General features: G+C 45.2%; 3 protein-coding genes across 3 annotated transcripts; 1 reads left to right on the top strand and 2 right to left on the bottom strand.

Annotated features, from left to right (window-relative positions):
• Window positions 1–27,255: 27,255 nt before the first annotated feature.
• On the bottom strand, window positions 27,256–56,815 carry LOC137384426 (platelet endothelial cell adhesion molecule-like). Its single transcript, XM_068058453.1, has 6 exons — window positions 56,686–56,815; window positions 56,172–56,204; window positions 44,844–45,149; window positions 39,838–40,134; window positions 36,526–36,801; window positions 27,256–27,777 (listed from the first exon to the last, which is right to left on the bottom strand). Exons 1-6 carry the CDS (start codon window positions 56,723–56,725, stop codon window positions 27,695–27,697), a joined length of 1,035 nt encoding a protein of 344 aa, XP_067914554.1. The 5' UTR covers window positions 56,726–56,815; the 3' UTR covers window positions 27,256–27,694.
• Window positions 56,816–78,559: 21,744 nt separating this feature from the next.
• On the bottom strand, window positions 78,560–244,696 carry rgs9b (regulator of G protein signaling 9b). The gene is made up of 19 exons (XM_068058719.1): window positions 244,634–244,696; window positions 207,689–207,785; window positions 196,197–196,247; window positions 194,832–194,938; window positions 192,300–192,351; window positions 191,957–192,015; window positions 190,202–190,278; window positions 182,580–182,661; window positions 181,682–181,753; window positions 103,906–103,935; window positions 103,499–103,560; window positions 99,826–99,939; window positions 99,523–99,638; window positions 96,839–96,926; window positions 93,742–93,880; window positions 93,418–93,503; window positions 89,664–89,787; window positions 79,512–79,999; window positions 78,560–78,716 (listed from the first exon to the last, which is right to left on the bottom strand). The coding sequence occupies exons 1-19, from the start codon at window positions 244,694–244,696 to the stop codon at window positions 78,560–78,562; spliced, it is 2,064 nt and encodes a 687-aa protein (XP_067914820.1).
• A 14,534-nt stretch (window positions 244,697–259,230) lies between these two features.
• On the top strand, window positions 259,231–274,482 carry alyref (Aly/REF export factor). Its single transcript, XM_068058452.1, has 6 exons — window positions 259,231–259,737; window positions 261,195–261,326; window positions 265,888–266,035; window positions 267,229–267,292; window positions 267,460–267,625; window positions 269,278–274,482. The coding sequence occupies exons 1-6, from the start codon at window positions 259,468–259,470 to the stop codon at window positions 269,290–269,292; spliced, it is 795 nt and encodes a 264-aa protein (XP_067914553.1). The 5' UTR covers window positions 259,231–259,467; the 3' UTR covers window positions 269,293–274,482.
• The last annotated feature ends 13,876 nt before the right edge of the window (window positions 274,483–288,358 follow it).

The raw sequence follows: 288,358 nt of genomic DNA, 5'->3' as shown, positions 1-288,358 counted from the left end.
CTGAGCCTTGATCAGAGAAGACTTACTGAACATTTCCTTCGGATTATCAAAATCCCCAAAGAATGTTTCAGATATTTGGCTATCTGTCTGTGGTGCCAATTTGACCTCCGATGATGGAACTTGTTTAGCTATTGCTCGGGTCACTACACATGAAGGAAAAATTCCTGGAACCTTTTCCTGCAACTGCTCTGTCTCTTTGACTTCACTTGGTCTTTCCGTGACTACTGGAGAAGCAACTACCTTTGCTCCGGCCAAACCATTCCCCAGGAGTAGGTCAACTCTGTCTACTGGCAAACTATGGGCAACACCCACAGTTAACATTCCAGACATTATGTCACACTCCAGGTGCACCCTATACAAAGGTATGGGTATATACTCCCCGCCGATACCATTCACTAAAACATTGGCATTCAATGTGCTCTGTGGTCAAAAAGTTATGCCTTTCCCCAGCAAAAGAGCTTGGGTGACTCCTGTATCTCTAAGTATAGCTATAGGTTTACCTGCCTCACTTGAGGGATAACGTCATGAACAGATGAGAACCAGCTGTAAATTGTATTTTTGTGCACTTGGGTGTTGTTGTCAACTGCCATTATACACAGCTTGTTAAGTTATTTTACTTCTGTGTTCCACTTGTTAAAATTGAGGTGGGAGATCACTTCACCAACAGGAAGTGGGACAGCTACTTGAAGGGGTCCAGTCACATGACCCATAAGCCACCCTTTTCAGCCTGCCTGGATTTGAAACAGTATCAGTTGAAGGAACAGCTCATTCAAAAACACAGCTGCCTTGAAGCTGCATCTCACTTCCCAGAGGCATTCCTGCAAGAAGAAAAGAAGCCACGGTTTGCAAAACAGCAAGAAAATCTGCTCTCAGCCAGTTTTCTCTTCGTCAAAAAGGGTGACCTCATAAATTCAGCTGCCTCAGCTTATCTCTGCAAGAAGACGAATGTGTATAAGAAGAGGTTTCCAACGACCCCTACCCCCACTCAGCATTTCCAGTCGGTTAACTCCAGTTTTGGACTTTCTGTTAATTAAAAAAAGCAGACTCAAGTTTCAACTGAAACCCCTGCAGTTAAGCTATTTTTTACTTGGTAAATGTCCTTGCCCTCTCGATGCCTTTAACTTTCCTTGTATGTTTGTGAGCATGTGTTGTGAAGTTAACCCCCCTCCTGAGATTAGGATTGTGTGTTAATAAACCCTACTTTCTTGTCTGAACTTTAACAACAGTGTTGTTCTGGTCCTTTACAAGTCAGGTTCAAGGGAAGAAAATTCAAAAACAATCTGCTTACGGACAGGTTGTTGAAAAGACAAAGAAATTAGTTCTAATAAGCTATCTGTTCATAACAATAAGGAGTTACTTTTCCTTTTGACAAGAATTCCCAGGAGGAGTGCACTGTCTTTTCTAGTTCCATTTCTCCACAGGTCACAACATATATTTAAATGTTTACCCAGTTACCGATACAGTCAATCATATTTTTATCCTAGAATAAAATATACTAACCAGGTTTCTTTAACAAACAACAAAATTATCAGTTTATTATAAAACAAGATTTATCCAATAAAGAAGCAAAGCATTAACACACAGATTGAATATGAAAGTTGAACATGCACTCACACACACACTGGTTAAAGAGAACAATAAAGTAATTCTCTCTGCAGAGGTCTTTTACAAGAAAAAAAGACAAAAAAGAATAATTTGGCCCAATACTTGTTAATTCTTGAAGAAAAGGGATGAGATATGTTGTGTCCCAAAAATGGCATACAGTCTGGTATCTGAGTACATGTAGATGGGTCACTGGGATCTTTTCTGGTGCAGTTCTTTTCAGGCGATGTCAAAAAGTAATGTGGCAGGCTTTCCAGGAGTGTCTCAGGAGAAATGCGGCAACAGGGGTTTTAGCTCTCACGTACTGGATTTTCAGGGATTTTTCAAAGAGGTAGAGAAAGAGGAACTGGGTGTTTCACGGGCAGGCTACAAACCCAACTGCTTTCAACACAGTCCACACCCCAACTGAACCAAAACAAATCCCAGAAGCGAAACCTCCTGACCACCATAAATTTTGACATGACACTTCTCTGTAAACATCTCGTCCCAAGTCACCAAGGATTCTGTTCTTTATTGAGCTTAAGGCATGCAACATCCGATAAAGTTTTGTTTTCAAACAAGACCTCTCAGTGACCCTTGTGGAAAAACACATCCATGGAATCTTCTCAGTTTTCCCAAATTAACCAATGTCCATAATTCTAAAACATGAGTCCTCAAAAAAAAATTTTTTTTAAAGCATTTTCATAACAACACACATGCACACAGGACTGATAGATAGAAAGGAAAAGTAGGCTGCGCTTAAAGTCTCAAGGGATGTAAGAGTTCACGGTTTGCGGAAACCTATTGAATTGTCTTGGGAGGAAAGTCTTTTCAAAGGTGCAGGCCTGGATGTTTATTGTCTTGACCTTGCTAATGTGCTGTAGTCTTCTGGTCTACCTGCGCAGGTGGGGAGTTTAAAGTCACCTTGTAATTTCTCCCTGCCTCAGTTGTCAAAGATGGTTTAAAGCTGTTTTGCAGGCAGGGCTCCTTTGCTTAGCTGGACAACCTCACAGCTTCTCTAGCTGATGTATGGCCTTCTGAGGTCTCTGGTTGATTTGTGCCTCCTTCTCCGGAGGGCTACCTTTTAAGATAAAAATGTATCACACTCATGACTCTTGAGTGAGAAAGGGGCCCCTCTTCCCTGCTGTGGCCATACAGTGGTCCAGCATGGAAATTGTTGCGACTGAGGTGGAAGGAGTGCACGGTTTATTCCAGTCCCACTTCTCCACAGATCACAACATATGTTTAAATTTTCCCACTTACCAATACAGGCAACCATATACTCTATTTTCCCCAGAATAAAACACATCAACCAGGTTTCTTAAACTAACAACTGAGTTATCAGTTGATTATAAACCAAGTCTTAACCAATAATGAAGTAAAGAACATACAGACATAAATTGAAATATTAAAGCCCCTTATTTATCTTACACACACACACACACACACACACACACACACACACACACACACACACACACACACACACACACACACACACACACACACACACACACACACACACACACACACACACACACACACACACACACACACACACACACACACACACACACACACACTAACCAGGAAAATAAATGGGATTTTTATTAAAGCGCTGTAAAATAAAAACCCAGAAAAAAACACTTAGGCTGAATATTTGTCCTTGGTTTTGGTTTGGTGTTCCAAATGTGTATAGATGGCTGTCACTAGGATCTTCTGAGAACAATTCTTACTGGGCGATGTTGAAGATCAGTTTGGGTAGGCGATCCAAAAAACGCAGCTATAAAGGCTGCAGACAGGCTTTACAGCAGAAATGCAGCAACAAGGTTTCAGTTCCCATACAGTCGATAAGCAGGATTTCTTCAAATACAGTTGGAAAGAGGAAACTCACATACTGGATTTATTTTGCAAGAGAGAGAGAAGTGAGTTGTGTCTTCTTCTGGCAGGTAAAAACCAATTGTCTGTTATAGCTGTTCAAACTGAAACTAAAAACATTCCAGAAGTCAAGCCTCCTGATATCTATAAATCTTGACCTGTCAATTCTTTGTAAACATCGCCCCAAGTCAAGAACAACCCCTGCTGGGTGATTGTCTACAGACAGGTGCCTTCCAGTAAGACTTGTTTACAAGCTAAATCCAGGAATTTTCTGGTGACTTTAAAAAAAAACACAAAGTTCAGTAATCTCTTCAAGAGTCCAGATGAATCAATGTCCATAATTCAATTATAAGTACTTAAAACATATTTTACAAAAGAAATAGAAGCAATCTCACAATAAAATCAGGCTATCTGATGTCTTCTGTATGGGATCCATTCTGCTGCAATGGTGCTGCTTCACATCTATTATTTTGACTTTTCAATCTGCAGTCTCTCTGTCTGCCAGGGTCTTTGATAACTCAGTTCTTGAAGATAGGAGTCACTTTGCATTGAATTGCCTGTTTTCCATTTTAATGTCTTCCCAGGGATAGACCAGACGTGATGATGGGTTTGGTCACTGACAGGCCAAATGTATTTTCAGTACAGGAGAAGAGTCGCCTGACCCTTACTCCTTCTGATGAAAGGTCACTGAATTGAAACGTTAACTCTGCTTCTCTCTCCACAGATGCTGCCAGACCTGCTGAGTATTTCCAGCAATTTTTGTTTTTATTTCAGATTTACAGCATCTGCAGTATTTTGCTTTTATTACCCTACTCCATCTTGTCTGCAACAATCTGTCCATATTTTGGCATTTATCTCGCCAGTTCATTTTTTAGCTTATAACTGCTCCAATTCACTTCATTTTCATCCTTGCTCCTTCCGTGAGCATACCGGTGCCATTTGTTCTCTTCACAGAGAGATCGGAACACACAGAGAAGGAAGTTAGACTAAGTCACCAAGAGGCCAGGTCCACTCCACCCAGAGGCTGTTCTCTTCGAGGGCATTGGAATAGTTGAGTCTGCAGGCAATAAAGGCCTGGATGAGAGTTTTGGCAGCGTTTGAACTGAAGGCAGATGATGTGATGAAGGGGGAAGTAGGTGGTCTTTCTGATGGAGAAGATGTGGGCTCAGAAGCACATCTGCTGATACAATCAGGCGCTGTGTCTGAAAACAGTCTGTTTCAACCTGAGTCGGTAGTCAGGGCGAATAATTAAATTAGTGGCAAGGGTACAGAGGGGTGGTAGGATCTGAAGAGATGGCTTCTGTCTTTCCAATGTTTAACTGCAGGAAATTACAGCTCATTCAAGGTAAGTGGCCACAGATCAGGACACGTATGTCGGTAGATTTTCAAAGGTGCTTTTTTTTCCTTTGGGAGTATTTTAGCTATTTGGACGAACAATGGCTGGCGAATGGGAGAATAAAAAGTGGAGATAAAAAAGCAAGATCTTGGCCAAGGGATGGAGTGGCACATCATTTGAACCACTGTTAAATAGATATACTAAGAGGTAATGAGGAGGAGGGTGGCTCTGTTTGCACACCAGGAGACCCTCCTCATGGGGTAACAGAAGCTATCACTGCCATTGGTAGTGTTAACCCACTTCTTTGACCTCCTTGTCTCGAGAGACAATGGATACGCACCTGGAGGTGGTCAGTGGTGTGTGAAGCAGCGCCTGGAGTGGCTATAAAGGTCAATTCTGGAGTGACAGGCTCTTCCACAGGTGCTGCAGAGAAATTTGTTTGTCGGGGCTGTTGCACAGTTGGCTCTCCCCTTTGCGCCTCTGTCTTTTTTCCTGCCAACTGCTAAGTCTCTTCGACTCGCCACACTTTAGCCCCGCCTTTATGGCTGCCCGCCAGCTCTGGCGATCGCTGGCAACTGACTCCCACGACTTGTGATCAACGTCACAGGACTTCATGTCGCGTTTGCAGACGTCTTTAAAGCGGAGACATGGTGTATATTAGCTGCAACACCGTCTCATTGCTCTCGTTGCTGATCATTTGCAGGGCTTGATATTTAGGAGCACTGCTCTTTTTAATATATATTAAAGGTCTTGACTTCGGTATATGGGGCATAATGTCAAAGTTTGCAGATGTCACGAAACTCAAAAGGTAGTAAACAATGAAAAGGATAGTAAGAGACTTCAGGAGGACATGGGTCAAATGCCCTCCTCTTGTGCTCTATCATTTTGATTCTATGATTGTGCTGCCAACAGGCGAGAACTGGTTCCCCCAAAATGCCACAGGATTCTCATAGGAAAATGAGCTCACGGGGACCATTGTGCAATCATTCACACTTACGCGCGGGAAAGCTCTTAATTGCCAATATAGCATGTCTGCCCCTGGTTACTAATCAAAACTAGCACTGTTACCCTTCGCTGCCACCTTGGTGTGGGTCACTTTGCCAGGACTCCCGCTGTACTCAGTAAAGGAAAGTCATTCTAACGTTTATTCAGTTTCTATCTGGGATGTGTTGCCCTCAACAACTTTGCTCAAGTCCATTATAGTTCCCAGCTACCCTTTGATTCAGCAGTTTCAGCCTTTTTCTTTGGTGTCTAGACAGGAAACTGTGCTTGGGTTCTGGGAATTAACACCTTTGAATCTTGAATCAGACTTTTTATCAAAAACATTATTTGCCTGGAAATGCTGCAGGGGCTGTTGCAATTTCCTGTTATAAAAACAACAACAGATTGGCTAGTAACTAGCAGAAATTCTTTAAAGCTGAAACCAAAGCCCCTTCTAGGCCCAAAGACCCCTAGGCTTGACAGGTGGCAGCGTGCCTTCGCTTGTCAATGTAGGCATCAGAGACTGCAGATTGGGTGATATTTCTCCTCTGCTTCAGTCTATCTAGCTTGGTGCCCCTCCCTCGCTCCAATGGAACATTCACATGGACAAACCCATTGAACCAATATGGTAGATAGTCCAAGCAAAAATTAGCTTAAAAGCATTTTGTACAAACTAAGTGACCAACTGATGGAGCAGAAGGAAAAGTATACAACAAAAAGCAAGCGAATGCAGCAATGAAGCCTTCAGATATGCTTTTTCAATCTCTTCTGAATGCAACATATCCCCTAACAATCCTACCTGTCCATTTTAAATGGATTGATAGATTAAATTGTATGCACAACGTAATGGTCTCAATTTGCCCTAATTTACATGGAATCACTGATTAACTGATGGTGCTCTTGAAAATTGGTATTTCAAAGTAAGACAGGTCTAGCAGTTCAAAACTAGGCATCTATGAGGCGCTGTGGGCCATCAGTAGCAGCAAAATTGTATTCAACCACAATCTGTAACCTCATGGTCTGGCATATTCCTCACTATACTATTACCATCAAGCCAGGGGATCAATCCCAGTTCAATGAGGCGTGTAGGAGAGCATGCCAGGAGCATCACCAGGCATACCTAAAAATGAGGTGCCAACCTTGCAAAGCCAGAACACAGGACTACATGCATGCTAAACAGCAGAAGCAGCATGGTATAGGCAGAGCTAAGTGATCCCACAACCAACAGATCTGATCTAAGCTCTGCAGTCCTGCCACATCCAATCGTGAACATGTAAACAACTAACTGGTGGAGGAGGCTCCACAAACATCCCTTCCTCAATGATGGAGGGGCCCAGCACATCAGTGCAAAAGCCAAGACTGAAGCATTTTCAACCATCTTCAGTCATAAGTGCTGAGTGAATGATCTACGTTGGCCTCCTCCTGAGGTCTCCACCCTTATAGATGCTGGTCTTCAGACAATTAGATTCAATCCACGTGATATCAAGAACTGGCTGGAGGCACTGGATACAGCAAAGGCTATGGGCCCTGACAACATCCCAGCTGTAATACTAAAGACTTGTGCTCCAGAACTAGCCACTTTCATAGCTAAGCTGTTACAGAACAGCTACAACACTGGCATCTACCCGACAATGGAAAATTGCTCAGGTATGTCCTATTCACAAAAAGCAGGTCAGATCCAATCTGGCCAATTACCACCCTTTCAGTCTGTTCTCGATCATCAGCAAAGTGATGGAGGGTATCATCGACAATGCTATCAAGCACCACTTAAACAGCAACAACCTGCTCCCTGATGCTCTGTTTGGATCCCACCAAGCCCACTTAACTCCAGACCTCATTATAGCCTTGGTCCAAACATGGACAAAAGAGATGAATTCCAGAGACAAGGTGAGAGTGACTGCCCTTGACATTAAGACAGCATTTGACTGAGTATGGCTTCAAGGAGCCCTAGCAAAACTGAAGACAATGGGAATTGGGGAAAATTCTCCACTGGCTGGAGTCATACCTAATGCAAAGGAAGATAGTTGTGGTCATTGGAGGCTAAACATCTCGGTCCCAGGACATCATTGCAGGAGTTCCTCAGGGTAGTGTCCTAGGCCCAACCATCTTCAGCTGCTTCATCAGTGACCTTCCTTCAATCATAAGGTCAGAAGTGAGGATTGCACAGTGTTCAGCACCATTCGTGACTCCTGAGATACTGAAGCAGTCCATGTCTGCATGCAGCAAGACCTGGACAATATCCAGGCTTGGGCTGATTGGCAAGTAACAGTCGCGCCACACAATTGCCAAGCAATTAACATTTCCAACAAGAGAGCATCTAATTGTCTCCCCTTGATGTTCAACGGCATTACCATCACTGAATCCCCCACTATCAACATCCAGGGGCTTACCATTGACCAGAAACTGAACTGGACCAGCCATATAAATACTGCAGCTACAAGAGCAGGTCAAAGGCTCAGAGGCTGTGAAATCCGCTATGGATAACTCACCTCCTGACTCCCCAAAACCTGTCTGCCATCTGCAAGGCACAAGTCAGGAGTGTGATGAAATACTCTGCACTTGTCTGGATGTGTGCAGCTCCAACAACACTCAAGAAGCTCGACACCATCCAGGAGAAAGCAGCCCACTTGACTGGCACTCCATCCACAAACATTCACTCCCTCCACCACTGACACACAGTGGTAGCAGTGAGTACCATCTACAAGATACACTGCAGAAACCTGCCAAAACTCCTTTGATAGCACCTTCCAAACCTGCGACCTCTTCACCTAGAAGGGCAGCAGACACATGGGAACACCATCACCTGCAAGTCACACGCCATCCTGACTTGGAACTATATTGCTGTTCCTTCACTGTCGCTGGATCAAAATCTGGAACTCCCTCCCTAACTGCCCTGTGGGTGTACCTACCCCACATGAAATGCAACAGTTAAAGAAGGCGGTTCACCACCACCTTCTCAAGGGCAATTAGGGTTGGGCAACAAACACTGGCCTTGTCAGTGACTCTCACATTACTGAAAGAATAAAAAAAACGAAAATAGGTAGAGATCCAGCATCAATGATCTCCAACCCTTTTCATGATCAACTATGCCCATTTTAGGCCTGTTTATCAGACACAACTAATTGAAAATCTACCTCAAGCAAGCCAAAAACTGATGCCTGGAATCAGGACCAGATTAAGAATTCATAGGGTCCTGGACACCCGTGACCATTCAAGGCCCCTTTGCCTCACCCCGATCTATTAAAACTCAAATGTGTAGTAAAATGCATGAAGAAATAGGCCCATTGAATGTTCACACATTGTGATATAGAATCATTGAATAGTTCATACGAACATGCAAACTTATCAATTAGGAGCAGGAGTAGGTCACTCAGCCCCTCCACCCTCCAGTTCATGACTAAACTGATTCACATTCCCACCTACCCCCGATAATATTCCACCCCCTTGCTTATCAAGAATCTATCTACCTCTGCCTTAAAAATATTTAAGGACTCTGCTTCCACCGCCTTTTGAGGAAGAGAATTCCAATGACTCATGACTCCATGTGAGAAAAAAATTCTCCTCATCTCGGTCTTAAATGGGCGACCCCTATTTTTAAACAGTGACCCCCTGGTTCTAGATTCTCCCACAAGAGGAAACATCCTTTCCACATCCACTCTGTTAAGACCTCTCAGGATCTTATATGTTTCAATCAAGTCACCTCTTACTCTTCTAAATTCCAGTGGATACAAGCCTATCCTGTCCAACCTTTCCTCATAAGACAACCCACCCATTCCAGGTATTAGTCTAGTAAACCTTCTCTGAACTGCTTCCAATGCATTTACATCCTTCCTTAAATAAGGAGACCAATGTTGTACACAGTACTCCAGATGTGGTCTCACTAATTCCCTGTACAACTGAAGCATAACCTCCCTACTTTTGTATTCAATTCCCCTCACAATAAACAATAACATTCTATTAGCTTTCCTAATTACTTGCTGTACCTGCGTACTAACCTTTTGCGATTCATGCACTAAGACACCCAGATCCCTCTGCATTTCAGAGCTCTGCAAACTCTCACCATTTTGATAATATGCTTCTTTTTTATTCGTCCTGCCAAAACGGACAATTTCATATTTTCCCACATTATACTCCATTTGCCACTCACTTAATGGGCTGGATTTTAAGGAGCCCTTGGCGTCGGGTTTGTGGTGGGGGGCCAGGGGGTGGGGGGTGGGGTGCGGGGGTGGCCTCAATGCCGCCAGGTCTCAGCCCGATCCTCCCGGCGGCAGCGAGGCACCGTGGCAGCCCAACCCCCCACCATTCTGTGACAGGACCACAATCAGCATATGAATGAAATGAATAAAAAATGAATATTCAAATGGTTAAAATTGATGGATTTACTTGTATGCACCCTTAATCTTGATGTCTCGCCACGATCTTCAGCCCGGCAGCCAGCACTCCCGTGCCTTTGGATCTCTGTCTGGGGAAACAAGGCGCCACACTGGTGGGGAGGAGGGAGGAGGTAAGTTTCTCGGGGGGGGGGGGGGGGGTAGGCAGAATGGGATCAAATAAACGTCATGGGTGGAGGGGATGGTGGGAAGGGTTGTAATTTAAACTTTGTGCAGTTTGTGGGAGGAAGGTCAGATGTTACAGTTAAGTGTTTTGGGGGGGGGGGTGGTAAGGGCAAATAGTCAATGTAATTGTTATGGGGAGGTGGGAGAGGGGCAAAGGAAATGTATTTATGCAATTTTGTTGAATATTTCTTTAAATATTTAAATAAGCAGGTGGGCTAACTGCCTTTTAAAAATTGTGTCAGAGCCTACGCACAGGCAGCTGACGCCATTACCGGGGACGGACTGCCCGCCCCCTCCACATGTTTGTGTGGGGGGGGTGGTGGCCCACCCCAGCTATTTAAATGAGCCGCCATGCTTGAGATTGCAGCAGTTCTTTGGCGTGCAGCCCGCCCATGTTTGGAGCTCGCTGCCGAAATCGAGCTCATTAAAATCCAGCCCAACCTATCTATATCCCTTTGTAGCCTCCTTATGTCCTCTTCACCACCTACTTTCCTACCTATCTTTGTGTCATCAGCAAATTTAGCAACTATACCTTTGATCCCTTCATCCAAGTCATTTATATAAATTGTAAAATTTTGAGACCCCAGCACAGATCCCTGTGGCACACCACTCATTACATCGTGCCAACCAGAAAATGACCCATTTATACCTACTCTCTGGTTCCTGTTAGCTGGCCAATCTTCTATCCATGCCAATATGTTACCCCCTACTCCATGAGCTTTTATTTTTCGCAAAAACCTTTGATGTGGCACCTTATCAAATGCCTTCTGGAAATCTAAGTACAGTACATCCACTGGTTCCCCTTCATCCACAGCACATGCTACATCCTCAAAGAACTCCAATAAATTGGTTAAACACGATTTCCCTTTCACAAAACCATGTTGACTCTGCCTGATTACCTTGAATTTTTCTATGTGCCCTGCTATATTGTCTTTAATGAAAGCTTCTAACATTTTCTCTAAGACATATGTTAAGCTAACTGGCCTGTAGTTTCCAGCTTGCTGTCTCCCTCCCTTTTTGAATAAAGGAGTTACATTCGCTATTTTCCAATCTAATGGAACCTTCCCTGAATCTGAGAATTTTGGAAAATTAAAACCAAAGCATCAACTATCTCAGTAGCCACTTCTTTTAAGACCCTAGGATGAAGTCCATCAGGACCCGGGGACCTGTCAGCCCACGGCTCCAACAATTTGCTCAGTACCACTTCCCTGGTGATTGTAATTTTCTTGCGTTCCTCCCTCCCTTCCATTTCCTGAATTACAGCTATTTCTGGGATGTTACTTGTAGCCTCCATAGTGAAGACCGATGCAAAATACCTGTTCAATTCATCTGACGTCTCCTTTTTATCCATTATTAATTCCACATACTCTCTTTCTATAGGACCAACACTCACTTTAACTCTTCTTTTTAAAATATCTATAGAAACTCTTACTATCTGTCTTTATATTTCGAGCTAGCTTTCTCTCTAATTTTTGCTTCCTTATCAATCTTTTAGTCATTCTTTCCTTTTTTTATATTCTGCCCAATCTTCTGACTTGCCACCCATCTTTGCGTAATTATATACTTTTTCTTTAAGTTTGATACTATCTTTAACTCTTTTAGTTAACCACAGATAGTGGGTCCTCCCCTTGGAATTTTTCTTTCTCGTTGGAATGTATCTATTCTGTGTATTCTGAAATATCCCCTTAAATGTCTGCCACTGCATCTCTATTGACCTAAACTTTAACCTAATTTTCCAGTTCACTTTAGCTAGCTCTGCTTTCATGCCCTCATAATTGCCCTTATTTAAGTTTAAAATACTAGTCTTGGAATTGCTCTTCTCTCCCTCAAGCTGAATGTAAAATTCAATCATATTATGATCGCTGCTGCCTAGGGCACCTTAACTATGAAGTCATTAATTAATCCCATCTCGTTGCACTATACCAGGTCTAGTATAGCCTGCTCTCTGGCTATAGAATGTGCTGCTCTAAGAAACTATCCTGAAAACATTCTATATACTCCTCATCTAGGCTACCTTTGCCCATCTGATTTTTCCATTCTATATGTAGATTAAAATCCCCCATGATTATCACCGTACCTTTCTGACAAGCAGCCATTATACCCCGTCCTACAGTGTGGTTACTGTTAGGGGGCCTGTACACCACTCCCAAAAGTGACTTCTTGCCAGTTCAGCATAGAAGGAGGTCATTCTGCCCATTGGGTCTGCACTGGTTCTTTCAAAGAGTAATCCAGTCAGTCTCATTGTCCCACTGTTGCCCCATGTTCCTGCAATTCTTTCCTCCTTCAAGCATTTATCGAATTCTCTTTTGAAGGCTGTTCTTGAGTCTGTATCCTTCACACTATCAGGAAGCGCATTCCAAATTCTAAACGCACACTGTGTAAAAAAAAAATTTCCTCACGTCGCCTCTGGTCCTTTTGCCAATCACCTTAAAGCTATGTCCTTTTGGCTATTGACCCTTCAGCCATCGGAAACAGTTTCTCTTTATTTACTCTTTATTTAGTGGTTAGCGTCGCAGCCTCAGAGCTCCAGTGACCCGGGTTCGGTTCTGGGTACTGCGTGTGTGGAGTTTGCAAGTTCGCCCTGTGACCGCGTGGGTTTCCGCCGGGTGCTCTGGTTTCCTCCCACAGCCAAAGACTTGCAGGTTGATAGGTAAATTGGCCATTATAAATTGCCCCTAGTGTAAGTAGGTGGTAGGTGAATGGTGGGGATGTGATAGGGAATATGGGATTAATGTAGGATTAGTATAAATGGATGGTTGTTGGTCGGCACAGACTCAGTGGGCCGAAGGGCCTGTTTCAGTACTGTATCTCTCTATGACTCTATGACTCTACTCCATCTAAACCCTTCATGATTTTAAACATCTCTACCAAAGTTCCTCTTAGCCTTCTCTGCTCTAAGGAGAACAGCCCAGTTTCTCCAATCTATCCACATAACTGTCATGATGACAACTGAGTGTTATGTGGACTTGCATATTAGGTACTATAAGGGTACTCACACATTAGATGCAATAAGGTACATTCTGAACTAGTTAGGAGGTCACCTGACCTGGGGGTTAAAGGTCAGATAGCACATGTTGAAGGACTGCATCTTCAGAATGAAGATGGCTGAATAACGTTTGTGAATCAAGTTACGTCTCAGTCTTGTTAACTGTCATTATTAAACGATCCTACAGTAACTTTAACCCTCATTTCTGGAACCATTCTAGCAAATCTCTTCTACATTCTTTTACAAAACCCTCATATTCCTCCGAAAGTGTGATGCCCAGAATTTGACACAGTACTCTGGGTCGGGCCGAACTAGTGTTTTATCTATGTGCAGCATAACTTTCTGTCTTTTCTATTCTATGCCTCTCCTAATAAAGCCCAGCATCCCATTTGCTTCATTAACAGCTTTGTCAACCTGTCCTGCCACTTTCTAAAACTTGTGCACAAGCATTCTTGTGTTACTTTTTTGCACTCCTTTAAAATTGTACCATTTAGCTTGTATTGTCTCTCCTTATTCTCCCTACCAAAATGTATCACCTCACACTTCTCTGCATAGAATTTCATCTGTTATCTGTCCAGCTAGTCCACCAGTCTGTCTGTGTCCTCTTGAAGTCTCTTACTATCCTCCTCACTGTTTACTACACTTCCAAGTTTCATATCCTTTGCAAGTTTCAAAATTGTGCCCTGTGTCCCCAAGTCCAAGTCATTAATGTATATCAAAAGCAGCGGTGGTCCTAGTACTGAACCCTGGGGAAGGTCACTGCATACCCCCCGTCAGTCTGAAAAACAGCCATTGAACACAACTCTCTGTTTTCTATGCCTCGGTCAATGGGTTGCATTTTACATTGACATAAACAACGCGGGCCGCACTTTGTGGAGCTGCCGTGATATTCAGCGCGGCGGCTCATTTAAAAGGCCAGGGTGGACCGCCCACCCCGATGACGTGGAGGGGGCGGGCGTTCTGTCCCCGACAGTGGTGTCAGCTGCCTTTGCGCAGGTGCTGACGCCATTGAGAAAGGGCTTCAAGCCCTTCCATTTAATTTAGCTTTTAAAGCTGCGGTGAAATTAAAAAATTAACTAAATTTATCATGACCCTCTCCCACCCCCCAAAATAAACCTGGAAATAATTACCTTCCCTCTCCCCCTCCCCAAATCACTGACCTGGTGCACCTGACCCTCCCCCTACTCCCCAAAGTTCAGAAACTTTAAACTTTACCCCTTCCCACCATCCCCTAGACCAATGAAATTACTCTGGCGCCACTTCCCCGTCCCCCGCCCTGCACTGAAAATCCTACCTGCTACCCCTCCCCACCAGTGTTCCACCTCGGATCCCCGTATGGGGACCCAAAGGCCACCGGCACCAATATCAGAGCCGACGGGAGGCGGAGGCAAGACGATAATTAATGCCTTTATTTAAGTTTATTTAAATATGTTAATTTGGCTTCTGTCGCCGAGTGACGTGGGAGCCGCCACGAGGCCTTGCTGCTGCTGGCAATATCAGGCTGGGCTTTCCCGGCATCGAGGCCCGTGGTGGGCCTCTGCCGGAGGCATTTTTCGGGCCCCACTCCCCACCACAACCCCCAATGTCATGGCGGGCTATAAAATTCAGCCCTTTATGTCTCTGCTGCTTTTGCCTCTTTTATCCTCTGGGCTTTAATTTTGCTAACAAGCCTAATTTGGGGCACTTCATCAAAGACCTTTTGAAAGCCCATGTACCCATCAGCTACACTACCCTCATTCACCCTCTCTGTTATCTCATCAAAAACTCAATCAAGTTAGTCAAACATGATTTACCTTTAAAAAGTCCATTCTGACTTTTCTTTATTAGTTGATGCTTGTCCAAGGGGCTGTTAATTTTCTCCAGGATTATTTTATCTAAATGTTGCCACATCACCAAGGTTAAACTGATTGTCTAGATTTATCCTTCTCTTTTTTGAACAAGTGTGAAGCATTTTCAATTCTCCAGTTCTTTGGCACCACCCCTGTATCTAAGGAGAATTGGAAGATTATGGCCAGTGCCTCTGCAATTTCTACCCTCACTTCCTCAGTAACCTAGAATGAATCCCATCCAAACCAGGTGTCCTATCCACTTTATGTACTGCTACCAATTCTCGTACCTCCTCTTTAAGTACATTACTCTCATTCAGTGTCTTGTTTACTATAGTTTTGGTGCAACATGCCTCAACCATGCCTCTGCCTTCACCAATATCAATAATAAAGCAAACATATCACAATATGAGTATTGCTGAAAATAGAGACATATTGTCGAAGCTTTTCTTTTGTCTTGCATTCATCAGGACAATCCGCAAGAATATCAATCTAAGGGAAAACAACAACTTTATACTATATGAGAAGAGAGTGCTGATTGGTTGGCAAGTGAACTCTGATTGATAGGGGCGTTGCCATGGAGAATGCACCAGTTTACGATGACTGACAGCTGCCAAGCTTTATACCACAATACACAGAAACTTAGAAACATAGAAAATAGGAGCAGGAGTAGGCCATTCTATGAGATCCCCCCTCACTCTTCTGAACATCAGCGAATATAATCCTAATCGACTCAATCTCTCCTCATACGTCAGTCCCGCCATCCCAGGAATCAGTCTGGTAGACCTTCGCTGCACTCCCTCTATAGCAAGAACATCCTTCCTCAGATATGGAGACCAAAACTGCACACAATATTCCTGGTATGGCCTCACCAAGGCCCTGTATAATTGCAGCAAGACATCCCTGCTCCTGTACTCGAATCCTCTCACTATGAAGGCCAACATACCATTTGCCTTTTTTAACGCCTGTTGCACCTGCATGCTCACCTTCAGCGACTGGTGTACGAGAACACCCAGGTCTCGCTGCATATTCCCCTCTCTCAGTTTATAGCCGTTCAGATAATAATCTTCCTTCCTGTTTTTGCTACCAAAGTGGATAACCTCACATTTATTCACATTATACTGCATCTGCCATGCATTAGCCCACTCACTCAACTTGTCCGAATCACCCTGAAGCCTCTCTGCATCCTCCTCACAACTCACCCTCCCACCCAGTTTTGTGTCATCTGCAAATTTGGAGATATTACATTTAGTTCCCTCATCTAAATCATTAATGTATATTGTGAATAGCTGGGGTCTTAGCACCAATCCCTGCGGTACCCCACTAGTCACTGCCTGCCATTCGGAAAAAGACCCATTTATCCTTACTCTTTGTTTCCTGTCCACCCATCAATTTTCCATCCATTGCAATACACTACCCCCAATCCCATGCGCTTTTATTTTACATGCTAATCTCTTATGTGGGACTTTGTCGAAAGCCTTCTGAAAGTCCAAATAAACCACATCCACTGGCTCCCCCTCATCAACTCTACTAGTTACATCCTCAAAGAATTCTAGTAGATTTTTCAAGCATGATTTCCCTTTCGTAAATCCATGCTGACTCTGCCCGATTCTACCACTGTTCTCTAAATGCTCTGCTATAAAATCTTTGATAATGGACTCTAGAATTTTCCCCACTACCGACGTCAGGCTGACTGGTCTATAATTCCCTGCTTTCTCTCTACCTCCCTTTTTAAATAGTGGGGTTACATTAGCTACCCTCCAATCTGTAGGAACTGTTCCAGAGTCTATAGAATCTCGGAAGATGAGCACCAATACATCCACTATTTCTAGGGCCACTTCCTTAAGTACTCTGGGATGCAGATCATCAGGCCCTGGGGATTTATTGGCCTTCAATCCCATCAATTTCCCCAACACCATTTCTCTACTAATACTTATTTCCTTCAGTTCCTCTCTCTCACTAAGCCCTGTGTTCCCCAAAATTTCTGGTATGATATTTGTGTCCTCCTTTGTGAAGATAGAACCAAAGTATGCATTTAGTTTGTCAGCCATTTCTTTATTCCCCATAATAAATTCCCCTGTTTCTGACTGTTAAAGGACCTACATTTGTCATCACCAATCTTTTTCTCTTCACATACCTATAGAAACCTTTACAGTCAGTTTTTATATTTCCCCGCAAGCTTGCTCTCGTACTCTATTTTCCCCTTCTTAATCAATCCCTTGGTCCTCCTTTGCTGAATTCTAAACTGCTCCCAATCCTCAGGCCTGTTGTTCTTCCTGGCAAATTTATATGCCTCTTCCTTGGATCTAATGCTATCGCTAATTGCCCTTGTAAGCCATGGTTTGTCTACCTTTCCCGTTTTACTTTTGTGCCAGACAATTGTTGCAGTTCATCCATGCGCTCTTTAAATGTTTGCCATTGCCTATCCACTGTCATCCCTTTAAGTAATGTTTCCCAATCCGTCATAGCCAACTCACGCCTCATACCTTCGTACTTTCCTTTATTAAGATTCAGGAACCTTGTCTCAGAATCATGAAAATCATGCTTAAATTAAACTGATCCAGTAATTATAAGCAATTTTTCTGTGTCATGGGGCGAGGTGGGGGCCAGATTCAGCTGGGGTGATGTGCACGGGCTCTGTGGGCTCATACGTTAATCTACCCCTGCCTGGGGGTTTTCCTGGTCTTCCCCTGGAACTCAGTGGAAACCCTGAAGAAATAGCACAAATAACATTTACATAAATGAACCACAAGGTGGTGCTCGTAGGTCATGTGCAGTTGGAAGAATACTTGTCCAAGCATTTCTAAGTATCATGTGATACTGTAAAGAAATATATGATAATAGATAGATTCATTAAGTAATAAAGGCTGAGATAAGTTACAAACATTAATAATTATGTAATTTAAACAAAAATAAATCAGTATACCTTAGCAAATAGCTTTTTTCACTTAATTTGTTCCTTAAACAGTGGAAAAAGAACATTCAGAAAAGAAATAAAGTAGAAACCTAAATATTTTGAGCAGTAACTCATGTTGATGTATACAGCTCTCTGCTACCTCACCTAAGTGGCCTAAACAGATAGTATATGTAGGCTGTTTGCGATGGGAGAATCTCAGCCACAACCTAACTTGTGCTCATCTGACATTCACATAGGTGCATCGTCCAGAAGGTCGAGAAACTGATCAGGAGTTGAAACCCTAAGCTGTGAAACTGGAGAGGCTGGAGATCTTAACATTCAGACTTCTGCAGGGAGGAAATGACTTTTAAAGCAGTCTTTATAATGGGAAAAAAATACAGGCTGCACCTTGTTCTGCCTGTTCTCATTATTAGACCCCCGCCTCTTGCCTATCTTCAGGGTTTCTCAGGCATGTACGGCATAGAGTCATTTACAGCACAGAGGGAGGCCATTCAACCCATCAAGCCCATGCTGGCTCTCCACGGAGCTTTTCAGTCAGTCCCACTCTCCTGCTCGATCCTTGTAGCCCTGGGTGCCACCCAAGGGCCAGGATCACAGGAGGGAGCTGATTGGCTACTCATGACTCTACAAATGACTCATGGGACTGTGGTGGCTCTTGTCTCAAATCCACTTGCTCCTTGACAGTTTGGTGTTGACTCCCCACTGCCACTGGTGTAGGGGGCAGCTAGAGACTTGTGCTGCTGTCCTGAGAAGTATCATGCAGCTGCCGCTCCTGGATGACTTGGTTCTCACCATCCTCTTCCTCACCATCTTCCTCTTCCTCCTCGGGCACCACCTGCCGCTGTGTTGGACCTGCAAGGAATGGAGGGTAGAAGCTAAAAATAGGCGAGCGTCACCCCCTTTGGGATCAACGAGACAGAGAAGCTGGTCGAAGGTCGTGGCTGTGTGTGCCTCATTGGGATACCAGGAACACAGTGCAGTCAGTAACCTGGTGTGAGTGGTTTAAAGGTGGGAACATACCTCTGGTGGCCTTCCTATGATGGGAAATGTCTGCCAGTTGTCCTGCAAGGTGATAGAATGAATGAACTAAGGACAGCAGACGAGGAGTGTCTGCCAAGTGGCACGGATGAGGTGAAGAGATGTGGGAATGGGGGTATGAGGCTGTTACAATGGAGGAAGGGGTCAGGATTGTGCTTGTAAGTAACTGATGTGAGGGGCGCTGTGCAGCCAGAGTGCAAGATGCTGAGTTAGAGACTGCCTCCCACCACCCTGCACATACCACCACCCCCCTGCCTCCTCATTTACCAGGGAGCTCTGTGAGTGATTATTTATTTTATTTATCGGTACAGCACTGAAACAGGCCCTTCTTCCCACCGGGTCTGTGCCAACCATCAACCACCCATTTATACTAATCCTACATTAATCCCATATTCCTACCACATCCCCACCTTCCCTCAATTCTCCTACCACCTACCTCAACTAGGGGCAATTTATAATGGCCAATTTACCTATCAACCTGCAAGTCTTTGGATGTGGGAGGAAACCGGAGCACCCGGCGAAAACCCACGCAGACACAGGGAGAACTTGCAAACTCCACACAAGCAGTACCCAGAATCGAACCCGGGTCGCTGGAGCTGTGAGGCTGCAGTGCTAACCACTGCGCCACTGTGCCTCCCATTTATGTTTAATTATGGAAATGCTTCTGGATGAAGAGTGTGTTGCTGCCCAGGATGGACAAGGATGAAAAAGGATGCCATGTGTTACCTTGCCTGCCTGCTGAGGATAGGGGATTTCTTGTGGACTCCTGGTGTTGAGGGAGTTAGCAGTGCCAATGCCATCTCTCTCGGGTATCCATAGGCTGGGTGGCACCCACACTATGTTCACAGTGCCTTCCAGGAGGGCTTGGAGGAAGAATGAGTGACAGATATTTTTTCAATACATTAAGAGTAAGAGGATAATTGAGGCGAGAGTAGGGCCCATAAAAGACCAAAAAGGTAACCTATGTGTAGAAGCAGAAGACCTTGGTATGGTTCTTAATGAATACTTTGTGTCGGTCTTCACAAAAGTGGGGGACGATGCAGACATTGTAGTTAAGGAGGAGGAGTGTGAAGTACTGGATGTGACAAACATAGGGAGAGAGGAAGTATTAATGAGATTAGCATCCTTGCAAGTTGATAAATCACCAGGGCCAGATGAAATGTATCGTGGGCTGTTAAAAGAAGTGAGAGAGGAAATAGCAGAAGGTCTGACCATCATTTTCCAGTCCTCACTGGATACAGGTATGGTGCCGGAGGATTGGAGAATTGCTAACCTTGTACCTCTGTTTAAAAAGGGAGCGAAGGGTAGATCGAATAATTACAGGCCAGTCAGTCTAACCTCAGTAGTGGGCAAATTGTTGGAATCTATTCTGGGAGACAGGATAAACTGGAACTCAGAAAGGCACAGGTTAATCAAGGATAGTCAGCATAGATTTGTTAAAGGAAGATCTTGTTTGACCAACTTGATCGAATATTTTGAAGAAGTAACAAGGAAGATAGATGAGGGTAGTGCAGTTGATGTGGTCTACATGGATTTTAGCAAGGCTTTTGACAAGGTCCCACATGGCAGACTGGTTAAAAAACTGCAATCCCACGGGATCCAGGGAAATGCAGCAAGGTGGATGCAAAATTGGCTCAGTGGCAGGAAACAACGGGTAATTGTTGATGGGTGTTTTAGCGACTGGAGGGCTGTTTCCAGTGGTGTTCCGCAGGGCTCAGTACTGGGTCCCCTGCTTTTTGATTTGGATGTAAATGTAGGGGGCATGATCAAGATGTTTGCGAACGACACGAAGATTGGCTGTGTGGTAGATAGCGAGGAGGATAGCTGTAGGCTGCAGGAAGATATTGATGGTCTGGTCAGATGGGCAGAAAACTAGGAAATGGAATTCAACTTGGAGAAGTGTGAGGTGATTCATTTGGGGAGGTCAAACAAGGCAAAGGAATACACGATTAATGAGAAACTACTGAGAAGTGTAGAGGAAGTAGGGACCTTGGACTGAATGTCCACAGATCCTTGAAGGTAGCAGGACATGTCGATAAGGTGGTTCAGAAGGCATATGGAATCCTTTCCTTTATTAGCCGAGGTACAGAATATAAGAGCTGGGAATTTATACTGGAACTGTATAACTCATTGGTTAGGCCACAACTTGAGTACTATGTGCAGTTCTGGTCACCTCATTACAGAAAGGATGTAATTGCACTAGAGAGGGTACAGAGGAGATTTACGAAGATGTTGCCAGGACTGGAAAAATGCAGCTATGAGGTGAGATTGGCTAGGCTGGGGTTGTTCTCCTTGGAACAGAAAAGGCTGAGGGGAGATCTGATTGAAATGTACAAAATTTTGAGGGGCCTGGATAGAGTGGAGGTGAAGGGTTTATTCACCTTAGCAGAGAGGTCAGTGACAAGGGGGCATAGATTTAAAGTGATTGGTAGAAGAACTAGAGGGGAGATGAGGAAAAGGTTTTTCACCCAGAGAGTGGAGGGAGTGTGGAACTCATTGCCTGAAAGGGTAGTTGAGGCAGAAACCCTCAACTCATTCAAAAGGAGTCTGGATATGCACCTCAAGTGCCGTAAGCTGCAGGGCTACGGACCAAATGCTGGAAGGTGGGATTAGAATAGGTGGATTGTTTTTCAGCTGGCACAGACACGATGGGCCAAGTGGCCTCTTTCTGTGCCTTAAACCTTCGATGATTCTATGATTCTGTTTTGAATGTCAGGTCCAGGCAGCGGAATTGTTGTTTAAGCATTGCAATGGTCTGCTGTATCACATTTCGTGTGGCAGCATGGCTCTCACTGTACTAAGGTGCGCATGTGTGTGGGTTGTGAACCAAACTATGTTGTCAGCAGGCAGCCTTTGTCGCCCAGTAGCCACCCATTGGTTTGTCCTGGTGACTGAAATGCAGCTGGCGCAGTGGAATGCCGCAGAATGAAAGTATCATGATTACTGCCAGGATACCAGGCATTGACCTGAATGATTTGCTGTGTATGGTCACACACCAGCTGGAGGTTGAGGGAGTTCCAGTATATGGCAGAGCTGTTGGTGGCACACGCAAAGCAATGTGCATGTAGTCAATGGCACTTTGCACCATGGGGAAGCCTGCAATCCTAGCAAGCCCTTGTGCTCAGTCTCTGTGCTCCATTTGGCAAGAGAGAATGAAATGTAGTTAGCTTTCCTTGTATAGAGGAGCATCAATGGCTTTTCTTATGCAACAGTGGAAGGTAAACTGTGTGATATTGCTAATATCTCCAGTTCCGGCCTGGAAAGAGCCAAGCATATCAAAGTTCATCACCACAGTCACCTTCACAGCCATTGGCAATGCCGTCCTCGCCCTGCTCTGAGGTTAGAGTAGTGGCTGCAGCAGGTGGCAGATTTCAGGGAGGGCATCGTTATGGAAGCACAGACTTTTCAAACGTTGTTTCTCACAGAGGTTCAGGTCGGAGAATTACTCCTTGAACATCCTAGGTGGATATGACTTCCAGCTGAGAACTCTTCTCCCTGTCCACCTCCCTCTTTTAATAGCTTGTCCTGTTCTGTAGGGGCTCTCCCCTTTCTCCCAGTCATGCTCTATTCCAAGGGGAAGTCTAACTTGTGCAACTATGTCAGAGAGCAACTCTTTTTTGCAGAAGCCTCGAAGTCAGCAGATCGTCCTTCAGCACCTGCCACAAACGTTTGCAACTTGAAACAACTGTGGAAAGAACCAAACACTTGTAGAATTATAGCAAAAGCCAGAAGAAATCAACCAACAGCTAAGTTGAAAGTAGTTGATGATCCCTTTAAATAGCACTGGTGAGGGGGTGGGGGTGTTGTCCTTCATGCTGCTTAATGTATGCTCATCTGTGCGAGCTAAAGAGAGGGCACTGGCTGGAGCCTGGTGTTCCAGAATGGCAGTGCTGATTGACATTGTGATCTGCCTGCTCTGTGTACTTCCGGTTGATATTAGCCGTCTGTACACTAAGGCCCTCACCAAGATGGTGTGCAGTGTGATTCCTAGCAGAAGTCTACACACGCGCGATGGACAACATTTTGGTCTCCGAACAGCACCCGTAGCGGCCAAACAATGTGCGCTACCGACCCCAATCCTGGACCCATATTTTCCAAGCAACCAGTTAAAAAAAATGTAGAAATCAAAGAATTTTATTGTTTTCAATTTTATACAAAGCTACACATCATGATATGCAGAAAGTATAACAATTTGTGTAACAGGTTTAAAATAGCAAAACTAAGCAGTGCACTTCAAAGGAATAAGGAAAGGCATCCTCTAACCTGGGGGGAGGAGAAGAGTTAGAGAAAGTGACTGGTGTGGTTCACACATAGCTTTTAAAGGTGAGGAGCAGTGTGATAAGAACATAAGAACATAAGAAATAGGCGCAGGAGTAGGCCATTTGGCCCCTTGAACCTGCTCCACTATTCAATAAGATCATGGCTGATCTGATTGTGGCCTTAACTCCACTTTCCTGCCTGCCCCCCATGACCCTTGACTCCCTTGTAGATCAAAAGTCTGTCTAACTCAGCCTTAAATATATTCAATGACCCTGCCTCCACTGCTAACTGGGGAAGAGAATTCCGAACACTAACGACCCTCAGAAAAGAAATTCCTCTTCATCTCCATCTTAACAGGGAGCTCCCTTATTCTGAAACTGTGCCCCCAGTTCTAGACTCCCCCACGAGGGGAAACATCCTCTCAACATCTACCCTGTCAAGCCCCCTCAAAATCTTATACGTTTCAATAAAATCACCTCTCAATCTTCTCAAGTCCAATGAATATAGGCCCAACCTGCTCAGCCTTTCCTCATCCCAGAAAACAGCCTAGTGAACCTTCTTTGAACTGCTTCCAGTACAAGTATATCCCTCTTTAAAAAAGGTGACCAAAACTGTGCACCGTACTCCAGGTGTGGTCTCACCAATGCCCTGTACAGTTGTAGCAAGACTTCCCTACTTTTATATACTCCATCCCTCTTGCAATAAAGGCCAATATTCCATTTCCTTCCTACTTAATTGCTGTACCTGCATGCTGATGTTTTGTGATTCATGTACAAGGACACCCAGGTCCCTCTGTACCGCAGCATTCTGCAGTTTCTCTCCATTTAAATAATATTCTGCTTTTCTATTCTTCCTGCCAAAGTGGACAACCTCACATTTTCCCACGTTATACTCCATCTGCCAAATGTTTGCTCACTCACTTAACCTATCTATATCCCTTTGCGGACTCTTTGTATCCTCCTCACAACTTGCTTTCCTCCCTATCTTCGTTTCTTTCTTCTTTTGGGCCTCCTTATCTCGAGAGACAATGGATACGCGCCTGGAGGTGGTCAGTGGTTTGTGAAGCAGCGCCTGGAGTGGCTAGAAAGGCCAATTCTAGAGTGACAGGCTCTTCCACAGGTGCTGCAGAGAAATTTGTTTGTCGGGGCTGTTGCACAGTTGGCTCTCCCCTTGCGCCTCTGTCTTTTTTCCTGCCAACTACTAAGTCTCTTCGACTCGCCACATTTTAGCCCCGTCTTTATGGCTGCCCGCCAGCTCTGGCGAACGCTGGCAACTGACTCCCACGACTTGTGATCAATGTCACAGGATTTCATGTCGCGTTTGCAGACGTCTTTATAGCGGAGACATGGACGGCCGGTGGGTCTGATACCAGTGGCGAGCTCGCTGTACAATGTGTCTTTGGGGATCCTGCCATCTTCCATGCAGCTCACATGGCCAAGCCATCTCAAGCGCCGCTGACTCAGTAGTGTGTACAAGCTGGGGATGTTGGCCGCCTCGAGGACTTCTGTGTTGGAGATACGGTCCTGCCACCTGATGCCAAGTATTCTCCGGAGGCAGCGAAGATGGAATGAATTGAGACGTCGCTCTTGGCTGACATACGTTGTCCAGGCCTCGCTGCCATAGAGCAAGGTACTGAGGACACAGGCCTGATACACTCGGACTTTTGTGTTCTGTGTCAGTGCGCCATTTTCCCACACTCTCTTGGCCAGTCTGGACATAGCAGTGGAAGCCTTTCCCATGCGCTTGTTGATTTCTGCATCTAGAGACAGGTTACTGGTGATAGTTGAGCCTAGGTAGGTGAACTCTTGAACCACTTCCAGAGCGTGGTCGCCAATATTGATGGATGGAGCATTTCTGACATCCTGCCCCATGATTTGTTTTGTTGAGGCTGATGGTTAGGCCAAATTCATTGCAGGCAGCCGCAAACCTGTCGATGAGACTCTGCAGGCACTCTTCAGTGTGAGATGTTAAAGCACCATCATCAGCAAAGAGGAGTTCCCTGATGAGGACTTTCCGTACTTTGGACTTCGCTCTTAGACGGGCAAGGTTGAACAACCTGCCCCCTGATCTTGTGTGGAGGAAAATTCCTTCTTCAGAGGACTTGAACGCATGTGAAAGCAGCAGGGAGAAGAAAATCCCAAAAAGTGTGGGTGCGTGAACACAGCCTTGTTTCGCGTTACTCAGGATAGGAAAGGGGTCTGATGAGCCACCATGTTGAATTGTGCCTTTCATATTGTCATGGAATGAGATGATGATACTTAGTAGCTTTGGTGGGCATCCAATCTTTTCTAGTAGTCTGAAGAGACCACGTCTGCTCACGAGGTCAAAGGTTTTGGTGAGATCAATGAAAGCAATGTAGAGGGGCATCTGTTGTTCACGGCATTTCTCCTGTATCTGACGAAGGGAGAACAGCATGTCAACGGTCGATCTCTCTGCACGAAAGCCACACTGTGCCTCAGGGTAGACGCGCTCGGCCAGCTTCTGGAGCCTGTTCAGAGCGACTCGAGCGTCAGCAAATTTGGTTGGTCTGTTCAGCCAAGTCATTAATACAGATTGTAAATAGTTGAGGCCCCAGCAATGATCCCTGTGGCAATCCACTAGTTACAATTTGCCATCTTGAAAATGACCCATTTATCACAACTCTGTTTCCTGTTAGTTTGGCAGTCCTCTATCCATGCTAATATATCACCCCTAACGCCATGAACTCTTCTCTTGTGTAGTAAGCTTTGATGTTGACGTATTTCCCAATAGTACAGCCTTCTGAGGCACTGATAGTCAGAAAAGTCTAAGCAATACCTTTTTTAGTCTGAAGACCCTAGTGAGTGGGTATGTGCATGTAGAGGAGAGACAGTGGCAAGGAGGGATTTGCAAATGGGGAAAATGATTTTGAAATTAGAGTCGAGCTCAACTACGGTCAAGAGAAAATAGGACAGAACCAGGTTGCACTTGCAGTCCATCCCGTCTTTTTGACTGCAGACTTTTTCCAATGTGGGGACCAAATGCAGATTGAGCTCTTCCTAATATGATGGCTTTTGTCCTCTGGCTTCTATTTGGCCTCAAAGGAACTCACAGCGGCAGAACGCTGCCATGAGACCTGTTACTAAAGTTTCAAACCTTTACTAGGCAAAGAAAATCCTGATCAAGACTGAAGCCTTCAGCAAATGAGTTCTGGGCCCAACTTTGAGGGAGAGGAGGCCTCGATAAGGCCCTTCCCTTCAATGGAGGAACTGTTGCTTCCCAGGGCCCTCTACCACACCACCTTGCACATAGTGGCTCCGAGAAGCAGTGGTAAGTGGGAACGTGGGAGGGTAAAACTCCAGGGTCTTGGGCCATTTGCTTTTTTAAAATTCATTTGCGGTGGGCAGGGGTGGAGTGGTTCCGGCAGGACAAAGGAGGGAAATCCCAGTCAGGGTGAGGACCTCACTATCAACATTGTCCCTCGTTCTCCACTGTGATCCAGCCTGATTTTGTGTGGGACTGTGGATGAGGATCTCAGCTAGGATCTCAGGCTTGGGGCTAGGGTGGGCAGAGCTTCTGTTATTGCACTCTTGATCTGATAGAACAAACCCAAATGATTTGAAATGTGATGAATTACCTGCATGTTGTCCGCTCTGTTCCTGAGCGTTATCTACGTGCCAGTCCTATCATGTCAAGATCATCTAATATGCCAGACCTACTGTAATACAAAGGTGGTCACAACCTCCTGAAAGGTGTCATTCCTTACACAAGGTACATTGAAATGTACAATATTCTCTTTCATTTCTGTAATGTTTCGAAGGCATGTGCTGTATTATTGTCTAAAAGTAACATAAAGAATTACATTTTGACCAAATTTCTCCAAGCATCTCAAAAACTTCAATTTAATTTGTAAAATATATATCTAAACATTAGCATGAAAATGCCATGAGTTAAACATTATGATAAAATGGTTTTTGCTTAGTATTTGGAAAAAAGTCTCATAGCTGCAGCTGAACGTGCTGAGAAAATATCTACAAACTATTGCAGTAGTTTCACAGATACTGAAAGAATTTCTGTGGCCATGTCACAAAAGCAGGGTGCTCTCTTTGCCCTGTTGCATTCCTCTGGACATGAGTTTTTTTTATATTAGAAACTTGCCGTGCACCAGGTTTAACCAATCATGATCCCTGCAACAGCACATGATTTCCCACACCAGAAATTGGCAATCCTCCGAAGTACACACCCAGAGGATAGCTGCATGACGCTGATCTTCAAAATTCACTTAGCGTCAGTGGTGGGTGGTTCTTCCACAATCACATTTCCCACCAAACCTGTGCTCAGTTGACTAAATCAGACCGTTATCTCGTCTGAGCTTAGTTAGTTGGAGCAGATGGTGCTGACACTGAGGAGCAGTGTGGTAACTAAAATCCAGGCCACTGGTACTGCAACTTGGGAACAAGCTGTTTAAAGAAAACACACAGTAATTGGTATCTTGAACATACACTATTTGACAAGTGAAGCGCTCTGTTGTGATTTAATTGCAGAGAGAGTAAAACTATTTAATAAACTAAAATGAAATGTTGATTAAAGGACAAATCTGTTATATGTGTTGGCTAAGACAAAAGATAGAATATGCTACATAGAAATAAAGAACTTGTATTTAAATAGCACCTTTCCTGACCTCAGGATGTCCCACAGTGCATCACAGCCAATTAAGTACTTTTGAAGTTTAGTCTTTGTTGTAATCTTGGGACACATGGTGGAATATAGTATTGCTGAAGAGTTAGAGACACTTTATATTGAAAAATGTTTTTTGTGTCACCAGGACCATGTTGTTTTTAACTTATTTTGACTTTAAAATGAAATTGAATATACTTTTAATGTTAACAGTGCACCATTATATTTTGATTAGTATTCAAATGCCAGTAAATGAACCTCAGCACATAATCCATGTTCCCTGTGCAGAGAGTGATACAGGTCTGATACCATTACGAACGTTTTCTTTTTCAGTGGCTCAGTGTATGTTTGAATGTGTGAACGAGATGTTGCAAGTTACGCCTAACAAAGATTTCCACTGTGACCAGCCAGTGCTTTTTACTTTCCACTTTTATTATCTATATATTGTAAGTGTTGCTGTTTGTACTGTGGTAAATACTGACATGCTCTCTCGTCTTCTGCATTTCTTGAGCTTCCTGTGTGAGATGGTGTTAGTTTCTGCTTTTATTCTGCTAAACATCTGCAGTTTCTGATATGGGCTGCTTTTTTGCAACACTGCAGTTGGACATTGGCACCAAGAATTTTTTTTTAACTTTATTTCAAGAATCCTTTGAATTAATATTGTTTAGAATCATATAATGGCTACATTACAGGTGGAGGCCATTCTGCCCATTGTGTCCATGCCATCTCTGTTTCAGGAACAACCCAACTAGTCCTGCTTCCCCGCATTTCTCCCATAGCTGTGCAGATTTTTTCCCTTCAGATAAATTATCCAAATCCATTTAGAAAGCCATGATGGCATCTACCTCCACCACACTCTCAGGCAGTTCATTCCAGATCCTAACCACTCGCTGTGTAAAAAAGTATTTCCTCATTCACCTCTGATTCTTTTGCCAATCACATTAAATTAGTGTTCTGTGGTTCCTGGCCCTTCAGTCAATGGGAACAGTTTCTCTCTATCTATTCTGCCTGGACCCCTCATGATCTTGAACACCTCTATCAAATCTCCTCTCAACCTTCTCTTCTCTAAGGAGAACAGTCCCAGCTTCTCCAATCTATCTACGTAACTGAAGTTCCTCATCCCCAGAACCATTTTGTGAATCTTTTCTGCACCCTCTCCAATGCCTTCACACCCTTCCTAAAATGTGTTGCCCCAAATTGGACACAATACTCCTGTTGTCGCTGAACCAGTGTTTTATAAAGGTTCACCATAACTTGCTTGCTTTTGTACTCTATGCCTCTATTTGTAAAGCCCAGGATCCCATATGCCTTATTAACTGCTTTCTCAACCTGCCCTGCCATCTTCGATTTGTGTACATATACCCCCAGGTCCCTTTGCTTCTGCACCCCCTTTAGAATTGTACCCTTTATTTTATATTGTCTTTCCTCATTCTTCCTACCAAAATGTATCATTTCATACTCCACTGTATTAAATTTAATCTACCATATGTCTGCCCATTCCACCAGCCTATCTGTGTCCTCTTGAACTCTATCACTATCCTCCTCACAGTTAATAATACTTCCAAGTTTTGTGTCATCCGCAAATTTTGAAATTGTGCCCCATACACCCAAGTCTAGGTCATTAATATAGATCAAGAAAAGCAGTGGGCCTAATACCACCCTGGAAACCCCCATTATACACCTTCCTCCAGTCCAAACAACGATTGTTCACCACTATTGCGACACCGACCACTCCCTGGTGTGCAGCAAGGTTAGACTCAGACCAAAGAAGTTGCATCATTCCAAGCAGAAGGGCCACCCGCACATCAACACGAGCAGAATTTCTCACCCACAGCTGTTACAAAAATTTCTAAATTCACTTGTAACAGCCCTTCAAAACACTCCCACAGGGGATGCTGAGACCAAGTGGGCCCACATCAGAGATGCCATCTATGAGTCAGCTTTGACCACCTACGGCAAAAGTGCGAAGAGAAATGCAGACTGGTTTCAATCTCATAATGAAGAGCTGGAACCTGTCATAGCCGCTAAGCGCATTGCACTTTTGAACTACAAGAAAGCCCCCAGCGATTTAACATCCGCAGCACTTAAAGCAGCCAGAAGTACTGCACAAAGAACAGCTAGGCGTTGCGCAAACGACTACTGGCAACACCTATGCAGTCATATTCAGCTGGCCTCAGACACCGGAAACATCAGAGGAATGTATGATGGCATGAAGAGAGCTCTTGGGCCAACCATCAAGAAGATCACCCCCCTCAAATCTAAATCGGGGGACATAATCACTGACCAACGCAAACAGATGGACCGCTGGGTTGAGCACTACCTAGAACTGTACTCCAGGGAGAATGCTGTCACTGAGACTGCCCTCAATGCAGCCCAGCCTCTACCAGTCATGGATGAGCTGGACATACAGCCAACCAAATCGGAACTCAGTGATGCCATTGATTCCCTAGCCAGCGGAAAAGCCCCTGGGAAGGACAGCATTACCCCTGAAATAATCAAGAGTGCCAAGCCTGCTATACTCTCAGCACTACATGAACTGCTATGCCTGTGCTGGGACGAGGGAGCAGTACCCCAGGACATGCGCGATGCCAACATCATCACCCTCTATAAAAACAAAGGTGACCGCGGTGACTGTAACAACTACCGTGGAATCTCCCTGCTCAGCATAGTGGGGAAAGTCTTTGCTCGAGTCGCTCTGAACAGGCTCCAGAAGCTGGCCGAGCGCGTCTACCCTGAGGCACAGTGTGGCTTTCGTGCAGAGAGATCGACTATTGACATGCTGTTCTCCCTTCGTCAGATACAGGAGAAATGCCGTGAACAACAGATGCCCCTCTACATTGCTTTCATTGATCTCACCAAAGCCTTTGACCTCGTCAGCAGACGTGGTCTCTTCAGATTACTAGAAAAGATCGGATGTCCACCAAAGCTACTAAGTATCATCACCTCATTCCATGACAATATGAAAGGCACAATTCAACATGGTGGCTCCTCATCAGAGCCCTTTCCTATCCTGAGTGGTGTGAAACAGGGCTGTGTTCTCGCACCCACACTTTTTGGGATTTTCTTCTCCCTGCTGCTTTCACATGCGTTCAAATCCTCTGAAGAAGGAATTTTCCTCCACACAAGATCAGGGGGCAGGTTGTTCAACCTTGCCCGTCTAAGAGCGAAGTCCAAAGTACGGAAAGTCCTCATCAGAGAACTCCTCTTTGCTGACGATGCTGCTTTAACATCTCACACTGAAGAATGCCTGCAGAGTCTCATCGACAGGTTTGCGTCTGCCTGCAATGAATTTGGCCTAACCATCAGCCTCAAGAAAACGAACATCATGGGGCAGGATGTCAGAAATGCTCCATCCATCAATATTGGCGACCACGCTCTGGAAGTGGTTCAAGAGTTCACCTACCTAGGCTCAACTATCACCAGTAACCTGTCTCTAGATGCAGAAATCAACAAGCGCATGGGTAAGGCTTCCACTGCTATGTTCAGACTGGCCAAGAGAGTGTGGGAAAATGGTGCACTGACACGGAACACAAAAGTCCGAGTGTATCAGGCCTGTGTCCTCAGCACCTTGCTCTACGGCAGCGAGGCCTGGACAACGTATGCCAGCCAAGAGCGACGTCTCAATTCATTCCATCTTCGCTGCCTTCGGTGAATACTTGGCATCAGGTGGCAGGACTATATCTCCAACACAGAAGTCCTTGAAGCGGCCAACATCCCCAGCTTATACACACTACTGAGTCAGCGGCGCTTGAGATGGCTTGGCCATGTGAGCCGCATGGAAGATGGCAGGATCCCCAAAGACACATTGTACAGCGAGCTCGCCACTGGTATCAGACCCACCGGCCGTCCATGTCTCCGTTATAAAGACGTCTGCAAACGCGACATGAAATCGTGTGACATTGATCACAAGTCGTGGGAGTCAGTTGCCAGCATTCGCCAGAGCTGGCGGGCAGCCATAAAGACAGGGCTAAATTGTGGCGAGTCGAAGAGACTTAGTAGTTGGCAGGAAAAAAGACAGAGGCGCAAGGGGAGAGCCAACTGTGCAACAGCCCCAACAAACAAATTTCTCTGCAGCACCTGTGGAAGAGCCTGTTACTCCAGAATTGGCCTTTATAGCCACTCCAGGCGCTGCTTCACAAACCACTGACCACCTCCAGGCGCGTATCCATTGTCTCTCGAGATAAGGAGGCCCAAAAGAACTCTCTGTTTCCTGTCATTCAGCCAACTTCGTATCCATGCTGTCATTGTCCCTTTTATTCCATGGGCTTCAAGCTGACAAGCCTGTTATGTGGCACTTCATCAGATACCTTTTGGAAGTCCATGTACACCACATCAACCGCATTACCCTCATCAACCCTCTCTGTTACTTCATCAAAAAACTCAATAAAATTAGTTAAACACGATTTTCCTTTAACAAATCCGTGCTGGCTTTCTTTAATTAATCCACATTTGACCAAATGACTGTTAATTTTCTCCTAGATTATTCTTTCTAAAAGCTTTCCCACCACCGAGGTTACATACTTTTTTGAACCAGGGTGTAACATTTGCAATTCTCCAGTCCTCTGGCAACACCCCTATCTGAGGAGGATTGGAAGATTATGGCCAGTGCCTCTGAAATTTCCATCCTTACTTCCTGCAGTATCCTCAGATGCAACTGATCCGGTCCTGATGACTTATCAACTTTAAGTACAGCCAGCCTTTCTAATATCGCCTCTTTCTCAATTTTTAGCCCATCCCGTGAGTCAACTACCTCCTCTTTCACTACAACTTTGGCAGCATCTGCTTCCGTGGTTAAGACAGATGCAAAGTAATCACCGAGTAGCTTGGCCATGACCTCTGCCTGCATGCGTGGATCCTTTTTTCGGTCCGTAATCGGGCCTACTCCTCCTTTAACCACCCTTTTACTATATATATGCCTATAGAAGATTTTGGATTCTCTTTTATGTTTGCTGCTCTTATTTCTTTCTTCACTTCTCCTCTGAACTTTCTATATTCAGCTTGGTTCTCACTGTATTATCAACCTGACATCCATCATAGTCACCCTTTTTCAGCTTCATCTTACTCTCTATCTCTTTCATCTTCCAGGGAGCTCTGGCTTTGTTTGACCTATTTTTCCCCCTCATGGGAATATATCACGACTGTACCCAAATTATCTCCTCTTTAAGGGCAGCCGATTGTTCAGTTAGTTTTGCCTGCCAATCTTTGATTCCAATTTACCTGGGTCAGATCTGTTCTCACCCAATTGAAATTATCCCTCCTCCAAATAATTATTTTTTTACTCTGGATCCATCCTTGTCCTTTTCCATAGCTAACCGAAACCTTGTGATACTATGGTCACTGTCCCCTAAGTGTTCTTCTTCTGACATTTGATCCACGTGTCCCATCACATTCCCCAGAAACAGATCCAGCATTGCCTCCTCGCTCATTGAACTGGAAACATACTGATGTAGAAAATTCTCCTGAACACATTCTAGAAAGCCTTCTCCCTCTGTTCTTTACACTATTACTATCCCATTCTATATTAGGATAATTAAAGTCCCCCATTATAATGACTCTATAGTTTTTGCACCTCTCAGTAATTTCCTTGCAAATTTGTTCCTCTGTATTTTTCCCACTAGTTGGTGGCCCATGGAATACATCCAGTCATGGTACTTCTATTGTTTCTTAGCTCCAACCAAATATTGCTTTTCATAGAATCATGCATGACAAAAGGAGGCTATTCAGTTTATCGTGTCTTTGCCAGCTCTTTGAAAAAGTTATTGAGTTAGTCCCACTCCCCTGCTCTTTCTCCACACCCCTGCAAATTTCTCCTTTTCAAGTATATACCCAATTCCTTTTTAAAAGTTACTATCAAATCTGCTTCCACCACCATTTCGGGCAATGCATTCCAGAATGTCAGAACTTGTTGTGTAAAAACAAAAATTCTCCTCATTTCCCCCTTGGATTTTTTGCCAATTGTCTTAAATCTGTGTCCTCTGACCTTCCTGCCTGTAGAAACAGTTTCTCCCTATCTACATCATCAAAACTCCTCAAATTTGAAGACATCTGTTATATCTCACCTTATCCTGGTCTGCTCCAATGAGAACAATGCCAGCTTCTATAGTCCCTCCACATAAATGAAGTCCCTCATCTCTGGTAAATCTCCTCTTCACTCTCTCCAAGGTCTTGACATTCTTCCTAAAGTGTGGTGCCCAGATCTGGACACAGCCCTCTAGCTAACGCTTAACCAATGATTTATAAAGGCTTACCATAATTTTCTTGCTTCCGTACTCTATACCTCTATTTATAAAACCAAGCATCCTGTATGTTTTTTTGACAGACTTCTCAACTTGACCTACCACCTTCAAAGACTTGTGTACATACACCCCCAGATATCTCAGTACCTGCTCCTTTAAATAAAGAATGGTGCACGTACGCCCCTCGATATCTCCGTACCTGCACCCTTTAAAATTGTACAATTTCATTTATATTGCCTCTCATTTTTCCTTTCAAAATGCATCACTTCATATTGCACTGCATTAAATTTCATCTGTCGTGTGTCTGCTCATTGTTTCAGTCTTTCTACGTCCTCCTGAACCTTTGCTACTTTCATTCTCACTTTTTACTACATTTTCAAGCTCTGTATCATTTTCCAACTTTGAAATTATGCTTCTATACCCAGCATGTGTTTTACATGTATTTTAGAATGCTAAAGATAAAAAAAAAAAATCCCCTGAATGGGTTTGGCAAGCACAAATGGTGGAATAATAATTTTGGAAGCTGAAAAGTACTACAATGTTCAAAAGTTAACTTATGGAGGTATTCAGGCAAGTGTCTGAGTCAAGTCACATTTCTGAACATAACATTGAATAAACTGAATAATACTGGAAAAGGAACTGTTAACATTGAACAAGATATAGGTGTGAGATTTTTCAGTCTTGTGCTGTATACTTCTGTATCACCTGTTCCTATTTCTGTGTTCTTGTGTTCTTGTATAAACATCGTTAACAGCAGCAAGCGGATGTTTGTGAACCTTGAGGTTTTAACAATAATCTGTCACCTTCCAATTGGTCATTGTTCTCTGGTGCTGGTCATCAGATTTGTTAAATTCAATATCACAACTTGCCATGCTGGACTGTGAACTCTGACCCCATTACATTGGAGCAGGAGTAGGCCATTTAACTTTTTTGAGCCTGTTCCACCTCAATCAACATCGCAAAAACAGTTTATCTGGTTATTATCCCAATTCCTACATCGCAACAGTGACTACACTTCAAAAGTACTTCACTGGCTGTAAAGCGCTTTGGGATGTCAGGTGGTTCTGAAAGGCGCTATATAAATGCAAGTCTTTTCCACCATTCAGTGATAGCATGGATGATCTGTGACCTAACTCCAAAGATCCACTTCTCCCCCATATCCTTTAATACCTTGGGTTAGTAAAAACCCATCAATCTCAGATTTAAAATTACCAGTTGACCCAGCTTCATTTGCTGTTTGCAGAAGAGAATTCCAAACTTCCACCATCTTTTATGTGTAAAAGTGTTTCTTAACTTCACTCCTGAAAAATCTGACTGTAATATTTAGGATATATCCCTTATTCCTTAACTCCCTAACCAGTGGAAATAGTTTCTCTCCATCTACCCTCTCAGTTCCCCTTAATATCTTGAAAACTTTGTTCAAATAACTCCAGTATCTGTATTTGGACAGGCTGAGGGAGTGGGCAAGAACATGGCAGATGGAATATAATGTGGATAAGTGTGAAGTTATCCACTTTGATAGGAGGAACGGAGGTGCAAGTATTTCTTAAATGGTGAGGGATTGGAAAGTGTTGATGTCCAAAAGGACCTAAGTGTCCTTGTTCGTAAGTCACTGGAGTGCAGGTGCATAAGCAATTAGGAAGGCAAATGGTATGTTAGCCTTTATCGCAAGAGGATTTGCGTACAGGAGGAAAGAAGTCCTGCTTCAATTGTATAGAGCATTGGTGAGGCCACACCTGGAATATTCTGGTCCCCTTGCCTGAGGAAGGATATACTTGCCATAGAGGGAGTGCAGCGGAGGTTCACCAGACTGATTCCTGGGATGGTGGGATTATTCTATGAGCAGAGATTGAGGAGACCGGGCCTGTATTCTCTGGAGTTTAGAAGAATGAGAGGCGATCTCATAGAAACGTACAAAATTCTTAAAGGGATAGATGCAGAAAGGATGTTTCCCCTGGTTGTGGGGTCTAGAACCAGGGGACACAAACTCAGAATAAAGGGCAAACCATTTACGACTGAGATGAGGAGGAACCTCTTCACTCAGAGGGTGGTGAATCTTTGGAATTCTCTGCCCCAGAGGGTGGTGAAAGCTCAGTCACTGAGTGAGTTCAAGACAGAGATCGATAGATTTCTAGTTACTAACAACATCAAGGGATATGGGGATAGTACAGGAATATGGCATTGAGGTAGATGATCAGCCATGATCTAGAATGGCAGAGCAGGCTCGAAGGGCTGAATGGCCTACTCCTGCTCCTATGTTCACACAGGAACAATTAGTAAGTACTTTGATCTTACCAGACTTTCTCATAGGAATATGGTTACTTTCTTCTGCGTGAGATGTTGCTGCATTTGATGCCTTACAGTAGTAGTCACTTCCACTGTTCACAGAGTTAATGAGATACTTTGCTTCAGTAGAATTTAAACTTGTGTTATGTATAATTGATCCGTTGAAAAATTTGTAGTTGATGGGGAAGGATCCTTTTGACACTGTACATTTTAGAGTCAAAGCCTGCCCCTTCTTCAGTATATTGTTATTGGGTTCTGAAGACAAGACTGGCGTGGAAACTGGCACTGTTCTCAAAGAAAGCGAAACAAAGTCAGTCACACGGTCTAGCAATGACTCTGTACATGTCACATGTCACTGTTGAGGCTACTACTTTCTTAATGAGATTTCTTTTGTGGAAATTAATACATTTGTTAAACATATCGTTAAAATTTGGAAACAAGCTGCAGAGCGATGCCACTCTGATGTAGAATTAAACAATAACAAGTTAAGGTGTTAACTTGTTAGTTTTAATACATTTTATTCTAAACTAGTTAAGAATCATATTAAAATAGCAGAGAGCAGTTCATTGTGAATGTTAATGGGAGACTTACAGAAAGAGGGAGAAAGTGAGAAAAAGTTGAATAGAAACAGAGAGATTATGAATAAAAGGCCTGGATATTAACAGGGCAGGTTACATATGGCGGAGCGGGGGGATGTTTCAGATGGGCTTCCCCGCATGCTGTGGAGTTTCAATTTCACAGTGTGTGTCCTTTGTCTGTGGCATCTTTCCCGCCCAGAAGTCAGCATGATTAACAGGCTCGGTTTGCAGTCAGGTGGGAAACACTCTGAGGTAGGCTCCACCACCATCTTCTGAGGGATAACTGGTCGGGTAATTTATTGGTTTTGTCACCGGATTAATAATCTAGTGAACATGAGTTCAAACCCCACCATGGCAGCTTGAGAATACAATCTCACTTTACTGGTAGATCCAATCACCAACTGCAGGGTTATGGAGGTCTGATCCATGACCTGGTGAGGGCAGGGGGAGGGTCTGATCCCTGACCCCCAGATTGGTGGTATCCAATTCCAAGGGTCCAATCCCAGGAGGGGCTCTAGTTTAGTCCTATAACTCAGGGGGGTAAGGGCCTGATCCCCCGATACCAGGGTTGGGGGCCCAATCCCTAACCCCAGCTGGGGTGGGGGTGGTGGGTGGAGCAGTGGAGATCCAAGGTGGTGTCCACTTTACAATCCCAGGAGCCTTTGTATGCGGGTGAGGTGGGTCTGATGGTGGGGAGCTTGGGAGGCCGGGGCAGGGGAAGCACTCCTGCTCCTTGTGGCCCACAAGCAGTGCTATAAAGGCCTTTTTGCTGAAGCTGATCCCGACTCCTTTGAGTTGCCGAGGAAACCTGGCAGGCCACAGTTAAACCTGCAAAAAGGTTAAATCGGAGGCTGACAGCCTCAAGAAAATATTTACATTTCCAATCCGCCTCATGGGAGCTTCCCAGCTCTCCGGCTCTGTTAAATCCAGAAGGGGGCATGTTGGAGGTGAGTTGGAATTGGATTTGATATTTTTAAAAATGTAAACCTCTGACCCAGTCCCAGCCCATCCATTTTAAGGTGTTAAGATCCAGCCCAAAAAAAGTCTGAGAAACATACAGAGAAATGGAGGAAGGCAGGAGGAACTCAACACAGACAAAGACAGCAAGAATTGGAGTTGGAGTCAAGCAGACACACAATGACATGAAGTGACAGACACAATGGGAGATAAACAAGCTCCATATATGTAAAAACAAAAGCTCAATAAATCTAATAGCCTACAGGAAAAACCTGATCACGATCTAGAAATGCAGCTAGATTTTTCAGCTTTAGCATAAAAGATCTTCTGGGTGGAGTGCATGGAGGAAACTCGAGTGAGACAAATAGTTTACAATATCAGAGACTGCATAATTTTCCACCCATTTCAATTAATGGAGAGAATATCAGGCAGACTCCGTAATGGGTGATCTGCCCCTCCCAATTGTTCCCACTCTGCCACCCAGATGACACTTTTGTCTGAAGCACTGAAGGGAAAAATCTATCCCATGGTTTTTTTAAAAACATTTTTGGTGCCATCCTGCGTACACTTAGAAACTACAGCAAGTTGTGCCAACTATGCTAATTATCACATTCCTGCTGTTGGGCCACAGTGTTGATATGGCTGGTGCCCTTAGTGTCCTTTGCCGCACGAACTCCAGCAAAGCAGAATTCTCTGAATTTCACGTCCTTTAGTGATATGGGCCTGATATTGATGGGGTGGGGCAGGAGCTCTGGCCCTGCGTGCTCAAGAGTTTTAACTCCACAGCATGAGTCATTTTGTCCAACAAGGTTACAGCCTGGAGGCTGGCCTCATTGACAGGCTTGACCCCCTGTCAGGCAGGGAACACCCTGGAGAAGGCCACAGTTGCAGGAGCAGGTGTATGGGAATGTCCAAGGGGAACCCCATGGCGGGAAAGATGGAAAAAGCTGGTTTCCCTGCCTGAAACTGCGAGAGGCAGTACGAGGGATTCTTTTTGTAGCAGCACAGCGGAAAAAAATAAACGTTTAAATCGCACCTGTCAGAGCTGCTATCTCAGAGGAAGTTGTAGGCAGTCAGAGCCTGTAAAATCAACCACTTCATTCTTTTGCAAGACTTGCAGCAATTCATTCCTCTATCATACACTCGTGTGTTAAATCTAATGCAATTTATTTATTTATTTAGAGATACAGCACTGAAACAGGCCTTTCGGCCCACCGAGTCTGTGCCGACCATCAACCACCCATTTATACTAATCCTACACTAATTCCATATTCCTACCACATCCCCACCTGTCCCTATATTTCTCTACCACCTACCTATACTAGGGGCAATTTATAATGGCCAATTTACCTATCAACCTGCAAGTCTTTGGCATGTGGGAGGAAACCGGAACACCCGGAGGAAACCCACGCAGACACAGGGAGAACTTGCAAACTCCGCACAGGCAGTACCCAGAATTGAACCCGGGTCGCTGGAGCTCTGAGGCTGCGGTGGAAACCACTGCGCCACTGTGCCGCCCTAATGTGGCTGAAACAAAGACATTTCTGGCAGATAGATCAGCTTACACTTCATTATCCTCCCATTTGTTCCTGCATTTATAGTGGCTGAACTCTGGCCCAATCTGAATCCCACTGCAAATCCCTGCCCTTCTCGACCACCTTTTGTCCTAAAAGGATTGAGAAACGTCTCAAGTAACTTTTTAAAGTGGAGGCCCAGAACATCATGGGTTCTTAAACATATATGCACATACATAAGTATTTTGAAAGCTGCACCACAGCTGACTTACCTCGCACAGTGTATTGTACTATTTCACTATGGTTTGAGAGACTGCCCTTGTCTATCCCATGGACACTACAGCTACAGCTATAGCTTTCCTCTGTGCTTTCTGTCACTTTCAGTGGGTATATTGCAAAATTTTTATTTTCTTTTATCTCAGTGAGGCGGGAACGTGTTTGATATCTGTGTTTATAGAATATGAATGTGAGAGGAGGAAGTTCTTCAAGTATTTCACAGCGCAGATTAGTTGAATTTCCCACAGTCACCTCCCTTGGATGAACGGTGAGAACAGGCCTCTGTAATTTTCCTAAAGTGAAATATAAAAAGGAAATTAAGCAACGTTTGTGGCATATTTTTACAGCTCTACAAAATAGGAAAGAAAAAGCTGTTTAATATTTCCAATTCTCGCCTTTCTGTTTTTGCCAGGCTCCCAGCAGATATCCCAGATCCCCACCTGTGCTGAGAAGCCTACCTTGTGGGAGGGGATAGTGTCTGTTGCAGACCCTAAGGGGCAGCATAAGTTTTTTCTGCACAAATTAAAAGTTTGAGTGGCGAAGGAGTGAGTCTGTCACCTGACAATTGATCCACTCTTTTGGGGAGGGGGGCGGGTGGAGTTTAAACTATAGAACAAAGAACAGTACAGCACAGGAACAGGCCATTCGGCCCTCCAAGCCTGCGCCGATCTTGGTGCCTGCCGAAACTAACACCTTCTGCACTTCCGGGGCCCATATCCCTCTATTCCTTTCCTATTCATGTATTTGTCAAGATGTCTCTTAAATGTCGCTATCGTATCTGCTTCCACCACCTCCCCTGGCAGCAAGTTCCAAGCACTCACCACCCTCTGTGTAAAGAACTTGCCTCGCACATCCCCTCTAAACTTTGCCCCTCGCACCTTAAACCTATGTCCCCTAGTAACTGACTCTTCCACCCTGGGAAAAAGCTTCCGACTATCCACTCTGTCCATACCGCTCATAACTTTGTAAACCTCTATCATGTCGCCCCTCCACCTCCGTCGTTCCAGTGAAAACAATCCGAGTTTTTCCAACCTCTTCTCATAGCTAATGCCCTCCAGACCAGGCAACATCCTGGTAAACCTCCTCTGTACCCTTTCCAAAGCCTCCACATCCTTCTGGTAGTGTGGCGACCAGAATTGCACACAATATTCTAAGTGTGGCCTAACTAAGGTTCTGTACAGCTGCAACATGACTTGCCAATTTTTATACTCTATGCCCCGACCGATGAAGGCAAGCATGCCGTATGCCTTCTTGACTACCTTATCCACCTGCATTGCCACTTTCAGTGACCTGTGGACCTGTACGCCCAGATCTCTCTGCCTGTCAATACTCCTAAGGGTTCTGCCATTTACTGTATACCTCCCACCTGCATTAGACCTTCCAAAATGCATTACCTCACATTTGTCCGGATTAAACTCCATCTGCCATTTCTCCGCCCAAGTCTCCAACTGATCTATATCCTGCTGTCTCCTCTGACAATCCTCATCATTATCCGCAACTCCACCAACCTTTGTGTCGTCCGCAAACTTACTAATCAGACCAGCTACATTTTCCTCCAAATCATTTATATATACTACAAACAGCAAAGGTCCCAGCACTGATCCCTGCAGAACACCACTAGTCACATCCCTCCATTCAGAAAAACACCCATCCACTGTTACCCTCTGTCTTCTGTGACTGAGCCAGTTCTGTATCCATCTTGCCAGCTCACCTCTGATCCCGTGTGACTTCACCTTTTGTACCAGTCTGCCATGCGGAACCTTGTCAAAGGCTTTACTAAAGTCCATATAGACAACATCCACCGCCCTTCCCTCATCAATCATCTTCGTCACTTCCTCAAAAAACTCAATCAAATTAGTAAGACACGACCTCCCCTTCACAAAACCATGCTGTCTCTCACTAATAAGTTTGTTTGTTTCCAAATGGGAGTAAATCCTGTCCCGAAGAATCCTCTTTAATAGTTTCCCTACCACTGACGTAAGGCTCACCGGCCTATAATTTCCTGGATTATCCTTGCTACCCTTCTTAAACAAAGGAACAACATTGGCTATTCTCCAGTCCTCTGGGACCTCACCTGCAGCCAATGAGGATGCAAAGATTTCTGTCAAGGCCCCAGCAATGTCTTCCCTTGCCTCCCTCAGTATTCTAGGGTAGATCCCATCAGGCCCTGGGGACTTATCTACCTTAATGCTTTGCATAAGGAGCTGATAATTTGTCAGCATTGGCAAAAATCCCTTTTCCATCCGAATGTTCCGGAAGATGAACCGGAATCTGGTGCTGCACAGATTCCATCCCATTTAGACAGGACTTTGAATCGGGAACTTCTGTCCATTCCTCGCCCCCCCCCGCCCCCTTGACCCCAGTCAAGGAGATGTGTCTGGGAGGGTGAAGGGATGGGATCATTCCTGAGCTACTTGCCTTTACACAATTGAATTGCCTCAATGCAATTCATGCCACTGAGACCTATTATGACTGAGTCAATTTGAGGCCTTTCCTAGGATAAGCTATTCAATCCTGGAAGTGATCGTTTACCTTCTTGAGCATCAAGTGGCTCCAATGGGAGCTGAAGACCTTTTTATGTCATAGTCATAGAGTTATACAACACAGAAACAGGCCCTTCGGCCCATCGTGTCTGTGCTGGCCATCAAGCACCTAACTATTCTAGTCCCATTTTCCAGCACTTGGCCTGTAGCCTTGCATGCTATGGCGTTTCAAGTGCTCATCAAAATACTTCTTAAATGTTGTGAGGGTCCCTGCCTCTACCACCCCTTCAGGCAGTGCGTTCCAGATTCCAACCACCCTCTGGGTGAAAATTTTTTTCCTGAAATCCCCTCTAAACCTATAGACATACCATGCATGGTGGTGGCAAGGACAGCAGTGGAGAGTGCACTAATTATTTAAAAATTCCTTCAGCAGTTTGGAACTTCAGAGTTAGGAGGCCAGATTGAAATGGGCAGAGGCACAGACCCCCCCACAGGCTCCAGAAAGCTGCCCATAAATGCAAATAAACCTATCGCCAGGATTTGAAAAGAGGGCTCCAGGCAGGCAGGCAGGTGTTTCACCCCATGTCAGCAAAGTAGGGATTGCAAGAATTTCTGGGCCTTAATGTCACTACTTGTTCCATCCTTGGCCACCAAAGCAGTGTGGTAATGTTGGGTATACCATCATGGCGGGGAGGGATGAACAAAATTGTGAAGGACTTAATTTCTTCAGAACTGCACCTGCTCAGCACTCTGTAACTTCATGGAAGTGCGGTGGAAAACCTGATTATACATCGAAACAGGATTTCTGCCGTACCTCGGGCAAAGTCACGGTGGCAGAGTGACCAGGTTCAAGGAAATTCCTGGCTTGTGATTCTGGAAAACCCTCACTGGGCAGTATTGCAGAGTGCTACCAGATTAATCCAGGCACCTAAAGCAAGACCGGGATTTCTATACTCTATGACGCTTCCTGTAGTGACATGGACCTCATCATATTTGTTGCCCCCAGCCTCTCCCCCACCCCCACCATTGCCTGTGGAGGCCTTCCTGTGACTAGTGAATTATCCTGAAGTTCTGAGCCATGAGGTGTTTGTATGGTGGATTGTCACATGATGAAAGCATCATAGCTGCTTCCTGGGTAACTTGCAATGATGTGCAGGGTTGACAACAACAAGAGCAACAACTTGTATTTATATATCACCTTTAACGTGATAAAATGTCCCAAGGCCAGTCACAGGAGCGTTATACAGCACGTAAGTTATAAAGGTGATATTAGAGCAGTTGGCCAAAAGCTTGGTCAAAGATGTAGGTTTTAAGGAGCGTCTTAAAGGAGGAAAGAGAGAGTGAGGCAGAGGGAATTCCAGAGCTTAGAGCCTAGGCAGCTAAAGGCACGGCTTCCAATGGTGGAGTGAATAAAATTGGGGATTCTCGAGAGACTAGAAGTAGAGGAGTGCAGAGATCTCAAAGGGTTATGGGACTGGAGGAGATTACAGAAATAGGGAGCATCAAGGCCATGGAGGGATTTGGAAACAAGAATGAAGATCGAGCCGTTGCTTAACTGTGAACCAATGTGGGTCAGCGAGCACTGGGGTGATGGGTGAATGGCACTTGATGTGAGTACGGACACACATGGGCAGCAGAGTTTTGAATGACCTAAAGTTTACAGAGGGTAGAATATGGGTTGGCCAGGAGTGCATTGGTTCTAGAGCTAAACATCATACAATAATAGAATAATACATGTACAATAATAGAATGACAACTTTCCCTGTTCAGAAAAATAAGGGGGTTATCATGTGGGACTTTGAATGGCACATGCTGTCCATCAGTTGCTCCATGCACCTATGGGATCCCTGTCAGTCTCTCTTAGTTTGTCAGCTTCCATTGGAAAGGATATGAATTGCACAGCAAAATAAGGTGGAAGCCATGCCTGCCAGTTTATCACCCTAAAAATCAGACCTCCCAAATTTCCAAACGTGATTTAGCTCTTCTTGTGTTGAGCCTGTCGATCCTATAGTGAGTTCATTATAATGCACGGTAAAGGGGATGGTGCTGCATCCTCATATTTCCTGGGTTTACACTCACAATGCACTTGGGATAAGTTAGAGTGAGAAATATAAAGCATAGTTGCTACTAGGGTCAGCTGAGGCAGGCAGTGAGGAGTTTGTAAGCCTGAAAAAGGTGGAGTGTTTGCATTGTGATTCCTTCCTATGCAAATTTGGGCTTCCTTCCCACTCCTTCTGGGAGTCTGGGAATCCTGGCCCCTCAGACACCTACCTACACTGAGGGCTGCTCAGGAGTAGGTATGGCATTCCCTATAGGCATACCATTGTATGACATGGTATGTCTATAGGGAAAGCCATACCTACTCCTGAGAAGGAATAGCAACACAAGGCGGAGGAAAGGATAACATAATAATCACAGATACACACTGGAATACAATTGTGCAGAGATGGTGGGAACACTTTGGTCGGAATCATGTTATTAGTCCCATACCTCACTTTGAGTTACACATTTCACAATACCTGTAACTGTTATGAATGTTTTACTTTCTTCTCTCTTACGCCCTACTTCCACGACACAATGATAGTATCCGGAATGTGATGCTCGAGCAGATTGTATTGTATAGTGGGACTCTTGCCCATTACCCGTAATGTTTTTCAGCAGGACATCTTTGTTTTTTCCTTTGTAAAATAAGTATAAAACCTGAGATGGATGATCAGGAGGTATCACGATATTTGCTGAACAAGTCAGGGTTATGCTGCTTCCCTCTTTAACTTTTTCCCCATCTTCAGCACCAGAATTTATTTCCACATTGTGAACAGTCACACCTGCGAGGAAAGAACAGAAGCAGAAGTTAGCTTCAATTTGTACATTGATTCTTTTGCTTCACTTCATCCCTCCCTGCGGGTATATAATGCTTGTTTCTAGGTGTGTATTTTAGAGACAGAAGATTGGAGGCATTTCTGCATTAACCAAACTCCAAAATATTTTGAATGTAGCCATTGTTTTTACCATTGTGTGCCATTATAATGGAGGAGGAGCAGAGGACGGGGGAAGGACAGTGAGGCAGCCCTTAAGGAGGATGCACCCCATTAAAGAAGATATAGGACCTTAGTGCAGAAATATATATCAGAAGAGTCTGTATCATTAAAAAGGCACAGACACCTAATGAATGAGGACCTGCAGTCTGCTCATACTACTCTGTCTGTAGTTGTGAAGGTGATGACTGCACTCAACTTTTATGGTCCAGGATCAATTCAGACAGCATTGGCTGATCGCTGCAATATCATCCAGGGAGCAGTATGGGATCAGTCATTGGATGATTGACGCACTAACAGGAGAGTTGGGTCAGTTGTCATCTTCAACAACAGAGTAAGATAGGACCATCCAGTTTTACGGGGTTGCTGGGTTTCTCAAGGCCCAGGGTACAATAACTAGAACACATGCTGCTCAGGAAACTCCCACGGAATAACATCACAACACAAAGGATTTCACGGAAGGCAACCTTTGTTACGGACAGGTGGGAAATGATAGGGATGGTTCTCCTATTTCACCTCTCAACTGACCGAAGATAGCATTTTTATTAGAATTATGTTTTAACCATTGAGCATTTTAATAGTCAATAAAAAGACAAATGACAGGTTTTCCTGTAGGTTTAAAGAAAGATAAATGTTTATTAAACAATATCTGAAAATAATCACCCCCTCACACACACATGCACACACATGAGAAAAGATAGAGATTAAAAGATAGCATGCGTTTAGGTTTGATGGTGTTAACAAAGAGTTCGTTGTGAAACCTTGTTTGTTTCTCCGGGAGGATAATTTTAAAACGGTACACGCTTGTTTCTCCTTTTTCCTAGTTCACTGACATCAAACTTTGGAAAGCTTCAGGTGGATGGATGCTTTGCTACAGACTTCTTTGGTCAAATCGTAGTTACAGTTCAATGGCAAAAATCCTGTTACAGTTTCTCAGGGAGGGAGTTTCAAAGGTTACCTTTTCTCTCTGCCTCTGGGTAGTTTAAAGATGGTATTCTGGCAGAGTTTTCTGCTTGTCGGGTTGGGTCTCTCTCTTCTTTCTGACTTCTGGCTTTCTGCACAGACAATGTTTCTTATTAAAACCCCTTATCAGGGACTTGCTTTCTGTCAGGTGGCCAAATTTTCTCTCCCAATGTGTTTTCAGAAATGATGTTTGATGGTGTGGCCATTGTCAGACAAAAGGCTTGGATGTTGCTCATCTCTATGTCATCTTAATATAGCGGTATTTTTTCACGCCATTTATCCTGAGTTTGAGTCTTGCGTCTCCATCTCTGCCAAGTCATTGTTAGCCCAACTTTGAAGAGAGGTAGTCATTAACATTGAATGGGCCATTTACATTTCTAATGCTTTCTTCAGCACTTAACCAGACATGACAATTGATTCAGGGTTTCAGCAGTTACCTTGTGTATTCGCAGTACAGGAGAGGTCACCTGACCTCTTACTCCATCCTGTTTTGCAGCAAAAGAAGGCGTCCGTTTTGAGTTCAATTCATCAGTTTATTTTATAGTTCATAATTTCTGCTTGCATGAGTGTGACACGGATTTAGTATGTCAACCAGGGCGGCTCAGTGGCGCAGCGGTTAGCACTGCAGCCTCACAGCTCCAGCGACCCAGGTTCGGTTCTGGGTACTGCCTATACGGAGTTTGCAAGTTCTCCCTGTGACTGTGTGGGTTTCTACCGGGTGCTCCGGTTGCAGGTTGATGGGTAAATTGGCCATTGTAAATTGCCCCTAGTGTAGGTAGGTGGTAGGAGAATTGAGGGAAGGTGGGGATGTGGTAGAAAATATGGGATTATTGTAGGATTAGTGTAAATGGGTGGTTGATGGTCAGCACAGACTCGGTGGGCCGAAGGGCCTGTTTCAGTGCTGTATGACTCTATATGCTATAATTTGACCAAATAGGTGACGGTTGATCTGTGTCTCAATTCAATTTACCCATCTTGTTCCCATGTCCCTTAATACCCTCACCTAACACAAAATCTATGAAGCAGAGTTCTAAAATTTTCCATCGACCTCCAGTCTCCTCAGCTTTTTGGGGCAGAGCGAATTTCAGATTCCTACTACCCCTTGTGTGAAGAAGTGCTCCTTGACATCACCCCTGTATGAATAGCTCTAATTTAAAAGTTGTTTTCTTGTTCTGGACTCCTGCAACAGAGGAAACAGCTTTTCTCTATCTACCCTATCAAATAAATGTTGAAATCCACTTCTAAAAATGAGGTAAAAATTCATTTATTTGGCCAAGGGACAGGAGAATCCCACCCCTATCTCTTCACATTTGTTGTGTCTTTAGAGGCTGATAAATGAATTTTGATTTGATTTGATTTAGATTTGATTTAGAGATACAGCACTGAAACAGGCCCTTCGGCCCACCGAGTCTGTGCCGACCATTAACCACCCATTTATACTAATCCTACACTAATCCCATATTCCCTACCACATCCTCACCTGTCCCTATATTCCCCTACCACCTACCTATACTAGGGGCAATTTATAATGGCCAATTTGACTTTACAATAAATGGAACATCTTTCCCAAAGACAGTAATGATCTCAGAATTTTTTTATTTCTTGCTTTTCTCTGCACAGCAGCCATTTTTGATCTTATGTTGTCTTGGGCAACTCCAAGAAAATGTTCTCATGTCTGCCCCTCGGTACAGCATAACCTCATGAAATAGAGCAAATGGAAAAGCCTCAAGTGCACCTAACATTGGGTGACCGCAGACACTAGCAGGAGCATCCAAACTGAAGGCCTGATGGCTTTCAACAAGAAAAGGGATCGGATTATGTAAACTTTGTATTTCTCATGTATAAAGGAACATTTTTAATCTGTTACTTGGACTTACATTATTAAAATTAGCTGCTTGAAATGTTCCTTTATACTTTTTCAATTGGTGGTAAAATTCCTATTCTCATGATTTTGAAACGTAGAACAAAATACAGCACAGAAGGAGGCCATTCAGCCCATTGTGTCTGCGCTGGCCGAATAAACTATCCACCCAAACTAATCCCACCTTCCAGCATCTGGTCCATAGCTTTGCCAGTTACAGCACTTCAGGTGCGTGTCCAGGTACCTTTTAAAAGAATTGAGGGTTTCTGCCTCCACCACCATTCCTGGCAGTGAATTCCAGACACCCACTACCCTCTGAGTGAAAAAGGTATTCCTCATGTCCCCTCTAATCCTTCTACCAATCACCTTAAATCGGTGTCCCCTGGTAACCAACCCCCACCCCCACTGCCAGGGAAAACAGGTCCTTTCTGTCTACTCTATCTAGGCCCCCCATAATTTTGTACACCTCAATCAAGTCACCCCTCAGCCTCCTCAATTCCAGGGAAAACAACCCCCAACCTATCCAGTCTTTCCTCATTTTAACTGTGATAATAAAATATAATTAAAATGTGGTCTGGTATCATGCGATACTGAGGGAGTGCTGCACTGTTGGAGGTGCTGTCATTTGGATGAGACGTTCGGTTAAACCAAGGTACCATCTGCTTGCTCAGGTGGATGTAAAAGATCCCCTGGTGCTATTTCAATGCGCTGCCTGAGAGTGTGGTGGAGGCAGGTTCAATCGAGGTGTTCAAGAGGGAGTTGGATTATTACCTGTAAAGGAATAATGTTCAGGGCTACAAGGAGAAGGCTGGGGAGTGGCACTAGGTGAATTGCTCCTTCAGAGACCCAGCACAGACATGATGGACCGAATGGCCTCCTTCTATGCTGTAACCATTCTATGATTCTAAATCCTTGAATCATCTTAAACACTGCAATTAGATCACCCCTTAATCTTCTATATGCAAGGTGACACAAGCCTAGTTTTTATGTAACCCGTCCTCATAATTTAACCCTTTTCAACCCTGGTATTATTCTGGTGAATCTGCCAGCTCCCTCTCCTTCCCGGAGTGCAATGTCCAGAAATACTCCAGATGCAGCCTAACCAGAGCTCCATATAACTAAGATAACTTCCATCCCTTTATATTCCAGCCATCTTGAGATAAAGGTTATCATTCCATCGCCTTTTATGTTCATTGGTTTTTAGTGCTTTCTGTACATGGACCCTTAAATCTCTCTGCTCCTCCACAGTTCCTGGCTTCTCGCCATTTAGAAAATATTCTGACCTATCTTTCCTAGGTGCAAAGTGAATGACCTCACACTTCCTCACATTGAACTCCATCTGTCACAGTTTTGCCCACTTACCTAATCTATCAATGTCCCTTTGCAACTTTCTCCTCCCATTGACATTGCTTACTTACTGTGTCATCAGCGAACTTGAACATATGGCGTTCTATTCCTTCATCCAAATCACTGATAAATATAATAAAAAGTTGAGGCATCAGTACAGATCCCTGTACTAATCACACCCTGCCAATTGGAGTATATACCCATTATCCTCCCTTTCTGTCTCCTACCACCTAACCAATTTCCTACCCATGTGGGCCAACAGCAGGCCACGAACCGGCCTTTTCCCACTAGACATAAAACTCAGGACTGTTACCCACCACTTCCTGGGGCTGACTGTCACCTTCCGTGTGGTTGCCCCAGGAAAAATCGATAAGTGGGCTGGATGGAAGGGAAGCCCTCTTGGGTCCTGGAACCTCTGTCTCACACCAATTTGCATATAGCAGACATGGAAGGAGCAGGCAGCAGCAAGTCCTGACAGGAATGCAATCCCAGTCGGACTGGTGATGCAGCCGTAGGCTTCTCAACCCCGGTCCCAAAGATATTGTTAATAATAGAAATGGGGAATAACAGTTTTTTATTCATTCATGGGATGTGGGCGTCGCTGACTAGGCCAGCATTTAATGTCCATCCCTAATTGCCCTTGAGAAGGTGGTGATGAGCTTCCGTCTTGAACCGCTGCAGTCCGCTTGGGGTACAGCCTGGCTACCCAACCCAAACCAGATGAGACCCGACTGCGTGTGTTAGGTTCGGGTCGAGTCGGGTCTATATTCCGAGTCCCGCATTCTGGCTTGGGTCGGGTCGGGCTGGACAGTGCTTCCAAGAGGTCACGGGATCAGGCTTACCCATGATTCCGCACAACTCCAACTGCAGGAATAGCCTGCTGCCGAAACGGATGAAGGAGATTCATGTCTGGTCGGGTCGGGTCGGGTCGGGTCGGGTGCGAAAAAAAATTAAAGGACTCGGGCCCGGGTTGGGTTCAGGTTGGCAGTGGTCGGGTCGGTCCCGGGTCGGGTTTTAATTTTATACTCAAGCCGGGCTTTACTGTGAGGTAGATACAGTGATGTTAGGAAGGGAGTTCCAGGATTTTGACCCAGCGACAATGAGGGGAACTTGCAGCTGGTGATGTTCCCATGCATCTGCTGCCCTTGTCCTTCTAGTTGGCAGAGGTCGCGGGTTTGGAAGGTGCTGTCTAAGGAGCCTTGGTGCTTTGTTGCAGTGCATCTTGTAGATGGTACAAACTGCTGCCACTGTGCGTCGGTGGTGGAGGGAGTGAATGTTTGTAGATGGGGTGACAATCAAGAGGGCTGCTTTGTCCTGGATGATGTCGAGCTTCTTGAGTGTTGTTGGAGCTGCACCCATCCAGGCAAGTGGAGAGAATTCCATCACATTCCTGACTTGTGCCTTGTAGATGGTGGACAGGCTTTGGGAAGTCAAGAGTTACTTGCTGCAGGATTCCTAGCCTCTGACCTGCTCTTGAAGCCATGGCATTTATATGGCTACTCTAGAACAGCTTCTGGTCAATGGCAATCCCCAGGATGTTGATAGTGGGGGATTCAGTGATGGTAATGCCATTGAATGTCAAGGGGAGATGGTTAGATTCTTTCTTGTTGGAGATGGTCATTGCCTGGCACTTGTGTGGCATAAACTTGCTTGCCACTTATCAGCCCAAGCCTGGATATTGTCCATGTCCTGCTGCATTTCTACACGGACTGCTTCAGTATCTGAGGAATCGTGAATGGTGCAGGACTTTGTGCAATCATCAGTGAACATTCCCACTTCTGACCTTATGATTGAAGGAAGGTCATTGATGAAGCAGCTGAATATGGTTGGGCCTAGGACACTATCCTGCAGTGATGCCCTGGAGCTGAGATGATTGACCTCCAACAACCACAACCATCTTCCTTTGTGCTAGGTATGTCTTTTCCCCCGATTCCCATTGACATTAGTTTTGCTAGGGCTCCTTGATGCCATACTCAGTCAAATGCTACTTTGATGTCAAGGGCAGTCACTCTCACCTCACCTCTGGAGTTCAGCTCTTTTGTCCAGGTTTGAACCAAGGCTGTAATGAGGTCTGGAGCTGAGTGGCCCTGGCGGAATCCAAACTGAGCATCAGTGAGCATAATTCATATTAAACTTTTAAATCGTTACCTATTGTATTGTGGTAGCTGTAGTCTTGATAACTGGAATTGTAATAGTTTATTTTGATAATTGTGGAGTAATAAAGGCTGTATTTGCTTCTGATGGCGTTAAGGAGTAAAAGTGAAACTTTCTTATGGATAGCAATTTTGTTTTCAATCTCTTGTCTGAGGTAAGAAAACAGCACTTGTGCCAAAAATCCACAATGTATCTTTTATTCCCAACACAAACTAGGATGAATTCTGACTCCGATTTCTAATAGATCAGTACATCACAGGATTACTACGTGATCAGGTATAATGCAGCAAGTCTAGGTACAATCAATCGACAGATTTAATGTAAACTCACAGTTAACCATTGTCTGTGGAAGAGCTGGCACAGCTCACTGAGAAGCAGTTTCACATTCTGCATTCAGTGAGTGGGAAGCTGAAAGGCACTTGTGACTTTCCAACTCACAAGGTTTCGCAGGCGTAAGAACTTAGGATGACAGATGAATGTTACACCCACTATCTGCCTCTGAAAGACCACTGCTCGAGTTGTTTATTTGTTATGAAGCATGAGTCATGGCAAGGATTGCCAACCCTTCTGGATTGTTCGGGAGTCCTCAGGAGCTGCTGCCAGCTTTAAACTCCCTGGCACAGCAGTGCTTTCACCCTTGCTCCGTGCCGCTGCAGAGAAGACTCTAGCTCACTGACATCACTCCTACTGCCTGGCTCGAATGGGGAGGGGGAAGAAAGAGCGGGGAATGGGTTTGGTTAGGGGATTTTCTGCAGAGCTGGGAGCAGTAGCAGCATGATGAGTGGGAGCGAAACTGAGAAAGGAGCAGTCAGTAATGGGATGAGTGAAACGTAGGGACTTAACTGTGGGCAAATAGCGAACGATTGTTTCCAGTGGTGGGTGAATGGGGAACAAGGGAACGGAGATGAAGAAGGAACAAAAGGAGTCCAGTATTTTAAACAGCCATCAGCACACAGAAGAAAAAGCCTATAGAACAATCGATAATGCAGAAAAAGCACCGTGACAAGTGAAATAAAAAGAAACCCCTTTTTTAAATGAACAACCAGGAAGCCGAGAAATGCCTGCTTTAAGTTGACAAATGGCACACAAAGAGTTGAGGGTGCCGAAATTGGTATGGGACACATTTAAATCAGAGTAAATGCTGTGCACCCATTAAAACAATCCAAAAACCCTATGGGTCTCCAAACCAGGCATCTATTGCTTCTTCCTCCTCATTCCACACTATCTGCAATGAGCCGCTTCCCAAGCATAGCATCAGAACTATCCCTCAGCATTACACCCTACCGAGAATTTCCTAAAGCCATTTTCTTTTCGTGATAATAAATCAGCAGCATTTGAGATAACGGCTGCCTACTCACAAAAATTGTACAGACAGAGTAAATTGTCAAAGATAAAAGGGATATTTCCGAAGAACAGTTCCTAAATCATAGAAGGCCTAGTGACAGAGAATTCAAATTCTAACCAATCTTTGTGCAAAGAAATTCTTTCCTTAACTTTTTTTGCAATGAACTGCAATTAGATCCCTCTTTTTACTGACTCACTGATCAATCAGAACAGTCTGACACTATTTACTTACATAGTTCTTCATAGTCTCGAAGACTTCTATCAGATCAGCCCTCAGATAAAAAAATAATTAAAAATATTTTTCAGACCGAAGTAGAAAACAGCATTAACTAACAAGAGTGACCCATTAAAAAAAAACATCGACATGTTCTCCCTGCGCTTGTTTACTAGGGGATGGGCCTTTATCATGAGGTTAGAGAAACTGGCTCTCTTTTTCTTAGAACAAAGAAGCACAAGAGTTAATGTCATAGAGGTGTTCAAAATGATCGGAGACATAGACAAAGAAAATCACAACAATGAGCCAATAACTAGAGTGCATAAATTTAGCATTACCAAAAGAACGAAGGATGACGTTAGGAGAATTTTGGGGGGTTTTTTTACGCCGAGGGCAGTTATAGGCCTGGAATGTCCTCCCAGAATCAGTGGTGGAGGCAGCGTCCCTAGTAACATTCAAAATAGAACTGGATAAATATTTGGAAAATAAAAAATTTAAAGAATATAAGAGGCAGGTGAAGGGGGCAAGCAGCAGACTGGTGAGCCAAATAGCCTCCTGTGGTATAAAATTCTAAACATTTATAGAGTTCTACTGCTTACTCTGTCTTACAAAGTATTTGCAACCCAGAGACAGGCCATTCAGCCCTACAGATCCATGTCAGTGTTTATGCTCCACAGGAGCCTCCTTCCGCCCCTCTTCATCAAACCCCATCAACATGTCCTTCTATTCCTTTCTCTCTCGTTTGCTTACCTAGCATCGCCTTGAATGTACCTGTGCTATTTTCCTCAACTACTCCTTGTGCTAGCGAGTTTCACATTCTAACCATTCGCTGGGTACAGAAGTTTCTCCTGAATTCTGTATTAGATTTATTAGTACTATCTTATATTTATGGCTTCTAGTTCTGGTCTTGCCAGAAAATGAATGCATCTTCTCTACGACTAACTTCTCAAAACCTTGCAGAGTCTTGAAGATTTTTTTAAAAATTTGTTTCGTGGGATGTGGGCATCGCTGGCTAGGCCAGCATTCATTGCCCATCCCTAATTGCCCTTGAGCAGGTGGTGGTGAGCTGCCTTCTTGAACCGCTGCTGTCCGTCTGCTGCGGATACACCCAGTGCTGTTAGGGAGGGAGTTCCAGGATTTTGATCCAGCTGCGCCCATCCAGGCAAGTGGAGAGTATTCCATCACACTCCTGACTTGTGCCTTGTAGATGGTGGACAGGCTTTGGGGAGTCAGGAGATGGGTTACTCGCTGCAGAATTCCCAACCTCTGACCACGCACCTCACTCTTCCATTTTCTAGATAATTCCAGTAATTTTGTTTTTGCACCTTCTCCATTGCACATCTGTCCTTTTTTTTTAATAATATGGAGACCAGAACTATTCATATACTCCAAGTGTGGTCTAACGAAGGTTGTATACAAGTTTAACGTCTCTGCTATTCAATTTTATTCCTCTAGAAATGAACCCCAGTGCTTTGTTTTTTAATGGCCTCATTAACCTGAATTGCTACTTTTATTGATCTGTGTATCTGTAACAGGTTTGTTCTGTGTATCTGTAACAGGTTTGTTTTTTAATGGCCTCATTAACCTGAATTGCTACTTTTATTGATCTGTGTATCTGTAACAGGCATCAGGTGGCAGGACTATATCTCCAACACAGAAGTCCTTGAAGCGGCCAACATCCCCAGCTTATACACACTACTGAGTCAGCGGCGCTTGAGATGGCTTGGCCATGTGAGCCGCATGGAAGATGGCAGGATCCCCAAAGACACATTGTACAGCGAGCTCGCCACTGGTATCAGACCCACCGGCCGTCCATGTCTCCGTTATAAAGACGTCTGCAAACGCGACATGAAATCGTGTGACATTGATCACAAGTCGTGGGAGTCAGTTGCCAGCATTCGCCAGAGCTGGCGGGCAGCCATAAAGACAGGGCTAAATTGTGGCGAGTCGAAGAGACTTAGTAGTTGGCAGGAAAAAAGACAGAGGCGCAAGGGGAGAGCCAACTGTGCAACAGCCCCAACAAACAAATTTCTCTGCAGCACCTGTGGAAGAGCCTGTCACTCCAGAATTGGCCTTTATAGCCACTCCAGGCGCTGCTTCACAAACCACTGACCACCTCCAGGCGCGTATCCATTGTCTCTCGAGATAAGGAGGCCCAAAAGAAGAAGATCTGTAACCAGCCCTTCCTTTCCTCTACCTTATTTAGACACTTATTTTCCAAGAGTATATGGCCTCCTTATTCTTCCTACCAATATGTATTACCTCACACTTATCTACATTGAAGGGCATTTGCCAATTACACAGCAACAACAGCTTGCATTTATATAGCGCCTTTAATGTAGTAAAACATCCCAAGGCGTTTCACAGGAGCGTTATCAAACAAAACCTGACTCCAAGCCACACAAGGAGTAATTAGAACAGATGACCAAGTAGCACAAAGCTCAGCCTGACGGCGTACCACATCTGCAGAGTACTTAACGGGGGGACTGCATGCCCATCAACAGTGGAGCGACTAAAATCGGAGATGTGCAAGCGGCCAGAATTGGAGTAGCGCAGATCTTGCAGGTTTATTAATATCTTCCTGTATTTTGTCATGGTCCTCCACTGTATTAACTATACTTGCTATTTTTAGGTCATTCACAAATTTTGTAATTTTACTTCCCAGAGCATAGTCAAATTCTCAAAGGGTCGCTGTGCTTTTCTGTGTAGCTTTGTCACATCCCCTGTGCATTTCACATCTCATTGTCATTAATTTAAAACACATTCAAAATATTTAGTAACGATACATTTTCCCTTTCTTTAATTTACAGAAGGCATATAGTACATTCTATAGCATGGCATTAATTGCCTGCTTTTTACATTATTCTCCAGTACAACCTTACAGTGAGAGCTTAGAATATTTAAGGATTAACTTTAAACACTTTCTTACCTTTCTGCAACTCCATTGTCTTAACAGCTTGAACTGAAACAATGAAAACACAGTGAAATTTAGATACTGGAGCTTCAATTAAACATGCTATAAGAAATTCAAACTGCAATGATCTATCTGAATGTATATATTTGTAATTTTTGTAATCGTTGGCACAAGTTAGTTACATTAGTTAAATTTTCTGAGTTGCTGTGCTTTTCTTTGCCACATTCCTTGTGTATTGTCACAATTTAAAACACATGTCAAATATTTGGGAGCGATGCATTTCCCTTTCTTTAATTCCTTGTTTCTCTCCCACCCATATTTTGTTTTTATCTTGTAGCCCATGCAAACCCCCAATATCATGCCAAAAGGCCGAATTTCTTGTATTAAAAACTTATAGCCGAAGCTCCATAATTCACACCAACCTAAGCACATTGATGTCACACTTTCTGTGTCTTATTCTAACACTGACCGTTTATGTTGATGCGGATAAAAATTGTTTGTTGAAGATATGTGTGTGTAAAGTACTTACATAGCAGAACAATCCAAAGCAATAAACTTGTTTTCAACATCTTTGTTGATCTGGGTTTTGTCTGTAGTAACAGCTGGCGATAAGCATGTCTGCACAAACGTATTTTGTTGTAGTTTGGTTTCTTGCCATTGCATCACATGACTTCCTTTACTCATGCACATCGAATTGAACACAACAACAACTTACATTTATATAGCACCTTAAACAAAGTAAAACGTCCCAAGCCGCTACACAAAAGGGTTATCAAACAATTTAACACCCAGCCACATAAGGGGATATTAGGGCAGAAAAGTTTGGTCAAAGAGGCAGATTTTAAGGAATATTTTAAAAGAGGAAAGAGAGGCAGAGAGATTTAGACAGAATTCCGCAGCTTAAGTTCACCATTTTGATTTCTGCAAGAAACAACATGCTTTTAATTGCAATAGAAAGACAGACAGACAATGGTCGAGTTTGGAGGAATTTAAAATGTCGTGTTTAGGTATATTTCTGTTTTTTTTTGAAAAATAAGGAATTGAAATGTATAGTTCAAATACCTCCCTATAAGTGATTACTTTCTGCTATATAGGCCAGCTTGTATTTGTATTTGTAAAGTGATTTAGCATGGTTTCTGTAGTGAAAGCCAAGCTACCTGCTGCAGTGCAGCTGTAGACAGCAACACAAAGAGCTGAAAATGCCATTATAAAGCAGCTGCATTACCCCAGACACAGGAAGAGATTTACAACTGCCAGCTGCCCACAGAAGTGGAAGGCTGCTGTTCATCCGCTGAGGGTGTTTGAGATGGCCATGGTAGGTGAAATCAGATGTCTCGCCTGAGCGCACCCAGCTACAGACTGCAGCATCCCGGCTATGGCCAGAGTGGTCTGACCCTGCTAATTTCCAGTGCCAACACGGGCACGGCCATGCAACACTGCCATCATGTGGAGCTGCACCTCAGCACTCCCAGTGTTCTAAGCAAGAGCGGAGTGTAGGAGTAAGGTAACTTTGGAACCCAAAACCCACACTTTCTTCGCACTGAGCAAGCTGGGTGAGGAAGTGGAACCTAGAGTCTGAACTACAGTGATCTGAGCTTCCACTGAAGCAGTCAGAGCTGCCACTAAAGGCTGTATAGCTGAGAGCCCCACTGTTGTGGCCATAAAGGTGACCATATGCTCCATGACTGACTGCATTAATTCAATGCCATGTGCATTGACCCTACACAAGTAGACGGTGGAATTCCCTGGCATTGTGCGCAGGCTTCCTGGCTAGTGGTCCATATCATTGAGCAGTTGGTGCACAGCCATCAGGCTTTTACAGGCAGAGCCCATCTCTATGGGCTGTTCCCAGGGATGCACACTGCGATAATGTTATGATCCTGTAATTTTTTTCGGGAAGAATGCTGTGTGCTTTTAAAGCTGGAAAAGGAGCTATACTGCTTTAAGGCAGCAAGCTCCAGAAACTGATTCAAAGAGTGCATTCTCATTGCCTGGGACATTGCCATTCGGAAACTGTGATTCAAAAAGAGCATTCTCGTTGCCTGGGATACAGCCATTCGGACTGAGCATCGAGAGATACATTGTTGCCGAATGATGTTTGAAACTAATTGAAAAGCTGGCTTTTGAGAGACAATTAAGAGAAAAACAGACAGACAGCTGTGAGTTAGCACCTGAAAGGAGATCTCTCAGACCATTTAAACTGAAGGAAGAGAATTTAGTCTGTTTATTTATTATTCTCTCCCTAAAACGTCAAGCCAAAACAGAGAACTCTGATAATTTAAACTGAAGGAAGGGAAGTTAGACTGGGACAATCTTCTATCCCTCAAAAATTCTAAAGCCAAAGTGATTCATTAAAAAGTGTTTGCAAGTTGTTAATTGTTGAATTTCATTGCTGGAAAAGGAGCAACAATTCAACTTCTGAATTAGATTACAGACTGTTCTACTGCTGAAGAACCAATTTTTCCCCATCAGATGGCTGTGAGGACTTCAAGCAACCTTGGACTGTTCCACATCCGGCAGGAGTAAATCTGCAAGGACTCTAATTTTCTCTATTTTAAATGTTGTTATATCATAGTGGTGTTTAAGAATTTAGTTTTTCTAATTAAGCAGTTAATTTGTTGATTTAAAGACACCTGGTTTGGTTAGCCTTATTCGGGGTTAATAGATAGTACAATTTGGCTGGGCCTTTCTTTAACTTGGAAAGTTTTAAATGATATGTTAGGCGATCTGTGGAGGGACGGGATTGAATTAACTGTGCGTTTCTCCCACCACAATCAGAATTGTATATTTTGGTTGGGGGCTTTGACTGGAGCGGTCGGTTGTAACAATAAGCATCAACTTCTGCTGGAGGACCATCAACTCTGTCTGCCCGAAACTTGCTGGTCTTCCAATGAAAAGAGCTGTCCACGACTGAGTATTGGAGACTGGCACATTTGAAGGTCCAGGACTACGTGCTGAGGAACGCATTATTGTTTGGGGCAGCTGCCGCAAAGGCTCAATGGGGAAAGGCCACTATGTAAAGCCCTCCCCACCATAGTATACCGATGGGCTGGAAACCATGTAAAACCCCTTGGACTGTATACACCAGAGAATGTTTGACAAGAAATGCAAATGTACATTGTAAATATGGCAAGTGCAGTGAGGCACCTCATGTATATTGAAAAAAATTGATCTGCATTGCGCTTTATTTAATGTCAAATTTGAACTGTTATGCAATGTACTTTTACAAATTTTATGAATAAAGTATATTTTTGGAAAAAAATAGTGAGAGCCCACCAGGTGGGGCCCATGTGCACTTCTATCGAGGCTGGTACTCCTCCACTACAATGCCAGGTCCCCATTGTGGTTTAGGGAGTCATGGCCATGGATCTCTGCCCATCTTTTGTCTTGCAGGAGTCAGGAAGAAGTTCTATTCCATACAAATCAATGAGGACATTCCTGGAAATTTGGTGAAACTTTGGTCTCTCAGTCCAGTATATCCCAAGCAATGGTATACATGGAAATAATATTGGTCCACTCACATGCAGTGTACTCGGGCCATCAGTAAAAATAGATTACTCCGATAACATGCCAGTAACTCATTGGTGGAATAGTTTGGTGGAACTGTTACAAAGTTCAGAAAGTGTGGCTTTATTCCACTGCCCCACCCCATCACTTAGAAATGTCACTCGGAATCCTGAGCTTAATATTGTTGTTGGTTGCTCCACTGATATATGGCCTTCTGGTAAATCTCAAGTATCTACATTTTCACATAGGCTTCATGCACAACATTTGCATAATCCAGAGCAGAATTTGCATCACTTTATACCAGTTAAGTGACAATTTTGATGCTTGGAAAAAGGGATTTTTTTGCAGGTGTTTCATGATTGAGGGGAGAGCGTGGGGAGCGAGTGGGAGAGTGTGGAGGGGAAGGGGAGAGTGTGGGGATTGGGACCATAGGAGGAGGGAGAGCATGGGGGGAGTGGGAGAGCGTGGGGGGGAAGGGGAGAGTGTGGGGATTGGGACCATAGGAGGAGGGAGAGCATGGGGGGAGTGGGAGAGCGTGGGGGGGGGGGGCGGTGAAGGGGAGAACACGTGGAGCGGAGGGGAAGAGCATGTGCAGTGAGGGGGAGAGTGTGGGCAGTGAGGGGGAGAGTTTGGGCAGTGAGGGGGCAAGAGTGGAGGGGTTAGTGTGGAGGAGAGGGGGAGAAGGGAGAGTGTGGGCAGTGAGGGAGAGGGAGAGGGGTGAGTGTGGAGGGCAGGGGTAATGAGATATTCATAATAAATGACCTCATAGTAAAGGATCCTCCAGGCAAGAGTGATAATAACATGATAGAATTTCCCATTCAGTTTGAGAGTGAGAAATTTGGGTCCAAAACTAGTATCTTAAACTTAAATAATGAACAAGGGTATGAAGATAGAGTTGGCTAAAGTGGACTGGGAAATTAAGTTAAAGGTACAAGAATATAGAAGCAGTGGCAGGCATTAAAGGAGCTATTTCATAACTCTCAACAAGGATATATTAATTGATAAAGAAAGACTCTATGAGAAGAATGCATCATCTGTGGCTAACTAAGGAAGTTAAGGATGGTATCAAATTTAGATTAGTGGTAGGCCAGAGATTGGGAAAGTTTAGAAACCAGCATAGGATAACTAAAAAGTAATAAAGAGGGAGAAATTAGAGTATGATAGTAAACTAGCAAGAAATGTAAAATCAGACAGTAACAGCTTGAGAGCAAGGAGGTACTGGGAGGCGTGGCAAACAGTGAGGATGATATGCACTGTCTGCAACAGGACATAGATAGTCTAGCAGAATTGACAGACAAGTGGCAGATGGAATTTATTACAGACAAGTGTGAGGTGATGCATTTTGGCAGAAGGGATAGGGTGAGGCAATATAGACTTAAACGTGCAATTCTAAAGAGTGTGTGCAGGAACAGAGGCACCTGGTGGTGCATGTGCATAGATCTTTGAAGGTGGCAGGACATATTGAGAAAGTGGTTAGCAAAGCATATGGGACCTTGGGCTTCATAAATAGAGGCATTGAATACAAAAGCAGGGAAGTTATGCTGAACCTAATAAAGCTCTGGTTCGGCCCCAACTGGAGTATTGCATCCAGTTCTGGTCACCACACTTTAGGAAAGATGTGAGGGTCCTTGAGAGAGTGCAGAGGAGATTTACCAGAATGGTTCCAGGGATGGAGAATTTTAGTTACAAGGTTAGGTTGGAGAAGCTGGGGTTGTTCTCCCTGGAGCAAAGGAGATTGATGGGAGATTTAATAGAGGTGTACAAGAATATGACAGGCTTAGATGAGTTAGACAAGGTAAAACTGTTCCCATTTACTGATAGTACAAGGATTAGGGGACAAAGATTGAAGATTTTGGGCAAGAGATGCAGGGAGAATGTGAGGAAGAACATTTATAAGCAGCGAGTGGTAATGACCTGGTGGTGAGGATGGTGAAAGTGAAGACAATCAATGATTCCAAAGGGAAATTCAATGGGCACTTGAAAGAAATAAACTTGCAGGGCTACGAGGATCGAGCGGGGGATTGGGACTGACTGGATTGCTCTGTGGCGAGCCATCATGGACTCAATGGGTTGAATGGCCTCCTTCTATGCTGTAAATGACTCTATGTAAATGGCTCTCACAGAGTCACAGAATTGTTACAGCACAGAAGGAGGCCATTCGGCCCATCATGTTTACACCAGCTCTCCGAAAGAGCAATTTACTCAGTTCCATTCCCCCGCCTTCTCCCCATAACCCTGCACATTCTTCCTTTACAGATAACTGTCTAATTCCCTTTTGAATGCTTCAATTGAACCTGCCTCCACCACACTCTCAGGCAGCACATTCCAGACCTTAACCACTCGCTGTGTGACAATGTTTTTCCTCATGTCACTTTTGCTTCTCTTGCCAAATACTTTAAATCTGTGCCCTCTTGTTTTTGATCCTTTCACAGGTGGGAACAGTTTCTCTCTATATACTCTGTCCAGACCCCTCATGATTTTGAATACCTCTATCAAATCACTTCTCAGCCTTCTCTTCTCCAAGGAAAACAGCTCTAACTTCTCCAATCAATCTTCATACCAGAAGTTACTCATCCCTGGAATTATCCTCGAGAATCTTTTGTGTACTCTCTCCAATGTCTTTCCTAAAGTGCGGTGCCCAGAACTGAACGCAATACTCCAGCTGAGGCTGAACTAGCGTCTTATACAAGTTCAACATAACTTCCTTGCTCTTGTACTCTATGCCCCTATTAATAAAGCCCAGGATACTGTATGCTTTATTAACCACTCTCTCAACCTGTCCTGCCACCTTCAATGACTAATGCGTATATACACCCAGGTCCCTTTGCTCCTGCACCCCCTTTAGAATTGTACCCTTTATTCTATATTGTCTCTCCATGTTCTTCCTACCAAAACGAATCACTTCACATTTCTCTGCATTGAACTTCATCTGTCAACTGTCTGCCCATTCCACCAACTTGTCTGTGTCCTTTTGAAGTTCTACACTATCCTCCTCACAGCTCACAATGCTTCCAAGTTTCGTATCGTCTGCAAACTTTGAAATTGTGCCCTGTACACCAGGGTCTAAGTCATTAACATATATCAGGAAAAGCAAGTGCCCCAACACTGACTCCACCTTCCTCCAGCCTGAGAAACATCCATTAACCACTATTCTTTGTTTCTTGTCACTCAGCCAATTCTATATCCATGTTGCTACCGTCTCTTTTATTCCATGACCTATAAGTTTTCTCACAAGACTGTTGTGTGGCATTGTATCAAACTCCTTTTGAAAGTCCATGTACACCACATCAACTGCATTGCCCTCATCAACCCTCTCTGTTATCTCCTCAAAAAACTCCAGCAAATTAGTTAAACATGATTTTCCATTAAGAAATCCATGCTGGCTTTCCTTAATTAACCCACATTTGTCCATGTGACTATTAATTTTGTCCCAAATTATTTTTTCTAGAAGTTTCTCCACTAATGAATTTAAACTGACTGACCTATAGTTGCTGGGCTTATCTATACACCCTTTTTTGAAAACAGCTTTTTTGAAAACAGCTTTTTTGAAAAAGGGTGTAACGTTTGCAATTCTCCAGTCCTCTGGCACCCTCCGAGGCTAAGGAAGACAGAAAAATTATGGCCAGTGCCTCTGCGATTTCCACCCTCACTTCCCTCAGTATCCTTGGATGCATCTCATCTGGTCCTGGTGCTTTATCCACTTTAAGTACAGACAGTCTATCTAAAACTTCCTCTTTATCAATTTTAAACCCTTCTAGTGTCTGAATTTCCTCCTCTTTCACTATTGCCTGGGTTGCATCTTCTTCCTTGGTAAAGACAGATGCAAAGTATTCATTTAATACCTCAGCTATGCCCTCTGCCTCCATGTATAAATCTCCTTTATGGTCCCTACTCAGCCCCACTCCTCCTTTTACCACCCTTTTACTATTTATATGTCTATAGAAAGCTTTGGGATTACCTTTAATGCTAGCTGCCAGTCTTGTTTCATGTTCTCTCTTTGCTTCTCTTATTTGCTTTTCACTTCCCCTCTGAACCTTCTATATTCAGCCTGGTTCTCAATAGTATTTTCTACCTGGCATCTGTCATAAGTACACTTTTTCTTCTGAATCTTAAACTCTACCTCTTTTGTCATCCAGAGAACTCTGGATTTGTTTACCCTACCTTTCCCCTTTGAGGGAACATACCTTAACTGTGCCCGAACTATCTCCAAATTTGAAGGTAGTCCATTGTGCAGCTACCGGTTTTCCTGCCAACTTTTGACTCCAACTTGTTCACCCCAGCCCCATTCTTACCCCATTGAAGTTGGCTTTCCCTCAGTTAATTATTCTTACTCTGAATTGTTCTTTGTCCTTTTCCATAGTCAGCTGAAACCTTATGATACAATGATCACTCTCCCCTAAATGTTCTCCTATTGACACCTGATCCACTTGTCCCACCTCATTCCTAACAACCAGGTCCAGCAGTGCCTCCTTTCTCATTGGACTAGCAGCATATTGCTGTAGAAAATTTTCCTGAACACACTCTAGGAACTCTTGCCCTTCACTGCCCTTTTCACTTTTACTATCCCAATCTATGTTTGGATAATTAAAGTCCAAACTCTAAGTATATAAAAAGGAAGAGAGTTGCTAAAGTAAGCGTGGTCCCTTAGAGAATGAGGTTGGGGAATTAATAATGGGAAACAAGGAAATGGCAGAGACTGTGAACAAGTATTTTGTTTCTGTCTTCATAGCAGAAGACACAAAGTGCATCCCAAGAATAGTAGAAAATCAAGAGGCAAAAGGAAGGGAGGAACTTAAAACAATCACTATCACTAGAGAAAAAGTACTAGGAAAACTTATGGGACTAAAGGCTGACAGGTCCCCTGGACCTGATGGCCTACATTCTAGGGTCTTAAAAGAAGTGGATGCAGAGATAGTGGATGCATTGGTTGTAATCTTCCAAAATTCCCCAGATTCTGGAAAGATCCCAGTGGATTGGAAAACCTCAATTGTAACATCTCTATTCAAGAAAGGAGGGAGACAGAAAGCAGGAATCTATAGGCCAGTTAGCCTAATATCTGTTATAGGTAAAATGCTAGAATCCATTGTTAAGGATGTAGCAGCAGGATATTTAGAAAATCATAACACAATCATGCAGAGTCAACATGGTTTTATGAAAGGGAAATCATGTTTGACAAATTTATTAGACTTCTTTAAGGAAGTAACAAGCAGGGTGGATAAAGGGGAACCAGTAGATTTGGAGGCACTCGATAAGGTGCCACATAAAAGGTTGCTGCACAAAATAAGAGTTCATGGTGTTGGAGGTGATATATTAGAATGGATAGACGTTTGGTTAACTAACAGGAAACAGAGAGTCAGGATAAATGGGGCATTTTCAGGTTGGCAAACTGTAACTAGTGGAGTGCCACAGGGATCAGTGCTGGGGCCTCAACTATTTATGATCTATATTAATGATTTGGATGAAGGGACAGAGTGTATGGTAGCCAAATTTGCGGATGATACAAAGTTAGATAGGAAAGCAAGTTGTGAGGAAGATGCAAAGTGTCCGATAAGAGATATAGATAGGTTGAGTGAGTGAGCAAAAGTTTGGCTGATGGAGTATAATGTGGGAAAATGTGAGGTTGTCCACTTTGGCCGGAAGAACAGAAAAGCTGAATATTATTTACATGGAAAGAAACTAATGAATGCTGCGGTACAGAGAGATCTGGTTGTCCTTGTACATGAATCACAAAAAGTTAGCATGCAGGTACAGCAAGTAATTAGGAAGGCAAATGGAATGTTGGCCTTTTTTGCAAGGGGGATGGGGGATGGAGTATAAAAGTAGGAAAGTCTTGCTACAACTGTACAGGGCATTGGTGAGACCACACCTAGAGTACTGCATATAGTTTTGGTCTCCTTACTTAAGGAGGGATATACTTGCATTAGAAGCAGTTCAGAGAAGGTTCATTAGGCTGATTCCTGAGATGAAAGGGTTACCTTTTGAGGAAAGATTGAGCAGGTTGGGCCGATATTCATTGGAGTTTAGAAGAATGAGAGGCGATCTTACCAAAGCATATAAGATTCTGAGGGGGCTTAACAGGGTAGATGTTGAGAGAATGTTTCCCCTTGTGGGGAATCTAGAACTGGGGGACACAGTTTCAGAATAAGGGGTCTCCCTTTTAAGAGAGGTGAGAAGGAATTTCTTCTCTCAGAGGGTCATTAACCTTTGGAATTCTCTGCCCCAGAGAGCAGTGGAGGCTGGGTCATTGACTATATTCAAGGCTGAGCTAGACAGATTTGATCTACAAAGAAGTCAAGGGTAATGAGGCCGGCAGGGAATAGAGTTAAGGCCACAATCACATCAGGCATGATCATGTTGAATGGCAGAGCAGCTCGAGGGGCTGAATGGCCTACTCCTGCTCCTATTTCTGATGATCTTATGATTATGATCTTATGATCTTATGGGAGAGTGTGGGCAGTGAGGGGGAGAGTGTGGTTTAAACAGATTCAATAGTAGTAATCAAAAGGAAATTGATTAATTATTTGAAGGAGAAAAAATTGCAGGATATGGAGAAAGAGCAGGACATTGAGACTAACTGGATAGCAGTTTGAAAGAGCCAGCGCAGACTGTCTGGGCCGAATGGCCCATTTCTGTGCTACTGTTCTATGATTCTAAGGCTTTTTCTCTTACAATCTGTAGCCACTTTTTACAATTTCTGCTTGTTCTTGTGGCACTTTGAGAAGTACCAATGCCATTAAAAAAAAATCACAATATTTCCCCACCTACATGGCTGACAAAAATGATAAGTGAGCTTCCGTTTATAAGTCAGCTGCTACTTGTGAAATTACACTGTCTGTTATCTATATTACTGGTAGACAGATGCTAGTAATGAGCTGGTGCTACTTATTTGATAGCACATCACTGGATCCAGCTCAAAGTAGTTAAGGATATGAAGGAGTGGGGGGAATTTTAGCAGGATTCTCCCAATCTCCAGTCGGAAGTTTGGTGGAAGCCAAACTTCCATGGAAGTTATGGCAGGAGATTAGGAGAACCCCTGGAGAAATTCTAGGTGAATGTATGCAATGAGAAAATGCCATTTCTGCACACTTACATGTGCCACAGCCAGTAACGTGTTGTTTCAACACAACTGTAGGAATTAAATGCCCCCTCCCTCCTCCACACACACACATCTCTTAGCCCCAGACCTGCTTCTGATTCTCTCCCCTTACCTCTTTTCACCAGGACACATTAACACACGTTAATGTATGACTACATCAGTTGCTGGCTTAGTTCCCCAGACTGATACTACAGTACACTACTGAGGGAATGCTGTATTGTTGCAGGTGATGTCTTTTGGATGAGACAATAAGCTGAGGTCCTATCTGCCATCTCAGATGGATGTAAGAGACCCATGGTGTTATTTGAAGAAGAGCAGTGCAGTCTCATAACGCCCTGGCCAACATTTTTCCCTCAACCTGATTGTTTATCTATATTTTTTAGATTTTAGATTTAGAGATACAGCACTGAAACAGGCCCTTCGGCCCACCGAGTCTGTGCCGACCATCAGCCACCCATTTATACTAATCCTACAGTAATCCCATATTCCTACCACATCCCCACCTATCCCTATACTTCCCTATCAATAACCTATACTAGGGACAATTTATAATGGCCAATTTACCTATCAACCTGCAAGTCTTTGGCATGTGGGAGGAAACCGGAGCACCCGGAGGAAACCCACACAGACACAGGGAGAACTTGCAAACTCCACACAGGCAGTACCCAGAATTGAACCCGGGTCGCTGGAGCTGTGAGGCTGCGGTGCTAACCACTGCGCCACTGTGCCGCCCTTTATTAAACTGGTCATTTATCTTAATCCTGTTTTTGGAACCTTTCTGTACACAAATAGACTTCTCTGCATCCTGTGTTACAAATGTGACAATACTTAAAAGTAGTTTATCTGCTATGAACCACATTGGGTTGGCTTGCGCATGTGAAAGGTGTTATATAAATACAAGTTCCTTCTTGTGACCCTCTGGCTATAATCTTCACTTTTGCCCCACATTTTCTTGGGAGGCTTTATGAACATATGAAAATGACAGGCTGCAAAATAAAGTGGGTCATCAAGCATCAAACCTGCCCCACACTGGTGATGGCTGGAACATCGTGACAAGATATTTCCCACCCCATTAATCCATTAGGAGAGGCAAGAAAAAAACACAACAAAAAAACAGAGCCAATAAAGGGAAAAAGGACTTTAGAAAATTCCTCTCTGACCACCTCAGGCAAACGAAAGCAGTCCCGATGAACACATTTACCACGTATACATTAATTGTTAAATCACATTCATAGGATGCGATCTCTGTCGCAGCCAAACACTGGTCTAGATCCCTCTTGAGGGCATGCAGAGAGTCAGCACAGATTGCATAAGGCAGCAATGCATCTCTCGGAACATAAGAAATATCTATCATCTAGCTGTTCCTACTTCTGTGTAGTTTATGTGTATGTCCCTGGTCCTCCGCAATCTGTCAAACCGAAATAATATATCAATAAGCGTGCAATCTAGCTCTTTCACTATTTTATATCCTTCTATTAGGTTGCTTCTAAATCTATGCTGCTCTAAATAGGTCCAGCTCTTTAACCCTACCTGAGGAACTAAGGTTCCTTAAGCAGGGAATCATTCTTGTAGTACTCCTTTAATCCTTTTCCAAGGCTATTACCCACTATGTGAGGGGATCAACATTAGACACAGTACTCCAAATAAAATGTAACCAAATATCACAGAACCATAGAACCATGGAAAGGTTACGGTACAGAAGGAGGCCATTCAGCCCATCGTGTCTGCGCTGGCTGAAAAAACTAGCCGCCCAATCTAATCCCACCTTCCAGCACCTGGCCCGTAGCCTTGCAGGTTACAGCACTTCAGGTGCAGGTCCAGGTACCTTTTAAATGAGTTGAGGGTTTCTGCCTCCGCCACTGATCCGGGCAGTGAATTCCAGACACCTACAACCCTCTGGGTGAAAAATTTTTCCCTCATGTCCCCTCTAATCCTTCTACCAATCACCTAAGTCTGTGCCCCCTGGTAATTGACACCCCCACCCCCACCCCGCTAGGGGAAACAGGTCCTTCCTGTCCACTCTATCTAGGGCCCTCATAATTTTGTACACCTCAGTTAAGTCACCCCCTCAACCTCCTCTGTTCTAGGGAAAACAACCCTTGTCTATCCAATCTTTCCTCATAGCTGCAAAGTTTAAGCCCTGGCAACATTCTTGTAAATCTCCTCTCTACTCTCTCCAGGGCAATTATGTCCTTCCTGTAATGCGGTGACCAGAACTGTACGCAATACTCCAGCTGTGGCCTAACCAGCATTTTATACAGTTCCAGCATTACATCCCTGCTTTTGTATTCTATACCTCAGCCAATAAAGGAAAGTATTCCATGTGCCTTCTTCACCACTCTACCTGTCCTGCCACCTTCAGGGACCTGTGGACATGCACTCCAAGGTCTCTCACTTCCTCTATCCCTCTCAATATCCTCCTCATGTTTATTGTCTATTCCCTCGCATTGTTTGCCCTCCCCCGGATGCGTTACCTCACACTTCTCCCAATTGAATTCCATTTGCCACTTTTCCACCCACTCAACTAAACCACTGATATCATTCTGGAGTCTACAGCTATCCTCTTCACTATTAACTACACAGCCAATTTTTGTGTCATCTGCAAATTTCCCAATCATGCCTCCCACATTTTAAGTCCAAATTATTAATATATACCACAAACAGCAAGGGACCCAACACTGAGTCCTGTGGAACACCACTGGAAACAGCTTTCCATTCGCAAAAACATCCATTGACCATTACCCTTTGTTTCCTGTCACTGAGCCAATTTTGGATCCAACTTGTCACATTCCCCTGTATCCCATGGGCTTTTACTTCCCTGACCAGTCTGTCATGTGGGACCTTGTTAAATGCCTTACTAAAATCCTTGTAGACAACATCCACTGCACTACCCTCATCAATCCTCCTTGTTATTTCCTCAAAAAATTCAATGAAGTTGGTAAGAAACGGCCTTCTCTTAACAGATCCATGCTGACTATCCCTGATTAATCCGTGCCTTTCTAAGTGACAGTTTATTCTATCTCTCAGAATTGATTCTAATAATTTTCTGAGGTCACCAAGGTCAGACTGACCGGCCTATAATTATTTGGTCTATCCCTCACACCCTTTTTAAACAATGGTACAACGTTTGCAGACCTTCAATCCTCTGGTACCTGGCCCGTATCTAGTGAGGATTTGAAGATGATCCTCAGAGCATCCGCTTTTTCTTCCCTGGCTTCCTTTAACAGCCTGGATATAATCCATCTGTCCCTGGTGATTTATCTACTTTCAATGATGTCAGACCCTCTAGTACTTCCTCTCTCATTATGCTTATCGTATCTAATATTTCACAGTCCTCCTCTTTAACTACAATGTCTGAATCGTCCCTCCCCTTTGTGAAGACAAAGTACTCACTAAGAACCCTGCCCACATCTTCAGCATCCATGCGTAAGTTACCTTGTAAATCTCTGATAGGTCCTACCCTTTCCTTAGTTATCCTCTTGCTCTTAATATACTGATAAAACATCTTTGGGTTTTCCTTGATTTTACCTGCCAATATTTTTTCATGTCCTTTCTTTGCTTTCCTAATTTCCTTTTTCACTTCACCCCTGCACTTTCGGGTCACTGACCCGAAACGTTAACTCTGCTTCTCTTTCCACAGATGCTGCCAGACCTGCTGAGTGGTTCCAGCATTTCTTGTTTTTACATTATATAAGCTTTCTTTTTCTGCTTTATCTTACCCTGTGAGCTTCTAGATAACCGGAGACTCTGGATTTGACCGTACCACCATTTATCTTTGTGGAGGCATGTCTACACTGTGCCTATAGTATCTCTCTTTTGAGTGCCTCCCATTGGTTTGCCACTGATTTTCCTTCAAGTAGCTTCAAGGCTTGTTATATGCTGGCTAAAGAAGTTCTCTTGAATGCAGTTCAAGAATTTTGTCCCCTCTGTGCCCTTCACACTGTTTGTACCCCAGTTGATATTAGGGTAGTTGAAATCCCCAACTACTATTGCCCGATTGTTTTTGCACTCAGAAATTTTGCCTACATATTTGTTTTTCTATCACCCTCTCACTATTTGGGGGTCTATAGTACACTCTTAGTAGTGCGGCTGTCCCTTTTTTATTTCTGTGCTCAACCCATATAACCTCGTTTGATGATTCATTTAGCATATCATATTTCTTCACAGCTGTTATTGATTCTTTAACCAATAATGCTACACTCCCTCCTTTTTTACCCCCCCCCCCTTTTTCCTGCCTGAAAACTCTATATCCAGGGATGTTGAGCTGCCATTTTTGCCCCTCTTTAAGCCAAGTTTCCGTATAGCAATGATATTGTGTTGACCTGTGTCTATCTGTGCCCTCAGCTCATTGGCTTTATTTGCTATTTAAATAAATACCATTTAACATTGCCAAGTTCCTGTGCTACACAATTTTTAACCTTTGCTTCTTCTGTCGTTCAGAGTCACTCACTAATTCTCTGCCTCCTGTTCCCTGCTCTGAATTTGTCCTATCTGAAACTGCCCTCAGGTTCCCATTCCCTGCCAATCTAGTTTAAACCATCCCCAATAGCAATAGCAAACCTTCCAGCAAGGATATTCTTCCCAGTCCTGTTCAGGTGTAGACCGTCGGGCTTGTACAGGTTCCACCTTCCCCAAAACCGGTCCCAATGCCCCAGAAATCTGAAGCACTCCCTCCTGCACCATCTCTCCAGCCACACATTCTCCTATTTCTAAACTCATTCGCACGTGACCTTGGGAGAAATCCAGAGATTACTACCTTTGAGGTCCTACTTGCTAATCTCTTTCCTAACTCCCTAACCTCAGCCTGCAGGACCTCATCCCTATTCCTACCTATATCGTTGGTACCAATGTGGACCATGATCTCTGGCTGTGCACCCTTGCCCTCCAGAATGCTCTGTAGTTGCTCCGTGATATCCATGACCTTTGCACCAGGGAGGCAACATCTCATCCTGGAATCACATCTGCGACCACAGAAACGCCTGTCTGCTCCCCTAACTATAGAACCTTCTGCCACTGTTGCTCTCATGTCTTTTCTCCTCCCTCCTTGCACAGCTGAGCCACCCATGGTGCTCTGGTCATGACTCTTACTGCACTCTCCAGGAGGAACCCTCTCTCCCATCGGTACTCAGAAAGTGGAATGCCCTCCCAGGACTGCTGCACTACCTGCCTTGTCCTTCTTGTCTCTCTGGCAGTCACTCAATCCCTCTCTGCCTGTGCTCTCTTAAGCTGTGGGGTGACCACTTCCTCAAAAGTGCTATCCACGTCTCTCTTATCCTTGTGAATGTACTTCAGTGACTGCAGCTGCTCCCCGAGTTCCAAGATTTGGTGCTCGGGATTTTGCATTTGGTGGAACTTTCTGCATATGTAGTTGTCCAGGACATGGCCAGGGTCCTGGAGTCCCCACATGGCACAGGATGCGCATTCGATGGGTGTGAGCAGCCTTGCCATGCCTTGAATTATTGACTGCACTAAAATTGGAATTTAAATAAATACAATAAAATGGTTATAAATAAAATAAACAAATGGTTAACCACCTACCGACTACCGGTATTTCAGCTTCTACTTGTAAATAGACAAATGTTAGAGAAAAAAAGACAATAAAAAATAAGAAAATACCCACCAGATACTCATCGACCAGCTCCATGCCTCGCCACTCTCTCTCCCCTCTCGCACTGTATGTAGCTCTGACGTCTCGCCCAGCCAATCACCTACCTGCTTCCCTGTGATGTCCACTTACCAAAACTGATCTACCTTACCGCTATTAATATACCCTAACAATACTAAAATGTTACCAATAGTAGTAATAGCCTCACTAATAAACCTTACTGCTTTAAAATAGAACAGTAGACTCAACAGCTTTTCCCTTCTGCTTGTGTACCTTAATTAATTATATGGCAGTTACATTAATTTTAATTTTAAGTTTTTTTCTAATCTGTAGCTATTTACACACGCACCCTAACACTAGTGTACTAACACAGCTATTTACAGATACTCCCTAACAGCTGTTATTCATCAACCAATCACCTTACAGCTTTCCTGTGATGTCACTGTTCTCTTTATTTTTCAAACACAGGTGCACCTGGAGCCCTGTCCTCTGCTCTCTTGGATGGTAAGTGCTGTAGGCCGTGAGCCTCAGCCTTTATTTAACTGCTCTCCGCTCCGTGTTCCTCCCACTGGTCCTCTCCTGTTCTCCTAGATGGTAAGTGGTGTAGGCTGTGATCTGCAGCCTTTATTTAACTGCTCTCCGCTCCGTGTTCCTCCTGTAGGTCCGCTCTTGTCCGCTGCTCTCTCGGATGGTAAGTGCTGTAGGCTGTGATCCTTGACCTTTATTTAATTGCTCTCCGCTCCGTGTTCCTCCCGTAGGTCCGCTCTTGTCCGCTGCTCTCTCGAATGGTAAGTGCTGTAGGCTGTGAGCCTCGGCCTTTATTTAACTGCTCTGTGTTCCTCCCGTAGGTCCGCTGCTCTCCTGGATGGTAAGTGCTGTAGGCCGTGAGCCTCGGCCTTTATTTAACTGCTCTCTGCTCTGTGTTCCTCCCATAGGTCCGCTCCTGTCCGCTGCTCTTCTGGATGGTAAGTGCAAACCTGTTTGCTTTGGCTACAGTTTCTTTGCATTGGTTGTGAACCTTCAGTGATCTGTGCACAATAACACCTAGATGTTCTTCTTACTCAACTGCTTTCTGTATTCATTCCTGTAAATGCTGGCTACATGCATGATGCTGCATTCATGCCATTTGATATTGTGTGGCCCATTCCCCTAGTGCCTCTGAATCTTTTTTTGCAGAAGAAAGATTGTAGTGTATAACAACAACTTATATTTATATAGTGCCTTTAATATAATAAAATATGACAAGGCACTTTGCAGGAGCATTATAACCAGATGACCAAAAGCTTGGTCAAAGAGGTAGATTTTAATGAGTGTCTTAAAGGTGGAAATGAGGCAGAGAGGTGTAGGGAGGGTATTCCAGAGCTTGGGGCCTAGCCAACTGAAGGCACAGCCACCAATGGTGGAACGATTAAAATCAGGGATACACAAGAGGCCAGAATTAGAGGAGCGCAGATATCTTGGAGGGTTGTGGGGCTGGAGGTGATTACAGAGGTAGGGAGGGGCGAGGCCATGGAGGGATTTGAAAACAAGGATGAGAATTGTAAAATCAAGGCATTGCTTGACCGGGAGCCAGTGTAAGTCGGTGAAGGGAACGGGACTTGATGCAAGTTAAGACACAGGCAGCAGAGTTTTAGTTGACCTCAAATTTATGGAGAGTAGAATGTGGGAGACCAGCCAGGAGTGCATTGGAATAGTCAAGCCTAAAGGTAACGAAGGCATGAATGAGGGTTACAGCAGCAGAAGAGCTGAGACGGGTGAAGTCAGGCAATGTTATAGAGGTGGAAATAGGCAGTCTTAGTGATGGTGCGAATATGAGGTCAGAAGCTCATCTTGGGGTCAAATGTGACACCAAGGTTGTGAACAGACTGGCTTAATCTCAGATTATTTCCTGGGAGAGGGATGGAATTGGTAGCTAGGGAACAGAGTTTGGAGCAGAGATTGAAAACAATGACTTCAGTCTTCCCAATATTTAATTGGAGGAAATTTCTGCTTATCCAGTACTGGATGTCGGATAAGCAGTTTGATAATTTAGCAACAATGGAGGAGTCGAGAGAAGTGGTGGTGGCTTAGAGCGGAGTGTCGTCAGCATACATGTGGAAAATAACGCCATACTTTTGGATGATGTCACTGAGGGGCAGCATGTAGATGAGAAATAGAAAGGGCCAAGGCTTGATCCTTGGGGAACACCAGATGTAATGGTGTGCGAGCAGGAAGAGAAGCCATTGCAGTTGATTCTCTGTCTATGATTAGTTAGATAAGAATGGAACCAGGTGAGAGCAGTCGCACCCAGCTGGACAACAGTGGAGAGGCATTGGAGGAGGATGGTGTGGTCAACTGTGTCAAAGGCTGCAGACAGGCCAAGAAGGATGAGGAGGGAAAGTTTACCTTTGTCACTGTCACATAGGATGTCATTTGTGACTTTGATAAGAGCTGTTTTAGTACAGTGGCAGCAGAGGAAACCTGATTGGATTTTAACATGGAGTTCCGGGAAAGATGGGAACAGATTGAGGAGGCAACAACACGTTCAAGCACAGTCTTAACCCTGCATAAATTTTGGTAACATCTGCAAACTTACTGACTCTACTTCCAACACCACTGTCCAGATCATTAATAAAATCATTGAGTAGTAGTTGACCTGGAACCAAGCCAACCCGTCTTTAGGCTCATCCACACCAGCTGACTACAACATTTTGACTGTGGGATTGGAGTCAGTTCCTAATCCAGAGTATTAAATTCCCACTGATACCACAATATTCTATCTTGTGAAGTGTACTGAGTGTGATGTACCTTATCAAAGACTTTCAGAAAATCCGGGTAGAAAATGTCCTGTTTTCCTGAACCTATGCAGATAACTTCAATATAACAGTTCATTTCTTTACATATCTGTTGCATTCTTATTCATGTTGACATACAATATACAAAAATATAAGAATGTCACCGTCTATATAAAAAGCTTGATCATGTCCTGGTTTGTGCTATAACAGAAAGGGAGGTGGGGAAGGTAATTCAATCTTCATGTGTACTGACATGTTGGAATGCTGCCTTGAGTTTTTTTTTAAATTGAAAACATAGGTGAAGGGCCAATGGCCATAGGTACAGGACTCTCCCAAGGTTTAAAAGAGTAGAATAGAAGATGAGGTTCGTCAAAAAAATGGTGGGAGCTAAATTGGATAGCCCCTGAATTTGGGCATGGGGATCGTGATGGGCAGTTACCCATCACAATCGAAGTGATGCAGACAATATGCAAACTTTGTGCTGGCTGCTCATTTACGTGATTGAGGCATGCAGCCTGGCGCTAAACACCCTGCTGAGTGGCTCCGACTGGGGAGCACTACTTAAAGCCAGACTGCACCTCTTAAAGGCGAGCTGCATTCTGGCTGCAGCAGGGGTTGGAAGTGGCTGGGCAACAGTGGAAGAGCTACAGGAAGCAACCCTATCCCTATCCCTAACCCCTTCACTCTCCATCCAACAATCTACATCAACCATGGATCAAACATCACATTCATATGCTTCAGCTCACCCTCACACACTTAGCATTGCAGGAAGCTGCATCCTTACATCTTACAGCTTCCACATACTGTTCAACTGTTGAAGGCACATCATCCAAACACATTGCAACACACTCACTGACCCACTTTCCTTTCTTTTGCAGGACGAGGTGTCCCATAATAGATGGCAGCAGCAAACAGGCAGGCAAGACCACATGTTCTGGCCCCCAATGGAGGAGATGGTGCTGGGGGATAATTGGAGCCTTCGTCACTGAGGTTGTGGCAAGTGGCGATACTGAAACCATTCAGGGTGATGGTATGTTTCTTCCTAAAGCACTTCTCAAATCCCACTTCACCTTCATCCTGCAATCAGGTATGATATACAAGCTGCAAGTGGTGTTTTCCATCACCACTCCCCATCTTCCCTCACTCCCAACCCTCCCCTTGTGCATTATGCTTTCAGGTGCCCAAGAATAGTTACCTGGCCAGCCAATGGTGCCTGAGGCTGACACCCAGGGGAGGAGAAGACCTCTGAAGAAGAAACCCACCACTTGATCTGACACTTGCAGTCATCAGCACAGATGCTGGCATTGCATTTACCTCAGAGTAATATAGAATTGGGATCTCCACATGGTGAGTCACTATAGGGCAGTGTATAGGAAAATACTGATGGGCATGCATACATAAATTTTGGTGTATTGGCAGGCACCCCAGAGCCTATTATCACTGTCAAGGTGTATGGAGGAGTCCAGCTCCAACTTGGCACACGGCTTTGTGCAACGCTTGGAGCCCATCCTTTCCAGTGTGGTAGGCAGAGCGTTCCAGACCCCCAACACCCTCTAGGTGAAAAGAATTCTCCTCAACTCCCCTCTAATCTATGCAACCTGGTTATTAACCCTGCAAGCTGACATTATTGTTCCAAAATAACACCTGTTTATTTTCTCTCTCAGCCATTTCCTTCTTTACCTCCAAGTTTTACCTGGTGATACTCACTGGATTGACATCCTTTCACATGAAACATTTATCAAAGGCCCTCTGGAAATCTGAGTATACAATATAATAGGACTTTCCTGAATCTACTAGGGGCTATCTCAAAAAGATTAAGGAAGTGTAGAATATTTAAGGGCTTCACTGAACAGTATTCAATAAAACAACTCAAAAAAACATTAGATCCACACCAAGAACACAAATAATAGTTGGCAAATACTTGAAATTGCAGTTTTTAATTTAACACCAGAATAACTCACCAGCAAGAACACCTAGTAGCAACTGGATTTTAACCACCCACAATCTCATTGGATTAACAATTGAAAATATTATAAAATTAGTAAAATCACAACAAAAAAACTGTTTCTGTTTAGGCACTTGTACAACAGCGTTACAGCATCAGAAAAGATAGCAGGAAATGGCAAGCAGTCTCGAACGGGTTCATGATATATGGAACAACTCTTGCTTAGAATATCCTTGCTTAGATATTAGTGGATACCTAGGTGTGATTAAAATTCAGTAATCTTGTCGATATATTCTCATTATTTCATAAATATCTAGAGTGCTTTATTACTGCTAATATTTTCCCCACAGTATCAAAATCACATCATTGTATAACACAAGTGGAGTTGTGACTATTGTTAGATTGATACTTTTGCTAGCAGCATTTAGCACTAAAGCCAGTAGGGGAACTTTGCACAACTTTCTTTTTGCATTTCAGTGAAGGGTTACACAATGTCTTGTGTATGTTACAACATCTGGAAAGCACTTGGGCTATTGAATGTATTAACTAGTTAACATACGTCATTGAGTCACTGTTACGAATACACTGTTCATATGATTCCATATATTATTTCCTACATTACAACAGTGGCTACACTTCAAAAGTACTTCATTGAATGTAAAGCGCTTTGGAACATCTGGTGGTTGTGAAAGACGCTATATAAATGCAAATTTTTCTTTTATAAAAGTAGAAATGTATACAATAACATCATGTACAACTTAAAGAGTTCTGGTGCCAACAAGATCATCATTGATATTATGTATCTTCACACAAAAAAATTAGAAATTCTTCTGTCTTAGCTAGAACTAAATCATTATAATCTGATGGTTCCATTTACAGTCCAAATAGGGAAGGTTCTTAAACAACAGGGGCTTCGGACTATCATTGGCGGCACATGTGTACATTCTCTATTCTGATGTATAAAGTGAATCTCAATGGAAAATAAACGAAGACATGAAACCATTTTTTATTGCATTGCAAGCCCAACTCTGCAGTTACTAAATCATCCCTTTGCTGTTTGTGACTCCATCGGTCACTTATTTGGATGTTCCAGGTTGCTATGGCATATTTTCCTGGGAGGAATTCTGGGCAGATGATGCAGTTGAAGTCTCACAGTTCTTTGTTAAAGCTCACTTCTGTACAACAGCTGTTTTTGTGTTGTTAAGACTTTAGTCACCCACAGTTCTTAGCAGAAAAAGGCAATGTCATGGCAACCTGGATGAGAGAGCAGAAATTGCTCTGTCAAGAGAAATAAAAGTGAAGATTTATAATCATTAACTGAAGAAGAATATGACAAATGAAACAACATCAAAAAGCTGCGTGTTTCTTTAACAGTATTTGCCAACATAGCAGAAGAGCTGGTTTCCTGATACTGGAATTAAGGCAGCTCAAGTACTTGGGTATCTCAAAGTCCGTTGGCCTTAACGTGAACTCCCATCATCCTGCTTTACTTTCCTCTGCCACACTTTCCCAAGGGCAAATGACTTCCTTCGCAGAGTTCCTGTAGGTGCTGTGACAATCTTCACCCTCGTCCTCAGAGTCTATGGGGTAAATTCTGCACTCGTTTGGGATGTCTACTTTGATTTGGAAAAAGCTGAGAGAACAGAAATCAAATATAACAAGCAGTTAAAAAATCTCTAAATGCTTTAAGCCTCACAGGTTGTTTTAGGTGTCTTCATTGTTTGACTGTCTATCCTCAATTTCTCTTTTTGTCCCTTTCTGAAAGTGCTGACTCATTTGGGATACAGTTCCATGAGCACCAACGCACTCCAGTACCTGGGTCAACTGGTCACTCTTCAGCTCAGTGAGCATTGGAACGGTGTCAGCATTTGGGTGTCGCAGCTCAGCTCACTCCTGTCCAATTCCACTCCTTCCCAGTCCAGAAACACTGATGACAATTGTAGTGCCCCTACCACTGATTCCATAGCCCTGCACCACCCCCCCACCCCCCACTAATTTATTATCGCAGGATGTGCTAGAGAGATTGTGTTGAAACCTTTCTGAATTGGCCTGTGTGCCTCAATATGCATTGTATATTGTGCATTGTATTCATCCATCCGGAAAGCATTGACTTGTTTTAAATGCAGACATGCTCTTCACACAAAGGGTAGTAGAAATCAGGAACGCTCTCCCCTAATAATATTGTGAATGTTGGTTCTGCTGAAGCTTTCAAGACTCAGATCTTTTTGTAATGGTATCAAGTGATATGGAACAAAAGCAGGGAATTAGAATTGAGGTGCAGATCAGCCATGATCTAACTGAATGGCAGAAGAGGCTCGAGGGCCCGATTAGCCTACTATTGTTCCTAAAACTCTTCAAGGTATTAAACTTATTAATTGAGATATAAAATAGATTGAAAAAACAGTGGAAGCAAAGTGAAATTGCTTACTTGGACACTCTTCTTGGCTTTTGCTGTAGCTGTTTCTCTTCACCATTTAAGGGCTGGATCTTTCTATTGTTCAACGAGATGCACTTGGGAGACAAAGTTGCGAAGACTGGTGAATTTGTATATCCCCGCTTCAAAAACCTGCTGAAGGACAGAGTCATTTTGGATTTATGAGCAGGTTTGGTTTCCATGGTCCCAGGTGCCACGTTGCAGGTGCTCGATTCAGAGCCAATAGAAAGCTCTGTGCTTTCAGCAACTGAGGAAAATTGATTAGAAATAGAACGATTTTGCTCCCATTTTCTTTCCATTGCTGGGGTGCTGTCTATGGCTACGCTGATCGGTGAGGGGCAGATGGCACTGTTTGGTAGTGGAATGTAGAAGGGCAGGTCACTGTTGGCAAGATTGGATAAGGATGGGCTTGAGGAACAAGGTGGGATACATAAGCCTGTGTACACTGTCAGGTGGGGAACAGGTGCGGTAAACCTACATATCTATTAAAAAAAAAAAGAAAAAAGGTTCAGAACATAAGAAATGACCCCTCGAGCCTACTCTGCCATTCAAAAAGATCAGGGCTGATCTTCTACTTTGACTTCACTTCCTGCCCAATCCCCATATCCTTTGAATCCTTTAGTGCCCAAACACCGGTCAATCTCAGTCTTGAATATACTCAACAACTGAGCATCCACAGCTCTCTGGGGTAGAGAATTCCAAAGTCATTTTCTGCTTACTGCCTGTACAACCCATAAAGTACAACAAAAATCCATTACAGGGTCCTGACAGGCAAAAGGATCATATTGCAGCTATTGATAAAGGAGGACCTAGAAAACAAGGCAATGGATGACACAACCAGTGGCTTTCATGTGTATATTAAGCAAATTAAATAAGATAACCATAGTTTGCTGGGAATGATGACACTGCAGGGATAGATTTTCCTTCATGTGGTGGGGGTCTGCTTTAGTTTTTTTAAACATTGGCCATGGGGGCAGTGTTGTTCCTGGTCCAGATTAAAGTTCCCTTCCCGACCTGTTGCCATGACAACGGATAAAGGAAGGCAGTCGTGGTTATGCTTTTGTGCCCTCCATTATAAATCTAATGGGTCAGAAAATCTGCACCCATTCTGTCACTCCTGCCATAACTATACTGGGAGACCACTGGAAATGTTGGATTCTACATTGGAAGCCAGGAATGCTGAGTCGCAGCCTTGAGTTCCAGTTTACGTAGGACCTTGCCATGCAGAGCCTCTGGTAAGGCCCTTGTGATCGGGGTGGGGTGGGGGAGCGACAAGGACTTCTTACAATGAGTGTTCCTGCCACCATGGCCGCAATAAGTCTTCACTGTACCCTTGGCATCATAAGCCCTGTTATAGCGGGCATGCTGGCCCCTTCCATGGCAGAAGTGGGGCCCACCTGGAGGGGTGGTTTCAGTTTAGACCTCTAAAGGGGACCAAGGAAGGGGGGAAAGCCTGGCACCCACTGCCCCTTGCCATTGCTTGGAGTGCCCCTGCCATTGGTCTAACACCTGTCATCCATTGTTTGAGCAAATCTATTGTCCTGACGTAGGCACGGAGAACATCGTTGTTTAGGGATCTGCTCAGCATGAGTGTGACTTGAGCCTCAGAGAAATAACAACAGTTACTGCACTTCAGAGTGATTCATTTTATGTGAAGTCCTTTGGAATGATTCTGAGTGACATGTTAAGTTGCGATATAAATGGAAGATCTCGCTATGATAGTGTAAGAATCGGACAGCACTTTCTAATAACCCAAAAATGCTGGGCAAAATCAGTGCAGAAGTGAGCCAGTGTGAGCTGGGTGATGTGTTGCTCAAGTGAGATGCCTGACAAGCAGTAGGCCATGCATTTTGCTCAATAATAGACACTGACTGCTGATATACTTTTGAGTGCTTCCCCACCAGGAGATATGTGTGGTCAGATACAAGGCACTCGCCTGGATGGAATACTCTCCACTTGCCTGGATGGGTGCAGCTCCAACAACATTCAAAAAGCTTGACACCATCCAGGACAAAGCAGCACACTTCATTGGCACCCCATCCACCACCTTCAACAGTCACTCCCTCCACCACCGATGCACAGTGGCAGCAGTGTCTACCAGCTACAAGATGCACTGCAGCAACTCACCAAGGCTCCTTCAACAGCACTTTCCAAAACCACAACCTCTATCACCTAAAAGGACAAGAGCAACAGGTGCATGGGAACACCAGCACCTGCAGGTTCACCTCCAAGCCACACACCATCCTGACTTGGAACTATATCGCCGTTCCTTCAGTCGCTGGGTCAAATTCCTGGAACTCCCTTTCTAACAGCACTATGGGTGTACCTACCTCCCATGGACTGCAGCGGTTCAAGAAGGCAGCTCATCACCACCTTCTGAAAGGCACCTAGGGATGGGCAATAAATGCTGGCCTAGCCAGTGACGCCCACATCCCATGAATCAATTTAAAAAAAGATACGATTGGAAATAGGAATGTGGAGAGATGTAAAATGAGCAGCTGATTCACTATCACCCATTCTACACTATTACACAAAGTCACAATCTACCCCCATTGTGTGACTATTTCCATTGACATATAGTTGCAGGATCAGTCTTTGAATATTAGGGAAAGGAACATAATGGTTTTGAATTGAGAACAGAAAATGCTGGAAATACTCAGCAGGTCTGGCAGCATCTGTGTAGAGAGAAACAGAGTTAACGTTTTAGGTCTGTGACCCTTCATCAGAATTCTGTTGAATTGAGTTCTGATGAAAGGTCACAGACCTGAAACGTTAACTCTGCTTCTCTCTACACAGATGCTGCCAGACCTGCTGAGTATTTCTGGCACTTTCTGTTCTCAGTTCAGAGTTCCAGCATCTGCAGTATTTTGCTCTTATTATAATGGTTTTGAATGTTGGTTGCTAAAATTTAAAAAGAATTACAGCATCCTTTTGGCTATTTATTTATTTAACCCTCAATAACTTAAGTGTGCCAAAATGAGCAGAAAATAGATATCTGTGAGCAAGCCACAAGCTTGTAACTCTTTGAGGGAACTCTAATAAGCATCAAGGACCACCTAGAGTATGTGAAAGGTTTATGAATTCCAAAACAGAATTATTAATAGACACCCAGGTGGCTGCAATGTATAGTGTTGATGATAAACAAATCATTTGCTTTTATTTTAAAGTGTGCTATTTTTTAAGCATTACATGACCAAGGCTAAGCATGGGGACATTGAGGAAACGGTAATGAGGTTGAGGAGCAGTGTAATGCCTGTCTCTGGGGGTTTTGTTTTTGGGTTGAAAATTGCAAGTTTTTTACTATTTCCAGTAACATTTTAGCTTTTGTCCCCTTCGCCATTAATAGCGGTATTTTTTGACACCATGCAAAAGAGGAAAGTCCCCTTGCTTAATTTAAATTCTCTATTTTATTTTTACGGGTATACAGAAAGCCATTTCTGGAAGAAACAAATTGTCACCCTCCAAAAGGAAGTGTAAATTACACACAGCTTGGAGTGATAGCAGTGCACCACCCTGTCAGCAGCAGCAGGATGTATCTGCACACCTGCTGTCCTCCATGTACTGGATTCCCAACTGCATCCGTGCTGGTGACTGAAAGCCCTGAGCAGCTAACAGATAAACCCAGGGAGGGCATTGTACCAGGACACTGCTGTGTTCACCTCCCAGCAGTCAATTACAGAGTAGCGTAGGCATATGTCTGGCATCAGGCTACATGATGCTTGAGGCCATGTGTGGAAAGCACAAGGAAAGTAAGTGGGTGATAGAAACAACAGGAAAAATGGTTTGAAATACGCCTTTGGTATGACTGGGGGTTGGGAGTGGTTGTTGGGAGAAAATGAGGCAAAAGTGAATTGGATGGAGTGGAGAAATGTTGAAATACCTGAGGCAGGATTAGAAAGGATGCTCCCACCATGGTTCCTGGCTAAATGAGTTAGTCTACAGTTCAAACTCATCAATAGCCAGCAGGTGGAGCCTTCCAATCATGCAAGTTCTTTTGGCCATAATGAATAACAAGGAATGTCTGGAGAGGGAGTTTGTCACAACAGTGATTATTTTAGCACAAAATGAAGCCATGCTTCATGTTGATATAGTTGATATTAGACCTTGCACAAAAGAGAAGGGAACGTGTCAGGGATTTGCTTTGAATAAAAGGTGCATGCCTTAGACTTTCAAATAAAGATGCAAACAGGCATCAGATGGAGTTCAACAACAATGATTGCGTCGGAGGCACAGGAAGAATCTTTGAACAGCAACATGTGAAAGACACCATGAAAATGAGGCAACGAATTTGGAGTTTTACAATGCAACACAAAATATAAAATCCAGGATAATACAGAGTTTGGCACAGGATGAGAACATCAACAGACGCAACAGAAGACACGCAAAGCAGATGTGCGATGATTGACACTACTTTATTTTCATTAAATGAACATGAAATAAAATCTGCAGCCAAAACATGTCATTCTGAAAATCCACTGTTCACACTTTCACAGGAGGCTCCAGTTTGTGGAATGTAGTTTTTAAAATACAGAAAATATGTGACACACCCCACATAATAATCTCAGGATACGTAACACCAGAATTAGATGTTAGGAGGTGAATCTTTTCCCAGAGATTGGTGAACCTGCGGAACAGGCTGCCATCTCGTGTGGTGAAAGCTGATGAACTAAATTCCTTCAAGGGGGAGCTGGATCTGTTATCTGGCTGGGGCAGAGATCACCTCGAACAAAAGACAGGTACAATTAATCAGGCCCAGAGTAGCCTCCTGGACTAGGTGAAATCACCTAAGGAGAGACCGAGCGGAATTTTCCAGATTTCCACCCACTCCCCAACAACACACCCCCCCACTCCGGGCTAGGTTTTTATTTATATTTTGCCTCTCCTCCGAGCCTTTGGGTGGGTTGTCAGTGGTGTATATATTGTGAGGAACAAGGCATTGCAATTGTGAGGGACAGGCTGGACCGACCACTGAGACTTGTCCATCATTGTTCATATGTTGACCTTTTCAGAATTTTGATCAGAAATTCTATCTTCTGTTACTGCCACTAACTGCTATCATTATGAATATTCAGTTCTATTTTGACAGGTGTCATGTGACAAAAAGAGGGAGCCTTTTAGAACAGGGTGGTTAGATCGGGGGTATGTTTTATAGTTTGCAACACACAGTGAAAAGATGATACCGTGATAGTTTGAAGAATATATTACAGTAGCACACTTGTTTAACCTGCATGGTTTAGTGTCACCGTGGTTTGAATCAAGTGGGACACTGGCACTCCAGTTACTTATTGTCCAAACCCTTTTTTCTCTTCCTTGCTTTACCAATGTCTTATGGGAAACCTGCCCTCCATTGGGAATTGTGAGAGAGCATCTCAGTGGCAAATCTCCTTCCATTCTCTCTGAAAATGTGGGCTCTGCTGCTCCCTCCCATCCCACAGCAATACAGCTACGGCCAGGAACTCAGTGGTGTGTGGGTCCATTATGGGTGCAAACCCACTTCTTCCCATGCTGTGACACCCTGATTTTGTCTAATACTCCATCACATCACTCACTGCAGCTGAATCATGTAAGACAAGCTGGTATCGACTACTTGAAAACTATCATGTCATAACTGCAGATCTCACTAAAACTAGAAAAAAATTACTTGTTCTCTACACATTGTAAATTTAAATCTGCTTCAAAACAGTAATACACCTCAAAGTTGTGACGACACATATAAACTGCTTGAGCCTGTTTCTACTACTTGTTAATTGAACCAATACATTACTCCATTGTAACAGACTTTTGTGTATTATCTGATGTATAACTTCCTACAACCTGCATGTTTCCTTGTAGGTAGCTCACTCCTATATATTATATATAACTCCCAACTACCTGTGTGCTACCTCATATACATAGTCTCCTACTACCTGTGTGTTTTCACAGAATCACAGAATTGTTACAGTGCAGATGGAGGCCACCGATTCTCCTGCCATTCCCTTGTCTTCTCCCCATAACCCCGCACATTCTTCTTTTTCACATAACAGTCTAATTCCCTTTTGAATGCTTCAATCGAATCTGCCTCCACCACATTCTCAGGCAATGTATTCCAGACCTTAGCCACTCGCTGCGTGAAAAGTTTTTCCTCATGTCACTTTTGCTTCTTTTACTATTTATTTTAAATCTGTGCCCTCTCGTTTTTGATCCTTTCATGTTTCTCCCCATCGACTTTGCCCAGACCCCTTATGATTTTTGAATATCTCTATGTTTTCTCAGATATAATTCACTCCTATTGCATGTTATCTCCTGTAGTCTGTACTTCTGTGAACCAGTTTTTGGGAGTCACGGTGAACTGAAGTTTGTAAAGTGTGCAGATATTCTAGCCGTGACATATCGTTATTTCAGAGCAGACTATTATGGAGTCACCAGCAGCACTGCATGAAATTAAAGCAAAGATGAAAGACTGCAAAAATATATCCAAGAAGATGACAGGGTCAGCTAAACAATAGCAGAGAATAGAAGCTTTAAATGAACCAAGCACAATGCTAACTGAGACCCTTTTTTAAAAAGAGAGACTGCTGAACTTGGAGGCCCTTTCTTTCCTACAGACCCCGGACGACCTGCACTGTCGTGGACCCTCCACAGGAAATGTTCGAGATAATTAAAGCTCAGTGGAATACTTCCCAGAGCCCCTCACTCCCACCCAGATATTTCGAGCGAAAATTTCAGGACACCCAAACCAACATTACATTACTTAACTGAGTCAATGCATATGCAAAAAAAATCTTTTGCAACAAAAGGAAACAACATCTTACAAATGATTTCCACAAACAAAACACACTCAATATTTCGGGCAGTGATTTGATTGTGCCAGATGGCCTTCACCTGCTCCCTCACGATAATCAATTACACAATGAGACCAAGCATCAAAATGATTGGACACTAGTGAAAAGACCAGCAAACATAGTGCAAGAGAAAACAGTAAACATTACATTCCCTCATCAATTGTACATTAAGAAGTAAAGAATTCAAATTTTCAGGGCCAATGACTTACAATTACGAGGTAATTGAAACTGTTCTCAAGCCATATCTCTTATTGGTACAGTCATGCTTACCCTAATTATTGCCTTAATACAAATATTAAAAGTGTCACCATCAAGAACTCTTTAAAAACAGTGGCTACAAACACTCCCATTAACTTTAATATCCCTTTGGTTTATTTCTGTTGTTTGCATTGAATCATTTTGCTTAAACTATGTGGGTTTGGCAGTGTTATTGAGCCAGATGTGGCTCAATCAGTACAACCTATAGTACACATTGGGGTTTGAAGTGTTGTGTCAGCTGTGGTGGTTATCATGGCAGCTGACAGTATTGCCCCCCTCCCCCCCCCCCCCCCCCCCCCCACACCACCAATGCGAACATCAACCTACTCTTTGGGCCTTGGCAGAGAAGCTGTCACAGACCAGAGTGAGATTTGGCTGCTCCGTTTTTTTTGTGCTGAATTTCCACTTTCACAGGGCAAAAACCTGAGTACAAGACTGGCGTAACCTGTGTTGTTTCAGCTTTTTGACTCATCCCCACTGCGCTTTCAACTTTAGTAACCCCGAACCAGCAACCTGTGAAAATGGCAGCACCTACTGATGGTAACCCATCAACTTTCAGTAACCTCACCCAGTCAGCATCCTGAAGATGACATCAGAATTCACTGCAAGAAAATATTCAAAACTTGAACAGAAACAGTCAGAAATCAACTAGAAGGCAAGATATATCATTCTTTGCAACTAATTTTCATAAAGTAGGCATTTATCCTGAAAGTAGCATTGCAAAGGTCATCAGTTTTTTACACAATTTTTCATTTCAGAGTTGCGAAGGGTAATGTAATGAACCCAAGCCTGTGTTTGCATAGCTCTTGGTCAGCAGATGACTTGTTCTGTGTAAGTGCAGTAGTCATTCTTTATTCTATTGAGTGTTTTTTTGTGATTTTCTATTCCTCTTCTCAGCAGCTCTTGTCAGACTCTGATACGCATTACCCGCCAGCTCCCCCACATTCCCATGAACCACACAACCAGATCACGCACTTCACCCAAAATGCTGCCACTCAGTTGCCTGTCAAGAGATAAACTCGAGTGGTGCAGCTTGAATAAGGATTAGCCTCTGAACCCTTCCACCTGGCCAACTTAGACTCCTTTGCAAACCTTCAGTGACCTCAAGAACTGCTGGAAATAATTAGCTGAAGACAAGAAATATTAGATCTCACCAACAAATGACAACAGCTTCAGCTTTTACACTGGTTATTGCTGGCAACTGCATTCAATAGCCAATATTTAGATTTGCATAGACATTGGCACAGTCTTAGATAGGTACATTATACTCAGGGCTCGAAGGGAAGCTTAAAACAAAGTGGCACAAGGGATGGTGATGGCAGGCGTTGTGGGATGATGGGGAGTAGGTAAGTATGATGGGCAGGGGGGTGTGGAATGGTGGGGGTGTGATAGTGTGGGACGCTAGGATGAGTTTGGATTGCACTTGGGAAGGAATGTAAAATTGAATGGATCAGCCAATCTCACGCTTATAAACAATTGGATAACGGGCACCACTTGCATGAAAAGATTATCTGCAACCAGTCCTGACTTGGATTATGTAGCCTAGTTCTAAATAGCATTTAGTTGGTGCATTTGTACCAAGAGTAACAACCTGGAATAATATGATGTCTCTCGTGTAGCAAAATATCCCAAGGTGCTTCACAGGAGTGTTATTAAAAAACAAAAAATCACTAAGGCTGATTTTCAGAGGCTTACTGGCAGCGCACACCAGACAGAAAATTGTGGGCAGCGGACCTGCTCCCAGAGGATAAAGCTCTGCGTTGGGGTCTCACATTTGGTAAATCAGCTGTTTAGTGTCAGCTTGGCTCAGCTGTGACAGCCCCTTGCTCATGAGTTAGGGTGCAAGAGCTACTCCGATCCTTCAGATGTGATACGGACCCGTCTGCCTGTTTGGGTAGATGTTAAAGAACAGTCCTTTCAGTGTTCTGGCTAACATTCCTTCCTGGAGAAAACTCCCCAAAAAAAGCAGATGAAGTGCTCAATCCCCTCATAGCCATTTGTAGGATATCGCTAAATGCAAAATGGTTGCTGCATTTCACTACAGAACAACAGTCATTGCATTGCAAAGTGGCTTACTGTAACTGAGGCATTTTGAGATGCTTGTGAGAGACGTAACAAGATATTATATGAATATACAATAATTACACTGGATTCCATTAATCAAGGCAATAGTTGGGAATTTCCTGGGAGCTGATCCTACACCACCCCCACAACTTTACCACAAGTGTGTCAAAGAGCCTATTTATGATTTCCACTGGCGAAGCAGTGCTGAGGAAATTCCCAGCCAGTGTGGTGCCACAGCTTAGTGGTAATAAAATCAATAGATGCCTCGTTTCATTAGTCTGGTGATCAATAAAGTTCCTTACTTGTGTAATAAAAATGTCCGCTGCCTAAGTGGAATGTGGTGAAGAACTTCTAAGTGACTGGGTATACTGCAACTTTTGTATTGGGTCAAGGAGAGAAGAATTTTGCCACAAAAGTGTTCTGTGCAATTGACGCAATGGTGCATTTCAACGTGAATTACATTATCGGGTCATTGGTAAACAAGCAAAGTAAAGGCTTAGCAAACAATGCTTTCCCATGCAAACAATGCCCATTTACAGAGAAGGTTCATTACATGCCTGGGTGAAATCCACCCACAGTATTCCTTGGCCACTGTGGCTTAGAATGAGTGGGGAGATTGGAGAGCAGAGGCAGGAGGGTTGGAGAAGGTTGGGGAGGGGCAGGAGGGCAGCATTAGAATGGGAGGGTGGAGGGGAAAGGTTGGAGGGGTAGGAAGAGGGGCAGAAAGGAAGAGGCTGGAGCGAAGAGGCAGGAGGGGAACGTGTGGAGGGGAGCTCACAATAAAGTGATATTACAGCTTGGAGAGGTGCTGGTGCCAACACCTGTGCCCCATACTCTCACACTTCGAGCACTGGGTACATGCCCTATCTGCGTTAAATGTTTATTAATTTGTTGAGCATTTTGCGGAAGTGATGGTTTAGCATTTCCCCGAGGGTCTTTACTGCGCCTCTTGTTTGGGAGGCTCCTGCTGCAGCCGGTTCCTGCGATCTAACTTGCTCATAACCTGTGTTATGTCGACCACCTTCGTCCCACTAGCGGCTGCTTTCGCTCTCGCCTCCAGCTCAAGCTGCCGCAGGATTACAGGGCTGGGACTGGAACGTCTGTGTCTCTTCATGAAAGGGAAGTTACTGAAAACAACAAAATATAATCATATAAGACACATGAAAACCGTGATCATGTCTGCCATGTTTGCAGGTCTATACATGAATGATAAATTACTCTCCCTAGCACCCTCCCCCCGCCTGATAATAGTGAGTAGATACACCACCCACTGTGCTACGTAGATCTGCAATCCCTAGTCTCCAGTGAATTCGTCAAACTTGGCTGTGGTAGAATTAGCATGAATGCTGCACTTTTAAAGTAGTTTACTGCTTGTGAAACTATATCCTTAGATGTGATATAAAAAGAAAATAGTTTCTTTAAATTTCTTACATTCCTCTTGCTCTCCCTCCCTCCCTTGCCTTCAGAGAACAATTAAAACCGCCACCTAAAGACACAGTTTCTATTGGGAACTTACTGTCTGAAAGAAAGATAGCCAGATTTGTATTTTATACAGCACCTTTCACAACCTCAGGACATCCCAACCCGCTTTACAGCCAAATAAGTATATTATTTTTTACAAGTGTAGTCACTGTTGTAATGTAGGGAATGAGGCAGCGAATGTGTGCACAGCAAGATCCCACAAACAGCAACGTAATAATCGGGCAGGAGAGCAGTGGAATAGTCGTGTCGACAGGGTTTCAGCAGCAGGTGAGCTGCTGAGAAAGAGGTGGGCATGGGGGATGTTACAGAGGGACATTCAACCCTTCCATGCAGGATACCAATTCCACCTGCACGCAAAAATCCTGAAATCATGAAAGACCTATTAATTGTACCTGGGATTTGAACCAAAACCTGCACCCCAAGACCTCCAAGTTTTTCAAAACCAATCACCTAATCACCTCTCCAGTCCCTTTTAGTTTCCAGCACAGTTTCTAGCCAAAAAGAATCTCAAAGATGGACAACATTCAGGCTTGGGCTGATAAGTGACAAGTAACATTTGTGCCACAAAAGTGCCAGGCAATGACCATCTCCAACAAGAGAGAATCTAACCATCTCCCCTTGACGTTCAATGGCATTACCATCGCTGAATCCCCCGTCAGCATCCTGAGGGTTACCATTGACCAGAAACTGAACTGGACCAGCCACACAAATACTGTGGCTACAACAGCAGGTCAGAGGCTGGGAATTCTACAGTGAGTTACTCACTTCCTGACTCCCCAATGCCTGTCCACCATCTACAAGGCACAAGTCAGGAGTGTGATTGAATACTGTCCACTTGCCTGGATGAGTGCTGCTCCAACACTTAAGAAGCTTGACATCATCCAAGACAAAGCAGTCCACTTGATCAGCACCCCATCCACCACCTTAAACATTCACTCCCTCCACCACCGACGCACAGTGGCAGCAGTGTGTACCATCTACAAGATGCACTGCAGCAACGCACAAAGGCTCCTTTAACAGCACCTTCCAAACCCGTGACCTCTACCAACTAGAAGGACGAGGACAGCAGGCGCATGGGAACACCACCACCTGAAAGTTCCCCTCCAAGTCACACACCATCCTGACTTGGAACAATATCGCTGTTCCTTCACTGTCACTGGGTCACAAAATCCTGGAACTCCCTCCCTAACTGCACTGTGGGTGTACATTTGTTAATGTAGCAAATTTTTTTTTCATGCGTTTGCTCTTTGTTAACCATTGTACTATTCGGTCACGTTCTGATACACTTAGAAATGCACCATGCTTAAGAACATTCAAGCCAAGCCATTAAGAAACCCATTTAGAGTTTCTACTTGCCTGATTGGAATGTATACTCTCCCCTTCCAAGGACACAGGCCATTTACCTTAAGCTTAGATAACATAGGAACAGGACTTAGACCATTCAACCTTTTGAGCCTGTTCCGCCTAACACAAGAACATGTTGGCAGTGTCCAAGGTTTTGAGCCGAAAGTGGGTTTATCAGAACTTGTGGGATTTACTTACAATTTATCTGACAATTTACCAGGATGAATCACTGGTAAACTTCCCACTGCTTGTCCAGATATTAACCTCCTGTTGGTGCTGCCTGCAGGTTATAGTGTCATCTGAAGTTGAGTGGGTAGAACCCCAACTTCCAGTGAGAGGTCCACCCTCTTCAATAGACTCAATGAACCAGGCAGACTGGTCAATCAACAGCACCCTGGCGCATTCGGCAGGGGATTACTGAGCTTACAACAACTCCCAGCTCCCATGTCAGGCAGTCACCTTGAATTACCATGACCCCAAATACTGTGTGTTCATCACTCCCACAAAAAGGATAATCACAAATTGGTCTTTGGCCAAGTCATTAGCAGGCGTTTAGGCTATTATTAAGTATACAGCAAATACCATTAACTCATCCTAAATGGTGTTGAGAGCAGTGCAACTTGCCATGAACTGTCGCTATCTATGTCACTATGGCTACAGGTGAACATGTTTCTCGTTGAAAGGCTGTTCTACCAGTTATAGGAACATAGGAAGAGGCCATTTGGCCCCTCAAGCCTGATCTGTTATTCATTGAGATCATGGCTGATCTGTGATCTAACTCCACTTACCCACCTTTGCCCAATATTCCTTAACACCTTCAGCTAACAAAAGTGTATCAATCTCAGATTTAAAATTAACAATTGATCTAGCATCAATTGCCCTTTGCTGAAGACTTCTACCCACCCTATATGTGAAGAAGTGTTTCCTAATTTCACTCCTGAAAGGTCTGGCTCTAATAGTTAAGACTATTCCCCCTAGTCCTAGACTCCCCAACTAGCGGAAATAATTTCTGTCAATCTACCCTATCTGTTCCCCTTAATATCTTGAAAACTTTGATCAAATCACCCCTAACCCGTCTAAATTCCAAGGAATACAGCTCTAGTTTGTTTAATTTCTCCTCGTAGATTAACTCCTGGAGTCCAGGTATCATTAAAGTAAATCTACACTGTGCTCCTTCCAAGGCCAATATATCCTTCCTAAGGTGTGGTGCACGGAACTGTTCACAGTTATAGAAGTAGGGGGTCAGTAGCAAGTGACTGCCTCTCTTTAACCCAATCCCAGTGTAGGAACTAAACCCCAGATATATGAACACATAGTTCACAAACCTGGTCTCCACATAATGCTTCTGATGGCAGCTGTCATCACTGGTCTCCGAGTTTCCCATCAGCTAAAAGTTAGACATCTGTATTCAGCATGGTGGAAGCACCCATGCAGTTTAGCTTGTGAAATGCCAGCCACCTTGACTTCCAATTTCAAGGCCATGTTCTCATCTTACTTGCTGACATCTGGTTAATTGAGGCCGTCTCATGAGCTACCCTACAGCAGGTCAGTGTTAGGCTACTGGAGACTACAGCTTTCCCTCCTTGTAACCGTTTCTCCATTTGGCCACAAATCCACCTCACAGCTTGGCTCTGAATGTCACACATTGAATAATAGAGTGATAAAGCACAGAAGGAGGTCATTCAGCCCATCGTGTCTGTGAAAGAGATGGCCAATTAATCCCACCTTCCACCGCCCCCCCCCCACCACACCTCCCCCACCCCCCCCTCCACCCCCGCCCTTTCCCTGGAGTCCTGCATTTTTTCCAATTCCCCTTTAAAAGTTACTGTTGAACTGGCATTCATTTCTCTTGCAGGCAGTGCATTCCCGATCATTACTCAGTGTCGGCTTTAATTTGACCAATTTAAGAGTGGAAACATTCCATTGCTGACCTTTTTTGCTTGGTCTCTTCAGGAATGAGCGCCTTACTCTGTGTATCCTTGTAAATGGGGGATCTTAAGAAACGTGGGTACGAATCCTGCACAAAAGAAACAAGAAGGGGTGACAGGAGTGTGTTAGGAGGAGCTGCAACCCGTTCTTTGAAAAGCTACCCCTGAAACACCTTTGTTCATCTCACTGCCTTGATAAGGAGTTGTTATTGAAGAGAAAACAGACAACACTGAGCCACCTTCCCACTCATAAAAATCAGGTACTCGGGGGGTCACAAAATGACAAAGCCATGAAACCTGCAAAGAGAAAACTAATGAATGGCAGACCTTTCTCATCAGCATGTAAATGTGAGTCTGTGCCGCATCCAGCACGTAGCGATGTGGATGTTTCAGGCCCTTCACAGTAATCTCCATGGTCCTCCCATCAATGTTAATCCAACGCCTCGCTCCCTGCGCCAGGAACGTTCTGAAATCAAAGGAAAGTACATTGGTGGGTTTTTGTTATGTAATGAGGAAGAGGTACTGACTGCTACTGTTTGTTAACAGGCTACCATTTCAGCTTTGGGTTTGGATTGTAGGCCAGGAGGTATTAGAGAGGATATGATGAAGCATTTGTTTCCTCTGCAAAACTAACTATTGTTCCTGTAGTTATTATCAACCAGTTGAAGTTCTCTGAACTCTTTCACTTAGGGGTACAGAGGTGACTAAATTGACTATTGTCTTAAGGTTTTAGTTCAACAGTTCAGTGGTCACTGCATCTAAATTGACTTAAGCTTCCCTGCTCAACAACGAACTATTGCAACAATATAGAGAGCAATCAATAGCAGTATAACAGTAGCAGATATCAGGACAGTCTGATTAAACCTTTCCTTAATAAAAACAGAAAGTGCTGGAAATACTCAGCAGGTCTGGCAGCATCTGTGGTGAGAGAAACAGAGTTAACGTTTCAGGTTTGTGAACCTTCATCAGAACTGGCAAAGGTTCGATATGTAATGGGCTTTGAGCAAGTGAAAGGGGAGGGGGGGGCAAGAAGAACAAAAAGGAAGGTATACAAATAGTCGTTTGGTAGTACAGAACATGAGTATTGCTGAAAATAGAGACATGTTGTCAAGGCTTTTCGTCTTGCACCGGAAGCTCGGGGTCATGCTAGCAGACTGAGTGGAGGTGTTTCACAAAGCAGTCGCCCAATCTACATTTGGTCTCTCCAATATAGAGGTGACCGCATTGTGAGCAGCGAATACAGTATACTAAATTGAAGGAAGTACAAATAAATCGCTGCTTCACCCGGAAGCAGTGTTTGGGGCCTTGGATAGTGAGGAGAGAGGAGGTAAAAGGACAGGCGTTACACCTCCTGTGATTACATGGGAAGGCGCCACGGGAAGGGGATGGGGCGTTGGGGGTGATGAAGAAGTGGACCAGGGTGTTGCGGAGGGAACAGTCCCTTCGGAATGCTGATGGGAGGGGAGATGTGCTGGAGGTGGCGGAAATGGCAGAGGTTGATCCTTTGGATGTGGAGGCTGATGGGGTGGAAAGTGAGGACAAAGGGAACCCTGTCGTGGTTCTGGGAGGAAGGGGAAGGGGTGAGGGCAGAAGTGCGGGAAATAGGTTGGACATGGTCGAGGGCCCTGTCAACCACAGTGTGGGGGAATCCTTGGTTGAGGAAAAAGTCATATCAGAAGCACTGATGTGGAAAGTGACATCATCAGAGCAGACAGAGACAGAGAAACTGGGAGAATGGAATGGAGTCCTTACAGGAGGCAGGGTGTGAGGATGTGTAGTCAAGGTAGCTGGGGGAGTCGGTGAGCTTATATTGAATATTAGTGGAGAGCCTAACCCCAGAAATCGAGACAGAGAAGTCGAGAAGGGAAGGGAAGTGTTGGAGCTGGAACATGTGAAGTTGAGACAAGGGTGGAAATTGGAAGCGAAGTTGATGAAGTTTTCCAGTTTGGGGTGAGAGCAGGAAACGGCACCGATACAGTCATCAATGTACTGGAAAAAGAGTTGGGGGAGGGGGCCTGAGTAGGACTGGAACCAGAAATGTTTGTTACATTGAGATAAAACCCCTCCCATTCAGCATTCAATATATAATTTGCACCCTTTCCCTTACTATAAAAACTTACAAGTCACCTTCCTGATACATCAAGAACAGACAAGAAAGTAAGACTCGTATCCTAAACTTTACAGAATTACATGGCTCTTTTCCCTGAAACAATTGTAATTTTTCCATGATGAATCTTGAATGAGATCTAAACTGTGTTTTATTACTGTAACAGTAAATGTTCCCACCATCCATCCCAGGGCAGCAAATATTCGAGAATATTTTCCTCTGTTACTGGTTTCCCTAACTTTTCAACTCGCCTTAATAAAAAGGAAAGACTTGCATTTATATAGCACTATTCACGACCTCGGGATGTCTCAAAGTGCTTCACAGCCAATTAAGTACTTCTGAAGCATTGTTACTGTTGTAATGTTAGAAACACAGGAGTCAATTTGCACACAGCAAGCTCCCACAAACAGCAATGTGACAATGACCAGGTGAGAACTCCCTAGCCTTACTTCAAAGTAGTGCTTTGGAATCTTTTACATCCAACTGAGAGGAGAAACAGGGTCTCGGTTTAATGTCTCATCTGAAAGATGGCACCTCTGACAGTGCAGCACTCCCTCAGGCCTGCACCGGAATGTCAGCTTAGATTGATGTGCTCAAGTCCTGGAGTGGGACTTGAATCCACTACCTTCTGACTCAGAGGCGAGAGTGCTACTGAGCCCTCTATGTTTATACCTCATTCTTTCTAATTAAGTTTTACATTAATTTTATTTCTCTTCTTCATTCTTTACCCCTCTGCCATTTTTTTCCCTGTCACTATGTGTGCATTTACACTGTAAGTTTAACACTGGATCAAAGTAATTCAGTATAAATTGGGCGTTAAGGTCCAACCTGAGCAAAGTGGAGTGAGGTCCCCTTTTTCAGTGAGTCACACCCCACTTCAGTGTCCATCCAGTCAGACCGTGACCCGAGATTTAGGGATCTCTCTATTTGCCAAAGGCAAAACCAGAGAGGCTCCCCACTCTGTAACCTCCTAAAGCCCTAAAAAACCCTCAGAGATATCTATACTCCTCCAATTCTGGCCTCTTGAGCATCCGTGATATCCATCGCTCCACCATTGGTAGCCATGCCTTCAGCTGCCTAGGTCCTAAGCTCTTAAATTCCCTCCTTAAACCTCTTCACCCCTCTATCTTTCTCTTCTCCTGAAAATCTATCTCTTTGACCAAGCTTTTGGTCACCTGCCCTAATATCTCCTTATATGGCCCAGTGTTAGATTTTGTTTGACAACTCTCCTGTGAGGCGCCTTGGGATGATTTACTGCATTAAAGGCACTATATAAATGCAAGTTGTTGTTATTGAGGATGCTGCACATCAACTCACTTGTAAATCTCCTCAGCTTTTTCTTTGAACTTTGACTGTTCTCCGTACTTCAAGTCTTCGCAAGCCTCCCAGAATGCCAAGTTCTCTCCTAAAATGTAAAACCTCATCATTTAACATTTGTCCAAATGTCACATCATAGATATAAACACAGGATGGCAAGGTATAGTTCAGAAGAAATTAAGCTATTTTCAAATACATAAGATGACATAGGATATACAGCACAGAAACAGGCCATTCAGCCCAACCACTTCATGCTGGCATTTATGCTCCACTCGAGCCTCACCCATTCTCTATCAACATAACCCTGTATTCCCTCATATGCTTAACTTGCTTCCCCTTAAATACATCAGTGCAATTCTCCTGTGGCAGCGGGTTCTGTATTCTCAACACACTCTAAATAAACCTAAGCTCATCCAAAACTTTGCTGTCCTTGTCCTAATTCGCACCATTCCGTTCACCCATCACCCCCTGTGCTCGCTGACCTACATTGGTTCCCGGTCCACAAACACCTCGATTTTGAAATTCTTATCCTTGTTTTTAAATCCCTCGCTACCCTCATTCCACCCTATCTCTGGAATCTCCAGTCCCACAACCCTCCAACATCTCGGTGTTCCTCCAATTCTGGCCTTCTGAGCATCCCCGATTTGTGTCGCTCCACCACTGGTGGCTGTGCATTCGGCTGCCAAGGCCCCAAGCTCTGGAATACTCTCCCTAAACCTCTGTGCCTCTCTGCCTCACCTTCCTCCTTTAAGACACTCCTTAAAACTTACCTCTTTGACCAAGCTTTTGGTCATCTGCCCGAAAATCTCCTTTTGTAGCTTGGTATCAGATTTTGTTTGCTAACGCTCCTGTGAAGCACCTTGGGATGTATTACAATGTTAAAGGTGCTATATAAGTGGCAGTTGTTGTTGTTCCCTATATGATTTCTTGGTGATTATCTTACATTGATGGCTTCTAATTTTGCTCTTCTCCACAAGTGGAAACACTCTTTCTGTGTCCACCAAGGTTTTAAAGACCGCTACTAGGCCATGTATCAGCCTTCTCTCTTCTAGAGAAATAAGAACCAGCCTGTTTATCCTTTTCTGATAGGATAACCTTGCAGTTCTGATATCATCCTTGTAAAACCCTGCACTCTCTCCAGTGCCTTGAAATCATTTTCATAATATGGGGACCAAAACTATATACAGTACTTCAAGTGTGGTCTAACCAAGTTTTGATATAAGTTTAGCATAACTTCTCTACTTTTCAATTCTATCCCTCTAGAAAGATGAAAGTTCCTCCGCATCTTATTGCTCTTTCTTTCATCAATTTTTTTCCCCTCTTCTCATTCTCATCAGCAGCTACAGATCGCTCGCTCACTGGGCAGTTTCATGGGCCAAGTGGTCACTTTTCGTGAGTCGAGACTGCGAGTGTCAGCATCGCAAACTAACCTCATCCTGTCTTCACTTGTTATTGACACTCCACATCTCCAGCAGAAACAGCTGGTTAGCGATCAGGAGCAGGAACCCTGGCCAATATCTCCCCCTCTCGAACCTAGACCAATGGTAACACTGGCCTGCCTGAAATCAGCTAACCCACCACAGACCAGGGACCAAATCTGGGATCATCCTGGAGTGTGCAGCCCAGTTGCTCAGGATTTAACTAGCTAAGCTTTGTGGGGAGCCACAAGCTGTTCTACTGTCCGGATTTCCTGGCCTGTGGGATATCCCAGGCCCCACTGTGCGTTTGTAAATGATGGACCACCCACTGAAGCCACAGACTCCAGGACAGAGAACAGTGGAGGTCCCTGGCAGGCACATTCCCAAGGTAAGTGCCAGGATCCAGGCCTGCAAATTATCAGGGCCAGAGAGTTGTTTTTTTAAAAAAAGATTTTTAGAAACTGTGTGTGAAAAATGCAATAGTGAACGGGGCAAGCAATATTGCTGTAATATTCCTGCAATCTAGAAGGCATGTAACATACCAAACCTACCTCTGATGCTACTTAGGGCACAATTCTATCAGAACCCCAGACTATATCTGCAGTACAACTAGCAATTTCAGGCACAGTCTTGGTAATACATGGAACTACATCAAAGTTACAGCACCGAAACAGGCCATTTGGACCAGCTGCTCTCTGCCGGCATTTATCCTCTGCATGATCTTCCCTACTTCACCGAACTATATCAACATAACCTTTCTATTCCTGTCGCTCCCTCATGTGCTTATCTAGCTTCCCCTTAAATGTATCTATACAATTCACTTCAACTACCTGTGGTAGTGAGTTCCACATTCTCACCCCTCTCTGAGTAAAGAAGTTTCTCCCGAATTCCTTATTAGATTTATTAGTGACTATCTTATATTTATTACCTCTTGTTTTGTATTTTTAGCATTCTGTACCATCTGCTATATTGACTGGGATTCAAGCATGATTTAATTCAAGGCCCTCCCTTAGCAACATGAGAAAGCACAGAACAAATTTCTGCCATTCAGCCAACTCCAGCTTCACAACCTGCTCTACCAGCATCTCCAACCCACAAGGCCCCACTTAATGACCCAATGGACAGCTCAGCCAAATAAATTAACCAAAATATCTGTCAAGCCTTGCATCCCGCAGCATCCAGCCCTCATCCCCAGAGGCTCAGGGAACCATCACATTCCTTTATCTGTATCTGAGCCAGTCCTTACAATGCCGTGCCCTCACATACCACTGAATTCCTTCTTGAGGAAGAGCTCAAAGTTCTGGCGGCCTCTGGGATCCCTCATCAGTTCAGTGAAGCTGAAGGTCCACCGCTCGACTCGCAGCTTCGTTGGGTTGTCCACCCTGCAGCCGCCCCAACAGTAAAACAAAACAGGTCAGTAATTAGACAGCACGGGGAGAATTTCACTGCTGAACTGGAAGCACAACTGCTACAAGAGGGAACTACGTTACATTGCCGTTCGGTAATAGAAAAAAGGAACCATTGTGTTCCAATGTTTCTTAAGGGTAGAATCACAATCAGAGCACTTACATCGGAGTATTGAGTTCCCAAAACGTTGCGTCATCAGTGAGCCAAGGATTGCTAGGGAGACATCCTGACATTATAGGATCATGGGTAAAAAACTGCTCACAGTATTTTACAATCCTGAAGGGGTAACAATCATAGTATTAATGTGCAACACGATACAATAAAAACTCTGAGGATATTGCAGAGTCAAATGAAATATACCTAAAGTAAAAATCTTACATGTGTGCACTTCTTGTTGTCATGTTTTGGTGTTGATTTTTCACTTTAGAAATTTCTACATCCACATTTATAATGGGAATTGCCCATGTAAACTGTCACGCTGTAAGTAAGCTGTCCCTCCAATGGTGGCGCTATAGCACCCCTCAGTTTTGCATCTTATCGCTCCTCAGTTGCTACTTCAGAGGAACTCGAAACTGAAACTTGAAACCAATTCTAATTCACTGCTTCCCGAATTACAGTCAGTTTTGCTATTTAGCTACAAAGAAAATCAAAGTTTGTTGTATAAAATAGGGGAAAATGTATGAATTTAAAATGAGGACTGAATTACATTTATACATTTATACACCCTGGACCAATTATTTAAAAAGTGGTCTCTGACATATTCAAACTCTTTTAGCAACTGTGTGTACATAAAGATATCTTACACATGCCTGGATGTAAATAGGAATGTCAACAGGAGGTGAGGTGTTTGACTCGGTGCAGGTGCAGCGTTCATATATGCAATATAAGCTGTTCTTGCTTTTTATAACATAATAAATCACTGAAGAGATTTGTAACAGCTTGGTTACAAGTGGTTCGAACTATTTGTTCACATGGAGGGTAAGGCTGACACAAACTGGATGGGCTGAATGGCCTGTCTCTGTGTTGCAAGTTCCATGTATGAGTGAAATGGACAGTGTGGCGCTGGGCAGTGTTGTGCGCAGGTTCAGAATCAGGAACAGGTTGTTCCTTAGAAACTGTCTTGATGGGAATTGGGGAGAAATATCTGCATTTACAATCAACTCCACTCAACTTAGAATTCAGCAAAGGAGGACCAAGGGATTGATTAAGAAGGGGAAAATAGAGTACGAGATCAAGTTTGCAGGGAACATAAAAACTGACTGTAAAAGTTTCTCTAGGTATGTGAAGAGAAAAAGATTGGTGAAGACAAATGTAGGTCCCTTACAGTCAGAAACAGGGGAATTTATTATGGGGAATAAAGAAATGACTGACCAACTAAATGCATACTTTGGTTCTGTCTTCGCAAAGGAGGACATAAATATCATACCAGAAATATTGGGGAACACAGGACTTAGTGAGAGAGAGGAACTAAAAGAAATCAGTATTAGTAGAGAAATGGTGTTGGGGAAATTGATGAGATTGAAGACTGATAAATCCCGAGGGCCTGATGGTCTGCATCCCAGAGTATTTATTTTTTTATTTTTTTAAAAATGTATTTAGAGATACAGCACTGAAACAGGCCCTTCGGCCCACCGAGTCTGTGCCGACCATCAACCACCCATTTATACTAATCCTACATTAATCCCATATTCCTACCACATCCCCACCTTCCCTCAATTCCCCTACCACTTACCTATACTAGGGGCAATTTATAATGGCCAATTTACCTATCAACCTGCAAGTCTTTGGCTGTGGGAGGAAACTGGACTTAAGGAAGTACTTAAGGAAGTGGCCCTAGAAATAGTGGATGCATTGGTGGTCATCTTCCAAGATTCTATAGACTCTGGAACAGTTCCTACAGATTGGAGGGTAGCTAATGTAACCCCACTATTTAAAAAGGAAGGTAGAGAGAAAGCAGGGAATTATAGACCAGTCAGCCTGACATCGATAGTGGGGAAAATTCTAGAGTTCATTATCAAAGATTTTATAGCAGAGCTTGGAGAACAGTGGTAGAATCGGACAGAGTCAACATGGATTTACAAAAGGGAAATCATAGAGAGAAACAGCACTGAAACAGGCCTTTCGGCCCACTGAGTTTATACCGACCAACAACCACCCACTTATACTAATCCTACATTAATCCCATATTCCCTACCACATCCTCACCATTCTCCTACCACCTACCTACACTAGGGGCAATTTACAATGGCCAATTTACCTATCAACCTGCAAGTCTTTGGCTGTGGGAGGAAACCGGAGCACCCGGCGGAAACCCACACGGTCACAGGGAGAACTTGCAAACTCCACACAGGTAGGACCCAGAACCAAACCCTGGTCACTGGAGCTGTGAGGCTGCGGTGCTAACCACTGCGCCACTGCGAATCATGCCTGACAAATCTACTAGAATTCTTCGAGGATGTAACAGGTAGAGTTGATGAGGGGGAGTCAGTGGATGTGGTTTATTTGGACTTTCAGAAGGCTTTCAACAAAGTCCCACATAAGAGATTAGCATGTAAAATTAAAGCACATGGGATTGGGGGTGGTGTATTGCGATGGATAGAAAACTGGTTGGCGGACAGGAAACAAAGAGTGGGGATAAATGGGTCTTTTTCCGAATGGCAGGCAGTGACTAATGGGGTACCACTGGGATCAGTGCTAGGGCCCCAGCTATTCACAATATACATTAATGATTTAGATGAGGGAACTAAATGTAATATCTCCAAATTTGCAGATGACACAAAACTGGGTGGGAGGGTGAGTTGTGAGGAGGATGCAGAGAGGCTTCAGGGTGATTTGGACAAGTTGAGTGAGTGGGCTAATGCATGGCAGATGCAGTATAATGTGGATAAATGTGAGGTTATCCACTTTGGTAGCAAAAACAGGAAGGCAGATTATTATCTGAACGGCTATAAACTGAGAGAGGGGAATATGCAGCGAGACCTGGGTGTTCTCGTACACCAGTCACTGAAGGTAAGCATGCAGGTGCAACAGGTGGTAAAAAAGGGCAAAAGGTATGTTGGCCTTCATAGCGAGAGGATTCGAGTACAGGAGCAGGGATGTCTTGCTGCATTAATACAGGGCCTTGGTGAGGCCACACCTGGAATATTGTGTGCAGTTTTGGTCTCCTTATCTGAGGAAGGATGTTCTTGCTATACAGGGAGTGCAGCGAAGGATTACCAGACTGATTCCTGGGATGACGGGACTGACATATGAGGAGAGATTGAGTCGGTTAGGATTATATTCGCTGGAGTTCAGAAGAGGGGGGGATCTCAAAGAAACCTATAAAATTCTAACAGGACTTGACAGGGTAGATGCAGGAAGGATGTTCCCGATGGTGGGGGAGTCCAGAACCAGGGGTCATAGTCTAAGGATATGGGGTAAACCTTTCAGGACTGAGATGAGGAGAGTGGTGAGCCTGTGGAATTCGCTACCACAGAAAGCAGTTGAGGCCAAAACATTGAATGTTTTCAAAAAGGAGTTAGATATAGCTCTTGGGTCTAAAGGGATCAAAGGGTATGGGGTGAAAGCCGGAACAGGTTACTGAGTTGGATGATCAGCCATGATCATAATGAATGGCGGAGCAGGCTCGAAGGGCCGAATGGCCTACTCCTGCTCCTATTTTCTATGTTTCTATGTCTATGTTTCAAACATTTCCTTGGTGATTTTGGCACTTAAAATTCACCGTGCAGGCATGGGTAAAACCGTAACCTGCACCTGTGTGTTGAAAAAGAACAATTTTAGCGTGTCCTTGTTTCACAGTAAGACAGCCCACAGCAGGACCCTCTGCATGACCTACCCTCCCAGTGAGACAGAAGACTTCACCCTCGACTTCACGAGGGCCTGTTGATAGTATAGAATCTACCACAAACAGAGAAAGGCACAGTCAGTGTGTGAACATGAAGATTAATCCACGTGTACAATAAAGTAATTGTTCAAATACCGCTTTTGTAAACCTACAAATATTGGGAATTCAATCAAATTGCAGCTGATTTTCAAATCAGTTGTTTCAAATCCTGCAATACTGAAATAGATTTCCAGCTTTAAAAAAAAAACACTGAGCAGAAAGTTTCTGAAATTGTACAATTAAAGATATTTAAAATTGGTTGTTATTCTAAATTTCTTTTTTAGATTCTGGACCAGGTGATTCATCTTGCACAGAATCAAAACAAAGTGAAATTAGCAAAATAAAGCCACAATACTTACCTCTCTTCTGTAATAATCATATGTCTTTTTCTGTTGGGAGAAAGAACAGCAGAGTCATTCATAATCATTTAAAAATATAAAGTATTTTGATTTGACATGCTATGTAGTGGGTACAATAGAGTTCAGATTTAAGTTGTACCCCCTCCTGCTTCCTAGAGTAATGATATTTGTGAATGTTTTTAAAAATTTTAACCTGTCTGTAATAAGGACCAGCATATGAGTGGGCTTTTGTAATAATAATTGTTTAGTTTGATTTAAAGGCCGTAGCAGATTGAGAATTTCCATCTTCTAAACTTCAGGGATCATGGGGACAAAGTGATAATGTGGGTTTAAGTAAGTGCTTCCCATTCAATGAAGCATAGTCAGGCTAGGTAGGCGCTTGTAGCAGACAGGAAAGGAACTGGCATTTTTTAAATGAAAAATATATTAACAACAGCAGTGTCACATTTTGAATAACTTTAAAATCACTGGGAGCAAGTTTAAGAAATGGAAAAAATACAAGGACCGAGAATTTGCTGGAAAAATAATAGGGTGTGAATAATGGCCACTGTTATTGATGTACAAATCAGCCAACAACTCGTGTTGAGGAAAAGATACCGCATGAATTGCAAATCGTCACAGGTTGCTGGACAATCCACCGTTAGCTTCATAAAAACGGCATCTCGTCTCAACCCCCTGATGAGTTTGATGAAGTTCCTGCATTTTCACATTAATTTCTCATTTAAATCACTGCAGATAGTTAAGTTTAGCAAATAACAGAATAAGTATCCTTTTAACAACAGGATCATTGTGAATGACTGCCAATTAACCTCTCTGGCCCAGAAAATGAACAATTAAAACTGTGCAGTCCCATTCCTATTGCTTGTGAATTGTTGGAGATTTAAAAAATGCTCTCCTTTCTGTTTTTCTCTCTCTCTTAATTGAATTTTTCTTCCCTTCCCTTTATTTGTCTTTTCTGTACCTGTTTGACATTGAATTTACCCACTCTACCTCAGCCTCCTTCTTAGTCCTTCCTCTGTTTATTTCTCAATCCTTTAATCTCATTGGTTAAGGAAGTACACTGTTTGGTAGTATTGATCACCAAGGTTCCAGACACCCTATTGTCCTTGCTGTGCTATTATCAGCTCATACCTCCAGCCACTTTATGGGCAAAAATGTGTTAAATCTAAATCTGCATGAACAAGTCTAACAAGGCATGCCACGAGATTCCCCACTCCAGCAAAATCTGGGCCAGTACTTTATTCCCACAAATTTTCACTATTGTGGGGGGATGGGAGTGGAGGCAGGGTCAATTTCCTTGAGGTTTAAAGTTTGGCAATAAACCTGCCATTTTCTTCTAAGTTACAGTGCGGAATGGGGGAAAAAAATCCCCAAGGAAATTTGCGCCCAAATGTTTCCTCTGCCTCTTGCACCGTCTAGCGGTGAGATTAAGGACACGAAGGGCAAATAACATTCACCTCAGGAGGGTGCGATTAGAGCTCACACTGCAGATTCCATCACACCAGATGGGTTAGAGTAGGATTCAGCAGAGATTTTGCTTTGATTTGCAAACAAAACATGTCTAAGTCTTGCACACAAGGTTGTGTAAAACAGCAGCAGATTTCTGGGAGGCACTATCCTTTCGGAAAAGTTGTCAGATTCAAGTTCACAAAAAAAAAACCCAAATTCAATGACAAAACCTTGAAATAGAATCATTTGAAAAACCTTTGCCAAAAGCAAATAACTAACAGTCATGCCTTCAAACCACTTAATGAGTCAATTCTTGGCATTAAGCCAAGTCATGTTAGAGCAGCTGACAATTATTTTAAAAATCGGAAGTGGTTCCTAATTAAAGAGGGAACAGAAAAGAGCTGGTTGATTGGGTGCCAAGAAAACTGGTACATGCAGTTAAAGGTTGTGGTAGAGAATGTCAAAAAGAACAGGACAATAGTAAATCATCACAAAAAAAAATCAAACTGCCTTTAGCCTGTTGTGTGTATCGAGCTCAATACACACATGGGGAAAGCAGCTACCACCTTTGGCCGACTTGCGAAATGCACACGAGATAACACCAAGCTGACCCTTAAAACCAAGCTGATGGTTTATAAGGCCTGTGTTCTCGGCACCTTGCTGTATGGCTGTGAAACATGGGCGACTACAGCTACCAGGAAAAGAAGCTCAATAATTTCCATCTTCACATTCTGGGTATATCCTGGCAAGACAAAATCACAAATGTGGCAGTCCTCTCAAAGGCAGAACTCCCAAGTCACACTAATCAAACAGAGGCTGCTCCAACGGATCAGACACGTCCGCAGGACGAAAGACAGCCGCATACCCAAGGACCTTCTGTATGGTGAGGTAGCTGGGGCCACACAACCAGTGGGACGCCCAAAGCTCTGCTTCAAGGATGCTTACAAGTGTGACATGAAGGCCCTAAATGTTGACTATCGTAATTGGGAGTCACTAGCTGGTGAAAGAGGGAAATGGCGACACATTCTGTGAACTGGTGTTCACTACCATGACGACCAGTTGCTACAGCAGCTTGGCAACAGGCGCCAACGTCAAAAACAACAACACACAGCATCACTTGGCAGCTTCACGTGCAGCACTTGTGGCAGACCCTGCCTGTCAAGGATTGGCCTTCACAGCCATCAACAAAGGTGCATCAAGTGAAGACACCCCACCTAAATGGATTGTTTGCTGCATATCCATCATCTTTGGAAGCTGGAACAATGCCAAACTTAATAAGTCTGTTGGTAAACTCACAATTTGCATTGTCCATGCATTTACAGGAGCTAATTATACTGCAGAGAAAAACCACGGCGACATTTCCAAAGTTTTCAAGAAAAAGGATATGGAAATGTGGGAATGTGTGAGCAAAACTGGGAGGGGTGGATTGAGGCCATTCATATGGGGAGAAATCAAAAACATTAATATTAGTTTTCATTTCCAGAGTCCTGGTTCAAATTCTACAGATTCTGTAGATTTGTACTAAATGACGCTCCCCCTCAATTTGGTGCCATATTATTTCTTTTCCATCCTGAAGGTGTTGATTTGTTGCTGGGTTGGCAGCAACCCTCTGGTAGCAGGCTATTCAGCTGTATGGAGCTTCACAGAGGCCCAATACTTTCTACCCCTGACGTCCATATCTGCTCACTTTCCACGGGAGGCGGAATTGGAGGGTGCGGTCGTGATTGAGAGAGGGAGAGAGAGGAAGAGGAGAGGAGAAGGTGGAGAGGAGTGGGGAGGGTCAGGGATCGGGAGATGGGGGAAGTTATTGCAAGAGGGCAGCAATCGGGTGGGGGACAGTGATCAGGATGGGCGATACAATCAAGAGGAGACAATCAGTGGGCGGCAGTGTCCCGTGGTTTTAACCTGCAGCCACCACCTGCAAGTTCCCCTCCAAGCCACACACCATCCTGACTTGGAGCTATATCGTCATTCCTTCACTGTCGCTGGGTCAAAATCCTGGAACTCCCTTCCTAAGAGCACTGTGGGTGTACCTACCCCACACGAACTGCAGCGGTTCAAGAAGGCACCACCTTCTCAAGGGCAATTAGGGATGGGCAATAAATGCTGACCTTGTCAGCAATGCCCACATCCCATGAAAATAAAAAAAGTGCTCTCCCAGCTTCACATTCAAGTAAGTATTGTCATGCTAGGCCCCCACCTGCCAAGAATGAGGCACATTAATTTTGTCATGAACATCGATTTTAAACTGTTACTGGAGTGAAGAAAGGACTTGTTAAACAGATCAGCCGTGGCTGGAAAAGATATTTGCATATTAACAGATGGTGATTGGAAGGACAAAGGACCATTCCCTCACACATTCATCCCACAATGGACCTTGATCACCAGGTATTGTGTGTAAGAGGAGCATTCCAGAGACTGCTAAGGTGATACAATCCAAGACGTGGTCAGATCAGTTAGTCACATGTCTAACCTGCTTGGCAACCTGGGTTTTACTGAATTGTACAAACAGTTTGAACTCAGAGTGTCTGTTGCTCCTGGACTGAGAAGATCTCTCTCCTGTCTGCTCCCATCTCTTTCTCACAAGCCTCTGAATCCACTGAAGACACATGAATCCCAAGAGAGAAAAGTCTCCTACAGCGAACAAGGTTTAAGAAGAATACAGGGCCCCAACGAAAAGCAAGATCTACCTACAATCAAGGACTTTACAGTGAGCTCGAAGAACCGTAACAAAAGCTCTTCAGATATTGCCTCAAACATTTCCACTTTATTGTTCTTTTGCTCTTTTCTGTCTCTATTTGCACGTGTGTATTGCTTATGCATGCTAGCGTGGGAATGTCGTGTCGTAGGCGTCAACCGAATTACAGTTTAGGTTTAAGTTTAATAAATTTCAACTTTTCTTCTTTAAACCTAAGAAAGCCTGTTTGTGCTGCTTTCTTTGCCTTATAATAGGAAAGTGGTGAACAAGGATTCACCAAAGGGGAGCTAAAAAAATTAAACCCTGTTACAGGAAGACCAGGTGAAGGCTGAGAGGGACCCCTAGACACCTTACCAGCGGGTCATAACAGTATATTTTACAAAACCTTTTTGGTTGCTGCCTGTAACAGACCCTTTGATGCAGGGTTCACCAACCTTTTCTTTAGTAAGAGCTACTTCTGATAAACGAAAAATATCACGAGCCACTTAAATATATATTGAAAAAATAAGGATAAATACAAACTAAATATGTAGCTATTATAATTATATTACAGTATTATATTTAATATGAAGTAAAACTGATCTTAACTTTATTTCAGTGTGATACTTGACACTGTATGCTGATCAAAGATATAAGGAACCAGACAATGAAGTTGCTTTCATTGCTGCTTTGTGGATATTGCTGGACCTCTCAGTATCCACAGGATTCTAGAAGTCAGTTGCAGGGTACCTTGATTTCAGTTGAATGTCATTTTGAAGACCGACTTGGCTTCTGCAAGCAAACAGTCTCTGCTTGGTGGTTGGGGTTTGAGTATTTTAAAAATCTTTCTCTGTCTCTCTTTCCCCCTCCTCCTACCTCTCTTCCCATTGAGACATTTACTATTGATGCCAACTAAACTTTATAAATGGAAATGCTCGGCTGATTGACAGTTCTCTTACCCAATCAGCGTACCCACCAGTGGTTTGTTTGGGACGTTACTAACGGGCATCACCCAATTGGCGCGTGGCATGGGTGGGACTTCCGGTGCGTGAAGGTAGGTTGAGGTGGAATGACTGAACATCAGACTGTGGATCTTAGACACACACACACGCCTTACTCTCTAACATGTGGGCTTAAACTCGCTGTTAAATGCAGCATGGGTAAACTTTCAGATCGCATTAAATAAAATTTGCTTCACCTTGAGTGTCCAAAGTGTGAGGCCAAACCTCCCTGAGCGCTGGATACAAACTACTCAAAGACCGACAATAAGCTAGCAGTAGCTCACGATCGACATGTTGGCAACCCCTGCTGGTTAGCCTGCAAACTGATCCTGTTTTCCTGAAGGCAGCTGGTTGGGTACAGGCTGGGCTCAAGCCAGCCAGTTTTACATTAGGGAATCTCAGTTAGGACACAGCTTTGACGGGCCGAATGACTTTTTCTTGTCCCTGACCTTTCTCACTTTGCATTTGAATTCAAGCCAGACGGATGGGATGAATGCCTTCTCTCTACTAACTGTAAGTTTTGTAAATCTCAACATAGTTCCAATGAAGCAGATTTCCAATGCAATAATTAGGCAATTTCACTTTACTCAGAAAGCCAGGCTCCATAATAATAGGCACGTATCTGTGAGAGACTTGGCTCCGCCATTATAGGCGCTGACTTGTATGAAACACTGAGGGAGTAGTTGATTTTGCTGCACTAAGCTGTTGTCTGTGTCTACAAGCCGAGAGCATTCTGAACTGCACCAACCACAACTCAGCTCTTTATGGTTAGAGTGTGGAATGTGCGACCACAGGGAGGAGTTAAAGTGACGAACATAAATGCATTTAAGGGGAAGCTAGAGAAAGAAACAGGATGCGCTGATGGTGTTACATAGGGAAGGGTAGGGGTAGGTTCATGAGGAGCATAAATACCAGCAGAGACCAGTTAGATCACTTGGACCTGCTGCTGCATTGTAGAATCTATGATCTGAAGAAATTGTTTCCTCCGTGACACCCTAGCCCACTCCTCAATTACCCCCAACAACCCTTCCCCTTCCCACAGCACCTTTCTGTGCAAGCTCAGGAGATGCAACACTTGTCTTTTTACCGCCTCCCTTCTCACTGTCTGGGACCTCAAACACACCTTCCAGGTAACTTGTTTACTTGTATTACTTTCAATTTAGTATATTGTATTCGCTGCTCACATTGTGGTCTGCTCCACATTGGGGAGACAAAACAGAGACTGGGTGATCGCTTTGCAGAACACCTCCGTTCAGTCTGCTTGTGTGACCCTAAGCTTCCAGTCGCATGTCATTTTAATTCTCTGTCCCACTCCCACTCTGACCTCTCAGTCCTCAGCCTCCGACACTGTTCCAATGAAGCTTGAGGAACAGCACCTCATTTTTCCATTAGACACATTACAGTCTTCCAGACTCAACCACTTCATTTCATTACCTTTGTGCCCATTTTTTTTTGGATGGCAGCTCTTTGTGATGATTCTGCCTTTCCTATTTACACTGCCTCTAAACACATCATCTGTTTCTTTACCTGTCCCATCACCATCTTCTTTTGTCATTAATCTCTCCTGCCCTCCACCCTATCACTGACCATCCCTTTTGTTTGTTCCTCCCCTCCTCCATTTCCCCTTTAAAACCTTTTACATTTCTAACTTTTCCCAGTTCTGATGAAGGGTCACTGAGCTGAAACGTTAACTCTGCTTCTCTCTCCACAGATGCTGCCTGACCTGCTGAGTATTTCCAGCATCCACAGCATTCTGCCTCTGCCCGATCTGATTCGTTGCAACCGTGCCTACAGTTCTGTGTGTGCCTCACTACCTAACATCATCATGGAAGCACCATTACAGTGAGGGTTGGCACAATTCAAGGAGACGCCTCACCAGCCCCTTCCCAGGGCAGCTGGGGAGGATGAGCAATAAATGCCAACCTTGCCAATGATGCCCACATCCCCAAACCAAAGACTCACAACTTCCCTTCCCGTTATTAGCACAGCTAGTGACAGGTTTCATGACCTGATGATGATCGACAATCTTTAATAACACTTCTATTAGTGAGGTTGGAGAGGTTGCATTCTTCTGCATTGCAGAGCTACCCCATTATTATACCAGGTCAGGGAGTGATTAATGCTGTTGTTAGCAAACTAGAGAAACAGATTATTTCCTTTCCCCAATACTGCTTAAAAGAACACAAGAAATGTGAGCTCATTCAGTAACTCTGCAGTCTTCAAGTCTTCCACTTTATAACATTTAACATTATAGCTTCACAGGTAAACATCAGAACATAGAAGCTGCACAGCAACACCACTGTATTCAAAAAGGAAGAAATTAAACAGCAACTGCTTGGAAAAAGGTTTAACTATCTGAAGGAATGGGAAAAGCCCATTGATTCCGACAAGCCCCCTTCTGACTGATCTCATCTCCACCAATCTGTCAACGCCTCCCAATTCCTTCTCTCTCCAGAAACGTGTCTGGTGGTCTCACGGACCCATTCACACTGCCTGTGTCAATGGGTTTCCCAGTTAACTAATTCCACAATTCTGCTACCCTCTGAATGTAAAAATGGTTCTGCCTTAATATCCAACTTACTACTAATTTTGGTGGGGTACTTTTTCTATCCGAGAAAAGATACATTTCTCTTTTTACAAACACCATCCCCTCCCAAAACAACTTTAATAAAGGAATTGTTTCTTTTAATTTTATATAAACACCACAGTCCATCACAAAACTCGTAACCTGTTGCTCCATGGCAACCCAACGGACAATCGACCTGGAGAAACTTGCTCAATTCTCTCATAAACTTGGAAACTATAATTAGACTGCTGCAATCTGAAGCATTTCTCAATTCCCACAGGGACTTTTTCCCCTGTTTTATTGTGTGAAACATCTCAACTGGAATACAGAGAGATCTAAAATCGATAGGAACAACAGAATGGATAGGGATAGAGATATGGAATATGGTTAAGGGATGGGGATAGACAAGGATAAGAACCAAGAGAGGGATAAAGACAGAGACAGGGACAGGAATAGAGACAGAGACAGGGATAAAGACAGAGACAGGGATAGAGACAGTGACAGAGATAAAGACAGAGACATGGACAGGGATAGAGACAGAGACTGGGATAAAGACAGAGACAGGGATAGAGACAGAGACAGGGATACAGAGACAGGGATAGAGACAGAGACAGGGATACAGAGACAGGGATAGGGATTGAGACAGAGACAGGGATAAAGACAGAGACAGGGATAGAGACAGAGACAGGGATAAAGGTAGAGACAGGGATAGAGACAGAGACAGGGAGACAGACAGAGACAGGGATAAAGATAGCGACAGGGATAGAGACAGAGACAGGGATACAGACAGAGACAGGGAGAAAGGTAGAGACAGTGATAGAGACAGAGACAGGGATAGAGACAGAGACAGGGATAAAGGTAGAGACAGGGATAGAGACAGAGACAGGGACAGAGATAGAGACAGAGATAAAGACAGAGACAGGGACAGGGATAGAGACAGAGACTGGGAGAAAGACAGAGACAGGGATAGAGACAGAGACAGGGCTACAGAGACAGGGATAGAGACAGAGACAGGGATACAGAGACAGGGATAGAGACAGAGACTGGGATAAAGACAGAGACAGGGATAGAGACAGAGACAGGGATAGAGATAGAGACAGAGATAAAGACAGAGACAGGGACAGGGATAGAGACAGAGACTGGGATAAAGACAGAGACAGGGATAGAGACAGAGACAGGGATAGAGACAGAGACAGAGATAAAGACAGAGACAGGGACAGGGATAGAGACAGAGACTGGGATAAAGACAGAGACAGGGATAGAGACAGAGACAGGGATAGAGCTAGAGACAGAGAAAAAGACAGAGACAGGGACAGGGATAGAGACAGAGACTGGGATAAAGACAGAGACAGGGATAGAGACAGAGACAGGGATACAGAGACAGGGATAGAGACAGAGACAGGGATACAGAGACAGGGATAGGGATAGAGACAGAGACTGGGATAAAGACAGAGACAGGGATAAAGATAGGGACAGGGATAGAGACAGAGACAGGGATAAAGACAGAGACAGGGATAGAGACAGAGACAGGGATAGAGATAGAGACAGGGATAAGGACAGAGACAGGGATAGAGACAGAGACAGGGATAGAGACAGAGACAGGGATAAAGGTAGAGACAGGGATAGAGACAGAGACAGGGATGAAGGAAGAGACAGGGATAGAGACAGACAGGGATAGAGACAGACAGGGATAGAGACAGAGACAGGGATAGAGACAGACAGGGACACAGACAGAGACAGGGATAAAGGTAGAGACAGGGATAGAGACAGAGACAGGGATAGAGACAGAGACAGTGATAAAGGTAGAGACAGGGATAGAGACAGAGACAGGGATAGAGACAGAGACAGGGATAAAGATAGCGACAGGGATAGAGACAGAGACAGGGATAAAGATAGCGATAGGGATAGAGGCAGAGACAGGGATACAGACAGAGACAGGGATAAAGGTAGAGACAGGGATAGAGACAGAGACAGGGATAGAGACAGAGACAGGGATAAAGGTAGAGACAGGGATAGAGACAGACAGGGATGAAGGTAGAGACAGGGATGAAGGTAGAGACAGGGATAGAGACAGACAGGGATAGAGACAGACAGGGATAGAGACAGAGACAGGGATAGAGACAGACAGGGACACAGACAGAGACAGGGATAAAGGTAGAGACAGGGATAGAGACAGAGACAGGGATAGAGACAGAGACAGTGATAAAGGTAGAGACAGGGATAGAGACAGAGACAGGGATAAAGATAGCGACAGGGATAGAGACAGAGACAGGGATAAAGATAACGATAGGGATAGAGGCAGAGACAGGGATACAGACAGAGACAGGGATAAAGGTAGAGACAGGGATGGAGACAGAGACAGGGATAGAGACAGAGACAGGGATAAAGGCAGAGACAGGGATAGAGACAGAGACAGGGATAAAGATAGCGACAGGGATAGAGACAGAGACAGGGATACAGACAGAGACAGGGATAAAGGTAGAGACAGGGATAGAGACAGAGACAGGGATAGAGACAGAGACAGGGATAAAGGCAGAGACAGGGATAGAGACAGAGACAGGGATAAAGATAGCGACAGGGATAGAGACAGAGACAGGGATAGAGACAGAGACAGGCATAAAGGTAGAGACAGGGATAAAGATAGCAACAGGGATAGAGACAGAGACAGGGATAAAGACAGAGACAGGGACAGAGACAGAGACAGGGATAGAGACAGAGACAGGGATGCAGACAGAGACAGGGATAAAGGTAGAGACAGGGATAAAGATAGCGACAGGGATAGAGACAGAGACAGGGATAAAGACAGAGACAGGGACAGAGACAGAGACAGGGATAGAGACAGAGACAGGGATAAAGACAGAGACAGGGATAGAGACAGAGACAGGGATAAGGACAGACAGGGTTAAAGACAGAGACAGAGATAAAGATAGAGACAGGGATAGAGACAGAGACAGGGATGGAGACAGAGACAGGGATAAAGGTAGAGACAGGGATAAAGCTGGAGACAGGGATAGAGACAGAGACTGGGATAAAGACAGAGAGAGGGATAGAGACAGAGACAGGGATAGAGACAGAGACAGGGATTGAGATAGAGACAGGGATAGAGACAGAGATAGGGATAGAGACAGAGACAAGGATAGAGATAGAGACAGGGATATAGACAGAGACATGGATAAAGATAGAGATAGGGATAGAGACAGAGACAGGGAAAAAGACAGAGACAGGGAGACAGATAGAGACAGGGATAAAGACAGAGACAGGGATAGAGACAGAGATAGGGATAGAGACAGAGACAGGGATAGAGATAGAGACAGAGATAAAGACAGAGACAGGGACAGGAATAGAGACAGAGACAGGGATAAAGACAGAGACAGGGATAGAGACAGTGACAGAGATAAAGACAGAGACATGGACAGGGATAGAGACAGAGACTGGGATAAAGACAGAGACAGGGATACAGAGACAGGGATAGAGACAGAGACAGGGATACAGAGACAGGGATAGGGATTGAGACAGAGACAGGGATAAAGACAGAGACAGGGATAGAGACAGAGACAGGGATAAAGGTAGAGACAGGGATAAAGATAGCGACAGGGATAGAGACAGAGACAGGGATACAGACAGAGACAGGGAGAAAGGTAGAGACAGTGATAGAGACAGAGACAGGGACAGAGACAGAGACAGGGATAAAGGTAGAGACAGGGATAGAGACAGAGACAGGGATAGAGATAGAGACAGAGATAAAGACAGAGACAGGGACAGGGATAGAGACAGAGACTGGGATAAAGACAGAGACAGGGATAGAGACAGAGACAGGGCTACAGAGACAGGGATAGAGACAGAGACAGGGATACAGAGACAGGGATAGGGATAGAGACAGAGACTGGGATAAAGACAGAGACAGGGATAGAGACAGAGACAGGGATAGAGACAGAGACAGGGATAAAGACAGAGACAGGGACAGGGATAGAGACAGAGACTGGGATAAAGACAGAGACAGGGATAGAGACAGAGACAGAGATAAAGACAGAAACAGAGATAAAGACAGAGACAGGGACAGGGATAGAGACAGAGACTGGGAGAAAGACAGAGACAGGGATAGAGACAGAGACAGGGATAGAGCTAGAGACAGAGAAAAAGACAGAGACAGGGACAGGGATAGAGACAGAGACTGGGATAAAGACAGAGACAGGGATAGAGACAGAGACAGGGATACAGAGACAGGGATAGAGACAGAGACAGGGATACAGAGACAGGGATAGGGATAGAGACAGAGACAGGGATAGAGACAGAGACAGGGATACAGATAGAGACAGGGATAAGGACAGAGACAGGGATAGAGACAGAGACAGGGATAGAGACAGAGACAGGGATAAAGGTAGAGACAGGGATAGAGACAGAGACAGGGATGAAGGTAGAGACAGGGATGAAGGTAGTGACAGGGATAGAGACAGACAGGGATAGAGACAGAGACAGGGATAGAGACAGACAGGGACAGACAGAGGCAGGGATAAAGGTAGAGACAGGGATAGAGACAGAGACAGGGATAGAGACAGAGACAGGGATAAAGATAGCGACAGGGATAGAGACAGAGACAGGGATAAAGATAGCGACAGGGATAGAGACAGAGACAGGGATACAGACAGAGACAGCGATAAAGGTAGAGACAGGGATAGAGACAGAGACAGGGATAGAGACAGAGACAGGGATAAAGGTAGAGACAGGGATAGAGACAGAGACAGGGATAAAGGTAGAGACAGGGATAGAGACAGAGACAGGGATACAGACAGAGACAGGGATACAGACAGAGACAGGGATAAAGGTAGAGACAGGGATAAAGGTAGAGACAGGGATAAAGATAGTGACAGGGATAGAGACAGAGACAGGGAGAAAGACAGAGACAGGGAGAAAGACAGAGACAGGGACAGAGACAGAGACAGGGATAAAGACAGAGACAGGGATAGAGACAGAGACAGGGATAAGGACAGACAGGGATAAAGACAGAGACAGGGATAAAGATAGAGACAGGGATAGAGACAGAGACAGGGATGGAGACAGAGACAGGGATAAAGGTAGAGACAGGGATAAAGCTGGAGACAGGGATAGAGACAGACTGGGATAAAGACAGAGAGAGGGATAGAGACAGAGAGAGGGATAGAGACAGAGACAGGGATAGAGACAGAGACAGGGATAAAGATAGCGACAGGGATAGAGACAGAGACAGGGATAAAGATAGCGATAGGGATAGAGGCAGAGACAGGGATACAGACAGAGACAGGGATAAAGGTAGAGACAGGGATGGAGACAGAGACAGGGATAGAGACAGAGACAGGGATAAAGGCAGAGACAGGGATAGAGACAGAGACAGGGATAAAGATAGCGACAGGGATAGAGACAGAGACAGGGATACAGACAGAGACAGGGATACAGACAGAGACAGGGATAGAGACAGAGACAGGGATAGAGACAGAGACAGGGATAAAGGTAGAGACAGGGATAGAGACAGAGACAGGGATACAGACAGAGACATGGATAAAGATAGCGACAGGGATAGAGACAGAGACAGGGATAGAGACAGAGACAGGCATAAAGGTAGAGACAGGGATAAAGATAGCGACAGGGATAGAGACAGAGACAGGGATAAAGACAGAGACAGGGACAGAGACAGAGACAGGGATAGAGACAGAGACAGGGATGCAGACAGAGACAGGGATAAAGGTAGAGACAGGGATAGAGACAGAGACAGGGATAGAGATAGAGACAGAGATAAAGACAGAGACAGGGACAGGGATAGAGACAGAGACTGGGATAAAGACAGAGACAGGGATAGAGACAGAGACAGGGCTACAGAGACAGGGATAGAGACAGAGACAGGGATACAGAGACAGGGATAGGGATAGAGACAGAGACTGGGATAAAGACAGAGACAGGGATAGAGACAGAGACAGGGATAGAGATAGAGACAGAGATAAAGACAGAGACAGGGACAGGGATAGAGACAGAGACAGGGATAAAGATAGCGACAGGGATAGAGACAGAGACAGGGATAAAGATAGCGATAGGGATAGAGGCAGAGACAGGGATACAGACAGAGACAGGGATAGAGACAGAGACAGGGATAGAGACAGAGACAGGGATAAAGGTAGAGACAGGGATAGAGACAGAGACAGGGATAAAGGTAGAGACAGGGATGGAGACAGAGACAGGGATAGAGACAGAGACAGGGATAAAGGCAGAGACAGGGATAGAGACAGAGACAGGGATAAAGATAGCGACAGGGATAGAGACAGAGACAGGGATAGAGACAGAGACAGGGATAAAGACAGAGACAGGGACAGAGACAGAGACAGGGATAGAGACATGAGACAGGGATGCAGACAGAGACAGGGATAAAGGTAGAGACAGGGATAAAGATAGCGACAGGGATAGAGACAGAGACAGGGATAAAGACAGAGACAGGGACAGAGACAGAGACAGGGATAGAGACAGAGACAGGGATAAAGACAGAGACAGGGATAGAGACAGAGACAGGGATAAGGACAGACAGGGTTAAAGACAGAGACAGAGATAAAGATAGAGACAGGGATAGAGACAGAGACAGGGATGGAGACAGAGACAGGGATAAAGGTAGAGACAGGGATAAAGCTGGAGACAGGGATAGAGACAGAGACTGGGATAAAGACAGAGAGAGGGATAGAGACAGAGACAGGGATAGAGACAGAGACAGGGATTGAGATAGAGACAGGGATAGAGACAGAGATAGGGATAGAGACAGAGACAAGGATAGAGATAGAGACAGGGATATAGACAGAGACATGGATAAAGATAGCGATAGGGATAGAGACAGAGACAGGGAAAAAGACAGAGACAGGGAGACAGATAGAGACAGGGATAAAGACAGAGACAGGGATAGAGACAGAGATAGGGATAGAGACAGAGACAGGGATAGAGATAGAGACAGAGATAAAGACAGAGACAGGGACAGGAATAGAGACAGAGACAGGGATAAAGACAGAGACAGGGATAGAGACAGTGACAGAGATAAAGACAGAGACATGGACAGGGATAGAGACAGAGACTGGGATAAAGACAGAGACAGGGATAGAGACAGAGACAGGGATACAGAGACAGGGATAGAGACAGAGACAGGGATACAGAGACAGGGATAGGGATTGAGACAGAGACAGGGATAAAGACAGAGACAGGGATAGAGACAGAGACAGGGATAGAGACAGAGACAGGGATAAAGGTAGAGACAGGGATAGAGACAGAGACAGGGATACAGACAGAGACAGGGATAAAGATAGCGACAGGGATAAAGATAGCGACAGGGATAGAGACAGAGACAGGGATACAGACAGAGACAGGGAGAAAGGTAGAGACAGTGATAGAGACAGAGACAGGGATAGAGACAGAGACAGGGATAAAGGTAGAGACAGGGATAGAGACAGAGACAGGGATAGAGATAGAGACAGAGATAAAGACAGAGACAGGGACAGGGATAGAGACAGAGACTGGGATAAAGACAGAGACAGGGATAGAGACAGAGACAGGGCTACAGAGACAGGGATAGAGACAGAGACAGGGATACAGAGACAGGGATAGGGATAGAGACAGAGACTGGGATAAAGACAGAGACAGGGATAGAGACAGAGACAGGGATAGAGATAGAGACAGAGATAAAGACAGAGACAGGGACAGGGATACAGACAGAGACAGGGATAAAGGTAGAGACAGGGATAGAGACAGAGACAGGGATAGAGACAGAGACAGGGATAAAGGTAGAGACAGGGATAGAGACAGAGACAGGGATAAAGATAGCGACAGGGATAGAGACAGAGACAGGGATACAGACAGAGACAGCGATAAAGGTAGAGACAGGGATAGAGACAGAGACAGGGATAGAGACAGAGACAGGGATAAAGGTAGAGACAGGGATAGAGACAGAGACAGGGATAAAGGTAGAGACAGGGATAGAGACAGAGACAGGGATACAGACAGAGACAGGGATACAGACAGAGACAGGGATAAAGGTAGAGACAGGGATAAAGATAGCGACAGGGATAGAGACAGAGACAGGGAGAAAGACAGAGACAGGGACAGAGACAGAGACAGGGATAGAGACAGAGACAGGGATAAAGACAGAGACAGGGATAGAGACAGAGACAGGGATAAGGACAGACAGGGATAAAGACAGAGACAGGGATAAAGATAGAGACAGGGATAGAGACAGAGACAGGGATAAAGGTAGAGACAGGGATAGAGACAGAGACAGGGATACAGACAGAGACAGGGATAAAGATAGCGACAGGGATAGAGACAGAGACAGGGATAGAGACAGAGACAGGCATAAAGGTAGAGACAGGGATAAAGATAGCGACAGGGATAGAGACAGAGACAGGGATAAAGACAGAGACAGGGATAGAGACAGAGACAGGGATAAAGACAGAGACAGGGACAGAGACAGAGACAGGGATAGAGACATGAGACAGGGATGCAGACAGAGACAGGGATAAAGGTAGAGACAGGGATAAAGATAGCGACAGGGATAGAGACAGAGACAGGGATAAAGACAGAGACAGGGACAGAGACAGAGACAGGGATAGAGACAGAGACAGGGATAAAGACAGAGACAGGGATAGAGACAGAGACAGGGATAAGGACAGACAGGGTTAAAGACAGAGACAGAGATAAAGATAGAGACAGGGATAGAGACAGAGACAGGGATGGAGACAGAGACAGGGATAAAGGTAGAGACAGGGATAAAGCTGGAGACAGGGATAGAGACAGAGACTGGGATAAAGACAGAGAGAGGGATAGAGACAGAGACAGGGATAGAGACAGAGACAGGGATTGAGATAGAGACAGGGATAGAGACAGAGATAGGGATAGAGACAGAGACAAGGATAGAGATAGAGACAGGGATATAGACAGAGACATGGATAAAGATAGCGATAGGGATAGAGACAGAGACAGGGAAAAAGACAGAGACAGGGAGACAGATAGAGACAGGGATAAAGACAGAGACAGGGATAGAGACAGAGATAGGGATAGAGACAGAGACAGGGATAGAGATAGAGACAGAGATAAAGACAGAGACAGGGACAGGAATAGAGACAGAGACAGGGATAAAGACAGAGACAGGGATAGAGACAGTGACAGAGATAAAGACAGAGACATGGACAGGGATAGAGACAGAGACTGGGATAAAGACAGAGACAGGGATAGAGACAGAGACAGGGATACAGAGACAGGGATAGAGACAGAGACAGGGATACAGAGACAGGGATAGGGATTGAGACAGAGACAGGGATAAAGACAGAGACAGGGATAGAGACAGAGACAGGGATAGAGACAGAGACAGGGATAAAGGTAGAGACAGGGATAGAGACAGAGACAGGGATACAGACAGAGACAGGGATAAAGATAGCGACAGGGATAAAGATAGCGACAGGGATAGAGACAGAGACAGGGATACAGACAGAGACAGGGAGAAAGGTAGAGACAGTGATAGAGACAGAGACAGGGATAGAGACAGAGACAGGGATAAAGGTAGAGACAGGGATAGAGACAGAGACAGGGATAGAGATAGAGACAGAGATAAAGACAGAGACAGGGACAGGGATAGAGACAGAGACTGGGATAAAGACAGAGACAGGGATAGAGACAGAGACAGGGCTACAGAGACAGGGATAGAGACAGAGACAGGGATACAGAGACAGGGATAGGGATAGAGACAGAGACTGGGATAAAGACAGAGACAGGGATAGAGACAGAGACAGGGATAGAGATAGAGACAGAGATAAAGACAGAGACAGGGACAGGGATACAGACAGAGACAGGGATAAAGGTAGAGACAGGGATAGAGACAGAGACAGGGATAGAGACAGAGACAGGGATAAAGGTAGAGACAGGGATAGAGACAGAGACAGGGATAAAGATAGCGACAGGGATAGAGACAGAGACAGGGATACAGACAGAGACAGCGATAAAGGTAGAGACAGGGATAGAGACAGAGACAGGGATAGAGACAGAGACAGGGATAAAGGTAGAGACAGGGATAGAGACAGAGACAGGGATAAAGGTAGAGACAGGGATAGAGACAGAGACAGGGATACAGACAGAGACAGGGATACAGACAGAGACAGGGATAAAGGTAGAGACAGGGATAAAGATAGCGACAGGGATAGAGACAGAGACAGGGAGAAAGACAGAGACAGGGACAGAGACAGAGACAGGGATAGAGACAGAGACAGGGATAAAGACAGAGACAGGGATAGAGACAGAGACAGGGATAAGGACAGACAGGGATAAAGACAGAGACAGGGATAAAGATAGAGACAGGGATAGAGACAGAGACAGGGATAAAGGTAGAGACAGGGATAGAGACAGAGACAGGGATACAGACAGAGACAGGGATAAAGATAGCGACAGGGATAGAGACAGAGACAGGGATAGAGACAGAGACAGGCATAAAGGTAGAGACAGGGATAAAGATAGCGACAGGGATAGAGACAGAGACAGGGATAAAGACAGAGACAGGGATAGAGACAGAGACAGGGATAAAGACAGAGACAGGGACAGAGACAGAGACAGGGATAGAGACATGAGACAGGGATGCAGACAGAGACAGGGATAAAGGTAGAGACAGGGATAAAGATAGCGACAGGGATAGAGACAGAGACAGGGATAAAGACAGAGACAGGGACAGAGACAGAGACAGGGATAGAGACAGAGACAGGGATAAAGACAGAGACAGGGATAGAGACAGAGACAGGGATAAGGACAGACAGGGTTAAAGACAGAGACAGAGATAAAGATAGAGACAGGGATAGAGACAGAGACAGGGATGGAGACAGAGACAGGGATAAAGGTAGAGACAGGGATAAAGCTGGAGACAGGGATAGAGACAGAGACTGGGATAAAGACAGAGAGAGGGATAGAGACAGAGACAGGGATAGAGACAGAGACAGGGATTGAGATAGAGACAGGGATAGAGACAGAGATAGGGATAGAGACAGAGACAAGGATAGAGATAGAGACAGGGATATAGACAGAGACATGGATAAAGATAGCGATAGGGATAGAGACAGAGACAGGGAAAAAGACAGAGACAGGGAGACAGATAGAGACAGGGATAAAGACAGAGACAGGGATAGAGACAGAGATAGGGATAGAGACAGAGACAGGGATAGAGATAGAGACAGAGATAAAGACAGAGACAGGGACAGGAATAGAGACAGAGACAGGGATAAAGACAGAGACAGGGATAGAGACAGTGACAGAGATAAAGACAGAGACATGGACAGGGATAGAGACAGAGACTGGGATAAAGACAGAGACAGGGATAGAGACAGAGACAGGGATACAGAGACAGGGATAGAGACAGAGACAGGGATACAGAGACAGGGATAGGGATTGAGACAGAGACAGGGATAAAGACAGAGACAGGGATAGAGACAGAGACAGGGATAGAGACAGAGACAGGGATAAAGGTAGAGACAGGGATAGAGACAGAGACAGGGATACAGACAGAGACAGGGATAAAGATAGCGACAGGGATAAAGATAGCGACAGGGATAGAGACAGAGACAGGGATACAGACAGAGACAGGGAGAAAGGTAGAGACAGTGATAGAGACAGAGACAGGGATAGAGACAGAGACAGGGATAAAGGTAGAGACAGGGATAGAGACAGAGACAGGGATAGAGATAGAGACAGAGATAAAGACAGAGACAGGGACAGGGATAGAGACAGAGACTGGGATAAAGACAGAGACAGGGATAGAGACAGAGACAGGGCTACAGAGACAGGGATAGAGACAGAGACAGGGATACAGAGACAGGGATAGGGATAGAGACAGAGACTGGGATAAAGACAGAGACAGGGATAGAGACAGAGACAGGGATAGAGATAGAGACAGAGATAAAGACAGAGACAGGGACAGGGATACAGACAGAGACAGGGATAAAGGTAGAGACAGGGATAGAGACAGAGACAGGGATAGAGACAGAGACAGGGATAAAGGTAGAGACAGGGATAGAGACAGAGACAGGGATAAAGATAGCGACAGGGATAGAGACAGAGACAGGGATACAGACAGAGACAGCGATAAAGGTAGAGACAGGGATAGAGACAGAGACAGGGATAAAGGTAGAGACAGGGATAGAGACAGAGACAGGGATAAAGGTAGAGACAGGGATAGAGACAGAGACAGGGATACAGACAGAGACAGGGATACAGACAGAGACAGGGATAAAGGTAGAGACAGGGATAAAGATAGCGACAGGGATAGAGACAGAGACAGGGATAAAGGTAGAGACAGGGATAGAGACAGAGACAGGGATACAGACAGAGACAGGGATAAAGATAGCGACAGGGATAAAGATAGCGACAGGGATAGAGACAGAGACAGGGATACAGACAGAGACAGGGAGAAAGGTAGAGACAGTGATAGAGACAGAGACAGGGATAGAGACAGAGACAGGGATAAAGGTAGAGACAGGGATAGAGACAGAGACAGGGATAGAGATAGAGACAGAGATAAAGACAGAGACAGGGACAGGGATAGAGACAGAGACTGGGATAAAGACAGAGACAGGGATAGAGACAGAGACAGGGCTACAGAGACAGGGATAGAGACAGAGACAGGGATACAGAGACAGGGATAGGGATAGAGACAGAGACTGGGATAAAGACAGAGACAGGGATAGAGACAGAGACAGGGATAGAGATAGAGACAGAGATAAAGACAGAGACAGGGACAGGGATACAGACAGAGACAGGGATAAAGGTAGAGACAGGGATAGAGACAGAGACAGGGATAGAGACAGAGACAGGGATAAAGGTAGAGACAGGGATAGAGACAGAGACAGGGATAAAGATAGCGACAGGGATAGAGACAGAGACAGGGATACAGACAGAGACAGCGATAAAGGTAGAGACAGGGATAGAGACAGAGACAGGGATAGAGACAGAGACAGGGATAAAGGTAGAGACAGGGATAGAGACAGAGACAGGGATAAAGGTAGAGACAGGGATAGAGACAGAGACAGGGATACAGACAGAGACAGGGATACAGACAGAGACAGGGATAAAGGTAGAGACAGGGATAAAGATAGCGACAGGGATAGAGACAGAGACAGGGAGAAAGACAGAGACAGGGACAGAGACAGAGACAGGGATAGAGACAGAGACAGGGATAAAGACAGAGACAGGGATAGAGACAGAGACAGGGATAAGGACAGACAGGGATAAAGACAGAGACAGGGATAAAGATAGAGACAGGGATAGAGACAGAGACAGGGATGGAGACAGAGACAGGGATAAAGGTAGAGACAGGGATAAAGCTGGAGACAGGGATAGAGACAGACTGGGATAAAGACAGAGAGAGGGATAGAGACAGAGAGAGGGATAGAGACAGAGACAGTGATAGAGACAGAGACAGGGATAAAGATAGCGACAGGGATAGAGACAGAGACAGGGATAAAGATAGCGATAGGGATAGAGGCAGAGACAGGGATACAGACAGAGACAGGGATAAAGGTAGAGACAGGGATGGAGACAGAGACAGGGATAGAGACAGAGACAGGGATAAAGGCAGAGACAGGGATAGAGACAGAGACAGGGATAAAGATAGCGACAGGGATAGAGACAGAGACAGGGATACAGACAGAGACAGGGATAGAGACAGAGACAGGGATAGAGACAGAGACAGGGATAAAGGTAGAGACAGGGATAGAGACAGAGACAGGGATACAGACAGAGACAGGGATACAGACAGAGACAGGGATAAAGATAGCGACAGGGATAGAGACAGAGACAGGGATAGAGACAGAGACAGGCATAAAGGTAGAGACAGGGATAAAGATAGCGACAGGGATAGAGACAGAGACAGGGATAAAGACAGAGACAGGGACAGAGACAGAGACAGGGATAGAGACAGAGACAGGGATGCAGACAGAGACAGGGATAAAGGTAGAGACAGGGATAAAGATAGCGACAGGGATAGAGACAGAGACAGGGATAAAGACAGAGACAGGGACAGAGACAGAGACAGGGATAGAGACAGAGACAGGGATAAAGACAGAGACAGGGATAGAGACAGAGACAGGGATAAGGACAGACAGGGTTAAAGACAGAGACAGAGATAAAGATAGAGACAGGGATAGAGACAGAGACAGGGATGGAGACAGAGACAGGGATAAAGGTAGAGACAGGGATAAAGCTGGAGACAGGGATAGAGACAGAGACTGGGATAAAGACAGAGAGAGGGATAGAGACAGAGACAGGGATAGAGACAGAGACAGGGATTGAGATAGAGACAGGGATAGAGACAGAGATAGGGATAGAGACAGAGACAAGGATAGAGATAGAGACAGGGATATAGACAGAGACATGGATAAAGATAGCGATAGGGATAGAGACAGAGACAGGGAAAAAGACAGAGACAGGGAGACAGATAGAGACAGGGATAAAGACAGAGACAGGGATAGAGACAGAGATAGGGATAGAGACAGAGACAGGGATAGAGATAGAGACAGAGATAAAGACAGAGACAGGGACAGGAATAGAGACAGAGACAGGGATAAAGACAGAGACAGGGATAGAGACAGTGACAGAGATAAAGACAGAGACATGGACAGGGATAGAGACAGAGACAGGGATAGAGACAGAGACAGGGATACAGAGACAGGGATAGGGATTGAGACAGAGACAGGGATAAAGACAGAGACAGGGATAGAGACAGAGACAGGGATAGAGACAGAGACAGGGATAAAGGTAGAGACAGGGATAGAGACAGAGACAGGGATACAGACAGAGACAGGGATAAAGATAGCGACAGGGATAAAGATAGCGACAGGGATAGAGACAGAGACAGGGATACAGACAGAGACAGGGAGAAAGGTAGAGACAGTGATAGAGACAGAGACAGGGATAGAGACAGAGACAGGGATAAAGGTAGAGACAGGGATAGAGACAGAGACAGGGATAGAGATAGAGACAGAGATAAAGACAGAGACAGGGACAGGGATAGAGACAGAGACTGGGATAAAGACAGAGACAGGGATAGAGACAGAGACAGGGCTACAGAGACAGGGATAGAGACAGAGACAGGGATACAGAGACAGGGATAGGGATAGAGACAGAGACTGGGATAAAGACAGAGACAGGGATAGAGACAGAGACAGGGATAGAGATAGAGACAGAGATAAAGACAGAGACAGGGACAGGGATAGAGACAGAGACTGGGATAAAGACAGAGACAGGGATAGAGACAGAGACAGAGATAAAGACAGAAACAGAGATAAAGACAGAGACAGGGACAGGGATAGAGACAGAGACTGGGAGAAAGACAGAGACAGGGATAGAGACAGAGACAGGGATAGAGCTCGAGACAGAGAAAAAGACAGAGACAGGGACAGGGATAGAGACAGAGACTGGGATAAAGACAGAGACAGGGATAGAGACAGAGACAGGGATACAGAGACAGGGATAGAGACAGAGACAGGGATACAGAGACAGGGATAGGGATAGACACAGAGACAGGGATAAAGACAGAGACAGGGATAGAGACAGAGACAGGGATACAGATAGAGACAGGGATAAGGACAGAGACAGGGATAGAGACAGAGACAGGGATAGAGACAGAGACAGGGATAAAGGTAGAGACAGGGATAGAGACAGAGACAGGGATGAAGGTAGAGACAGGGATGAAGGTAGAGACAGGGATAGAGACAGACAGGGATAGAGACAGAGACAGGGATAGAGACAGACAGGGACACAGACAGAGGCAGGGATAAAGGTAGAGACAGGGATAGAGACAGAGACAGGGATAAAGATAGCGACAGGGATAGAGACAGAGACAGGGATAAAGATAGCGATAGGGATAGAGGCAGAGACAGGGATACAGACAGAGACAGGGATAAAGGTAGAGACAGGGATAGAGACAGAGACAGGGATAGAGACAGAGACAGGGATAAAGGTAGAGACAGGGATAGAGACAGAGACAGGGATAAAGATAGCGACAGGGATAGAGACAGAGACAGGGATACAGACAGAGACAGCGATAAAGGTAGAGACAGGGATAGAGACAGAGACAGGGATAGAGACAGAGACAGGGATAAAGGTAGAGACAGGGATAGAGACAGAGACAGGGATAAAGGTAGAGACAGGGATACAGACAGAGACAGGGATACAGACAGAGACAGGGATAAAGGTAGAGACAGGGATAAAGATAGTGACAGGGATAGAGACAGAGACAGGGAGAAAGACAGAGACAGGGACAGAGACAGAGACAGGGATAGAGACAGAGACAGGGATAAAGACAGAGACAGGGATAGAGACAGAGACAGGGATAAGGACAGACAGGGATAAAGACAGAGACAGGGATAAAGATAGAGACAGGGATAGAGACAGAGACAGGGATGGAGACAGAGACAGGGATAAAGGTAGAGACAGGGATAAAGCTGGAGACAGGGATAGAGACAGACTGGGATAAAGACAGAGAGAGGGATAGAGACAGAGAGAGGGATAGAGACAGAGACAGGGATAGAGACAGGGATAGAGACAGAGACAGGGATTGAGATAGAGACAGGGATAGAGACAGAGATAGGGATAGAGACAGAGACAGCGATAGAGATAAAGACAGAGACAGGGACAGGAATAGAGACAGAGACAGGGATAAAGACAGAGACAGGGATAGAGACAGTGACAGAGATAAAGACAGAGACATGGACAGGGATAGAGACAGAGACTGGAATAAAGACAGAGACAGGGATAGAGACAGAGACAGGGATACAGAGACAGGGATAGAGACAGAGACAGGGATACAGAGACAGGGATAGGGATTGAGACAGAGACAGGGATAAAGACAGAGACAGGGATAGAGACAGAGACAGGGATAGAGACAGAGACAGGGATAAAGGTAGAGACAGGGATAGAGACAGAGACAGGGATACAGACAGAGACAGGGATAAAGATAGCGACAGGGATAAAGATAGCGACAGGGATAGAGACAGAGACAGGGATACAGACAGAGACAGGGAGAAAGGTAGAGACAGTGATAGAGTCAGAGACAGGGATAGAGACAGAGACAGGGATAAAGACAGAGACAGGGATAGAGACAGTGACAGAGATAAAGACAGAGACATGGACAGGGATAGAGACAGAGACTGGGATAAAGACAGAGACCGGGATAGAGACAGAGACAGGGATACAGAGACAGGGATAGAGACAGAGACAGGGATACAGAGACAGGGATAGGGATTGATACAGAGACAGGGATAGAGACAGAGACAGGGATAGAGACAGAGACAGGGATAAAGGTAGAGACAGGGATAGAGACAGAGACAGGAATAGAGACAGAGACAGGGATACAGACAGAGACAGGGATAAAGATAGCGACAGGGATAAAGATAGCGACAGGGATAGAGACAGAGACAGGGATACAGACAGAGACAGGGAGAAAGATAGAGACAGTGATAGAGACAGGGATAGAGACAGAGACAGGGATAAAGGTAGAGACAGGGATAGACAGAGACAGGGATAGAGATAGAGACAGAGATAAAGACAGAGACAGAGACAGGGATAGAGACAGAGACAGGGATACAGAGACAGGGATAGAGACAGAGACAGGGATACAGAGACAGGGATAGGGATAGAGACAGAGACTGGGATAAAGACAGAGACAAGGATAAAGATAGGGACAGGGATAGAGACAGAGACAGGGATAAAGACAGAGACAGGGATAGAGAGAGAGACAGGGATAGAGATAGAGACAGGGATAAGGACAGAGACAGGGATAGAGACAGAGACAGGGATAGAGACAGAGACAGGGATAAAGGTAGAGACAGGGATAGAGACAGAGACAGAGACAGGGATAGAGACAGAGACAGGGATGAAGGTAGAGACAGGGATAGAGACAGACAGGGATAGAGACAGAGACAGGGAAAAAGGTAGAGACAGGGATAGAGACAGAGACAGTGATAGGGACAGAGACAGGGATAAAGATAGCGACAGGGATAGAGACAGACAGGGATACAGACAGAGACAGGGATAAAGGTAGAGACAGGGATAGAGACAGAGACAGGGATATAGGTAGAGACAGGGATAGAGACAGAGACAGGGATAGAGACAGAGACAGGGATAAAGATAGCGACAGGGAAAGAGACAGAGACAGGGATAAAGATAGCGACAGGGATAGAGACAGAGACAGGGATACAGACAGAGACAGGGATAAAGGTAGAGACAGGGATAGAGACAGAGACAGGGATAGAGACAGAGACAGGGATAAAGGTAGAGACAGGGATAGAGACAGAGACAGGGATAAAGATAGCGACAGGGATAGAGACAGAGACAGGGATACAGACAGAGACAGGGATAAAGGTAGAGACAGGGATAGAGACAGAGACAGGGATAGAGACAGAGACAGGGATAATGGTAGAGACAGGGATAGAGACAGAGACAGGGATAAAGGTAGAGACAGGGATAGAGACAGAGACAGAGATACAGACAGAGACAGGGATAAAGATAGCGACAGGGATAGAGACAGAGACAGGGATAGAGACAGAGACAGGGATACAGACAGAGACAGGGATAAAGGTAGAGACAGGGATAAAGGTAGAGACAGGGATAAAGATAGCGACAGGGATAGAGACAGAGACAGGGATAAAGACAGAGACAGGGACAGAGACAGAGACGGGGATAGAGACAGAGACAGGGATAAAGACAGAGACAGGGAGAAGGACAGACAGGGATGAAGGTAGAGACAGGGATAGAGACAGACAGGGATAGAGACAGAGACAGGGATAGAGACAGACAGGGACACAGACAGAGGCAGGGATAAAGGTCGAGACAGGGATAGAGACAGAGACAGGGATAAAGGTAGAGACAGGGATAGAGACAGAGACAGGGATAGAGACAGAGACAGGGATAAAGATAGCGACAGGGATAGAGACAGAGACAGGGATAAAGATAGCGATAGGGATAGAGGCAGAGACAGGGATACAGACAGACACAGGGATAAAGGTAGAGACAGGGATAGAGACAGAGACAGGGATAGAGACAGAGACAGGGATAAAGGTAGAGACAGGGATAGAGACAGAGACAGGGATAAAGATAGCGACAGCGATAGAGACAGAGACAGGGATACAGACAGAGACAGCGATAAAGGTAGAGACAGGGATAGAGACAGAGACAGGGATAGAGACAGAGACAGGGATAAAGGTAGAGACAGGGATAGAGACAGAGACAGGGTTAAAGGTAGAGACAGGGATAGAGACAGAGACAGGGATACAGACAGAGACAGGGATAAAGGTAGAGACAGGGATAAAGATAGCGACAGGGATAGAGACAGAGACAGGGAGAAAGACAGAGACAGGGAGAAAGACAGAGACAGGGACAGAGACAGAGACAGGGATAGAGACAGAGACAGGGATAAAGACAGAGACAGGGATAGAGACAGAGACAGGGATAAGGACAGACAGGGATAAAGACAGAGACAGGGATAAAGATAGAGACAGGGATAGAGACAGAGACAGGGATGGAGACAGAGACAGGGATAAAGGTAGAGACAGGGATAAAGCTGGAGACAGGGATAGAGACAGACTGGGATAAAGACAGAGAGAGGGATAGAGACAGAGAGAGGGATAGAGACAGAGACAGGGATAGAGACAGAGACAGGGATTGAGATAGAGACAGGGATAGAGACAGAGATAGGGATAGAGACAGAGACAGCGATAGAGATAAAGACAGAGACAGGGACAGGAATAGAGACAGAGACAGGGATAAAGACAGAGACAGGGATAGAGACAGTGACAGAGATAAAGACAGAGACATGGACAGGGATAGAGACAGAGACTGGAATAAAGACAGAGACAGGGATAGAGACAGAGACAGGGATACAGAGACAGGGATAGAGACAGAGACAGGGATACAGAGACAGGGATAGGGATTGAGACAGAGACAGGGATAAAGACAGAGACAGGGATAGAGACAGAGACAGGGATAGAGACAGAGACAGGGATAAAGGTAGAGACAGGGATAGAGACAGAGACAGGGATACAGACAGAGACCGGGATAAAGATAGCGACAGGGATAAAGATAGCGACAGGGATAGAGACAGAGACAGGGATACAGACAGAGACAGGGAGAAAGGTAGTGACAGTGATAGAGTCAGAGACAGGGATAGAGACAGAGACAGGGATAAAGACAGAGACAGGGATAGAGACAGTGACAGAGATAAAGACAGAGACATGGACAGGGATAGAGACAGAGACTGGGATAAAGACAGAGACCGGGATACAGAGACAGGGATAGAGACAGAGACAGGGATACAGAGACAGGGATAGGGATTGATACAGAGACAGGGATAAAGACAGGGATAGAGACAGAGACAGGGATAAAGGTAGAGACAGGGATAGAGACAGAGACAGGAATAGAGACAGAGACAGGGATACAGACAGAGACAGGGAGAAAGGTAGAGACAGTGATAGAGACAGGGATAGAGACAGAGACAGGGATAAAGGTAGAGACAGGGATAGACAGAGACAGGGATAGAGATAGAGACAGAGATAAAGACAGAGACAGAGACAGGGATAGAGACAGAGACAGGGATACAGAGACAGGGATAGAGACAGAGACAGGGATACAGAGACAGGGATAGGGATAGAGACAGAGACTGGGATAAAGACAGAGACAAGGATAAAGATAGGGACAGGGATAGAGACAGAGACAGGGATAAAGACAGAGACAGGGATAGAGAGAGAGACAGGGATAGAGATAGAGACAGGGATAAGGACAGAGACAGGGATAGAGACAGAGACAGGGATAGAGACAGAGACAGGGATAAAGGTAGAGACAGGGATAGAGACAGAGACAGAGACAGGGATAGAGACAGAGACAGGGATGAAGGTAGAGACAGGGATAGAGACAGACAGGGATAGAGACAGAGACAGGGAAAAAGGTAGAGACAGGGATAGAGACAGAGACAGGGATAGGGACAGAGACAGGGATAAAGATAGCGACAGGGATAGAGACAGACAGGGATACAGACAGAGACAGGGATAAAGGTAGAGACAGGGATAGAGACAGAGACAGGGATAGAGACAGAGACAGGGATATAGGTAGAGACAGGGATAGAGACAGAGACAGGGATAGAGACAGAGACAGGGATAAAGATAGCGACAGGGAAAGAGACAGAGACAGGGATAAAGATAGCGACAGGGATAGAGACAGAAACAGGGATACAGACAGAGACAGGGATAAAGGTAGAGACAGGGATAGAGACAGAGACAGGGATAGAGACAGAGACAGGGATAAAGGTAGAGACAGGGATAGAGACAGAGACAGGGATAAAGATAGCGACAGGGATAGAGACAGAGACAGGGATACAGACAGAGACAGGGATAAAGGTAGAGACAGGGATAGAGACAGAGACAGGGATACAGACAGAGACAGGGATAAAGGTAGAGACAGGGATAAAGGTAGAGACAGGGATAAAGATAGCGACAGGGATAGAGACAGAGACAGGGATAAAGACAGAGACAGGGACAGAGACAGAGACGGGGATAGAGACAGAGACAGGGATAAAGACAGAGACAGGGATAGAGACAGAGACAGGGAGAAGGACAGACAGGGATAAAGACAGAGACAGGGATTGAGATAGAGACAGGGATAGAGAGAGATAGGGATAGAGACAGAGACAGGGATAAAGACAGAGACAGGGACAGAGACAGAAACAGGGATCGAGACAGAGACAGGGATAAAGACAGAGACAGGGATAGAGACAGAGACAGGGATAAGGACAGACAGGGATAAAGACAGAGACAGGGATAAAGATAGAGACAGGGATAGAGACAGAGACAGGGATAAAGGTAGAGACAGGGATAAAGCTGGAGACAGGGATAGAGACAGAGACTGGGATAAAGACAGAGAGAGGGATAGAGACAGAGACAGGGATAAAGATAGAGACAGGGATAGAGACAGAGACAGGGATAGAGACAGAGACAGGGATTGAGATAGAGACAGGGATAGAGACAGAGATCGGGATAGAGACAGAGACAAGGATAGAGATAGAGACAGGGATATAGACAGAGACATGGATAAAGATAGAGATAGGGATAGAGACAGAGATAGGGATAGAGACAGAGACAGGGAAAAAGACAGAGACAGGGAGACAGATAGAGACAGGGATAAAGACAGAGACAGGGATAGAGACAGAGATAGGGATAGAGACAGAGACAGGGATAGAGACAGAGATAGGGATAGAGACAGAGACAGGGATAGAGATAGAGACAGAGATAAAGACAGAGACAGGGATAAAGATAGCGACAGGGATAGAGACAGAGACAGGGATAGAGACAGAGACAGGGATAATGGTAGAGACAGGGATAGAGACAGAGACAGGGATAGAGACAGAGACATGGATAAAGGTGGAGACAGGGATAGAGACAGAGACAGGGATAAAGATAGCGACAGGGATAGAGACAGAGACAGGGATACAGACAGAGACAGGGATAAAGGTAGAGACAGGGATAGAGACAGAGACAGGGATAGAGACAGAGACAGGGATAATGGTAGAGACAGGGATAGAGACAGAGACAGGGATAAAGGTCGAGACAGGGATAGAGACAGAGACAGAGATACAGACAGAGACAGGGATAAAGATAGCGACAGGGATAGAGACAGAGACAGGGATAGAGACAGAGACAGGGATACAGACAGAGACAGGGATAAAGGTAGAGACAGGGATAAAGGTAGAGACAGGGATAAAGATAGCGACAGGGATAGAGACAGAGACAGGGATAAAGACAGAGACAGGGACAGAGACAGAGACGGGGATAGAGACAGAGACAGGGATAAAGACAGAGACAGGGAGAAGGACAGACAGGGATGAAGGTAGAGACAGGGATAGAGACAGACAGGGATAGAGACAGAGACAGGGATAGAGACAGACAGGGACACAGACAGAGGCAGGGATAAAGGTCGAGACAGGGATAGAGACAGAGACAGGGATAAAGGTAGAGACAGGGATAGAGACAGAGACAGGGATAGAGACAGAGACAGGGATAAAGATAGCGACAGGGATAGAGACAGAGACAGGGATAAAGATAGCGATAGGGATAGAGGCAGAGACAGGGATACAGACAGACACAGGGATAAAGGTAGAGACAGGGATAGAGACAGAGACAGGGATAGAGACAGAGACAGGGATAAAGGTAGAGACAGGGATAGAGACAGAGACAGGGATAAAGATAGCGACAGCGATAGAGACAGAGACAGGGATACAGACAGAGACAGCGATAAAGGTAGAGACAGGGATAGAGACAGAGACAGGGATAGAGACAGAGACAGGGATAAAGGTAGAGACAGGGATAGAGACAGAGACAGGGTTAAAGGTAGAGACAGGGATAGAGACAGAGACAGGGATACAGACAGAGACAGGGATAAAGGTAGAGACAGGGATAAAGATAGCGACAGGGATAGAGACAGAGACAGGGAGAAAGACAGAGACAGGGAGAAAGACAGAGACAGGGACAGAGACAGAGACAGGGATAGAGACAGAGACAGGGATAAAGACAGAGACAGGGATAGAGACAGAGACAGGGATAAGGACAGACAGGGATAAAGACAGAGACAGGGATAAAGATAGAGACAGGGATAGAGACAGAGACAGGGATGGAGACAGAGACAGGGATAAAGGTAGAGACAGGGATAAAGCTGGAGACAGGGATAGAGACAGACTGGGATAAAGACAGAGAGAGGGATAGAGACAGAGAGAGGGATAGAGACAGAGACAGGGATAGAGACAGAGACAGGGATTGAGATAGAGACAGGGATAGAGACAGAGATAGGGATAGAGACAGAGACAGGGACAGGAATAGAGACAGAGACAGGGATAAAGACAGAGACAGGGATAGAGACAGTGACAGAGATAAAGACAGAGACATGGACAGGGATAGAGACAGAGACTGGAATAAAGACAGAGACAGGGATAGAGACAGAGACAGGGATACAGAGACAGGGATAGAGACAGAGACAGGGATACAGAGACAGGGATAGGGATTGAGACAGAGACAGGGATAAAGACAGAGACAGGGATAGAGACAGAGACAGGGATAGAGACAGAGACAGGGATAAAGGTAGAGACAGGGATAGAGACAGAGACAGGGATACAGACAGAGACAGGGATAAAGATAGCGACAGGGATAAAGATAGCGACAGGGATAGAGACAGAGACAGGGATACAGACAGAGACAGGGAGAAAGGTAGAGACAGTGATAGAGTCAGAGACAGGGATAGAGACAGAGACAGGGATAAAGACAGAGACAGGGATAGAGACAGTGACAGAGATAAAGACAGAGACATGGACAGGGATAGAGACAGAGACTGGGATAAAGACAGAGACCGGGATACAGAGACAGGGATAGAGACAGAGACAGGGATACAGAGACAGGGATAGGGATTGATACAGAGACAGGGATAAAGACAGGGATAGAGACAGAGACAGGGATAAAGGTAGAGACAGGGATAGAGACAGAGACAGGAATAGAGACAGAGACAGGGATACAGACAGAGACAGGGATAAAGATAGCGACAGGGATAAAGATAGCGACAGGGATAGAGACAGAGACAGGGATACAGACAGAGACAGGGAGAAAGGTAGAGACAGTGATAGAGACAGGGATAGAGACAGAGACAGGGATAAAGGTAGAGACAGGGATAGACAGAGACAGGGATAGAGATAGAGACAGAGATAAAGACAGAGACAGAGACAGGGATAGAGACAGAGACAGGGATACAGAGACAGGGATAGAGACAGAGACAGGGATACAGAGACAGGGATAGGGATAGAGACAGAGACTGGGATAAAGACAGAGACAAGGATAAAGATAGGGACAGGGATAGAGACAGAGACAGGGATAAAGACAGAGACAGGGATAGAGACAGAGACAGGGATAGAGATAGACACAGGGATAAGGACAGAGACAGGGATAGAGACAGAGACAGGGATAGAGACAGAGACAGGGATAAAGGTAGAGACAGGGATAGAGACAGAGACAGAGACAGGGATAGAGACAGAGACAGGGATGAAGGTAGAGACAGGGATAGAGACAGACAGGGATAGAGACAGAGACAGGGAAAAAGGTAGAGACAGGGATAGAGACAGAGACAGGGATAGGGACAGAGACAGGGATAAAGATAGCGACAGGGATAGAGACAGACAGGGATACAGACAGAGACAGGGATAAAGGTAGAGACAGGGATAGAGACAGAGACAGGGATAGAGACAGAGACAGGGATATAGGTAGAGACAGGGATAGAGACAGAGACAGGGATAGAGACAGAGACAGGGATAAAGATAGCGACAGGGAAAGAGACAGAGACAGGGATAAAGATAGCGACAGGGATAGAGACAGAGACAGGGATACAGACAGAGACAGGGATAAAGGTAGAGACAGGGATAGAGACAGAGACAGGGATAGAGACAGAGACAGGGATAAAGGTAGAGACAGGGATAGAGACAGAGACAGGGATAAAGATAGCGACAGGGATAGAGACAGAGACAGGGATACAGACAGAGACAGGGATAAAGGTAGAGACAGGGATAGAGACAGAGACAGGGATACAGACAGAGACAGGGATAAAGGTAGAGACAGGGATAAAGGTAGAGACAGGGATAAAGATAGCGACAGGGATAGAGACAGAGACAGGGATAAAGACAGAGACAGGGACAGAGACAGAGACGGGGATAGAGACAGAGACAGGGATAAAGACAGAGACAGGGATAGAGACAGAGACAGGGAGAAGGACAGACAGGGATAAAGACAGAGACAGGGATTGAGATAGAGACAGGGATAGAGAGAGATAGGGATAGAGACAGAGACAGGGATAAAGACAGAGACAGGGACAGAGACAGAAACAGGGATCGAGACAGAGACAGGGATAAAGACAGAGACAGGGATAGAGACAGAGACAGGGATAAGGACAGACAGGGATAAAGACAGAGACAGGGATAAAGATAGAGACAGGGATAGAGACAGAGACAGGGATGGAGACAGAGACAGGGATGGAGACAGAGACAGGGATAAAGCTGGAGACAGGGATAGAGACAGAGACTGGGATAAAGACAGAGAGAGGGATAGAGACAGAGACAGGGATAAAGATAGAGACAGGGATAGAGACAGAGACAGGGATAGAGACAGAGACAGGGATTGAGATAGAGACAGGGATAGAGACAGAGATCGGGATAGAGACAGAGACAAGGATAGAGATAGAGACAGGGATATAGACAGAGACATGGATAAAGATAGAGATAGGGATAGAGACAGAGATAGGGATAGAGACAGAGACAGGGAAAAAGACAGAGACAGGGAGACAGATAGAGACAGGGATAAAGACAGAGACAGGGATAGAGACAGAGATAGGGATAGAGACAGAGACAGGGATAGAGACAGAGATAGGGATAGAGACAGAGACAGGGATAGAGATAGAGACAGAGATAAAGACAGAGACAGGGACAGGAATAGAGACAGAGACAGGGATAAAGACAGAGACAGGGATAGAGACAGTGACAGAGATAAAGACAGAGACATGGACAGGGATAGAGACAGAGACTGGGATAAAGACAGAGACAGGGATAGAGACAGAGACAGGGATACAGAGACAGGGATAGAGACAGAGACAGGGATACAGAGACAGAGACAGGGATACAGAGACAGGGATAGGGATTGAGACAGAGACAGGGATAAAGACAGAGACAGGGATAGAGACAGAGACAGGGATAGAGATAGAGACAGAGATAAAGACAGAGACAGGGACAGGAATAGAGACAGAGACAGGGATAAAGACAGAGACAGGGATAGAGACAGTGACAGAGATAAAGACAGAGACATGGACAGGGATAGAGGCAGAGACTGGGATAAAGACAGAGACAGGGATAGAGACAGAGACAGGGATACAGAGACAGGGATAGAGACAGAGACATGGATAAAGATAGAGATAGGGATAGAGACAGAGATAGGGATAGAGACAGAGACAGGGAAAAAGACAGAGACAGGGAGACAGATAGAGACAGGGATAAAGACAGAGACAGGGATAGAGACAGAGATAGGGATAGAGACAGAGACAGGGATAGAGACAGAGATAGGGATAGAGACAGAGACAGGGATAGAGATAGAGACAGAGATAAAGACAGAGACAGGGACAGGAATAGAGACAGAGACAGGGATAAAGACAGAGACAGGGATAGAGACAGTGACAGAGATAAAGACAGAGACATGGACAGGGATAGAGACAGAGACTGGGATAAAGACAGAGACAGGGATAGAGACAGAGACAGGGATACAGAGACAGGGATAGAGACAGAGACAGGGATACAGAGACAGTGACAGGGATACAGAGACAGGGATAGGGATTGAGACAGATACAGAGATAAAGACAGGGACAGGAATAGAGACAGAGACAGGGATAAAGACAGAGACAGGGATAGAGACAGTGACAGAGATAAAGACAGAGACATGGACAGGGATAGAGACAGAGACTGGGATAAAGACAGAGACAGGGATAGAGACAGAGACAGGGATACAGAGACAGGGATAGAGACAGAGACAGGGATACAGAGACAGGGATAGGGGTTGAGACAGAGACAGGGATAAAGACAGAGACAGGGATAGAGACAGAGACAGGGATAAAGGTACAGACAGTGATAGAGACAGAGACAGGGATAGAGACAGAGACAGGGATAGAGATAGAGACAGAGATAAAGACAGAGACAGGGACAGGGATAGAGACAGAGACTGGGATAAAGACAGAGACAGGGATAGAGACAGAGACAGGGAAAAAGGTAGAGACAGGGATAGAGACAGAGACAGGGATAGAGACAGAGACAGGGATAAAGATAGCGACAGGGATAGAGACAGACAGGGATACAGACAGAGACAGGGATGGAGACAGAGACAGGGATAGAGACAGAGACAGAGATAAAGACAGAGACAGGGACAGGAATAGAGACAGAGACAGGGATAAAGACAGAGACAGGGATAGAGACAGTGACAGAGATAAAGACAGAGACATGGACAGGGATAGAGACAGAGACTGGGATAAAGACAGAGACAGGGATAGAGACAGAGACAGGGATACAGAGACAGGGATAGAGACAGAGACAGGGATACAGAGACAGGGATAGGGATTGAGACAGAGACAGGGATAAAGACAGAGACAGGGATAGAGACAGAGACAGGGATAAAGGTAGAGACAGGGATAGAGACAGAGACAGGGATGGAGACAGAGACTGGGATAAAGACAGAGACAGGGATAGAGACAGAGACAGGGATACAGAGACAGGGATAGAGACAGAGACAGGGATACAGAGACAGGGATAGGGGTTGAGACAGAGACAGGGATAAAGACAGAGACAGGGATAGAGACAGAGACAGGGAGAAAGGTACAGACAGTGATAGAGACAGAGACAGGGATAGAGACAGAGACAGAGATAAAGGTAGAGACAGGGATAGAGACAGAGACAGGGATAAAGATAGCGACAGGGAAAGAGACAGAGACAGGGATAAAGATAGCGACAGGGATAGAGACAGAGACAGGGATACAGACAGAGACAGGGATAAAGGTAGAGACAGGGATAGAGACAGAGACAGGGATAGAGACAGAGACAGGGATAAAGGTAGAGACAGGGATAGAGACAGAGACAGGGATAAAGATAGCGACAGGGATAGAGACAGAGACAGGGATACAGACAGAGACAGGGATAAAGGTAGAGGCAGGGATAGAGACAGAGACAGGGATAGAGACAGAGACAGGGATAATGGTAGAGACAGTGATAGAGACAGAGACAGGGATAAAGGTAGAGACAGGGATAGAGACAGAGACAGAGATACAGACAGAGACAGGGATAAAGATAGCGACAGGGATAGAGACAGGGATAGAGACAGAGACAGGGATACAGACAGAGACAGGGATAAAGGTAGAGACAGCGATAAAGGTAGAGACAGGGATAAAGATAGCGACAGGGATAGAGACAGAGACAGGGATAAAGACAGAGACAGGGACAGAGACAGAGACGGGGATAGAGACAGAGACAGGGATAAAGACAGAGACAGGGATAGAGACAGAGACAGGGAGAAGGACAGACAGGGATAAAGACAGAGACAGGGATTGAGATAGAGACAGGGATAGAGAGAGATAGGGATAGAGACAGAGACAGGGATAAAGACAGAGACAGGGACAGAGACAGAGACAGGGATGGAGACAGAGACAGGGATAAAGACAGAGACAGGGATAGAGACAGAGACAGGGATAAGGACAGACAGGGATAAAGACAGAGACAGGGATAAAGATAGAGACAGGGATAGAGACAGAGACAGGGATGGAGACAGAGACAGGGATAAAGGTAGAGACAGGGATAAAGCTGGAGACAGGGATAGAGACAGAGACTGGGATAAAGACAGAGAGAGGGATAGAGACAGAGACAGGGATAAAGATAGAGACAGGGATAGAGACAGAGACAGGGTTAGAGACAGAGACAGGGATTGAGATAGAGACAGGGATAGAGACAGAGATAGGGATAGAGACAGAGACAAGGATAGAGATAGAGACAGGGATATAGACAGAGACATGGATAAAGATAGAGATAGGGATAGAGACAGAGATAGGGATAGAGACAGAGACAGGGAAAAAGACAGAGACAGGGAGACAGATAGAGACAGGGATAAAGACAGAGACAGGGATAGAGACAGAGATGGGGATAGAGACAGAGACAGGGATAGAGATAGAGACAGAGATAAAGACAGAGACAGGGACAGGAATAGAGACAGAGACAGGGATAAAGACAGAGACAGGGATAGAGACAGTGACAGAGATAAAGACAGAGACATGGACAGGGATAGAGACAGAGACTGGGATAAAGACAGAGACAGGGATAGAGACAGAGACAGGGATACAGAGACAGGGATAGAGACAGAGACAGGGATACAGAGACAGAGACAGGGATACAGAGACAGGGATAGGGATTGAGACAGAGACAGGGATAAAGACAGAGACAGGGATAGAGACAGAGACAGGGATAGAGATAGAGACAGAGATAAAGACAGAGACAGGGACAGGAATAGAGACAGAGACAGGGATAAAGACAGAGACAGGGACAGAGACAGTGACAGAGATAAGGACAGAGACAGGGACAGGGATAGAGACAGAGACTGGGATAAAGACAGAGACAGGGATAGAGACAGAGACAGGGATACAGAGACAGGGATAGAGACAGAGACAGGGATACAGAGACAGGGATAGGGATTGAGACAGAGACAGGGATAAAGACAGAGACAGGGATAGAGACAGAGACAGGGATAAAGGTAGAGACAGGGATAGAGACAGAGACAGGGATACAGACAGAGACAGGGAGAAAGGTACAGACAGTGATAGAGACAGAGACAGGGATAGAGACAGAGACAGGGATAAAGGTAGAGACAGGGATAGAGACAGAGACAGGGATAGAGATAGAGACAGAGATAAAGACAGAGACAGGGACAGGGATAGATACTGAGACTGGGATAAAGACAGAGACAGGGATAGAGACAGAGACAGGGATACAGAGACAGGGATAGAGACAGAGACAGGGATACAGAGACAGGGATAGGGATTGAGACAGGGATACAGAGACAGGGATAGGGATAGAGACAGAGACTGGGAGAAAGACAGAGACAGGGATAGAGACAGAGACAGGGATGGAGATAGAGACAGAGATAAAGACAGAGACAGGGACAGGGATAGAGACAGAGACAGGGATAGAGACAGAGACAGAGATAAAGACAGAGACAGAGATAAAGACAGAGACAGGGACAGGGATAGAGACAGAGACTGGGATAAAGACAGAGACAGGGATAGAGACAGAGACAGGGATAGAGACAGAGACAGGGATAGAGCTAGAGACAGAGAAAAAGACAGAGACGGGGACAGGGATAGAGACAGAGACTGGGATAAAGACAGAGACAGGGATAGAGACAGAGACAGGGATACAGAGACAGGGATAGAGAAAGAGACAGGGATACAGAGACAGGGATAGGGATTGAGACAGAGACAGGGATAAAGACAGAGACAGGGATAGAGACAGAGACAGGGATAAAGGTAGAGACTGGGATAGAGATAGAGACAGAGATAAAGACAGAGACAGGGACAGGAATAGAGACAGAGACAGGGATAAAGACAGAGACAGGGATAGAGACAGTGACAGAGATCAAGACAGAGACATGGACAGGGATAGAGACAGAGACTGGGATAAAGACAGAGACAGGGATAGAGACGGAGACAGGGATACAGAGACAGGGATACAGAGACAGAGACAGGGATACAGAGACAGGGATAGGGATTGAGACAGAGACAGGGATAAAGACAGAGACAGGGATAGAGACAGAGACAGGGATAGAGATAGAGACAGAGATAAAGACAGAGACAGGGACAGGAATAGAGACAGAGACTGGGATAAAGACAGAGACAGGGATAGAGACAGAGACAGGGATACAGAGACAGGGATAGAGACAGAGAAAGGGATACAGAGACAGGGATAGGGATTGAGACAGAGACAGGGATAAAGACAGAGACAGGGATAGAGACAGAGACAGGGATAAAGGTAGAGACAGGGATAGAGACAGAGACAGGGATACAGACAGAGACAGGGAGAAAGGTACAGACAGTGATAGAGACAGAGACAGGGATAGAGACAGAGACAGGGATAAAGGTAGAGACAGGGATAGAGACAGAGACAGGGATAGAGATAGAGACAGAGATAAAGACAGAGACAGGGACAGGGATAGAGACTGAGACTGGGATAAAGACAGAGACAGGGATAGAGACAGAGACAGGGATACAGAGACAGGGATAGAGACAGAGACAGGGATACAGAGACAGGGATAGGGATTGAGACAGAGACAGGGATAAAGACAGAGACAGGGATAGATACAGAGACAGGGATAGGGATTGAGACAGAGACAGGGATAAATACAGAGACAGGGATAGAGACAGAGACAGGGATAGAGATAGAGACAGAGATAAAGACAGAGACAGGGACAGGAATAGAGACAGAGACTGGGATAAAGACAGAGACAGGGATAGAGACAGAGACAGGGATACAGAGACAGGGATAGAGACAGAGACAGGGATACAGAGACAGGGATAGGGATTGAGACAGAGACAGGGATAAAGACAGAGACAGGGATAGAGACAGAGACAGGGATAAAGATAGCGACAGGGATAAAGATAGCGACAGGGATAGAGACAGAGACAGGGATAGAGACAGAGACAGGGATAAAGGTAGAGACAGGGATAGAGATAGAGACAGAGACAGGGATAGAGAGAGAGACAGAGATAAAGACAGAGACAGGGATAAAGATAGGGACAGGGATAGAGACAGAGACAGGGATAGAGACAGAGACATGGACAGGGATAGAGACAGAGACTGGGATAAAGACAGAGACAGGGATAGAGACAGAGACAGGGATAGAGACGGAGATAGGGATAGAGATAGAGACAAGGATAGAGATAGAGACAGGGATATAGACAGAGACAGGGATAGAGATACAGACAGAGATAAAGACAGAGACAGGGACAGGGATAGAGACAGAGACTGGGATAAAGACAGAGACAGGGATAGAGACAGAGACAGGGATACAGAGACAGGGATAGAGACAGAGACAGGGATACAGAGACAGGGATAGGGATAGAGACAGAGACTGGGATAAAGACAGAGACAGGGATAAAGATAGGGACAGGGATAGAGACAGAGACAGGGATAGAGACAGAGACAGGGATAGAGATAGAGACAGGGATAAGGACAGAGACAGGGATAGAGACAGAGACAGGGATAAAGGTAGAGACAGGGATAGAGACAGAGACAGGGATAGAGATGGAGACAGGGATGAAGACGGAGACAGGGATAGAGATGGAGACAGGGATAGAGACGGAGATAGGGATAGAGATAGAGACAAGGATAGAGATAGAGACAGGGATATAGACAGAGACAGGAATAAAGATAGAGACAGGGATAGAGACAGAGATAGGGATAGAGACAGAGACAGGGAAAAAGACAGAGACAGGGAGACAGATAGAGACAGGGATAAAGACAGAGACTGGGATAGAGACAGAGATAGGGATAGAGACAGAGACAGGGATAGAGATAGAGACAGAGATAAAGACAGAGACAGAGACTGGGATAAAGACAGAGACAGGGATAGAGACAGAGACAGGGATACAGAGACAGGGATAGAGACAGAGACAGGGATACAGAGACAGGGATAGGGATTGAGACAGAGACAGGGATAAAGACAGAGACAGGGATAGAGACAGAGACAGGGATACAGAGACAGGGATAGAGACAGAGACAGGGATACAGAGACAGGGATAGGAATTGAGACAGAGACAGGGATAAAGACAGAGACAGGGACAGGAATAGAGACAGAGACAGGGATAAAGACAGAGACAGGGACAGGAATAGAGACAGAGACAGGGATAAAGACAGAGACAGGGATAGAGACAGTGACAGAGATAAAGACAGAGACATGGACAGGGATAGAGACAGAGACTGGGATAAAGACAGAGACAGGGATAGAGACAGAGACAGGGATACAGAGACAGGGATACAGAGACAGAGACAGGGATACAGAGACAGGGATAGGGATTGAGACAGAGACAGGGATAAAGACAGAGACAGGGATAGAGACAGAGACAGAGACAGGGATAAAGGTAGCGACAGGGATAAAGATAGCGACAGGGATAGAGACAGAGACAGGGATAGAGACAGAGACAGGGATAAAGGTAGAGACAGGGATAGAGATAGAGACAGAGACAGGGATAGAGATAGAGACAGAGATAAAGACAGAGACAGGGATAAAGATAGGGACAGGGATAGAGACAGAGACAGGGATAGAGACAGAGACATGGACAGGGATAGAGACAGAGACTGGGATAAAGACAGAGACAGGGATAGAGACAGAGACAGGGATAGAGACGGAGATAGGGATAGAGATAGAGACAAGGATAGAGATAGAGACAGGGATATAGACAGAGACAGGGATAGAGATACAGACAGAGATAAAGACAGAGACAGGGACAGGGATAGAGACAGAGACTGGGATAAAGACAGAGACAGGGATAGAGACAGAGACAGGGATACAGAGACAGGGATAGAGACAGAGACAGGGATACAGAGACAGGGATAGGGATAGAGACAGAGACTGGGATAAAGACAGAGACAGGGATAAAGATAGGGACAGGGATAGAGACAGAGACAGGGATAGAGACAGAGACAGGGATAGAGATAGAGACAGGGATAAGGACAGAGACAGGGATACAGACAGAGACAGGGATAAAGGTAGAGACAGGGATAGAGACAGAGACAGGGATAGAGATGGAGACAGGGATGAAAACGGAGACAGGGATAGAGATGGAGACAGGGATAGAGACGGAGATAGGGATAGAGATAGAGACAAGGATAGAGATAGAGACAGGGATATAGACAGAGACAGGAATAAAGATAGAGACAGGGATAGAGACAGAGATAGGGATAGAGACAGAGACAGGGAAAAAGACAGAGACAGGGAAAAAGACAGAGACAGGGAGACAGATAGAGACAGGGATAAAGACAGAGACTGGGATAGAGACAGAGATAGGGATAGAGACAGAGACAGGGATAGAGATAGAGACAGAGATAAAGACAGAGACAGGGATAAAGACAGAGACAGGGATAGAGACAGAGACAGGGATACAGAGACAGGGATAGAGACAGAGACAGGGATACAGAGACAGGGATAGGGATTGAGACAGAGACAGGGATAAAGACAGAGACAGGGATAGAGACAGAGACAGGGATACAGAGACAGGGATAGAGACAGAGACAGGGATACAGAGACAGGGATAGGAATTGAGACAGAGACAGGGATAAAGACAGAGACAGGGATAGAGACAGTGACAGAGATAAAGACAGAGACAGGGACAGGAATAGAGACAGAGACAGGGATAAAGACAGAGACAGGGATAGAGACAGTGACAGAGATAAAGACAGAGACATGGACAGGGATAGAGACAGAGACTGGGATAAAGACAGAGACAGGGATAGAGACAGAGACAGGGATACAGAGACAGGGATACAGAGACAGAGACAGGGATACAGAGACAGGGATAGGGATTGAGACAGAGACAGGGATAAAGACAGAGACAGGGATAGAGACAGAGACAGGGATAAAGATAGCGACAGGGATAAAAAAAGCGACAGGGATAGAGACAGAGACAGGGATAGAGACAGAGACAGGGATAAAGGTAGAGACAGGGATAGAGATAGAGACAGAGACAGGGATAGAGATAGAGACAGAGATAAAGACAGAGACAGGGATAAAGATAGGGACAGGGATAGAGACAGAGACAGGGATAGAGACAGAGACATGGACAGGGATAGAGACAGAGACTGGGATAAAGACAGAGACAGGGATAGAGACAGAGACAGGGATAGAGACGGAGATAGGGATAGAGATAGAGACAAGGATAGAGATAGAGACAGGGATATAGACAGAGACAGGGATAGAGATACAGACAGAGATAAAGACAGAGACAGGGACAGGGATAGAGACAGAGACTGGGATAAAGACAGAGACAGGGATAGAGACAGAGACAGGGATACAGAGACAGGGATAGAGACAGAGACAGGGATACAGAGACAGGGATAGGGATAGAGACAGAGACTGGGATAAAGACAGAGACAGGGATAAAGATAGGGACAGGGATAGAGACAGAGACAGGGATAGAGACAGAGACAGGGATAGAGATAGAGACAGGGATAAGGACAGAGACAGGGATAGAGACAGAGACAGGGATAAAGGTAGAGACAGGGATAGAGACAGAGACAGGGATAGAGATGGAGACAGGGATGAAGACGGAGACAGGGATAGAGACGGAGACAGGGATAGAGACGGAGATAGGGATAGAGATAGAGACAAGGATAGAGATAGAGACAGGGATATAGACAGAGACAGGAATAAAGATAGAGACAGGGATAGAGACAGAGATAGGGATAGAGACAGAGACAGGGAAAAAGACAGAGACAGGGAGACAGATAGAGACAGGGATAAAGACAGAGACTGGGATAGAGACAGAGATAGGGATAGAGACAGAGACAGGGATAGAGATAGAGACAGAGATAAAGACAGAGACAGAGACTGGGATAAAGACAGAGACAGGGATAGAGACAGAGACAGGGATACAGAGACAGGGATAGAGACAGAGACAGGGATACAGAGACAGGGATAGGGATTGAGACAGAGACAGGGATAAAGACAGAGACAGGGATAGAGACAGAGACAGGGATAAAGGTAGAGACAGAGACAGGGATACAGACAGAGACAGGGAGAAAGGTACAGACAGTGATAGAGACAGAAACAGGGATAGAGACAGAGACAGGGATAAAGACAGAGACAGGGACAGGGATAGAGACAGAGACTGGGATAAAGACAGAGACAGGGACAGAGACAGAGACAGGGATACAGAGACAGGGATAGAGACAGAGACAGGGATACAGAGACAGGGATAGGGATAGAGACAGGGATACAGAGACAGGGATAGAGACAGAGACAGGGATGGAGATAGAGACAGAGATAAAGACAGAGACAGGGACAGGGATAGAGACAGAGACTGGGATAAAGACAGAGACAGGGATAGAGACAGAGACAGGGATAGAGACAGAGACAGAGATAAAGACAGAGACAGAGATAAAGACAGAGACAGGGACAGGGATAGAGACAGAGACTGGGATAAAGACAGAGACAGGGATAGAGACAGGGACAGGGATAGAGCTAGAGACAGAGAAAAAGACAGAGACGGGGACAGGGATAGAGACAGAGACTGGGATAAAGACAGAGACAGGGATAGAGACAGAGACAGGGATACAGGGACAGGAATAGAGACAGAGACAGGGATAAAGACAGAGACAGGGATAGAGACAGTGACAGAGATAAAGACAGAGACATGGACAGGGACAGAGACAGAGACTGGGATAAAGACAGAGACAGGGATAGAGACAGAGACAGGGATACAGAGACAGGGATAGAGACAGAGACAGGGATACAGAGACAGAGACAGGGATACAGAGACAGGGATAGGCATTGAGACAGAGACAGGGATAAAGACAGAGACAGGGATAGAGACAGAGGCAGGGATAGAGACAGAGACAGGGATAAAAGTAGAGACAGGGATAGAGACAGAGATAGGGATACAGACAGAGACAGGGATAAAGATAGCGACAGGGATAAAGATAGCGACAGGGATAGAGACAGAGACAGGGATAGAGACAGAGAGAGGGATAAAGGTAGAGACAGGAATAGAGACAGAGACAGGGATACAGAGACAGGGATAGAGACAGAGACAGGGATACAGAGACAGAGACAGGGATACAGAGACAGGGATAGGGATTGAGACAGAGACAGGGATAAAGACAGAGACAGGGATAGAGACAGAGACAGGGATAGAGATAGAGACAGAGATAAAGACAGAGACAGGGACAGGAATAGAGACAGAGACAGGGATAAAGACAGAGACAGGGATAGAGACAGTGACAGAGATAAAGACAGAGACATGGACAGGGATAGAGACAGAGACTGGGATAAAGACAGAGACAGGGATAGAGACAGAGACAGGGATAGAGACAGAGACAGGGATACAGAGACAGGGATAGGGATTGAGACAGAGACAGGGATAAAGACAGAGACAGGGATAGAGACAGAGACAGGGATAAAGGTAGAGACAGGGATAGAGACAGAGACAGGGATACAGACAGAGACAGGGAGAAAGGTACAGACAGTGATAGAGACAGAGACAGGGATGAGACAGAGACAGGGATACAGGTAGAGACAGGGATAGAGACAGAGACAGGGATAGAGATAGAGACAGAGATAAAGACAGAGACAGGGACAGGGATAGAGACTGAGACAGGGATAAAGGCAGAGACAGGGATAGAGACAGAGACAGGGATACAGAGACAGGGATAGAGACAGAGACAGGGATACAGAGACAGGGATAGGGATAGAGACAGGGATACAGAGACAGGGATAGGGATAGAGACAGAGACTGGGAGAAAGACAGAGACAGGGATAGAGACAGAGACAGGGATGGAGATAGAGACAGAGATAAAGACAGAGACAGGGACAGGGATAGAGACAGAGACTGGGATAAAGACAGAGACAGGGATAGAGACAGAGACAGGGATAGAGACAGAGACACAGATAAAGACAGAGACAGAGATAAAGACAGAGACAGGGACAGGGATAGAGACAGAGACTGGGATAAAGACAGAGACAGGGATAGAGACAGAGACAGGGATAGAGCTAGAGACAGAGAAAAAGACAGGGACAGGGATAGAGACAGAGACTGGGATAAAGACAGAGACAGGGATAAAGACAGAGACAGGGATACAGAGACAGGGATAGAGAAAGAGACAGGGATACAGAGACAGGGATAGGGATTGAGACAGAGACAGGGATAAAGACAGAGACAGGGATAGAGACAGAGACAGGGATAAAGGTAGAGACTGGGATAGAGATAGAGACAGAGATAAAGACAGAGACAGGGACAGGAATAGAGACAGAGACAGGGATAAAGACAGAGACAGGGATAGAGACAGTGACAGAGATAAAGACAGAGACATGGACAGGGATAGAGACAGAGACTGGGATAAAGACAGAGACAGGGATAGAGACGGAGACAGGGATACAGAGACAGGTATACAGAGACAGAGGCAGGGATACAGAGACAGGGATAGGGATTGAGACAGAGACAGGGATAAAGACAGAGACAGGGATAGAGACAGAGACAGGGATAAAGATAGCGACAGGGATAAAGATAGCGACAGGGATAGAGACAGAGACAGGGATAGAGACAGAGACAGGGATAAAGGTAGAGACAGGGATAGAGATAGAGACAGAGACAGGGATAGAGATAGAGACAGAGATAAAGACAGAGACAGGGATAAAGATAGGGACAGGGATAGAGACAGAGACAGGGATAGAGACAGAGACATGGACAGGGATAGAGACAGAGACTGGGATAAAGACAGAGACAGGGATTGAGACAGAGACAGGGATAGAGACGGAGATAGGGATAGAGATAGAGACAAGGATAGAGATAGAGACAGGGATATAGACAGAGACAGGGATAGAGATACAGACAGAGATAAAGACAGAGACAGGGACAGGGATAGAGACAGAGACTGGGATAAAGACAGAGACAGGGATAGAGACAGAGACAGGGATACAGAGACAGGGATAGAGACAGAGACAGGGATACAGAGACAGGGATAGGGATAGAGACAGAGACTGGGATAAAGACAGAGACAGGGATAAAGATAGGGACAGGGATAGAGACAGAGACAGGGATAGAGACAGAGACAGGGATAGAGATAGAGACAGGGATAAGGACAGAGACAGGGATAGAGACAGAGACAGGGATAAAGGTAGAGACAGGGATAGAGACAGAGACAGGGATAGAGATGGAGACAGGGATGAAGACGGAGACAGGGATAGAGATGGAGACAGGGATAGAGACGGAGATAGGGATAGAGATAGAGACAAGGATAGAGATAGAGACAGGGATATAGACAGAGACAGGAATAAAGATAGAGACAGGGATAGAGACAGAGATAGGGATAGAGACAGAGACAGGGAAAAAGACAGAGACAGGGAGACAGATAGAGACAGGGATAAAGACAGAGACTGGGATAGAGACAGAGATAGGGATAGAGACAGAGACAGGGATAGAGATAGAGACAGAGATAAAGACAGAGACAGAGACTGGGATAAAGACAGAGACAGGGATAGAGACAGAGACAGGGATACAGAGACAGGGATAGAGACAGAGACAGGGATACAGAGACAGGGATAGGGATTGAGACAGAGACAGGGATAAAGACAGAGACAGGGATAGAGACAGAGACAGGGATACAGAGACAGGGATAGAGACAGAGACAGGGATACAGAGACAGGGATAGGAATTGAGACAGAGACAGGGATAAAGACAGAGACAGGGACAGGAATAGAGACAGAGACAGGGATAAAGACAGAGACAGGGACAGGAATAGAGACAGAGACAGGGATAAAGACAGAGACAGGGATAGAGACAGTGACAGAGATAAAGACAGAGACATGGACAGGGATAGAGACAGAGACTGGGATAAAGACAGAGACAGGGATAGAGACAGAGACAGGGATACAGAGACAGGGATACAGAGACAGAGACAGGGATACAGAGACAGGGATAGGGATTGAGACAGAGACAGGGATAAAGACAGAGACAGGGATAGAGACAGAGACAGAGACAGGGATAAAGGTAGCGACAGGGATAAAGATAGCGACAGGGATAGAGACAGAGACAGGGATAGAGACAGAGACAGGGATAAAGGTAGAGACAGGGATAGAGATAGAGACAGAGACAGGGATAGAGATAGAGACAGAGATAAAGACAGAGACAGGGATAAAGATAGGGACAGGGATAGAGACAGAGACAGGGATAGAGACAGAGACATGGACAGGGATAGAGACAGAGACTGGGATAAAGACAGAGACAGGGATAGAGACAGAGACAGGGATAGAGACGGAGATAGGGATAGAGATAGAGACAAGGATAGAGATAGAGACAGGGATATAGACAGAGACAGGGATAGAGATACAGACAGAGATAAAGACAGAGACAGGGACAGGGATAGAGACAGAGACTGGGATAAAGACAGAGACAGGGATAGAGACAGAGACAGGGATACAGAGACAGGGATAGAGACAGAGACAGGGATACAGAGACAGGGATAGGGATAGAGACAGAGACTGGGATAAAGACAGAGACAGGGATAAAGATAGGGACAGGGATAGAGACAGAGACAGGGATAGAGACAGAGACAGGGATAGAGATAGAGACAGGGATAAGGACAGAGACAGGGATAGAGACAGAGACAGGGATAAAGGTAGAGACAGGGATAGAGACAGAGACAGGGATAGAGATGGAGACAGGGATGAAAACGGAGACAGGGATAGAGATGGAGACAGGGATAGAGACGGAGATAGGGATAGAGATAGAGACAAGGATAGAGATAGAGACAGGGATATAGACAGAGACAGGAATAAAGATAGAGACAGGGATAGAGACAGAGATAGGGATAGAGACAGAGACAGGGAAAAAGACAGAGACAGGGAAAAAGACAGAGACAGGGAGACAGATAGAGACAGGGATAAAGACAGAGACTGGGATAGAGACAGAGATAGGGATAGAGACAGAGACAGGGATAGAGATAGAGACAGAGATAAAGACAGAGACAGAGACTGGGATAAAGACAGAGACAGGGATAGAGACAGAGACAGGGATACAGAGACAGGGATAGAGACAGAGACAGGGATACAGAGACAGGGATAGGGATTCAGACAGAGACAGGGATAAAGACAGAGACAGGGATAGAGACAGAGACAGGGATACAGAGACAGGGATAGAGACAGAGACAGGGATACAGAGACAGGGATAGGAATTGAGACAGAGACAGGGATAAAGACAGAGACAGGGATAGAGACAGTGACAGAGATAAAGACAGAGACAGGGACCGGAATAGAGACAGAGACAGGGATAAAGACAGAGACAGGGATAGAGACAGTGACAGAGATAAAGACAGAGACATGGACAGGGATAGAGACAGAGACTGGGATAAAGACAAAGACAGGGATAGAGACAGAGACAGGGATACAGAGACAGGGATACAGAGACAGAGACAGGGATACAGAGACAGGGATAGGGATTGAGACAGAGACAGGGATAAAGACAGAGACAGGGATAGAGACAGAGACAGGGATAAAGATAGCGACAGGGATAAAAAAAGCGACAGGGATAGAGACAGAGACAGGGATAGAGACAGAGACAGGGATAAAGGTAGAGACAGGGATAGAGATAGAGACAGAGACAGGGATAGAGATAGAGACAGAGATAAAGACAGAGACAGGGATAAAGATAGGGACAGGGATAGAGACAGAGACAGGGATAGAGACAGAGACAGGGATAGAGACGGAGATAGGGATAGAGATAGAGACAAGGATAGAGATAGAGACAGGGATATAGACAGAGACAGGGATAGAGATACAGACAGAGATAAAGACAGAGACAGGGACAGGGATAGAGACAGAGACTGGGATAAAGACAGAGACAGGGATAGAGACAGAGACAGGGATACAGAGACAGGGATAGAGACAGAGACAGGGATACAGAGACAGGGATAGGGATAGAGACAGAGACTGGGATAAAGACAGAGACAGGGATAAAGATAGGGACAGGGATAGAGACAGAGACAGGGATAGAGACAGAGACAGGGATAGAGATAGAGACAGGGATAAGGACAGAGACAGGGATAGAGACAGAGACAGGGATAAAGGTAGAGACAGGGATAGAGACAGAGACAGGGATAGAGATGGAGACAGGGATGAAGACGGAGACAGGGATAGAGACGGAGACAGGGATAGAGACGGAGATAGGGATAGAGATAGAGACAAGGATAGAGATAGAGACAGGGATATAGACAGAGACAGGAATAAAGATAGAGACAGGGATAGAGACAGAGATAGGGATAGAGACAGAGACAGGGAAAAAGACAGAGACAGGGAGACAGATAGAGACAGGGATAAAGACAGAGACTGGGATAGAGACAGAGATAGGGATAGAGACAGAGACAGGGATAGAGATAGAGACAGAGATAAAGACAGAGACAGAGACTGGGATAAAGACAGAGACAGGGATAGAGACAGAGACAGGGATACAGAGACAGGGATAGAGACAGAGACAGGGATACAGAGACAGGGATAGGGATTGAGACAGAGACAGGGATAAAGACAGAGACAGGGATAGAGACAGAGACAGGGATAAAGGTAGAGACAGAGACAGGGATACAGACAGAGACAGGGAGAAAGGTACAGACAGTGATAGAGACAGAAACAGGGATAGAGACAGAGACAGGGATAAAGGTAGAGACAGGGACAGAGACAGAGACAGGGATAGAGATAGAGACAGAGATAAAGACAGAGACAGGGACAGGGATAGAGACAGAGACTGGGATAAAGACAGAGACAGGGACAGAGACAGAGACAGGGATACAGAGACAGGGATAGAGACAGAGACAGGGATACAGAGACAGGGATAGGGATAGAGACAGGGATACAGAGACAGGGATAGAGACAGAGACAGGGATGGAGATAGAGACAGAGATAAAGACAGAGACAGGGACAGGGATAGAGACAGAGACTGGGATAAAGACAGAGACAGGGATAGAGACAGAGACAGGGATAGAGACAGAGACAGAGATAAAGACAGAGACAGAGATAAAGACAGAGACAGGGACAGGGATAGAGACAGAGACTGGGATAAAGACAGAGACAGGGATAGAGACAGTGACAGGGATAGAGCTAGAGACAGAGAAAAAGACAGAGACGGGGACAGGGATAGAGACAGAGACTGGGATAAAGACAGAGACAGGGATAGAGACAGAGACAGGGATACAGGGACAGGAATAGAGACAGAGACAGGGATAAAGACAGAGACAGGGATAGAGACAGTGACAGAGATAAAGACAGAGACATGGACAGGGACAGAGACAGAGACTGGGATAAAGACAGAGACAGGGATAGAGACAGAGACAGGGATACAGAGACAGGGATAGAGACAGAGACAGGGATACAGAGACAGAGACAGGGATACAGAGACAGGGATAGGCATTGAGACAGAGACAGGGATAAAGACAGAGACAGGGATAGAGACAGAGGCAGGGATAGAGACAGAGACAGGGATAAAAGTAGAGACAGGGATAGAGACAGAGATAGGGATACAGACAGAGACAGGGATAAAGATAGCGACAGGGATAAAGATAGCGACAGGGATAGAGACAGAGACAGGGATAGAGACAGAGAGAGGGATAAAGGTAGAGACAGGGATAGAGACAGAGACAGGGATACAGAGACAGGGATAGAGACAGAGACAGGGATACAGAGACAGAGACAGGGATACAGAGACAGGGATAGGGATTGAGACAGAGACAGGGATAAAGACAGAGACAGGGATAGAGACAGAGACAGGGATAGAGATAGAGACAGAGATAAAGACAGAGACAGGGACAGGAATAGAGACAGAGACAGGGATAAAGACAGAGACAGGGATAGAGACAGTGACAGAGATAAAGACAGAGACATGGACAGGGATAGAGACAGAGACTGGGATAAAGACAGAGACAGGGATAGAGACAGAGACAGGGATACAGAGACAGGGATAGGGATTGAGACAGAGACAGGGATAAAGACAGAGACAGGGATAGAGACAGAGACAGGGATAAAGGTAGAGACAGGGATAGAGACAGAGACAGGGATACAGACAGAGACAGGGAGAAAGGTACAGACAGTGATAGAGACAGAGACAGGGATGAGACAGAGACAGGGATACAGGTAGAGACAGGGATAGAGACAGAGACAGGGATAGAGATAGAGACAGAGATAAAGACAGAGACAGGGACAGGGATAGAGACTGAGACAGGGATAAAGGCAGAGACAGGGATAGAGACAGAGACAGGGATACAGAGACAGGGATAGAGACAGAGACAGGGATACAGAGACAGGGATAGGGATAGAGACAGGGATACAGAGACAGGGATAGGGATAGAGACAGAGACTGGGAGAAAGACAGAGACAGGGATAGAGACAGAGACAGGGATGGAGATAGAGACAGAGATAAAGACAGAGACAGGGACAGGGATAGAGACAGAGACTGGGATAAAGACAGAGACAGGGATAGAGACAGAGACAGGGATAGAGACAGAGACACAGATAAAGACAGAGACAGAGATAAAGACAGAGACAGGGACAGGGATAGAGACAGAGACTGGGATAAAGACAGAGACAGGGATAGAGACAGAGACAGGGATAGAGCTAGAGACAGAGAAAAAGACAGGGACAGGGATAGAGACAGAGACTGGGATAAAGACAGAGACAGGGATAAAGACAGAGACAGGGATACAGAGACAGGGATAGAGAAAGAGACAGGGATACAGAGACAGGGATAGGGATTGAGACAGAGACAGGGATAAAGACAGAGACAGGGATAGAGACAGAGACAGGGATAAAGGTAGAGACTGGGATAGAGATAGAGACAGAGATAAAGACAGAGACAGGGACAGGAATAGAGACAGAGACAGGGATAAAGACAGAGACAGGGATAGAGACAGTGACAGAGATAAAGACAGAGACATGGACAGGGATAGAGACAGAGACTGGGATAAAGACAGAGACAGGGATAGAGACGGAGACAGGGATACAGAGACAGGTATACAGAGACAGAGGCAGGGATACAGAGACAGGGATAGGGATTGAGACAGAGACAGGGATAAAGACAGAGACAGGGATAGAGACAGAGACAGGGATAAAGATAGCGACAGGGATAAAGATAGCGACAGGGATAGAGACAGAGACAGGGATAGAGACAGAGACAGGGATAAAGGTAGAGACAGGGATAGAGATAGAGACAGAGACAGGGATAGAGATAGAGACAGAGATAAAGACAGAGACAGGGATAAAGATAGGGACAGGGATAGAGACAGAGACAGGGATAGAGACAGAGACATGGACAGGGATAGAGACAGAGACTGGGATAAAGACAGAGACAGGGATAGAGACAGAGACAGGGATAGAGACGGAGATAGGGATAGAGATAGAGACAAGGATAGAGATAGAGACAGGGATATAGACAGAGACAGGGATAGAGATACAGACAGAGATAAAGACAGAGACAGGGACAGGGATAGAGACAGAGACTGGGATAAAGACAGAGACAGGGATAGAGACAGAGACAGGGATACAGAGACAGGGATAGAGACAGAGGCAGGGATACAGAGACAGGGATAGGGATAGAGACAGAGACTGGGATAAAGACAGAGACAGGGATAAAGATAGGGACAGGGATAGAGACAGAGACAGGGATAGAGACAGAGACAGGGATAGAGATAGAGACAGGGATAAGGACAGAGACAGGGATAGAGACAGAGACAGGGATAAAGGTAGAGACAGGGATAGAGACGGAGACAGGGATAGAGATGGAGACAGGGATGAAGACGGAGACAGGGATAGAGATGGAGACAGGGATAGAGACGGAGATAGGGATAGAGATAGAGACAAGGATAGAGATAGAGACAGGGATATAGACAGAGACAGGAATAAAGATAGAGACAGGGATAGAGACAGAGATAGGGATAGAGACAGAGACAGGGAAAAAGACAGAGACAGGGAGACAGATAGAGACAGGGATAAAGACAGAGACTGGGATAGAGACAGAGATAGGGATAGAGACAGAGACAGGGATAGAGATAGAGACAGAGATAAAGACAGAGACAGAGACTGGGATAAAGACAGAGACAGGGATAGAGACAGAGACAGGGATACAGAGACAGGGATAGAGACAGAGACAGGGATACAGAGACAGGGATAGGGATTGAGACAGAGACAGGGATAAAGACAGAGACAGGGATAGAGACAGAGACAGGGATACAGAGACAGGGATAGAGACAGAGACAGGGATACAGAGACAGGGATAGGGATTGAGACAGAGACAGGGATAAAGACAGAGACAGGGATAGAGACAGTGACAGAGATAAAGACAGAGACAGGGACAGGAATAGAGACAGAGACAGGGATAAAGACAGAGACAGGGATAGAGACAGTGACAGAGATAAAGACAGAGACATGGACAGGGATAGAGACAGAGACTGGGATAAAGACAGAGACAGGGATAGAGACAGAGACAGGGATACAGAGACAGGGATACAGAGACAGAGACAGGGATACAGAGACAGGGATAGGGATTGAGACAGAGACAGGGATAAAGACAGAGACAGGGATAGAGACAGAGACAGGGATAAAGATAGCGACAGGGATAAAGATAGCGACAGGGATAGAGACAGAGACAGGGATAGAGACAGAGACAGGGATAAAGGTAGAGACAGGGATAGAGATAGAGACAGAGACAGGGATAGAGATAGAGACAGAGATAAAGACAGAGACAGGGATAAAGATAGGGACAGGGATAGAGACAGAGACAGGGATAGAGACAGAGACATGGACAGGGATAGAGACAGAGACTGGGATAAAGACAGAGACAGGGATAGAGACAGAGACAGGGATAGAGACGGAGATAGGGATAGAGATAGAGACAAGGATAGAGATAGAGACAGGGATATAGACAGAGACAGGGATAGAGATACAGACAGAGATAAAGACAGAGACAGGGACAGGGATAGAGACAGAGACTGGGATAAAGACAGAGACAGGGATAGAGACAGAGACAGGGATACAGAGACAGGGATAGAGACAGAGACAGGGATACAGAGACAGGGATAGGGATAGAGACAGAGACTGGGATAAAGACAGAGACAGGGATAGAGACGGAGACAGGGATACAGAGACAGGGATACAGAGACAGAGACAGGGATACAGAGACAGGGATAGGGATTGAGACAGAGACAGGGATAAAGACAGAGACAGGGATAGAGACAGGGATAGAGACAGAGACAGGGGTAAAGATAGCGACAGGGATAAAGATAGCGACAGGGATAGAGACAGAGACAGGGATAGAGACAGAGACAGGGATAAAGGTAGAGACAGGGATAGAGATAGAGAAAGAGACAGGGATAGAGATAGAGACAGAGATAAAGACAGAGACAGGGATAAAGATAGGGACAGGGATAGAGACAGAGACAGGGATAGAGACAGAGACATGGACAGGGATAGAGACAGAGACTGGGATAAAGACAGAGACAGGGATAGAGACAGAGACAGGGATAGAGACGGAGACAGGGATACAGAGACAGGGATACAGAGACAGAGACAGGGATACAGAGACAGGGATAGGGATTGAGACAGAGACAGGGATAAAGACAGAGACAGGGATAGAGACAGAGACAGGGATAGAGACAGAGACAGGGATAAAGATAGCGACAGGTATAAAGATAGCGACAGGGATAGAGACAGAGACAGGGATAGAGACAGAGACAGGGATAAAGGTAGAGACAGGGATAGAGATAGAGACAGAGACAGGGATAGAGATAGAGACAGAGATAAAGACAGAGACAGGGATAAAGATAGGGACAGGGATAGAGACAGAGACATGGACAGGGATAGAGACAGAGACTGGGATAAAGACAGAGACAGGGATAGAGACAGAGACAGGGATAGAGACGGAGATAGGGATAGAGATAGAGACAAGGATAGAGATAGAGACAGGGATATAGACAGAGACAGGGATAGAGATACAGACAGAGATAAAGACAGAGACAGGGACAGGGATCGAGACAGAGACTGGGATAAAGACAGAGACAGGGATAGAGACGGAGACAGGGATACAGAGACAGAGACTGGGATAAAGACAGAGACAGGGATAGAGACGGAGACAGGGATACAGAGACAGGGATACAGAGACAGAGACAGGGATACAGAGACAGGGATAGGGATTGAGACAGAGACAGGGATAAAGACAGAGACAGGGATAGAGACAGAGACAGGGATAAAGATAGCGACAGGGATAAAGATAGCGACAGGGATAGAGACAGAGACATGGACAGGGATAGAGACAGAGACTGGGATAAAGACAGAGACAGGGATAGAGACGGAGACAGGGATACAGAGACAGGGATACAGAGACAGAGACAGGGATACAGAGACAGGGATAGGGATTGAGACAGAGACAGGGATAAAGACAGAGACAGGGATAGAGACAGAGACAGGGATAGAGACAGAGACAGGGATAAAGATAGCGACAGGGATAGAGACAGAGACAGGGATAGAGACAGAGACAGGGATAAAGGTAGAGACAGGGATAGAGATAGAGACAGAGACAGGGATAAAGATAGCGACAGGGATAAAGATAGCGACAGGGATAGAGACAGAGACAGGGATAGAGACAGAGACAGGGATAAAGGTAGAGACAGGGATAGAGATAGAGACAGAGACAGGGATAGAGATAGAGACAGAGATAAAGACAGAGACAGGGATAAAGATAGGGACAGGGATAGAGACAGAGACAGGGATAGAGACAGAGACATGGACAGGGATAGAGACAGAGACTGGGATAAAGACAGAGACAGGGATAGAGACGGAGATAGGGATAGAGATAGAGACAAGGATAGAGATAGAGACAGGGATATGGACAGAGACAGGGATAGAGATACAGACAGAGTTAAAGACAGAGACAGGGACAGGGATAGAGACAGAGACTGGGATAAAGACAGAGACAGGGATAGAGACAGAGACAGGGATACAGAGACAGGGATAGAGACAGAGACAGGGATACAGAGACAGGGATAGGGATAGAGACAGAGACTGGGATAAAGACAGAGACAGGGATAAAGATAGGGACAGGGATAGAGACAGAGACAGGGATAGAGACAGAGACAGGGATAGAGATAGAGACAGGGATAAGGACAGAGACAGGGATAGAGACAGAGACAGGGATAAAGGTAGAGACAGGGATAGAGACAGAGACAGGAATAAAGATAGCGACAGGGATAGAGACAGACAGGGATACAGACAGAGACAGGGATAAAGGTAGAGACAGGGATAGAGACAGAAACAGGGATAGAGACAGAGACAGGGATAAAGGTAGAGACAGGGATAAAGGTAGAGACAGGGATAGAGACAGAGACAGGGATAAAGATAGCGACAGGGATAGAGACAGAGACAGGGATACAGACAGAGACAGGGATAAAGGTAGAGACAGAGACAGAGACAGGGATAGAGACAGAGACAGGGATAAAGGTCGAGACACGGATAGAGACAGAGACAGGGATAGATACAGAGACAGGGATAAAGGTAGAGACAGGGATAGAGACAGAGACAGGGATACAGACAGAGACAGGGATAAAGATAGCGACAGGGATAGAGACAGAGACAGGGATAGCGACAGAGACAGGGATACAGACAGAGACAGGGATAAAGGTAGAGACAGGGATAAAGATAGCGACAGGGATAGAGACAGAGACAGGGATAAAGACAGAGACAGGGACAGAGACAGAGACAGGGATAGAGACAGAGACAGGGATAAAGACAGAGACAGGGATAGAGACAGAGACAGGGATAAGGACAGACAGGGATAAAGACAGACAGGGATAAAGACAGAGACAGGGATTCAGATAGAGACAGGGATAGAGAGAGATAGGGATAGAGAGAGATAGGGATAGAGACAGAGACAGGGATAAAGACAGAGACAAGGATAGAGATAGAGACAGGGATATAGACAGAGACAGGGATAAAGACAGAGACAGGGATAGAGACAGAGACAGGGATAGAGACAGGGACAGAGGTGAGAGATAGAGACAGAGACAGGGATAAAGACAGAGACAGGGACAGAGATAGAGACAGAGACAGGGATAAAGACAGAGACAGGGATAGAGACAGAGACAGAGACAGGGATAACGGTAGAGACAGAGATAAAGACAGAGACAGGGATAGAGATAGAGACTGGGATAAAGACAGAGACAGGGATAGAGACAGAGACAGGGATAAAGACAGAGACAGGGATAGAGACAGAGACAGCGATAGAGACAGAGACAGAGACAGGGACTGAGACAGAGATAGGGATAGAGACAGAGACAGGGATAAAGACAGAGACAGGGATAGAGATAGAAACAGTGATAGAGACAGAGACAGGGACAGAGACAGAGATAGGGATAGAGATAGAGACAGGGATAAAGACAGAGACAGGGATAAAGGTAGAGCCAGGGATAAAGACAGAGACAGGGATTGAGATGGAGACAGGGAGAAAGATAGCGACAGGGATAGAGACAGAGACAGGGATAAAGACAGATACAGGGATAGAGATAGTGACAGGGATAAAGACAGAGACAGGGATAGAGACAGAGACAGAGACAGGGATAAAGACAGAGACAGGGACAGAGACAGGGATACAGAGACAGGGATAGAGATAGAGATAGAGAGAGAGACAGGGATAGAGATAGAGACAGGGAATGGACAGAGACAGGGATAGAGACAGAGACAGGAATAAAGATAGAGACAGGGATAGAGACAGGGATACAGAGACAGGGATAGAGATAGAGATAGAGAGAGAGACAGGGATAGAGACAGAGACAGGGATAAAGACAGAGACAGGGATAGAGAAAGAGACAGGGATAGAGACAGAGACAGGGATAGAGACAGAGATAGGGATAGAGACAGAGACAGGGATAGAGACAGAGACAGGGATAGAGACAGAGATAGGGATAGAGATAGAGACAGGGATAAAGATAGAGACAGGGATAGAGATAGAGTCAGGTATAGAGACAGAGACAGGGAAAAAGGTATAGACAGGGATAAAGACAGAGACAGGGATAGAGATAGAGACAGGGATAAAGACGGAGACAGGGATAGAGATGGAGACAGGGATAGAGACGGAGACAGAGATAAAGACAGAGACAGAGATAAAGATAGAGACAGGCACAGAGACAGAGACAGAGATAGAGGCAGAGACAGGGATATAGGTAGAGACAGGCAGAAAGACAGAGACAGGGATAGCGACAGAGACAGGGATACAGACAGAGACAGGGATAAAGGTAGAGACAGGGATAAAGATAGCGACAGGGATAGAGACAGAGACAGGGATAAAGACAGAGACAGGGACAGAGACAGAGACAGGGATAGAGACAGAGACAGGGATAAAGACAGAGACAGGGATAGAGACAGAGACAGGGATAAGGACAGACAGGGATAAAGACAGACAGGGATAAAGACAGAGACAGGGATTCAGATAGAGACAGGGATAGAGAGAGATAGGGATAGAGAGAGATAGGGATAGAGACAGAGACAGGGATAAAGACAGAGACAAGGATAGAGATGGAGACAGGGATATAGACAGAGACAGGGATAAAGACAGAGACAGGGATAGAGACAGAGACAGGGATAGAGGCAGGGACAGAGGCAGAGATAGAGACAGAGACAGGGATAAAGACAGAGACAGGGACAGAGATAGAGACAGAGACAGGGATAAAGACAGAGACAGGGATAGAGACAGAGACAGAGACAGGGATAACGGTAGAGACAGAGATAAAGACAGAGACAGGGATAGAGATAGAGACTGGGATAAAGACAGAGACAGGGATAGAGACAGAGACAGGGATAAAGACAGAGACAGGGATAGAGACAGAGACAGCGATAGAGACAGAGACAGAGACAGGGACAGAGACAGAGATAGGGATAGAGACAGAGACAGGGATAAAGACAGAGACAGGGATAGAGATAGAAACAGTGATAGAGACAGAGACAGGGACAGAGACAGAGATAGGGATAGAGACAGAGACAGGGATAAAGACAGAGACAGGGATAAAGGTAGAGCCAGGGATAAAGACAGAGACAGGGATTGAGATGGAGACAGGGATAAAGACAGAGACAGGGATAGAGATAGTGACAGGGATAAAGACAGAGACAGGGATAGAGACAGAGACAGAGACAGGGATAAAGACAGAGACAGGGACAGAGACAGAGACTGGAATAAAGACAGAGACAGGGATAGAGACAGAGACAGGGATAGAGACAGGGATAGAGAGACAGGGATAGAGACAGAGACAGGAACAGAGACAGAGACAGGGACAGGGATAGAGACAGAGACAGGGATAGAGACAGAGACAGGGATAGAGACAGGGATACAGAGACAGGGATAGAGACAGGGATAGAGATAGAAATAGAGAGAAAGACAGGGATAGAGATAGAGACAGGGAATGGACAGAGACAGGGATAGAGACAGAGACAGGAATAAAGATAGAGACAGGGATAGAGACAGGGATACAGAGACAGGGATAGAGATAGAGATAGAGAGAGAGACAGGGATAGAGACAGAGACAGGGATAAAGACAGAGACAGGGATAGAGAAAGAGACAGGGATAGAGACAGAGACAGGGATAGAGACAGAGATAGGGATAGAGATAGAGACAGGGATAAAGATAGAGACAGGGATAGAGATAGAGTCAGGCATAGAGACAGAGACAGGGAAAAAGGTATAGACAGGGATAAAGACAGAGACAGGGATAGAGATAGAGACAGGGATAAAGACAGAGACAGGGATAGAGACAGAGACAGGGATAAGGACAGACAGGGATAAAGACAGACAGGGATAAAGACAGAGACAGGGATTCAGATAGAGATAGGGATAGAGAGAGATAGGGATAGAGAGAGATAGGGATAGAGACAGAGACAGGGATAAAGACAGAGACAAGGATAGAGATAGAGACAGGGATATAGACAGAGACAGGGATAAAGACAGAGACAGGGATCGAGACAGAGACAGGGATAGAGACAGTGACAGAGGTGAGAGATAGAGACAGAGACAGGGATAAAGACAGAGACAGGGACAGGGATAGAGACAAAGACTGGGATAAAGACAGAGACAGGGATAGAGACAGAGACAGGGCTAGAGATAGAGACAGAGATAAAGACAGAGACAGGGACAGGGATAGAGACAGAGACTGGGATAAAGACAGAGACAGGGACAGGGATAGAGACAGGGATAGAGATAGAGACAGAGAAAAAGACAGAGACAGGGACAGGGATAGAGACAGAGACTGGGATAAAGACAGAGATAGGGATAGAGACAGAGACAGGGATACAGAGACAGGGATAGGGATAGAGACAGAGACTGGGATAAAGACAGAGACAGGGATAAAGATAGGGACAGGGATAGAGACAGAGACAGGGATAAAGACAGAGACAGGGATAGAGACAGAGACAGGGATAGAGATAGAGACAGGGATAAGGACAGAGACAGGGATAGAGACAGAGACAGGGATAGAGACAGAGACAGGGATAAAGGTAGAGACAGGGATAGAGACAGAGACAGGGATAGAGACAGAGACAGGGATGAAGGTAGAGACAGGGATAGAGACAGACAGTGATAGAGACAGACAGGGATAAAGGTAGAGACAGGGATAGAGACAGAGACAGGGATAGAGACAGAGGCAGGGATAAAGGTAGAGACAGGGATAGAGACAGAGACAGGGACAGAGACAGAGACAGGGACAGGGATAAAGATAGCGACAGGGATAGAGACAGAGACAGGAATAAAGATAGCGACAGGGATAGAGACAGAGACAGGGATACAGACAGAGACAGGGATAAAGGTAGAGACAGGGATAGAGACAGAAACAGGGATAGAGACAGAGACAGGGATAAAGGTAGAGACAGGGATAGAGACAGAGACAGGGATAAAGATAGCGACAGGGATAGAGACAGAGACAGGGATACAGACAGAGACAGGGATAAAGGTAGAGACAGAGACAGAGACAGGGATAGAGACAGAGACAGGGATAAAGGTCGAGACACGGATAGAGACAGAGACAGGGATAGATACAGAGACAGGGATAAAGGTAGAGACAGGGATAGAGACAGAGACAGGGATACAGACAGAGACAGGGATAAAGATAGCGACAGGGATAGAGACAGAGACAGGGATAGCGACAGAGACAGGGATACAGACAGAGACAGGGATAAAGGTAGAGACAGGGATAAAGATAGCGACAGGGATAGAGACAGAGACAGGGATAAAGACAGAGACAGGGACAGAGACAGAGACAGGGATAGAGACAGAGACAGGGATAAAGACAGAGACAGGGATAGAGACAGAGACAGGGATAAGGACAGACAGGGATAAAGACAGACAGGGATAAAGACAGAGACAGGGATTCAGATAGAGACAGGGATAGAGAGAGATAGGGATAGAGAGAGATAGGGATAGAGACAGAGACAGGGATAAAGACAGAGACAAGGATAGAGATAGAGACAGGGATATAGACAGAGACAGGGATAAAGACAGAGACAGGGATAGAGACAGAGACAGGGATAGAGACAGGGACAGAGGTGAGAGATAGAGACAGAGACAGGGATAAAGACAGAGACAGGGACAGAGATAGAGACAGAGACAGGGATAAAGACAGAGACAGGGATAGAGACAGAGACAGAGACAGGGATAACGGTAGAGACAGAGATAAAGACAGAGACAGGGATAGAGATAGAGACTGGGATAAAGACAGAGACAGGGATAGAGACAGAGACAGGGATAAAGACAGAGACAGGGATAGAGACAGAGACAGCGATAGAGACAGAGACAGAGACAGGGACAGAGACAGAGATAGGGATAGAGACAGAGACAGGGATAAAGACAGAGACAGGGATAGAGATAGAAACAGTGATAGAGACAGAGACAGGGACAGAGACAGAGATAGGGATAGAGATAGAGACAGGGATAAAGACAGAGACAGGGATAAAGGTAGAGCCAGGGATAAAGACAGAGACAGGGATTGAGATGGAGACAGGGAGAAAGATAGCGACAGGGATAGAGACAGAGACAGGGATAAAGACAGATACAGGGATAGAGATAGTGACAGGGATAAAGACAGAGACAGGGATAGAGACAGAGACAGAGACAGGGATAAAGACAGAGACAGGGACAGAGACAGGGATACAGAGACAGGGATAGAGATAGAGATAGAGAGAGAGACAGGGATAGAGATAGAGACAGGGAATGGACAGAGACAGGGATAGAGACAGAGACAGGAATAAAGATAGAGACAGGGATAGAGACAGGGATACAGAGACAGGGATAGAGATAGAGATAGAGAGAGAGACAGGGATAGAGACAGAGACAGGGATAAAGACAGAGACAGGGATAGAGAAAGAGACAGGGATAGAGACAGAGACAGGGATAGAGACAGAGATAGGGATAGAGACAGAGACAGGGATAGAGACAGAGACAGGGATAGAGACAGAGATAGGGATAGAGATAGAGACAGGGATAAAGATAGAGACAGGGATAGAGATAGAGTCAGGTATAGAGACAGAGACAGGGAAAAAGGTATAGACAGGGATAAAGACAGAGACAGGGATAGAGATAGAGACAGGGATAAAGACGGAGACAGGGATAGAGATGGAGACAGGGATAGAGACGGAGACAGAGATAAAGACAGAGACAGAGATAAAGATAGAGACAGGCACAGAGACAGAGACAGAGATAGAGGCAGAGACAGGGATATAGGTAGAGACAGGCAGAAAGACAGAGACAGGGATAGCGACAGAGACAGGGATACAGACAGAGACAGGGATAAAGGTAGAGACAGGGATAAAGATAGCGACAGGGATAGAGACAGAGACAGGGATAAAGACAGAGACAGGGACAGAGACAGAGACAGGGATAGAGACAGAGACAGGGATAAAGACAGAGACAGGGATAGAGACAGAGACAGGGATAAGGACAGACAGGGATAAAGACAGACAGGGATAAAGACAGAGACAGGGATTCAGATAGAGACAGGGATAGAGAGAGATAGGGATAGAGAGAGATAGGGATAGAGACAGAGACAGGGATAAAGACAGAGACAAGGATAGAGATGGAGACAGGGATATAGACAGAGACAGGGATAAAGACAGAGACAGGGATAGAGACAGAGACAGGGATAGAGGCAGGGACAGAGGCAGAGATAGAGACAGAGACAGGGATAAAGACAGAGACAGGGACAGAGATAGAGACAGAGACAGGGATAAAGACAGAGACAGGGATAGAGACAGAGACAGAGACAGGGATAACGGTAGAGACAGAGATAAAGACAGAGACAGGGATAGAGATAGAGACTGGGATAAAGACAGAGACAGGGATAGAGACAGAGACAGGGATAAAGACAGAGACAGGGATAGAGACAGAGACAGCGATAGAGACAGAGACAGAGACAGGGACAGAGACAGAGATAGGGATAGAGACAGAGACAGGGATAAAGACAGAGACAGGGATAGAGATAGAAACAGTGATAGAGACAGAGACAGGGACAGAGACAGAGATAGGGATAGAGACAGAGACAGGGATAAAGACAGAGACAGGGATAAAGGTAGAGCCAGGGATAAAGACAGAGACAGGGATTGAGATGGAGACAGGGATAAAGACAGAGACAGGGATAGAGATAGTGACAGGGATAAAGACAGAGACAGGGATAGAGACAGAGACAGAGACAGGGATAAAGACAGAGACAGGGACAGAGACAGAGACTGGAATAAAGACAGAGACAGGGATAGAGACAGAGACAGGGATAGAGACAGGGATAGAGAGACAGGGATAGAGACAGAGACAGGAACAGAGACAGAGACAGGGACAGGGATAGAGACAGAGACAGGGATAGAGACAGAGACAGGGATAGAGACAGGGATACAGAGACAGGGATAGAGACAGGGATAGAGATAGAGATAGAGAGAGAGACAGGGATAGAGATAGAGACAGGGAATGGACAGAGACAGGGATAGAGACAGAGACAGGAATAAAGATAGAGACAGGGATAGAGACAGGGATACAGAGACAGGGATAGAGATAGAGATAGAGAGAGAGACAGGAATAGAGACAGAGACAGGGATAAAGACAGAGACAGGGATAGAGAAAGAGACAGGGATAGAGACAGAGACAGGGATAGAGACAGAGATAGGGATAGAGATAGAGACAGGGATAAAGATAGAGACAGGGATAGAGATAGAGTCAGGCATAGAGACAGAGACAGGGAAAAAGGTATAGACAGGGATAAAGACAGAGACAGGGATAGAGATAGAGACAGGGATAAAGACGGAGACAGGGATAGAGATGGAGACAGGGATAGAGACGGAGACAGATATAAAGACAGAGACAGAGATAAAGATAGAGACAGGCACAGAGACAGAGATAGAGGCAGAGACAGGGATATAGGTAGAGACAGGCAGAAAGACAGAGACAGGGATAGAGACAGAGACAGGGAGAAAGACAGAGACAGGGATAGAGACAGAGACAGGGATAAAGACAGAGACAGGGATAGAGACAGAGACAGGGATAGAGACAGAGATAGGGATAGAGATAGAGACAGCGATAAAGGTAGAGACAGGGATAAAGACAGAGACAGGGATAAAGATAGAGACAGAGACAGAGACAGGGATAAAGACAGAGACAGGGACAGAGACAGAGACTGGGATAAAGATAGAGACAGGGATAGAGACAGAGACAGGGATAGAGACAGGGATAGAGAGACAGGGATAGAGACAGAGACAGGGACAGAGACAGAGACAGGGAAAAAGGTATAGACAGGGATAAAGACAGAGACAGGGATAGAGATAGAGACAGGGATAAAGACGGAGACAGGGATAGAGATGGAGACAGGGATAGAGACGGAGACAGAGATAAAGACAGAGACAGAGATAAAGATAGAGACAGGCACAGAGACAGAGATAGAGACAGAGACAGGGATAGAGATGGAGACAGGCAGAAAGACAGAGACAGGGATAGAGACAGAGACAGGGATCAAGACAGAGACAGGGATAGAGACAGAGACAGGGATAAAGACAGAGACAGGGATAGAGACAGAGACAGGGATAGAGACAGAGATAGGGATAGAGATAGAGACAGGGATAAAGGTAGAGACAGAGACAGAGACAGGGATAAAGACAGAGACAGGGACAGAGACTGGGATAAAGATAGAGACAGGCATAGAGACAGAGACAGAGATAGAGACAGAGACAGGGATAAAGGTAGAGACGGAGATAAAGACAGAGACAGGGATAGAGATAGACAGGGATAAAGACAGAGATAGGGATAGAGACAGAGACAGGGTTAAAGACAGAGACAGGGATAGAGACAGAGACAGGGACAGAGACAGAGACTGGGATAAAGATAGAGACAGGCATAGAGACAGGGACAGAGATAGAGATAGAGACAGGGATAAAGGTAGAGACAGAGATAAAGACAGAGACAGGGATAGTGATAGAGACAGGGAGAGAGACAGAGACAGGGATAGAGACAGAGACAGGGATAAAGGTCGAGACAGGGATAGAGATAGAGACAGGGATAAAGACAGAGACAGGGATAGAGACAGAGACAGGGATAAAGACAGAGACTGGGACAGAGACAGAGACTGGGACAGAGACAGAGACTGGGATAAAGATAGAGACAGGCATAGAGACAGGGACAGAGATAGAGATAGAGACAGGCAGAAAGACAGAGACAGGGATAGAGTCAGAGACAGGGATCAAGACAGAGACAGGGATAGAGACAGAGACAGGGATAAAGACAGAGACAGGGATAGAGACAGAGACAGGGATAGAGACAGAGATAGGGATAGAGATAGAGACAGGGATAAAGGTAGAGACAGGGATAGAGACAGAGACAGAAACAGGGATAAAGACAGAGACAGGGACAGAGACAGAGACTGGGATAAAGATAGAGACAGGCATAGAGACAGAGACAGAGATAGAGACAGAGACAGGGATAAAGGTAGAGACAGAGATAAAGACAGAGACAGGGATAGAGATAGAGACAGGGATAAAGACAGAGATAGGGATAGAGACAGAGACAGGGTTAAAGACAGAGACAGGGATAGAGACAGAGACAGGGACAGAGACAGAGACTGGGATAAAGATAGAGACAGGCATAGAGACAGGGACAGAGATAGAGATAGAGACAGGGATAAAGGTAGAGACAGAGATAAAGACAGAGACAGGGATAGAGATAGAGACAGGGATAAAGACAGAGATAGGGATAGAGAGAGACAGGGATAAAGACAGAGACAGGGATAGAGATAGAAACAGGGATAGAGATAGAGACAGGGATAAAGACAGAGACAGGGAGAGAGACAGAGACAGGGATAGAGACAGAGACAGGGATAAAGGTAGAGACAGGGATAGAGATAGAGACAGGGATAAAGACAGAGACAGGGATAGAGACAGAGACAGGGATAAAGACAGAGACTGGGACAGAGACAGAGACTGGGATAAAGATAGAGACAGGCATAGAGACAGGGACAGAGATAGAGATAGAGACAGGGATAAAGGTAGAGACAGAGATAAAGACAGAGACAGGGATAGCGATAGAGACAGGGATAAAGACAGAGACAGGGATAGAGACAGAGACAGGGACAGAGACAGAGACAGGGACAGAGTGAGAGACAGGGATAAAGATAGAGACAGGGATAGAGACAGAGACAGGGATAGAGACAGAGACAGGGTTAGAGACAGAGACAGGGATAGAGACAGAGACAGGGATAAAGGTAGAGACAGGGATAAAGACAGAGACAGGGATAGAGATGGAGACAGGGATAAAGACAGAGACAGGGATAAAGACAGAGACAGGGATGGAGATAGAGACAGGGATAAAGACAGAGACAGGGATAGAGACAGAGACAGGGATAAAGACAGAGACAGGGACAGAGACTGAGACTGGAATAAAGACAGAGACAGGGATAGAGACAGAGACAGGGATAGAGACAGGGATACAGAGACAGGGATAGAGACAGAGACAGGGAAAGAGATAGAGATAGAGAGAGAGACAGGGATAGAGATAGAGACAGGGATAGAGACAGAGACAGGGATAGAGACAGAGACAGGAATAAAGATAGAGACAGGGTTAGAGACAGAAACAGGGTTCGAGACAGAGACAGGGACAGAGGATATGGATATGGGAAAGGGACAGAGACATAGTTAAGGACAGGGGCAGAGACAGAGATTTGGACAGGGAGAATTACACAGTAAAATATGTCGCGTGTCTTCTGACTTATGACGGATCCATGAGTTTGGAGACAGACAGTCACAACACACTAATGAACAGGAAGAATCTGAATGGAAACAAAAAGAGAAAAAATGAATCGATTTAATTGGTGAAATTTACTTGTGGTTACACTGTATTCACATCATTACACAGATTTACCTCACATACATCATAAAACCAGGGACTGAGCTTAAAAATCACAGCGCTGGCAGAGCTGAGAGCAGAATAACAAGAGGATGCAAAGAGCATCATGCACAGGGAGCAGCGCTCAGGATATCACGGAAAAAGCAGTGCCCAATTTTTCATTCATTTAATCCAAATCAGGATGTCCCGACCAGCGTTCCCGGCAGCATTGCTCCCCACTGATCAGGAAATCATCCCTTCAGGCTTTCAAAAGGCTGTTTCCTTGCTTTCAAGATATCAGTTTTACCTTTTGATAAAACAGCTGCAGAAAGACCAGAGCTCTGTGCCAAATTTCGGTTTCACAGAATTGTGAAGAGACAGAAAGGCAGATGATCACAAATTGAGCACTGAATATCTTGTAGGAAAACGTAGCTCCGATTTGGAGTGTTTAAGTGATGGAGAGGATGGGGGTGAGTGGGCTTGGGGGGTGGTGACACAGAGCAGTAATGATTGCAATGTCCGAACACAATTCTTCAGTCAAGCCAATAGTCACATGGCGCTAAATGCTAAATTTAAATCCCAGTGGCAGCAGGAAGAGACTGTTAATAGTCCACGAAAGGGCCTCAATTGGCCTGTGGACAGGGAGGCCATCGTCCAAAGAACCATAGAAAAGTTATGGCACAGAGAGAGGCCATTCAGCCCATCATGTCTGTGCTGGCTGAAAAAAACAGCCACCATTCTAATCCTACCTTCCAACACCTGGCCCGTAGCCTTGCAGGTTACAGCACTTCAGCTGCATGTCCAGGTACCTTTGAAATGAGTTGAGGATTTCTGCCTCTACCACCGATCCGGACAGTGAATTCCAGACACCCACCACCCTCTGGGTGAACAAATTGTGCCTCATGTCCCCTTTAATCCTTCTACCAATCACCTTAAATCTGTGCCCCCTGGTAATTGACCTCTCCGCTAGGGGAAACAGGTCCTTCCTGTCTACTCTATCTAGGCCCCTCATAATTTTGTACACCTCAATTAAGTCACCCCTCAGCCTCCTCTGTTCTAAGGAAAACAACCCTAGCCTATCCAATCTTTCCTCACAGCTACAATTTTCAAGATCTGGCAACATTCTTGTAAATCTCCTCTGTACTCTCTCCAGAGCAATTATGTCCTTCCTGTAATGCGGTGACCAGAACTGTACGCAATACTCCAGCTGTGGCCTGACCAGCATTTTATACAGTTCCAGCATTACATCCCTGTTTTTGTATTCTATACCTCAGCCAATAAAGGAAAGCAATCCATGTGCCTTCTTCACCATTCTATCTACCTGTCCTGTCACCGCCAGGGACCTGTGGACATGCACTCCAAGGTTTCTCACTTCCTCTATCCCTCTCAATAACCTCCCATTTGTCTGCCCTCCCCAAATGCATTACCTCACACTTCTCCGGATTGATTTCCATTTACCACTTTTCCGCCCATTCAACCAAACCATTGATATAATTCTGGAGTCTACAGCTATCCTCTTCACTATCAACTACACGGACAATTTTTGTGCCATCTGTAAATTTCCCAATAATGCCTCCCATATTTAAGTCCAAATCATTAATATATACCACAAACGGCAAGGGTCCCAGCACTGAGCACTGTGGAACACCACTGGAAACCACCTTCCATTCAGAAAAACATCTGACCACCATTACCCTTTGTTTCCTGTCACTGAGCCAATTTTTATCCAATTTGCCACATTCTCCTGTATCCCATAGACTTTTACTTTTCTGACAGGATCGCCATGTGGGACCTTGTCAAATGCCTTACTAAAATTCATGTAGACCAAATCCACTGCACTACCTTCATCAATCCTCCTTGTTACTTCCTCAAAAAATTCAATTTAGTATGACCGACCTTCCCTTAACAAATCTATGCTGACTATCCCTGATTAATCCGTGCCTTTCTAAGTGGCAGTTTATCCTGTCTTTCAGAATTGATCTAATAATTTGCCCACCACTGAGGTCAGACTAATCGGCCTATAATTATTTGGCCTATCCTTCGCACCCTTTCTAAACAATGATACAATGTTCACAGGCCTCCAAACCTCTGGTACCTCGCCCATATCTAGTGAGGATTTGAAACTGATCCTCAGAGCATCTGCTATTTCCTCCCTGGCTTCCTCTAACAGCCTGGGATACAATCCATCCGGCCCTGGTGATTTATCCACTTTCAAGGATGTCAGACCCTCTAGTACTTTCTCTCTCATTATACTTATTGTATCTAATATTTCACGCTCCTCTTTTACTACAATGTCTACATCAGCCCTCTCCTTTGTGAAGACAGAGACAAAGTACTCATTCAGAACCCTGCCCACATCATCTGCATCCACGCTTTCTAAAGTATTACATTTTTTGTGACTGTCATAAGCTTTCTTTTTCTGTTTCATCTTACCCTGTATGTTACTAGATAACCAGGGGGCTCGAGATTTGGCAGTACCACCCTTTTTCTTTGTGGACATGTCTACACTGTGCCCATAGAATCGCGCTTTTGAATGACTCCCACTGGTTTGCCACTGATTTTCCTTCAAGTAGCTTTCACCAGATCACCTCTCAGCTTCGTAAAATTTGCCTTCCTCCAATTTAGAACTTTTACTCCTGTTCTATCTTTGTCCTTTTCCATAATAATGCTAAATCTAACTGTACTATGGTCACTGTCTCCAAAATGGTCACCCACTGCCACTTCATCCACTTGCCCAGCTTCACATCCTAAGAATAAATCTAGAATTGCGCCCTCTCTCATTGGGTTTGTTATGTGCTGGCTAAAAAAGTTCCCTTGAATGCAGTTCAAGAATTTTGTTCCCTCTGTGCCCTTCACACTGTTTGTATCCCAGCTGATATTAGGGTAGTTGAAATCCCCAACTATTATTGCCCTATAGTTTTTGCACTCAGAAATTTGCCTACATATTTGTTCTTCTATCTCCCTCTCACTATTTGGGTTTTACAGTACACTCTTAGTAGTGCAGCTGCCCCTTTTTCTATTTCTGAGCTGCACCCATATGGCCTCATTTGATGATTCATTTAGCAGATTATCCCTCTTCACAGCTGTTATTGATTCTTTAACCAATAATGCTACACCCCCTTCTTTTTTATCCCCCTCTTTATCCTGCCTGAAAACTCTATATCCAGGGATGTTGAGCTGCCATTTTTGCCCCTCTTTAAACCAAGTTTCCGTTATAGCAATGATATCATGCTGCCATGTGTCTATCTGTGCCCTCAGATCATCAGCTTTATTTTCTATACTCCTTGCATTTAAATAAATACCATTTAACACTGCCAAATTCCTGTGTTACACAATTTTTAACCTTTGCTTCTTCTGTCTTTCAGAATCACTCGCTAATTTTCTGCCTCCTGTTCCTTGCTCTGAATTTGTCCTATCTGAAACTGCCCTCAGGTTCCCATCCTCCTGCCAATCTAGTTCAAACCATCCCCAACAGCACTAGCAAACCTTCCTACAAGAATATTTGTCCCAGTCCTGTTCAGGTGTAGACTGTCCGGCTTGTACAGGTCCCACCTTTCCCAGAACCAGTCCCAATGCCCCAGAAATCTGAAGCCCTCCCTCCTGCACCATCCCTCCAGCCACATTCATCTGGTATATTCTCCTATTTCAATATTCACTAGCATGTGGCCTTGGGAGTAATCCAGAGATTACTACCTTTGAGGTCCTACTTGCTAATCTCGTTCCTAACTCCCTAAATTCAGCCTGCCGGACCTCATCCCTTTTACTACCTATATCGTTGATACCAATGTGGACCACGATCTCTGGCTGTGCACCCTCGCCCTCCAGAATGCTCTGTAGCCACTTGGTGATGTCCATGACCCTTGCACCAGGGAGGCCACATTCTATCCTGGAATCACATCTGCGACCACAGAAACGCCCCTAACTATTGAATCCCCTACCAGTATTACTCTCCTGTCATTTCTCCTTCCTCCCTGCACAGATGAGCCACTCATGGTGCTCTGGTCATGACACTCACTGCACTCTCCAGAGGAACCCTCTCTCCCATCGGTACTCAGAACTGAATACCAGTTAGAAAATGGGATGCCCTCCGGGGACTGCCGCACTACCTGCCTTGTCCTTCTTGTCTGTCTGGCAGCCACCCAGTCCCTCTCCGCCTGCGCTCTCTTAAGCACCTCCTCAAAAGTGCTATCCACGTATCTCTCATCCTCGTGAATGCACCTCAGTGACTGCAGCTGCTCCTCGAGTTCCAAGATTTGGCGCTCGGGATTTTGCATTTGGTGGCACTTTCTGCACATGTAGTTGTCCAGGACGTGGGCAAGGTCCTGGAGTCCCCACTTAGCACAGGATGCGCTTTCGACGGGTCTGAGTAGCCCTGCCATGCCTCGAATTATTTATTTTCTGCACTAAAAATGGAAGTTAAATAAACACAATAAAATGATAATAAATAGAACAAACAAACGAGTAACCACCTACCGACTGCTGGTATTTTAGTTTCTACTTACTAGATAGACTTACCTGTTAGAGAAAAAATAACAATCAGCAGAAAAAAGAAAGTAAGAAAGTACCCACCTATCACGCTCCTGACAAAATTGCATTGTGACAGGAAGCTGACAGGCCCTCCACCCCCACCCCCGCCTCCCGTCACAATTCTATAGACGACCCCACCTCCGAACGCATCTCATGGAGGCCCATAAAATTCAGCCCACTGTGTGCAAGTCTCCATATTTAACGAAGGATATACTTGCATTGGAGGCAGTGCAGCGAAGGTTCACTAGATTGGCTCCTGGGATGAGGGGGTTGTCCTATGATGAGGCTGAGTAAATTGGGTCTATACTCGCTGGAGTTTAGAAGAATGAGAGATGATCTCATTGAAACATACAAAATTCTGAAGAGGCTTGACATGGTACACTCATTGTTTACCCTGGCTGGGGAACCTAGAACATGGGGCCACAGTCTCAGGATTCGGGGCCGATTATTTAGAACTGAGATGAGGAGAAATGTCTTCACTCACAGGGTTGTGAATCTTTGCAATTCTCTACCCCAGAGGGTTGTGGATGCTCTATCATTAAATACATTTTAAGGCTGGGATTAACAGATTTTTGGTCTCTCAGGGAATCAAGGGGTATGGCGAGCGGGTGAGAAAGTGCAGTTGAATCCCAAGATCAGCCATGATTGTATTGAATGGTGGAGCAGGTTGAAAGGGCCATATGGTCTACTCCTGCTCCTATTTCTTATGCTCTTATGTTCTCAGCTATGAAGTCCCCCACTATCAAGCTACCCATTGACTGTTGAGCAAGGTCCCATGAGCGAGGTGTGGGTGGATTCCTGAAGCCAGCAGAGCCTGTATTGTGGCGATGAGTCAGCACCCACAGGGCAAGAGGGCAGCAAAAAGAGATCAAATCAAACAACGCGTAAAATCACTTTTTAAAATTTATTCTTTAAGCTAATTCACGGGATGTGGGCGTCACTGGCCAGGCCAGCATTTATTGCCCATCCCTAATTGCCCTTGTGAAGGTGGTGGTGAGCTGCCTTCTTGAACTGCTGCAGTCCATGTGGGGTAGGTACACCCACAGGGCTGATAGGGAGTGAGTGCTAGGATTTTGTCCCAGCCATGATGGAAGAACGGCGATATAGTTCCAAAGAGGGGATGAGGCGGGTGGTTGGGGGCGGGGGGAGGGATGTCACAGCAGGAGATAGAGGGACCACCTGCTGGGTTACGGATGAGGAATTGAGTGCTTGTCCTGTGGTGCTGATAATGAGAAGCCAGATCGAGGAGCCTATCAATATCCACTCCAAATGGAGACCGCCTGGGTGTCCAGCCAGTATATCTACTAAACCCTGACCCATCGGGGTCATGGTGGGGTCAGGAAGTCCAACTCAGAGGAAACTCTGATTCTGTGAGAAATTATATCTAAAAAAGAAACAATTTTTGTTTTAATTAAACAATGATTTGGCTGAGAGGCAGTGATTATCAATGATTAAACCTAACCTGGAAATGCAAAAAAAAATTATAATTATAATTAATGTTGAGCCTCTGTAAATGCGCTCTGATAACCTTGTAGTTGGAATATTAATTACCTCAGGGAAGAAAGCTAATGAAAGGAAGCCAGACCCCGTACCTCCGGGAGAGCCTTAACCCTGCAGCTTCCAGCTCTCTTTATTTTGTCTTTAAACTTTGTTTCCACTGAGAGAATATGAAGGAAAATTTATTTTAGCCATGGTTGAGCTTTCACTCACTGCCTCCTGTCAACAGACGTTTTATTTTAGTCATGATCAGTTGCCTAGTGACTCCTGATGGAATGTGTAAATGCTGCTATTTGAAGTGACTGCACGAGACACATCGCAAAACCCTAGCAGCCTCTTCTCTTCCCGTTGCCCATGGCAACCGTTGCCCCCGCTAGGCCTCGGCAATCATCTGTTGCTAAGATTCAAAAGGCCTGAAGAAGCTCCTTACAAAATGGAAATCCCAACCTTCAGCACTGGATTATTCTGAAAGGGCCTGGGATGAATGAATTGCCTGTATGTGACTGCGACACACTGAAAACCATCAGACTAAACATGGCAAATTATTTTCAATACCTTTCTGTCTTTACTTAAAAAATCTGTTTTCCTCTCTTTCGACCCCCAACGTCGCTCTCTGCTCGGTCAGTGACACTCTCTATTCAGCGTCTGGTTTTGCTCAATTGGCTTTTGGAGATCAACATTTATGCTGGAATCTACTCTCAAGACACTGAGTGGTTGCTAAGATACAGAAAATCTCAAGGTCTTAAAAGTCCACTGGTCCATCTCATCCGCTTTCCGACTACTCTTCATCAACTTGTCCAGTTCCACCGTGAAGAACTCTGAGCTGTTTTCCCCTGCTGCCCACATGGATAAGCTGTTCTAAAAGTTGACCCCCCTCTCCATACCTTCTTATCTCCCACCTGAAGATGCCCTTTTTTTTCAGTTTGTACTCAGGACCCTTTGGCCTGCCATCCCATGCCAAGTCAAGGGGGAGGGACGGGACACCATGGGTGGAATTTTATGCTCTCCCCTGTGGCGGGTTTGGAGGTGGGGCGGAGTTCCCGCCACCATCCCGGCTCCGCTGAAATTTAGTCCGAGGCGGGAAGGCCTGTGAACGGCACGGAAAACCGCACAGGCTGCTTCCCAGCTCTGGTAGGGGGTGGGGTCTCTTGTTAAAAGGCACAGTGCCTGAACGAGGGACCCGGCAGCAGGAAGGGGAGACCCGCTGTCGACCCCCTCCACCCCTCCTCCCCTGCAACTCCCTCCCCACTAGACCCCTCCCACCCTGACCTACCGGAGGCTTGGGTCCAGGGACGATCCGCAGCCTCCAGCACAGTCATCTCCAGCAGCAGCCACCACCTCCACGTTGGCGCTGCAGCTTCCAGCCTCTGATTGGCCAGCAGCTCTCCAAGGGGCGGGACCTCCGGCGACGGGGTCCTAAATTGTATGGAAGGCCTGCCGCTGTCCACTTAAGTGCCTCATTGGCACTAAATGCAGCAGGTCTTCCGGAAAAGAGGCAAAGCAGGGATCTCGGCGTTGGTTCCCCCTCGACATCAAGACCCCTGCCGCCAGCATAAAATTCCCCCCCCCCCCCCCCCCATAGCTCCCGTCACCGAGGTTTAATTTCCTTTGCGATCCCTACTGGCTAATACCAATCCTTCTGCCCCTCCTCCAGCCCTACATGCCTCTGAGATCTCTGCACCCCTCCAATTCTGGCTTCTTGCATATGCCCCAATTTTCATCACTCCACATTGGTGGTCGTACCTTCAGCTGCCTGGACCCTAAGCTCTGGAATTCCCTCCCTAAGTCTCTCCATCTCTCTACCTCTTTCTATTTTTCCTTTAACACTCCTTAAATCCTACCTCTTTGACCAAGCTTTTGGTCACCTACCCTAATATTTCCTTCTGTGGCTCCAGGTAAAATTTTGTTTGATAATCATTCCCTGGGACATTTTACAATGTTAAAGGCACTATATAAATACAAGTTGTTGTTGTTTTAGTTAAGCCGCTTAGAGTAAAAAAAGGGGCAAATTAAATGCCTCACAGTTGCCGGCTCCTATAACACTTATCTTATTGTCCTGACCAATATTTGTCCCTTAACCAACATCACTAAAGACAGATGATCTGGTCATTATCACATTGCTGTTTGTGGGAGCTTGCTGTGCGCAAATTGGCTGCCACGTTTCCTATATTACAACAGTGACTACACTTCAAAAGTACTTCATTGGTTGTAAAGCGCTTTGGGACATCCTGCGGTCGTGACTGGTGCTATATCAATGCAAGACTTTCTTGGTATAGGTCAAGGGGGAAGGAGTGATAGCAGCCGATTGGTCAGGGAGGAGGATGAGCTCCTTAACTCATTCAGGGCTTCAATAGCTGTGGGATACTGCAGTCACCTTCATTGGCCAATAATAAATTGGTATCGCAAGGTCCTCCTCATATCAGTAAAATAACTTATAGAATCTACACAGGGACAGAAAATGAAAGGTACAATTGAAAGAAATGCCAGTAGATAAAATGGTGATGGCCTTTCAGTGACGACACAACCTGTCTCTTAAAAGTGTCAGTCCGTGTAGTCAAGGGAATTGACAAACTCCAAGGGCATGTCACTGAAGCTGAGAAGAACATAAAGAAATAGGAGCAGGAGTAAATCATTCGGCCCCTTGAGCCTGCTCCACCATTCAATATGATCATGGCTGATCCTCTTCCTCAATTCCACTTTCCTGCCATTAGCTGGAGTTCCATCGCCCTGAGTTGGATTGATCCTTGTATAAAAATTCCATCAAGCACTTCCCGAAGCCAAGCTGGGAGCTCCTGCCCTGTGAGCTATCAGCCTTCTCTTCCATTAGGATCGATGGCCTATCGCTCCCGTCCCACGCAGAGTGAAACCAACAGATTGAACTCGCTCAATGGCAGAAGAATATCTCAGCTTCAAGCAGTGGTGTGTGCTGAGTTATCCGTAGCAATGATCAGTCTTGGCTCCCCATTAGACTGGGAGGTGGAAACATTATCCAGGGGTCCGGCTTCTGATCACTGTCCTAGCAACGCCCCCAACCCCTGGTGCAAGTGGTTGTCCGGGCAGGACTGATGCTGCCCGCAGTCGAATAGGTCACCAACGCTGATTGTCATGCGCGCATCAGGAACCGCTTGTGAAAGTGCATTCAAAGCAATTTCCGCAGCTGAATAGCGCGCCAAGGTGCCCTTGGTGTGGCTGTGTGCCGGGGGCACTGCCATTGGTGGGAATGGCCGCAGGACCCACAGACAGAGACTGCCTCCGCGTGCACCACGATAGGCTGACCAGACAGCTCCCTGAAAGCAGCCGCCGAACAGGCCCCGAAGCTGGGCTCACCTGCTCTACCTTGTCTGCATTTGGATCCGTTGCACGGTTAATCCCATAATCAAGGACGTCCAGAGTTCCTGGCTGTTGGAAAAATCCAAAAAAAACGACGCAATGTTAGCCAGCAATATAAAGCTCACACAGCGATTTCTTGGTGTTTTATACAAAGGGTCAATTCTGGACTGTGACTGCTGCATTCAAATCTTTTGTTTCTTTTTATTTAAAAAGAACGGAATCTGAGGCATTAGAAGTTTATAGCGTTGGAGGAGGCCATTCAGTCCATTGTGACTGTACTGTCCATGACTGGCCAACTGTGGCTCAGTGGGTAACATTCTCACCTCTTAGTGAGTGGGTTTAAGCCCCACTCGAGAGACCTGAGCACAAAGTCTCGGCTGACTCTTCCATTGCAGTATTGAGGGAGTGCTGCACTGTTGCTGATGCTGTCTTTCAGTTGTGACAGAATCACAGAACTGTTATAGTGCAGAAGGAGGCCAATCGGCCCATCATGTCTGCACCAGCTCTCCGAAAGAGCAATTCACCTAGTGCCACTCCTTCTCGTTAAACCAAGTCTCTCTTCTTGGGTGGACGTAAAATATCCCATGGCATTATTCTGAACAGCACATCGTCCTGGTCAATATTTATCCTTCAGTCAAAATCACTAAAGACAGATTATTTGGTCATTGTCACATTGTTGTTTGTGGGATCTTGCTGTGCGCAGATTGCCTGCCATGTTTGCTACTTTACAACAGTGACTGCACTTCAAAAGTACTTCATCGGCTGTAAAGCACTTTGGGACGTCGTAAGTTTGTGAAATATGTTGAATAAATGCAAATCTTTCTTTCTATGGGGGTATATGTGCTCATATTTGAGACACACCTTGACAAGTCACTGATATGGGATTAGTACTCACCGCTGGTCTGTGCACTAGCCAGTAGGCTCTCTCCTGACAGTCCAGAACGAACCTATCTGCCTTCTTACGCTCTTTACCAGCCCTGGTGAAGAAAACAAAAAGGAGCAATTTATAGAGTAAATCCGTTCTGAAACACATTTGACTGTCATTGGACTGTGGACAGCAGTGTGAGAATGCGCCAATACCTGCACGTTCACTGAGTGTCTGAATGCCAGTTCAACTGCGATTTCAGCAAAGAGTTGATTGTGTCATTGGGGTCCAGCTAACGTTACAATTACAATTTAAAATGTTTCTTGTTTCTCCCCCTTTACATCTTTTAACATTTTCATTTTATTACGCTCATCAAGTTGAGGGATGTCAATGGCGGAGATTTCAGGCTATTCCACTCTGCTGCCCAAAACGCCAACTGCATCCGCTACACCACCAGTGGGGAATTTAATGTACCACCCCCACACCAACCATCTTCAGAGCTTAAGACTTGAACTGCTTGATGACAGGTTAATGACCTGAAACGTTAACTCTGTTTCTCTCTCCACAGATGCTGCCAGACCTGCTGAGTATTTCCAGCACTTTCTGTTTTTGTTTCAGATTTCCAGCATCTGCAGTATTTTTCTTTGACCACAAGAGGGGCAGTTCTAGACTGTAGATTGTTGCGGTCTCTGATTAACTGCTGTTGTTGCTGTGAGATTTTCAATGAAATCATTTCACACACCTTGGGCTGGATTTTAAGAGCCCACTGTAATCTCAAGCGCGGTGGCTCATTGAAGTAGTCGGGGCGGCTCGCCCCCATCCCCCGCAATCTCATGAAGAGGGTGGGCTGTCCGTCCCCGGCAATGGCGTCAGCTGCCTGTGCGCAGGTGCTGGTGTCATTTCTAAAGGGCAGCCGGCCCTGCCGCCTAATTTAAATGTTTGAAGTCCGATGCCCCAAAATTAAATAAATAAATTTCTAACGTCCCTTTCCCAACCCCCACCCCCCCAATAACAGTTACAATAACTATTTGCCCCTTCCCCAACAAAACACTTAGCTTTACATCTGACCTCACTCCGCCCACCAAAATGCACAAAGTTTAAGGTTCAACCCTTCCCACCATCCCCTGTACCCATTACGTGTAACTGGCCCCGTTCCCCCTCCCGCACTGACAAACATACCTCCCCCTCCCTCCCCACCAGTGTGGCGCCTCGTTTCCCCAGACGGGGATCTGCAGGCGTGGGAGTGCCGGCTGCCACGTAAAGATTGCGGCAGGCCCTCAAGATCACAGGTAAGTCGATATAAATAGACTATGTAAATAGACTAGGGGAGGCGGTGGCGTAGTGGTATTGTCACTGGACTAGTAACCCAGAGACCCAGGGTATTGCTCTGGGGACATGGGTTCAAATCCCACCACAGCAGAAGGTGGAATTTGAATTTAATTAATAAATCTGGAATTAAAAGCTAGTCTAATGATGGCCATGAAACCATTGTCGATTGTTGTAAAAACCCATCTGGTTCATTAATGTCCTTTAGGGAAGGAAATCTGCTGTCCTTACCTGGTCTGGCCTACATGTGACTTCAGACCCCCAACAATGTGGTTGACTCTTACATGCCCTCTGAAATGGCCTAGCAAGCCACTCAGTTGTACCTAACCGCTACGAAGTCAATAAAAAGGAATGAAACCGGATGGACCACCCGGCATCGACCTAGGCACTGGAAACGACAACAGCAAACCCAGCCCTGTCGGCCCTGCAAAGTCCTCCTTACTAACATCTGGGGGCTTCTGCCAAAGTTGGGAGAGCTGTCCCACAGACTAGTCAAGCAACAGCCTGACATAGTCATACTCACGGAATCAAACCTTACAGACAATGTCCCAGACACTGCCATCACCATCCCCGGGTATGTCCTGTCCCACCAGCAGGACAGACCCACCAGAGGTGGCAGCACAGTGGTATACAGTAGTGAGGGGGTTGCCCTGGGAGTCCTCAATATTGACTCTGGACCCCATGAAGTCTCATGGCATCAGGTCAAACATGGACAAGGAAACCTCCTGCTGATTACCACCTACTGCCCCTCTTCAGCTGCTGAGTCAGTTTACCTCCATGTTGAACAGCACTTGGAGAAAGCACTGAGAGTGGCAAGGGTGTAGTCAGTAGGTACTCTGGGTGGGGGACTTCAATGTCCATCACCAAGAGTGGCTCGGTAGCACCACTACTGACCAAGCTGGCCGAGTACTAAAGGACATAGCCACTAGACTGGGTATGCGGCAGGTGGTGAGAGAACCAACACGAGGGGAAAACATACTTGATCTCGTCCTCATCAATCACAATCTGTAATCTCGTGGCCTGGCATATCCCCCACTTTACCATTACCATCAAGCCAGGAGACCAACCCTGGTTCAATGAAGAGTGCAGGAGGGCATGCCAGGAGCAGCACCAAGCATACCTCAAAATGAGGTGTCAACCTGGTGAAGCTACAACACAGGACTGTCTGCGTGCCAAACTGCATAAGCAACATGCGATAGACAGAGCTAAGCGATCCCATAACCAATGGATCAGATCTAAGCTCTGCAGTCCTGCCACATCCAGCCATGAATGGTGGTGGACAATTAAACAACTAACTGGAGGAGGTGGCTCCACAAATATCCCCATCCTCAATGATGGGGGAGCCCAGCACATCAGTGCGAAAGATAAGGCTGAAGCATTTGCAACAATCTTCAGCCAGAAGTGCCGAGTTGATGATCCATCTCGGCCTCCTCCTGAAGTCCCCAGTATCACAGATGCCAGACTTCAGCCAATTCAATTCACTCCGCGTGATATCAAGAAACGACTGAAGGCACTGGATACTGCAAAGGTTATGGGCCCTGACAATATTCCGGCAACAGTACCGAAGACCTGTGCTCCAGAACCTGCCGCGCCCCTAGCCAAGCTGTTCCAGTACAGCTACAACACTGGCATCTACCCTGCAATGTAGAAAATTGCCCAGGTATGTCCTGTACACAAAAAGCTGGACAAGTCCAACCCAGCCAATTACCGCCCCATCAGCCTACTCTCAATCATTAGTAAAGTGATGGAAGGTGTCATCAACAGTGCCATCAAGCGGCACTTGCTTAGCAATAAACTGCTCAGTGATGCTCAGTTTGGGTTCTGCCAGGGCCACTCAGCTCCTGCCCTCATTACAGCCTTGGTTCAAACATGGACAAAAGAGCTGAAAAGAGGTGAGGTGAGAGTGACTGCACTTGGCTTCAAAGCAGCATCTGACCGAGTATGACATCAAGGAGCCCTAGCAAAACTAAGGTCAATGGGAATCAGGGGGAAAACCCTCCGCTGGCTGGAATCATACCTAGCGCAAAGGAAGATGGTTGTGGTTGTTGGAGGTCAATCATCTGAGCTCCAGGACATCACTGCAGGAGTTCCTCAGGGTAGTGTCCTAGGCCCAACCATCTTCAGCTGCCAGGCAATGACCATCTCCAACAAGAGAGAATCTAACCAAAATAAAAGCAAAATACTGCGGATGCTGGAAATCTGAAATAAAAACATGAAATGCTGGAAATACTCAACAGGTCTGGCAGCATCTGTGGAGAGAGAAGCAGAGTTAACGTTTCAGGTTAGTGAGCCTTCTTCAGAACTACATCTAACCATCTCCCCTTGACATTCAATGGCATTACCATTGCTGAATCCCCTACTATCAACATCCTAGGGGCTACCATTGACCAGAAACTGAACTGGAGTAGCCATATAAATACTGTGGCTACAACAGCAGGTCAGAGGCAAGGAATCCTGCGGTGAGTAACTCACCTCCTGTCTCTCCAAAGCCTGTCCACCATCTACAAGGCACAAGTCAGGAGTGTGATGGAATACTCTCCACTTGCCTGGATGGGTGCAGCTCCAACAACACTCAAGAAGCTCGACATCATCCAGGACAAAGCTGCCCGATTGATTGGCACCCCATCTACAAACATTCACTCCCTCCATCATCGACGCACAGTGGCAGCAGTGTGTACCATCTACAAGATGCACTGCAGCAACGCACCAAGGCTCCTCAGACAGCACCTTCCAAACCCGCGACCTCTACCAACTAGAAGGACAAAGGCAGCAAATACATGGGAACACCACCACCTGCAAGTTCCCCTCCAAGTCACACACCATCCTGACTTGGAACTATATCGCCGTTCCTTCACTGTCACTAGGTCAAAATTCTGGAACTCCCTTCCTGACAGCACTGTGGGTGTACCTACCCCAAATGGACTGCAGCAGTTCAGGAAGGCAGCTCACCACCACCTTCTCAAGGAGAATTAGGGATGGGCAATAAATGCTGATCTGGCCAGCGTCGCCCACATCCCATGAATGAATTTTAAAAAATTATTAATTTTATTCATTTGAATATTTAAATTGTGGCCCTGTCGCCCAGTGGGGGGGTGGGGGAGGGGGTGGGGGGGACCATGGAGCCTCGCCATCACTGGGAGGATCGGGCCAGGCAACTCCTGCATCAAGGTCCATGGCCGACCTCATCCGGAGCCATCTTCAGGCCCCCGCTCCGCTCCCCCCCGCCCCATCACAGAACCCAATGCCTGGGGGAGAACAAAATCCAGCCCCTTCGCCCCCCGCCGAGTTTGGACTTTTATTATTTTTTGAAAATGTAAATTCCGCAGTAACACAACACATCTGATAAATACACTGACCGGTGGCTGCAGGTTTGATGGCTTATTCCAAGGGTGGCACCTCTGCACAGGAAGCGCCATAGCCCGTGCCCTCTGCACTCTCGACGCTTCACCTCCGCCTACCCTGTCTCTGTAATCTCCTCCAGCCTTGCATCCATGCTCAGCTTCTCCAACATCAACCTAACTTTGTTTCCGGATCTTTCTGCAGCACCACCTCCTTTCATTGTTATGCTCCCTCCTTCTGCAGCTCTCTCCACAGAATCTCCTCCACCTTCAACAGCCTCCTGGAGATCCTTCCTCTTCTACCCTGTCCCACCTTTCTCCCTTCCTTACCTTGTTGCACAGTGTCTGCTTTTACTCCCACCTCACAGTGAAGTTGGGGATCGGGCGGGGGGAGCCCCTCTACAGGGCGGCCTGTGCTTGCACCTGCGCCCAGGCAGGCCGAGAGGGCCTCCAGCCTGTCTGGAGCACTGGCCCCAGGTCTGATGCTGAGAGGCTGACTCCAGGCACCTAAACTGATCCCCTCCTCCCACTCCCGCTGCCTGCGGGAACCTGGAGGCCGACTGAAAAACCCCAGTCGGCCTCCTCTAATAGGCCTCAATAGGCTTTTACTGAGCTGTGTCGGCTGTCCGCTGTGTGTGGATGGGTAGCTCTGCCACCTCACATCCTGCCTCTGCAAAAATGGCCCAGAGGTGGGATGGAGCCGGGAACTGGCACACTGGCCGGTGGGGGCTATCCTTAGCTCCGCCCACCTCCGATCCCGGAACCGGTTGAGGGCTGAAAATCCAGGGTTTCAGAGTTTTTCAAAGTGAATGGCTGCCACACTGGGAATGATTTTCAAGTTGCCTCAAACTCTGGAAATAACAGGCCTCAAAAACTCTCTCTCGAGCTTCACTCTGCTGACTTCTGAGGATAACGTTTGTGCGGATACTGATGGAGTATCTGTTGCGTTTGGAAAGGGACTTGCATTTCTATTGCGCTTTTCACGTCTGCAGAACATCTCAAAGCGCTTTACAGTACTTTTTGAAATGTAGTCACTGTTGTAATGTAGGAAAACGTAACAGGCAATTTGCACACAGCAAGATCCCATAAACAGCAATGTGATAATGACCAGATAATCAGTTTGTGTGAAGTTGATTGAGGGATAAGCATTGGTCAGGACACTGGGGAGAACTCCCCTGCTCTTCTTCAAAATAACGCCATGGGATCTCAACTGAGAGGGCAGACGGGGCCTCGGTTTAATGTCACATCCAAAAGCCAGTGCAGCACTCCCTCGGTAATGCACTGGAGTGTCAGCCTGGATTTTGTGCTCAAATCTCTGGACTGCAACTTCTGCAAACCCATGGGCCTCATAATGAATACTGATGGTTCAAATTAATGTGTGATGGGTTCTTTCTGAAAGGACTCGGATGCTTTGGAACAGTGCAGTGGGAAGTACTCTTACCTCCCAGTCAGAATGTTGTGGTTTTACGTCCCACTCCAGAGAGCTGAGCACAGAATCCAGGCTGACAGAGCAGTACTGAGGGTGTGCTGGGCTGTCAGCGGTGCTGTCTTGCCGATGAGACATTAAACCGGGGTCCCGTCTTCCCTCTCAGGTGGACGTAGAAGATCCCATGGCAGTGTTGGAAGAGTAGGCGAGTTCTCCCGGTGTCCTGGACAACTTTTAGTACCTCAACCAACATCACTAAAGCAGATTATTTGGTCATTGTCACTTTGCTGTTTGTGGGATCTTACTGTGTGAAAATTGGCTGCCACATTTCCTACGACAGTAATTACATTTCACAAATTGGCAGTAAAGTAATTTGGGATGTCTTGAAGGATGTGAGAGGTGCTATATAAACGTAAGTTCTTTCTTTCCCAGGAGATTTTAAGTTCTAGCTCGGCCACGAAAACTCTGCAACATGAACCCCAGATGGCAACGCACCCACACTTCCCGTCTTTTACTCAGCACTCCCCTCTGCTGGCCATGTTTTATATTACACACACAGGGAAGTGTCCACTTCCACAGTCTGAGTGTGGCGTCACGCTTGCCCCGACTGGGAAATAACACACATGCGGCCTGCAATTTTCTTCCCGATAAGAGAAAATGCCAGCATCGTGCAGGTGGAAAATCTGTTCTAACCCTACACTAATGAGGAATAAATTGCTCGAGCTATGCTCCCACGGTTTATGAATCGGCGTTGCTAATGGCTAACACTTCTCAGCACAGACTCACGTTGTCCTGGCTCAATAGCTATCCCTTAACCAACATCACTAAACACAGATGAAAGGTTAAACCAAGGCCCCGTCTGCCCTCACAGCTGGATCTAAAAGATCCCACTGCACTATTTCGAAAAAGAGCAGGGGCGTTCTCCCTGGAGCCCAGGCCAATATCTAACCCTCAACCAACTTCACCAAAAAAAACCAAACAAAAGCAAAATACTGTGGATGCTGGAAAGCTGAAATAAAGAGCGAATGTGCTGAAGACACTCCACATTCTGATGAAAGGTTATCGAGCTGAAACATTAACTCTGTTTTCTTCTCTCCTAGTTTTTGCCTGACATACAGTCATAGAGTTTTACAGCACAGAACCTTCAGCCGACGCGCCTGCGCCGACCATCAAGCACCCGTCCAAACTGACCTGCTATTTCCAGCATCTTCCACTTTTCATTTCAATAAAAAAAACAGGTGATCTGGTCATTAATCTCATTGCTTTTTGTGGGAGCTTGCTGTGCGCAAATTGGCTGCCGCGTTTCCCTCGATTACAACAGTGACTACACTTCAAAAAGTACCCCAGTGGCTGTAAAATGTTTTGGGACATCCTGAGGATGTGAAAGGCTCTATATAAATGCAGGTTATTTCTTTTTTATATAATTACTCCATGACGTAATCTGAAAATGCATGAGCTGGATCCTAGTTCTGTTGTCACTGATTCTCAAGCATCCAGTACCCTCTAAATAAGAAAGGATTGAACATTTATGTGTGGTAATTTCAGCAATTGCCTGAGCTTACCGATATTGCTCTTTTGCCTGCATGATAACAAAATCCCACTTGTGATTGATCTTCTTGTTCAAGAGGTTGTAATTTTCCTTAAAAAAAGAAACAATAAACACATAAAATCCTTCCCCTTTAAATAGCTCTGCTCTCATTCTGCTCACTATGTCATTATGGAGCTATATCTTTAAGGGTTGCCAACCCTCCAGGACTGGGAGTCTCCAGGAATTAAACAGTAATAACTTGAGACAGGCAAGGGGGGAGAAAACAAATTATCGAGGTCACTGAAAAAATTGTACTTTAATTATTTTTTTAAATATTAGAGATGGGGGAAGAAAAGTATCTTAAACTGGAGGGGAGGTTGGAGATGGGCAGTCATGTGATGAAACCTCCAGGAATACATCTAATCGGAGTTGGCAACCTTGCAGCCCCTGTCTGTAATCAATAGCAGAGGATGTTGGGGCGGTTAGTGAATTAGCCAGATCCCCAGTGCACATTCACACATGGTCCCCAATAATCCACTGTGTGATTGGGCTGTCTGTGTCCACTTATGTGGAATCGTCGTGTCTGTGATCCCACCAACACCGTCCGGGAGAGACGATAAACTCCTCCCGATATCCTGCAGTCACATAAGCCGTGATTGGCTGGCACAGATTTTGCCACGGAATTTGTCACACATTAAACCATTCCTGGTGTCCTGTTTAATATCTATCATTAGAAGCTTGCTAGTGTAGTGATTGTGTTACTAGACCAGAAACCCACGGCCTGGACTGCCAAACCAGAGCATTCGAGTTCAAATCCCACCAGAGGCAGTTTGTGAACTTGAATTAATTTCAAAATATCCCCACATATAAATAGCCCGTCTTGGTTAAAGTGCCCATGAAGCTGTTGGATTGCTTTAACTCATATCCTTTATGGGGTTGCTCTCCTCAGAGAAGAGGAGATTTAATAGAGGTGTTTAAAATTATGAAGTATTTTGATAGATTGAATAAGAAGAAACAGTTTCCAGTGGCAGAAGGGTCAGTAACCAGAGGAGGCAGATTTCGGGCAACTGGTGGTAAGAAACAATGAGGAAATGTTTTTCTTTCCTAGATAAATCCCTGTTAAAAACAAAAGTTTTATTCATCAATTAATCATAGCGACAGAAGGAAAATATTTTTTTATGCGGTGAGTTGGGATCTGGAACGTGCTGCCTGAATGGACGGTGGAAACAGATTCAATAGTAACTTTCAGAAGGGAATTGGATAAATGGGCTGGAAAGCTTTGAAGCACGATGGAGAAAGAGCCAGGCAGGGGTTGGTCTTTCAAACGGCCAGCACAGGCACGATGAGCTGAATGGCCTCCTTCTGTGCTGAACCATTCTGTGATTCTAAGAAGCAGATTGTGCCAAAGGATGGGGCTAAATGGTGGTACAGGAGCAGAGGCTGTGTCCTGGTGTAATATCCTGTGCCAGTGGGTGTTGGATATCTGCTGAGACAACAGTGGATATCTGTGGAGAGTGTACCGTAACAAGGAGACTGTGATGGATGAAGTGAGTGAGTCTTGATGACCAAGTCCCTCGGGAAGTGGGTCCCAGTTGGGAAAACACCACGTGTGTGAGGCTCAAAACCGAAAGTGCGGGACTGTGCAGGGGAGATGTGGGACCCAAGATTCCAGGGGCACACTTTCACTTGCTCGTAGACAATCACAGATTGCTGAAGAGAAAAAAGAAACTTGTTTACAGCAAGCAGAAAGCAATAAACCTGTGTTAAAGGGAAATTTAACAAGTCTCACCTTCTCATATTCTTCTAATATACCTTTCTTGCGAATATTTTTCTTTGCCAAATAAATTGCTGTTAAACAAAAGTTTCATTCATCAACTCACTGTTCCATAGCAGAAATTAAAAGAAAGAAGGCAAGCATTTCGAGATTACAACAGTGACTAGACTTTAAAAGTACTTCATTGGCTGTGATGCACTTTGGGACATGCTTAAGCCGTGAAAGGTGCTATATAAATGTAAGTTCTTTCTTCTGTTTTATTTAAGCATTAATCAATTTACCTTATTGTTGATCATCTGAGAGTTGGTATGTGTGGGAAGGAGATGATTACATTGAACATCTTGGTGAATGCACTTACCATAGTCTGTGTCCTCTGCTGGCCATTCCTGGGTAGGCCAGAAGTACGGAGTCTGCATGGGATTTAAAGATATAGGAATTAAAATAAATAAACAGATCAGAGAAAACACACATGGATAGGAGGCTGGGACATAGGGAGATGGGGTAAATTGTAAATATAAAAGCATCTTGAGATTCGAGAAATGCACCCTCAAATCGCTTGTCATCGTTTACATGTTCACTGAAGCTGGTCCAACACTCTGCTGCCACGTCCGAACTCGCAACAAGTCCTCTTTGCCCATCACCTTTTGGCTCATTGACTTACATTGGCTTCCGGTTTAGCAATGCCTCAATTTTAAAATTCTCACCCTCATGTTCAAATCCCTCCATGGTCTCGTCCCTGCCTATCTCTAACCTCCTCCAGTCCTACAAGCCTCCGAGATCTCTGTATTCCTCCAGTTATGGTCTCATACTTCCCCAATTTCCTTAGCTTCATCATGACCGGCCATGCCTTCAGCTGTCTAGGCCCTCTGCCATTCCCTCCCTAAACCTCTCCACCTCCCTACCTCACTCGCCTCCTTTAAGACGCTCCTTAAAACCGACCACTTTGACCAAGCTTTTTGTCACCTGATCGAATATCTCCTGATGTGGCTTTGATAATCGCTGCTGTGAAGCAGCTTTGGATGTTTTTACATCCACATTAATGGCGCTATGTAAATGTAAGCTGTAAGTTGCTTGAAAGTATCCCAAAACCAACAATAAATCATTCACTGGATAAAGACAGGACATTTGCAGATCCGCCTGCTTATTTATTACTGGATATTTATCCAGGGTAGCTTCACAGGGTTTCAATCCTGGGTCACGGAGGCAGGCACATAGCAGCACACAATCAGACAATGAGAGAGAGCTGCAAGCATTAGGTCAGTGGCTGCAGACACCAGACAGTGTGAGGTCAAACAGTACAGAATAGGAAGGGTCCCAAGCTTCAATCGCAGTCCGTACTGAGTCAGTGATCCCACTTGGTTGGCAGTAAGGGAGTTACAACTGGTCCCATTGGAGGAGAGCAAAATCAGCCAAGGATTCCTGCTCCTGATTGCCAACCAGGAACCTCTGTAGAGTGGATACCAAGTCCCCTCTGGACAGCCCAGGTTTTATTGAGTTTAATCCTCATTTCCGAATTCATTTTTCCAGGACTAATTATTGGACTTAATCCAGTTTAACCTGAAAACCGCAAGGCAGATCTATGTTGACACAGGCAATCCTGCTACTTCTAGTGCCAGAAGGATGAAACTCAGGGCTGGATTTTACCAAGCCCCCGACGTCAAGCTCCATGGCAGGGGGGGTGGGGGAATGCGGGTAGGGGGGACGCCGGAAGATCATTCTGGCAGAGGCTCGTCACAGAGCTCGACGCCAGGAGGGCCCGGCCCGATCCGCCCAGCAGCTGCAAGGCTCCATGGCAGCACCCCACCCCCACCCTCCCGACTGCTGGACGACGGGACCTGCATCCACATTAACATAAGTGTACCGTCAATCTTCTGGGCCTTCACTTCCCCGTCTGGGGAAAGCTGGTATGACACTGGTGCGGGGGTGGGGAGTAAAGATTTTTACTGCAGGGGTGGGGTGGGGAAGGAATGGGGTCATATAAACATATTGAGTGTAGGGTGTGATGGGAAGGGGTGAACTTTAAACTTTGTACAGTCTGGGCGGGGGTGGGAAGGTCAAATTTCAAAGGTAAGTGTTTTGCGGGGGGGGGGGAAGGGCAAATGGTTAATGTAATTGTTATTAGGGGGTGGGAAAGGAGCATTATAATTTTATTTGGTACATTTTGGGAGGGGTGATGTCTTTAAAAATTTAAATTTGACGTTATTGAGGGCGGTGCGGGGGAAGGTGATGAGCTGCCCCGGCTACTTAAATGAGCTGCTGCGTGACGTGCTCTTAAAATCCAGCCCTCAGAGAAATGCAAGAACAGATGGACCTGTGCTCATCTTCACAAATCATTGTAGGTTATCGGGTAAGTTCATAAGGCAGTTAAGTAGGGGTATGGGATACGAGGGTTTTGTAAATAGTGGCACAGAATTCAAAAACAAGGAAGTCATGCTAAACCTTTCCAAATCCCTAGTGAGATCTCAGCTGGATTATTGTGGACAATTCTGGGCACCACACACTAGGAAGGATGTCAGGGCCTTGGAGAGGGTACGGAGGCGGTTTACCAGGATGATACGCAGGAATAAGGAACTTCAATGATGTGAAGCGTTTGCAGAAGCTGGAATTGTTCTCCTTAGAATAGAGAGGGTTTAGGGAAGATTGTGAGGCGTTTTGACACAGGTTGGGAGAAACTGTCTCCTTTGGCCAGTATGTCGGTAACCAGAGGTTTCAGATTTTAAAATTGGCCAAAGAACGCGAGGGGAAATGCGAAAAATTGCTTTGCACTAATGCTGCCGTTGTAGTGTAAGCGCAGTCTATGATTGGTGAGTCTAGATTCGGAAACAAACTCCATCCATTCACCACAGAATGCGTATATTCATTTGCAATTAGTGGTAAGGTGTTTGCTTACCTGGAACCTGTAAAGGCTGTTGTCCAGCCGCAGGATTAAGTTCCTGGGCTCCTGTAATGGGTAAATGTATCCAAGCTTCACTATCATATTTCCCAAGATGCAGCCTTCTAAAAACAATTCAATGAAGCACAATGGTCAGCTAGAGTGAAGTTAATAAAGCAAAAAAAACTAAATAAAACAAACGTTACAGGCATACATTATATATACATACACATTACAGATATATCATATATATTTCCACACACATTATATATATATATATAAAATATACATACACATTTGTATTAATGCACCCATTATACAGGCTCAGTTGGTAACACTCCTTCCTATGAATATGAAGGTTGCGGGTTCAAGACCCACTCCATAGATGAGAGCACAAAAATCTAGACTGATCTCCAGCGCAGTACTGAGGGAGTGCTGCATTGTCACAGGTGCTGTCTTTTGGATAAGACATTAAACTGAGGCTCTGTCTGCTCTCTCAGGTGAACATAAAAGATCCCCTGGCACTATTTCAAAGAAGAGCAGGGGAATTCTCCCTGGTGTCCTGGCCAATATTCATCCCTCAATCAACATCACTAAAACTGATCATGTGGTTGTTTATCTCACAGCTGTGTGCCAATTGGCTGTTATGTTTCTGACATTACAACAGTGTCTACACTTCAAGCAATCTTGTTTGGCTGTAAAGTGCTTTGGGATGTTGTGAGATTGCACTATATAAATGCAAGTCTTTATCATGTTTAATACATAATATACACATTATATTTATAATGTGTATAGACAGACACATATGCATGTTTATACTTCACAGATTCCTCACCAAATTTTCCCCCTCCTCCAAGGTGCAAGTCTAGTTGAATCTTTCACCTTATTTATAAATATAAACTCTAGCATGATGCAATCTGTTATAATACATCTGAAGGTTTGTGTTGTAACTCAATCAGTTGACACTGCCTTCGGAAGCTCTGAGCCCTAATCTGTTCTGTACGAATACAGTAGAGTGACAAGAACCGAAAACGCAACCAAGGTACAGCAGCTCGGTCACCGTCCGAGGACATTAGACGAAGGATTCAGGTGGAATCCTGTGTCAGATCCATTTTCTCTTTCACTGACAGCAGTTGCTGTCGGTTCTGGTCCTCCCTGGGTTGATGCTTCACGACAGACACAATGGAGGGTTTGGAATTGTGATTATGGAAACCCATGAAGTAACAATCAGTGGTTAGTTATTGGGTGGAGGGGTGGAGGTGGAGGTAGCTGAGGATACGTTACAGTACAAAGGATTGACTGAGATATGGAAAGGTGGGAGTGAGGGAAACAGTTTTATAAAATTAGAACTGATGCTGCATAAATATATGCGTATACTCTTACCTTCTTCTGTAATTTGCAGGTGCTGAATCAGCCACTCCAACACATCATGCCCTGCAAAGAGAACAGGCAGCATTTGAAAACATCCAAAGCTGGCAGAGGATGGAGCAGTACCTTAATGGACCAAGGGAGTTGGAATAGCTTCAAGCCCAATTTGCTGGCTTTCTTACATGACATGAGTTGGCCAGTCACATCTCGGTGGGCTCTCACCAACTCTGACCTTCCTTTATTGAAGGGATCGTCTCTCTGTCAACATGGTTATTTTCCACTGGCTTTGAAGAGGGGACCTGGTGAACCTATATTGTCACTTTACTGCCAAATTTGGGGCAGGATGATGCACAAGTTTGTACCATCTAATGGGCCAGGAGAACACCAATGGATTTGATGGTCTTTACTCATTCATCTTGTAATATGGTGTTACGTTTTGTAAATTTGCCCTGTATTTCCTCCCATCAATGGATGTTGCAGGATAGAGTGACACACAAGTTCCAGCCAGAGTGCAGATGATTGGGTTATTCCCCTGTTAAGCATGCTAGGAGACCACACTGCTGTAAGTAACTGGGACTGATTTACATACATAATTTGTATTATGCAATGCTCCTCCACTCACTGCATATTTCCTGGAGAAATAATCCTGCTATAGTCGGGAGAGTCTTTGCTGTAGTTTTGGTAATGAATTCAGAGATGCTCAAGCCCCGCCCCTGCCTTCAACCCATTGGCTGACACAGTGTGTCAATATTCATTCCTTTTGTTTAAACAGAAGGAAAATATATACACAAAGTCAGCTTTATACCCAACTGAACAACACAGCAACAAGATGTCCCACTCAGACATGGTCCCAATATTATTTACTCAACTTAAAAGCTGACACAGTGGAACAGTCACAACAAAAGATGGAATTGGTTCAATTTTGGCAATAAAATTGGAGGTGTCGGATTCTGAATGTTGAAAATGTTCATTAGCTGTCAGAACATAAAATGTATTCTTCTGGGCTAGGATTGATCTCGACATAAAAACTTTAGAGCATAATATTAAAAAAAGATTTTAAAATCAATCGTTCAGTGACTGAGCACCTCCATCCAAACACAAAAGAAATGCAGACAGTTAAGAAGGAAATGCTCGCAGTTCTTACCCTTAACTAAAAACCACATCAAACTTCACCTCAAGGCAGTCCATTGTAAACTGAAAGGTTTCGACACACGATAATCTAATCAATTTAACAGCAAAAGTCATTATTAAGTACTAGTTAATCTTCTGCACTGCTTATTAAGTGAGTCGAGTAACCGCAAATGACCATTAACATGACCCAAGCTTCAGGTCACTTGCCATTTTAATTCTCCGTCCCACTCCCACTCTGACCTCTCTGCCCTCAGCCTCCTGCACTCTTCCAGTGAAGCTCAACAGAAATTTGAGGAAAAGCATCTGATCGTTACAGCCTTCCAGATGCAGCAATTCCAGATCGTAACCACCGCACCCATTATTACAGACAGCAGCTGCTAAAAACGGTTCTGCTGTTGCCATTTACAGCTCCTTTAGACACATCTTTTGTTTCTTCACTTGTTCCATTACCACTCACTTTTGCCTTGCACCATCATCCCTTTTGTCATCTAATCTCTCCTATCTTCCATCCTATCACAGACTGCCCCTTTTGTTCTTTCCTCTCCGCTCTTCTTCCTTTTCCCCGCCTCTGCACTTGCTAATAAACTGTTAAATCTCCAACTTCTTCCAGTACTGATGAAAGGTCATTGACCTTAAATGTTAACTCTGTTTCTCTCTTGATGCTGCCTGACCTGCTGAGTGTTTCCAGCATTTTCCGTTCGTATTAAAGAGTAATTAGGACAGGTGACCAAAAGATTGGTCAAAGTGGTAGGACTTAAGGAGCGGAAGAGAGAGATGTGTAGAGATGAAGAGGTTTAGGGAGGGAATTGCAGTACTTCGGACCCAGGCACGGTTGCCACATGGTGGAGCGAAGGAAATTGAGGATGGGCAAGAGATCAGAATTGGAGGAGTGCAGAGATTTCGGAAGGTGTGAGGCTGGAGGAGGTTACTGACTATCCTCTGCCACTTGGGCCAGATAGCAGAGGGCTACCAGTGCTGGAGGAACCACAGCCCTAATGAGGAGTACCTTCCTTTAGGAGATCAGGGGCTAGAATTGTTCTGACTATCTAATCGCTAAAATCACAAAGGACATTTCAAAATCAGTAAGATCTCCGGTCTCATCTGGGTGTCAGCATTTCGTTTATGTAATCCTCTTACTGTTATACCAAGTAACCTAGCAACAGGCTGAGATAATGAAAGGATGATTCATTGGCATTACTCTTTAGCTGATTTCGTTTTATCTCCTAAGTAGAAAGGACAAGTGGCATCATCGTACTGGGACGTGTGGGGTAAATCAGCAAGAACAGCATTGGCAGTCGCACAACCTACAGCTGAGTATTTCACTCACGCATAGTAAATTAAGAAACACAAATAGGATCTGACTTCACAGCAAAGATACGCTGTTAACCTCAGTCGTGCTTATTCTGGGGTGCAGTTTCTCCCTCTAACAAACTGCAATAAACCTCCAATGTCACAGTGGATCAAACTGTGATACTTCAATTCAAATCATGCAAATGAAACAGCGTGGAGTGTGCTTCAAGGGCTGAAAGCATTCTCAGGAGTGAGAAGATGTGAGTGGGAACTGACACTTGTTCAGAGATGAAAGGAGACACTGTGAGCGTCGGGAATGTGAATCAAGAATGGTAGAAATTCACAACGAGTGAGTCAAACACCTGAACAAGAAAAGACAGATTGACATTATCGATGGCGATTAGGTCTCATGAAAGGTCTCGCCAAATTTATTTTCTTACCTATTGATTTTTTCACATGCTGTCTGGCCTGTTGTATATATCCAGCATTTTCAATTCAAAGCGTACGCAACAATTTTGAGATAGAATAATAGAATCTGACAGCACAGGAGGAGGTGCATCACCCCATTGTACCTTTCCCGAACCATCCACTTAGTCCCATTTCCCTGTCCTTTCCCCATACTCTTCTATATTTTAATTCTACAGATTCACTTTGCTTTTAAAAGCCATTATAGATTCTGCTTCCTCCACTGTTTCTATCGGGGCATGTCAGGTCTTAACAACCTTCTGCTAAAAAGATTCTCTTACCCCCGCACTTTCGTCAGAAATGGCTCAGTGGGTCACACTCTCACTTCTCAGTCAGAATGTCATAGGTTCCAGTCCTGCTCCGGAGACTTGAGCACATTATCTAGACCGAAAGTCCGGTGCAGTGCTGAGGGAGTGCTACACTGTCTTTCAGATGAGATGTTATATTTATCCCTCAACCAACACCTAAAATCAGATTATCTGGTCATTATCACATTGCAGTTTGATAATGAAAAGCAAACTGCATTGGGATGTTCTGAGGTTGTGAAAAGCGCTATATAAATGCAAGTATTTCTTTCTTGTGCCTCTCAGTTCAGGATACATTCGGATTCCCATAGTGGATGATTGGAATGAGTGGGAGTGAGGCTATAATGCAGTGGAACAGAGACTGTCACTCATTAGGCAGTGCTCTGTCTCTCACCTCACAGTGAGGTCTGCTCTTTCAAATATTTTATGGATGCTTGTGGTGCATACCACACGAAACTCTGGTAGAGCAACAGGTTGGGGACAAGGGGTCGAGGGCCACCACACCAGGTACAAGAAGCCAGTAAAGAGCTGCTGCTGCCTGTGCAGTACTGGCATTTTTTGGACTCAAAAATAGGAGGATAAGGCAAATGAATTCGTGGCTGAAGAGCTGGTGTAGGCGGGAGGGCTTCAGCTACTTGGATCATTGGGAACTCATCTGGCGCAGAGGTGACCTGTGCAAGAAGGACGGGTTGCATCTAAACTGGAGGGGGACCAATATCCTTGCGGGGAGGTTTGCTAGTACTACTCGGGAGGATTTAAACTAGTCTGGCAGGGGGTTGGGACCCAAAGTAGTAGTCTCTCCGAAGAGATAGTTGAGGCAAATGTAGAGGTTAAAGCAAGCAAGTTCAGTAGGCAGGCTGGGCAGGGGCAGGACAGGGAGTGTGGAAGGTCTGATAGGCTAAACTGCATTTACTTTAATGTAAGAAGCCTTACAGGTAAGGCAGATGAACTCAGAGCATGGATCGGTACATGGGATTGTGATATTATAGCTATTATGGAAACGTGGTTGACAGATGGGCAGGACTGGCGGCTCAACGTTCAGGGGTACCGATCCTTCCGGCATGACAGAGGTGGAGGTAAGAGAGAAGGGGGAGTTTCACTATTGATTAGGGAGGACATCATGGCAGTACTTAGAGAGGATATCCCGTGGGAATGTCCAGTGAGGCCATATGGGTAGAACTTAGAAATAAGAAAGGGGTGATGACTTTGATGGGATTATACTATAGGCCCCCCAATAGTCAGAGGGAAGTGGAGGAGCATATATGTAGGGAAATCACAGATAGGTGTAGGAATTATAGGGTTGTAATAGTAGGTGATTTTAACTTCCCTAATATTGACTGTGACTGCCTTAGTGCTAAGGGATCAGATGGGGAAGAATTTGTTAAGTGTGTCCAGGGTAGTTTTCTGAAGCAGTATGTGGATGGCCCTACCAGAGAAGGGGCTACACTCGACCTCCTCTTGGGAAATGAGGATGGGCAGGTGGTTGATATGTCAGTGGGGGAGCACTTTGGGACCCATGACCATAACTCTATTAGGTTCAAGATAGTAATGGAAAAGGATAGGACTGGTCCTCAGGTTGAAGTCCTAAATTGGGGGAAGGCTAATTTATATGACATAAGACAGGAACTCTCAAACGTTGAATGGGAGAGGCTGTTTACAGGTAAAGGGATGTCTGGCAAGTGGGAAGCTTTTAAAAGTGAGATAGGAAGAGTTCAGGGCCGGCATGTTCCTGTTAGATGGAAGGGCAAGGCTGGCAAGTTTAGGAAACCTTGGCTGACGAGGGATATTGAGGGTCTAGTCAGGAGAAAGAAGGAGGCATATGTCAGGTATAGGCAGCTGGGATCGAGCGAGTCCCTCGAGGAGTATAGGGGATGTAGGACTACACTTAAGAAGGAAATTAGGAGGGCATAAAGGGGCCATGAGATTTCCCTGACAGATAAGATAAAGGAGAATCCTAAAAGATTCTATAAGTATATTAAGAGTAAAAAGGTAGCTAGGGAAAGAGTAGGTCCCCTTAAGGATCAGTGTGACAATCTAAGTGTGGAGCCACGGGAAATCGGTGAGGTCCTAAATGAATATTTCTCGTCCGTATTTACCATGGAGAAGGTCATGGAAGCTAATGCGTTCAAAGGAGGGAACAGCGATATCCTGGAGCATATCAACATTACAAAAGAGGAAGTGTTGGAGGTTTTGAAGCGCATTAAGGTAGATAAGTCCCCAGGGCCAGAACAGGTGTATCCTAGGATGCTATGGGAAGCAAGGGAGGAGATTGCTGGGGCCCTGGCAGAGATTTTTGTATCATCATTAGCCACGGGTGAGGTACCGGAAGACTGGAGGATAGCTAATGTTGTGCCTTTATTTAAGAAGGGCAGCAGGGATAAGCCAGGGAACTACAGGACGGTGAGCCTTAAAGCAGTGGTGGGAAAGTTATTGGAAGGGATTCTGAGAGACAGGATTTATACGCATTTGGAAAGGCAAGGTCTGATTAGGGATAGTCAGCATGGCTTTGTGGGTGAGAAATCATGTCTCACGAATTTGATTGAATTTTTTGAGGAGGTGACCAAGAGGATTGACGAGGACAGGGCGATGGACGTTATCTACATGGACTTTAGCAAGGCCTTTGACAAGGTCCCGCATGGTAGGCTGGTCCAGAAGGTTCGAACACATGGGATCCAGGGTGAGCTAGCAAATTGGATACAAAATTGGCTTGGTGATAGGAGGCAGAGGGTCGTAATGGAGGGTTGTTTTTCAGATTGGAGGCCGGTGACCAGTGGTGTGCCGCAGGGATCGGTGCTTGGCCTTCTGTTGTTTGTCATATATATTAATGACTTGGATGTGAATGTAGGGGGCATGATTAGTAAGTTTGCAGATGACACCAAAATTGGTGGTATAGTGGACAGTGAAGAAGGTTGTCTAAGGTTACAACAGGATATAGATAAACTGGGAAAGTAGGCAAGGGATTGGCAAATGGAATTTAACGCAGACAAGTGTGAAGTGATGCATTTTGGGAAGTTAAACCAGAGCAGGAAATAAACAGTGAATGGCAGGGCCCTGGGGAGTGTTGTTGAGCAGAGAGACCTTGGGGTGCAAGTACATAGTTCCCTGAAAGTGGCAACACAGGTAGACAGGGTGGGGAAGAAGGCGTATGGCATGCTTGCCTTCATCAGCCGAGGCACTGAGTACAAGAGTTAGACGTCATGTTACAGTTGTACATAACGTTGGTTAGGCCGCATTTGGAGTACTGTGTGTAGTTCTGGTCGCCGCACTACAGGAAAGATGTGATTAAGCTAGAGAGGATGCAGAAAAGATTCACAAGGAGGTTGCCTGGTTTGGAGGGTTTGAGTTATAAAGAGAGATTGGATAGACTGGGTCTGTTTTCCGTGGAGTGTAAAATGTTAAAAAAAGATCCCTTCTACCCCCTTGAGTGGATGGAAAAGATTCTTTGTTCCTATTTGGAGAAGAGCAAGGGAGTTCTCCTGGTGTGTGGACAATGTTTACCCCTAACCAACATCACCACTGGGGAGATGGTGGCATAGTGGTAATCCAGGGGCCCAGGCTAATTTCCTGAGGACGTGGGTTCAAATCCCACCATCGCAGCTGGTGGAATTTAAATTCAAGTAATTAATAAAAATCTGGAATTGAAAGCTCGTCTCATGGTGCCATGAAACTATCGATTGTTGTAAAAACCCATCTGGTTCACGAATGTCCTTTAGCGAAGGAAATCTGCTGTCCTTACCTGGTCTGGCCTACATGTGACTCCAGACCCACAGCAATATGGTTGACTCTTAATTGCCCTCTGAAATGGCCTAGCAAACCACTCAGTTGTCAAGGGCAATTTGGGATGGGCAACAAATGCTGGCCTTGCCAGCAATGCCCACATCCCATGAAAGAATAAAAAAACTATATCAGTTTAATTGGTTATGTATCTCACTGCTGTTTGTGGAAGTAGGTTGGAGTACAAGAGTAAGGAAGCCTCGTTGCAATGGTACAGGATCACACCTGGAGTTTTGGGCTCCACACTGAAGGAAGGCTATACTTGCCTTAGAGGAGCTACAGTGAAGGTTTGTTGCATTGATTCACAGAATCACAGTGACAGATGAAGGAGGCCATTTGGCCCATCGTGTCCGCACCAGCACTCCGAAAGAGCAATTCACTTAGTGACATACCCCCACCTTCTCCCGTAACCCTGTACATTCTTCCTTTTCATATAACAGTCTAATTCCCTTTTGAAATCCTGGGATGAGCTGGTTGTCCTATGTGGAGAGATTGAGTAGAATGGGCCGATACTGGCTGGCGTTTAGAAGAATGAGAGGTGATCTCATTGAGACAGATAAGCTTCTGAGCGGGCTCCACAGGGTAGATGCTGAGAGGCTGTTTCTCTGGGCTGCAGAGTCTAAAACATAGGGTCACTGTCTCAGAATAAGGGTCGGCCATTTAGGACTGAGATGAGGAGAAATTTCTTTATTCAGAGGTTATGAATCTTCGGAATTCTTTATCCCAGACGGGAGCTGATGCTCAGTTGTTGAGTATATTCAAGGTTCAGGTCGTTTGGACTCTAAACGCAATCAAAGGGAATGGGGATTGGGCGGGAAAGTGGCGTTGAGACTGAAGATTAGCCATGATTTTATTGAATGCTGGAACAGGCTCAAGGGATCGTATGGCCTAACCCTACTCCGAATTATTATCTTATATTTTTATGAACCTGGTGTGTGCAAATTGGCTGCCGTGTTTCCTACATTACAGCAGTCACTACATTTCAAATGTAATTAATTAACTAATAACCCAAAGACGCAGGGTATTGCTCTGGGGACATGGGTCCGAATCGCACCACAGCAGAAGGTGGAATTTGAATTTAATTAATAAATCTGGAATTAAAAAAGTTAGTCTAATAATGGCCATGAAACCATTGTCGATTGTTGATAAAAACCCATCTGGTTCACTAATCTGCTGAAGGAAATCTGCTGTCCTTTCCTGATCTGGCCTACATGTGACGCCAGACACACAGCAATGTGGTTAACTCGTACATGCCCACTGAAATGGCCTAGCAAGCCACTCAGTTGCATCTAACCGCCACGAAGTCAATAAAAAGGTATGAAACCGGACGGACCACCCAGCATCGACCTAGGCACCGGAAAGGACAACGGCAAAACCAGCCCTGTCGACCCTGCAAAGTCCTCCTTACTAACATCTGGGGGCTTGTGCCAGAATTGGGAGAGCTGTCCCACAGACTAGTCAAGCAACAGCCTGACATAGTCATACTCACGGAATCATACCATACAGACAATGTCCCAGACACTGCCATCACCATCCCTGGGTATGTCCTGTCCCACGGGCAGGACAGACCCAGCAGAGGTGGTGGGACAGTGGCATATAGTTGGGAGGAAGTTGCCCTGGGAGTCCTCAACATCGACTCCGGACCCCATGAAGTGTCATGGTATCAGGTCAAACATGGGCAAGGTAACCTCCTACTGATTTCCACCTACTGCCCTCCCTCAGCTGATGACTCAGTACTCCTCCATGTTGAACACCACTTGGAGGAAGCACTGAGGGTGGCAAGGGCATAAAATGTACTCTGGGTGGGGGACTTCAATGTCCATCACCAAGAGTGGCTCGGTAGCACCACGACTGACTGAGCTGGCCGAGTACTAAAGGACATAGCTGCTAGACTGGGTCTGCGGCAGGTGGTGGGAGAACCAACATGAGGGAAAAACATACTTGACCTTGTCCTCACCAATCTGCCTGCTGCAGATGCATCTGTCCATGACAGTATTCGTAGGAGTGATCACCGCACAGTCATTGTGGAGACGAAGTCCCGCCTTCACATTGAGGATACCATCCATTGTGTTCTGCGGCACTATCACCGTGCTAAATGGGATAGATTTCGAACAGATCCAGCAATGCAAAACTGGGCATCCATGAGGCGCTGTGGGCCATCAGCAGCAGCAGAATTGTACTCAATGACACTGTGTAACCTCATGGCCCAGCATATCCCCCACTCTACCATTACCATCAAGCCAGGAGACCAGCCCTGGTTCAATGAAGAGTGCAGGAGGGCATGCCAGGAGCAGCACCAAGCATACCTCAAAATGAGGTGTCAACCTGGTGAAGCTACAACACAGGACTACTTGTGTGCCAAACTGCATAAGCAGCATGCGATAGACAGAGCTAAGTGATCCCATAACCAACAGATCAGATCGAAGCTCTGCAGTCCTGCCACATCCAGCTGTGAATGGTGGTGAACAATTAAACAACTAACTGGAGGAGGTGGCTCCACAAATATCCCCATCCTCAATGATGCGGGAACCCAGCACATCAGTGCAAAAGATAAGGCTGAAACATTTGCAACAATCTCCAGCCAGAAGTGCCAAGTTGATGATCCATCTCGGCTTCCTCCTCTCGTCCCCAGCATCACAGATGCCAGACTTCAGCCAATTCGATTCACTCCGCGTGATATCAAGGAACGACTGAAGGCACTGGATACTGCAAAAGCGATGGGCCCTGACAATATTCCGGCAATAGTACTGAAGACCTGTGCTCCAGAACTTGCCGCACCCCTAGCCAAGCTGTTCCAGTGCAGCTACAACACTGGCATCTACCCTGCAATGTGGAAAATTGCCCAGGTATGTCCTGTACACAAAAGGAAGGACAAGTCCAACCCGGCCAATTACCGCCCCATCAGCCTACTCTCAATCATCAGCAAAGTGATGGAAGGTGTCACCCAGTGCCATCAAGTGGCACTTGCTTTGCAATAACCTGCTCAGTGATACTCAGTTTGGGTTCCGCCAGGGCCACTCAGCACCTGACCTCATTACAGCCTTGGTTCAAACATGGACAAAACAGCTGAACTCAAGAGGTGAGAGTGACTGCCCTTGGCATCAAGGCAGCATTTGACTGAGTATGTCATCAAGGAGCCCTAGCAAAACTGAGGTCAATGGGAATCGGGGGAAACCTCTCTGCTGGTTGGTGTCATACCTAGCGCAAAGGAAGATGGCTGTGGTTGTTGGAGGTCAGTAATCTCAGCTCCAGGATATCACTGCAGGAGTTCCTCAGGGTAGTGTCCTAGGCCCAACCATCTTCAGCTGCTTCATCAATGACCTTCCTTCAATCATAAGGTCAGAAGTGGGGATGTTCACTGATGATTGCACAATGTTCAGCACCATTTGTGACTCCTCAGATACTGAAGCAGTCCTTGTAGAAGTGCAGCAAGACCTGGACAATATCCAGGCTTGGGCTGATAAGTGGCAAGTAACATGTGTGCCACACAAGTGCCAGGCAATGACCATCTCCAACAAGAGAGAATCTAACCATCTCCCCTTGACATTCAATGGCATTAACATCGCTGAATCCCCCACTATCGACATCCTAGGGGCTACCATTGACCAGAAACTGAACTGGAGTAGCCATATAGATAATGTGGCTACAAGAGTAGGTCAGAGGCTAGGAATCCTGAGGCGAGTAACTCACCTCCTGACTCCCCAAAATCTGTCCACCATCTACAAGGCACAAGTCAGGAGTGTGATGGAATACTCTCCACTTGCCTGGATGGGTGCTGCTCCAACAACACTCAAGAAGCTCGACACCATCCAAGACAAAGCAGCCCACTTGATTGGCACCCCATCTACAAACATTCACTCCCTCCACCACCGACGCACAGTGGCAGCAGTGTGTACCATCTACAAGATGCACTGCAGCAACGCACCAAGGCTCCTTAGACAGCACCTTCCAAACCCGCGACCTCTACCACCTCGAAGGACAAGAGCAGCAGATGCATGGGAACATCACCACCTGCACGTTCCCCTCCAAGTCACACACCATCCTGACTTGGAACTATATCGCCGTTCCTTCACTGTCACTGGGTCAAAATCCTAGAACTCCCTTCCTAACAGCACTGTGGGTATACCTACCCCACATGGACTGCAGCGGTTCAAGAAGGCAGCTCACCACCACCTTCTCAAGGGCAATTAGGGATGGGCAATAAATGCTGGCCTGGCCAGCAACGCCCACATCCCATGAATCAATAAAAAATTGGCAGTGTAGCACTTTGGGACCTGATAAGGTCATCAAAGCATTATATAAATACAAGTTCTTACGTTTGAAAAAAACCTCTGAGCTCTGTGCATGTATAACGGTTTAGGAATGGACGTACCATTAATCTGTACCATTACTAGTAGATCTGGTTCTGTTGTAATGGTGTTACTATGGATTGTTAGTAAGATTTTTTAAATCAATTTTGAGCGACAAATTCAAGAACATCACTGTGGGTGACACAATGAAAATCCTATCTGTGGCAGCAGGGAAGATTATCAGCTCTCTTACCTGTCATAGCGTGAGGGATAGTAGTTATCATCAGCCTCTGTGTTTGTGTTTTAATTCCGGTACTTGGATCCTGCATCTCCATTATCAGAGGTTCAATCTAAAGGGAGAAGACATCCAAACAGAGTGAAAAGCAGAGGAGAGGTGACCAAAGGAAAAGTAAACAACAAAAACCAAACATTTTAACCCCAAGGCTGTGCTTGTGGCCGAGATGGTATCCATGTACTACACAGATCATTGAGGCTGGACCGTCATTTCCTGATGGCAAGATGCACAGCTAGAGAGAAATACCAAACAGGCCAACCATCTTGAACCTATTTCAGACAGTCACTCCTGACTCCCAAAACCTTTCCATCATCTCTAGTTGGCACTTAAATGCCCTCTGAAATGGCCTAGCAAACCACTCAGTTGTATGTAACCACTACGAAGTCAATAAGGAATGAAACTGGACAGATCACCCAGCATTGACCTAGGCACCGGAAATGACAACGGCAAACCCAGCACTGTTGACCCTACAAAATCCTCCTTACTAACATCTGGGGGCTTGTGCCAAAGTTGGGAGAGCTGTCCCACAGACTAGTCAAGCAACAACCTGACATAGTCATACTCACAGAATCAGACCTTATAGAAAAAGTCCCAGACGCTGCCATCACCATCCCCGGGTATGTCCTGTCCCACCGGCAGGACAGAACCAGCAGAGGTGGCGGCACAGTGGTATACAGTAGGGAGGGAGTTGCCCTGGGAGTCCTCAACATCGACTCCAGACCCCGTGAAGTTTCATGGCATCAGGTCAAACATGGGAAAGGAAACCTCCTGCTCATTACTACCTTCGCACCCTCCCCCCCCCTCAGCTGATAGGTCAGTACTCCTCCATGTTGAACAGCACTTGGAGGAAGCACTGAAGGTGGCAAGGGTGCAGAATGTACTCTGGGTAGGGGACTTCAATGTCCATCACCAAGAGTGGCTCGGTAGCACCACTACTGACCGAGCTGGCCGAGTCCTAAAGGACATATCTGCTAGACTGGGTATGCGGCAGGTGGTGAGGGAACCAACAAGAGGGGAAAACATACTTGACCTCGTCCTCACTAATTTGCCTGCCGCAAATGCATCTGTCCATGACAGTATTGGTAGGAGTGACCATCGTACAGTCCTTGTGGAGACAAAGTTCCGCCTTCACATTGAGGATACCCTCCATCGTGTTGTGTGCCACTACCCCTGTGCTAAATGGAATAGATTTCGAACAGATATAGCAATGCAAAACTGTGGGCCATCAGCAGCAGCAGAATTGAACTCAACCACAATCTGTAACCTCATGGCCCAGCATATCCCCCACTCTACCGTTACCATCAGGCCGGGGGACCAACCCTAGTTCAATGAAGAGTGCAGGAGGGTATGCCAGGAGCCGCACCAAGCATACCTCAAAATGAGGTGTCAACCTGGTGAAGTTACAACACAGAACTACTTGCATTCCAAACAGCATAAGCAGCATGTGATAGACAGAGCTAAGCGATCCCATAACCAACAGATCAGATCTAATCTCTGCTGTCCTGCCACATCCAGTCGTGAATGGTGGTGGGCAATTAAACAACTAACAGGAGGAGGTGGCTCCACAAACATCCCCATCCTCAATGATAGGGGAGCCCAGCACATCAGTGCAAAAGATAAGGCTGAAGCATTTGCAAATATCTTCAGCCAGAAGTGCCAAGTTGATGATCCATCTCGGCCTTCTCCTGAAGACCCCAGCATCACAGATGCCAGTCTTCAGCCAATTCGATTCACTCCGCATGATATCAAGAAACGACTGAAGGCACTGGATACTGCAAAGGCTATGGGCCCTGACAACAGTCCAGCAATAATACTGAAGACCTGTTCTCCAGAACTAGCCGCGCCCCTAGCCAAGCTGTTCCAGTACAGGTACAACACTGGCATCTACTCGGCAATGTGGAAAATGCCCAGGTATGTCCTGTACACAAAAAACACCCAGCCAATTACCGCCCCATCAGTCTACTCTCGATCATCAGTAAAGTGAGGGAAGGTGTCGTTATCAGTGCTATCAAGATACACTTGCTTAGCGATAACCTAATCAGTGATGTTCAGTTTGGGTTCCGACAGGGCCACTCAGCACCTGACCTCATTACAGCCTTGGTTCAAACATGGATAAAAGAGCTGAACTCAAGAAGTGAGGTGAGAGTGACTGCCCTTGACATCAAGGCAGCAATTGACAGAGTATGACATCGAGGAGCTCTCACAAAACTGGAGTCAATGGGAATCAGGGGGAAAACTCTTCGCTGGTTGGAGTCATACCGAGCGCAAAGGAAGATGGTTGTGGTTGTCCAAGGTCAATCATCTCAGCTCCAGGACATCACTGCAGGAGTTCCTCAGGGTAGTGTCCTAGGGCCAACCATCTTCAGCTGCTTCATCAATGACCTTCCTTCAATCATAAGGTCAGAAATGGGGATGTTCGCTGATAATTGCACAATGTTCAGCACCATTCACGATTCTTCAGATACTGAAGCAATCCGTACAGAAATGCAGCAAGACCTGGACAATATTCAGGTTTGGGCTGATAAGTGGCAAGTGTCATGCAGGCCCCCACCTGCCAAGAATGCGGCACATTAATTTCGCCACATGGACATTAAATTTTAAATTGTTGCTGGGAAGAAGAGAAGGCCTGAGACAAGGAATTGCCAGACTTTGACTGAAAAAGAAAATTTACATATTAACAGACAGTGCTTGTAGACAAAGGAGCTATTCCCTGCTCCAATTCAACCCACAAATAGACGTGGTCAGACCGATTAGTCACGTGAATAACTGGCTGTTGCACAGTTTTTGAACAGAGCCTGCAGAAAGCAGAATGCTCCTGGACTGAAGAAGACTCCTGTCTCTTCTGTCTGCTCCCATCTCTTTCTCACGGAGCTCCAAAACCCACTGAAGACACATGAACCCCAAGAGAGAAAAGTCTCCTACAGCGAACAAGGTTTCAGAAGAATACTGGGCCCCAACGAAAAGCAAGATCTACCTACAATCAAGGGCTCTACAGTGAGCTTGCAGACCCGGAACAACAACTCTTCAGATATTGCCTCAGACCTTTCCACTTTATTTTTCTTCTGCTCTTTTCTGTCTCTATCTGCATGTGTGTATCGCATTTCCATGCTAGCATGGGTACATCGTGTATCCGTAGGCGTCAACCGAATTAGAGTTTAAGTTTAATCAATTTAGTTTTTCTTCATTAAACCTGATAAAACCGGTTGTGCTGGTTTCTTTGCCTTATAATTGGAAAGCGGTGGACAAGGATTCACCAAGGAGGAACTAAAAACACAATCTGTTTAAAAATAAAACCCTGTTACAGTAAGACCAGGTGAATATTGAAAGAGAACCCTAGACCTCTTTCTCACCTGGTCGTAACACAAGTAACATTCGTGCCACACACAAGTGCCAGGCAATGACCATCTCCAACAAGAGAGAATTTAACCATCTCCCCTTGACATTCAATGGCATTACCATCGCTGAATCCCCTACTATCAACATCCTGGGGGCTACCATTGACCAGAAACTGAACTAGAGTAGCCATATAAATATTGTGACTATAAGAGCAGGTCAGAGGCTAGGAATCCTGTGACGAGTAACTCACCTCCTGACTCCCCAAAGCCTGTCCACCATCTACAAGGCACAAGATGGGAATGTGATGGAATACTCTCCACTTGCCTGGATGGGTGCAGCTCCAACAACACTCAAGAAGCTCGACACCATCCAAGACAAAGCAGCCCGCTTGATTGGCACCCCATCCTCTCAGATTCACGCCCTCCACCACCAACGCACAATGGCAGCAGTGTGTACCATCTGCAGATGGACCAAGTCTCCTTAGGCAGCACCTTCCAAACGCGCAACCTCTACCACCACAAGGGCATCAGATGCATGAGAACACCACCACCTGCAAGTTTCCCTCCAAGCCACACACCGTCCCGACTTGGAACTATATCGCCATTCCTTCACTGTCACTGGGTCAAAATCCTGGAACTCCCTTCCTAACAGCACTGTGGGTGTACCTACCCCACATGGACTGCAGCGGTTCAAGAAAGCAGCTCACCATCACCTTCTCAAGGACAATTAGGGATGGGCAATAAATGCTGGCCTAGCTAGCTACGCCCACATCTCATGACCGAATAAAAAAAACTACAAGGCACAAGTCAGGAGTGTGATGGATTCCCCACTTGCCTGGATGGGTGCAGCTCCAACAACGCTCAAGAAGCTTGACATCATCCAGGACAAAGCAGCCCGCTTGATTGGCACACCATCCAGCACGTTCAACATTCACTCCCTTCACCGCCAGTGCACCACGGCAGCAGTATGCAGCATCTGTAAATGCACTGCAGCAACTCACCAAGGCTCCTCTAATAGCATTTTCCAAACCCACGACCTCTACCTTGAAGGACAAGGGCAGCAGGTGCATGGGAATACCACCACCTGCAAGTTCCCCCTCCAAGTCACACATGATTTAGATTTAGAGATACAGCACTGAAACAGGCCCTTCGGCCCACCGAGTCTGTGCCGACCATTAACCACCCATTTATACTAATCCTACAGTAATCCCATATTCCTACCACATCCTCACCTGTCCCTATATTCCCCTACCACCTACCTATACTAGTGACAATTTATAACAGCCAATTCACCTATCAACCTGCAAGTCTTTTGGCTGTGGGAGGAAACCGGAGCACCCGGAGGAAACCCACGCAGACACAGGGAGAACTTGCAAACTCCACACAGGCAGTACCCAGAATTGAACCCGAGTCGCTGGAGCTGTGAGGCTGCGGTGCTAACCACTGCGCCACTGTGCCGCCCAATCCTGATTTGGCAACCTATCACCATTCCTTCACTGTCACTGGGTCAAAATCCTGGAACTCCCTACCTATCAGCACTGTGGATGTATCTACACTACAAGGACTTCAGCAGTTCAAACAGGTGGCTCATCACCACCTTTACAAGGGTAATTAGGAATGGGCAATAAATGCTGGCCTTGCCAGCGATACCCACATCCCGTGAACAAATAAAAAAACTCCACTTTCCCAAGTATCAGACAGACAGGTGCACAACTGGCCCACTTAACTCCAATTTGTACCTCTACACTGGATTTCCTTTTGCATCATATTTACCTGGCACCTTTTCCCTTTCCCCACTGCCGCCCCTCTCACCCCACACAGCTGGATATAGACTGACAAATATTGAAAATCCATTTTGAGCCTTTAAATCAGCTGTATTGATATTTGTCCCATCTGGCCACTCATCCTCAAGTGGGCACATCCCTTTAAATTTGACCTGTAACAGGATTGCCGAACTTTCCCCATTAGGCTAGCTGCGAACACAGGGCAAGGCAGAACTGAGATAATTATTCATATAACTTGATATTGCAAAATTGCACACAGTAAGCTGGCCAACTTCCATGGTGATCTGAAAGCACCCAGTCCTTTTGACTAGCCTTTGAAGTTCAATAGATTAATATATGTCATGGGAGTTGAAATTTTAATTTCTGTAGCTAAAAACTGGTCAAGGAAGGATTGTATGGTACAACTGAATTACCACGATGACGATGTTGTTAATGTGTTTAATCATAGAATGTTGCAGAACAGAAGGAGGCCATTCAGCCCATCATGCCTGTGACAGCTGTTCGGTGAAGCTATCCAATTAGTCCCACTCCCCTTGCTCTTTCCCCATAGCCTTGAAAATGCTTTCCTTTCACAAATTTAATCGATTCTCTTTCGAAAGTTACTATTAAATCTGCTTCCTCCATCTTTTTTGTGGTGCATTCCAGATCATAACAATTTGCTGTGTCTTTGTAAAAGAATTCTTCCTCATGTTGCCTCTGGATCTTTTGCCAATCACCTTAAATCTGTATTTTCTGGTTACCACTAGAAACAACTTCTCCTTATTTACTCTATTGATTTTGAACATCTCTATTCAATCTCCTCTTAACCTTCTTAGCTCTAAGGAGAACACCCAATTTCTCCAGAATTTCCACGTAACTGAAGTCCTTCATCCCTGGTACCATTCTAATAAATGTCCTCTGCACCCTCTCTAAGGCAAGAAATCCTTTCTAAAGTTTAGTGCCCAGAATTGAACACAATACTCCAGTTGAGGCCTAACCTAAAGGTTTAGCATAACTTCCTTGCTTTTGTACTCTATTCCTTTATAACTAAAGTAATTTTTAACAGCCTTCTCAAAACATCCTGCCACCTTCAAAGTTATGGGTCTCTCTGTTTCTGCACTCCCTTTAAAATTGCACTATTTAGTTTATTTTGCCTTTCCTCATTCTTCCTACCAAAATATATCACTGTGTTAAATTGCATCTGCCATCTGTCTGCTTATTTTATTGGTCTGTCCTGAAGTCTGTCACTATCCTCCTCATTCTTTACAAAGACCTTTTCCCAAAGCAATGTTGCTGACAGTACTGCTTCCATAGCAATAACCACGTTGCTCAGAATTGGGATTCCATTTTGTCTACTAATGGCGGAGGTGGACTTGGAGGAGGACGAGCGGGAAATTGGCAAGAACAAGTATACCTCAGACACCTAGTGCCCACTCATCTTCATCCCACATGTTCTGCCCTCGGCACATCTGCTTATCATGTCTGAGGACATCTGTGTGTCATGTCTGAGAAGATCTGCTTGTCATGTCTCCCCTGCACTCCTGTTATGTTGAGCAAATCTAATTTTTTAGCAAAGTGCTTGATCCAATTTGATCTTGGAGGCTAAACAGTGTTAGGTTAGGTTTGGTTAGCAATTGGACGGTAGACTGACTGCAATTACCAGAGGCTGTATTAAAGGGCACCAGACATTGGCGTGAAGAGTGGTCACTACTAACAATAGCATTTAATTTGTTTTTTTAAGGTTAAGTGCTTTAGTACTTGTGCCTCCTTAAAAAGGGGGGGGGGGGTTGGGGGTTTTTTGTTTGGGTTTTGGTTGATTACACTGGGACAACCAAGCATCTCCTTATTGGTTATTTTAGAAAAGGCACCCAGTGAGCTGTGGGCAAGCTTGACCCAGAAACCAACAAATCCTGCAAATCCAGGCACAGGTTTTGCTGATAATGCAAAAACTATCATGTAAAGCATCGTAAAACGGAGTATTTTTGAACTGTCATCATGGCATATTCATTGTTGTTATCAAGTATGCTTTTGTCATTTTATTTTTTTTAAAGATCATGGCCCTGAAAATCCATGGTAATCACCCACTGATGACCTCCACTCATGACCCTGTCAAAGTATCTGGTATCAAGATGAGCTCACCTAACTTGATAGGTAGCTGTGGCTCAGTAGGTAATAGTCTCACCTCTGAGGCAGATGGTTGTGGATTCAAGTCCCACTCCAGAGGCTCAAACACCAAAATCCAGGCTGATCCTCCAGTACTGTGTTGGAGATTGTCAGGAAAACACAATATGCCAAATCAGAAATATTAATTCATCAGTTGGAAGCTTACATTAGACTTTTAATTGAATTACCTAGGATTGTTTCATTAGCACGACAGTCAAGGCCATCCTGCACATTGACTTTGTAAGAGCAAATCCCTCCGAGTATAAATATTGGCATCCTGGAACCTGTGGAATCAATTCTGAGCCTTGTATCTCATGAAAAACAAGGGGGATTGAGAGAACCATGTGACTGTCTGTCCATCTCTGAAAACCAGGAGTTTTGTTACACTCACAGAAGACAAACAGTAACTGAGACTGCAGCAGCAGAGAAAGCTGCGTGCTTCCCTTTCTCTTTCTTTCTTTCTCCCCAGAAAAAATCAAGTTTGAAAACCGTCTGCAACTGTGGACCTTCCAAGCCTACAAACTGCTACAGCCAGCGATCAGAGTAAGAGAGCCAACTACAATTCTGCCTTCAAGAAAACCCTGAGTAAAGCAGGCCAACCAAAGTGCAGTTTGACCAGCGAGGACTTCGAGAATACAGCTCCAGTCGGAGGATTATCGGATCATCCACTTCACAGACTGTGTATTGAAGTTCCATTTATTCTGGACTTCAATCCAAACACCAAATCTATTTTTCCCCTCTGTAATCTATTTGTGTGCGTGTGGGTCTCGTGTGAATGTGTAGCGTATTTTTTAGTATACTTAGAACATGGGTTAGAGTATTAAGTATCATAAACTTACCTCTTTCTTGTTTAAACTCAAGAAAACCTGTCTGATTGGTTCTTTCAAGATCACAGTAAAGGAAAAAACTAAAACATTCACTGAGGTGGTAAGCACAACCACTGTTTAAAAAAAAGATCCTGTTGCAGTCAAATAAGAGGAAGGGCGAGAGGGGAACCTGAGACCACCTCCTCACCTGGCCGTAACAGAATTGCTGTCTTGCAGATGTGATGTTAAACTAAGGCTGCTGTCTGCCTGCTTGAGTGACTGCACTATTGGAAGAAGAGCAGGGGAGCTCTTCCTCAGTGTCCTGGCCAATATTTAGCCCTCAACCAACACCTTAAAACAGATGATCTGGTTATTATCCCATTGCAGTTTTTGGGAGCTTGCTGTGTGTAAATTGGCTATTGTGTTTCCTACATTACCACGGTGACTACATTTCAAAAGTATTTAGAAGCAAAATACTGCGGATGCTGGAAATCTGAAATAAAAACAGAAAGTGCTGGAAATACTCAGCAGGTCTGGCAGCATCTGTGGAGAGAGAAGCAGAGTTAACGTTTCAGGACAGTGACTTTTCATCAGAACCTGTCACAGACCAGTACTTGCTGTTCAAACGTATTCAATTGGCTGTAAAGCACCCTGGGACATCTGAAGTTGTGAAAAGCTCTATAAAAATGCAAGAGTTCCTTTCTTGCCTGGAAGAGAAGGGTGGGGGACAGGACATGAGTCGTTGGTCAGCTGGTGATGCAGTTGTTGGCGGTCCTGCTATGCTGCATTCATTTCTGGGACCTTACTGCCACTCTTCCTCAGAAGCTTGTTTTCACTTGTGGTGTAGCTAGCCTGAACCCTAGGTGGGTCCCACATTCACCAGGTACACTGACACTCTGTCCTGGTGAATCTCAGGACCGTGACAGAAAGCTGAGCAGGTACACAGAGATTATTGGTTTGGGAATTATGTCCCCTGGTCCTGTTCACTCTGACGTCAGGAACCTCCACCCTACATGGAAATTGGCAAATAAGGCTGGGTTCCAGCTAATTTTCTGCCCCTTTCTTTGGATTATCAGCAGACTTATGTCAGGTCTTTAATATACACCAATACTGTAGTTAAATGAGGCGTATTTAGTTGGTAAGGATTAAAAATAATGCAGCAGAGATATGCTTGACGGTACAGAAAGACTTACATTTATATGGCACCTTTCATAATCTCAGGATGTCCCAAAACACTTTACAGTCAATTAAATACTTTACAGTGTAGCAAGGTAGGAAACACAGCAACCAATTTGCACACAGCAAGGTCCCACAAACAACACTGAGATCACCTGTTTTAGTGATGCTGATTGCAGAATAAATGTTGCAGAGGGCACTAGGAGAATTCCCCTTTCTCTTTTCCAAAGTAGAACCATGGGATCTTTATGTCCACCTGAGACAGGATCTCAGTTTGACTTCTTAACCATGCAGCACGCCTTGAGTACTGAAGTGTCAGTCGAGATTATATGCTCAAAAATGAACACACAATCACCTATTTTAGAGTTGAGTGTATAACCCACTGAGCCACAGCTGACCACAAGCCGCAGCTTGTGGTCACATAGATTCAAACAGGCAAGACCGAAAGGGCTAACATATAGATTTATACAAAGCATCAGCAAGGTACGTTTATAACAAACAGCCAAACTGCAGTGGGGGTATTATTTTGGTTTAAATTTTTATTCAGCCTATAATGACCGGCATGTGCTTATTTGTAGTAATACAGAAAATGTAGGTAAAGATTTGTGAGGAAGACATGGGAGCAGTGAAGCAACAAATGGACATGCCAGTGGCAAAGTAAACATAATACCGACAAACATAAAATGATGAAGGTTGGGTGAAAAATGTGCAGCACCACCTACCCACTGAATGGGGAGATTTCTCAGAAAGGGCTGTGGTAGCTCAAGCAGACTCAGCATTTTAATTGTTACACAATGTGGAGAAGCAATTAGCATGTTTGGGTACATGCTGCAAACAGGAGAGGACAATTCAACAGAGGTCATGCCATGACTTAAAAATGCAATCAGCTTCTCTGGAAATCCAGTACAAAGGAAATAAACAGGCTGATCTCCAGTACCAGAAATCTGACACTGTGTGCCTCTCATTTGCATTTTGATTTCTCTTTTTTTGCTCACACCACCAGTATCGCTGCGCTTTGTGCAGTATCAGGTAACGAATTAAAGATTATACAGCAGAAAAAAAAGTGAAACATTTACAATTTATAACATTATCAGAAACTGCTTTGGTTGGGTTCGTAGCTTGCGATTCAATCCAGCCATCTATGATCCTTTAATAACTGCCTTAATAATTGGGTTAGTTTCCCTGGTCTCAGCAATGCATTTCTCTGTGATATGGTCGCAGCCTTTAATTACTATAATTACAGCAAATGCTATATGATTCTGTTTGGTAATTAGTGCAGGTAAAATTGTGATCTCTAAATTAAAAGAACATTTCACCCACTGTATCAACAATGGAGCTTAATTTGAAAACCACTTAAAAGGCAACTTAACAGCGAAAGTGGAGTTTGCAGAGTCTGTGACATTGCTCAGGTTCATTATGGTCATTGACAAAGAGAAATGTAATTCCATAAAAGGAGAAGGAAAACATCAATTCATGGCACTCTGCTGGAGTAATGAGCCCCAGTTCACTACTAGTAGTGACACTGGATGTATTCCTCATACTCTTGTTTGTCATTTTGCTACAAACAGCAAGCAGAGGGAATCTGTCATTTGTACAGGAGTGCTTTGTACTGGCAATGGGAACTGCAATGGAATCACTGGCAATGGGCACTGCAAAGGAGACTGCACTGGGCACTGCAAATGACACTGCAATGGAAGCACTGGTAATGGACACTGCAATGTGCACTGTAATGTGCACTGCAATGAACACTGCAAATGGGCTTTGGCCATGGGCACTGGCAAGGGATATCACAATAGGTATTGCAATGGTAACTGGCAATGGTAACTACAACATACATGACAATGGTCACTGGCAATGGACATTGACAATGGAAACTGGCAATGAATACTGGCAATGGGCAAAGGATACTGTAATGGACATTGGCAATGAACATTGGTCACTGGCAATGGACACTGGCAATGGATACTGGCAATGAGCACTGGCTTTTTAAAATTGGGTATTGCTGGACTGGGGGCCAATGTAGGCCAGAGAGCACAGGGGTAATGGGTGAATGGGACTGAATGGGAATGGGAACTGGGGGATTGCACTCATTCAGTCAGCAATCTTCCTGCATGTAGCGTACACCTCTGTTATTACTGGAGGGTGGCCTTCAACCCTCAAATAGGACCACCCTCCTTGGCACAGCTGTTGCAGCAGGGCCTCCAACTATTTGGTATCAAAGGGAGCAGTGTTGCTGAGCTGTTCCACCCCGAACAATCAGGCAACTTCTCTCTGTCACGGCCTTGCTGGATTTTGGGATCCCCAACTAAGTGAGCTGCAGGCTAAGCTCTCTCTGGACAAGATAATCTTTGGGTCTCTAGCCTACCTAAAATTGGGCCGGGCTCAATATTGCAAAATTCAGAGTGGCCTGGAATCTCATCTATCAGCTCAGGTACACCTGTAGATGCAGTTCTGATGAACGGTCGTCGGCCTGAAACAATAACTGTTTCTCTCTCTACTGATGCTGCCAGACCTGCTGACTATTCCCGGCACTTTCTGTTTGTACACCTGTAGAGCTTTGGGTGGGCTCAACACCCGTTGTTGCTCGGATGGCAGAACCAAGGCTATGGTGTCAATAGTAGGTTCTCCCATCTTATCTTCCACGTTTGCCTTGGCTTGCGCACAAACTATGCAATTTATATCAGCAAGTAAGCCTATCATAACTGAAATCAGTGCAGCTTTTTCTTTGCTTCTGTCCAAGAACTGACTTGTACTTCAGCAGTTTAACTCTAGTACGGAGATACAGCAAAGGGACTGTCTAGTTATTAACAGCACACAAATGCATTTGTTGGATAGTCTGTGGCAACAGGGACATGGCGTTACCTTCAGCATGCTGTGACCAGAAAGAAATTGTCTGAAAACCTCATCTCCCCCACCACAGACAGAGACCATCAGCAACTCAAAATGAAACTGGATAAATACCTGAAAAGGGACAATTTGCAGAGCCATGGGGAACCAACAGGGGAGTGGGATTAATTAAGCAGATCTTTCAAAGAGCCACATGGCCTCCTGCAGTGCTGTATGATTCTATGATTCAATGATGCAATGGTAGCTGGATCAACAAGGTCGACAGTTCAGCCCTCATTCATGGTAGGGTGAGGATTACATAGGATATACGGCACAGAAACAGGCCATTCGGTCCAACAAGTCCATACCAGTGTTTATGCTCCTCTCAAACCTCCTCCCATCTTTCCTCGTCTAAATCTATCATCATAATCCTCTATTCCCTTCTCCACAATATGCTTGTCTAGTTTCCCCTTAAATGCATCTATTCTATTCCACTGGCACCAGGAACCATCCCCCTCACCCAATATCTCCCCTAAGCCACCATTCTCCGTGACTGAGAGCATCGAAAAGCTATTCAATCATTGGGGCATGACAGCTGAGCCTGACATGTTCCCACCGAACACATTCCAACAGGGACCATTGCACAGCAACCAGCAGTGAGAACGCTGGCGGACTTCTTTTCTCAAGGGGAGGGAAGGAAAGGAAGGAAGACTAGATAACCTGTTTTAATGGTGTTGGTTGAGGGATAAATATTGGCCAGGCCACCAGTGAGAACTAACTCCCCCAGCTCTTCTTCAAAATAGTGCCATGGGATCTTTTTTAAGCACTCCCTCAGGACTGCACTGGAACATTAGGCTGGATTTTATACACATCTCTCTGCAGTAGGGATTGAACCCACAATTTATTAATCTCAGACATGAGAATGCTGTACACTGAGCCACAGGTTTCCCACTGCTGACATTGTCCACTGACACCCAGTTGGAAAGTGAATACATAAAAATAAAAGCAAAATACTGCGGATGCTGGAAATCTAAAATAAAAACAAGAAATGCTGGAACCACTCAGCAGGTCCGGCAGCATCTGTGGAAAGAGAAGCAGAGTTAACGTTTCAGGTCAGTGACCCTTCTTCGGAACATCTTCTTCCGAAGAAGGGTCACTGACCTGAAGCGTTAACTCTGGTTGTCTTTCCACAGATGCTGCCGGACCTGCTGAGTGGTTCCAGCATTTCTTGTTTTTATTATGGAAAGTGAATACGTTGGTTTGGCAAAAAAGTAGAGGTTGGCTGGGCTGTGATGCTCCCCACAGTTGAACAGCCTGCAGACACTAAAGTGCCTAGGTTTCAAAATGAAGATTGTCACTTGACTATAATCTCAGAGAGCCGCCATCACCCATGGAGCTGCCATCCAATGGGAATCAATGTCATCCAAACAGGCAAGGCCAAACTAAATTAGGGGAACAGGAAGGAAACATTATCCATGTGAAACAGATCATAGTTTTGACAAATGAAAAGTGCTGAGGAAATTTGTACATTTCCTTGTGAATTCTTGAACAGTGAACACATGTGTTACTCAATAATGGGTTATCCCCTGAACAGTAACTAACTATAAGTGCACAACACCGGAAGCCAATCATAATGACTTCCCTGACATCATATCAGCAGGCACCTGGGAGAGTTCTATAGATAAACCTAATGGGCTTGTATGTATATTTTATAATTAACATTCTCCATGAACCACTTCAGTTGTGCAAAGTATCTCTTCACAGACATCTGGTCAAATATCATCTAAATTTGGTGGTGATACCAACTCATTGATGCCGTTTCAGTGACATGTCTCCTTGCCAGACACATCTGGAAAAATATCACTTGTTACAGAGTTCTACTGATATTAAATTGCTGATAGATTGATGCACTGAAGTCTACCTTAATTATATACTCTACTTCCTTCACATTGAACTACTCCGCCACTTTTATTTATATTGATGTGTCACTTTTTCTGTTGCGGTTAATTGTATCGCAATTTAAGTGAAGCAGTGAGGCATAAGTTGTTGGTTCCAATGCATAGCAGCATCAAAGAGTCAGGCACGGGTTCACACCTGTGACTCTTTTCCTGGAGTGGACGTTGGCACTGCTGTATTAATAGAGTCCATAACCCAACAGTGCTCAACTTCCACAGGCCTAAGGCCTACTTGCATCCTTCCTGGGTGATTCTGGGCAATTTATTCAAATTTCCAAACGTGTATGCAATCTTATTTAACATCATTGCTTGGTAATACTTCAGGCTTTCTTTTAACCTCTTCCAGAGGTATTAATACCAATCGCTTCCTCGGGTACCATCAGCTGTTAGAGCTGATCCAGTTCAATAATCTGGACTGCAGTATCCAAGTATGGTCACCATATCAATGGATGCATCCTATTGGTCTTGTAACCTGCTCAAACCCAAAGAACTAGTGACTATCCTCGGGACTGATTCTTCACCTCTGACCTTCCGGTCATTAGGCTTTGAATTTAGAGGATTAAGGGGTAATCAAATTGAGGTATTTAAGAGGATCAAAGGAGTTGATAGTGTAGGTAAACTATTTCCTCTGATTAAGGAGTCCAGAACAAGGGGCATAACCTTAAAATTAGAGGCAGGCTCTTCAGGGGTGATGTCAGGAAGCACTTCTTCACGCAAAGGGTAGTGGAACTCTGGAACTCTCCCCCCCGAAAAACTGTTGAGGCTGGGGGACAACTGAAAATGTCAAAACTGAGATTGATAGATTTTTGTTAGGTAAGGGTTACAGAAACAAGGTGGATAAATAGAGTTAAGATACAGATTAGCCATGATCTAACTGAATGGTGGAACAGGCTCAAGGGGCTGAATGGCCTACTATTCCTATGTTTATTGGCTATTGGCATTGTGCAATGAGACGTAACAAACAAATAAAGGAAATAATATTTTTTGCCTTTTCCTTGCGTAAGTTGCTCTTTACAAACCAAATACTATTGATGTTTCTCAGCTGGTTTCTATTTTGCCAGTTGGAACGTGTCATGATCCTTATTTTATGACATGGGGATTGTTAACGCACACTTTGCCCCAAGAGATACAAGATGAAATGCACATCCTGTGTAAAACAAGTCTTCTCAGAGATCAGCATCATTACATAAATGAGAATAACCTCCTGTGGAAGGGGAGGAACATCACAATTAAAGATTGGAAGCTCCTGTGTGTCACCTTTCCTCATTATTCCAGGAAAGGAAAAAGAAATAATTGTCAAGTGGCCTGGTTGACTGAATACAGAATATTGTCCCAACTCGAGGACTAAGAAACAGCTGAGACGCACTCAAACTAATGAAACATAGATTACAATGGATGGAGAGACCTCAGCATCGGCGTTTTGTCCTTCTAATAAAAATGCTTTTAACCAGTGAACGGATATATAGAATATTTATAATGCAGAGTTTGTGTCTCTCAGAGCCAGTATGGTTCTATACCAATGCAAACTGTGTCGGCACAGTTATAAAGTCATAGAAAAAATATGAGGGAATAGGAAGGTCCATGGGTTTGCTGGGTTCCTCTTTTTGTTGGGATAGATTGTCCTGGTTCTGTCCCTGGCTATCACTGACTGGCTCAGCAAAGTGAATGCAGAATAAAAGGCAGGGTGGGGCACATGTCTCAGGGATCACAGTCTCAGGATAAAGGGTAGGCCATAGGACTGAGATGAGGAGAAATTTCTTCACTCAGAGGGTTTGGATCTTTGGAATTCTCTACCCCAGAGGGCTATGGATGCACAGTCATTCAATAGATTCAAAACTGAGATTGATAGATTATTGACACTAAGGGAATCTAGGGACAAGAGGATAGGGCAGGAAAGTAGAATTGAAGTGGAAGATCAGCCATGATTGGTGGGGCAGGATTGGCAGCCATAAGGCTTACTCCTGCTTCTATTTCTTACATTGTGTGTGGAAGTGAACTCATCCGATGTTCCGTCCACTATGGACTGTTCCGCCACATGTGATCTTACATGTGTGTACTATGCTCCAGGTGCTCCAGGCTCAGGAACAAGACAGCCTACCCTCAAAGCTTAAGGAGTCTCTTTGACACAGGTTGCAGTGAAGCTCAAACTGAGGCACCCCTTCAATGAGGATAATCCCCAGATGAATGTCAGCTCGGCAGAACTGTTAAACTGCAGTTGACCTGCATCAATGCACTGCAAAACTTAGCTTGTGTCAACACAAGACATGTTGTATGATGAGAGTGAGACTGTCACTCTCAGGTATACACTACAGTTAGATGCAGAGTGAAGCTACCTCATAGAATTCTAGCACAGAATGAGGCTGTTCAGCCCAATGTGCCTGTGCTAGCTCTTTCAAAGAGTCATCCAATTAGTCTCACTCCCCTGCTCTTTCCTCATAGCCCTGCAAATTATTCCTTTTCAACTATATATCCCATTCCCTTTTGAAAGTTACTATTGAATCTGCTTTGATTACTCTTTCTGGCAGTGTAGATCATAATAACGTGTTAAAAAGAACCTCTTCATCTCCCGCCCAGTTCTTTTGCCAATTACCTTAAACCTGTGTCCTCTGGTTATCGAACCTCCTGCTATACATGCCTATATGTTTCAAATATCTATCTATAAAGACAGAAAAATTGGACAAGCTCTCCTGTGCTTCCTCGATGTGCTGTGCCCTAGTAATCCATTATACTCAAGTGCAACACAACATGATCTGCCTCATTATCTCTTTAACAGTTTAAAAAGACAAACTATATTGGGGAAGTGGTGGGGGGCAGGTGTAAATGTTCTTCATTGGAAGTACTTCATTATCTCCCGACTCCCACCACCACAGGAATATTCCACTTTAAAACCAAACCAATAGCTGAAACTTTTGGAAAGGAAAGCTAGTCACAGAATCATGTGGGCATCAGACAAGCCTAAAAACTGAATGAATTCAGATTATTCCAAGAGTCACATTTTTAGGAAGCTTAATTACCGTGTTTGAGACAGTGCTGGATTATAAATAGAAACAAATCATGAAAGGAATGGTTTATTCACAATACCCTTTTGAATTTAAAAGTTGTTCTTGCTACAATGAATGAATCTGGAGCCTGGGCGCAGAGAATTGAGTAATGCAGCCTTAAATTACAGAGCTGGTGCCGTGCAGGGCTGGCCTGAATTGGATGGACAATTTGTTTATCAGCACTTGTTGCACTTTTCACTAGAAGGCAATGTTAAGTTTTTGTCATTTGCCAGGCTGTATTTATGGTGTTATGTCAGGTTATTTCTGTTTTTTGCCTATTTTAACAGAAATAGAAGTGTAGCTTACAAAAACAAACATCATAAAAACGTTTTTATGTTTCTTCAACACACACGCGATCCATCTCCTTAGTTGAAGGGCCAAATTTATCCTCCTGTTTCCCCTCACTTCCCATTTCGAGAAGGGCTTGCTCAACCTCTCAGTGAGGGTCAACTCCCCATCCACTCCCGCTTCAGCAGTGTCATTGAAGGGTAGACACGCATTTCCCCATAGAGTCAGTCACTTCCTGGGCCACTGCCATAGAAATGGCACAGAGGAAAATGGTAAAAAAATACACCAAGGAAAACACAACAAAATGAAGCAAACCCTCTTGACAACCACCACCTTCGGGTTGGCTCCACTGCCCTTAAATGCTTGATGTCCAAGTGAATGGACGGTTTTCATACCCAAAGACGGTAGACAGGATCACTGCTGTTCAAAGGACAATGAAGATTGCTATCACTAGCCCATTTACCAAATACAACATAATTTCCAAAGCACATGCTAAACACACCCAGGACTGGAACATTACCACTTCTTTTCACCAAGGTTAACTTTTTTGTATTTTTTATGGGATGTGGGCATCACCGACCAGGCCAGAAGTTGTTGCAAATCCCTAATTGCCCTTGACAACTGAGTGGCTTGCGAGGCAATCGCTGTGGGTCTGGAGTCACGTGTAGACCAGACCAGGTAAAGAGGGCAGATTTCCTTCCCTAAAGGACATTAGCGAACCAGATGGGTTTGTATGACAATCGATTCATGGCACTATGACTGAGACTAGCTATTAATTAATTGAAATTACATTCAACCAGGTGCCATGGTGGGATTTGAATCCATGTCTCCCGGCCATTAGCCTGGGCCTCTAGATTACTAGTCTAGTGACATTACCACTGCACTACCGTCTCCCAACTTTACCAGGCTCCTAAATTCTCAGTATCATCACTTCTGATAGGTGGATTATCATTCTACATTACAATTGATTATTTGGTTGCAGTTTGTTCTGTTAAAGGTGTATCTGGCTGTCAGATTAGAACGCTTGTTATCTGATGCCCACTCGGCAAACCAACCATTTTCAATGTCATCTGTGGCTCAGCGGGTAACACTCTTGTTCACGTCTCACTCCAGCGACTTCAGCACAAAAATCATGGCTGACGCTGCAGCACTGAGGGAGTTGCTGCACTGTTGGAGGTGCCATCTTTCCAATGAGAAATGAATCACAGGCCCTGTCTGCCCTCTCAAGTAGACGCAAGAGATCCGATGGCACTATTTCAAAGAAGAGCAGGGGAGTTATCCTGTGCAATATTTATCCCTCAATCAACATCGCTAAAACAGATTATCGGGTCATTATCACATTACTGTTTGCGGGAGCTTGCTGTGCACAAATTGGCTGCTGCACTTCCTACATTACAACCATGATTAGACTTCAAAAAGTGCTTCATTGGCTGTAAAGCACGTTGGGGTGTTCTGAAGTTGTGAAAGGCGCTAAATAAATGCAAATTCTTTCTTTCTAACAGCTCTGTTACTTGTACTGACAGTTGGATGAATTTGAGAGCACCGATCACAACAGAGAAACTGCAGCACCTCTCACCCTGTGCCCTGGACAATGCACGACGCCAGGGAAGTTCCCAAAGAGCCAGCAAAATGAAAAACCAGGAAATGCTGGCAGGGGAGGTGGCTCACATTCGCCACTGCCAGCACAATTGTAAAGGCAAATCACCTTGGCTGTTCCGGTGGCAATGCTGCACCTCATTAGTATCACAGCACTGCCACCAAAGCCCAGGCTGCCATCTGTGGCAATGTAGAAGTATTATGGGCCATTAATAGTAACCTCTGACATAACATATATTGTAAAATCAGAGCGAGAGACTGGACTTATTGCTATGGTAATATTCTTTACTAGCATAACAATCAGTCAAGGCAAACAGTTTATGGTACAGAACAGAAAATGCTGGAAAGACTCAGTGGGTCAGGCACCATCTGTGGAGACAGAACATTTCGGGTCAATGACATTTCATCAGCACTAGAAGAAGCTAAAGATTGAACAGTTTATGAACTAGTCCAGAGGCAGAGGAGAGGAGAGGGAACAATAGGGAAGACCTGTGAAAGGGTGGAGGGAAAAGTGATGATGGTGCAAAGTTAGAGGAGATGATAATGGGATAAGCAAAGCAACAAAAGATGGGACTTGAGGAGGTGCAAATGCTAACCATTCCCAGCACTGGCTGTCTGTGAATGGGTGAGGTGGTTATGGTCAAATTTATTTTCACAGTTTTAGTTTGGGAGCCTGTCGTGGAGATGGCCCATTTTTACAAATATTTGCATAAATTTTCAAGTTTCCCCCGGGAATACTGAAAATTAAGACACTTTCATTGACTCCAGGAATGCCTGTAATTCTGTAATAATACGATGACTTTGCTCTCCTGGCCCACAGTCAGTCAGACCTGCAACATATAACAACACATTTTTCCGAGGCGGCACAACTCTTTGGACTAAAAATCAGTTTAAAGAAACTGAAGTCCTGCATCAGCCTGCACCCCGAGAAGAATATAGACCACCAAGCATGGTCATTGAGGGAACTGAGCTGAATGTCGTCAAACAATTTACTTATTAGGGAGCGTCATCTCGTTTGATGCCACCATAGACAAGGAAGTGGACAATAGGCTCTCAAAAGCAAACAGTACATTCGGCAGACTCTACAAACGAGTGTGGAGCAACCACAGCCTCAGAGTACAGACCAGACTCAAAGTGTACAAAGCCGTAGTCCTCACCACCCTTCTGTATGGTGCCGAGTCATGGGTCCTAAACTGGCGTCATGTTTGTCTTCTAGAGTGCTTCCATCAGCGCTGCCTCCGCAGCTTCCTCAAGATCCGCTGGCAGGACTGCATCTCAAACATTGAAGTCCTGAAAACAGCCAACATCACCAGCATTGAGGCCATCCTCCTGCAAAGCCAACTGCATTGGGCGGATCACGTTGCCCGGATGGACGACAGTCGCCTGCTCAAGATCGTGTTGTATGGAGAGCTGACCACGGGTAAAAGGAACAGAGGGGCCTCATGCAAACGTTTCAAGGACTCCCTGAAGAAATCCCTCTCTGTGTGCCACATCGACCATCACCAGTGGGAAACGCAGGCCATAGATCGAGATGCCTGGAGATGCTACATCAGGAGGGTTACAGACACCTTTGAGACTGAGCGAAGAACCAGCATGAAAGAGAAAAGGAAGAGAAGGGCAGATCCAATTGCCCCCAACAGTGACTACACCTTCACTTGTACCCACTGTGGGAAAATCTGCCGGTCACAGATAGACCTGACTAGCCACCAGGGGGCCTGCAACTGATGACTACACCTTCCCAAAATCTTCGTCCGCGAAGAAATGCCAAGCGACATAATACCAATTGTTCGAAATTTTCATAAAACAGTTCCAATGGTAAAAAGAAGTGAATATTTGCAAAACTGAGAGAATCTTGCAGCACTGAAAAGACAGAATGTGTCTCTAAACAAACTCAGCTTCTTTTCTTTATTGATTATTTGCAAGTTGTATCTGGCTTACAAATAGTAAATGATGGCTGTTAATCAAATGCTAGGGGTTTATGATGTTTAACAGAGGTGTTTGGGCAAATGATAATGAACGTTATTGTTAACTCACTGCAGCCTCTTGTTTATGTTTATGTTTAGAGATACAGCACTGAAACAGGCCCTTCAGCCCACCGAGTCTGTGCCGACCATTAACCACCCATTTTTACTAATCCTACACTAATCCCATATTCCTACCACATTCCCACCTGTCCCTATATATCCCTACCACCTACCTATACTCGGGGCAATTTATAATGGCCAATTTACCTACCAACCTGCAAGTCTTTTGGCTTGTGGGAGGAAACCGGAGCACCCGGAAAAAACCCACACAGACACAGGGAGAACTTGCAAACTCCACACAGGCAGTACCCAGAATCGAACCCGGGTCCCTGGAGCTGTGAGGCTGCGGTGCTAACCACTGCGCCACTGTGCCGCCCTTGGCAACGATGAATAAAATTCACCTCCACGCATCAGTGTCTCAGTTCTACATCATCTAGACACTTGTGAAAAGGAGCTTGACTGTTTTATTAGGCGCTGCTCCAACAGTAAGCTGATTTATTATAATACTGTAACAGTGCACACATGAAATTGTTAAATAGAATCATAGAAAGTTTACGGCACAGAAAGAGGCCACTTGGCCCATCGTGTCTGTGCCAGCCGAAAAATGTTCCACCTATTCTAATCCCACCTTCCAGCACTTGGTCCGTAGCCCTGCAGATTACAGCACTTGAGGTGCATATCCAGACTTCTTTTGAACGGGTTGAGGGTTTCTGCCTCAACTACCCTTTCAGGCAGTGAGCTCCAGACTCCAGTTACTAAATGTCAGAAATCCATGCATTGGTCAAGCTTTGTAACGCTTGAGTGAACTCTGAGTAGTTCACAATTCTCCCACGTGCTCCCATTGATCTAGCTGAGAAACAATACCAATACACCTCAGATCTCAGCGAGATTGGGGGAATGCTTGTTTTTTAATGAAAGTATCTCATGAAGGGTTTTAGGTGGAATAAATACAGAGAACCCCTTTCCACTTGCTGATGGGCCCATAGCCAAAGAGCAAGGATTTACAGTGATTGACAAAAGAACCAGAAGGGACAGGAGAGTTTTTTAAAAACACAATGAGTGGTTAGGATTTGGATTGCACTGCCTGATAAGGTGGTGGATACAAATGCAATAGTAGCCTTCAAAAGGGAGTTGGATAAATACCTGAAGGAGAAAGATTGCAGAGATATGGGACTAACAGGATTGCTCTTCGAAAGAGCCAGCACAGACTCAATGGGGCAAATGGCCTCTTTCTCTGCCCTAATGTTCTAGGATTCTTCAGTGCTCATTCATCTCCCAGGGAAAACTATTTTGGGGGAAGGGGTTAGTGATAGGACTTCAATGCAGCTAGTTGATCACAGGCACAAGAATAGATTTTACAGGTAAAATTGGATTTATTATTAAAAGGTATGTTTTTAGAGCGTTCTAGGTCTGGATCTGTGGGCAAATGGTCTGCAATTTGTGGAACTGACCAGTTAACTGATCTCACTCTTGTCGGCAGTGGGAGGCTGGCCTCAGTACCCCTGGTCCTGGGAGAAGGTGGTGTGCTGTGGAAATCAGCACCTGACTGCTGGGTAGGATGCGTGTGCAGGTTGCGTTAAGGGGGGATTGAGCTTGCCTCTGATGCCGCTGCGTTCTGGGCACAGACAAGAGGAATGGATTGTTGGATTTAGGAACTGACATGAGTCGGCAGACAAAGCTGAAATACAAGTATTGCCCCAATTTCAAACATGTATTTGTGCAGTCATCTTTCTAGAAGGCACTGTTTTCTTTGATAGCATGATGTTGAAAGAGACAGCCCCAGGCGAGTCTATAGTCGTTCACACATTTTTCCATGTCCTAAGACCCCAGTCAGGTAAAGGGGTGGGAGTGGTCTTGTAGAGATAGCCCCTCCTCTAAATCAGAAAGCTCCCCACTCTCACACTGTCTGGTAACTCGAGATGAAATGTAGCATTACGAGTAAATAGTTGGGGGCAATGCATTCTTAACTTGGAAAATAGTGCATTACAGAGGGTGGGTAGTCTAAAGACAGGAAGAATGAATAAATAAATAGCTTAAAATAGAAATAACCACACAATGATATTACCAGTGATAGGGTAACAGGAATTGCTCTCAAAAAATTAACAGATTTTTAAACTTATAGATACAGACTGATGGGGGGACACCTACATTAGAGGACAGTGCTGGTAGAGAGAGAGGTGGCTTCACCCTCTCTTGTTGACCTGTTCTTTTAGGAGCTACTGAACCTGCTCTACATCTCCTCTACTGTCTGAATCTCACATCTGTTTTAATTGAAGGCTGTCTGTGATTTCACCTCTGCTGCTTTTTGCATTTTTCTTAGACTTCCCATTGTCTTCGCAAGTTACACATCCTTTAATGTCGTATTTATTAGATGTGTCTGTCTACTACTTGACTTTCTCTCACTTTCTCTCTGTATTTGCCTTTTTATAACATTATTCCATCCACATAAACATGTCCATTGCTAACTTTTTGGAGAAACTATAAGCTCAAAACCATTGACTGTCTCTTTTCCCCACAAATGCTGGCTAACCTGCTGTATTCTTCCAGTTCCTTATCTGTTCGTCTCTGTTAGATCCTGACTGCCTTCTGTGCTTTTCCAGCAATTTCTGTTGAAATTAGTTCCCCTCTTAGCACACTGAACTCTTTCCGTATGTTATTTTCCCTTCAAAGCAGTTTGCTTTCATGCCACGTTGAAAATAAGATAGACTGTTTAAGTGATCTTTAAGTGAGCTTTTCTCGATAGTGTCTGATTTCTTGCGAAGAGTCATAGCCTGTGTTCAAAGAAGCAATCTTTCCAGAATTAATCTATCCTCTCTATAGATGCACCAGTATAAAAATACTAATAAAAACAGAAAATGCTGGAAACATTCTGCATGCCAGGCAGCATCTGTGGAGAGAGAAACAGAGTTAAGGTTTCAGGTCGATGACCTCTCATCAGCACTGGAAATAGTTAGAGATGGAAAAGGTTTTAAGCATGCACACAGGCAGGGAAAGGGGGGAGAGGGGGGAAGAACAAGAGAGAAGGTCCGTGATAGGGTGGAATAGGAGTGATTAAATGGCAAAAATGTTCATGGTGCAAGGCAGAAAGGGATGGTTGCAAGCATTCAGATGCAGCAAGCAGTTAGGAAGGCGAATGGTATGTTGGCCTTCATTGCATGAGGTTTCGAGTACAGGAGCAAGGATGTCTTACTGCAGTTATACAGAGCCTTGGTGAGACCACATCTGGAGTATTGTGTGCAGTTTTGGTCTCCTTATCTGAGGAAGGATGTTCTTGCCATGGAGGGAGTGCAAAGAAGATTTACTAGGCTGATTCCTAGGATGGCAGGATTGACGTATGAGGAGAGATTGGGTCGACTAGGCCTATATTCACTAGAGTTTAGAAGAATGAGAGGGGATCTCATAGAAACCTATAAAATTCTAACAGGACGAGACAGGCTAGATGCAGGGAGGATGTTCCCGATGGTTGGGGAGTCCAGAACCAGGGGTCACAGTCTCAGGATATGGGGTATGCCATTTAGAACTGAGATGAGGAGAAATTTCTTCACTCAGAGGGTGGTGAACCTGTGGAATTCTCTACCGCAGAAGGCAGTGGAGGCCAAGTAATTAAATTTATTCAAGAAGGAGATAGATATATTTCTTAATTCCAAAGGGATCAAGGAATATGGGGAGAAAGCGGGAGCAGGGTACTGAATTAGACGATCAGCCATGATCTTTTTTGAATGGCAGAGCAGGCCCGAAGGGCCGAATGGCCTACTCCTGCTCCTATTTTCTATGTTTCTATGTAATGGAAGAAGCAAATAAACAAAAGATGGGTCTAGAGGAGCTGAAAATGGGACAAGCAGAATCATGACCAGCACTTGCTGTCCAAGAAAATGGGAGCGGTGATTATGATCTGAAATTGTTGACCTGAACGTTAAATTCTTCTTTGGCCTCCTTGTCTCGAGAGACAATGGGTAAGTGCCTGGAGGTGGTCAGTGGTTTGTGGAGCAGCGCCTGGAGTAGCTATAAAGACCAATTCTAGAGTGACAGACTCTTCCACAGGAGCTGCAGATAAAATTGGTTGTCGGGGCTGTTACACAGTTGGCTCTCTCCTTACACTTCTGTCTCTTTTCCTGCCAACTGCTAAGTCTCTTCGACTCGACTCTCTTTAGCCCCGCTTTATAGCTGTCTGCCAGCTCTGGCGATCGCTGGCAACTGACTCCCACAACTTGTGGTCAATGTCGCAGGACTTCATGTCACATTTGCAGACGTCTTTAAATCGGAGACATGGTCGGCCGGTGGGTCTGATACCAGTGGCGAGCTCACTGTACAATGCGTCCTTGGGCACCCTGCCATCTTCCATGTGGCACACATGGCCAAGCCATCTCAAGTGCCATTGGCTCAGTAGGGCGTATATGCGGGGATGTTGGCCACCTCAAGGACGTTAAATTGGAAGGTTGTAAAGTGCCTAACTGAAAGATAAGATGCTGTTTCTTGAGTTTCCATTGAGCTTCATTGGAACAGTGTAGGAGACTGAGGACTGAGAGATCAGAGTGGGAGTGGGATAGAGAATTAAAGTGACAGGTGACTGGGAACTCGGGGTCATGCTTGCGGAAGCTCAGGGTCATGCCTGTGGACTGCACGGGGATGTTCCTCAAAGTGATCACCCAATTTGCATTTGGTTTCCTCAATGTAGGGGAGACCACATTGTGAGCAGTGAATACAGTATACTAAATTGAAAGAAGTACAAGTAAATCGCAGTTTCATCATGACATGGATGTGAGGCAGTACAGTGTGAGCCCCTTGTCATGTAAAGCCAGTTGTGAATTTATTATATACTGTACTGCCTTATCATAACTTTATTTCCCTGTTAGATAATGGACCAGTCAGAGCAATCTGTTAATTTCAATCAATTTCATCAATGTGAAATTAACATCCTCTAGCTTCTTTTGCACTCACATTAGGACGATCAACAGCCAAGAGGCAATTTTAACAAGAGAGGATATAGAGACTGTTCCATCAACTTGAGCAGAAGAAAAGCATAGGAGGCTCACTGAAAGATCTGGGGCTTTGATGATTAATGAAGGTTCTACAGCTTGTGATGACATACAATTACATCGAATTTACAGCACAGAAATAGGTTATTCAGCCCAACTGGGCTGTGCTGGTGCTTATGCTCCAAACAAGTCTATATGACTGAAGGACAAATGGTAAGGCAGCATGGTTGGTCTAATTAGCACCAGTTTATTCAGAAAGGCAAAGTGCTAAATGACTGCCTGAGATGCAACTTAGATGACAAGCAATGAAACAGCTGAAGATGTCGTTACAATATCCAATCCAAAGGGTTGTCTCACATTAGCTGCACTGAGAATCACACACCAGACAGATTCATTTAGACCTTTTAAAATTAGTCCAATGTTTGAAAGTAACACTTTTCTACTAGACCAATACCAGTATATTTCACAGAAAACTGTTGTAAATCTGACCAGTCCAAAGAATCTGAATATTCTATAATCATTCTCTCACCCTAGCCACTTTCTTCCCCCCACCTCTCTCCTGATGACACTTGAGTAGGGTTCCATGAGTGCTGACTGCCTCATCCACTTAATCATTCTTCATGAGTAAGCCTAGACCGTATGTGTCAGCAGGTTATTTAATCATACAAGGCATGACAGCCAATCACAGACTTGTCCTCACCCAATAGATGCAGGCTCTTTCCCAAGCAAATCACTAACAAAGTACTTCTAATGAACAGATGGGCTTGTGTAATGCATAGTACACTCATATCTGATTCCTATTATATTGGGGGTGGTTCTGAATTTCAGATCAGTGACTTTCACAGCTACTGCACCAGCTGGCTCATAATTTTAAATCCTATGCCCACTTTGGGGGTGACATTTTAAGTGTACAATGTTTGTAATGCACTGATTAGAGGATCCTACTCGCTGATTTAAATAGTCATCTTTTTATCCCAAAAATATACTTTATTCATAAAAATCTGTAAAAAAATACATTACAAAACAGTTCAAAACTGTTCCAAGATGACATTCCAGAAAGTGCAAATGAAATCAGTCTTTTTCAATACAGAACATGAGTTGCCTCACAACCCTTCCATTCCATTTTACATGCAATGTACATTTGCAAAACACAACGAAACCATATTTTGGTACATACAGCCCGAGGGGTTTTACACAGGTTCCAGCCCCTCGGTTCACTATGGCGGGAGGACCTCACACAGTGATCTTTCCCCATTGAGTCTTTGCAGCGGCTGCCCCAAGCTTTAGTGCGTCCCTCAGCACGTAGTCCTGGACCTTGGAATGTGCCAGTCTGCAACATTCGATCGTAGACAACTCTTTGCGCTGGAAGACCAGCAAGTTTCGGGCAGACCAAGAGAGTCTTTCACTGAATTGATAGTCCTCCAGCATAAGTTGATGTTTATCTCGGTGTGCGTCCCTGGGACCAGCCCGTAGAGCACAGACTCCTGTGTTACAGAGCTGCTTGGGATGAAACCTGACAAAAACATCTCTTTCCACACCTGCTTTGCAAAGGCACATTCCAGAAGGAGGTGGGCAACTATCTCTTCCCCACCGCAGCCACCTCGAGGGCAGCATGCGGAGGCAGTAAGATTCCGGACATGCAGGAAGGATCTGACGGGGAGGGCCCTTCTCACCACCAGCCAAGCTACGTCTTGGCGCTTGTTTGAAAGTTCTGGTGATGAGGCATTCTGCCAAATGACTTTGACGGTCTGCTCGGGGAACCATCCGGCCGGATCCACCATCTCCTTATCCCGTAGGACCTTGAGGACATTCTGTGCAGACCACTGCCTGATGGATTGGTGGTCAAAGGTGTTTTTCTGCACAAACCTCTCCACAAAGGATAGGTGGTATGGCACGGTCCAACTGGATGGAGCGTTCCGCAGCAATGTGACCAGACCCATCCTTCGTAACACCGGGACAGATAGAACCTCAGCACGTAGTGACACTTGGTGTTTGTGTACTGGGGCTCTATGCACAGTTTGATACAGCTGCACACAAAGGTGGCCATCAGGAAGAGGGCAACATTGGGTACGTTTTTTCTCCCATTATCCAGAGGTTTGAACATTGTGTCCCTCCGGACCCGGTCCATTTTGGATCTCCAGATAAAGCGGAAGATGGCTCGGGTGACTGCCACGGCGCAGGAATGGGGTATGGGCCAGACCTGCGCCACGTACAGTAACGTGAGCACCTCGCACCTGATGAAGGATCTGATGGCGTTTGTCAGCTTGTTCAGAGTTAGCGGTTTGTTCAGTCTCTCCCTCATGCTGTCAGCCAAGACCTCCGTGATAGATGACAGGAAGGACTGGGAGGCCATGCTGTCCGTGGGTTTCACGTCGTACAGCCCAGCATAACAGGAATTGCTAATCCTTAGTATATCAGACTGCGAAGACGTTACCGAGCCATCCTCTTCCTTCAGGCTGCTGATCACAGAGCTCACTCTGTGTAGCTTTTGTAAGAAGAAACGCGAGCACGTCTCATCCTGCTCAACGGAGCGGACTCTAGACTGGAAGATGATCTTGGAGGCCTCTGTGGCAAAGAGTGAGGCCTGCTGGTTCTTCACCTCTTGGAGATCTTCCTTGACCTCGACCCCCTCGACTGCAGCCGGAGCAGATTTTGCATTCTTTTCTGGAGTCTGGATATTTCCCTCTGTCTCTCTCTCGCCCTCTGAACACCTTAGAAGATAAAGAACCTCTTGATGTTCTCCTTGATCACCTCCCACCAGTGAACTGGAGACTCAAAGAAGAGGGGTTTCACGGTTCTCCAACCTTTGTAATCCCTTTTGAGTTCCTCAGCATTCTCTGGGGTTAACAGTTTTATGTTCAGCTTCCATGTCCCCCTGCCAACCCCCTGGTCATCCTGAAAGTGACAGTCGGTCAGTAAGAGGCAGCGGTCGGAGAAGAACACCGGCTTGACGTCAGTAGATCTGACCATGACAGCACGGGACACAAACAGGAAGTCAATCCTGGAATGGGCAGACCCGTACGATCTTGACCATGTGTATCTACGCTGCACTCCGTCTGCAGGTTTGCTGAAGACGTCGTGCAGCTTGGCAACTTTTACTGTTTCCATTAGGAATCTGGACATAGCGTCCAGTTTGCTGTCGTCCCTGCCGGATTGTCCAGCTGCATCGATGATGCAGTTGAAGTCACTGCCTAGAATGACCGGCCTGGACATCACCAGCAGTAGTGGGAGCTGCTGGAAGACGATCAGCCGCTCGCTGTATTGGACCGGGGCGTACACGTTGATTAACCGGAGCGGAGCGTTGTTGTACATTACATCTGCTCCGAGGAGACGACCGCCCACCATCTCCTTAACTTCGGAGATGATGAAGTTACCTCCCTGCAGCAGAATTCCCAGGCCAGAGGAACGGGAATAATTTCCCCCTGACCAGATTGATGGCCCGAGCGACCATCATTGCTACCATTGCCTGTAGGTGCTGAGGTGCGGCATTCCACACTCCTGCAGAAACAGTAGGTCAGCTTTGACCTTGGCGAGGTAGTCCAAGGTCAAAACACATTGCGTACTGGATTTAATGCTACGCACGTTAATGGAAGCAATCTTTATACCCATTTAAAACTGGAGGTTGCTTACCACACCAAGTGTCCTTACTAGTCCCAGTCCTTGGGTATTTTTCTGTATACCCATAGTGTGCACAAGTTGTTGCACATGCATTGGGCTCAGAAACCCCTTCTGGTTACTCACGGGGGTTTGTTCTGCTGGGGTGACATCGGTGGGGGGTCTTGTAGGCAGCAAGGCTTGGACTGTCCTCTGCTGGTGGTGTTTTCCCCCTCTGTTCTTCCTCGAGGACGTTTCTGCTCCCGGCTTCCCAGAGTTGGAGTGTGTTGGACGCTTCACTGCTCTCAGTCTCCCGGAGCTGGAGTGCGCTGGGCATCTCGCTGGGTTCAGCGCTTAGGGGTTGAGCACACTGGGCCCGTCACTGCTTCTAGTACCCTGGATCTGAAGAGCTTTCTCTTCCAGCTGCTTTGCATTCTGTCGCTTCTTTTGCAGGTGCCGTTGTTCCGGCCCTTCCTCGTCCGATGAGGAGCAGCTGCCATAGTTTGTCTCAGACGGTAGCCTCCTCTTCCCATTGGTTTGGGTGATAACCTGTTCCTTTTTTTGGGGCTTCTTCTTTGTTTTCCTTTTGACCACTTGCCACTCATCCGACTGTCCCACTGCTCCATTGATTCTGTCTGTAGAGGAGGGGTTTCCGGGCACGGTGTAGGTGTTGGGTCGCTGGCTGCAGCTGCCTCCTCTTTCCTCTCCTTCTCAGAAGGATTTACCTTGCTGCGGGGAGGGTTGCTTGTCTCCTTCACAGCACAAGGTGCATTCACCGTTCCTTCTCCCGGCCTTTCCTGTGACCTTACCACCTGAGCATAACTGAGGCAGCGTTTGGGGCAGATTTTGTAGAGGCGGCCTGCCTCACCACACAGGTTGCAGCACTAACTCTGCTTACAGTCCTTGGTCTGGTGAATCTTTCCTGGGACAGCCACCAAAACCCCAACCAACAAGAAAGTGACAACCACAGAAGATCTCCAATCCCAAAGGGTGAAACGCCGTAAATAGTCATCACCTTATTGCTGTTCATGGGATCTTGCTATAAACAAAATGCCATGTTTGCTTACAGAACACCAGATACTGCACTTCAAAGTGACTCAATGCATGTGAAGTGCTTTGAAACATTATGAGATGTGATAAGACACTGTATAAATGCAAATCTTGCTTGCCTTAACAAAGTCAGTTGTCAGTTTATTTTAAATAGGTTAGTGACTGTTAAAATAGCCAACAGAGCAACTTTACATGAATACATTAACCAATGCAATATAAATATCACAGTGGAATTTCAGCCAAGGCTGAATTTTCCTGTTGTCCCTGCTCTTGTGCTGATATGTTCCCCGCCTCCAAAGAACCAAAGAAAGGTAGAAGATACACATAGGCAAAGGTGGATACACAAAATAGTCTGATAGCTGATCATGTGATCTGAAGCGAGTGAAACACTTATCCAGGAGTGATGAATGGATTATTTTGTGTCAGAGTTGCTACTTTTATCTCTAACACTTGCGTAGTTTCAGATCTTTTCCTACATATGTATTACAACGTTCAGACATGATGCCAGGAGTTAACCTGCCTGCTGGTCCTTGCGCAAATGGAACTCCCTCCCGAACAGCACTGTGGCTGTACCCGCACCAGATGGACTGCAGTGGGTCAAGAAGGCAGGTCACCACCACGAGGGCAATCAGGGATGGGCAATAAATGCTGGCCTTGTCAGCGACGCCCGCATCCCATGAAAAGAATAAAAAAAACTAGGGATGTCGCTCAGTTAATTACAAAGCAGTGATAAATTGAGGGGCTTAAATGACATTACCATCAATGAGAGCAAGATCTAATATTGATACCTACTCAGTTTTATTTACAGCATTTTGAGCATAGTGACTTCTTTTTGATGTTTCTAACTAATACTGAAGTAGAGGTGCAGGATATCATGTGATTGCTGTGGAACCACACTGGCTTTAATAGCAAACCCTGCAGGTAGTTTTACCCTAATATCATGAGAATTTAAGAAATAGGAGCAGGACCCCTGAAGCCAGTAAGGTCATGCCTGATCTTCAACCTCAACTCCACATTCCCACCCGATCCACATATTCCTCAATTGCCTTACAGGTCAAGCATTATCGATCTCTGTCTTGAATATACTCAACAATTGAGCCTCCACAGACCTCTGGGTAGAAAACTCAAAAGATTCACAAACCCCTAAATAAAGAAATTACTCCTCATCTCAGTCCTGAATGGCCAACCTCTTATTCTGAGACTGTGACTCCGAGTTCTAAACTCTACAGCCTCTCAGTATCTACCCCGTTCAGCCTGCTCAGAATCTTATATGTTTCAATGAGGTCACCTCTCATTCTTCTAAACTCCTAAAATTCTAAAAATTCAAAAACTTCTAAGCCCTCATTCACTTGGGAGGAAAACTCCCGGAATCGGGTCGAATCCCAGTTTTACATCCCACCCAATAACGCTCTACATTTAACTCAGTGGAGAGTAAAATCTGATAGGGACATAAAACAGGCGGCCAACCCAATTTAGTTAATTCCTCACTGAGTGGGTTAAATTATAAATACCCCCCCACCCCAATAATTACTATCACAGTTATGTGACAATTGTTTAATACATTGAACTTATTTTTTAAATTGCATACAGGGAAGTTCACAGTTGAAATATTTGTCCCTATGGAAAAGCTTCAAAGTATTTTCCTTTTGAAAATAATCAAAAAGGAACGCTATATTTTCAATTTTTATTTCTTTCACCTAAAGAAGCTGTATTCTACCCTGATGATGCAATCTCCAATACTGACATACCGCATTCCAGCATTAAGCTCGACCAGATACAGACAGATTCCGTCTTCTCCCTTAATAAGTTGCAGAAATGACTCACATGCTAGGTTATTACCAGGTAGTGTTTTTATAAAGAACTGCATAATTCTTTGGTAGTTAAATCCACTGAATAAAAATACCAGTAATGACATTACAAATAATAACAGCTGTGGGCAAAGGTCATGCTTGATGACCGGTGAGCCTTACATCAGTGGTGGAAAGTTATTGGAAGGGATTCTGAGAGACAGGATTTATATGCATTTGGAAAGGCAAGGTCTGCTTAGGGATAGTCAGCATGGCTTTGTGTGTGGGAAATCATGTCTCACGAATTTGATTGAGTTTTTTGAGGAGGTGACCAAGAGGATTGATGAGGGCAGGGCAATGGACGTTGTCTAAATGGGCTTTAGCAAGGCCTTTGACAAGGTCCTGCATGGTAGGCTGGTCCAGAAGGTTCGAATACATGGGATCCAGGGTGAGCTAGCCAATTGGATACAAAATTGGCTTGGTGATAGGAGGCAGAGGGTGGTAGTGGAAGGTTGTTTTTCAGATTGGAGGCCTGTGACCAGTGGTGTGCCGCAGGGATCGGTGCTGGGCCCGATTATATATTAATTGCTTGGATGTGAATGTAGGGGGCATGATTAGTAAGTTTGCAGATGACACCAAAATTGGTGGTATAGTGGACAGTGAAGAAAGTTGTCTAAGGTTACAACAGGATATAGATCAACTGGGGAAGTGGGAAAGGGATTGGCAAATGGAATTTAACGCAGACAAGTGCGAAGTGATGCATTTTGGGAAGTTAAACCAGGCAGGACATATACAGTGAATGGCAGGGCCCTGGGGAGTGTGGTTGAGCAGAGAGACCTTGAGGTGCAAGTACATAGTTCGCTGAAAGTGGCAACACAGGTAGACAGGGTGGTGAAGAAGGCGTATGGCATGCTTGCCTTCATCAGCCGAGGCACTGAGTACAAGAGTTGGACGTCATGTTACAGTTGTACATAACGTTGGTTAGGCCGCATTTGGAGTACTGTGTGCAGTTCTGGTCGCCGCACTACAGGAAAGATGTGATTAAGCTAGAGAGGGTGCAGAAAAGATTCACAAGGATGTTGCCTGGTTTGGAGGGCTTGAGTTATAAAGAGAGATTGGATAGGCTGGGTCTGTTTTCCCTGGAGCGAAGGAAGCTGAGAGGGGACATGATAGAGGCATATAAAATGATGAGAGGGATAGATAGGGTAGATAGCCAGAGTCTGTTTCCCATGGTAGGGGTGACTAAAACTAGAGTGCATGGATTTAAGGTGAGAGGAGGAGGTTTAAAGGGGATCAAAGGGGTAAATTTTTCACACAAAGAATAGTGGGTATCTGGAATGAGCTGCCTGAGGAGGTGGTGGAGGCAGGAACAGTAGCAACATTTAAGAGGCATCTGGACAGGTACTTGAATGAGCAAGGCATAGAGGGATATGGAATTAATGCAGGCAGGTGGGATTAGAATAGATAGGCATTATGGTCGGCATGGATGCGGTGGGCCGAAGGGCCTGTTTCTATGCTGTACGACTCTATGGATTACTTCCAAAATTGACTTGTCTGTTTTACTTCATGATAATTGACATTGGGGGCAGTAAAATAATAATTATTAATTTCCAATTTTAAAAATATAGAACAGCAGCAGGCAGAGGCAATTCCAAACCTGTCATTGCAAACCTGGACTCAAATACCATTCATAAACCACTCAACGCCTTGTCATTTTTTTGGTTGGGTGCAGTTTGAACTTTATTAGATTCCAGCCTAGTAACCATTCCATTATTCATTATTCCAAATGTAAGCCACCTAAATTATTTGATTGGACAGCAACCTTGTGAATCCTTCCAAGTGTTTTATTTCACATTATTGCGATTAGGCACATAAACCAGCTGACCTGTACCAGTTTAGATAACAGCCTTGCAGGAAATTTATAACACAGAAGGTGACCATTTGGCCCATCACATCTGTGCCAGCCGAAAAAGAGATATCCAGTCTATTCCCACTTTCCAACTGTTGGTCTTTTGCTGTGTAGATTATGACACTTCAAGTACATATCCAAGTAGTTTTGAAATGTGATGAGGGTGTCTGCCTCTATCACTCAGTGACTTTCAGCCCCCTTTGGATGAAAAAAATTCTCAAGATAAAGAAAATGAAGGAATATGGGAATACAGCACAGAATTAGGACTACTGTTTACAAATACCAACACACACCAGTTGGGCTGGATGACCTATAATTTCCATGTAATTCTATGCAATATTCCTTTCTCAATTCAGGCATCTCTTCACCCCTTTCAGAAGCAGGAACAGTCACCCAGGCCTTTATTCCAGATCTCTCTCCTGATCGTGGTAAATGGCCCAAACTCTCTCCGTACCCTTTTCTTGCACAGCAAGCTGCCACAAACAGCAATTTGATAATGGGCAGAAACTCTTTTTAGGGATGTTGATTGAGAAATACATCCCCCGCTCTTCTTCAAAGTAACACCACTGGATCTTCTGCACCCCACCTGCAGAACAGGCTTCCGTTTAATGTCTCATCTGAAGGAGGGCACCTCCAACAGAGCAGCAAATCCCTCGGTACTCCCCGAAAGCATGATCCCGACCTTCCAGTTGCTTGCCATTTCAACACACACCCCTGCTCTCATGTCTACATTTCTGTCCTTGACCTGCTCCAGCGTTCCAGTGAGCATCAACGCAAGCTCGAGGAGCAGCACCTGATCTTTCGATTAGGCACTCTACAGCCTCGCGGACTCAACCTTGAGTTCAACAATCTCAGAGTATGACTGGCCTTTTAAAATGTTCTTTTATAATCTTGTTTGTTCATGTGTCAGCATTGCTCATTACTCTGCCATTAACACTCTCTCATCTTTGACCACAAACATTAACACACTCTTTGCCTTTGGCCCATGCCAGCTTTATTATTTAAACCTCTCTTACCCTCCACCCTATCACACACCTTCCCTTTTGTTCTCTTCCCCAACTAAACCCCCATCCACCTTCACTTGCTTAACCTTTGGCAGTTCTGATGAAAGGTCACAGACCTGAAACATTAACTCTGTTTCTCTCTCCACAGATGCTGCCTGATCTGCCGAGTATTTCCAGCACTTTCTGTTTTGATTCTCTCAGTGCTGCACTGGAATATCAGCCTAGATTATTGTGTTCAAGTCTCTCGAGTAGGACTTGAACCCCCAATCTTCTGACTCAGAGGTGAGACAGTGACCCACTGAGCCACAGCAGACGTAGAACTAGAACTGTGTAACAGCCCCGACAAACACATTTTTCTGCAGCACCTGTGGAAGAGCCTGTCGCTCTAGAATTGGCCTTTATAGCCACTCCAGGCGCTGCTCCACACACCACTGACCACCTCCAGGCGCTTACCCATTGTCTCTCGAGATAAGGAGGCCAAAGAAGACCATTCTAGTGGCCCATCTGAGAACTGCGATGTGGTGTCTGCTCAAAGCTGGAATGATACTCAACTGCCCACGCACCCAATAATGAAGAAAGCGTGCATTACCAGGGCCAACGAGACAGCACACAAGAACATTACTGATAGCCTGCCTGTGTTTTTAATGCCTGAACGCTTTATTTTCGTTCACTGACTAATTGGCCATCGGAATGTTATTTATAAAAGGGCCAAGGCTGGAAATCTAGAACGAACAAAGAAAATGCTGGAAATAGGAGCAAGTCACTCAGCATGGGAAAGAGGTTAAAGTCTAGGATACAGAGCGACATGTGAAGTGAGCTCTGCTAAATATCCACCTTTATTCCTTAATTTGTTAACACTAATAGTATCGACATTTGTGTATCACTGTTGCTGCTGATATCCAGTCTAAAGCTAGAATGAGCTTCAGGTATTAGATGTCCTGTCACTCTCAGTAGTTAATTCTATGAAATCGGATCATTTACCCTGAGGTGCCTCACACACCGCCCCAGGCTTTTGGTATCGCTTGGTCGAATCCTCAGATTATTTTCCTTCCATTCTTTTTTATTTGATTAGACTGAAGGGCGGCGTGCAGAACTATGTTCCCGGAAAAAATAAGAAAAGCCCTGCAAGAAACGCGTGGAAAGATTTCGCAAAAAGGAAATAAAATGCATGCTCTGAATTTTCTAATAATTTCACAAAATTCGCAGAGTAAACGAAAAATGAAATCCCAGGTTCTTGCATACAGCGCTGACAATTCCCGTTAGGCGTAAATAACAATGTGCTGAATGCACAGCACACAAATAGTAGCAGGACAGTAACAGTAATCTGTTGCTTATTCAGATGTAAAACTAATTTGCTAAGCAAATGAACCTAGTACAAATAAATAACACTTGCAGGAGAGAGACTCACTTCTGTGCCGTAAATGATTCTAGGTTATCACAAAATTATATTGTTAACAAAAATGCAATTAGTACTTTAGAGAGGAAGAAAGCTCCAATTCTCTCTTCCCAGGTGCAAGCCTTGATTCCGTGTGGGCGCTTTGCACAATTGTCTCCCGCTAATATTAAATGACTGAACAGGACTGGTAGAGTTATTATTATTTCTCTCTTACCTTACGCAGGAAAGCCATTCGTGGCCGGTATTGTTGACCCTGATTGAAGTTTTTGATTGTCATGTTGCCCTCTCGCTCTGCAATGTCTCAAGCTTTCAGAATGAATTGTGATGCTTGGTGCGCAGACTCGCCCCCGCCAGCCGCGCGCCGCTCTGGCTGCCTAGGCAACGGCGGCTCGCGCTCCGGGGAGGCTGACAGCCCGGCTGTCAATCAGCGGCCGGCCGCCGGCCCCGCACACATGCGCAGACCTGCCTGCCACCGCATCTGGCTGCCCGCCTGGTGGAACTGGGGCAAGGCAACCACAACTTGCAGGTCTCCCACACGGCGAAAGAAAACGACCCAAGGCGCTTCACAGGAGCCTTGTCAAATAAAACATGACCCCCACCCAAGCCACATTAGTACAGTTGATCCAAAGGTTGGTCAAGGAGGGTCTGCACTCTGCCTAGAATGTGTGATCTGATCAAATGAATGGTTGGAAGACAGACATTCCTGCAATAAATCTATTCCAATGGTCACCTGGTCAGCCTCCCACCTTGCACCCTCAGGGAACTAGAGCTCATCCAACACTCTGCAAGCCTGTGTCCTAACTTGCACCAAGTCCCATCGCACACATCACCCCTGTGCTTACTGACCTACATTGGCTCCTGGTCCAGCAATGCTGCAATTTTAACATTCTCATCCTTGTTTTCAAATCCTTCCACAGCGCCACCCCTCTTCCCTATCTCTGTGACCTCCTCCACCTCCCTATGCTCCTGCAATGCTGACCTCTTGCATGCCCTCAATTTTCATCGCTCTACCACTGGAAGCCTTGCCTTCAGCTGCCGAGGCCATAAGCTCTGGAATTCCCTCCCTAAAACTCTCTGCCTCTCTACCTTTCTCTCCGCCTGTAAGACACTGCTTAAAACCTGCTCATTGTTTGTCTGCCAGTGGCTGTGGAGGGCAGTTGGTGTGAGAGGAATGTGGAGGAGGTTGGAGAGTTTGACCCTTGAGGAGCACACTGAACGAGATGGTTGGCGAGAGGGAAGGATGTGGCATTTGGGGCTGCTACTCTTTGGATGCAGTGATGGTGATATAGATGACAGAAATAAAGACAGTGCAGCTATAGAAACAAGAATATTCAATCTGCTATGCACAGTTGTATAACAATAGAAAATATGCATTAAAAAAACAAAGTCACACCTTCTACCTTCCTCACTTTATCTTGTCTGTCAATTGACAGACCTTTCTTAATCGCAATCTTGGGTACAGGTATATTGTGTTCGTGCAGAAAATAATGTACATACCTGGCCTTCTAAACAGCTGCATTGTGGATGACAAAATTTCCATTACATGCCTTTTTTGGGGGATTGTATTAATTCTTCAAGGGTAACCCACAACAAGCAGATTCAACTAACTGTAATTTACATATTACATAGAATTTGCAATATAGAAACAGGCCATTCAGCCCAACAGGTCTATGCCAGTGTTTATGCTCCACGAGTTTCCTCCCACCCTACTTCACCTCACCCTATCAACATATCCATCTATTCCTTTTATGTTATTTTGTTGTATACTATTCATGTTCTTCAACATCACAGTTGTTAAAACCCTACTCACATCATTTACATGAAAGTGTTTATTTATTAAAGATCTTTCTCAAGAATTAAACAATTTAGTTGGAAAATAATTTATAAGGAAGGAGCAGCAATCACAAATGTTGTTGAAATACAAAACAGTCTTTCTGAAACAAGAAATTCATTATAAATTAAAGCAAGCATCTATTTGTAAATCCAGCTTTGAGAAAAAAAGCAGCAGTGTAAAGAATGAGCACCCAAGACACTGGAGTCAACCTAGTAGTAATTGTTCAAATGTAAAATGCATAAACTGTTCAATTGATACCTCAGTTATAGTGCTTACTGCCAACTGCAATGCTCCCATATTCACAGGAACTTCTGTGCTTTACAGGAGAAAAAAATCAATTGTAAGCATCGACATGAAAAAAAGATCTGTCAATTGACAGCGAAGATAAAGTGAGGAAGGCAGAAGGTGTGTCCTTGTGTTCTATGAATAATCCCCTAATAGGTTGTAATGATTTTAACACTGAGATCTTATACAGTCCATGAAAGATATGTTCACTCTCCATGGGAAAGTAACCAGTAAGTAACAATTTTCAGCAGATGAGACCTAAGCAGAAGTGACTCCAGAGGAGATGGTGACGTTCACCAGATGCAACTAATGAATTTCTGAATGGCAAAATGTCAAATTCAATGTAATTGTCCCTATAGGGTTCTAACTGGCATTTTACTGTTAAAGGACATAACAGGCAGAATCAAAGATAACAACTCAAAAAATACTGAGCAGAAAATAGATTTTCTACAGTTGTGTTTATGAAACAAAAAGTTGGCCTGCTTCAGATTATTCATTTAAAGTTATGAGTGATCTGCACTGCTGTAACACAATAGTTTTATTCCATGAAATGCTAAGTAGTTTTAAATTTCCATCACCCAACCACTGTCCATGCCATCAACATTAACACTGCTCCGCAGTAATCGCTCCCTCATTGCACTTTTGGGGTCCAGTTTCAGAAAAAAAACTCACAGCTGAACTTGACTCTAGAGGAATTTGAACCAACAAATCCTGATTGAAAGTTTAACACAGTATTCATTGTAGCATCGATCCAATTGTATTGTGTATCTAAAACAGAATATCTGAGTGCAAAAGAAACCAGCTCACAGTACCAATTGTAACTGCTTTGCTCAATTTCTCATTGATCTAACTGTGCAAATTGTAGTGGCTGAAGAAGTGGGCACCAATGATGGTGTTGTGGGAATAGGAGAGAAAGAGAATGAGTGTATGCTCAGAAGCAAGGCAGGAGGATATCAGTAAGGTTGGGCATGGCTGGGCCATGCAGGAATTTGAACTAGAGTGTGTATGTGAAGCCCATGGTACTTGAAGAGGACAACAACAACAACTTTTAACAGTAGAAATGTCACCAGGCACATCACTGGAACGATTATCAAACAAAATTTGACACAGAGCCATATAAGGAGATATTAGGACAGGTCAAGGAGGTAGGTTTCAAGGAGTATCTTAAAGGGGAGAGGGAGAGAGAGGTCGCAAGGCAGAGAGGGTTAGGGAGAGAATTACAGTGTTTAGGACTTAGGCAGCTGAAGGCATGGCTGCCAATGGTGGAGCAATGAAAATCAGGGATGTGCAAGAGACAGAATTGGAGGAGTGCAGAAGGCTTGTAGGGCTGGAGAAGATTGCAGAGATAGGGAGGGGCAAGATTATGGAAAGACTGGGATGATAAGAGTGTGACTCTTTGTATGGACATTAATGAAGTGAAGCTGTAAGGTATTGAAGGCATGGTCTCAGGATTCGTAAGCCGGAGGGGAAGAGGTCGAAGCAGAGGCGGGCATTGGTGTGAAGGTCGAAGAAAGCAGTGCATTTACAATCAGAATGGATGTTTAGGGAGCTCAACTTGGGGTTGGTCAGTGGAACAAATAGCTCCACATTTCCAGATCTAGCCTGAGGTAGGAGCCAAGGAGGTAAATGGTTGGGTGGGTGGGTGGGTGGAGAGGGTCAAAGTCAGAGGCTACAGGTGGGAGCCAAAAATCATGGCTTCAATTTTGATAGCATTAATCAAGTGCAGATTAATATGGCAATCCTAATGTTGCAGTCTGACATTCGCTGCTGTCACACAGGCTGCAATGTGGAGCCCCCTCCTCCCCCCACATTGTGAAATCAATTGATCTGGTGAGAACTTCCCTTCTTCTGCTCTCATATCGCTGATAGAAACCCCATAAAGAGTGAAGTCTTGCTCAATGAGATGTAACTGGGTTTTTAACAGTGAGCTGAGTAATTACTGAACAACTGATTCTATTTCCCGCACCTCTGCTCTCACCCTTCCCCTCCTCCCAGAATCACAATAGGATTCCCCTTGTCCTCACCTTCCACCCCCCACACTCCATATTCACTGATAATCCTGCACTATTTCCTCTACCTCCAGTGTGATGCCACCACCAAACACATCTTTCCTTCCCCTCCTCTTTCAGCATGCTGAAGGGCCCATTCTCTGCAATCCCCTGATCCACTCCTCAGTCAACCCCAACACCACCTCTCGTTTCCTATGGCACATTTCCACGTAAACGCAGGAAATACAACACCTGCCCTTTTACCTCTTTGCGTTCTCACCATCCAAAGCCTCAAACATTCCTTCCAGGTGAAGCAGTGATTTACTTGTACTTCTTTCAATTTAGTGTACAGCATTCGCTGCTGACAATGTGGTCTCCTCTACAATGTGCAGATGTGTAGATGCTTTGGAGAGGGTGCAGAGGAGGTTCACCAGGATGTTGCCTGGTATGGAGGGTGCTAGCTATGAAGAGAGATTGAGTAGATTAGGATTATTTTCATTAGAAAGACGGAGGTTGAGGGGGGACCTGATTGAGGTGTACAAAATCATGAGAGGTATAGACAGGGTGGATAGCAAGAAGCTTTTTCCCAGAGTGGGGGATTCAATTACTGGGGGTCACGAGTTCAAAGTGAGAGGGGAAAAGTTTAGGGGGGATATGCGTGGAAAGTTCTTTACGCAGAGGGTGGTGGGTGCCTGGAACGCGTTGCAAGCGGAGGTGGTAGACGCGGGCACGATAGCGTCTTTTAAGATGTATCTAGACAGATACATGAATGGGCAGGAAGCAAAGAGATACAGACCCTTAGAAAATAGGCGACAGGTTTAGATAGAGGATCTGGATCGGCGCAGGCTTGGAGGGCCGAAGGGCCTGTTCCTGTGCTGTAATTTTCTTTGTTCTTTGTTCGAATGCAGACTGGGTGATCTCTTTGTGGAACACGTCCATTCAGTCTGCGAGCATGATCCCCAGCTTCCAATCGCCTGTCATTTTAATTCTCCACCTTGCTCCCGCTCTGACCTTTCTGTTCTTGGCCTGCTGCAGTGACGCAATGAAGATCAACGTAAGATCATCTTTTGACTGGGCACTTCGGGACTAAAAATTGAGTTCAAAAATTTTAGATCATAACCTATAATCTCTGCTCCCATTTTGTTTAGTTTTTCCTTTGATGGTTTATTTTCTCTTGTTCCTCTCTTATTTTCTTTCATTTGTTTTCAGACAGCGGCAATGCAGGATCCTGCCACTCACCCCTCCTCTAGACACTTCTTTTGTTTCTCTAATTGTCCCATTACCACTTTGCTTTGGCTTTACCATGAAATCTTTTGTCATTCAAAGTGATTCCTGACAGCGCAGCCGGCCACTGACGTCATCAGGCTGCGCCAAGGTATGCACTTGCCCAGACGGGGTCCTGTGCGTACGCTGCGTTATGACTTGCCAGGACTGGTTAGCTCATGAGTCAATGATGTCATCGCATGACTTGTGCGTCTTCGGGCAACGCACCTGGTCAGCCTGTGCGCATGCGCTTTACGTGTACAGCAATGCAACGCTAACATATTCACCCATGCGTCAAGCTCCGCTCCCCCCTCCCCCCCTCGCTGCTCTCTCCGGCCACTCCGATCCCACCACCCCCCCCCCCCCCCCCACCCTCACTGCTCTCTCTGGCCACTTTGCTCCCCCCAACCCCCACCCTCGCTGCTCTCTCCGGCCACTCTGCTACCCACCCCCCACCCGCGCTGCTCTCTCCGGCCACTCTGCTACCCACCCCCCACACTCTCCGCTCTCTCCGGCCACTCTGCTCCCCACCCTCGCTGCTCTCTTCGGCCACTCTGCTCCCCACCCCCCACCCTCGCCGCTCTCTCCGGCCACTCTGCTCCCCCCCCCCCCACTGCTCTCTCCAGCCACTCTGCTCCCCACCCCCCACCCTCGCTGCTCTCTCCGGCCGCTCCGCTCCCCCCCTCGATGCTCTTTCCTGCCGGTCCGCTGCCCCCACCCCGCCCGCTGCTCTCTCCGGCCACTCTTCTCCCCCCCCCCCCCCCCACCCTCGCTGCTCTCTCCGGCCGCTCCACTGCCCCCCACCCCCGCTGCTCTCTCCGGCCACTTTGCTCCCCCCCCCCCCAACCCTCGCTGCTCTCTCCGGCCACTCTGCTCCCCCCTCCCACCCTCGCTGCTCTCTCCGGCCGCTCCACTGCCCCCCACCCCCGCTGCTCTCTCCGGCTACTCTGCTCCCCCCCACCCCCGCTGCTCTCTCCGGCCACTCTGCTCCCCCCCCCAACCCTCGCTGCTCTCTCCGGCCACTCTGCTCCCTCCCACCCCCTCTGCTCTCTCCGGCCACTCTGCTCCCCACCCCCCCCACCCTCGCTGCTCTCTCCGGCCGCTCCACTGCCCCCCACCCCCGCTGCTCTCTCCGGCCACTTTGCTCCCCCCCCCCACCCTCGCTGCTCTCTCCGGCCACTCTGCTCCCCCCCTCCACCCTCGCTGCTCTCTCCGGCCGCTCCACTGCCCCCCACCCCCGCTGCTCTCTCCGGCTACTCTGCTCCCCCCCACCCCCGCTGCTCTCTCCGGCCACTCTGCTCTCCCCCCCAACCCTCGCTGCTCTCTCCGGCCACTCTGCTCCCCCCCCGCCCCCGCTGCTCTCTCCGGCCACTCTGCTCCCCCCCCCACCCTCGCTGCTCTCTCCGGCCACTCTGCTCCCCCCCCCCACCCTCGCTGCTCTCTCCGGCCACTCTGCTCCCCCCCCCCCGCTGCTCTCTCCGGCCACTCTGCTCCCCCCCCCCTCGCTGCTCCCTCTGGCCGCTTCGCTCCCCCCCTCCCTGCTCTCTCCGGCCACTCCACTCATTCGGCCACTCTGCTCCCCTCCCCACCCCACCCCCGCCCCCGGCCTGCTCCGCTCCCCCCTCCTTTCACCGGCCCGCTCCGCTCCCCCCACCACCCCCCCATCCCCAGCCCCAGTCTCCTCTGCTCCCCACCCGCCCCCGTCCCCGGGCCCGGCTTGCTCCACTCCCCCGCTCTGCTCCCCACCCCCTCGTCCCCGGCCCGCTCCGCTCCCACCTCCACCACCCCCCCATCCCTGGCCCGCTCGCTCGCTTTCTCCCTCCCACCATTGTGTGCTGCCATGTGTTTAGGTCAGGTTGCATTCGTGTGATTATTTGAGCAGCACCATCTCTAGTCCTGGCAGCTTCGAGGATACTTCGGGACAGGATTTACTCCCATTTGGAAACAAACGAACTTATTAGCGAGAGACAGCATGGTTTTGTGAAGGGGAGTTCGTGTCTCACTAATTTGATTGAGTTTTTTGAGGATGTGACGAAGATGATTGATGAAGGAAGGGCAGTGGATGTTGTCTATGCAGTGGATGTTGTCTATATGGACTTCAGTAAAGCCTTTGACAAGGTCCCGCATGGCAGACTGGTACAAAAGGTGAAGTCACACGGGATCAGAGGTGAGCTGGCAAGATGGATACAGAACTGGCTCGGTCATAGAAGACAGAGGGTATCAGTGGATGGGTGTTTTTCTGAATGGAGGAATGTGACTAGTGGTGTTCCACAGGGATCAGTGCTGGGATCTTTGCTGTTTGTAGTATATATAAATGATTTGGAGGAGAATGTAGCTGGTCTGATTAGTAAGTTTGCGGACGACACAAAGGTTGGTGGAGTTGCGGATAGTGATGAGGATTGTCAGAGGATACAGCAGGATATAGATCAGTTGGAGACTTGGGCAGAGAAATGGCAGATGGAGTTTAATCCAGACAAATGTGAGGTAATGCATTTTGGAAGGTCTAATGCAGTGGGATGTATACCATGGCAAAACTCTGAGGAGTATTGACAGGCAGAGAGATCTGGGCGTACAGGTCCACAGGTCACTGAAAGTGGCAACGCAGGTGGATAAGGTAGTCAAGAAGGCATACGGCATGCTTGCCTTCATCGGTCGGGGCATAGAGTATAAAAATTGGCAAGTCATGCTGCAGCTGTACAGAACTTTAGTTAGGCCACACTTAGAATATTGCGTGCAATTCTGGTCGCCACACTACCAGAAGGACGTGGAGGCTTTGGAGAGGGTACAGAGGAGGTTTACCAGGATGTTGCCTGGTCTGGAGGGCATTAGCTATGAGGAGAGATTGGATAAACTCGGATTGTTTTCACTGGAACGACGGAGGTGGAGGGGCGACATGATAGAGGTTTACAAAGTTATGAGCGGCATGGACAGAGTGGATAGTCAGAAGCTTTTTCCCAGGGTTGAAGAGTCAGTTGCTAGGGGACATAGGTTTAAGGTGCGAGGGGCAAAGTTTAGAGGGGATGTGCGAGGCAAGTTCTTTACACAGAGGGTGGTGAGTGCCTGGAGCTTGCTGCCGGGGGAGGTGGTGGAAGCAGGTACGACAGCGACATTTAAGAGGCATCTTGACAAATACATGAATAGGATGGGAATAGAGGGATACGGACCCCAGAAGTGCAGAAGGTTTTAGTTTAGACAGGCATCATGATCAGCGCAGGCTTGGAGGGCCGAATGGCCTGTTCCTGTATTGTACTGTTCTTTGTTCTTGAAATAGTGAGAGTTCAGGGCCAACATGTTCCCGTAAAGGTGAAAGGTAGGACCAACAAGTCCAGGGAACTCTGAATGTCAAGGGATATAGAGGATTGGATCAGGAAAAAAAAGGAGGCTTATGGCAGATTCAGAGTGCTGAAAACAGCTGAGGCACTAGAGGAATATAGAGAGTGTAGGGGGGTGCTTAAAAAAGTAATTAGGAGAGCGAAGAGAGGACATGAAAAAACACTGGAGGGCAAGATAAAGGAAAATCCCAAGGCATTTTATATTAAGCGCAAGAGGATAACCAGGGAAAGAGTAGGGCCCATGAGGGACCAAAGTGGCAATCTGTGTGTCGAGCTGGAGGACGTAGGTGAGGTTTTAAATGATTACTTTTCATCTGTGTTCACTATGGAGAAGGATGATGTAGGTGTAGAGGGAGGGGGATTGTGATATACTTGAACAAATTAGCATTGAAAGGGAGGAAGTATTTGCTGTTTTAGTGGGCTTAAAAGTGGATAAATCCCCAGGCTCAGATGAGATGTATCCCAGGCTGTTATGTGACACTAGGGAGGAGATAGCAGGGGCTCTGACACAAATTTTCAAATGCTCTCTGGCTATAGGAGAGGTGCCAGAGGACTGGATACATGAATAGGATTGGAATAGAGGGATACGGTCCCTGGAAGTGCAGAAGGTTTTAGTTTAGGCAGGCATCAAGATCGGCGCAGGCTTGGAGGGCCGAATGGCCTGTTCCTGTGCTGTACTGTTCTTTGTAGCTCATTCCAGACTTTAACCACTCGCAGCGTGAAAAAGTTTTTCCTCATGTCACTTTTTCTTCTATAAACAATTACTTTAAATCTGTGCCCTCTCGTTCTCGATCATTTCACGAGTGGGAACAGTTTCTCACTATCTACTCTGTCCAGACCCCTCATGATTTTGAATACCTCTATCAAATCTTCTCTCAGCCTTCTCTTCTCCACGGAAAACAGTCCCAACTTCTCCAATCTATCTTCATAACTGAAGCTCCTCATCCCTGGAACCATTCTTGTGAACCTTCGCTGCATCCTCTCAAACGCCTTCACATCTTTCCTAATGCATGGACTCAGAACTGGATGCAATACCCCAGCTGAGGTTGAACTCATGTCTTATACAAGTTCAACGTAACTTCCTTGCTCTTGTACTCTATGCCCCTATTAATAAAACCCAGGGTACTGTATGCTTTATTAACCACTCCCTCAACCTGTCCTGCCACCTTCAATAACTTATGCATATATATGCCCAGGTCCCTCTGCTCCTGCAAACCCCCCCACCCCCTTAGAGTTGTACCCTTTATGTTATATTGTCTCTCCATGTTCTTCCCACCAAAATGAATCCCTTCACATTTCTCCGCATTGAACTTGCTTCAAATCGAACATTTCGAACTTTTCCCAGTTCTGATGAAAGGTCAAAGACCTGAAACTTTAACTCTGTTTCTCTCTCTCCACAGATGCTGCCCACATGTCTTGCTTTAAATTTCAGATTTTTTTTTTAAATTTCCAAAATATACTTTATTCATAAAAATCTGTAAAAATTACATTGCCAAACAGTTTCCAAACAGCACCAAAAAATACAAACATTGCAAGGGAGATCAGTTTCCTTCAATACTGTCATGAGTTTCTTCCCAACCCTTCCGTTTCACAATTGTCATGTCAATTACAGTTTTACATTTACAGCAATTGAGAATATTAACGATACAGTTCGAGGGGTTTCCCATGGATCCAGCCCCTCAGTCCAGTTTGGTGAGGGAACCTTACACTGTGGTCTTTCCCCATTGAGCCTTTGCTGCGGCTGCCCCAAGCTTTAGTGCGTCCCTCAGCACGTAGTCCTGGACCTTGGAATGTGCCAGTCTGCAACATTCAGTGGTGGACAACTCTTTGTGCTGGAAGACCAGCAAGTTTCGGGCAGACCAAAGGGCGTCTTTCACCGAATTGATAGTCCTCCAGCAGCAGTTGATGTTTGTCTCGGTGTGCGTCCCTGGGAACAGCCCGTAGAGCACAGACTCCTGTGTTACAGAGCTGCTTGGGATGAACCTCGACATAAACCACTGCATCTCTTTCCACACCTGCTTTGCAAAGGCACATTCCAGGAGGAGGTGGGCGACCGTCTCTTCCCCACCACAGCCAACGCGGGGGCACTGTGCAGAGGGGGCGAGAATTCGGGTGTGCATGAAGGATCTGACGGGGAGGGCCCTTCTCAACACCAGCCAAGCTACGTCTTGGTGCTTGTTTGAAAGTTCTGGTGATGAGGCATTCCGCCAAATGACTTTGACGCTCTGCTCGGGGAACCATCCGACAGGATCCACCGTTTCCTTTTCCCGTAGGGTCTTGAGGACATTCCGTGCAGACCACTGCCTGATGGACCGGTGGTCAAAGGTGTTTTCCCGCAGAAACTGCTCCACGAAGGATAGGTGGTACGGCACCACCCAACTGCATGGAGCGTTCCGCGGCAATGTGACCAGGCCCATCCTTCGCAACACCGGGGACAGATAGAACCTCAGCACGTAGTGAGACTTGGAGTTTGCGTACTGGAGATCTACACACAGCTTGATGCAGCCGCACACGAAGGTGGTCATCAGGATGAGGGCCACGTTGGGTAAATTTTTCCCGCCCTTGTCCAGAGATTTGAACATCGTGTCCCTCCGGACCCGGTCCATTTTAGATCCCCAGACGAAGCGGAAAATGGCTCGGGTGACTGCCACGGCGCAGGAGTGGGGTATGGGCCAGACCTGCGCCACGTAGAGCAACAACGTGAGCGCCTCGCACCTGATGACCAGGTTCTTACCCACAATGGAGAGAGATCGCTGCCCCCACATGCCCAACTTTTGTCGTACCTTGGCTACTCGCTCCTCCCATGTTTTGGTGCACGCCACAGCCCTTCCGAACCATATCCCCAGCACCTTCAGGTAATCTGACCTGACGGTGAAGGGGACAAAGGATCGGTCAGCTCAGTTGCCAAAAGAACATGGCCTCACTCTTGCCGTGGTTAACTTTGGCTCCCAAGGCCAGTTCAAACTGGTCGCAGATGCTCATCAGTCTGCGCACGGACAGCGGATCCGAGCAGAAAACGGCGACGTCATCCATGTACAGGGAGGTTTTGACCTGAGTGCCTCCACTGCATGGGATTGTCACCCCTCTTATGCTCGAATCCTTCCTAATAGAAGATTTTTTTTTTTTTATTTCCAAAATATACTTTATTCATAAACATCTGTAAAATTTACATTGCCAGACAGTTTCCAAACAGCACCAAAAAATACAAACATTGCAAGGGAGATCAGTTTCCTTCAATACTGTCATGAGTTTCTTCCCAACCCTTCCGTTTCACAATTGTCATGTCAATTACAGTTTTACATTTACAGCAATTGAGAATATTAACGATACAGTTCGAGGGGTTTCCCATGGATCCAGCCCCTCAGTCCAGCTTGGTGGGGGAACCTTACACAGTGGTCTTTCCCCATTGAGCCTTTGCTGCGGCTGCCCCAAGCTTTAGTGCGTCCCTCAGCACGTAGTCCTGGACCTTGGAATGTGCCAGTCTGCAACATTCGGTGGTGGACAACTCTTTGCGCTGGAAGACCAGCAAGTTTCGGGCAGACCAAAGGGCGTCTTTCACCGAATTGATAGTCCTCCAGCAGCAGTTGATGTTTGTCTCGGTGTGCGTCCCTGGGAACAGCCCGTAGAGCACAGACTCCTGTGTTACAGAGCTGCTTGGGATGAACCTTGACAAAAACCACTGCATCTCTTTCCACACCTGCTTTGCAAAGACACATTCCAGGAGGAGGTGGGCGACCGTCTCTTCCCCACCACAGCCAACGCGGGGGCACTGTGCGGAGGGGGCGAGACTTCGGGTGTGCATGAAGGATCAGACGGGTAGGGCCCTTCTCACCACCAGCCAAGCTACGTCTTGGTGCTTGTTTGAAAGTTCTGGTGATGAGGCATTCCGCCAAATGACTTTGACGGTCTGCTCGGGGAACCATCCGACAGGATCCACCGTTTCCTTTTCCCGTAGGGCCTTGAGGACATTCCGTGCAGACCACTGCCTGATGGACCGGTGGTCAAAGGTGTTTTCCCGCAGAAACTGCTCCACGAAGGATAGGTGGTACGGCACCGCCCAACTGCACGGAGCGTTCCGCGGCAATGTGGCCAGGCCCATCCTTCGCAACACCGGGGACAGATAGAACCTCAGCACGTAGTGACACTTGGAGTTTGCGTACTGGGGATCTACACACAGCTTGATGCAGCCGCACACGAAGGTGGTCATCAGGATGAGGGCCACGTTGGGTACATTTTTCCCGCCTTTCTCCAGAGATTTGAACATCGTGTCCCTCCCGACCCGGTCCATTTTAGATCCCCAGACGAAGCGGAAAATGGCTCGGGTGACTGCCACGGCGCAGGAGTGGGGTATGGGCCAGACCTGCGCCACGTAGAGCAACAACGTGAGCGCCTCGCACCTGATGACCAGGTTCTTACCCACAATGGAGAGAGATCGCTGCCCCCACATGCCCAACTTTTGTTGTACCTTGGCTACTCGCTCCTCCCATGTTTTGGTGCACACCCCAGCCCTTCCGAACCATATCCCCAGCACCTTCAGGTAATCTGACCTGACGGTGAAGGGGACAAAGGATCGGTCAGCTCAGTTGCCAAAAGAACATGGCCTCGCTCTTGCCGTGGTTAACTTTGGCTCCCAAGGCCAGTTCAAACTGGTCACAGATGCTCATCGGTCTGTGCACAGACAGCGGATCCGAGCAGAAGACGGCGACGTCATCCATGTACAGGGAGGCTTTGACCTGAGTGCCTCCACTGCCTGGGATTATCACCCCTCTTATGCTCGAATCCTTCCTAATAGAAGATTTTTTTTTATATTTCCAAAATATACTTTATTCATAAAAATCTGTAAAAATTACATTGCCAAACAGTTTCCAAACAGCACCAAAAAATACAAACATTGCAAGGGAGATCAGTTTCCTTCAATACTGTCATGAGTTTCTTCCCAACCCTTCCGTTTCACAATTGTCATGTCAATTACAGTTTTACATTTACAGCAATTCAGAATATTAACGATACAGTTCGAGGGGTTTCCCATGGATCCAGCCCCTCAGTCTAGCTTGGTGGGGGAACCTTACACTGTGGTCTTTCCCCATTGAGCCTTTGCTGCGGCTGCCCCAAGCTTTAGTGCGTCCCTCAGCACGTAGTCCTGGACCTTGGAATGTGCCAGTCTGCAACATTCGGTGGTGGACAACTCTTTGCGCTGGAAGACCAGCAAGTTTCGGGCAGACCAAAGGGCGTCTTTCACCGAATTGATAGTCCTCCAGCAGCAGTTGATGTTTGTCTCGGTGTGCGTCCCTGGGAACAGCCCGTAGAGCACAGACTCCTGTGTTACAGAGCTGCTTGGGATGAACCTTGACAAAAACCACTGCATCTCTTTCCACACCTGCTTTGCAAAGGCACATTCCAGGAGGAGGTGGGCGACCGTCTCTTCCCCACCACAGCCAACGCGGGGGCACTGTGCGGAGGGGGCGAGACTTCGGGTGTGCATGAAGGATCTGACGGGGAGGGCCCTTCTCACCACCAGCCAAGCTACGTCTTGGTGCTTGTTTGAAAGTTCTGGTGATGAGGCATTCCGCCAAATGACTTTGACGGTCTGCTCGGGGAACCATCCGACAGGATCCACCGTTTCCTTTTCCCGTAGGGCCTTGAGGACATTCCGTGCAGACCACTGCCTGATGGACCGGTGGTCAAAGGTGTTTTTCCGCAGAAACTGCTCCACGAAGGATAGGTGGTACGGCACGTCCCAACTGCACGGAGCGTTCCGCGGCAATGTGACCAGGCCCATCCTTCGCAACACCGGGGACAGATAGAACCTCAGCACGTAGTGACACTTGGAGTTATCCAGCCTGGGCAGCATTTTGCTCCTGCCGAATGCTGAGAGTTGAGCCGTATCAGGGTTGGGGATAGCCCGGGATACCTTGTAACGTCACATCATCACACTTCCCGGGAAACGCGCGCCACACCAGCTATTTATGAATGGCCCGCCCGCTGGGAGGTGGTTTCTCAGCATCGCTGGGCTCTCATTGGTCTTGTCGGCGGCGATTGTGACGTAGCGGGATGGGCGGGCGGCGCCGGCGCAGTGGGCGCGGCCGCCCTTCCCCCCCCCCTCCCTGCCTGTTGCCCGCCCTCTCCTTAAAACCGCCATTACCGTGTTTCTAACGTGCGGCGCCAACAAAGAAAAAAAAAAGAACCGCCGGACGCAAACGGTCACTTATTTTTAAAAAAAACTTGAAGAATTAATCTTATTTTGCTTCATATATATATATATATTTAAAAAAAAACCCCCATCGTGAAGAGCTCTTGGGGAAGGCAAAGTTTTGTTTTAAAGTTTCGAGAGAGAGAAAAATTTAAAATGGGCGACAAACTCGACATGTCCTTGGACGACATCATCAAACTCAACCGGCAGAAAAGCCCGGGCGGCCGCGGCGGCAGAGGTGGTGGCGGAGGCCGGGGAGGCGGCGGCGGCGGAATGGGCCGGGGAGCAGGCCGAGGCGGCGGGGGCGGCCTAGCCGGTCGTGGAGCAGCGGGAGGCCGCGCTGGGGCGGGGGGCCTGGCTGTAGGCCTCATGCGCAACAGACAGAGTGCAATCCGAGGAAGAAACCGACCGGCTCCGTACAGCAGGGTAGGAAGCGACCGCGGTGTAAAAAAAAAAATGATAAATGTGTTGCATTTAAATCGAGAGAGAGAGAGAGAGAGCGAGAGAAAAAAAAAATCGTTGTAGGTTTTTGTTTTCTTTTTGAAGTGGTTTTTTTTTTCGGTTTAATTTTTGAACCGTGACGGAGCGGCGCCATATTGGAGCCGTTATAGATTCAATTTTTAAAAAAAAAAATATATAGTTTGATATCACTAATTTTTAAACGAACGACGAACCGCTGGCCTTGAATTTTAAACACCGGAGAATCGAGGAAGAAAGAATTTTAAAATAACACTGCGGAGGGATTATTGGACGGAGTCTCTTGGATTGGACGCAGCAGAATCGGGCAGGATGAAAATTTGATTCGATTTTTAATCTATATATGTGCCTATATAAGTATATTTTGTGTCTGGCTTCGAGCTGAATTGATGGCAGGGCCGCCCTTGCATTCTTCGAGGTAAAATGGCGGCCCGGCCAGTACAAAGATGTCGGGGAGGCTCCATCGCCTGCGTGGGATCAGCTATTCGGCAACACCAGCAATGCTCGCTTCCTTTGTTATAATGGATTAAAGTCCATTGTCGCCATCTGTAAGGACGTCCAAAGACACTTTTTCATTGAAACATCAGTGGTTCAACTTCTGTTTCTCAACAACAACTTCACGCTTTTCTTCACACCTGAATTGACCAGGACTGTAAGCAAACTCTTTTTTTTTTTCATGGACTTGAATGAACATACGCTTAAAAATGTACCCCGAATGAACATTCATTTAAAACGTATCGCTCATCTTCGGCTAGTTTCCTGGCAAGTGCTGGACTTTTATCAATACTATTGAAAGGAGCCTAAGCCATACAAAATGCTCCTCTTGGACTGTTATGCTACTGAGAAATTTGTGGAGAAATGGAATGCTTCCTTGCTTGGAAGAGGTGGAGGCGTGCAGCTGTCCCCGCAGAAGGAGACGCTACCAGCAGCTGAGGAGAATTTCCCCACCAGAGTATCTGGCTAGTGGCTATTTAAAGGAATCCAGGCTTTAGTTCGAGATGTGCTGTGGAAACAGTGGTAGGATAATAAATAAGTGAATTCATTTCTCACCAAGTAAGCAGTTGCATCAGATTCTCTGTACTTAATTTTCATTTATCATTGTGTATGTAGGAGCACTTTACATGTTACTAATTTAGTGAACTGAGTGGAAACAATGTAATTAGCTACCAAATATATTCAATACATACATGTGCGATCGTGTTAAATAGTTAATCCATCTCAGGTAAGGTCAGTGTCCTTATTTTGTAAAGAAACTTCCCTTAACACAATTGCTGAAGCAAATGATTCAATCTTGCTTACATATTCATTCCAATATGGGGGAGTAGGTAGGTGGACATGTGAATTAACTGATGTTTGGGGTAACTAAATGTAGGAAGTCAGCGAGGTGTATCTCTATTTTTTTATAGCCGAAACAACTCCCAGACAAGTGGCAACATGACCTTTTTGACAGTGGTTTTGGAGCTAGCGGTGGTGTTGAAACTGGTGGGAAACTCTTGGTATCGAACTTGGACTTTGGCGTGTCTGATGCAGATATTCAGGTAAGTGAAGTGCAGGATACAGGTTTTTTGTTTTGTTTGCTGATGCTGAGTTGTGGATTGGAAATGTTGTTGGATATTTCTTGCTAGAGTACAATTGGACTTTGTCTGATATATGGTAATATCAGCCTGTACAAAATCAATCCATAGAACAGTATGGCACAAAAGAAGGCCGTTGAGTCTGTGCTCTTCTGAAAAGCAATCCAGTTATCCCTACTGTTCTAGTTTCCCATATCCCTACATTTTTCTCCTTCGAGTATTTACCTCTTTAGGCTATTTGTGAATCTGTATCCACCAGCTTAACAGGCAGTGGATTTTTAAAAGAACACTTTTAAAAAGAAAAATTTCTCGTGTTGATTCTTTTGCCAATTACGTTAAATCTGTGCCCCCTAGGTATCGACCCTTCAGTCATTGGAAACAGTTTTTCTATTTACTCTATCAAAAGCCTTCATAATTTAAAATGCCTCTGTCATATCTTCTCTTGACATCCTTTATGCTAAGCAGAGCAACCCCAGCTTCTCCAATATATGTAATTGTAATTCCTCGTCCCTAAGGCCCATTTTTGTAAATCTCTTCTGTAACCCTTCAGCTGAGTTTGAACCAGTTTATAAATGGGTTTAGCACAGCTTCCTTGCTTTTATACTCTGTACTTCTGTTTATACAGTCCAGGATCCCATATTCTTAACTGTTTCATCAACCTGTCCTCTTCCAGGATTTGTACACAAGCACCCTCAAATTTCTTTCGCACCCATTTTAAAATTGTACCATTGGTATTGTATTGCATCTCTTCATTCTTCCTATCAAAATGTATGCCTCAGATTTTATTGCATTGAATTTCACTTGTCATGCATCTGTCCATTCCACCAGCTTGTCTGTCATCCTGAAGTCTTTCTACTTATTACACTTCCCAAGTTTCATGTCATCTGCAAACTTCAAAGTTGTGGCCTGTACCACCAAGTCTGGGACATTAATATTATTAAAAGGCGCAGTTGACTTAGTACTGAACCCTGGGCAATGCCTCTGTATACCTCCCTCCAGTCTGGAAAAACAGCCAATCCACACAATGGTGTTCTTTCCCTTTTTTGTATCCATGCTGCTGTCCCTTTAGAAGCAGAGTGGATGATCCATCTCTGCCGCCTCCTGAGGTCCCCAGCATCACAGATGCCAGTCTTCAGCGAATTAGATTCGCTCCACGTGATATCAAGAAACTGCTGAAGGCACTGGATATTGCAAAGGCTATGGGCCTTGACAATATTCCGGCAATAGTACTGAAGACCTGTGCTCCAGAACTTGCCGTGCCCCTTGCTAAGTTGTTCCGGTACAGCTACAACACTGGCATTTACACGACGATATGGAAAATTGTCCAGGTGTGTCCTGTCCACAAAAAACAGGGCAAGTCCAACCCGGCCAATTACTACCCTATCAGTTTCCTTTTGATCATCAGTAAAATGATGGAAGGGCTTGTTGACAGTGCTATCAAGCGACACTTGCTTAGTAATAACCTCACTGACACTCGGTTTGGGTTCTGCCAGAGCCATTCAGCTCCTGACCTCATTACAGCCTTGGTCCAAACATGGACAAAAGAGCTGAACTCTAGAGGTGAGGTGAGAGTGACTGCCCTTGGCATCAAGGCAGCATTTGACCGAGTACGGCATTAAGGAGCCCTAACACAACTGGAGTCTATGGGAATCGGGGGGAAGGGGGGGTTGGGTACTTGCAGCTGGTTGGAGCCATACCTGGTGCAAAGGAAGATGGCTGTGGTTGTTCGAGGTCAAACATCTCAGTCCCAGGGCATCACTGTAGGAGTTCCTCAGGGTAGTGTCCTAGGCCCAACCATCTTCAGCTGCTTCATCAATGACCTTGCCTCCATCGTAAGGTCAGAAGTGGGGATGTTTGCTGAACGTTCACCATTTGCGACGCCTCCGAATGTCCAAATGCAGAAAGACCTGGATGACATCCAGGCTTGGGCTGATAAGTGGCAAGCCACATTCGTGCCACACAAGTGTCAGGCATTGACCAGCTCCAACAAGAGAGAATCTAACCATCTTCCCTTGATCAATGGCATTACCATTGCTGAATCCCCAACTATCAACATTCTGGGGGCTTACCATTGACTGGAAACTGATATGGACCAGCCATGTAAATGCTCAGGCTACAAGAGCAGGTCAGAGGCTGGGAATTTTGCAGTGAGTACCTCACCTGACTCCCCAATGCCTCTCCATCATTACAAGGCACGTCAGGGATGTGATGGAAAACTCTCCACTTGCCTGGATGGGTGCAGTTCCAACAACACTGAAGTCTGACACCATCTAGGACAAAGCAGTCTGTTTGGCACCCCTTCTACCACCTTTAACATTCACTCCCTTCTCAACCACACAGTGGCAGCAGAGTGTCCAATCTACAAGATGCAATGTAGCAACTCACCAAGGCTCCTTCAACACCTTCTAAACCTGTGACCTCTACCACCTAGAAGGACAAGGGCAGCAGATGCATGGGAACACCACCACCTGCAAGTTCCCCTCCAAGTCTCACACCATCCTGACTTGGAACTATATCGCCGTTCCTTCACTGTCACTGGGTCAAAATCCTGGAACTCCCTTCCTAACAGCACTTTGTGTACCTACACCCCAAGGAGTGCAGCAGTTCAAGAATGCAGCTCACCACCACCTTCTCAAGGGCAATAAATGCTGCCTGCGCTAGTGACGCCCACATCCCACAAATGAATAAAAAAAATGCCAGGGCATCAATTTTTACGAACAAGCCTGGTATATGGTATTTCATCAGATGCCAATAGAATAGTTGTGATGCCCTTACACTGACAATTTATACCATCATTTGACTTGGTGACTCTGCTCAATTTAAGCACAGAAGTTGCCAGTTTGGTTTTTCCTGTTGCCAAGAGTCTCATACAGGTGTGATGTCTTCAATGCATTGTAATGGGAGTAGTTTAAATGTTAACTTATTTATTGTTACTGCTGACTAAATATAAGCATGTGAACCTTTTTATCTCCAGGGTGTAGAGTCTGATTTCTCTGAACTGTTAAGTCCTCTGCTTCCATATTTCCCTTTGGAAAGTTAGATTGTGATTAAATTTGCAGTGCCACAATATCATGGCCTTTCCTTTAGGGGTAATAAAAGCTATTGGATATCTGGCTGTGGGGCTAAATGTCTGAAGTAGAATTTTTTGGAGTGTAAAAGTACACCACCGAAATTTGGATTGAAGTTCTTGGGGACAAGACTCCTCAATGGTCTTCTGGCTGGCCTCCCCTGTTCCATTCTGCAAAACTCTGTTGTCCATGTTCCAACTCCTACCAAGTCCTGTTAACACATTACCCCTGTGCTCACTGACCTACATTTGGCTTTTGGTTAAGCAATGCCTCAATTTTCAATTTTTAAAATTCTTGTTTTCAATTCCCTCCATGACTATGCTCCTCCCTATCTCAACTCCTCCAGCCCCACAACTGTCAAGGATCTTTAGTGCTGCACCAATTTTGGCCTCTTGCACATTCCTGATTTTAATTACCACGCTATTAATGGCCCTGCCTTCAGCTGCCTAAGCCCTTAGCTCTGGAATTCCCTAAACCACCTTTGCTCAGAAGGTTGTGGAGTCTGTCGTTCAGTATGTTCAAGACTGAGGGCGATAGATTTTTATATTAAAAACATCAAGGGTTATGGGGATAGTGCAGGAAAACGGTGAAGTAGATTAGCCATGATCTCATTGAATGGCGGAGTGGGCTCGAAGGGCTGAATGGCTTACTCCTATTTCTTGTTTGTGTGTTTTGCGCCTCGCTTTCAAAACCCTTTTTTAAAAAAGTAACTCTGACCAACTAACTCTGTTCACTTGCCCTAACTTCTTTTTCGTCATTTGGTGTGAAATCCTGTTAATGTTCCTGTGACATACCTTGATTGGCTGCATTGATGGTATATAAATACAAGTTATTGGAAGCAACATGAAATGACTTCTAACATGACCAATATCAAAGATCCTCCCTCCTACCCCGCATCACTCCCTTTTTATAGTGTGCTTCAGGTAAGCATTTAAAAAAACTTTCAGAGAAAGGTACGTGGTTAACAGGAATTTGTCTCTTTAAATAGAGGTGTTCAACAGCATTTGTTCACATTTAGTCTTTTTACAGAAAAATAAAAAGTTAATTATTGCCTGTGAATACCTCCCGGTCATCCCTAGTAGGCTAATTCACTCCCAGGTTAACATTGCCTTGAATGAGTTGCCAGTGGAATACAAGTGACCTGTTCACTACTTCCTATTGGCATTTGAAAATTCTTATCGAAATTGTGTACAAAACGTGCCAAAACCATGGTTTCTGTTTCTTGTGCTTTATGGGCTACCTGTAAACAATTATGTTTGTTTCTAAATTGTTAAAGACAAGTGTGAAATGCAACAGCAGGTAGCATTAAATATGAAATGCCCTGAAAGATAACATCAAGGATTGCGACTTTGGTAGAATAAATTTCTTCGCCATGTCAATGTCTCCATTCCTGAGGTATGGTGTTGGGTCTGCTCACTTTGAGCACTTGGACTATATGCTGTCTTGATTTTTTTCAGGAGCTTTTTGCTGAGTTTGGGACACTGAAAAAAGCAGCTGTACATTATGATAGATCGGGTCGCAGCCTGGGAACAGCAGATGTACACTTTGAGCGAAAGGCAGATGCTCTGAAGGCTATGAAGCAGTATAATGGAGTTCCCTTAGATGGTAATGTTAGTCTTGCAATGGTGGAATGTTTGAATTTGAATAAATGAGATTTTTTAAAGTTGAATCCAGTTTTTAAGAATATTAGCTTAACAGCTTACAGATCCCAGGATGACTTGGCTTCTTAGATCTCATTATTCAGTTTATCAATGCTGCAAGTACAATCATAAAGCTACTTGAATGCTGTAACAATAACATGTAAAGCATTGATTAACTATTGCTACATCTTAAATTTAATTTCTAATACAATTAGTTTCTCGTGCGCCTCTTCCGCTGCCGCCGCGCCCCCCCACCCAGTCCCTCTTAAATGCTTACATCCCTGATCCCACTGTCTTGATTTGCAAGTTGCAAATATCTGACAGCTCAATCCTTCATTCAAGTTTTCTTGTATTTTAATTCCCATACCTGTAGGGGCCTACAGTTGAGGTGGTAGGATTGAAGACTGAGTGGGGCTGGAGTTGAACATGATTGTTAGTGCCTCTAAGCTGCTACCTTTGATCTTTTTGTGTGAAGCCAGGAGGAGCTGCTGTAGGGCATGGGTTTGTCAATGGCCTGGGTGCTTTCTCAGATGGATGGAAATTTCTCTGGCCCAATAGCAGCTAGCGTAGCCTGGAGGACACTCTAATGCTGAGAGATTGGTTTAGTTTATAAATTTGGAAATAACATCTGTTAATTAGCTCAAAGTGTAACATGACCTGTCTTTATAATGCATGTATTTGCCTGTTTAACGGGCTAAATTCTTTTTTTTTTTAAAATGAATTATGCACATAGTACCAATATGCACTGGCAGCTGTATAAAATTAGATTCTAGAATAATTCCAAATCTATTAAATAGAGCTTTGATAACTGGCTTTGTTGCATACATGAAATGTAGCAGGCTGTTTTAAGGATTTAGTGGCTTCAATGGGGATGGGCTGTAAAATGTCTGATATATTTAAAGGGACAACCATTTGCACAATGTATGAAAAGAATTAATGGTAGTTTGCATGACTTCAAAGTAGATTTTGCTTTGTTCAGTTCTTGTGAGCAGAAACATAGCTTGTGTTGCTGCCATCATTAGTATTATCTGAAATATGACTGGCAGTGGACATGACTTTTAAATAAAAACATGACAGACACCCTGCAAATAATGTGAAGTGCTTTTCTACTGTTAAAGTTGCCACCTAACAACATTTTTTTTTCTTGTGGGGGAAAAGGGCGACCAATGAACATACAACTGGTTACCTCACAAATTGATGCCCAAAGAAGACCGCTTGTCGGGTGAGTTTTTTCCCCCCCCCCCCTTTACCTCGATTTATTTTGCAGCATTTTGACATTTGAACTAAGATTTTTGTGGGAAAAGTGTACTGATTTTATCACTGGTTAGTCAGTGCTTTGGGGTGATGATCTTCATAATGTGACCACGTTTTTCCTTTTTATAATTGTAGTGGAAACCGAGGAATAAACCGAACCCGCGGTATTGCATTCGGGGGTGGAAACAGACGATCCAGAGGTGGCAACAGAGGTGGAAGAGGTGGTCGGGGCGGAAGGAATCCGAGGCAGCAGCTTTCAGCAGAAGAGTTAGATGCCCAGTTGGATGCTTATAATGCTAGGGTGAGTCTGGTGATGCCAACTTTGTCTTCAGTGTTTGTTTAAAGCAGCCTTTATGGGCTTTTAAAATCTTTAATGAAAGATGCTATGGGGAATGGTGTATATCACATGTTTTGTCAGTTATTAGTGTGATCTTTAAATCTGACTCCATGTCCTTTAAGTTTATGCTGTATATTTTAGAAAGGAAAAGTAATTTGAATATTACCATGTGTTGATCAAATGATATTTAAGCTGAGCTATACAGAGTTTGATTCTTGGTCTGTGCATCTCAGTCAGATGGCAGAAGGAGTGCTGTGGGTGGGTTCTGTATGGGACAAGCAGAAACCAGATTAAGATTCAAAGAGGAAATTTTGAGTGGGATTGTTGGTCCCTTGAAGAAAAGGTGGTTGAAGCTGGGCTATCGGTTAGGAAAGCAACTGTGCTCCTCTGAACAGAGGGAGTGTGAAGGAAGGGCTTGGGAATGCAAACATGAGTGTTTCACTTGGAAAGTGGCAGTGGTGGGACTGTGGTCATAAATGGCTGCAAGTGGTCTCTTACAATTAGATGAGTTTAAGGCAGTGTGATGGATCAAAAGAGGAAGTTGAAAACAGGGAGGTGGCATGGGGTATTTTTTTTCTTTAGGATGAAAGTTGCACAAGCTGGTGTGAATAGCAAGAGAACCAAGGAACTGGTTGGAAAGGGTCTGATCTGTAATAGAAACCTCGGGTACAATGGTCGCATGGCACTATTTGAGCAGTTTCTCATGTAGGCTCTGCTGAGCTCGGTGATGGTAGATGATGTAAGCGGATATAGAATAGTACAGGGTGTAGAGGAAAGGTTGAAGTGAGCCTTGCAGATTAGCTGTGACACTCTAGTTTAGATAGAGAACATGTAGCTAGGTGAACCAGTGTAGTTGAAGGGGTGAAAGATCTGGGTTTTAGTCAAGTTAGGTTTTTGGTGGATTCATCCAGGATTGAATCATGGGTGAGGAATGGTTTGTTTCTCTGGGACAGCCTATTTGTAGTGGAACCTGTGCTTGTAGGATCAGTGGAAGAGCTAGTAAAGAATGGGCTGAATGAGAAATTTGTATTGTGGGAGCAGGATGTGCAGTGGGATAAGGCTATTGCAACTTGGTGACAGCAAGTGATGGGTCTGTAGATGGGTTTTGAGAAGTTGAGTGTTGACAGAATAGATTTGTGTGGGTGATTAAGTAGGATGAGAGTGTAACTGAAATTGAGGTGCAGTGTGGAAATGAATGGGTTGACTAGGAAACAGCCAGGTAGCTGGTCTGGCAAGGCAGTCATGGATGCAAATAGGCATGAGTTGTTAATACTAAGGAAGGCTGGAAGCTGAGGAAGGCAAGGTCCAAAAGGAACAGTCAGTATCTGACAACCAGAGCTGAAGCTTTATGGGATGAGTTGTCTGCTTGGGAGCCAGAGGAAAGCTGGTTGTAGCATTGTACTAGTTTGTGGTGACACATGGCCTGTAAATTGGTCTCATCGGATGCTTCTATTCTTACTTTATATTTTGGAGGAAATGGTGCCTGATTTACTGCAAGCTTTTGGTGCTGTCTGAACCTAAATTGGATCTCGCAAAACCAGCATAAAAGCTGTATCTACATAGTTAAAATCTTGCTGCTGCTTTGCTGATACTTGACATTGTTTCTTTTCTTGCAGATGGATACAAGTTAAGTGACCTTGAAATGGACTCATCGGTTGACTTTTTTTTTTCCTTGTGGGAGGGACATGAACAATGTAGTCTAGTAACCCTGTGAAATAGGTTTTTAAATCTATGTAACTTTTTAAGTCACAGTCCTGTTTTGTACTGAATGTTTGTTTTCATTTTGGGATACGTTTTACTGGTTGCATGTCTTCATGGGAGGATGGACTTGCCCCTCCAGACCATGAAATAAATGCGCACTGTTAACTGTATTTGGCTTTCTTGTCTCATTGTAAAACTTTGAAGGACCATATGCAACTTATGATTGCTGTAACAGCACAACATAAGACATCTAAGATTTTGAAAGTTATACATGATATGGGAATTGGGTAAAGGCGCAAGATGCTATGACTTGGAGTGGGTTTGTCCAGTTAACACCAAATAAACTGAAGGAGTGTGGTCATGTTGGAACCAGTTGGTTGAACTGAATCTGGAATTATAATTTGTCAAGAATATTCAAGTGTGAAGATAACTGTTGGATGTTACTTCAACTTCAGAACATTGGTCAGTTTTTTTTCAAAAAGACCCCAAATTATCTAACCTGAATGTTGCAGTCTACCAAATTACTTGAAGCACTCATGTTAGCAGATTTTGCAGCAAAACAACTAGCTCATTTATAATTGCAAAATAAGCAGAGATAATACTCCTGGGGTTTTCATTGGTATTAGGCATTTCTGTATTTGTCAATAACCTACCTTTTGAAGTCTCTGCCTTTTTTAAGGTGAGCTAAAGAATTGTATTAAACTGTTTGTGTTGGACTTGAGGTAAATGACAGGAATATTTTTGTTTTTTAAATGTATGGGATTTCCTGTTGTCTCTCCATTTACATTAATTTCTTAATCTACATAGAATATTGTATGAACATATTTACACCACATTGGACAAACATTGTGATTATTCCTATAATGTAACAGAAAAAAGTGTTAATGCTTTTTTTTCTAAAAATGCATTGCATTCTGTCCATTTTGCCTCACTCAAAACTTCCCTATAACCAAGTATAGTCAGTATTCAGATGTAAGACCTCAATATATTGATAAGCCATAAGCAAAATTGGGAGGGGGATTTCTGTCTAAATAAAGGTTCTACCGATTGTACAAAAACTGCTCTTGTGATATCTATGCATACCATAACTATGGCTGTTAATATTTCCATCAATTACTGATGTGGTCTATTTCTGAAAACTGTAAAAATCTCATTGTTTGCAATTGCTCAGCCTGTCAAACAGCTGAAGCTAATGATTCAGCATTTAGTTAACCACAGTACCTCCCATTTAGCCTGAGACCAGTTGCCCTTATTCCACAATCTTTTTAATGTTGAGTTTTACAACCTTTTAACAAACTTTGATCCCTTTTCCCAAAATAAATACATAATGGTGCTAATTTAAAGCATCTGGCTCAGTTGGGTGGGGGTGGGGGGGGAGTTGAGCTGTTAAATTGGTATCATTTTCATTAGGCAATAATTTCTGTTCTGGTAAAGACACAACATAGTCCTGAAAAATGCAGTATTTGACAGACATTTCCAGCATTTTCTATTTAGAAGGATTAATGGAAATGAAATTAATCCTCACATAGCAAATTCACAAGCTTAGTTTGGTAATGAACTAACTAATGAACCTGCTAAATATTAACACCAAACATGCAGGGTGGAAAAGAGCATTGGATGGCAGTAGAGAAGACTGTGGGACTGGGGATGGCGGGGGGTGGGGGTGGAGACTTCAGAGCAAGAAGGTGAGTAAGGTAGAAGCAGCCAGCCTCATTTTCCATATTTGGATTTTTATCATATAGCCAGCTCCTGCTTTTCATCTATCTGGTCTCCCTACTGTAAAGGTTAGCTAGAGTTTGAATCATGGCTGCCAATCCATATTAAGTGATGGGGTGGGGGAAGACCACAGCCAAAGACTTGCAGGTTGATGGGTAAATTGGCCATTATAAATTGCACCTAGTCTAGGTAGGTGGTAGGGGAATATAGGGAAGGTGGGGATGTGGTAGGAATATGGAATTAGTGTAGGATTAGTATAAATGGGTGGTTGATGGTCGGTATAGACTCGGTTGGCCGAAGACCCTGTTTCAGTGCTGTATCTCTAAATAAATAAATTCCTTTCCTTTTAAATCAAGGCATTTTATAAATTAGTGTCTTCAGGTAAAAATTTGGGGTCAAAATCCTCTAACTCCCTTCCTAACAGCACTGTTGGTATACCTACACCTTCAGGAGTGGAGCAGTTCAAGAAGGCAGCTTACCACCACCTTCTCAAGGGCAATTAGGAATGGGCAATAAATGCTGGCCTAGCCAGCAACGTCCACGTTCCCTGAACAAATATTTATTTTTAAAAAACTCTTGAATGGCTCTTTTGACAGAAGGTATGGATCGGACAGTAGGAGGATTTTGGGTGGAAGACATAATCAAGAGATTTCCAAAGATAGTGAAATATACTAGGGCAGATTGAGGATGGGCGATCCAGCTGAGGGGAAGATGGATGGAATGTGTCAGGTGTGTAATTGAGAGTGTGGATAGTCCTTTAGCTTTCTGTAAAGAGCAGCAATGTATTATTCCTGGGGCCTGAATTAGAAAAGTAACCCACTTCAATGCCTCACCTTGAGCATTTGTGCAAATAAATGTGTTTAATTTAGGAAATAGGATGGGTGGAATGCTCATGGTGATGCATCTGAGGGGCTGGTTCATAATGCTGAAAACTGGAGGTCTGTTAATACTGCTAATGTCTTTTCTGGTGTATGCCATCAGATATGAGAGGATGCACTTTTGTTATGGCATGTAACACTGTGTAGCATTCTTGCCTCGAGTCCAAGGCCCAGGCAAACACTAGTGCAGTATTGAGGAAATACTGTACTGTCAGAAATGTTGTGTTTTGGATAAGAGGTTAAACTGAAGTCCCATCTGTCTGCGCAGGTGAATGTAAAAGAACCCATGGCACTATTTTGAAGAGCGGGGGAGTTCTTCCTAGCCAACATTTTATCCCCATCCAAACAGCAAAAAAATTGCTGTGGTTATTATTGCATTCCTCTTTGCTTCTGTGCAAATTGGTTGCTTTGTAGTCAATGTTGTAACGTTGGAAACACTTCAAAAGTACTTCATTGGCTGTAAAGTGCTTTGGGATGACTAAGTCATGAAAGGCACTATATAAATGGAAGTCTCTTTCGATTATAACATACAAGTGTTTATAACTTGATGTACTCCATTGGTGAAAGTGGATTGCCTTGAGAGCTTCTGCTGCTGAGGTGAAGGCCTGCTTAAACTAATTGTTCCTTTTAAGGTCGTAAAGTGAAGTTCACATCCTGAAGTAAATTCAAGATTATTGGCTGCAAGATGCTTGTAGGTCCCCAGCTTCCCTCCTTGGGAAGATGGCCAGGTTCTGAAAATCAGGAAACGACTGCCTTTCACCATATTGAATCTTCAGTATCGTTTGCTGTTTCTAAGCCACTCGAGTGCAAGTCTGATGATGATTCTGTAATGCATGACACTTTAAAGTGTCCCACTTTGAAGTGGGATGTATGCAGTAGACCAGGGGTCTGGAGACCCCTAGAGTCCACAAAATGGTGTCAAGGGTTCCTGAAATAACCAGAGAATGTAGAAAATAATACAACCTGTATCCATAAATAAATTATTACCTGGAAGGAATACCATAGGGTCACTGCATTCTGCTGGTAATTCACTCTGAAGCATTTTGAAATATTTTGACTATGAAAAGGCATTTAATATGGTTAAAGACATTTTGTATCTCAACATGAGTTCAACTGGATGGAGACTGTCCTACAACCAGTCAGCTGATGTAGGTTCCTGGCCTCTACCTCATGGTGTTAGTCAGGAGTGAGGGAGAGCTTGGTTAGGTATTTGGGGTGGGTGAGGGGAGAATTTTTAATATATCTGATCAGTAAAAGTTGTAGCGAGATAACAAATTGTTACTTCAGTGTTAGTATTTGCAGGATTGAAGACGTCTCAAAAAATGCACTTCAATTCCGGAGGGAAGCCATTTGACATTAGGTTTGAAAGTTAGCTTAAGAATTGTTGCTCAACAAGTTTCACATTTGTGAAAAAAAAATGTTTAATTTGCAACTGATATTTACCAGACATGCATTTTGTATTAGATCTTCCATGGTTTTGCTCACATTTAATCCAAGGATACGCTCGTTTATAGTGGCAGAAGTGTTGTACATATAACTCAATTATACAGTTGATCTGTGATAGTATTCAAGGACAAAAAAAACTTCCCTGTCTCTGTCTTTCCTAATCTCTAATACAAATATAGTAGAGCAGGAGTGGGTTGGCAAAATTTTCCCAGACTTACCTCTATGTTGCTGCTTACCCCCGGACTCCAGATGTCACTTGTTCAGAGCTTTCAGATGCTGAGGACTAAGTTATATTACTTTTATTTTCAGCAACTTGGTATCTCAAATCGAATTCACATGGAAAACAAGCAACCGCTACACTACCTACCAATCAGATCATTAAACAATGTCAGTCCTTTCACTGGTCAGCTTACTTCTCAGTCCTATGTATCATATAAAAAGCAATGCACTTCAATTTTTTTCCACTTCAAGGAGCAAGTGGTGAACTCAGGCCTGTTACATGTGAAACATATTCCAGATACCAAATCTTGTATTTAGAAAACATCCTCTCAAGTCTTAGCATGACCCTTGTCTTTTGATTCTTCTGAGTTTGACTTGTAGCATCAATTCTAGTGCAGTGCTGAGTGCTGCATTGTTGGAAGAGCTGACTTTCATATGTTAAATTGAGGCTTTTCCTATTCATTCCAACAAGCAATTAAGATACCTTAGCATATTTTAAAAACAGAAGGGAATTGGTCAAAATTCTTCCTCCAACCAAAAACAGTTTAACTGATTATTTAATTAGCTGCCTGTGGGAGCATTGTGATTTAAGAAATGTCTGTTTGTCTATTAACAGAAACTGTTCCAAGTAACTTTATGCCTTGGGGCTTTCGGAGGGCATAATAGAGTGTTAGACAAACCCAAGTTCTTTTTTCCATTTGTTTTCTCCTTCCGTGGTGGTAATAGAAATGGTGTTATCGTTCAAAATGCCAGCAGTATGCTTGGGTAGGAGAAGTTAGCATCTCTATCTTGTTCCTCCAGAAGTATTGACATTGTAATGGAAAACCTTTTTATAATTAAATTATTGGAGTTCATTACAAATGGTGTCTCTTGTTATTCTTGCATAACTGGAGTACTTCCCTTCTATTTTATATACACACACGTCTATCTATGCCTTTGCTCACTGTAAATAATTGGTATGCTGTTTTATAATGAGTAGTATTTGGTTGATATTAATAAACCATGTAAATTTGAATTTGTAGTTTTTGATCTTATTGCAATTCCTGTTGTAACATAAACACAGTCCCATGAATGAAGTTTGATTAGATACATGTACAAGTCATTGCCCCATGTTGTTGCTCGTGGTGAGTCACAGGATCTTGTTGTACAACAATGGAGGCGTTGCTTTGTAGAATGTACATTATTGGACTTTGAGGAGTCTTCTCAGTGGTTGCTCTTAGTAAATACAATTAACAACTTGCATTTATATAGCACATATAGAAAAACATCCCAACGAGCTTCACAGGTGTAATTGAAAAATGGTATGCCGATCCAAAAAAGGAGACACAGAATTCAGAGGGATGACCAAAACCCTGGTCAAGAACGTGGGCTTTAAGGACAGTTTTAAAGGTGGAGGAAGGTTCAGAGTGGGAATTCCAGACTGTAATAGAATTGCATTAATTCTAAAATAGGCAATAAGGGTCACAAAGCTAAATCTGCCTCTACCTGGAACTTTCATTGGTTCTGTCTGTGAGCTGGGCATTGTATAGGTGGGAGGGAAAAACATCATTTTTAAGCTCTTGAGCCTTTACCTAACAGAAGCTTGGAACTGAATCCAGTCTACATATACGAACACATTTCCCTTTCTTTGCCTGTCAGTCAGTGCTGTGATTGATAGTACAAGCTGAGATATCAAACCAAAGAAAATCCCATGTTAGTGGGGAATAGAACAAAAGGGAATGTGTCTGAGAGGGCAGGAGAGATGAAATAACAAAACTGTCATGTGACAAAGGCAAAGAGTGTGTTAATGCTAGTGGTGAAAGACAAAGCATTAGTCCAGAGAGAGTGTTATTAGCAGAATAATGAGTAGCTCTGTCTACCTGAATAACAAGCACATAGTAATAAAATGAAACTATAAAAAAGGCCAGTCATGCTCTGAATTTATTGAACTCAATGTTCAGTCCGCAAGGCTGTAGCGTGCCTAATCGAAAGATCAGGTGCTGATCCTCGAGCTTGCGTTGCTGTTCACTGGAGCAGGCCAAAGTTAGAAATGTTGGCATGAGGGTGGGGGGAGGTGGGTGGGTATTGAAATGGCAAGCGACCGGAAGCTCAGGGTCATGCTTTCGGACTGAGCAGTGGTGTTCGCAAAGCGGTCACCCAATCTGTGTTTGGTCACCGCAATTTAGAAGTGACCGCATTGTGAGCAGCGAATACAGTATACTAAATTGAAATAAGTACAAGCAAATCGCTGCTTCACCTGGAAGGAGTGTTTGGGGCCTTGGATAGTGAGGGGAGAGGAGGTAAAAGGGCAGGTATTACACCTACTGCAATTGCATGGGAAGGGGACGAGGTATCGGGGGTGATGGAGGAGTGGACCAGGGTGTCGCGGAGGGAACGACCCCTTTGGAATACTGACAGGAGGGGAAGGGAAGATGTGTTTGGTGGTGGCATCATGCTGGAGGTGGCGGAAATGGTGGAGGATGATCCTTTGGATGTGGAGGCTGGTGGGGTGGAAATTGAGGACAAGGGGAACCCTGTCGCGGTTCTGGGAGGGAGGGGAAGGGGAGAGGGCAGAAGTGCGGGAAATGGGTCGGAAAGGTTGAGGGCCCTGTCAACCATAGTGGCAGGGAATCCTCGGTTGAGGAAAAAGAAAGACATATCAGAAGTGCTGTTGTGGAAGGTTGCATCATCGGAACAGATGCGTCGGAGACGGAGAAACTGGGAGAATGAGATGGAGTGCTTACAGGAAACAGGTGTGCGGAAGCGTAATCAAGGTAGCCGTGGGAGTCGGTGAGCTTATAATGAATATTAGTAGACAGCCTATCTCCAGAAATGGAGACAGAGAAGTCGAGGAAGGGAAGGGAAGTGTCGGAAATAGACCATGTTAAGGTGAGCGAAGGGTGGAAATTGGAAGCAAAGTTGATGTAGTTTTCCAGTTCGGGTCGAGAGCAGAAAGCAGCACCGATACGGTCATCAATGTACCAGAAAAAGAGGTGAGGGAGGGGGCCTGAGTAGGACTGGAACAAGGAATGTTCGACATATCCCACAAAAAAACAGGAATAACTAGTGCCCATGCGGGTACCCATAACAACACCTATTATTTGAAGGAAGTGAATGGAATTGAAGGAGAAGTTGTTCAATGTAAGAACAAGTTCAGCCAGGCGGAGGAGGGTGATGGTGGATGGGGACTGGGTGAGCCTCTGTTCAAGGAAGAAGTGGAGAGCCGTCAGACTGTCCTGGTGGAGGATGGAGCTGTAGAGAGATTGTCCATAGTGAAGAGGAGGCGGTTAGGGCCAGGAAACTGGAAATTGTCAAAATGATGTAGGTGGGAAGAGACTGGACCAGGGAGAAAAGATAGAGTTAAGATAGGAAGAAATAAGTTCAGTGGGGCAGGAACAGGCTGAAATGATGGGTCTACCTGTTGCGTGTGCTTGAATACTAACATGTCTGCAACTGAAGCTAGTAGCTCCCCAAGCCAGGGTGAAGTAACTTGGGAAAAGTTAAGAGCACTATTTATGGAGGAGTTGAAGAAAATGGCTGAACAATGTGGGATCACTGTATGTGGCAAGGCTAGGAAGTCTGAACTCCTAAGGCTAGTGGCGAACCATTTTTTCCCTCAAATCTGAAGAAGCAGAAGCAGGGTTAGATGTAGACTCCGACAGGGTATTGATAGCAAAAATACAATTGGAACAGAGGAAACTTGAATTAGAGAAGAAAGAAAGAGACAGGAGAGAGAGAAAGAAAGCCTTCCAGAAAGAACTTGAAGAAAAAGAAAGACAGGAGAAAGAAAGAGAAAGACAGGAGAGAGAGAGAGAAAGAACCTTCCAGAAAGAATGCGAAGAAAGAGAGTCAAGGCAGCTTGAGTTAACTAGGGGGCAACTGAGTAACCCCAGTGAAAGCATAGCCAATATGGAGGAGTCTAATTCAGGGCTGGGTACAGAATTGTTAAAACTATCTCAACTAATCCCAAGATTCTATGAGGGAGACGTAGAAGCATTTTTTATGTCTTTTGAGAAACTTGCAAGGCAGCTAAAATGGCCAATAAAAACAAGAAATGCTGGAACCACTCAGCAGGTCTGGCAGTATCTGTGAAAAGAGAAGCAGAGTTAACGTTTCGGGTCAGTGACCCTTCTTCGGAACCCGGAGTTCCGAAGAAGGGTCACTGACCCGAAACGTTAACTCTACTTCTCTTTTCACAGGTGCTGCCAGACCTGCTGAGTGGTTCCAGCATTTCTTGTTTTTATTTCAGATTTCCAGCATCCGCAGTATTTTGCTTTTATTTTAGCTAAAATGGCCAGCTGAGACTTGGCCTCTTTTATTACAAAGCAAGCTAACCAGAAAAGCCCATAAGGTTGATTCCCTGTTATATTTTATTTAGAGATGCAGCACTGAAACAGGCCCTTCAGCCCACCGAATCTGTGCCAACCAACAACCACCCATTTATACGAATCCTACATTAATCCCATATTCCCTACCACATCCCCACCATTCTCCTACATCACCTACCTACACTAGGGGCAATTTACAATGGCCAATTTACCTATCAACCTGCAAGTCTTTGGCTGTGGGAGAAAACCGGCGGAAACCCACGCAGTCACAGGGAGAACTTGCAAACTCCGCACAGGCAGGACCCAGAACTGAACCCAGGTCTCTGGAGCTGTGAGGCTGCGGTGCTAACCACTGCACCACTGTGCCACCCAAGAGAGTTCATCAAATTATGAACTGACAAAAAATGATATCCTCGGGGCATGTGAATTAGTACCCGAAGCCTATCCCTAAAAGTTTAGAGCCCTCAAGAAGCAAGTTGATCAAACTTATCTGGAGTTTGAAAGAAGTAAGCAGCTGGCTTTTGACCAGTGGCTGAGGGCTGTTAAAGAACAGCTCAGCTATGAGAATCTCAGAGAAGTAATTCTGTTGGAGTAACTTAAAAACTCTCTCCCACTCTCCATCAAGACACATGTAGAGGAGCAACGGGTTCAGAGAGCCCGCATGCAGCCGGTCTGGCTGATGAGTTTGCTTTAATTAATAGGTCGGTTTCCCAGGGGAAAACATTTCCTAGTCACCCCCACAAATCCGAAAAGGACAAAAGGTGGGGAGGTGATAGGAGCCCAAGCAGTCCTGGGAGAGAAAGAAAAGTAGGAGACACACGGGCCCTTCTCTAGCCAAAATGGAAGGTGCTGTAAGCAGGAGTGAGACCCGAAGACCTGTGTGCTTCCATTGTAATAAAGCAGGGCATTTAAGAGCTGACTGCTGGAAACTAAAAGGAAAACATGTAGGGGTAATCAGGTAACACCCGCTCATTGAAGATGGAAACCTGATGGAAAGCACAGCAGAATAAGCTGTGATTTTAACTGCAAGTGCAGGAAAATGTAATAGGATTCCTGAAGGTTATCAGGGTTTTGTGTCTGAAGGGAAAGTAACCCCATACCCCTCGAGTGGGGCAAGCAAGCCCATAGTAATTCTCAGGGACACAGGGGCCACTAGATCTCTTTTACTGGGACAGACCTGAAATGTTAACTCTGCTTCTCTCTCCACAGATGCTGCCTGACCTGCTAAGTATTTGCTATGTTCCAATGCAATTTTCCCCATGGAGTCCATTAATTGGCAGGCAGTGATTGACTAGAACAGTGGAATTTAAACTTTCTCTGGAAATGTTGACATTGTGCCACAGACTTGCTCTGAATCAGAAGGTTGTGGGATCAAGCTGTAATCCAGAGACTTAAGCACAAAATCCAGGTTGATAACTCCAGTGCAGTACTGAAGGAATGCTGCATTGTCGACGGTGCCATCTTTCAGATGAGAAGTTAAACCGTGGCCCCGTCTGCTCTCTCAGGTGGATGTAGAAGATCCCATACACTATTTTGAAGAAGAGCAGGGGAGTTCTCCCCGGTGTCCCTCAATCAACATCGCTAAAACAGAGTGCATTGCTGTTTGTGGGAGCTTGCTGTGCACAAATTGGCTGCTATATTCGCTATGTTACAACAATGACGACACTTCAAAAGTAATTCAAGGGCTGTAAAGTGTTTTGGGATGTCCTGAGTTCATGGAAGGTGTGATATAAATGCATTCCACAGTGCGAAGAATGCAAGTAGCACTCCTCTAAAATCAAACCTCATTAATGAGCGCGCACAGGCAATCAGCTGCTTAACGATCCTCCAAGCAGCTGTTCAGATGCAATCTTCAACTCCTTTACCAAGATGACATCTTTGCTAAACTGGCATCGCCTCTTAAGGCCCCATCTTGGACCTCTCGGAGGCTCGTTAGTGCTTAAAGCATCAGGGGAAATCACTCCCCATGTGTTTGTTTTTATTTTCTTTGAACACGCTGTTGATTAGTTATAAAAATATTAGAGATTTGAAAGGAGACAGTCAAAATTCGAGTAACGAGGAGTCTTTTCGCTTTCCAATTGGCAGCAGACGGCAGTGCCCTGTAATAACGTATGTGTTGGATGACCAATGGCAAGAGTGTGGTGGGGGAGGATGGGGCAGATGGTGGAAGGAAGTCATGTGATGAAACCTTCACGAATACGTTCAACCAGAATTGGTAACAAAAGTCCTGAATTGGGTGTGTGCGCTGTCCACATACAAGCTTCTGCCCCAATGTGTGGTAGATGATATGATCATTTGGAAAACTTAGTTGCATTACAATCCATAGTTTTATTTTATTTTATTTTAATTTTATTTAGAGATACAGCACTGAAACAGGCCCTTCGGCCCACCGAGTCTGTGCCGACCATCAACCACCCATTTATACTAATCCTACATTAATTCCATATTCCTACCACATCCCCACCTGTCCCTATATTTCCCTACCACCTACCTATACTAGTGACAATTTATAATGGCCAATTTACCTAATAAGAATGATGTCAAATTAAGAAGCAAAACACTTTCATTTTGATCTTTAAATTTCTCTTTGTCATTCATTGCATAAAATGAATAAAAACAGGAAACAGAAAGACTGCAGTTCTTCAGGGGCTTAACGTGCCGGAAATGGACTTAGTGTTTTATTTAATTGTAATTTTGTATGCTTTGGCTAGTAAACAGTCAGAAAAATGTGGTAAAAAATCATAAACACTTTTATTAATGTAAAATTAAAAATTCTAACCAGTACAGATCTGCCACAATAATGCTGATAAGATGTCGGCCTCATGAGTCACAGAACAGATGCAAAACAGGAACTACATTGTGACTTTACATGTTGGCTGTAATACAAGAAGGGCCTGAGCAAATATGCCTGCACACCACCTAGCCCAGATGGTCACTTGAATAGAGGCATCTTTTGAACTTCTGTTAGTAGTTTTAATGCATATTACAAACCAATAGAAATAAAGCAATGGGATTGTAAACTGTGTGGTGGTGAGTTCTAACCGGTCCAGTAATGGTAATCTTCCATCCTTCCTTCCTTCTCTCAATTTTCTTCTGAATATTTATGCAGGAGTGCCAAGCTATGGGCATCCCTATGGTGTTGTGCCCAGGTAGTATAATCCGGGGCAGTGACAGCCAGCAGGCTATGCAACTCCAGGTGGAGGATAGACTGGGACTCGCCTTTGGGAGGCAGCACAGCTGAGCCCTGCCCTTTCCTGCCCTCACCCCGATGTCTGGCACGAGTCACTGGATACCAGTTACGAGCAGGAACCCTGGCACACTTCTCCCCTCCCTCATTTAGCAGCACTGTGATCACCTTAATTGTTTCTACCATTGCTGTGGCTGGAATCAATTAACTCAGAACGGGCCAGGGGATTGAACCCGTTCTTGATTGAGCCTTCTTGCTCTTGTGCACCTCTAGATGCTGAGAGGCTGTTTCCCTGGCTGGAGAGTCTTGAACTAGGAATCACAGTCTCAGGATATGAGATAGGCCATTTAGGACTGAGATGAGGAGTAGTTTCTTCACTCTGGGTTGTGAATCATTTGAGTTTCAGAGAACTGTGGATGCTCAGTCATTGAGTATATTCAAGACTGAGATTGTTAGATTTTTGAACACTAAGGAAATTAAGGGATATGGGGATAGGCTGGAAAAGTGGACATGTGGTAGAAGATCAGCAGTGATCTTATTGAATGGTGGAACAGGCTTGAGGGGTGGTATGGCCTATTCCTGCTCCTAGTTGTGAGCTTCTTATATTTTAATTTTCAATTACAAACCACGTTCCTGTAAAAGAGGATTATAAAAAGTAATTAATGGTGCACTATTTCATTGGAAAATACAAGGTCTCGAGCTCAATGGGATTTCCAAATTGTGAAACACCAGCACCAAAGTCAGTTCAGGAAATTAAACACAGAGTGAAAGAAATGAAGTCAATGAGTTCATTGTGAGTCCAGTCTTTGCCAATCATCAGAACAGAGTGACCTGTCACCACCCTCCTTATTCCAATTTCTGTATTACTAAATTACATGCAATGCAAAGGGCTTTGGAGTAAAACTAAATGGCAGCTAGGAGCTGATAGTGTACTGAGTACATAACAGAATAGAGAATGTCTCTGATTCCTGGAATTGTTATGTTTTTGATGACATCATCTTTCCCACACTTGGTGAGTCAGCTTCTAACCTTTTTCTAATGTGAACACATTGAGTTCTCTTTGGTGCACAAGAAATACATTGTTCTTAGACCCGAGGCCAGAGTCTCCACAGAGAGGATATGCAGTGGGTAACAGATGAAAACCATTCCTGTGCCTGAGTGGAAAAGGCTGCATAACTTATTAGCAATTAAGTTCTGAGTGAATAGAGAAAATGGCTTTCTTCAATTGATATTATTTTAATAGCACACTTACTTCTGAGCTATAAGGTTGTGGATTCAAGTTCTATTCGGGACTTAGGGGTACAATCTAAGCTAGCATGTTAGTATCGTGCTGGGAGGGGGTGGGGTGGGGGTGGGGAGAGGGGTGGTTCAGTGCTGTCAGATGTGTTAAACTGAGGCCCAGCTGATAGGGATCTGATAGAACTATTGAAAGGACAGGGAGCTCTGGCTAACATTCCCCTCTGGTCATTCGACTCATTGTTATTTGTGGATTCTTGCTGTGTTCAGAATAGCTGCTGTAACCATTCTATGATTCTATTCAGTCAAGCCCCCATCTACCCTCTCAGGTGGATGTAAAAGATCCCATGGTACTATTCCGAAGAAGAGCAGGGGAGTTCTCCCTGGTGTCCTGGGCAGTATTTATCCCTCAACCAATATCACTAAAAAGATTATCTAGCCATTATCACATTGTTGTTGTGGGACCTTGCAGTGTGCAAAATTGGCTGCTGGGTATCCTATATTACAACTGTGACTACATTTCCATTATCTTTTGTAGATGGAAGCATGCCAACCAACCAACACTTAGACATAGATAGAGTCATAGAGAGATACAGCACTGAAACAGGCCCTTTGGCCCACTGAGTCTGTGCCAACCAACAACCACTCATTTATACTAATCCTACATTGCAAAAAAAAAAGCACTTCATTGGCTGCAAAAGCTCTTTGGGATGTCTTTCTTTCCTTCATGCATCAATAATTTATTACATGTGAAATGCTTTGAACTGTTGTTGTAGGCTGTGATATTATGCCATCCAAATTAAGATCTTGTTAATCCCAGTTGTACAGACTCATGTTATTTCCTTGGTCTGAATTCACGCTTCTCCATTATTTCTTCATCCTTACTGGGAACTGTTGACTAAATCATGATCAACTTGTCCCATGACATAATGCAGCATTTGCTTTTGGCACTGTCCACAGCAATTGACTCCTCACTGAAAGGATAAATGTGGCTTTACACCATAGTTTGCTTCAGCCCTAGCAGACTGAAGTTAGTGAGGGTCAAAGGGAAAACCCTCCAGTGGGTGGAGTAATGCCTGAGCTAGAGTAAGACAGACATGGTTGTCAGGGGGCAGCCATCACCCCAGCACATAATACAGGTCTTCCTCAGTGTAGCGTCCTCAGTCAACCATCTCCAACAGCAAACGTACTTTCTCCTTTCTTGGCTGACTTAAATGTTACTCTGCACCAATTCCAGGTGTGCAGTATGGTCAAGGTGGCATTCACACTGGTGGCCAACTCTTCCCATTCCTGCTTGACTGTTGCTCCTGGGTGTCTGCAGCACTTGTTGTCAAACAGGCCTCCTCCCACCCCTGTGCCCCTTTCTGTCTTATTTCTTCTAAAAAAAAACTTTTTGGTCCTATCAGAGAAGGAGGCCAGATGTTGTTTCGCAACTGAAGCAACTACACTGCCCAATTGGCAAGCTTTAAATTACAAGCAGTCTCCACATCTAGCATTTGCACACAATTCTTAAATTAGATCCTAGCCAAGCTCTTCCAGTACACCTACAATACTGGCATCCACCAGACAATGTGGAAAATTGCCCAGGTATGTCCTGTCCACAAAAAAGCAGGACAAATCCAATCCAGCCAATTACCGCCCCATCAGTCTACTCTCGATCATCAGCAAAGTGATGGAAGGTGTCGTTGCCAGTGCTGTCAAGCGGCACTTACTCATCAATAACTTGCTCACTGATGCTCAGTTTGGGTTCCGCCAGGGCCACCCGACTCCTGACCTCATTACAGCCTTGGTCCAAAAATGGACAAAACAGCTGATCTCAAGAGGTGAGGTGAGAGTGACTGCCCTTGACATCAAGGCACCATTTGACCTAATGTGGCTTCAAGGAGCCCTAGCCAAAATGAAGTCAATGGGAATCAAGAGCAAAACTCTCCACTGGTTGGAGTCACACCGAGCACAACGTTCTGATGAAGGGTCATTGACCTGAAACGTTAACTCTGCTTCTTTCTCTACAGATGCTGCCAGACTTGCTGAGTATTTCCAGCATTTTTTGTTTTTATCACAAAGGAAGATGGTTGTGGTTGTTGGAGGCCAATCATTTCAGTCCCAGGACATCACTGCAGGAGTTCCTCAGGATAGTGTCCTAGACCCAACCATCTTCAGTTGCTTCATCAATGACCTTCCTTCAATCATAAGGTCAGAAGTGGGGATGTTCGCTGATGATTGTACGATGTTCGATACCATTCGCAACTCGTCAAGATACTGAAGCAGCCCATGTCCATATGCAGCAAGACAACATTCAGGCTTGGGCCGATAAGTGGCAAGTAACATTCGTGCCACATAAGTGTCAGGCAATGATGATCTCTAATAAGCAAGAATCTAACCATCTCCCCTTGACATTCAATGGCATTATCATTGCTGAATCCCTCACTATCAACATCCTGGGGGTTACCATTGATCAGAAATTGAACTGGAGAAGCCATATAAATACTGTGACTGCAAGAACAGGTCAGACACTGGGAATTCTCTCCTGAGAATTCGCCTCCTGTCTCCCCAATGACTGCCCACCATCTACAAGGCACAAGTCAGGAGTGTGATGGAATACTCTCCGCTTGCCTGGATGAGTGCGGCTCCAACAACACTCAGGAAGCTCGACACCATCCCGGACAAAGCAGCCTGCTTGACCGGCGCCCCATTCACCACCTTAAGCATTCACTCACTTCACCACCGATGCACAGTGGCACAAGGTATACAGCAACAACTCACCACGCCTCCTTCGATAGCACCTTGCAAACCTGCGATCTTTTCCACAGATGCTGCCAGACCTGCTGAGTATTTCCAGCATTTCTTGTTTTTATATCTTTTCCACCTAGAAGGACACGGACAGCGGACTAATGGGAGCACCACCATCCCTAAGTTCCCCTTCAAGCCACACACCATCCTGACTTGGAAATATATCACCGTTCCTTCACGGTTGCTGGATCAAAATCCTGGAACTCCCTCCTGAACTGCCCTGTTGGTGTAGCCGCACCAAACAGACTGCAGTGGTTCAAGAAGGCAGCTCACCACCACCTTTTCAAGGGCAATTAGGGATGGGCAACAAATGCTGGCCTTGCCAGTGATGCCCACATCCCATGAAACTAATAAAAAAATGCCCTGTACACCAGAGAAAATGGACAGCATCACGCTGTTTGGCCACTTTCTTCAGGCTAAAATATTGCTTTGGATTTATCTATAAATAAAATGGTGCACAGAACCCAATAACTAATTGCTAAACATCATAATACGTATATGGGAGCTAGAATCAGCCCTCAAGAGTTAAGGAAGTTGCTTTATTACAGTTTCTAGGAATGAGACAGTTCGTGCATCAACTGAGCCTTTGCTTAAATCTGGACTTGAAATCTGGTCTCAGTAAGGGTGACCATGAAACTATCATCAATTGTTGTAAAAACTCATCTGGTTCACGAATGTCCTTTAGGGAAGGAAATCTGCCGTCCTTACCCGGTCTGGCCTACATGTGACTCCAGACCCACAGCAATGTGATTGACTCTTAACTACCCTCTGAAATGGCCTAGCAAGTGGGGCGGCACAGTGGCGCAGTGGTCAGCACCGCAACCTCACAGCTCCAGCGACCCGGGTTCAATTCTGGGTACTGCCTGTGTGGAGTTTGCAAGTTCTCCCTGTGTCTGCGTGGGTTTCCTCCGGGTGCTCCGGTTTCCTCCCACATGCCAAAGACTTGCAGGTTGATAGGTAAATTGGCCAGTAGCAATTGCCCCTAGTATAGATAGGTGGTAGGGAAATATAGGGACAGGTGGGGATGTGGTAGGAATATGGAATTAGTGTAGGATTAGTATAGATGGGTGGTTGATGGTCGGCACAGACTCGGTGGGCCGAAGGGCCTGTTTCAGTGCTGTATCTCTAAACTAAACTAAACAAGCCACTCAGTTGTCAAGGCCAATTGGGGATAGACAACAGATGCTAGCCTTGCCAGCGATGACAATATCCCACAAAAGAATAAAAAAAATTCCTGCTAATACACATTAATTTTAACCCTTGGGTGTACGCAGTCATGGCTTTCCCAGATAGTATCAACATTACATTCTTCCTAGCAACCAGGACTAGGATATTTATTCAGTGAAGCCTCTTTGCTATAAAGCCATTGCAGTTCCTTTAGTCTATTTACACACCTGATCATAATTACAGGTAATATATCTGGCCAACAATTGGAATCATTAATCTTTAAACGTACTGCCCTGATGTCAAAGGAAATTTTATTTATCAGATGATTAGCAGGATGCAACTCTGCCTAATCCACACAAGGTGTCTCCACCACCCTCTGTAAATAAAACAGCAGCCTCCATTTTTGACCCTGGCCCTGTTTCTCAAACACACATCATATAAATAAAAATGTTACATGTTTTGTCTGTCACACAAAAGAAAAGAAATAAAGATAATCATTTAATGCTGGTGCTTCTAACTTGGAACCAGAAACTTGCCAGTATTTTCCAACCTGCAGAATCCTTTAATCAGACATGTTACTACCAAGGTGGGAGTAATGCACTGTTAATTTAGTCCCGCTACTCCACAGGTCACAGCATATATGAAAGTTTCCCACCTACCAGAAAAATAGCCAAATTAATCACTTTATTTATGCCCAGAATAAAGCATGCCAAACCAGGTTTCTTTAAACAACAAAATTAACTATTTATTAATAAACCAAGTTTTACATGGTAATGAAATGAATCTATATGCATGAAAAGATTTTATAATGCCTTGTTCTTCCTAACCCTCATGCATACACATACATTCAATTATCAACAGTTAGCCGGGGAAAATGAAAATATTGACTTTATAAGAGGTTCTTAGATATAAATAAATAACTGGGCTGTAACTTTTGGTAGTATTTTCCTGGATTGGTGAGGTGTTCCAGAGATGCCACACAATGTCTCTCCAGATGAAATTAATGAACAGTCTGTGGTGGGTCGGCCTTCAAGGTAGTTCATCTGCAGCAGGCGTCTCACAGATATTTCAGCAACAGGTTGTAGCAACAGGGCTATTTAAATTTTAAAATAGCAGTCAACAGTAGAAACTTTCTTGAGAGTTCAAGAACTTCCAAAAACACAAAAGTCAACAGGACTTACTGTCAGCAAAGGAGCCTTCTCCGCAGAGCACAGCGATTACAGAATTCACTCTTCAGGCAGGGATTCTTGAATGGAGGCAACAGCAACTTGCCACACCTGAAGCATAGGCTTCCTTTCTGCAAAGCAGTGTTTCTCTACAGAGGGTAGCAATTCCGTTTTTCTCTGAGTCGCTTCCTCTCTCTTCAGGCAGGTCAAAACTTCACCTTAAATTTAGCACATTTTCCCTTGAAATCCAGAGATTATTTTCAGTGAGAATAGGTCTTTTTCTCTGGTCTATCAGCAACTCACAGCTCCAGCCACTGCTAGATGTTCTGTTTTCCTCTGCAGAACTGAAACTAAAGTCTTTCCAAAGGAGTCATAAGACTGTTGTAAAATCTTCCTGTTGCTTGGATACAAATTGCCTCGCAGCCTGCACTCTTCAAACACCAAACGTCAACATTGTTCACAGAAAATAGCAACAGTTCTTAAAGGCACACAGACCTCCCAGATTTAAAAGAAAAACTTTTATGACAGACAATTAAACTCAGATTGATCCGAAGCTCTGTTTAATAACATATTGAGTGGTTGTCGTAAAGGGACAAAGTTTCACCTTAGCAACAGATCAATAAATCATGCGTAACATGATGTAATGAAAAATAGGGTATCTTTGTCTGTAGTTTTTGGTTTCTCTCTGTTCTGTTTTGTAACTTAAGGGCAGGTTCTTTTAAGAAAATTTCCACTCTTAAAATCTAAGACACTAGCTTCTACTTAGTTTTGGTTCTACATAAAGTATGCTGGAAAGAAGTTAATTACTAACAGATATGTGTGTCTGGGAAAAAAATTCCTGAACACACCCAAGCACTATAATTCAATAAGGTGTGTCCCTGGGC

Source organism: Heterodontus francisci, chromosome 26 (assembly GCF_036365525.1).
Source record: "Heterodontus francisci isolate sHetFra1 chromosome 26, sHetFra1.hap1, whole genome shotgun sequence".
Taxonomy (NCBI): Eukaryota; Metazoa; Chordata; class Chondrichthyes; order Heterodontiformes; family Heterodontidae; genus Heterodontus; species Heterodontus francisci.
The sequence above is the reverse complement of the archived record's forward strand: the minus strand, read 5'-3'. Positions and strand labels throughout refer to the sequence as shown.

What these genes read in the sequence shown, in the direction of transcription:
- LOC137384426 (XM_068058453.1), bottom strand. Translation starts at nt 56,725, where the DNA reads ATGTTGAAAACAAGTTTATTGCTTTGGATTGTTCTGCTAT. An exon ending in GCTTTGGATTGTTCTGCTAT is followed by an intron (nt 56,205 to 56,685) that starts GTAAGTACTTTA and finishes TCATTGTTTCAG; the next exon opens with TTCAAGCTGTTAAGACAATG. An exon ending in TATTCCTATGAGAAAGTCTG is followed by an intron (nt 27,778 to 36,525) that starts GTAAGATCAAAG and finishes TTCTTTAAACAG; the next exon opens with CTTGTTCCCAAGTTGCAGTA.
- rgs9b (XM_068058719.1), bottom strand. Translation starts at nt 244,696, where the DNA reads ATGACAATCAAAAACTTCAATCAGGGTCAACAATACCGGCCACGAATG. An exon ending in GAATGGCTTTCCTGCGTAAG is followed by an intron (nt 207,786 to 244,633) that starts GTAAGAGAGAAA and finishes TTCTCCCTTTAG; the next exon opens with ATTGAACCTCTGATAATGGA. An exon ending in GGCTAGTGCACAGACCAGCG is followed by an intron (nt 181,754 to 182,579) that starts GTGAGTACTAAT and finishes TTTTTCCAACAG; the next exon opens with CCAGGAACTCTGGACGTCCT.
- alyref (XM_068058452.1), top strand. Translation starts at nt 259,468, where the DNA reads ATGGGCGACAAACTCGACATGTCCTTGGACGACATCATCAAACTCAAC. An exon ending in GACCGGCTCCGTACAGCAGG is followed by an intron (nt 259,738 to 261,194) that starts GTAGGAAGCGAC and finishes ATTTTTTTATAG; the next exon opens with CCGAAACAACTCCCAGACAA. An exon ending in TAATGGAGTTCCCTTAGATG is followed by an intron (nt 266,036 to 267,228) that starts GTAATGTTAGTC and finishes GTGGGGGAAAAG; the next exon opens with GGCGACCAATGAACATACAA.